The 266530-nt window shown below is 51.2% G+C and overlaps 3 protein-coding genes across 10 annotated transcripts; 1 reads left to right on the top strand and 2 right to left on the bottom strand.

Annotated features, from left to right (window-relative positions):
- Positions 1-2041: 2041 nt before the first annotated feature.
- Positions 2042-21666, bottom strand: BACE1 (beta-secretase 1). The gene is made up of 9 exons (XM_004585111.2): positions 20803-21666; positions 9449-9537; positions 8016-8232; positions 6098-6235; positions 5361-5495; positions 4319-4420; positions 3791-3940; positions 3353-3524; positions 2042-2816 (listed from the first exon to the last, which is right to left on the bottom strand). Exons 1-9 carry the CDS (start codon positions 21061-21063, stop codon positions 2575-2577), a joined length of 1506 nt encoding a protein of 501 aa, XP_004585168.1. The 5' UTR covers positions 21064-21666; the 3' UTR covers positions 2042-2574.
- Positions 21667-26705: 5039 nt separating this feature from the next.
- Positions 26706-98471, top strand: CEP164 (centrosomal protein 164). 8 transcript variants are annotated; one of them, XM_058663852.1, is made up of 33 exons: positions 26706-26829; positions 43704-43806; positions 46205-46316; positions 55718-55922; positions 57928-59595; positions 63808-63960; positions 64226-64363; positions 65136-65213; positions 72801-73187; positions 74164-74244; positions 76501-76584; positions 81553-81638; positions 82607-82762; positions 83557-83703; positions 85791-85997; positions 88069-88200; positions 88292-88508; positions 89153-89230; positions 89467-89598; positions 89770-89892; positions 90691-90834; positions 91350-91433; positions 91572-91640; positions 91934-92109; positions 92203-92332; positions 92589-92656; positions 93150-93357; positions 94384-94491; positions 95044-95164; positions 95366-95725; positions 96880-96946; positions 97810-97932; positions 98090-98471. In XM_058663852.1, the coding sequence occupies exons 2-33, from the start codon at positions 43725-43727 to the stop codon at positions 98181-98183; spliced, it is 6018 nt and encodes a 2005-aa protein (XP_058519835.1). In that variant the 5' UTR covers positions 26706-26829; positions 43704-43724; the 3' UTR covers positions 98184-98471. The 8 variants fall into 8 exon arrangements, with proteins under 8 accessions (XP_058519835.1, XP_058519833.1, XP_058519841.1 ...); XM_058663850.1 differs by having other exon boundaries at positions 82562-82762; XM_058663851.1 differs by lacking the exon at positions 26706-26829 and adding an exon at positions 27480-27522 and having other exon boundaries at positions 82562-82762.
- A 12846-nt stretch (positions 98472-111317) lies between these two features.
- LOC101528871 (cell adhesion molecule DSCAML1) lies at positions 111318-199575 on the bottom strand. The gene is made up of 30 exons (XM_004585116.4): positions 199401-199575; positions 193187-193465; positions 190244-190519; positions 188240-188536; positions 186403-186675; positions 178166-178444; positions 177656-177775; positions 176774-176950; positions 160161-160360; positions 159645-159741; positions 159021-159149; positions 149896-150063; positions 149250-149320; positions 143969-144209; positions 140894-141040; positions 138509-138664; positions 132470-132609; positions 126153-126306; positions 123123-123240; positions 122730-122893; positions 122341-122439; positions 121502-121690; positions 120763-121050; positions 118895-119050; positions 116500-116530; positions 116197-116315; positions 115795-115947; positions 114961-115155; positions 113828-114139; positions 111318-112257 (listed from the first exon to the last, which is right to left on the bottom strand). Exons 1-30 carry the CDS (start codon positions 199573-199575, stop codon positions 111767-111769), a joined length of 5694 nt encoding a protein of 1897 aa, XP_004585173.2. The 3' UTR covers positions 111318-111766.
- Positions 199576-266530: the final 66955 nt, after the last annotated feature.

Here is a 266530-nt window from a genome sequence, read left to right as displayed (position 1 = left end):
TCAACTTTGTAGTAGCTATGGATCACCTACAGTATTTTTTCAGTGTCCCTTGAACATTTAGAAAATGGAAATGGATATAAAGAATATTGCTTATTTTCCAAAAAAAACCTTGAAGTTGAAGGAGTAGAAAGATAGAAAATGAGGGGTAAGAAAGGGTTTAACTGCTTCTCAGTTAAAAGCCCCTGAAAGCCCAGCTCTAGCAGGAAGCAAAGTATTTTGGAGAGTTGTGTGTGGGAGCTTGGGCCTCCTTGTTGTTCTTTGTCTTGTTCAGGATCAGTCAAAAAGCAGTGTTTATGTTTTAGCCACCCTCATTCACCCTCATTCTTGCTTCGTCCACTAGCCTGCGATGATAAAAGCCATTAGGATCCAAGGGAAAGGCCCCAAATTCAGTATGTGGAGATGGGACAGGAAAATTAGAAAATATAAATATATAATGTGTTTTTTTTACAAGCAAGAAGCTATTAAGATTTTACTCTTGGTACACTTAGAATCCATAGTTTCATAGCAATAGAATATTAATTATAAGAAGAAAAATAAGTGCAGATTTTCTCTTAGAAAATAGGACAGTGGGACTTAACTAATGAAAGGGCTGAGTTTTATCATGAAAAGAGCTGGGGAAAAAGCCAGTTCTCCCCAGTAAGATATAAATCAGAATGTCATAATTTCTTTTCACGGTAGCAGTTCTGGACGTTTATTTACACAGTAAATTCCAGATGGAAATGGACAGTCTCCAGGTTTCTGTCAGTCTTTGTAGTTACAGGGTGTTTCCCGTCAGTCAAGGCAGCACCAAGTGTGGTGGGAATGAAGAGAATCCAGATAAAAAAACTGTGACTCAGTATTCTTGTTTTATTGGTTTATGGCTTGTGGCTGAGGCCTGGAACTGCAAAGGCCCAACTGGTATTTCGCTTTCCCTCAGCAGATAATTCCATATTTTACAAGGTCCCATCGGTGGAACCTTGCAGTGAGCATGATGAAATAGGAATAGGATGCGGTGGATGCACCAGCAAAATTCAGTTCTTCCCGCAAATATTGGTGTCATAGTCTGCTGTGTTGGAACTGATGGGGAGGAAATGAACTTGGTCTCCACTACATAGCCCAAGAACCAGCCTGGGTACCCACATACTACTAGGAATGGGGAATAGAGAGCAACACAGAAAAAAGGATGGCTTCATCAAGGAACCCTTTTAGTGAAGGAAATGAGGAATCCCTGGGGCTGTCATTCTTCCTCCAGGCAGCCTTTATACTGAATACAATGATATGAGAGCCAGAATCTCCTGAATTTCTGACATTCTGGGAATAGTACTTGCCAGTATGTGTATCCATAGCCAAATAAATAAAGGACCCACGAGAGAGGGCAAAAAAGTAATGAAACCACTCTGGATTCTGTAAAGACCTTATACCTTCTTAGAGCTTAGCTGTGAGAAATCCAGGCAGAGGTGTAGCTTGCCAGCTCTACACCTGTTGGGGAGTCCCTAGGCTCTTACATTCAGGGGCCAGGCAGGAGAGAGCTCCCGTCTATTCTGTTAGCACCTTAGCTGCAAAACTCCCACGGAACTGGGCTTTGAAGAAAGAAGTGAACTGTGACCAGAAAGGGCCCAACCCTGCTCTGTTCCAACTTCTCTCCAAGAGGGCACCTGAGGGAGACCTAGGGGGTTGGGATTTTTCAGTGCTACCTGTCACCTGTGAAATGAAGATTCAGGCAGACAGATGGCATTAAAAGGTAAAAATTGATTTGCTGAGCAGAACTTCTTAATGGGCACTTTCCTCTTAAGAGCTAAAAAAAAAAAAAAAAAAGCTCTTTGGCCAGATAAGCCCTTCTTCTCTTCTTGCTTTTAGTCAGACTGCAATCGCAGAAAACACTGGAAAGCAACACCCATCTTACAAGATGGGAGTCTATCTTGGAGATAAGGTCTACAACCGGGACTGGCAAGTGGTGATGCTTCTGTCTTTTCTAGCTGTGATCTCAACTATTCCTGTGTTTGCACTCCCTGTCCTCTTCTCTCAGACCACCCTCAAGTATGCACATCTTCAGTCTAGTAAATTTTTAATTCAAGAGGCAGTCTTTGCACCAGTGTTAGGCTTATTTATACAGTCCCTATCTCTAAAGCAAATTGCAAACTTTGCATTTTGTCCCGCAGGAAAAGAAGCTTGGCTTTTTTTCTGCCAGGGTACCACAGGGATTCACACTGGGATGACCTGGGTGTGAGACCATTTCTTCTGGAACTAAAAAAGGAGAATACTGTGTGTTGTTGGAAAATCTAAAGGGATGGTAGGCAGAGGTTTCAGGGCTGAAGTTTGAAGCAGCAGAATTTTCCAACTAAGCCATGAGATGACCAAGAGTATTCTCGCCACAAGGATGCTTCTTTCTTCCCTTTCCTGTTTCTTACAGGCACAGTCCTATAATCCACCTCACCACCTTTCCTTCTTTTCTGTCACGGCAGAGGCATTCGGTGGGTAGATGAGGGTCCTGAGGTGCTCCAGCCACAGATGGCATCTGTGTCTCCTACTTGTGACCAAAGTGAACCACCCAGATGTGGTCTAGGGGAATCTTTGTCTTCGGCCCCCTACTGCTCCTCACTTTAGTAGGGAGATGTCATCAGCAAAGTCGTCATGCTGATGGCGCAGGCAGCGGAGGCAGCGCCACTGACACACCATGAGGCAGAGGGGCAGCATGAAGAGAGCGCAGATGGCAGCCATGACGTAGGCTATGGTCATGAGGGTTGATTCGTCTGTCTGTGGAATGTTGTAGCCACAGTCTTCCATGTCCAGGGTGACAAAAGGGCCTTCCACTGCAGCTGTCCTGAATTCGTCGTGCACTGTGGAAAGGATAGTTGTCAATGGGCAACTCTCCTTGTCAATAGAGCAGTTGGGTTTTATAGCAATAAAGAAACTTCCTGACCATGCCCCTGTTGATTCTCTCTCCTGGCGATACTGCTGGCAGCCTGTAAAGCCTGTGCTGGGTGGTGGCAGCCTCTTCCCTCCCCCGGGCTCTAGGAGCAGCATTCCTTCCCTGGAGTTCAGAGTTGACCAGAAAGCCAGGCCTGTACATGTAGTGTACTTACTTGCCACTACAGGAACTTCAAAACCCTGCCACCCTTGTTCAGAAGCATTCACCATAAAGCAGCCAGCAGACCTTCCCCAGGGTGCCCGGGCAGTTCTTACTGCTCTGGGTTTCCAACAGAGCTTACCAGCCCAGGCAGGGGCCACTGTGGCAGGCACTCACCCTAGCGTTTGCATAACATTGACTTTAGCTTGAGGCAACTCTTAGTACCTCCCAAACTGACAGGCCCAGGTTGACAGGGAGAATATGGGATATACTGACCCAGCACCGTCCTCATCCCTGGCACCTCACCATGGCAGGCGCTGACGGCAAAGCCAATTCGTTTTCGGGCTCGATCAAAAACAACATAGAAGCCCTCCATGATGACAGCTCCCATGACAGTCCCGGTTGATGACTGTGAGATGGCAAACTTGTAACAGTCGTCCTGGGACGTGGCCACATCTTCCACTGGCCGCAGGTATTGCTGGGATGAATGGTGGAAGGGTCAGAGTGTGTCTTCCTCGTGCTATCCCGTACCTCCCTTTCTGCCTTCTAGCTAAATCTGCCCCAAGTAGCTCTTCTTTTTGCCATTCCTGAGCTCTCAGGAGTTGGGCTGTCAAAGACTCCTTTACCACTGGACACTCATCTAGTTTGTCTTCCAGTCCCTGGGAAGTGATGCTTCCTCACTGTCTCCCAGCATGCACTTTCTCTCCTTCTGGCTCCCATGGTCTCAGGCTGAGGGGAACATACCTGTGGAAGGATCGTGATGCGGAAGGACTGATTGGTGACCTCACCCATGAGGTAGAGGGAGATGACTGGGAAAATGTTCCAAGGGGTGGTGCCTGCTTGCCAGCACACCAGCTGTTCCCCTAGCCAGAAACCATCTGGAAACTTCTCCGTCTGTGTTGCCAAGAGGGGGATAGCAACAAGGAATCAGCCTCTTTTACCATCCCACCTCTCCCATCACCACATACCACTGACTGCGCCTCCTCCTTGCTTTCCAGGGCAGTAGCTCAGTGGGGAAAGGTAAACTGCGACCCAAGGGAATTGGAGGAAGAGAGCAGAAGATAGAGGTCAAAACTCTGTAGGAGGTGTGTGTGAGGGAGGCTGGGAGGTGGGAATTGTGTGATGACACAGCCCCCTAAAGCAGATCATAGGTAGGAGCCCTAGGGGGAGGAGCTGGCTGGAGACATTCAGCCTCTGGCTGAGCAGTGTTGACTCTCACTGACTTCCTCCAACACAGCACCTTCCCTTGGACCCCGTCACCAGTCCACTGACCGAGGAGGCTGCCTTGATCGATTTTACTGCAGCTTCAAACACTTTCTTGGGCAGTCGGAGGTTGGTGGTGCCACTGTCCACAATGCTCTTGTCGTAATTGTACTAAGAGGGGGAAAAAAAAAGGTTAAAAGAATCATGGGTTTCTTAGGGCAGGCTCTGGGCAGAGTTGGAGGTGTGGATCTGACTGCCTGCAGTCCAGGCTGGCTCACATCCTAGCTCAGCCACTTGGAAAGTATGTGTCCTTGGGCAAGTTACTTACTCCTTATCTGTTTCCTCACCTCTTAAGATGATAATACCTCAAAGGGTTATTGGAAGGATTAAATAAATCAACACAACGCACATAGGATTGTGCCCAGAAAATAAGAGGCACTCAGAAGTGAATTCTTAATAATCTTGGGTGGGCAGACGCTCTCCAAATCTTGAAAATAGAAATACCTTGTGTAGTGCTTTTAAGTTCTCACAATACTTTCATATCTTTTAGTTTAACATACTTTAGAATCTCGGGAAAGAAGATGCATATGGTTTGTGTATGGTTAAGATTAACACTTTATACCTCATCTCTGATCTTTGCCACGGTCTTTGGGAAAGTGGCTTTTACTCCTATTTTGCAACTGAGGAAAAGAAAGTAGAGAAAGGTAGCTAGTCTAAGGCAGCAGCTAGTGCATGGTAGGCTTTGCTCAGATCCAGTCATCATGGCTCCAAAACCGCGCCTTCACCATGCTGTGCTGCAAATGACTGGACTGAGGTCAGGAGGCAAGGCAATAACCAGTCTCTGGACATCAGAACCAGTTCTGTGCTTTTTTCTTCTCTAGATCATATATCCTGTGGTCCCAGTGAAATGGGTTTACTTGCTGGAGGCCGCCCACCCCCCTCCCCCTGGTCCAGTTGTCTAGTTGTTAAGCTCTTATCTGTTCTAGGCTCAGCTCCCAGCCTCCCCATAGCTCCCGCACTGCCGCCTCACCCTCCCGACCTCACAGCCCAGGGTCTGCCTTCCCAAGGTGTCCCCCTCCCCAGCCCCAGCGGCCCCCCTTGGTTTTCTTACCTCCTTGCAGTCCATTTTCAGATCTTGTCCATTGATCTCTACCCGCACAATGATTACCTCATAATACCATTCCCGCCGGATGGGAGTGTACCAGAGGCTGCCCGTGTACAGCGAGTGGTCAATTCCCCCAATGATCTAGGAGAAGAAAAAGGCAGGGGTCTGTGTCCTGTGTCCCAGCACAGAAGGGGAGCAGTTCGTGGGACACCTGAGATCTCTACTCTTCCAGCTTTAGTCAAGTTCTGCCCAAGCCTTGCCTACAGCTTTTTCAATATGTTCAGAGGAACACTTGATAAGTTTTAATTGAGAATCATACAGCCCTTGATACAAGGTCATTTAAATACAAACTGGCACACTAAGTGTTGGATGAATGATTATTTGCTGCTGTTATTTTTATTTTCTCTGCCTGTTGGAGAATCGTTCACCATTATCTTCCTTAATGAATAAATATTGACTTAAACTCTTTACGCCTGTCTTCTGACCTTCAGACTAAAAAAAATCTGAATTTGATAGGTCTTATTTTCATTTCCTTTGGTATACTCCTAACCATTTCCAGTCTTCTTCAATTTTATCATTGGTACCTCAGATTCTTTCTGGAATAATGCAAGGAAGAAGAATGGAGAAAGAAAGGGAGGATGGAGGATAAAAAGTCTGAATTCTAAATAGTGGTACTAAGACAGTGGTGGCACGCTGGTCTCTGCCAAGTGCCAGGACCCCCCCTCTGAGGACCTGCTACTCACCATACTCCCTCCAACTGAGGCTAGCACCTCAGACTGGTTGAGGGGGAAGCCAGCACCACAGAGCTGCAAGGAGAAGAGGTTGGGAACATGGGTCTGCTTTACCAGGGAGTCGAAGAAGGGCTCCAGGGAGTCATCAGGCTGTGAGACAAAGAGACAGTAAATCAGCACCATGGGGACAGCCCAGCCAGAAGTCAGCTTCCTGTCTACACTGGCAAGCAAGAGCAAGAACTGGGGAGAAGATATCTGAGAAAGATGCCTATACTGAGATTTGGCAGAAAGAAGGATAACAAGAGACACTGGCAGTGCAATCAGGGGAAACTGCAGGACCTACTGGACTATAGGTCCTTTGATCCTCGTGTCTAGCCTGTTTCAGATGTAGAGTCCTATCTTCCTTTAAGATTTTTTTTTGGATCTAGTGTGGTAGCCTAGTGGCTAAAGTCCTTGCCTTATATGTGCCAGGATCCCACATGGGTGTCGGTTCGTATCCTGGCTACTTTACTTCCCTTCTAGCTCCCTGCTTATAGCCTGAGAAAGCAGCTGAGGACAGTCCAAAGCCTTAGGACCCTGCACCTGTACAGGAAACCCAGAAGAGGCTCCTGGCTTCTGGCTTCAGATTGGCTCAGCTCTGGCCATTGTTGTTACTCGGGGAGTGAACCAGCAGATGGAAGATCTTTCTCTCTGTCTCTCCTCTCTGTAAATCTGACTTTCCAATAAAAATAAATAAATTGTTTAAAAAAATTTTTTATTTTTAATTTACTTGACACATCTTCTGTCCACTAGCTTAATTCCCAGATACCTGCAGCAGTATGCCAGGCTGAAGCCAGGAGCTGGGAACTCAATCAGGGTCTTCCACATGGGTAGCAGGGACCCAACTACCTGGACCATCATCTGTTGCTGCCTCCCAGGTGCATTAATAGGAATCTGGATCAGAAGTACAGGAGTGGGTCCAGCACGGTAGTCTAGTGGCTGAAGTCCTTACCTTGCATGCACTGGGATCCCTTATGGGTGCTGGTTCTAATCCTGGCCACCTGCTTCCCATCCAGCTCCCTGCTTGTGACCTGGAAAAGCAGTCGAGGATGGTCCAGGGCCTTGGGACCCTGCACCCATGTGGGAGACCCGGAAGAGTTCCTGACTCCTGGCTTTGAATTTACGCAGCTTTGGCCAATGCAACCGCTTGGGGACTGAATCAACGGATGGAAGATCTTCCTCTCTGTCGCTCCTCCTCTCTGTATATCTGACTTTGCAATAACAAATAAATCTTAAAAAAAAAAAAATGTAGAGGAGCCAGGACTTGATCCTAGGTTCTCCATATGGGATATTAGTGTCTTCATTGGTAGCTCAACTTGCTATGCTACAATGTTCACCACAAAGGTCCTCATTAAGGATCTTAAAAGTAGGGCCCAGCACAATGTCTCAATTAGTTAATCCTCCCCCTTCAAACACTGGGCTACCATGTGGGTACTGGTTTGTGTCCTAGCTACTCCACTTCACATCCAGCTTTCTGAGTATGACCTAGGAAAACAGGAGGATGGCCCAAAGCTTTGGGACCCTGCACCTTTGTGGGAGACCAGAAGAGGCTCCTGGTTTCAGATCAGCTAAGCTCTGGCTGATGTGGCCACTTGGGAAGTGAACCAGCAGATGGGAGATCTTTTTCTCCTACTGTATAAATCTGACTTTCCAATCAAGATAAATATATTTTAAAAAACCTTAGAGTATATAGAACCCGAATTCTCTGCCTACCGCAACTTCTCTCACTGCAATTCTGCCCTTTTAGAGCTGCAGTTCAGACTGTTAACCTTTCCTCCCTCAGACAATCCTTTAAATTGATTTGTTTCCTTCCTTGAGTAAACTCCTTCCCTCTGAGGCATGCAGTGAACACTGTATAGGCATAGTGGGTAGAACCCAGCCTTGTTCTCACCCTGGCAATCTCAGCATAGGCCAGCCCTAGGATGCCCTCCCAGTTGGAGCCGTTGATGAAGAACTTGTCCGATTCCGTAATGGCAGCGATGTTGGCACGCACAGTGACGTTGGGGCCGTGAGGGATGCTCACCAGGTCAGTGCCCAACTCCCCTTCCCACTTGCCCTGGGTGTAGGGCACATAGACACCCTTGCGGAGGTCCCGGTATGTGCTGGACCTGCAGAAAGGAGGCGGAGATCAGTGGGTGCACAACCCCAACAACTGGTGTGTGATTTGATCATCAGCCCTGCTCCCCAATACCACATTATCTCTGGGGATCCTACCAGCAGCTTTCTGACTGTCCTACAAAAATACCTCCAGACCCTCAGAATGGAGAGTGACCAGATAGAAGAGGGGAGTTGTGGTCTGGGTTCAGTCTCCTGTCTCCATAGCTAATATTCCTAGACTTTGACCTTGCACCCTGCAGGGAACAATCCCAGCCTTTGTGTATTGTGCCCACTGCTGCTGCAGGGAAAGCTCATGGGCATCTTTGTCCTCCCCCTCTCCTGCCCTCGCCCCAGCTTAGTCAGGCTCCCAGAGAAAGGGAGCCATTGATGTGGACTCTCCTACTGCCCTAGGACCCAGTGGTACCATCTCTGAGTGGTGCAATGCCAGGCAGAGTGACATGAACGTGGAGCCTCTATAGGCAAGTCCTGGAGATGGGGTTTGGGCAGGTGTCCTAGTAGAACAGCCAGCCATCACACACCATTCATGGAAATCACACTTGCCCATGTGTGGCAGCCCCACCTTGTGGGCCATGGTGGGTGGAGTGCTTGCATGGATCCTGCCCCAACCATCTCCCAGACTTTCTTTCAGATAGAGATATCACAGAAGTGCTCACAGAAACCAGGAGATGGGCAAAGTGGGTTCTGCCACAGCTGCGACTCCCTAGGGTGGGAGGCGAGCCCCTTCTTGGGCAGGAGAACGAGGTCTTCACACAGAGATGCTTTGGGCATTAGCTTTGTTGCGGTCACCACTTTCTGTTCCTGCTCTTATGCCCCAAGGAGCATCCAGATTATCCCTCAATGCCTCTTCCTGCACTAACCCCATGTTCACCCTCCCCTGCAGGGAAGCTGGTGGCTCCTAGAGGGTACACAGAGATCTTGGAGCTTTCAGGCCCTGAGAGTGGTCCAGTGGGGTTTATGGAAGACTCTGGGAGTACCCTGAGCTGACTCTGGGTACCAGGGAGCTGCTGTCCCTCGGTTTACCCTCTCCCGTGGCATAGCTGCGCATGTGCTGTCCCCTAACCCCTCCTAGTCACAGTGGCTTCTTTGCCCTTACCCTTTGAGCAGGAAGAAAGGCACTGAGGCACTCGTTCTTGCCCCTGAAGCCTTCCTCTGGCTTTTTTTGGGAAGGGCTCCCCAGGCATCCCCTGCCCCCTACCCAGGACTCACAGCTGCCTCTGGTAGTAGCGATGCAGGAAGGGGTGCGGGGCGGCTCCTACTGCGAAGTTGCTGCTGCCTGTGTCCACCAGGATGTTGAGCTGCCAGAGAAAAGTGGAGAACAAAGCCGTAACAGACAGGAGGCTCCAGGCTTCTCACTTGCAGGGAGATTAGTTTCTCTTGATAACACTCAGGGGGAAGCTTCCGGGACCCAGGATGGGCCAGGCTGGCACTCGCTTGCTCCACAATCACAGACAGAACCTAGGGTCCAGAGGCACCTTCAACTTGACCTCCGACTTTGTGTGTGCTTCCTGTCTGGGGTATCACATTGCCTATGTCACCGGGCACACAGCTGTGTGTGCTCTGTCTCTGTCCCCACCATGAACTTAGCTGCCTCTTGTGTTCAGGCCTGCCACTTCCCTTCTTTGCCTGGTTGTCCCAGGAAGCAGCCTGGCACATGCCTCTCCAGCTGGCAGCAGTGAAGGGAGTTGTGGGGATATGATGGCAACAAATCAGTGCCCACAGGTGTGACTGACCCTGCCCATTGCAATGTGACTCCCTTTTGGAGTTATGTTTACCTGGGAGTCCCTCTGTCAGAAATAAAGGGGAGCCAGAATCCCTAGCTGATGTCCAGGGGAAAACCCTGGCTTTGGCTCGGTGGATACAGACAGGTGTCTCTTCCATGTCATGTTGGGTGGCTTTTCCCCCAAACCTCTTCTACCTCTCTCCTTCCTCCTTTGATGAGGTCTGCCCTCTGTTTTGGGCAACCCCTGCATTTAGCATCTGCCACATCCTCACAGGCTATCAACCTCAGGGAAACCATCCTCTGGGAATTGTGCCTCTGCTCTGGCTTACTCCTCTGGCTCTCCCATACATCACCTGACCTTGGGGACCTCCATCTCCAGCATCCTCTCTCTCCTCAGAGCGCCAAAGTCAGCTGGCCTGTGCAGGTGTAGCCTCAGATCTTATCACCTTGAGCAGGTCACTGGGCTCCTCTGGGCTTCAGCTTACCACTCTCTGCCAGACCTCTCCCCAGCTCCCTCCCACTCTTGGTGGTACCTTGGTGGTGGCGCTGACTGCACCTGCCACAAGGCCTGCTCTGGCCTCCTGGCCTCCCTTGTCCCAAGATTCCATCATCTCTTCCCCAGGCTACAGACCCTGCCTCTTCTTCCTCCTCCCCAACTCCCCACTGCTCTGGTCTACTTCTTTCTTCTCTATCCCCTTCTCCTTACCTTTCCTTCCATTTCTCTTTCCAGTCTCTGGGCAGCCACCAGCCCCAGATGCTGTGCTTTCTGAGAAAATCAATGGAGCTGGAGGCCCAACAGATCCAATTTTAATCAGCCATGTTAATGATTCCAAAGGTTCTCTTCCCACTCCTCCTGCAACCTCTCTCCACCTCGCAGGACTCTACTCGCTGCTACCCTTGAGCCCCAAAGAAAGAGGGCCTCCCCCACAAATGGCACAAATGGGCTAGAGCAGGAACTACTGCAGTATCCTAGCTGGCATCGGAGACAGCTTCTCCCTGGGGCCTCAGAACTCCCCAGTCTGTGGGGTGGAGGTGGGCTCTGCAGACAGCTGCCTCCTCAGCCACGAGGTCCAGGGCACTCTTGCCACCCTTCAGTGCCAGCCTTATTCCTGCTGAGGAAGAACCTCCACTCCCAAAGCAGGTTGAGGTCAGAAAAGAACCACGCCCACAGGGCCAGCACAGCATAGCAGGCATTCCACGTGTGGTGTTGCCATCCCATAGGGCTGCTGTTTGTGTCCTGGTTGCTCCATTTCTGATATTGTTCTCTGCTTATGGCCTGGGAAAGCAGCGGAGGACAGCCCAAGTCCTTGGGCCCCTGCACCCACGTAGGAAACCTGGAAGAGGCTCCTGGCTCCCAGCTTCAGATCAGCTCAGCTCTGGCCAGTGCAGCCATTTAGTGAATGAACCAGTGGATGGAATACCTCTTTACCTCTTCTCTCCGTAAAATCTGCCTTTCAAATAAAAATACAAAATCTTAAAAAAAAAAAAAGACTTTTACTTATTTTTGCCTCCCCCTCACCACCTTCCACTACAAAATTAAAGCCCAAAGAAACAGATGCAGTTTTCTCCAGAGCAGGTGTCTGTCGGCCCTCTGCAGCTGATTCCTGCCTGAGAAAAGTTGTCGTGGGACCCCGTCCTTCAGCATGTCTAATGCCAGCCCTACCTGCTAGCTCGCTAGCTGGGAAGGTGGAGGATGCTCTCTGTAAAGGAATAGATAAAAGAGTGAAAGAAATGGCAAAGGGCAAGGGAGGACTGTGCACCTCTCACTTCACAGAATGCAGCATAGGATGGCATCACCCTCATCCCCCACGGCCAATCAATGGCCAACCCTATCCCCAAGCTGCCCCCTCCTCCTGGCTCAGGAACCGGCCTCTCCCTGCTCAGACCCTGGCCCCATTACTGATCCCTTTTCCCTCTGGAGGAACCAATCAGCACACCCTCAACCCCCGGCACCACCCAGTCTACATCCTTCCTATTGGCATTTGCAGATGTTTGAGTCTTCTTCATCAACACACACACACACACACACAAGTAGCTTCCTTCATCTCACACCCACCTCCAGCTCCCCTCATAGGCAAAATTCCCAGCCAAGCTGTCTTCATTTTGTCACCTCCCACTCATGCCTCAACCCATTCTGAAACTGGGTTTCGCCTCTATCCTTCCACTATCAAACAGCCCTTACTACAGCTCCTCGTGATTTCCTGTCACCAAATACAAAAGATAGCTTTCCAATCAGCTCGCCTCAGAACTGGCTTCTCAGGGTCTGTCACCTCTACCTCCTTAGCAGGCTCACTTCTCCAGACCTGGGCTTTTTGGCCTCTCCCCCCATGCCACCCTCACTCCTCCCCAGGCATCTCGTCTAGCTTCCTAGGACGCTGAAGCTGCTTGCACTAGCCTCCTCATCCCCTATCATACTGCAGACACACATGCTTACTCCATCCAGAGCCTGCAGACCTAGGATGTCCAAAACTGACCTTCTGTGGTCCTGCTCCTTCACTCAGTGCACGGTGTCACCATCCATTTTACAAATCAGCAACCTCAGTAACATCCTTACCCTCCACCCACTCTCCCAGTGCCTCACCGTGTCCTGCCCTGTTCACCTGTTAAGCTCCTGAATGCACTCATTTGTTGCCATCACCCCAACCTCCCGAGAAGCATCTCTACTGGCTTGCCCATCCCTGGCCTCTTCCAGTTGTTTTCCACTCTAGGGATGGAAAAAAAGTGTACAAATGTGACCATATTACCCTCCTGTGGATAATGGCTCTGCAATACTAAGCAGAAGCTCAAAGCTTAACCACTTCCTATAAAGCACTTCATGGCTTAGCTCTGCCTACATAGGCAGCCTACATTTGTCCTTGACTTTCCTGAGCCCTCTGCCCAGATGTCCACTATGCCTGGACCATCCTGCTCTCATGTGAAGCTCTGTTGACTCATCCTTCAATCTGAGACTGAAAAGTCCTCCTCAGGGAGAAAGAGCAGGTGGTATTCTCATCTTGGTTAAAAGACAGAGAAGATGAACGAGCAAATGTCCTCCGTTTTGGATGGTGGTGAGGGAGGGATGCTTCAGTGGATCTCAAAAGACAGGTGTTTAGGTCAGGCTCTTGCTCACCGGGCATCCCAGTTTGATGCAAGACATGTCCCAGCGGCTGGAGATTCTGGAGTCAGATGACTTTCTTTATCCCCTTGGTCCAAGTAGACCCAGGAGTAAGACGCCCATGGGGCTACAGCCTGGGGTCAGGGCTAGGTCAGTTCAATCACTCAAAGACCTGTGTCCCTGGGGTCCTCAGAGGTAAGGCAGTTTGCTGGGGCAGGGCTTGCTAACAAGCCCCATAGGGAAAAGCATGCCACCCATGTGGAATCACTTCATACTCAGCAGCAGGTCTTGGGTGATGGGGTTTAGGGTGAGCAGTTTGTTCTCCAAATTCTACCTCAGCTCTCCCCAATAGATAAGAAGAAGCTTTAGTGCTCATCTGTGCATTGGCCAGGAGACAGGTGATGTTTCCAGTTCCAAATGCTGATTATTAAGAACCCACAAATCTAGAACAAGCATCCATTGATGCTGACCGACCCATATATGTTATCTTTCATCCCTCTTAGCCTTCCTCCCTCCCACAGGAAGTATGGTGGGACACAATTACACTGATGAGTCAGTCTCTCTGTCTCTCTCTCTCACACACACACACACACACCCATGCCCTGAGATGAGCCCTCTGACATCATCTCCAGGTTTAACCATGTGATTTGCCTCGGTCAATGGGATGTTAACAAATGACAGGAGCAGCTCATTAAGCACTGGTTCTGTGGGGATGGCCCCCTTGGAATGCATCCCTGAGATTCTACAGGAAGCAGCTCAGCCTTGCTTCCTTCAGGTTGAAAGATCCCGGGCAGCAGGAGCCCAGCAGGCCTGACTAGTTCCACCCCTAGCCCCCATCCCGGGAGTGAGTCCAGGTGATACCTGCAGAAGAACCACAAGCTCACCTAAAAATCCTAACACAAAAGTAAAGTGATCCTTAGGTTCAGCAATTACCGTTTGCAGTAGTTGCATCAGATAACTGGTACTAACCATCTGGATCAAACTCTGGGGTCCATAGGTGGACCTCCGTGAGCCTCTCTTGCCAGGTTCCCTCTCCTTTCAAATGCTGCTGGTGAAGTTCTGCAGGAGCGTTTTGACCTCCCCCATGCACCTGTGAATATACTGTCTCCTGTGCTGGAAGTAGTCGCCCTGTTCTATCTTCCAGTCACAGCTTGAACATCCTTCCTACTGAAGCTCTTGCCCTAATGGTCCAGCCAAGGTTAGGTTCCTCCTCTTGCAGGTCCTTAATTGCAGCTATGTTGCTTGGTCTACCACTCAACACATCTCTATCATTTTTTTAAAGATTTATTTATTTTTATTGGAAAGGCAGATATACAGAGAGGAGGAGAACCAGAGAGGAAGAGCGTCCGTCTGATTCACTTCCTAAGTGACCATAACGGTCGGTGCTGTACCAATCTGAAGCCAGGAGCCAGGAACTTCCTCCAGGTCTCCCACAGGGGTGCAGCGTCCCAAAGCTTTGGGCCATCCTCGACTGCATTTCCAGGCCACAAGCAGGGAGCTGGATGGAAAGCGGGGCTGCTGGGATTAGAACTGGCGTGCACATGGGTTCCCTGTGCATTCAAGGCGAGCACTTTATCTGCCAGGCTGTTGCGCCAGGCCCTCTATCAGTTCTTTAATTTCTGTTTGTCTACAGACTTCGAGCAGCATATGGACAGGAAGCACCTATGTATCCTTGTTATCTAATCATTACTTAGTCTGGAGTAGGTACCTGGTAACAATGGCTGGTTTGTTCGTTTTATAACTGACAATAATTACGTCATTTTCTGTGATTGGTTATTGTGATCCCACATTACTCCTCAGCCCCTGGGTCCTTGTGGGGGTGACTTTCACCTTGGCACTGTGCATAGCCATTCAGCACTGTACCCATGACAATGTGATGCTCCCCACGCCCACGCCAGACTGACTGCCCACCACCAGTGCTCTTTGGTTCTTAGCCCCATCATGGTGATCCCAGCCTCTGTTGAGTCAGCTTCACCTGCTCTCCTGAGTGGAGATTCCCAGGCCAAGCCTGCCTGCAGCTCAGACCAGGGGCAAGGAAGGACACGAGCCTTGAGTCAGCAACCAGGACGCGCTGACAGCCAGGAAGGCACACAGCTCCTGTCTCTGACCCAGGCCAGTCCCTGGGGCCTGTCCAGATTCCTCCTCCTGGAACAAATCTGCCATCCCTACCCAAAGGGACTCTTTTCCCTGAGTGTCTTCCCTGCCTTCTGTCCCACTGCCCAGGCTCTTCCAAGTTTGTACTTGGGAACCAACAGGCTCCCTGGCATCCTCACTTATCCCATGTCCAGCTGTTCTTTCTAAAAACATCCTAAAATCACTGGGTTGTCCTAAAGCAGCCCTATCTGTGCCCTCCTCCCCCGTGGGATAGGACACTCCTCTCCTCCCCAGTCCCTAACAAAGCTCAACTAACATTTATCACTGCCTCCTTTTCAAGTGATAAAGACAAACAGTTGACAATAGATGTGACTGTTCCTACAGAATGGATCTAACATAGAGGTTGTCTAACTTTTTTTAAGCAGCAGAATAAATTTCTAATAGTAAAAGGGAACAGGAAAAAGATCAGGGCTGTTCCATTTGAGATCTCACTTCCCTTTTCCCTCCCGGCCCTGTGCCGCCTCTTGGTACATCTCAGCACCATCAGCTCTAGACCAGATCTTTCCACAGCTACATGCACCTGCCTTTCACCGTCACACAACAAATCCCCTGGGGTCTAACCTTGGTCCCCCAACCCCCTCCCAGGTGCAAGTGGTTTCTCTTGGTCTGATCTCTGTCCCGAACTCCCTTTGCCCAGCCATGACATGTGGGCTGTGCTTGAATTCATAGCAGCCATTGGAGGCCTCGTTCTCCATGCTAGCTAGCAAAATCCCAGGTGATGGTAACTCGGGAGTAAGAGCATGGCTGGTTTGGAGCTCAGCTGATTGGCTGTGTATGTTGTCAGAGTCTGGGAAAAAAAGGACTTAGGAGTTACATTACCACCCCTACCACATTGAAGGGAACAGACTCATCCTGCTAGGGGTTCGGGTGCAGGGTCCCTCCCCTCTTAGAAGCCAACCTGCTCCAGCAAGTGCTTTCCAGCTCTGCGGGCCCAGCCTGCAGAGTTCCAGAACTCTCCACTGTTCCTTCCCAGAACTCTCCACTGCCCCAGCACCCAGGTGAGACAGCTTCCAGCCCCAGCTGACAGGTGTTTCTTCTCAGGGCTGGGGGTTTCCTTGGGAGGGGATTCTCTTCCTGCCCAGCTCCTTATTAGAGATACTTAGAAGGGCTCCCGACCCTTTCAACACTCTCCACTCCCAGCTATGTTGTCCTTTATGGAGCTGGGAAGACCAAAACGTGACATGATAGCCAGAGGACTTTAGCAAAGGCCTGTAGGCAGGCAGGAAGGCCAGCTATGGTGACAGAGATGGGGCAGGACCCTGCGGAAGCATGGGTTTTGCTTTCTTTGTCTAATTTAGAGGGTGGTTTTTATTTATTTATTTATTTATTTTAATTATAAAAGCTTTCTAGAAAGTTCAGTGAGGGGCTGGTGCCATGGTGGCATAGCAAGCTAAGCCTCTCAGTTCCCACATCCCCACTGCCAGCTAGATATATCCATGGGGATGGTCCAAACTCAACATGTTCAAGATGGTAGAACACAGGAATGAATCTAGTATTTTGATTGGTATTCAAAGACCTGGATTTGAGTTCTGGCTGTTCTGGCTGTGCTCATGTTAGCTGAGAAACTGGGGGAAAGCCACTTCAGCTCTCTGTGCCTCAGTTTCTCCCCACATTGGCATGCTCATATCTGTCTGGCATAATGAAAGCAGAAACACATGTGGGATTTTGGTAACCCAGTCTGGGCTTTCAAAGCTTGCTTCTTTTATCATAATTGCTCATGCTATGAGCAGAAGTCAGAGCAGAAGTCAGAGAGGTTAGGGAGAAGGACGCCATTGCCCCACCTTCTTCTCTCTCAGGGGGTCACTGGACAGGTGGTTGGATGCTGCGCCCTTAGGATGTTTCTTGCTTTCCATCCTCACAGCCACCATCCTGCTTCAAGCCCCTGCGCCTGGCAGATCCCCGTCTCACATGCTAGCTCATCCAAGTCTTCCTGCACATTGAGCTACAGCCATCCTCTCTTCCCATCCAGCCTAAGCCCCAAGCTCCACTGAGCCGTAGAGCACCCTGAGCGACTGCGTCTTCTGTGGTTCTCCGTTCTGCTGTTGGAGCATCCCTTAGCTATCTCAGCAATCAAGGCCACGTTCGAATACTTGCCCGCCAAACCTTTGGACAACCCTTGTGGGGAAATAGGCACCATTCTCTGTGTGCTTTTAAGACCCATTATTCTTCTGCTTGAACCAAATGCATTTGGCCTTGTATGATATTTTGGTGTCTGTACTTCTGAGTCACACACCAAACCATAAGCTCTTCAAGGGCTTAGGCAATGACATTATTTTTTTCTCACATGTATGCTCACAACAACTGCTCATTATCACCTAAATAGACTCAACTGCCACCGGAGTTTGCTTTGAAAGAATTATTACCCTGTGTCTGGTCAATGATGCTTCTATTATCATCTTAATGCAATGGTGAAAAAAAAGATAAAGATTTCCTTCAGGAGCACCAGTTCTGCATCAATGGGTCATTGAGAGTTTTATTTGCCAGTCTTGCCACTTACTCATCCATTCACTCAACATTCTTCAGGGGCTGTGACTTCAGCCTCCTATTGTCACACGGTAGAACACAAAGAGAAACAAGACACTTCTAAATAAATACATGAAAGAACAAGGCATTGCCCTTAAGAGCTGGGAGTGTGATAAGGGCAGCAAACACAAAAAAAGAATTATGAGACACTAGGGAGATGTATGCAAGATACACTCATAGTGAGGGAGTTACTATGGATGGTCAAGAGAGATGTTCCTGATAAAACTTTCTTCTTCCCCAAGATACTAGCATAGTAGGCAGACAGCCTGGCCAACTGTTTAATCTTTCAGACCTCACTCCTTTTGCTAGAAACTATGAATAATAAAGACCTGATATGGCAGGCATTACTGAAACAACAAAACAATGCAGATACAATGCATAAAAAAGAAACTAGTGTTAACACAGCTCCCTCCTGCAGCCTCTCCTCTGGTCTCTCAGTTCCCATAGTTCTCAAAGCTGCCTGGCATGCTTCTGCTCCACCCAGGTCCTGCTCTTCTGCCTGACAACCTCCCTCTATCCAGGTGTTCTGCTCCCTCCCCCTGGAGTCTTTTCGTGCCTCACAGCTGGACCATCCTGACAGAACTTCCTGCAGCCTCCAGCCCTCACTCACATTCTTTCTAAAATTCAGATGTCCCAGCTTGAAAGCTCCTTCTTTGGAGCTGCAGACCAAAGTCCAAACCTCACAGCTCAACATTCAAGGCCTTTGACTATTTGGCTCTTACCTGGGAGGATCCTTACTACTGACTGCACTGGCTTTCCTCTGCCTTCTGCAAACATACATGGACCCTGCACACGTAGCTCATTCCAGTGGCCACTTTGGCCCCTCCTGGTCTAGGCAGGAAGGAGCAGGCATAGATATATAAGAAAGGTATGATTCCAACACTGTGCAGAGGGGGCCCTTTCCCTCGCCCCCACACACTCCTGGCCATTGTTCAAGACCACACTCGGCACACTCCCTCTGTGAAGTCTTCCTGGATCAATCAATTCCCTTCTAAACAATTATAGCTTTTACTGCAGGTTGGAAACTCAAGACAGAGTGGGGCTCAGAGTGGGGCTCAGTGGGTCCAGGGTAGGACCAGAGGATTTACACTTTGGTTAGGCTTCTGCGCTCAGGCTGTGGGAGTACTGCTATGTGTGACTGCTGCTAAGGATGACCTTGCTCTGGGGCCTGCATTTTGCTCTTATAGATCAGCCCCCAAATGTAGGAAGTGCTCCCTAAATTTCACTTTTCCTTGCTCAGAGCCCTCTACCATCCTATTCTCATTGGATACTTACACTAGCCCTCCAGGTGGGGAGAAAGGGCATGCTTCTCACAGAACTCTGGGGAGAGAATCCAAGTCACCCCAAAAGGAGAGGTTGGGGTTAGGGGGTCCACAGGGCAACACTCTGAGGGACTGGCTCCCACGCAGGGCTGCTCCAGTGTACCTGGGTAAAACCCAGAGGCTCTTCAGCTCCAAGTTTATAGGCTTCATTGCATAGCCCAAGGGGCCAGGTGAGATCATAAGACAGAGTAATTCAGGGATGCCTGCAGGTGCCAGGTTCTAGGTGTTTCACAACTAAGTCTCTTTCAACCCTCACTGCCACCTCCAAAGGAGATCTCCTCTCACTTATGCTGAAGATGAGGCAGGAGCCCCTGGGTGGTTCTGCAACCTACCCCAGGCCACACAAGTGGACACAGGGGAAGCTGCACCTGGTGGAGCTGGGCTTCCACAGGGCCTGCGCATGAGTGTCTGCAGATACAGGAGTATTCCCCTCTTCTTGGCCCTATTGCCTGGCAACACCTGCTGTTCCCTTCACTCAGGTTGCTCAGTGCTGAATGAAGGTTCCAACCTGACCTCCACATGCAGATGTTTGTGACTGCTCCTGGGGCAACCCCCACTCCAGGTTGGGCTGGGGAACTGGGGAGACCAGGATCTTGCGGGGCATGAACCTAGGAAGGACGGTGTTTGTCAGGTAATAGGGAGTTGTCTCTGTTTGTGCGAGAGTGGTTCTCCCCATGCACACCCCCACCCTGCTTCCACTGCCTTCTAGACCAACCCTTCTGGGGCAGGGACGCAGAGCTGGGGAGACTCACAGAGACGTGCAGGATCAGGTTCAAGGTGACATATACCAGCATGGGCAGAACCACATACACACACACACACACACACACACACACACGGCCGCTGGAGGTCCACACTCACCCACGGAACAGGCAGATGCACAGAGTGACACACAACCAGACAGACACCCCTTCCCCAGGAGAGCTGTGCCAGCCCACATGCCCATGACTACCCCCTGGGTGCAGGGGGCACAACCTCCATCAGGAAGGATGGGAGAGTGGGCAATGCACTCCCTGCTGCTGCCACTGAGGAGGGAACCCCTGTCATTTCCTGCAGTTTTGTCCTTTCCCCAGGCTCAGTTCAGTTGTCCTCCAGCTGGGGCTAGGGGGCCTGGGGTGGGGGAGGGGTCGGAGTGCAGAAGAGAAATGGGGAGGCAGACAGAGGGAGAGAAGAGCAAGAGAGGAGAGGGGCCAGAGCAACACTAGAGCCTTCATAGGGGTTACTGAGCTGTGGAGTTAGCGGGAAGAAGGGGACCCCAGCGCAGCCCAGGCGGGGGAAGGAGGAGGGGTTGATCAAACAATGCCAGGATTGCTGGGTCCTCAAGGAACTAAATGGTGGGAACACCAGATTTTTTGGCACACCAGAGCATGGGAGAGGGCTGGGAATTGGAACAAGGGAAATCCAGACTAGAGCAGCACCACAAGGGGCCCAATACCTGTTACAGTGAGCGCCCCTGTAGCCTGGACCCTTCCTCCCACGTGGGTCAGGTCACCCAGCAGCTTGCCCAGGAGGTAAGGCGTGTCAGCTCAGGGGTGAGGGAGACAGCCAGCCAAGGGTGGTCGGGGGGAGCCCAGCAGGGGCGGGGAGGTGGGAAAAGGGAGCTTGGAGACAACTTCTGGCAACAAGATCCCGAGGTAAGGTGGGGAGGGAGAGAGGGAAGATGTCCTTGCTGTACCTACCAGGAGGAGAATGGTCTGCTGCGTTCCCATCCTGCCTCCCTCCCGGCTTCCCAGCTCAAACATCTTACCGTTTGTGGAGGGCTGCCCACGGTCATCTCCACATAGTAGCCCTGACCCGACTTGCCCCGCAGGTTGTCGACCATGTCCACAAAGCTGCCCCTCCGGCTTGGCTCCTCTGGGTCCTCCTCGGTCTCCCGAGGCAATCGGAGCCCCAGGGGGGCACCCCCAAGGCCACTGCGGAGGGGCAGCCGGATGCCATGCTGGGTGCCATGGGTAGGGAACACGCCGGAGCCCATCCACAGCAGGAGCCAGGGCAGGGCTGGGGCCATGGTGGGCTCTGGTCTTCTGGGCTTGCTAGGGCCCACGGCCGTCCCTGTTGCGTGTCCCCAAGTCTGGGTGGTGCTGCTAGCTTTTCAGGAGAGGGGACTTGGAGACATCAGGACTCCAGAGCCTATAAGGCCTCTCAGCCGGTCCCTGGGTCCAGGCACTGGAGAGAAGGCAGGAGAAATCCGCAGAGCAGGAGATAAGAGGAGCCAGAGCCCGGCTACATCTGGATGGCGGTGGCCAGCCCCAGCGGAGGGCTCAGGCCCCTCGAGGGGCTGGGAGGGGCTGGCATGGCAGCTTGATAGCTGCTACTCTTCTGGTCCTCCCAATGGGCCGGGCGGCGTGGTCGGGTCTGAGGCTCCGGGCGCCTGCGGCTGCGTCGGCTGCTCAGGCCACCATAATCCAGCTCCCACCTCCCAGGCAGCCTGGAGAGGCGGAAAGACTTGTGGCGGCGGCTGTCAAAGCCAAAGGGTTTTCGCTTTTCCCTGGGATCGCTGGGAAGTGTAGTCTTCCCATGGCAGGCAGCCCAGCTTCCGGAGCTGCACAGGGGTCTGCGGTGCCCTCTGCCGAGGAGGAGTCCACCCTGCAGGACCCTGGCGGGAAAGGTGTCTTTCCTCCCTCTTCCTTCTCCCCTTGCTCCGTTAGCCTGGCCGCCTGCCTCCCCAGCTAGCCTTCAGTCCTTTCAACATTGATGGAGCATCCGCTCTATACCGGACACACCGCCAGACTCTGCGGCTGCAGAAAGAGGATGCGCACCCTAAGTGGCGCCCTCTGGGCGAACTGAGTGAGTGTTGCCAGAGTGGGGTTGCACAGAAAAGACTGTGTCTGAGGTGGAGAAGGCATTTGAGGGGAAACTGGGGCATCTCTGGAAAGGTGTAGCCGGAGGGTCTGAAAGTTAACTCCAGGAAGGAAGGAGGCAGGATAGAAGGGGGCTGTAGGGTGTCCTGGGCAGACTACATCTGTAAGGTCTTCTCACTCTCCAGGATCTCCCTGTGTCTTTGTTGCTCTACTTGCTATGACTCCTCAAGATGTCCTCTGCCCACCACCCCCTTCTGCCCCCACAGTATAAACCCATCCTCCCCTTCTGCCGCCACAGTATAAACAGTTGCTGACAGCTTTAGAGTGTCATCACTACAGAAAGTATCTGGAACAGACTGGAAGGAGAGCTTAACATGACAAGTTTGAAACCTCCAAGAGCTCAAGGGAGAAAAGCCATTGGATCACTGTCTATTTAATGCGTTATCTGTTCAATGTGAAAAGCTGTTGATAAGATTCAGCAGTCATTGCAATAAATAAAATCAGGGGATACTTCAGCATGATTAGCAGAAAATCATAGAATGCCTAATTGTAACAGGTTGAAGTTATTCCCGCAGTAGTCTGTCTCCAGAAAGAGAAGGTTACCTTCACCATTTTTACCACGCAAAGCTTGGCTCAGCCTGGCTAACTCAGTAAGACAAGAAAGTGGAACGGGCGCTAAAGATGTTGGAAAGCAAAGGAATTGTTATTTGATGATCTGGTGTGGTGAGAAAATCTCCAAAATGAGGTAAAAATATAAAAATCAATAGATCAATGATGCATGTGCGTTGTGAATATGGTAGACATAGCCATCATATTAAACAAATGATAGATGCCCTGTTCAATAACTGTCGTTGGGACCACTGGCAATCCAGTTGAAGGGAAAGAAAATCAAATCTGTACCTCATCGAAAAATAAACTCCAAAGGGACCTAAGATCTCAACATTAAAACTAAGACTGCAGAAACAAAATGCAGGAATCTTTTCATAATCTCTTGTTAAACAAGGCCTGCCCCACAGAGCACAGAACATAAGAAGACCAACAACAATCCTGGACAGGTTTGACCTCTTCAAGATTCAAAACTTCTGGAGAATCACCATTAGTCCAGTGATGGCTCTGGGCTGGCTATTGAGCCTTTCTGTCTCATTTTTTCGTTTGTAAAAGTGGGGATCATGATGGTATAGACCTGCAAATGTAAGAAATCAATGTTACACCTGCGATGGTGTCAGGCATATTGGAGATTCCCAGGAAAGGCTAGCTAGCATAGTGTTACTATCCCCACTGAGAAAATGACATTTGCGATGTAGGGAAATAAGCCACATGTGCTGTACAACAGAAACGTAGAGTTAATGTGGTTAATGTCTATAATACAGGGGACTCGTACAAGTCAGTAAAAATTCCACACAATGTGATAGATACATCATCAAAGAAGACATTCAGATGACCAATAGACAACAAAAGGTCAACTTCACAAATAGTAAAATAATGCTATTTAAGTACCATCTTCTAGCTTTTTAAAAAAAAGATTTATTTATTTTTATTGGAAAGTTAGATATACAGAAAGACAGAGAGGAAGATCTTCCATCCGCTGGTTCACTCCTCAAGTGGCTGCAACAGCTAGAGCTGAGCCCATCCAAAGCCAAGAGCCAGGAGCTTCTTCCAGATTTCCCACGCAGGTGCCAGGTCCCAAAGCTTTAGGCTGTCTACTATTTTGGGTCACAAGCAAGGAGATGGTTGGGAAGCAGAACAGGCGGGCACACAAACAGCCACACATACTGGGATCCTGGTGCATCCAAGGCAAGGATTTAGCCACTAGGCTATCATGCAGTCTGGGGTTTACGTTTCTAAGGCAAAGAAAGAGATAATGAAGAAATCACATCCTTGGGTGAAATGTTCTGCCTTGAGATTAAAACGCCCTCATTTGTATCCTAGGCCCTGGGTTTGATCCTGGCTCCACTCCTGATCCTAGGTCCCTGGCAGTGTGCACGCTGGGAGGCAGCAGATGAGCCTGCGGGTGGCTGAGCCTGCCATGCCCATGGGTGACCTGGACGAAGTCCCTGGCTCCTGGCTTTCACCTGAACCAGTCCCAACTGTTGTGAGCTTTTGGGGATCGGACCAGCATTGGGAAGCTCTGTCTCTTTGCTTATCAAATAATAGAATTAAGTTTAACAAGAGTTAATAAAAAGAAAGAAAGAAAAGTGCTAGCATTTCGGATAGTATTAAGTGCTGTGGGGGAAAAATAAAGCAGAGGAGGCAGATGGAAGGGCAGTTTTTAGTTTTAAATAAGATGTGTCGGCTCACAGTCCAAAGGACCTTTCAGGTCTTTTCACACTGTAAAAAGACAGGATTAACAAATTCATTTCTTTCTCTCTCTCTTTCTTTCTTTCTTTCTTTCTTTCTTTCTTTCTTTCTTTCTTTCTTTCTTTCCTTTCTCTCTCTCTCTCTCTCTCTCTCTCTCTCTCTCTCTCTCTCTCTCTTTCTTTCTAAAAGATTTATTTGTTTATTGGAAAGTCAGATATACAGAGAGGAGGAGAGACAAAGATCTTCTGTCTGCCGATGCACTCCACAAAGTGGCCACAACGGCCAGTGCTGAGCTGAACCAAAGTGAGGAGCCAGGAGCCTCTTCTGGGTCTCCCACACGGGTCCAGGGAACCAAGATTTTGGACCGTTCTCAACTGCCTTTCCAGGCCACAAGCAAGGAGATGGATGGGAAGTGGGGCTGCCGGGATTAGAACTGGCACCCATATGAGATCCTGAGTGTGCAAGGCAAGGACTTTAGCCACTAGGCTACTGCAGCAGACTCAACAAGTTCCTTTCTTACCATGTGGCTGTTTTCTGTACCTACACACACACACACACACACACACACATACACACACACACACACACACAGAGGCCAGCACAGTAGCACAGCACACTAATCTTTCCCCTTCAAGCACCAGCATTTCATATGGGCATCAGTTCTTGTCTTGGCTGTTATACTTCTTATCTAGTACCCTGCTTGTGGCCTGGGAAAGCAGTCGAGAATGGCCCAAAGCCTTGGGACCCTGCACCCACGTGGAAGCCTGGAGGAAGCTCCTGGTTCCTGGCTTTGGATCAGCTCAGCTCTGGCCTTTGTGAGCACCTGGAGAGTGAACCAGCAGATAGAAGATCTCTATCTCTTCCTCTCTATGAAAATTTGCCTTTTACATAAATTTAAATCTTTAAAGAAATAGTGAACTAATGAGAGAAAGCATGTAAGGTCTCATCCACTGGTTCATTCCCCAAAGGCAAGCTTCGGCTGGGTTGGCCAGGTATGAGCCAGGATCTGGGAATTTGATCTGAGTCTTTGCAGCAGGTAACAGAGCACGAACCAGGTGAGCTGCCACCTGCTTCTTCCCAGGGTTTTTGTTAGTAGGATGCTGGAATTAAGATTGAATCAGGACTGGAATCCAGGCTTTCTGATGTGGGATGCAAGTGTCTCCTTAATAACGAATGAACTAATTAATTTAAAAGGCAGACAGAGGGGCTGGAACAATGGTTCAACTGGGCTAATCTTCCACCTCTGAGCGTCGGAATCATGTGTGGGCAACATTTTATGTGCCGGCTGCTCCACTTCCCATCCAGTTCCCTTTACAGCCTGAGAAAGTAGTAGAGGATAGCCCAAATTGTTGGGACCCTGCACCCACGTGGGAGATCCAGAAGAAGCTCCTGGCTTTGGATTGGCTCATCTCTGGCTGTTGCAGCCATTTGTGGAGTGAACCAGCAGATGAAAGATCTTTTTGTCTCTCCTCCTCTCTGTAGATCTGGCTTTCCAATGAAATATATATATATATATATATATATATATATATATATGAGATAGAGAGAGATTGGGAGACTGTAAAAGGCAGACAGAGAGTGAGGAAGGGACACAGAAATACGCACAGGAGAAGAGGGAGATTTCCTACTTGCTGGTTCAATGGCGTGTCGTGGTTGAGGCCAGGAATGCATCTGAGTCTCCCTCGTTGAGTGGCAGGGCTTCAAGCACTGCTGCTTTCCCAGGTGCATTTGCAGGGAGCTGGGTCAGAAGCTGAGAAGCAGGGACTTTAACTGGCACTCCCGCTAAACCATGCAGATGTTTCAGCTGCCTTGTTATACACCTGTTCCTGTATTCTTGTCCCTCCTAACTCTGGCAGTAGATCACCAATACATGAGAGAAGGGAAGCTTTGCCGTCTGCACAAAGGAAACTTAAGCCCTTTGGGATGATATTAGCTTCTGCCAATGCCTGTTCATTGTGTTTGTGCTTTTCTTCTTGAACAGATGCTGAAGGTACGGCAGACATTGTTACTCCATCTTACAGAGGTGAACACTGAGCCTCATGCTATGTTGAAAAGATGGGTAATTGGAAGTAGGATTCTTGATTCTTGATCCGGGGACCACTGAGCTCATCAGAGAATAGGAAAAAATCACTTTTTGTTTGTTTGTTTGTTTTTCTTTTTTGGCGAGGGCAGCTGGATTCCATAATCTTAATTTCACATTTATCAATGACTGGATTGCTTGGTGAGATTTTTGGATTAGTCACCTGATATTAATTACAGGAACAACGTGATAACCAATAAACTGCCTCACTATAAATATCTCGAAAGGAGCTTCCTTATCTTGGAAGAAATCTTCCGCATTTCTAAATTCAGGGCCCTCTTTGAACCCCTAGCATGAACCTCATCAGCTCTCTTGAACTACATCTTCCATTGTGCCACGGGAAGCTGACCGAACTCTTGCGTCAGGCGGGGAGACCTCGAACCAATCCAATGCCAGAACTTTCACGGAACGACCTATGAGCTCCGAGAAGAGGCGGGATCCTCCGTTGCTAGGTTGGTATCCTTTCCGGAAGTGGTTGTCGGCTACTGCAGGGCAACACCCCGGCGTCCCTAGAAGCGGGGAGCCGGGGTGGTGCTGGGGACGCTGCGCACACCCGGGAGCCGTCGTCCAGAGCCTCCCGGGGTGGGGGGTACAGGTGAGCACCTCCCCGAGGGAGGGCCGGGGTGACGGGGGCGGTCGTGGTCGCGAGCGATTTGGGAAGGGAGGACAGAGTGGCGGATGAGCGGCTGGACGAGTGTGCATCCGCTCCCCATGGCACGGCGGGAGGCCCGCCCGCTGGGCGGCCGGCGGGGACGATCCACGCGAATCGCGCGCGCGGGCCGGAGGGCGCCCGTAACCGTGCAAGGTTGCCGGGCGTTGGTTGGCCCTCCCGGGTAGCGTCGGAGGCCCCGCACCCCACGTCCCAGCCCGGGGCCCAACTTTATGCCATCTTTTGGTGGGCTGGGGAAGTTGCAAAGCTTTTTTGTTTTCTGACTCTGATTTGATAAATCTGCCTGTCCACCAGGAAACCCTGTCCTCCTTCTCCTCTCAGAGCCTCGCAGCCCGGGCTGTGTGCCCCCCCCCCCCCCCCCCCCGGGCTCCATCGCTAGGTGCTAGGTGATTTCACCAAGGATTGCAGCAACCACCTGACTAGCGGGGACACTCCCCTGACTGTCCAGCAGCACTTCTTTCTTGAGCTCAGGCCTAAGCAGCCGTCTTTGACCCTCCCCTACCCCTGCTTGGATTGCCTGTGTCAATGAAGGGCTTCAGTCACTCTAGCAGCTACAGCAGGAATTCATTCATGTAATAGACGCGGCAAACATGTCCTGTCTATTCAGCAGCGTGCTAGGTGGGTGCTTAGTGGGCAAGGCCTAGATGTGGATGGATGATCACCATATTCTGGCTGAAATGCACTGATTTCTCTCTCTTACTGTGTGCATCCAGTAACAAAATTAAAATTCGTTTTCATTTTAGCTGAAAGGCAGTGGTGGGTGTGGGGAAGAAGAAACGAAATGCTTATCTGCTAGTTCGTTCCCTAAGCATCTGGCTGTAGCAGCCAGGGCTGGGCCAGGTGGAAGTCAGGGTTCAGGAGGTCCACCCAGTGAAGTGGCAGGGGCCTAGCTACTTGGGCTGTCTTCCACTGCTTTTCCAGGTGTACCATCAGGGAGCTGGATCACAAGTGCGGCAACTGGGATGTGAACCAGAGGACGCTGTCATTCCTCTGTGCCACAACACTATACCCCTCTCCTCCCGCCCTTGGGATTGTCTTTCTAATCTGCCATTTGGTCATACCTGTCTCTTCTGAAATCCTCAGTGGCCTCTTTATTTACAGGATACAGCCTCAGTTTTTGTAAACCCTTTGTCATGCATTCCTGGCTTTCCATCCTGGATTTTACCCCCTGCTGTCATATGTGCTCTGCTTGTATCAGAATAGGGGAACTTCAGGTTCTTGAGTGAGATGTGTTCTTTTACAGCATTTACTAGCTATGGAACCTTGGGCAAGTTATTATTACTATTATTTTTAAAGGTTTATTTATTTTTATTGGAAAGGCAGATATACAGAGAGGAGGAGAGACAAAAAGGAAGATCTTCTGTCAGATGGTTCACTTCCCAAGCAGCCACAATGGCTGGAGCTGAGCCAATCCAAAGCCAGGAGCCAGGAGCTTCTTCCAGATCTCTCATAGGGGTACAGGGTCCCAAGGCTTTGGGCTGTTGTCTGCTTTCCCAGGCTACAAGCAGGGAGCTGGGTGGGAATTAGGATCCCCAGGATTAGAACTGGCATCCATATGGGATCCTGGTGCGTTCAAGGTAAGGATTTTTAGCCACTATGCTATTGCACTGAGCCCTGTTTTTTTTCTTTTTTCTTTTTTTTTTAAATTATTTTTTAATAATCTTACTTAGTTCATTAGGGAACAAAGTGTCAAGGGCTACAGGGTGAAAGTGGGTAATACCATTGTTTCCACATCAATATCATTTTATCCTGTATCTGGGGTCAGGGAAAAAAACAAAGGGAAAAGCCCCACCCAACCTCCCACCCATCCCAGGTCCCCAACAGGAGGCGCGCTCTGAGGGTCCTGCTCATACAGTTTTGATAGTTCATCAGTTCTGGATTGCTGCCAATCTCTTAGTTCCAATCGCAATGAACCCTATTCAGAATCCACTGGCTAACAGTTTCTTCATGGTTGGGGTTCTAAGATCAGCAGTTCAGTTGGAGGGATCTCCAAAGAAACTTCATCTGAGATGATCCCAGGCCTGATTCTTGTGCGAGTTTGCTAGTACAGAGTCCGACACCGCGTCACACCAGTCAGCTTATGCTCATGCTGGTCGTTGGGATTGCTGGGTTCGTTCTGTTTCCAGCCCTGTCTTCCTCATGAACCAACGGGTGTTGCAGTCCAGTTCGATCCTGCCCACTTCACACTCGGTCCTCACGCAAACCAGTGGGAGCTGCAGCCTGGTTGGGGTGACTCCCCATAACCCCCACCAGTTCTGCCCCCTACCCTGGTTCCCATGCTTGCCAGTATGCACCGCAGGCTTGTCCAGTCTGTCCCATATCCTGTTTAGCTCTCGCAAGTGTCGATGGGCATTGAAGCCCAGCTCAACCCAACCAACCTACTATCCAGCCCACACACCTACTGGCAGGTACCCTTCTGTCCAGCCACCCCTGCCCCTGTCCTGGTGTTCGTGCTGTCCAATGAGAGTGGTAGCCCCGAAGGAGGTGCCCACTATTTCCCTTCTAGGCCACACTCACTCCCAGATTATGCACTCTCCAGGTAGTTCTGGCATTTGACTTGACAGAATTAGCTCCAAGTGCCAGCCTCTGCCAGCTAGTACTGCGGCTAGCCCAACCAACCCTCACCCACTCTAGTTTTTGCTTGCACCAGTTGGAACAGTCAGCCCACCGTGGCCCTTCCCTTATCTAGCCCACATGAGGCCCACAGGTGTAACAGCCCTGCCTATTCTGATCTGCCCCCATCCCGACTCACGCTTTCCAATGGAAGTAGTTGTCCAGCAGGGGAGCCCACATTCCCCTGTAAGCTGTGCCTCCACCCCCTGATTATAACATGTGGTGTTGGGGTGCTGCAACCACATATGGTACGGCTCATCTCACCTTGGCATTCCTTATTGTGTACTAGTATGTGTTGCAACCGAACCTGGCTCGACCCACACTCTGTTGTGGCGCTCGGACTCACCAGCGGGTGATATGAACAGGTTCAGCCTGGTGTGCCCCCAATCCATGCCATGTGTATACCAGTGGGATAATTTCCATAGCCTGTTCTGGGCTGTTTCCTATTGTGTTTCTTGCGCTTACCTGCAGGGACTGTGTCCTGCCAGAGGAGTTGCCCAGGCTCCTCCATCAGAAACTCTCCCAGTGTCAGATTTCGCGCATACCAGTGGGTCCATGAGCCAGCCCTGTGCAGTTCACCTCCTGTCCTAGCAGGAACAGTGGTGTTTCCTGACTGTTCTTCAACCCAATCTGGTTCTTATTGTTGGATGTTTCAACCCAGCCATTGAGCCCTATTTTTAAATTATTTATTTTTATTGGAAAGGCAGATGTACAGAGAGAAGGAGAGACAGGGAGAAAGATGTTTCATTATCTGGTTCACTCCCCAAGTGGCTGCAATGGCTGGGTCTGAGCCAATGTGAAGTCACAAGATGGGAGCTGGATGGGAAGTTGAGCAGCCGGGACACAAACTGGCTAATGGGATCCCAGGGTGTGTAAAGTATGGATTTATCAATTGAGCCATAGTGCTGGGCCCAAGTTATTATTATTTTTTATTTTTTTTTAAAGATTTTTTTTATTATTATTGGAATGCCGGATATACAGAGAGGAGGAGAGACAGAGAGGAAGATCCTCCATCCGATGCTTCACTCCCCAAGTGAGCTGCAACGGGCCGGTGCGCGCCGATCCGATGCCAGGAACCAGGAACCTCTTCCGGGTCTCCCACGCGGGTGCAGGGTCCCAAAGCCTTGGGCCGTCCTCAACTGCTTTCCCAGGCCACAAGCAGGAGCTGGATGGGAAGTGGAGCTGCTGGGATTAGAACCAGTGCCCATACGGGATCCCGGGGCGTTCAAGGCGAGGACTTTAGCCGCTAGGCCACGCCGCCGGGCCCATTATTATTTTTTTTTTTAAGATGTATTTATAGACTTAGAAGAGAGGCAGAAGGGTGGGGAAAGAGAGAGAAAGAAAGCTTCTGTATGCTGGTTTTTTGCCCAAACAACGACAGCAGCCAGGTCAGGCCAGGCCAATTCAGGAGCCAGGGAGTGGTCTGACCTGGATTCTCACACGGGTAGTAGGAGACTGAGCACTTAGGACATCCTCTGCTGCCTTGCCAGTGATGTTAGCAGGGAGTTGGATCAGAAGTAGAGTAGCTGAGAACTGGAACCTGCACTCTGGTAAGGAATGCTGGTGTCACAGACAATGGCTTAACCTACTGTGTCATAACATTGACCCCTAAAACATAGAAATTGAATGTTTGGATGGTCTTAACTTGTAGCTTCTGGAACTGTGTCTTGAGCACGTAGAACAAACCCTTTAAAGATATAGTATTGTAGTATCTAATACTTATCCAGACCTTACTATATATTTTAAAGATTATTTATTTGAAAGGCAGAGTTACAGAGGGAGGGGAAGTACAGAGAAGGAAATACATCTGTGGTTCACTCCACAAATGGCAGCATCAACAGGGAACTTCATTGGAACTGGAACAGTCAGGATTTGAACCGGCAACTCTGTGAGCTGTTTGTGTCTTAGGTGACAGCTTAACTTGCTATGCCTTGGGGGCAAGGATAGGGAGAGAGAAGCATTAATCATCCATTTGTCCATTCCCCAGATGGCTGTGATGCTAGGGCTGGACCAGGCTGAAGCCTGGAATCAAAAGTTACATCTGAGTCTCCCACATAGGTTGCTGGGGACCAAACATTTGGTGCAACCTCGCTGCTTTTCCCAAGCCAGTTTGCAAGGAGCTGCATTGGAAGTGATATAGTTGGTAAATGAACCTTTGTCCATATGGAATGCTGGCATCACAGCAGCTTTACTCACTACACTATATGTTTTTAGAGTTCATTTATGAGAAATTCATAATATGTTTTGAAAGAGTTTATTTAAGAGAAAGATCTTCCATCTACTGTTGTATTCCCCAAAGGTATGCAGTGACCAGGGTGAGGGTAGGCCTGAAACCAGGAGCTAAGAACCCATTTTGGGTCTCCCGGGTGGGGGTACATGAGCCATCACCTGCTTGGCCTCCCAGGGTGTGTGTTGGCAGGAAACTGAATCAGAAGCAGAGGAGGTGGGACTTGAACTAGCCACTCATCATGTGGAATATGGATGTCGTTATGTGACAACTTATTATGCCACATGCCTTCCCTGAGATCTTTCTGTACTTATTTTTGCATTTGGTATATATGCAATTATAGACACACATGTGTAATAATATAGGTATATACATAATGTATTTAATTTCAAAGGCATAGAGAAGAGAAGAAGAGAGAGAAAGAAACTTTGTATCTGCTGCTGGTCCACTCCATAAATGGCTACAACAGCCAGGGATAGGCTGGAACAGAGCCAGGAACCATGAACTCCAACCAGGTCTCCTGTGTGAAGATGAGAGGGACTCAGATGCTTGAGCCAACCTCTGCTGCCTCCCAGGTGGTTTAGCTTAGGGCTTCATTGGAAGCAGAGCAGCTGACACTTACATGGGATGTGAGCTTCTCCAGTAGTGGCTTCACCAGTTGTGCCACAACCCTGCTGTTTTGTACCGTATTTCAATCAGCATTACACAAGTATTTTTTTTTAAAAAAAAGATTTATTTTTATTAGAAAGATATACAGAGAGGAGGAGAGACAGGGAGGAAGAGCTACGCCGATCTGAGGCCAGGAACCCAGAGCTTCTTCCGGGTCTCCCGTGCAGGTGCAGGGTCCCCAAGGCTTTGGGCCGTCCTGAACTGCTGTCCCAGGCCACAAGAAGCTAGATGAGAAGCGGGGCTGTGGGATTAGAACCAGTGCCCATATGGGATCCTGGTGCATGCAAGGTGAGGGCTTTAGCTGCTAGGCTACCATTCCGGGCCCAGCATTGCACAAGTATTAACTCATAGAACACCTATGACACTTTCAGGTAGACATTTTAGAGACAGGAAATCTGAGTCAACTTGCCCAGCTTGAAAGGGATAACAGGGACTCAAAGCCGAGTACGTCCTAAAGCCTGGCTCATTACAGCTCTCCATATCTCTTGTGTCTCCCACCTTTTCTGTAATACCCTTTCTAGGAAGCATTTAAAAATATATATTTGAGGAATGTGGTGGTTCAAGAGACTAATCCTCTGTCTCTAAGCACCAGCATCCCAAATGGCTGCCAGTTCATGTCTCTGCTGTTCCACTTTCGGTCCAGCTTCCTGCTTATAGCCTGCAAAAGCAGTGGAGGATAGCTCAAGACACATGGGAGACCTGGAAGAAGCTTGTGGCTGCTGGCTTCAGATTTGGCTCAGCTCTGGCCATTGTGACCATTTGGGGAGTGAACCAGTGGATTGAAGATGTTCCTCTTTGTCTCTCCTCTCTGTACATTTGACTTTATTAAAAAAAATGATTTGGCAATAATTTCAGTAATGCCAGCTGAAGTTATTTGACATTTACTGTATACTAGGGACTGTGCTAGGCACTTATTTATTTTTTATAACAAAACCTTAATTTGTAGTGGTTATTACAGAGGTGAGGGGGTGGGGATTTCAGATCCATATGGGCCTCTGGTAGGAATGGAGGGGGTGACGGAGAGGAGGGGTGGGAGAGTTGTGTATGAGCATGTTGGGGTAGGGGCTGCTCCTTGTTCTCAGCTGACATCAGTACTGGGGATGGAAATGATCTATTGATGTCACCTCAGGGTCCTTGAAGTGAGGAGAGAATGACCTGGGTGTGCAGAGGGTATGGTGACGCAGTCCATCTGTCCTCACAGGGGCTCTTCCTCATTTTCTCTGTAGAAGTTCTGAGGCCTGTTGGTTGTCCATGTCTGCCTCAGAGTATCACCTGTCTAGGTGCTTTCTGTGGAACTTGGCCTGACGTGTTCTGCTACTTGCTTTTCTTTGGAGAGTTACTTGAGGTCTTCTGTTGGATCAGAGGATCTGGTCATCTTGTCTTTCATGTGCATCTGGGTATGTTCTTGCTTTCTGTGGAGTCAGCCGTGGGGGTGGCTCAGTCCCATAACGAGTTCTCCGAGGTTGCACCACATGCCCGTGGGATGTTTCCTGAGAGTTAGGAATCCTGTCAGTCTTATTCAGGATGACCACTCATGACCAGATCACCCTACCCATCTTGGCCCTAGCTTTGGTTCTTGTGCTCCCTAACGGGTGCTGCGGCCTGGTCTGGACTGCTCTTTGCACTATCTCCTGTATTTACCTGTGGGTGTGTTGTCCTATTTGGGGGGTGGGGGCCCACCAGAATCCCTAGCATGACAGCCCCCAACCCCAATTTCTGTGAGTGCTGGTGGGTGCAGAAGTCTGATTTGGCCCATTCCAGCCCTGGGTCTCATGTGAACTGGCAGGTACAGTAGCCTAGTCAGAGTGATCCCTTTAACCCCTACTATGCTGTTCCGCAGGTCAGACTGTCTTGTGTACCAGAAGGTGCAATGGCCCAATCTGACCTGACTCTCACCCACTGGTGGGTGTCCTGGCCTGATTGAGCCCCTAACAGGCTGACCTCCAGACCTGGCTGTGGCACACAGATGGGTGCTGCAGCCTGGTCTGATTTGGCCCACCCCTAGACCTGGCTCTTGCAGATATTGGTGGGTGCAGTGGCCCAGCCAGGGAGACGTCTTGCAGACCTGGCTTCTGCACGCTCTGGCAGGTGCTGTGACCTAGCCCAGTCTGTCCTCAGTCCTTGTTCTTGTGTGCACTAGCGGGTACTGTAGCCAGATCCTTTCCTAGCCCTGGCTCTTGCACATACTGACAAGTGTAGTTGCCTAGTCAGGTGTCCCAGTGTAGCTCTAGCAGGCTAGTTCCCAGACCTGGCTCTCACTTGTGGCAGCAATGGCTTGGTCCATCCCCCCTGTCCCCACCCCTGACTTTCACTTATACCAATGGGTGCAGCAGCCGGACCTCGTCTGCTCCCAGATTCAGCTCTTGTGTGCTCATCGACAGGTACCTTGGCCTGAAAGGATGGCCCTCAGAATTCCTACCAGGCTGTCCCCCTGACCAGCATTCTCGTGCACCAACAGGTGCTGCATCCTGGCCCAGCCTGACCCCATTCTTTGATGCCATGTGCACTGGCAGGTGTAATAGAGCATCTCTGGGAGATCCTCCAAGCACCCTTTTCTAACTTGTTCCTAGGCCTAGATACCCTGTGTGTGGACAAGTGTAGTGACCAGGTGCTGGGAGACACTCTGGGCTTCCCAGCTGCTCCATCACCTGTGCCCACTCTCTTGCTGACATGTGTGTTCAGTGACCTGTTTTGTGGATGTCCCTAGCAACTGTTTTGTACACCTCTAGTAGCTCCCAGTGACCTACCTCTGGCCTGTCCCTAGTTTGTTGCACAGCTGTAGCTGTGGGGATTGGGGGCTCTGTGACCCTGCTAGGCATTTTTTTGGAAACATTTATTGTTTATTGGGAAGTTAGATATACAGAGAGAAGGAGAGGCAGAGAGGAAGATTTTCCGTCCATTGATTCACTCCCCAAGCAGCTGCAATGGCAGAACTGAGCCGACCCGAAGCCAAGAGCCAGGAGCTTCTTCCATGTGTCCCATGCGGGTGCAGGGTCCCAAGGCTTTGGGCGGTTCTCACTGCTTTCCCAGGCTACAAGCAGGGTGCTGGATGGGAAGTGTGGCCCCTGGGATATGAACTGGTGCCCATATGGGATCCTGGTGCATGTGAGGTTTAACCTCTAGGCTACCATGACAGACCCTGCTAGGCACTTTTTAAGTGTTGCCTCATTTCAACCTCAAACAGCCTTTTGAAATACATTATTATAGGGTTTGGGTTATGCACATGAGGAGACTGAGGCTTTGAGAGGCCAGATACCTTGTCTAGGGCAATTTAGCTGATAAGTGAAGGAGCTGGAATTTGAGTCCACATTTGCTGTCCCCAAAGCCGGTGCTTTGGCCACTGTCCTGTCAAAGCATAGAGACAATGTCAAATCGAGTATGGGCAGGGCAGTGTAGCCCAAGCTACTGCAGGCTTCTGCAGCTCCTGCTGTCCCTTGGTCGTGTGTTAGTGAACTATAGTGGTGAGAGCCTGCTGCTTCCATAGGTTTGTTGTAGGCTTGGTTGGAAAATTCAAGAGGAGGAGGAGGAGGGATGGCTCTCAGAAGAATATAATTTAACTGGAGTGGTGGGAGAAACTTTGCTGTGGAAAGAGGTACTGTTGAAGGAAATGTGCCTGTGAGCATGTGGACATGGTGTCCACCATAGCAAGCTGGTTCTCGGTGGACAGGAAGGGGTGAAGTTAGCTGAGAAGGCTTGATCTTGGGATTGGTGGGAGATGAGTGTGCCTGCCGTTGGGTGACCCCTGTCCACAGTTCAAAGGCTCCAAGTAGGTCCCTGGCCAGGTAGCAAGTAGATCTCAGCAGATGTCATCTCATCTACTGGTCCCTGGGATGATGTGGAGGGTCCTGAGGCCATGTCTAGGGGGTCTTGGTGGACTAATGTTGTCTCTGGTGGTTGCAGGCCTGGGTCAGACAGCAGGGCTTGTGCTGCTTCCCATCACAGGGCTGCGTCCGGGGACTTCTCATCCTGTCAGTTGCACTGCCCTCTCTGGCCTGCCCTGCCATGGTTTTCTCCCTCATCTCCCTGCACCTGCTCTTATTTTTTTCTTCCTCGTCTGCCTGCCTTCTAGTCTGTATTTGCTCCCTCTCTGTCTGCTCCCTAGGATTGCCAGAGAGATGATGGCCAAATGTCCAGCTGGGAAAACCTCATGGCTGCTGGCCTCTGCAGGTAAAGACCAAGGCCTCAGGTGGACTGGCTCCCGCTGCCCTCTACCGCCTGCTCTCCACTTGTTCTCGCGTGGTGGTACTTCCTGCTGAAGGCCTGCAGCCATAGCACCCTGAGCGTGTCCGAGCTCATCTGATCTCGGATGTGTTTCCCTTCTCTCTTTGTCTACCGGACACCTGCTTGTCCTTCAGTGCTCAGCAAACGTGTCCTCTGGTCAGGCTTGTTGCCTTCAAAGGTCTTGCTTGGTTTTAATTATGCATTCATCTAGGATGGTTTGGCTGTTGAAGTCCTCACTAAAGTTCCAGAAAAGTGAAATAGGATCTGTGGTTTCTCCAGAGCCTAGAAATTACTCATCTTGATGCTGAGCAGGTATTTCTTCAGGGAGTCAATGATATCCAGCAGCCGTTAGGAACAATTTCCCTTTGCACTCGTTCTTTCCTGTAACTCCTCACTTTTGTCTCTTTCCTTGCCTGCATGGTTTTTTTTTTTTTTTTTTTTTTTTTGAAGCTGGGGAAGGCAAAGAAAGAAGGTGGAATTCAGCACATCTGTATGTTTTATTTGTTTATTTTTAAAGATTTATATTATTTATTTGAACGAGTCACTTAGAGGGCCTAGTGCAGTAGCCTAGTGACTAAACTCCTTGCCTTGCATGCACTGGGATCCCATATGGACACTGGTTTGTATCCTGACTGCTCTACTTCCCATCCAGCTCTCTGCTTGTAGCCTGGGAAAGCAGTTGAGGATGGCCCAAAGCCTTGGGACCCTACACTCACATGAGAGACCTGAAAGAGGCTCTTGGCTCCCGGCTTTGGATTGACTGAGCTCTGTTCGTTGTGGCCACGTGGGGAGTGAACCAGTGGGGATGGAAGATCTTTGTCTCTCCTTTTCTCTGTATATCTGCCTTTCCAATAAAATAATATGTATTTTTTAAAGAGTTACATAGAGAGGAAGGGAGGGAGGGAGGGACAAAGGTAGGGGAGAGAGATCTTGCATGTGCTGGTTTACTACTCAAAAGGCCACAATAGCTGGAGCTGGACTGGACTGAAGCTGGGAGGTGGGAGCTTCCTCCCAATCTCCTACATGGGTGCAGAGACCCAAGAACTTGGGCCATCTTCTGTTACTTTCCTACGTGCATTAACAGGAAGCTGAATCACTGAGACTTGAGTCAGTACCCATACGGGATGTTGGCACTACAGGCAGAGACTCAGCCTGTTATGCTGTGGCGCCAGCTCCCTGTTTTATTTTTTCCTGGTAGAATTCAGTCCACTTGTATGTTTTATTTATTTATTTCTTTTCTGGAAGATTTGTTTGAAATTTGGGTGATCAGTTAATTGAGATTTTCCTGATTCTTGCCGACCTTTTTAATAGTTAAGTGGAGATTGTTGTGTCTTTAGCTGATTGGATCTTTTGCCACAAGGACAGGGATTATATGTGTCTCCTGCTTGCTGGAGGGGAGCTCTGTGTGGGTGTGGTTAATGTTTCTCCCCAGCAGACTTTCTTGGATTCCCTGAAGTGGTTAATACAGCTCCTGGTGCAGTGTGGACGCTCACACTGGTGTTTGGGTTGCCACCGAGTCCTCTTCCCAGAGGCCCATTTCTTTTCTCTTTCCCTCTTCTCTCTAATTGAGAAGATGAAAACTTGAGGTGACTCCTTCCGTGAGCGGCACAGTGTGCCCCGTCTGTTGACCTGCCTTCCGGTTCTTTTCTGCTCAGCTCTTTAGCACTGGCAATGGCCGGACCTACGTGGACTTTGGCTGTGCGTGAAGGCTCCATCTGTGTGTCCTCAGGATGCTGCGATGCTTCGGATCAGCAGATTGCCACTTCAGTGTTTTGGACTGCACAATAAGTTCCTCCTCCTTGGTGGAGGTGGCCCAGAGGGGCATGAAAGAGGCAGAGTCGGATTATCTTCCAGTCTGGTAGACTGATGCAGGGAACAGTGTCTGTGAGTCCTCAGACAGCACACTACATTGTGCACCTCTCAGCTTTCATGATGCAGAGAGGGTTGTGGTAATGGTTCCCAGTGAATGGACTTGGTCACTTGGCCAAACCTGGCAGCCTGGAACTCCATTCAGGTCTCCCACGTGGGTAGCAGGGATCCAGGCACTTGAGCCATCTCCCACTGATTGCCCAGACACTGGCAGGGAGCTCGATCAGAAGCAGTACAGGTGGAACCCACCTGGCAGAAGCTTAAACCGCTGCACCAGGGAAATTGGAGGAAATTTAGAGTCCCCAGGTGTGATCATCCCCTGAACATTTAGTTCAGGCCAGATCCTGACTCCATGAAAAGTTTTTATTTATTTATTTTTTTTTGATGATGTTTAGATAGTTGATCAGGGTGGGAAGGGTCAAGGATCGGGGAAAGTGGGCAAAATCATTGTTCACAATTTTCTTTTTCTTCTTCCTGTATCTGGGGTAGAGGAGGATACAGTGGGAGAGACCATGCCTAACCTCCCCAGTACACGATATATCCCAGGGCCCCCATTATGGAGCATGTTCTAAGAGTTTTGCTCAAGTGTTTTCAATAGTTCGGAGATGGTGTTGATATCCAAGGATCAGGAAATCCTTCCAAGGTCTATTGGCTGACATTGTCCACCTCAGTCTCTACTTGCCCAGAAGTCGGCTGTCAAGTTTTACTGGTACAGTTGATCAATTTGTTCTGTCCTCTGCAAACCAATGGGTGCTGCGGCCCAGCTCACCCCTGCCCACCACACGCTCAGCTCTCACATACCAGGCGGAGCTGAAGCCCAGTCAGAGCAACCCCTCAAAACCTCCGCTGGACCAGCCCCCGACTCTGGTTCCTGTGCTTGCCAGCATGTGCAGTAGACTGATGCAGTCTGTCCTACATCCTGTTCAGCTCCAATACACGTCATTGGGCATTGAAACTTAACTCGACCCAACCAACTCCATCCTCTAGTCCACACTCGTGCTGGTGGTTGCTACTGCCTGACCAGCCAGGTCCACCCCCAGTTCTGGTTCTCATGCTCACCAGTGGGAGTTGCAGCCCATCAGAGTGGTGCCCACCGTCTCCCCAATGGACCTACTCCCTGCCCCGGGTCTTACACACTCCAGGTAGTTTTGCAGTCTAGCTTGACAGTACTTGCTAGCTGATGCTGCGGCAAAGCCCAACAGGTCTGCCCTTACTCCGGCTCATGCTTGTGCCAGTGGATACAATCGGGTACCCCAGCCTGGCTTTCCTGCTAACCCAGTTCACATGTAGGCCAACAGGTGTTGTAGCCCTGCCCAGCCTTGTCCCCAGTCCCAGCTTTCATGCTGATTAGCAGGAGCAGTGGCCTAGTAGGAGAGTCCTCCCTACTCCCCTACCAGGCTTGCACATCCCCCACCCCCCATCTTGCATGTGCTGGGGTGTACTGTGGCCCAGTCTGGCCTGGCCTGTCTCACCTTGGCATTTGCCAGCAGGTGCTGTAGCCCAGTTCTACTAGTCTGCCCCCATTCCAGCTTGCACTAGCTGGCGGGTGTTGCTGTCAACCCAGCATAGCCTGACCCCATTTTGAAGCTGGGATCTTGTACTTGAACAGGGCCATTCATCGTCATTTCGGCAGGCTGACCGTTGACAGCATCTGAAGGAAGGAGTGGGAACAGGTGCAGTCAGGACCTGTTTCTGCTTGGGTTGGGGAGCTGTTTACAGCAGGGCTATCCTAGGAACTACCTCATGGGGCAGCCCAGCCTTGTGTCACCAGGCATGAGATTGGGGTGTGCTAAGGTGATGGTGGGACCAGGAGTGGGAAAAGCAGGCAGATCTGGGGCGGCTTGTCAGTTGCAGTGTTTGGTGCCACCCCATCCCTGTGGCTGGAAACCTTGCATTTGGCCCAAACTCCTGCTGTCTTAGGCACTTGGGCTTCCCTAACAAAATGCCATGAATCCCAGGATCTGAACTTGAAAATATGTTTTCTTTGTAGTTTTGGAGGCCAGAAGTACTGGCCAAGGCCTCTTTCTGGTTCCTGTCTTGCAGATAAACATCTTCTTGTAGTGATCTTAGTTCGAAGAAAAAGAGAGTTCTGATCTTTTTCTTTAGTACTTATTTATTTATTGGATATTTTTTTTTTTTTTTGGAAAGGCAAGGTTACAGAGAGAATGAGAGACAGAGAGATGACCCAAACTTGTGCTTTCTCAGGTACATTAGCAGGGAGCTGGGTGGCAAGTGCACAGGCAGGACTGCAAATGGCGCCTATAAGGAGTTGATTGTTGGACCAGTTACACCACACTGTTAGCCCCTATTTATTTATTTGGAAGGCAGATTTAGAGAGAGAGAGAGATCTTCCACTCACTGGTTCACTTTTTAAAAAAAAAAAAAAAAAAAAAGTAACTCTTGGGCCCGGCAGTGTGGCCTAGCAGCTAAATCCTTACCTTGAGTGCATCGGGATCCCATATGGGCACCGGTTCTAATAGTGGCAGCTCCACTTCCCATCCAGCTCCCTGCTTGTGGCCTGGGAAAGCAGTCGAGGACGGCCCAATGCATTGGGACCCTGCACCCGCGTGGGAGACCTGGAAGAGGTTCCTGGTTCCTAGCATTGGATCGGCGCGCACTGGCCCGTTGCGGCTCACTTGGGGAGTGAAACATTGGACACAAGATCTTCCTCTCTGTCTCTCTTCCTCTCTGTATATCTGACTTTGTAATAAAAATAAAAAAAATCTTTAAAAAAAGATTAATTATTATTTTATTTTTAATTTTAGGTAATGTTAACGTATTTGATCAGAGTGGGATGGAACAAGAGTTAGGGAAAAGTAGGTGTGATGATTGTTTCCAAATTTTCTGTTTCTCCTCTTGTTTTGGGGGGTGGGAGAAGAGAGGGTTAAGGGAAGAAGCCATACCCAGCCTCCCAACCACTCCAGAACCCAGGAATGGAGAATGGCCACTCAATATTAAGCTAGCATTCCAATGTGGCGTGTACGCCAAGGTTCAGCCCAGGTGGTTTCAATAGTTGTGAAATGTTGCCGATCTCGCCAATCCAAGAATGAAGGAACCCTTTCACTGTCCATTGGCTGACAGTCGACCTCAGAGTCTCCATACTAAAATGACGAGGAATATTCTTGGAGGTTCGGTAAAAACTGGCAAAAGCGGCTGCGTTTTAAAACCTTTTCTCCGCTGCTGCTGTCCCCGTCTGTCTAAGCTTTCCTACCCGCTTCTTCGCCACCCTTCCTCCCGTTTTCCACCATCCTTCTTCCCAATTCTTCCCGTTTCTGTATTCCCCCCATTCCCCACGTAAGAGCCACCAGAATGTCACGAACCAAAAGGACTTTGCCGAACCAAAAAGGTCTTTATTGCTGAAAACGAGCTGCTTAAATATAGTTCTTCCACCAATCACTTCTGCACATGGTCCACGGGGCGCTATCTGATAGGCCAGCAATAACAGCGAGGGAGAATTAGCCTATCCTTGTGACTTCCTGCCTGCCTCCTGGCACTTGGCCAGCCGCCATCTTGAAGCCCCTCATCCATGTGGGGTCGGCCGTTCCCCACACATTCTCCCAGATATTTGTGGTCATTGTTTGGCTGGGGTAGTTGTCCAATTTGTTCTGTCCTCCTTCCTCTGGGATATTTATTATTTTTATTAGAAAGTCAGATATACAGAGAGATGGAAATAAGAGAGAGAAAGATCTTCTATCTGCTGTTTCACTCCCCAAGCGGCCGCAACAGCCAGGACTGCTCTGATCCGAAGCCAGGAGCTTCCTCTGGGTCTCCTACATGGGTGCAGGGTTCCAAGGCTTTGGGCCGTCGTCAACTGCTTTCCCAGGCCACAAGCATGGAGCAGGGTGGGAAGTGGAATAGCTGGCGCCCATATGGGATCCTAGCACATGCAAAGCAAGGAGGTTAGCCACTAGGCTACTGTGCTGGGCCCTGGTTCACTTTTTAAATGGCTGCAATAGCCAAGGCTGGAGAGGCTGAAGCCAGGAGCCAGAAGCTTCTTCTGGATCGCCTACCTGAGTGGAAGGTACCAAGTATTTGGGCCGTCTTCTCCTGCTTTCCAAGGTATGTTAGCACAGAACTGGATAGGAAGTGGAGCAGCTGGGACTTGAACTGGCACTCATGTAGGGTGCTGGTGTTGCACGTGGTGATTTAATCTGCTAACCCACAGCACCAGCCTGTAGTCTCTTTTTCTTGCCATGTGGGCATCAATCCTGTTGACTAGGGGCTTCCCCTGCAATCTCATTTACCCTTCATGACCTCCTTGGTCACAATGCAGGTCAGGGCTTTACTGTGTGAATTTAGCAGGGCCCCAGCTTGCTTTCTCCTCCTTGTTCTTGTCCTGTTAAGCCTTGCTAATGCTCTGTCCTTCGCTGCCGGTTCCCATTGCTGCCTTTCTAGGTGATCCCTCATCATCTTTCCCTTGAATGGCACCCACCAGAAGTGGTTTTCTTTACAGCAGTTTTTTATTTTTCCAGCACTGCCATGCTAGTCCTACTAGAGTTCTTGTCCTGTCAAAAGCCTGCCCCCCCCCCGCCCCCCTCCCGCCTCCCCCCCATCCCCCATGCCTTTTTCACTGTGATTCCTCTGGGACTACCGTTTGCTCCAGGGCAGACGTGAGGTTCTTCAGCGCATCCCCAGAGGCCTTTCTCCACCTTCAGAGTTATTGTCCATTTCTCCGCACCTGCACCAGGCCTTTGCTGCTCTGCCTCAGTGTGCTGGTAGCAAAAGGGTTTTCCCTGGTCCCACCCTCTGTGCTTGGACTTGGGAATGCAGGCTTTAGGAGGGAGATGTACTGAGAGAGTGTGACTAGGCCACGGGGAGTGCTGCTGGATTATTGGGTGTCCCTAAGGTGTTCTAGTTAGGGGTCACGTGCTCTAACTCTTTTTCTCCTGTTGTGTGGGGAGACACGGAAGTCACACTCTTATGAGAGCAAGGCCCTGCAGTGTTTGGTAGCTCACTGAGTGTGTGGCACACTTTTGAGTCTTGCGAGCCCTCCAGGTGCAGAGCCCACCAGACCCGAGTTCTGAACTGCTGATTGTATCCTTCACCCAGATTACCCCTTCCATCCCCACCTTCCTTCCCCAGCCAGGCTGGTTTGCAAGGTTTGGTCTGCCCAGGTGCTCCATGACCCAGCTCGAGTTTTAACCCTTCCAAGCTGGATCACTAATTTTCTTTTTGGGTGGGGGGGGTCTCTGGGGTCCAGGTGTTCGAGCCCAGGCCAATAATGGCTGGCCCACCCATCCGCATAGGGGACCAACTGATTCTGGAGGAAGACTACGATGAGACCTATATCCCCAGCGAACAAGGTAAGAGGCCTGAGATATTTTGTCCTGGCTCTTTGAGGGCAGAAATTGTGCCTGATTGAGTTTTTTTTTTTTTTTTTTTTTTGATTTATTTTATTTTCATTACAAAGTCAGATATACTGAGAGGAGGAGAGATAGAGAGGAAGTGGAGCTGCCAGGATTAGAACCAGCGGCCATATGGGATCAAGGCGAGGACCTTAGCCACTAGGCCACGCTGCCGAGCCCCTGATTGAGTTTTGTTCTTGCAATGCAAGACATGGTACAAGCACCAAACTGCTTAATATATTTGAGTTGGATCAGGGATTAGCAAACTATAGCACATGGGCCTACTGTGGCCTGTTACCTCTTTTTGTAATCTGTTTTTCTGGAAAGCAGCAACCTCCATTTACTTATGAGTCTTTACCTTTCATGCTATGGCAGCAGAGGTAAGTAATTATGACAGATATCCTATGACCCTGTTTTGTAGAAAAACAGTGCTAACCCTGAGTTAGAGCGATGATGAGCTATAAGTGAAGATGTAGTGTAGAATATTGAAGTTCACCATGAGTCCTGGGGCAGGGCAGACCCAGTTTCTTAGGAACAAACTAAAGCAGTATTGGTTGATTTTTAAAAAGAACAACATTAAGAATAATAATGTAATTTATTGATTGCGTTTCTGCTTAAGAACTGTAGGCATGTTTCTTTTGTAAAAGATTTACTTACTTTTATTGGAGAAGGTGGATCAGATTTATGGAGAGGAGAGACAGAGAAAAAATCTTCTATCTATTGGTTCACTTCCCAAGTGACTGCAATGGCTAGAGCTGAGCTTTATCTGAATGAAGCCATGAGCCAGGAGATTCTTCTGTGTCTTCCACTTGGGTGCAGGATCTCACGGCTTTGGGTCATCCTCTACTGCTTTCCCAGGCCTTAAACAGGGTGTTGGATGAGAACTGGCAAGTTCATGTGCTGGGACATGAACAGGTGTCCATATGCGACTCCAGTGCTTGCAGTGCGAGGATTTAGCCATTAAGCCCCATCATGCCAGGCCCAGATACTAGCAGCAATGGTTTGACTGAGACTTGAACCCAGGTGAACCCAGGACCTTTTGCATGTAAAACAGATGTGATAACCGCTACACTATGGAACCATATGGAACCATGTTTCTTTTCTTTCTTTCTTTGTTTTTTCTTTTTTTTTTTTTAAGATTTATCTGTTTGAAAGAGTGTCAAAAAGGGAAGGAGAAAGAGATCTTTGATTCACTGGTTTGCTTCTCACAAAGTTGTAATGGCTGAGCTGGCCCAAGCTGAAGCCGGGAGCCTAGAACCTGATGTAGTTAGCAGGGTCCTAAGCACTTGGATCATCTTTTGCTGCCTCCCAGGTACATTAGCAGGGAGCTGGAAAGCAAGTGGAGCATCTGGGACCTGCACCAGCACGATTATGGAGTGTTGATGTCACAGACGGCCGCTTTAAGTACTGTACCACAGTGCTGGCCCTGGTGAGACGGTTCTTAACTCAGCACTGCTTCCCTCTGCTCTCCTGGACATCCTTCATGTCTCCACCCACTGCAGCATGTATCCTACATACACCTGCTTCCTGTGGTACCTGTATGTCTGTGGGGCACCCAGCAGGCTCAGCTGCAGTTGCTCAGGCTGTGCTTGTTGATTAAGCCACAAATGCTTTTGGAAATCGTGGGAGTGCTTGTCTCCTCCTGGTTAGGCTGCCCTTTTCCCTGGGTGGTTCTGGTGGTTGTGGCTGTTGAGGCAACTGCCACAATGGAGTCTTGCCTTTTGTTTGTTTTTAACCTTTCTTTAGATTATACTGTTGGAGGGGGGAGGTAACAACATGCCAGGCTTCATGTATTTCGTAAATTGTGATGTCAGGAAACCATTTCATGCAGGGTACTTGTGGAAATGGAACTCAAAGATAAGTTTATTCTGGTGCAAAAAAAAAAAATGCTAAATGCTGGGGCTGGTGTTTAAGCTAACACCTGTTTGAGTCCCTGCTGCTCCACTTCTAGCTAATGTTCCTTGGACTAATGTCCCAAGACTTGGATCCCTGCCACTTATGTAAGATCTGACTGGGGTTCTCGGTTCCTGATCTTGTCTTGCACCAGCCTGGGGTCATTTGTGGAGTGAAACTTCAGATGGAAGATTTCTCTTGCTGTCTCTCTCTGCCTTTCAAATAAATAAATAAATAAATCTTAAAAGGAATTGAAATCCTTGCATAATTTTTATAATATACATTTTATATGAACTTTATGAAGATCTCTATATGTATTTCTTATATTTAGAGAAATAATATTTTCTCATCAAAGGAAATTTAGAAAATGATGGCAAAGTAAAAATTAAAAAAAAACTTTTTCTTTTTTCTGTGTTACATCCCCATTCCTCTTTCTTTCCTACCCTCCTGACTGACGTTGCAGAAATTCTTGAATTTGCCAGAGAGATTGGTATTGATCCCACCAAGGAACCAGAACTGATGTGGCTGGCACGGGAGGGCATCGTGGCTCCACTGCCTATGGAGTGGAAACCATGGTAAGCCAACAAGGAGGTAGGAGGCAGAGGTAACCTGATGTTAGAGCCCAATGTTAACCAGCCACTTTTCTCAAGCCCGTACTGCCCTTGGGGACAGCCCCGTGTTGTGTCTGTGCTAGCTTGCCTGCTGTTCTGGGTCTTGAGTGGTCTGTCTTGCTGGTCCCTGTGATGTATACAGCACTCCTGTCTGGGGATGCGGGAGCTGCTACTCTGTGTCCTTTAGCATCAGCATCTCTTCCTGTGAAGTAAGGAAGTGTCATTGTCATGCGTTGCAGACTGGTGTGAAAGGTGCCAACTGTACCTCTTGTGTGTCCAAACTGGATGCTGTCCCTCACAGGGGTCTGTAGTTGAGGCTACACAGGCAAAATGTTCCTGTCTCCTTTGGCATCCTGTTCAGGAACTTGCAATAGGTTCAGGAACTTGCAATAGGTTCAGGAACTTGCAATAGGTTCAGGAACTTGCAATAGGTTGAACTTGAAATAGGTTTGTATTAGTGGGTTGGTGTGTATTTTTACTTTCAGTTGGAGTTCATCACATTATGGAAGAGCACTAACTCACTAGGATTTTGTCAGGGAAGCAAGTGGGAAGGCTTGGAGGAGCTGGAGTAACTGCTGTGAGCCTCTGACCCTGCGGACCACATCATCTCCCACCTGCTTGGACCCTGGCCTGCTGTGGGTCTTAATACTTGCTTTTGCTCATCACATGCGTACAGCTCTGTCCCGGTGGTTTCCCTAAAATGAGTGTCATAAGCATCTCCGTTACAGTGAGATTTCCATATGAGTGTCCCAGACTTGGCCCCAGACATTTTGGTTGGGAGGTCTCCTCTTGGGCAAGCATTTTGCAGTTTTGTGGATATAGTATGTGCTCAGCCTGTTCTTGCCCAGACTGTAGTGTGTTGGCCTTACTTCAGAGTGACTGCAGTGGCCCTGGCCTTACTTTTGTCAGCTGAAGAATTGGAATGCCTTTAGCTTTTCCTTACATGGCAGTCTCCTTGTTCTCTTGGTCTTTTAGCTGCTTTTCCTTGGGTCATCTCCAGTTTCATGACATCTTCCTTATAAATCTGCCTGCACTTTTTACAGCAGGCTTTGCACTGAGGACCCCTGGTTGTGCTTGAAGGATAAGTTTATATGATAATGATTTCTGTTCTGTTTCCAGTGTCTACCTTGGTGGAGGGTAAGAAATTACCATTGGTTATGGGCCATGAGTGTGCTGGGCTTTGTGCCTGATGCCTTCTTGGGCCTGCCAATGGTGGCAAACACTCCCTTGTCTCATAGGGAGAGGGAAACTATTTTTCACAGAGGTCAGATCTTGGGATCCAAGATGGCCAAACAGAGAAGCCCAGCATTTGCCTCCTCCTCTTCCACTGAGATGACTCAGAGCTCCTGGGTCTCAAAGTGAGTGCGTGAGGACGAACATCCATACACAGTTAAGGTGGGGGCATCTTGGGATAGTGAGACTGTCCTTAGCAGCCTAGAGAGAAGAACAAAGCCGGCCATGGCCAGAAGGAGTCCCTGTGGCAGGGGCAGGGTGAGTCAGAGCCTCAGCTGAGATTCTCTGCAGCAATGGACACCATACGTGGCCAATCTTGGCCAGACAGGAAATGGTCACCATAGCTCAGCAAGGATTGCTCCCTGGACAACTCAGCACTGCTTTGCTTTGGAGAAGAAACTCACATTGTCCCCTGCGTCACTGCTCAGGGCCAGGGCTGTGGCAGAGTAGCAGCATCTCAGCAGGGGAATCGCTGTTGGAGGTTATATTAAACCTGGAGACAGAAACTGGTTCATGTGTCCTTCCCAGGGACTGCAGGGGCATTCTGTCGTCTAGCAAACAATCCTGTGCCTCCCACTGATCCAGCTGGACCCAGCAGTAGTGGCAGCCCTAACTCCCTAAGCCATACAGCACTCTCCTTTATTTATTTATTTATTTATATTGGAAAGGTGGGTCACATTTATGGAGAGAAGGAGAGACAGGAAAAGATCTTTCACCTGCTGGTTTAGTCTCCAAATGGCTACAACAGCCAGAGATGAGCCGATCCAAAGTCAGGAGCCAGGAGCCTCCTCCAGGACTCCCATGTGGATACAGGGTCCCAAGGGCTTGGACCATCCTCCACTGCTTTCCCAGGACATAATCAGGGAGCTGGATGGGGAGTAAAGCAGCCAGGACATGAACCAGTGCCCATATGGGATCCTGGCACATGCAAGGTGAAAATTTAGCTACTGAGCCATTGTGCCGGGCACCACAGCCCTTTGCATCTCAGGGGACAGGAGTAAATGGAGTAGACAGGTGCCAGCCTCCCCCAGGCTGGGGAATTGTCCTCCTCCCAACCACCTCCCCATCTCCTGACCACTTGAAACATGGCTGGTTGCTGCTAGAATTGGCACATCAGGACTCGGGGTTCCCATGGTGGTGCCTGCCCTGCCTTGCAAGGCTCAGGGCTCCCTGTGCACTGAGGACAGGCCTCATGGTAAAGTCTGAGCATGCGACAAAGAGTGTGCCCACATTGTGGACAGCTTGCGCGTCTGGGAAATGAACATACCTGCTACAACTGAGCGTGCTCTTGAAATGGGGACTCGGCCAACTCTCCCACTGAGAAGGGCTTGTAGATGAAGCTCTGTACCGCTCGGCTCTAGCCAGGGACTTGAAGACATACTCATCTTGGGTTTCATTCTGGACTGTTGGCTTTCCCATGACCAGCTGCCTGGGCTTTCTGGCTGTTTCCATTGTGCTCACTGGGGCTTTGGCCTGAGTTTTCCGTGCCTAATGCAGCATGGAATACATCAGTTCGGGGCTTCTTTTTTAAGATTTATTTATTTTGATTGGAAGGGCAGGTCAGATTTTCAGGAAGAAGAGAGAAGGAGAGAAAAATTCTCCATCCACTGGCTTACTCCCAAAATGCCCACAATTGCCAGGGCTAGGCCAGTTCGAAGCCAGGAAGAAGGAGCTTCCTCCAGGTCTCCCATGTGCGTGTAGGGTCCCAAGGCCCTGGGCCATCCTCGACTGCTTTCCCAGGCCACAGGCAGGGAGCTGGAAGGGGAGTGGAGCTGCCGGGATTAGAACCGGTGCCCATATGGGATCCCGGTGCATTCAAGGCGAGGACTTTAGCTGTTAGGTTTCCATGCCGGGTCCCTAACACAAAGTCTTTGTGAACTGTTTCAAACAGCTGAAAGCTCCAAACAGCTCCAAAGTCACTCTGAGTTTAGCATTGTCTTAGTTTCGAAAATGACAGACTAACAATAAAGTGAGAAAATCAGTATTTCTGGTGATCATAGATGCAAGAATCCTCAAGGAAATACTAACAAGTTGGATTCAACAAGACTTTAAAAAGATAATTTACCCTGGCCAACTGTTATTTATCCCTGAGAGACAGCAATGGATCTAAACACATCAGGAAATGTGATGCATCACATCAACAAAATGAAGAATAAAAGTCATATGGTTATCTGAATAGATGCAGCAAAAGCTTGTGATAAAATACAGCATCCTTGTATGATGAAAATCGCAAGACAAATTGTATATAGAAGCAACAACCTCAACACAAAGCAGACCAAGCATGAGAAACCTGCAGCCAGCATCATACTGAATGAGGAAACACTGGGAGCATTTCCATTAAAATCCAAAACCAGACAAGGGTGTCCGTGCTCTCCACTTTTATTCAGCATGGTCTGGACCTTTAGACAGAGTCATTAGGTAAGAGACAGTATAGGTATACAAACAGAAAAAGAGAAAGTCAGATTCCTGTTTGGGGCAGGTATTGTGGCATTGTGGGAAAAGCTGTTTTCTGTGACACTGACACCTTAGAGCATCAGTTACTGTCCCCACTGCTCCACTTCCCATTCAGCTCCCTGCTAGTTGCCTGGGAAGAACAGTGAATGGTGGCCCAAGGGCTTGGGCCCCTGCCACCTATGTGGGAGACCAGGATATAGTTCCTGGCTTTAAATAAAAAAAAAAATTAGCCCTGTTTGCAGTTGACATGACTCTTTATATAGGGGAACCAAACATTCCAGTTAAGAAATTTTTAGAACTGATATGGCAATTCAGCAAAGTGGCAGGATACAAAATCAACACACAGCAATCAGTAGCTAGCATTTTTATATACCAACAATGGTTTTATTGGAAAAAAAACTTGTATGAATAGTTGCATTCAAAATAGTTACAAAAATTAATTACCTTGGGATAAATTTAGCAAAGAATGTGAAATGATAAATAGAAAATACTAATGAAAAAAACAGAAGACTCAAACAATGGAAAGACCTTCAAGTTCATGGATTGGAAGAATTCATATTATCAAAATGTCCATTCTGCCCAAACAATTTACTGATTGAATGCAGTTGCCATCAAAAACCTTTCACAGAATTAGAAGGAAGAATCCGAAAATTAACATGAAAATAGAATGGATCTCTTTGAATAAAGCAATGTTGAATAACAAAAACAAAGCCAAAAGTATCACAATAGCAGATTTCAGGACAGAGTACAGGGCTATTAGAACCAAAATAGCATGGTCCTGACGTAAAAATAGACATGTGGACCAATGGAATAGAGTGGAAAACCCAGGAATTAACCCATGTGTTGACAAATGTACTGAAAATTAGTTCCCTAAAGAAAAGATAGTATCTTCAATTGGATTTCTACATGTAGAAGTTTTAAGTAAGACTTTTACTTTATATAAAAATCAACTTAAAATGGGTCAAGGATCTAAATGTAAGATGTGAAAGTATGAAACTACTTGAGGAAAACATGGGAAACATTCCATGACACTGGTGTGGGGAGTGACATTTTGGATAAGACTCCAAAGTTCAGGCAATAAGACAAAATAGACAAATGGTGTTTTTTTTTTTTTTTAAGGACTTATTTATTTTTATTGGAAAGTCAGATATACAGAGAGGAGGAGAGACAGAAAGATCTTCTGTCCCATTCATTCACTCCCCACTGGCTCCAACGGCCAGAGCTGAGCTGAGCTGAAGCCAGGAACCAGGAACCAGGAGTTTCTTTCATGTCTGTCACATGGGTGCAGGGTCCTAAAGCTTTGGGCCATCCTCAACTGCTTTCCCAGGCCTTGAGCAGGGAGCTGAATGGGAAGTGTGGCAGCTGGGACATGAACTGGCGCCCATATGGGATCCCAGTGCGTGCAAGGTGAGAACTTTCACCACTTGGCTACTGAGGTGGGCCTGACAAATGGTATTTTATCAAACTAAGAAGCTTCTGTACAGCAAAAGAAGTGACAGAGTGAAGAGACAACCAACAGACTGGAATACATTTTTGAGAAATATGAATTGAGAAAGGATTACTATCCAGAATGTATAAGGTGCTCTAGGAATTCAGCCACAACAAAACAGCTCAGTTAAGGAATGGGCAAAGAATCTGAGTAGACATTTTTTCAAATGATAAATAGGAATGGCCAACAAACATCAAAAATTGCTCAGTAACAGCAGCCATCAGGGAAATGCAAATTAAAAACCACAATGAGGTAATATTCCAGTAAGCAGGGCTTTTACCCAAAAGTGAAAACAGGACATATTGGTGAGGGTGTGGAGAAAAGGGAGTCATAATATACTTTTGGTGGTAATGCCAATTGGTACAGCCATTATGGAAAACAGTAAAGAGATTCCTCAAAGAAGCAAAAATAGACCAATCACATGGCCTGACTTTCCCACTTCTGGGAATAAACCCAGAGATAGGAAGTCAGCACATGAGAGATACTTGAACTCCTATGTTTATTGTAACCCAATTCGCAATGGTAAAAATACAAAATCAACCAAGATGTTCATCAGCTAATGATAAAGAAAATGTGGCATATATACAGAATGAACTATTACTTAGCCATGAAAAGGAATCAGATTCTCACATTTGGAATAAGATTGATACAACTGGAGATCATTATACTAAGTGAAATAAACCAAACACAGAAACACAAGTTCCACATGTTTTTTGCCATGTGGAAGCTGGTGTATTTAAAAACAAACAAAAATGTGTGGATGCCTTATTTTTGACAACAAACTTATGTTTTTACTGAATAATCTTCCTTACATAATAATGTACTCTTTATTCAGTTTTGTTTTAATATTTGTTACAAAGGTGATGGGAGTTGCAGGTCCATGTGGGCTTCCGGGTAGGATGAAGCAGTTTAGATTGGGGATGGGGGAAAAGGGGTGAGATAAATGTTTCCGTCTTCCCTCCTGTGTCCAAGGCTCCTTGCTGTCAGAGTACATCAGTGCCAGGGGATGGAGATGGTCATTTGATGTTGCATTAGAGACCCCAATGAGGGGAAGAATGTTCCAGGGGTGTTCTTTGATTTTGATTGTTTGGAGAAGTTGTTGGCTTTGTTGCACCAGAGGTAAGAAATTCTAAGGCCTGATGGCTGTCCATATTCATCTCAGTATGCCCACAACCTATGTATTTGCTGTAAAATGTGGCCTTGAGTGTTGTCCAATCTGCTCCTTCCATCTTTGAAGAGGTACTCAAAGTCTTCTATTAGCTTAGATGAGCTGGCTGGCTTACCTTTTGTGTGCCGCTGGGTATGTTCTTTATTTTTGCGTGGGAGTCAGCAACTGAGTGTCCCAGTCCTGCAGCTTGTGCTCTGGGATTGGACCACATGTTGTGTGATTCCTCTGAGGTTGAAGATTGAGTGTTGTGGTCTAATTGGCAGTGCCCCCAAGAAAGCCTACCTGGCATGTCCTCAGATCTGGCTTTGGCGTGCACTCGCCCACTAGCCAGGGCGATCCCAAAGAACCCCTACCAGGTCCTCTCCCAGCCCAGCTTTTGCGTATGCTGGCAGGTATTGTAACCAAAAATATATGCTTTTCTTGTCATGAATTCCTTGTTATATGATATTAATATCTTTGGTTTAAAGAAAGAATTATAGGGGCTAATGCTGTGGCATAGTAAATTAAGCCTCCATCAGTGGCACCAGCATCCCACATGAGTGCTAGTTCAAGTCGTGCTTGCTCTACTTCCAATCTAGCTCCCTGCTAATGTGCCTCAGAAAGCAGCAGAATATGACCTAAATTCTTGGGCCCCTACATTTACTTGGGAGACCCAGAAGAAGCTCCTGGCTGCTGGCTTTGGACCTGCCCAGCTCTGGTCATTGTGGCCATTTGGAAAGTGAAGCAGATGGAAGAACTCTTTGTGTCTGTTACTCTATGTTACTCTATCTTTTATATAAATAAAGAAATCCTTAAAAAAGATTTATTAAAACATGTATATGTGTATAATGCATACATATGACCTAAGTATGAAGTATGTATCTCAAAATGTTAAAATTTGTTAGATCAATGTGTACTGCTTGAATTCTTTATACTTTTCTGGGTTGTTTGAAATATCTTAAGATAAAAAAGGCATCCCCCACAAGAAAAAGTAATTAGAACTTTGCATGCATGTTGTCTTTTACCTTCTTTCTCATGGTTAATTAGTATTAATTGGTACATTCCTAAAATATTGTGAAAAAATTATCTTGCTAAACTGGAACTCTGTATCTATTAAATAACCCCAGTCTTTCCCAATAATCAGTCACTGTTAATACATTTCTGTTCCTAAAACCTAGGTACTGCATGTAAGAGGAATCATGCAGTATTGTTCTTTTGGACCTGGATTTTTTTTTTTCCAACATTTTTTTTGAAAGGCAGAGAAGTGGAGGGCAGAGGAGAGAGAGGGCCAAGCTGAAGCCAGCACCTAGAAATTCCGCATATGTGGGTGGATCTCAAGAACCCTGTCATCTTGTGCTGCCTTCCCGGTATATTCACAGGGAGCTGGAGTAGAAGTGGAGCAGTGGCACTCAGACCAGCGCTTTGATAGTGGACACAGGCATCCCAAGTAGAAACTTAACCCCTCAAGTGGCAGTGTCCGTCCTTGACTTTTTTCACTGAGCCAGAGCATGGCGTTTTCAAGACAGGACTGAATGCTTTTGTTAAGGCTGAGTGGTCTTCCAATGTATGTGTGTGTATCACATTCTGTTCACCTGTTATTCTGTTCACCTGTTTCTCTGTTCGTTTTCCACAGTGCTATATCACCAGCAATGTGTTTCAGTTTCTGCCACATTTTTGCTAACATTTGGTATTTTCTGGGATTTTGGTAATAGCCATACTGACAGGTGTGAGGTGGTGTTTTTCGTGATAGTTTTGATTTATATTCTCCTAATTTAGTGATGCTAAACTTCTTCACATGCGCTTATTGGTCATTTTAATAGCTTCTGTCATTATTTTTCGCTTTGTTTATTTTCCTGCTTGCTTTGCTCCATTCCCCTTCTTGTTGGAATTGAGTTTAACTTCATAAAGAACCTCGTTGGGATTGCACTGAATTTCTGTGTTAAGCATCTTATGAAGTCAAGTCTTTCTGTTTAAGAACATGGAATGCTTTTACCGTTGCATTATCCTTTCTTTCCTAACTTTTTAATGAGGCTATGTAAAGATGTTATACATTTAAAGTTTATTCCTGGGCAGTTTCCCTTTTATATTGTTATTCCTGTTAGCTGTCTTAATGAGCTATTGTTAATGGCGGCTGGTTCACTTTGAACTTCTCTGAGCTGAAACATAGATTATTGAAATACAGCACCTACGTTACTTTCTTCTACTGTTGATCCTCACTAGCTTAGAATTTAGCTTCTGCTAAGTTTGGTCTTCTGTAAAACCAGAGATTTCACAATGCCTTTTCCCCTTCAGATTATTTAAAAATATTAGGCAAAGTCTGCCTTAGTGTCTGTTTCCAAGATACTATACTGTTTATACATCTTATAAATAAAGCCAAATTTATACCTTCTCTAGCCTAGTAAGAATTCCCAGGAACTCCAGTGGTTATACATTTCTAGCTGGAGAGGTTCATAGGTATCTCAACTGACTGTCCCTATATCCAAGTGAATTCCTTCTTCTTAGAGCCAATGGCACCCTTTAATTTTGTACGAGTTCTCTCCTCCCCACCACCCCAACTCATGCCATCTTCTTTTCCCTCTTCCCCTTTCTTTCTTTATTTCCCCAAGGATTTATTGTATTTGTTTGAAAAGTAAATAAATTTATTTGAGAAGGAGAGGAAGAGAGATCTTACATCTGTTGGTTTATTCCCTCGATGGCCGCAGTGGCTGGGCTGGAGCAGGCTGAAGTCAGAAGCGGGCACTTCTGGGTTTCTCATGTGGGTCCCGGGGCCCAAGGACTTGGACTGTCCTCTGCTTCTTTCCCAGGTGTATTAGCAAATAGCTGGATTGAAAGTGGAACAGCTAGGACTCAAACTGGCACTCATATGGGATGCCAGCATTGCATATGTAGTTTAACCCACTATGCCACATTGTTGCCCTTTTCCTTTTTTTTTTTTCTTCCCTTTCTCTTGTCTTTTCCACCTGCCCTTCCCACCCCTGTTTTGCCCCCTAAGTAATTTTGGACCTCAACAGGGACTAACTTCCAAACTTCGCTTATTCCCAGCCAGGACATCACAGGTGACATTTACTATTTCAACTTTGCCAATGGGCAGTCCACCTGGGACCATCCATGCGACGAACATTATCGAAACTTGGTGATCCAAGAGCGGGGAAAGCTGTCAACTCCTGGGGCCACTAAGAAGAAAGACAAGAAAAAGAAAAAGGAGAAGAAAGAGAAGAAGGACAAGGAGAGCTCTAAAAGTTCCCTGGTAAGTCAGTGGATGGCAATTCCTACAGAGGCCAGGGCTGAAACCTGAGGGGATGCTGGGAGCCCCTAGGTGTCCAAGTGGGAGGATAAGAAACCAGCCTTCTGTGCATGCACTTTGGATAGCACTTTATCTGGGTTGTGACTGTCATCTGGCAGTTTTTTTGCTATCATCTCTAGCTGGTGGCTGTCTTCCAGTGCCTTGGGAAGTACCCATTGCTCAGGGTTGGTGAGAGAGAGAGTGGTGTGCCAAGGACACTGGTGAGCGGTATCTTGGGACGTGATGGTCTCCGCGGAGCCTCTGTGGCTGCATGTCCTAAGTCATGCTAGTACGATTCTTTGTCTTAAAGTAGCGGGAATTCACCTGTCACACACTAGCGCCTTGAAGACCCAAAAGAAAAGCTTTGGCGTTATCTGCTCTCTCTGCTCTGTGGATGATTTGGTGCCAGTGTGTCTAGTGGTGGGTAGCTAGGTTTTGATGGCAGCACGCTTGCTGATCCCGGCAGCTTTTGTGTTTAGAGTGCTGGTGCTCTTTCTCATCGTTGGAGCTGTCTGTCCTGTGTGTCAGGAGGAGCCACTGAGCCTTGGAGCTGAACTGAAGAGAAGCTCCTGCCTCCATGCAGCTGGGCATGCAGCGACAGAGGGTTGCAGAGGGGTGCCAGGAATATGTTTTCAATTCTGTCCATGATCCAGTTGTGTTTCTCTTTTGTTGATAGCCTTTATTGTGCACCAGAGCCTGGCTCTTACTTCTCAGCAAGGAGTTCATCTATCTTCCTTCTCTCCCCTGGTGTCAGTTTTGGCTCTGAATGGGTGGTGATGAATGGGCTCCTTTTTATCATGTCCAAGCTGTCAACTTCCTCACATATCGCTTTCTCATGGTTCTGAGCAACACAGTAATAAGCCCATTCCTCCAAATGCAGAAAAGAGGACAGGCAATCTCCAAAGAGGTAGAATTTTTCTAGTATTAAGTATTTGATAGGCAGAAGGTGACTGGTGGACTTCTCACCAACTCAGGATGATGTGAAATGAAAATTGGACATCTGGTAGAACCCTGGCATGACTAAAGGTGGAGAGGCAGTGAAGTATAGTTGCTGGGGTGGAGGGTTAAGTGGCAGACCCGAATTCTGGCTGTGCTTCTGGGATCCCTGGCCCTTCTGAGGTTTCAGGAAATTAGGGCGGTTGGACAACCCTTGACTATCTGGCTTTCAGGGTTCAAGACAGGAACTTGAGGCTTGCACTTGTCCAGGGAACATCGGCTTGGCAGGTGGGTGACCTGGGCTTACTGGTTTGGGCTCTCTGGAGGTGAGCATGCATGGTCAGGTTCACTCTTTAAGTGTTTGTAGGGCTGGTTGGTATTTCAGGGTTTCTTCTCACTCTGAAGTGTACAAACTGCTTGAATTTTTCCCAAGTGATGTCACCTTGTGTCTTTGGTGTTCAGACTCTAGACTGAGTTTCCAGCCTCAGACTGCTGTCGATGCTTCTTTTATCATTTATCTTGGAGTTTTTTGGAGGCCCCAGTGAGGTTGGTGGATTTTAACAATGTTAACCAGACGTAGTTCTGTGGGAGACCTTAGAGATAATTGGACTGGTGATGATCACTTCTTTTGTTGGTAACGAAGCTCTGTCTTTGTGTTTTCTGTAGAGATCCACCTTATAAAATATGGAATGGAGCTGCTATAATTGAACCTGGGGTGTGGGTCTTAGTGGCCTTTTGCCATCACAGCACACTGTAGTGGCCCTGGAGCTACCAAGCCCCCCAGGCTCCACAGAGCAAGGTCTGTAAGCCACTGATCTTATCCAGCCCCCTTCTTTATAGAGACTGAAACTGGAGCCCAGAAAAACAACAGATTTTCAGTCCAAGAGAGGTTTTAGCTTTTTTTCCCTTTTTGGTGATGTTTTACTTGAAACAGAGGGCGGGTTTCTTTCTAGGCTTCTCCAGGGGTTGAGGTAGCAAGGATAAATCAAGTGCTTTTTCTTAGTTCTCTCTACATGTTTATATATCTGTCTAGGAAATGCAGCCTGAGCAGGGACTTCTGGCTTCCTCTTTTCTCCGTGGCCCGTCCCCTATCCCAGCACCTGGGCTTGCTGATCTGGACCTAGACCAGGAGACGCAGGCTAGAAGAAAGGGCTTCTTTAAGAAAGGGAAGAGCCCATGCATGCTAGGTGACCCGCCCCGGCCTTTCTTGGGTGCCCTCCCCAGCAAGCTGCATCCAATATCCAAGGGCCAAGCTTTCCGAACTCAACAGATCTTTGCTGATGTGGAGAAAATCTTAGGGAGGGCCCCAGGCCAATGCAGGCCAGAAATAGGTGATCAGCAGGGTCTGGAGAAACCCCCGAAGCCGGCAGAGAAAATCAACCTGGGGCTTTCAGATCCTGAAATAGAAGAGCTGGAAAAGATGACCAGACATGAGAAACGTGGCACTCCAGACCCTCAGGATGTGAAGCCTCTGCAGGGTGGGCAGGATACATTAGAATGCAGGAGCCAGACCCCTGCCCACCTGCAGCTTTCGGAAACCACCAAGGGCCCACAGCCGAAAGGGGAGCAGCACAACCACAGCATAGTCAAACTGAGCTCCACTGGCCCTGGGGGGGACAAGGGCCAGAGCCCTCTTCCCTTGCCATCGGAGGAGGAAACCTCCCTGTCTCTTTTTTCTTCTCATCACCTGCTTCCTAGCAGGAAGAGCAAGTTGCTATTGTTGGAGAGGAGCCCAGCAGAAGACCTGAGCTGGCGAGGAGTTACAGGGGATGAGGGGAGCATGGGCAATGGGAGGCAGAGGAGAGAGTCCACAGGATTGTGGAGAGGGCAGTTCGCCAAGCTCATCACCAAGGACACCTCAGGGAGCTGCAAGGAAGCCGAGTCCATTGACCTTGAGGCTACGAGGGCCTTGGCTGAAGACATGTCTCAGGGACTGTTCCTAGTAGCACCTGCCAGGAAGGAGGCACAACCAACTCAGACTGCCCCTTCTGAGGGTACCCTGGCAGGGTCTCCTGCAGGGGAGAAGAGAACTCCCCCAGTGCCCTTGGAGTCCTCTTATGGAGATAGGAAGGCTAGTGGTTCTGAGCCTGATGGGGAAAGCAGCAGTTGCAGCAATAGCCTGGCCTCCCACCTTGGCTCTGAGGTCCTGGTTGAGATGAACAACCTGCCCTGGGACCTGCCGAGACCACAGGAATTTGTCTGGAACATGGGTCAGTCAGGCTCCGGAGCCATAGGTCAGCACTTAAGTCCCTTGCTGGCACGGCAGTTGTCTCCCATGCACAGCCCTGCTGAGGAGCACTCAGACAGTGAAGACTACTCGGAGGACCAGAGGTTCTACCAGCACATCCTGCAGATGGCCAAGATCTCCCGGCGCCTGGAGGGCCTGGGGCTGCCCGAGAGCATGCAAGAAATGCCTTGCCAAGACATCACCAGCATGGTCTGCTGCATGGCAGCTAGGTGTTCGGGGCTGTGCAGTGAGGATGAGCCTGAGGCCCTCAAAGCCATGGAGAGGAACCACAGGTTTCTAACCCAGGGGCCAGAGCCACTGGAACTTCCTCAGGAGGAGGCTCTTACCTCAAATGGCCTGGAGTCCTCTCAGCAAGTCCAGTCCAGCAGCAGCCCCCACATACAGGGGCTAGTCGAGCTGAGCTCCAGCAGAGGGCTTCCTGCAGGGCCTGGCAAGATGCAGCTGCTCAATCAGGTAGGCTGCTTAGACAGTCTATGGCCCAAGGCCTTGGTGGATTTGGCAGGGAGGGAGCAGGTGGAGGTGATATCTCAGTGCAGCCCTCAGGTCTGCTTTCCTGCTGTTCATCCTCTCTCTCACTGACTATTGATCTCTTAACCACCTCATTGATGATCATAGAGGGTGATGTGTGCTTCAAATGTCTTGCACCATATCACCTGCAAGCTAAGGCTGGGGTATCTATGACTTCCTTCCCCAATTCTAACTATAATTCATGGGTAGGTCCCAGGGTCTGACGATGGTTAAGTCTTGAGGGTGGACAGGGTCTTACTGATCTTGGCAGCTATGCAGGATATGGGCACTCTCCTAATAATTTGGGCAGCCTTTCCCGTGAGCAGATTCTGGAGAGGGGTCCTTCCACATGTGCACCTTTGTCCTGCAGCCCTGAACTTCTTCCCTTTTATGAGTCACACAGGACTAGACAGCTAATGAACACTCTCAGAAGGCTTGGAAGTTTAATCTCTGACAGCCAGTGGGCTGCTGCTTCTCCTGCCTCTTCCAAGGTCCCCGGGAAGCCCAGTGGATAAAATCTATGTCAGACCTTCCTGAATGTCTCACTCCCTCCCCTTACTGGGGTCTGCTGAAGGATTTTGTTTGCCTGGTCATTCTGACCCTTTTTCCAGCCACCATATTTTTCCTTCAGAAGAAGCCAAGTTGTATTAGAGACCATGGGAATCAATCTGAATTTCCCCGGCTGCTCTTTTGCTGTGGCCCGGCAATGAGTGTGCCCAGTTGTTCCCTCTGGTTTCTAATTGCTGGCACGTGTTGGTTCTGCGTTAGCCCTAATAACTACTGTAGTGCTATAAATATCAGATAAGCTGCAGATTACCCTGAAAGTTTTAATTAGCCCAATGGCAGCAAGTATATCCCCTCTGAAGGACAATGCCATGCACAGTCCCGCACACAGAGTTAATGGCCATCTGTAGAAGATGAGCAGCTAGGTGCCAGCAATGTATTATTTTCCTGCTAACCACTGATTTGGTGAAGGCCTGGCAGAACAAAGTCCTCAGCATGCCTGTCTCCCCCCTTCGGTCCCCAAGCACGTTAGCAAATTAGCCATGTTAGGAGTTTGTAATTTTCCATAAATGCGGTGAGGGAAGGATTTTGTTGGCTGGTGGGAAGGATTGAAGCCAGGAGGAGTAGGACTGATTTGCCCACAGTTTATTCAAATCATCTTTCTTGAGTTGTTTTCCTGCCATAGCCTGAAGGTGGCATAAAGTATCTATCATCTTGGGCCCAGCGTGATAGTATAGTGGGTAAAGCCCTCAGCTTGTACACCCAGGATCCCATATGGGCACCGGTTCTAATTCCAGAGGCCCCACTTCCCATCCAGCTCCCTGCTTGTGGCCTGGGAAAGTAGTCGAGGACAGCCCAGGGCCTTGGGACCCTGCACCCATGAGGGAAACCTGTAAGAGGTTCCTGGCTCCTGGCTTTGGAACCGCTCAGCTCCAGCCATTGCGGCTGCTTGGGGAGTGACAGATGGAAGATGTTCCTCTCTGTCTCTCCTCCTCTCTGCATGTCTGACTTTTTAACAATAATAAAAATAAATAGATGGATAAATAAATAAACAAATAAATAAAGTGTCTATCTCAGAGACAGTCCTGGGCTCCAATCCAGTTCTCCCACATGAATGGCAGGGACCCAACTTTTTGAACCATCACCTGCTGCCTCCCGGAGTGCACATTTACAGGAAGCTATGTTCACGAGTGGTACAGGGATTCAGACACAAGCATTCTGATGCAGGTTCCAGGTGTCCCAAGCAGTGAGTTAGCTAATGTGTGCCAAATGCCCAGCCACTCATTCACCCATTCCATCCCTTTTTTTTTTTTTTTTTTTTGAGTTTGAAAGAGTTCCTTTTTGTTGTTAAAAGATTTATTTATTTTACCTGAAGGTCAGAATTACAGAGGGGTCTTTCATCCTCTGGTTCACCCCCCAAATGGTTGCTAAGGCCAGAAATAGGCCAATCCAAAATCAGGAGCCATTAACTTCTTTTTCTGGGTCTCCCATATGGGTGCAGGACTTGGGCAATCCTCTTTTGCTTTCCCAGGCTATTGACAGGGAGCTGAATCAGAAGTGGAGCAGCTTTGACACCCGTATGGGATGCCAGTGCCAGAGGCAGAGGATTAGCCTGCTATACCACAGCCACACCCTTCACACTCTCTTTTCACAAAGTTTATTTTGAGAGGAGAAGGGAGTGAAGAAGTGGGGGTCGAGGGAAATGAAAGGGAAAGGTTGGAAGAAAAGTAAGAGAGAGAGATTTCTCATGTACGGTTTACTCTCCAAATGCTGTGGCAGCTGGGACTGGGCCAGACTGAAGCCAGAACTGAGAATTCAGTCCAGGTCTCTCAGGTGAGTGGCAGTGAGCCAACTGTTGGAGCCACCATCCTGCTTCCTAGAATACGTACCATCAGTAACCTACAATGGAGAGCAGAGGCAGGGCTGGAACTCAGCCCCTCTGGGATACAGATATTCTTTGCAGCATATTAACTTCTGTGCCAAAGGCCCATCCCATTTAGTTTTCATTTGTCACTTACGTATACTTGTTCATAGTTATGTTTATTTTATTTTATTTATTTTTTTTAAAGATTTATTTATTTTATTTCAAAGTCGGATATACAGAGAGGAGGAGAGACAGAGAGGAAGATCTTCCATCTGATGATTCACTCCCCAAGTGAGCCACAACAGCCAGTGCACACCGATCCGATGCCGGGAACCCAGAGCCTCTTCCGGGTATCCCACACGGGTGCAGGGTTTCAAAGCTTTGGGCCGTCCTCGACTGCCTTCCCAGGCCACAAGCAGGGAGCTGGATGGGAAGTGTAGCTGCCTGGATTAGAACCGGCGCCCATATGGGATCCCGGGGCGTTCAAGGCGAGGACTTTAGCCACTAGGCCACACCGCCGGGCCCTGTTTATTTTATTTTTAAAGACTGATTTATTTTTATTGGAAAGGCATATTTACAGAGAGAAAAGGCACAGAGCAAAAGATCTTTCATCTGCTGGTTCACTCCCTAAATGACTGCAATAGCTAGAGATGAGCCAATCTGAGGTGAGGAACCAAGGGCTTCTTCTGGCTTTCCCATGTGGTTTCAGGGTCCCAAGGCTTTGGGCCATCCTCTACTGCTTTTCCAGGCTACAAGCAGGGAGCTGGATCTAAATGGGAAGTGGAGCAGCTGGGACATGAACCGGTGCCCATATGGGATCCTGGCGCATGCAAGACAAGGATTTAGCTACTAGGCTGTTGTGTCAAGCCCAGTTATGTTTATTTTCATCCAAGTAATACATGTCCATAGTTTAAAAAAAATGTGAAATGGTGGATGGCCTTGTGGTATAAGGCATAAGCTGCCACTTGAGATACCTGCATCCCATGGCAGGTGCCTGGGATCAAGTTGTGCTTCTGATTCAGCTGCCTGCTAATGCATGCCCAAGGAGGAAGCAGGTGATGGGTCAAGTACTGGGGTTGCTGCTGCCCACTAGGGAGACCCAGATGGAGTTCCTGCTTCCTGGCTTTGGCCTGGCTCAGCTTCAGCTGTTGCAGGCATTTGGGCATGAACCAGTGGAAGCAAGGTCTGTCTCTCTGTTGGCTCTGCCTTTCGCATAAATGGAAATAAATAAGCAAATGTAAAAAAAAAAAATAGTAACTAGCTCCATTTTGAAAAAAAAGCTAGATAGGACCACAGGGTATATCACTTCAATACAGCAGTTCCCTGGTGTGACCGACCACCTGCCTGGGGACAGCCACTTTGTTCCCAGGTTTACTTTCATCTTTGTGGACAGTGGGCCTAGGCCACTTTCTCCTGAGTTTCTGGTTTTAAACTTCATCCACTGAGCCTCCTCCTCTCGGTGGGTGAGGACTTGTGTCCTGCCTCATCCTTCTCGTCATGTAGTTTCTGAAAGCAGAGCAAAACACCATACAGCACCTGCCAGATGCAGAGGCACAGTTTACTGTGTTGTAGCGTTGGAGCCATGAGAATCAGGAAGCCAGCCTGTGATTTCTCCCACACTTGGCACAACAATAATTTGTGGCTGTTGTGTTTCATTAGCATCCTCTGAGCGGAGGTGGTTTAAATTTGAGCGGGCAGGATTTAGATGCTTTATTTCTGTATCCTGTCTCTGACACTCTCAGAGCCACATGTTTTCTTGGATTTGTAACGTGATGTTTTCTGTTAACCAGGCTCTGGGCTCCTCGTTGGCCCCAGTCCATGTTCCTCTCGGGGGCCTGGCCCCTCTCCGAGGCCTTGTGGATGCCCCACCTTCTGTGCTTTGGGGACCTCCCAGTAAGAGCCTGGGGAGCTCAGCGGAGTCTGGTCAGCTTGGAGAACTGCCGGTAAGCACTTGCTCATGGTCAAGGGTGTGGTGGCAGTGTGGAGGGACCAGCTGAGTGCTGAGTCTCCTTGGGAGGGTGAGTCACCCCTGGGAGCTGGCACAGGGACATGGGTGCTGACTGTCCCGTGCCTGTAGATCAGGCAGCATGAGTTGGAGTTACCAGGTCCTCTCCAGGGGTGTGGGGGGACTTGATATAAACGGAGGACTTTCTGAAGGTTGTTCTGAAGCGCTTCCTGGTGAGTCCCATGCCTTTCTCTCTCTTGGAGCTTTCACAGGGCTTGAAGATGCCCACGGGAGCCACGGGCCTCCTGAGCTCCAACATCCAGGAGGACAAGGACACTCTCAGGCTTTTGGCTTTAGGGGAAGAGACCCATGAGGAGGATGAGGAGGAGAGCAACCACCAGGTGAGGGTCAGACCCTCTTTTATTTATTTATTTTTTACTGTAGTAAAATATGCATAAGGTAAAATCTGGCATTTGAGCCATTTTTAAGTTACAGTTCAGTGATACTGAATACTTTCACAGTGCCATTCACCCATCACCACTGTCCGTTTCCAAAAGGTGTTCATAATCCCAAATGTAGACTCTGTTCCCATTAAACAGTGGTACCTCGCCTCCCACCGCCCGCCCCCCACCCACCAGGTGCACATACGCTTCCCCTGGTAACCGCTAACCTACTTTCTGTCTGTAAATTTGCCTGTTGTGATGGTCCACGTGAGCACAGTTTTGCAAGGGTTATCTTTGGTGTGTGACTTCTGTTGCGAGCATGTTTCCACGACCATCTACATGGCGGCACGTGGTGGAACTTCGTTCCCTTTCAAAGCTGAGTACTACTGATAGTGTGTATATGGCACATGGGGTTCATCCATGTATTTCCTGATGGGTAGATACATTGGTTATTTACAAAATGCACTCACTCTGTGATATTTCAAAAATAACTTAAAAGGGAGTTTCCAGCCTCTACCTTTATTTTCTCCAGTCTGTTCCCCTCCAGACAGTACTGTGAGCCACCTGCCAGCCTTAAGCCCTGTTCACACTGGATAAAATGCTGTGAGTGAGGCTGCCTCATGGGATTCAGCCCCGGAGTGCAGGACACATCCTGCTGTCCTTGGCGTTCTCTTCTCATAGGCAGACCAGCTCCCTCACACTCACCACTCACATTCACCTTTGTTTCCAGAGTTTCCGCAGCACAAGTGACCTTCTCAAGAACTTGCACCTGGATGTGGGGGCGTTGGGAAGCAATCTTGAGTATAAGGTATGAGCCTGGAGCCCTGCCGGCTGGAACCTCAACCTGGCCTGTGTCTGTTGCCTTATGAAGCCTTTCTATTTTGTCCCAATCCAGGGGGATTTGCAGAGGGACAAGAGGGGGAGGCAATTCATTCCTTTACTTAGGTACCAACCCCCAACGTGGCTTGAATGGTTCTGCATGAGGTACCCTACTGGTGCTGTCATTCATTGGTGCATCAGTGGAACTTGATCGCTGCATCATAGAAGACAGATTTCCACAACGCAGGGTATAGGCTAAAAAGAGGATGGCAAGGCTGTGACGAAGGGAGCAGTTTGGATCTACCAGGAAGGCTTTTATTATTATTATTATTATTATTATTATTATTAAGAAACTGGCCTCTGAAGTGAGCTAGGAAGGAGGATGGATTGGTCCGGACATGCAGAGTTAAAGGTAAAAGGGAAATTTAAATGTAGGAACTGCACAGACAGAGGAGGAGATATGGGGTAAATTTAGGGCGGGTGAGGTCTGCTTACTCTAGGGCTGCACCTTAGGCACTGGAGTGGCTAGCCTGGAGGTTTGGAATGGATTCCATCGATACTGGGAACCATCAGAGGTACTGCATATTCCAAAGCCTTTTTTTTTTTCTTAAGGTTTGTTTATTTGAAAGAAAGACACATAGACACACAGACACACACACACACACACACACACACACACACACACACACACAATCATCTGATGATTCACTCCCAAATGAGACCTGTTATGGCTACGTCTGGGCTGGACTGAAGTCAGGGGCCAGAAACTCCATCCTGGTCTACCACACTGGTGGCAGGGGCCCAAGTATGAGGCCCATCTTCTGCTGTCTTCCCAGGCACGCATTAGCAAGACCCTAGATTGGAAATGGAGTAGCTGAGACTCTGAAATGGGATACCAGCTTAACCCACTGCACCATAATGCTGTCCTGTTCCCAAGTCTTAGTAAGTGTTGAACATGGGCTCTGTCCCAGAACACTGTGCTACACGCTGTGGAGGATAGAATTACCAGGAAGATTTAGACCCAGATTTGCAACTAGAGAGGGAATAGATACTAGGTATTTGCACTCAGTAAATATTCAGTGTTGAATGAATGAACATTTAGGGTGTGGTTCGAGCTGTGACACAGGTGCACTGTTGCAGGGAGTTCTGTGGGAGAGCTGACATTTCTTCTGGGTCCAGAGGGTAAGGTAAGGTTGAGATGTGGAGGACATAGGAGATATCCTGGCAAGCAGATAGCCTGAGGAAAAGCACAGGGGCTAGAAAATGCGGAGTATTGATGGCAGTAGCTCTTGGAATATGCTCCCAACTTATAGTTTCTTTATCTGTATCTGCCATTAGAATGTTGTTGAGTGGCAGGCATAGTGACATAGTAGAGTGCCTGATCCCAGCTAGGCTGCTCTTCTGACCCAGTTTCCTGCGAATGTGTCTGGAAGGTGGCAGATTACGACTTAAGTACTTCGATTCCTGCAATCCGTATTGGAGACCTGGATGGAGTTCCTGGCTTGGGGAGTGAGCCAGTAGGTAGATGATCTTATTCTCCTTAGCATGCTATTTCCAAACAAACAAACATACACCAAAATTCATCATTTGGATATAGTACTCCAAACTTCCAATATGTTGAAATTGGAGGATAAATTTCATAGTATTCTTTCTTTTCCCTCCTTCCTTCCTTCCTTCCTTTTTTTCCTTCCTTCCTTCCCTTTTTTCTTTTATTTTCTCTCTTACGTATTTATTTATTTATTTCAAAGGCAGAGTTACAGAGAGTAGCGAGAGGAAGATAGAGATCTTCCATCTTCTGGCTCACTCCCCAGGTGGCCACAATGGTCAGGGCTGGGTCAGGCTCAAGCCAGGAGCCAGAAGCTTCTTCTGCGTCTCCCACATTGATGGTAAGGGCCGAAACACTTGGACCATCTTCTGTTGCTTTCCCAGGCCATTAGCAAGGAACTGGATCTTGTACTGGAGTCTGTATGGGTTGCTGGCATTGCAGGTGGCAGCTTTACACCAGTACCGGACCCAATATATTTTCTAGCATCCATATTATTGACTTTTAAATAATTAACTTTTCTGTAAGTTCCAAAAGTGTTTACACAACCAGTGAATCATAAAGTCAACAAGTTAGCTTTCCCCATTTAAAATATTGACTGTAAGGTACAATCAGTTAAACTTTTGATGAGTCTAAGGGTTCTTTTAAATACCTTAAGATTTTTAAATTCAAACCATGTGCTTTATTAGAATAATCATAAAACTGGCTAGTAAAACACTGGCATACACAGCATGGGTCTAAGTTTGTTTCCTCCTTCACCCTCCCATTCTTCATTCTTTCTTTCTGGCAGAGAAGGTGGGAGAGATCTTACATCTGTTGGTTCATTCCTCAAATGGCCACAATAGCTGGCATTGTGCCAGACTGAAGCCAGGAACCTGGAACTCCATCTGGGTCTCTCACATTGGTGACAGGAGCCAAAGTATGTGGGACATTATCCATTGCTTTCCCAGGTACATTAGTAGGGAGGGTTTGAACCAGCACTCTGATGCAGCATGCCGATATTATGAGGGTAACTTAACAATGCGGACAATGCGGACCCCCTCACATATAAATAAATAAACAGACAAACACACATATGTATAAAGCTCAATTTCCTTTTCCATGAATTTATAAAAATTTATTTATTGAAAAGGCGTGTGTGTATGTGTATACGCAGATACAGAAATAGAGAGATTTTCTATCTATTGGTTCACTTCCCAGCTAGGACTGGGGCAGGCCAAAGCCATGTTCCTGGAACTCAGTTTGAGTCTCCCAAGTATGTGGTAAGGCTTCAGCTGCTTGAATGCAGAATAAGCTTTAAGAGGAAGCTGGATTGGAAACAGAGCTGGGATTCTGATTTGGGGTGCCGGCACTCCAAGCAGTCTTAACTTTGGCACTAACTGTCCGCTGCACCTTATTATTTCTGACCTGGGTTTCTTGGCCTCTACTTTACTCTGAGTGCTGGGGTCTCTGTCTGGCTGAGGTTTCAACTGCTAGATAACAGCCCCCAATGACACTTCTTACCCGAGTTGTGGGTAAACCTCTCAGGGAGACCCTGCTCTTCTGATTGGGCAGGATCCTTTGAAGTTGAGATGTTGAATCTGACTTTAACATTTTGTGCGAAATGTGGTACTTTTTCTGAGTGTGCCAATGTTATCAGCCTGGTTTGTGTCTACTTTGAAACCATTCTTGTGTCTGGTCTGTTTGGATTAAATGCAAAGCCTTCCACTTGGTTCCTTGACATAACAACTTTGTTTTCATTGCATTCAATGTGAAGACTAGTCCTGATTGATGGGCTCAAAGGAAATGCTTAGGGTTAGAGCCTGAAAGGATGGACATAAAGAGGAGTGCAGGTGTTCAGAGGACTTGCTTGCTTCTGGAGAAGAGTACTTTCTAGAAGGCAGGAAGTGGAGGGTGGAGTATGCTCTTTACATTTCTATGTGGCCAGTCAGCTTGGGGCCCGCTGCCTAGAGCACAGCTATCACCTGAGTACATTTCATCCTACAGCTGAGGGCATGAAGATGTGAATGACTCGATGAGTATGCTGGGACACGGCAGTATGCAGACAGGTTGTACTGTATTGCTTTCTTTCCCTTGCTTACCCAGGTGCTGGGTAGAGTGGATACTTGGTCTCTGCTGCCGGCTGGAGTTAAAAGTCTCAATGTACACAGGTCATGATTGACTTTGATCTTGGGCCAGTTGATTTTTACATCACAATGGCTTATGAATGTCAATAGCAAAGTCTCTTCTTCGAAATGTCCTAGATTTCTACAGTCCTTCCTAGTGATGATTATGTACTTTTTTGGTGGGGTGGAAAGGGGGAGTGGGAACTTCTAAATGTTTTTATAACCTCTCTAATATAAATAGGCAGCTTGGTGTGATGGAGGAAATGTCTGGCGTGGGTGGTGTTAAATACACCTCCCACCACTGTCTCTAGCATTCCAGCAGCTTGAGTTCTTTTTGCTACATGGATTGTTGGATTCCAGTGTTCTCAAGCAGGAATTGGGCTTTTCCTGTTGGGAGGTTACTGGTGGGAATGAACTGGGCTGTCAGAGGACAGTCTAAGCTGCCTCTGCTTGGGACATGCTCCTTTGTGAATGGCTTTTGTCCCGACTTAGAGACCTGGAATCCTTGGTGCCACTAACCTTTGCCACTCCTGGGCCACATGGGCAGTGCCAGATGGAGATTTCTTCCCTCAGTTGGCTCTGCTCTGTCCCCTGCACAGTGACTTTGCTCCTGATTCCATGAGAGGGCAGTAAGATGGCAAGAATGCATCGCTCCCTCTGTCTCCTCCTCGCTCCTTCCCTGCTTTCCACCTTAGATCCATTTCTAGTCTGTCCTAGACTCAGAAGGGAAAGGTTCATGGAACCATGTGGAGAACGTGTGTGGATGGAATGGTTGGCGACTGAGAGATAGGCAAGCGGGTGGTGTGAGGCCATGTGGCGCTGATGAAAAGCCTATCCACAGATCAAAAGAGTAGGAGGGAACCCAGCTTAGAAATAACAGGATGATGTCAGTGTGACTGGAAAGCAGTAGTGTCTTCGGGGAGCTGTGCAAAGAACTGAGACCAATGGGTTGGGAAAGGGACCTGCAAAGTCAGCTGGCCTGTGGGTCAGCTTGGCGGGGGTCCCTCACCACAGTCAGTTCCTGCCTCCACAGCCCTGCTCTGTGTTGTGAAGGTCGGAATAGCCCCAGCCTTTGAGCAGGAAGATGGGGATGGCAGCCCTGGAGACTTCATGGCTCTCGGTGGGGTGTGTTACATACACATGGAGCAATTTTTATAACCATCTCTTGTACCCCCTCTTCATGCAGATGGTAGAATCTTGAAATATGCCTTAAGTAAAGGACCTGGGGCTGCAACAGGAGGAGACAGAGAAGTGTGAGCCACCAGACAGGTTGAGGGCAAAGCTGTGGGTCTGGCCATAGGCCCACACCTGTCCTATGCACCCCAGGGCCTTGGGTGGGAAATTGCGCCATTGCTGGAGTGTGCCTGCTAGCCGGGGTTTCATGTTTTGGGCTCAGCCTCTGATGGAATGAAGAGCAAGTAATGGGTGAAACCAGAGGAGTAGGGAGCTCAGTGGGTTTTTCAGACACTCAGCGCCACTCACTCATGTGTGAATGATCTACAACAAGGGTGAGTCCCTCTCTGCTTTCCCACCCTGAGGTTGCACTCTTGGCTGTCCTGTCAATGTGGTCACTTGGCATGAGCACAGAGAAGAGGCCATTCATTTTATTACATTTTATTTATTTATTTATTTTGAAAAGCAGAGTTATGGAGAAGGAAGGAACATGGAGAGAGGTCTTCCATCTGCTCATTCACTCCCCAAATGACCACAATGGCCATAGCTGAGCCAATGCACAGGCAGGAGCTTCTTCTGGGTCTCCCATATGAGTGCAGGGTCCCAAGGCCTTGGGCTGTCCTCCACTTTCCCAGGCCATAAGCAGGGAGCTGAATCAGAGCTATAGCAGTGGAGACAAGAACCAGCACCCATATGAAATGCCAGCACCACAGAGCAAAGGATTAGTGTGCTGCACCTCTCTGGCAGCCCCTGAAGGCAGGATTTTAAACCACTACACCACAATGCTGGCCTCTACAAGAATATTCTAATCTGTTTTTCAGGGTAGGAAGAGAAGCCTCAGCTCCCATAGCTGCAGAATATCCTCATTTTTAAAATGCAGTCAACAATACTGAGCATCTCTGTTGTGAGATGGTACTGAGACAAGAGGAGGCTAATGATGAGGCAGATCAGCAATTATAGTAGCAGTTTTGCTGGAGGAGGAGAAAGCTGATCTTAAGAAACTGCCACAAGAACCAGGAAGGACATCCTGGAAGAAGTGACTTGAAGACAAGTGGGAGTTTGTGAGAGGAGAGAGGGAAAGAATTTCTTATGCATGTGGATAGCAAAGTAGAGAAATAGTGTGATGGTTCTGCCCGGCGGGGCACATGCAGAGTACAGCAGAGGTGACCTGTGAGAAGCAGGCAGGTGTGGGATAACAAAGGCTGTGGGTCACGTGCCGGGTGCTTACTGTGTTCTCAAGGCTGGTGGCCTTATCTGTGGTCTGACACTTCCTCTGATCCCATTTCTGTTCCGGACAGCCCTCTTGGGGTTAGATTTTAATGCCAGCTTCAAGATGAAGTACTTACCTGAATCCAGGTTGAGCTTCTTAAGGTTACTGAGTGAAGGGGTTTGGGTGGCCAGACACACCTCGTCCCTTGACACTCCCATCTCCCTCTTGGAGGCTTCGGGGTCTTCCTTGGAGGCCCATAGAGCCATTGTAGAGCTCCTGTTGAGTGCTGGACCACTGCTGCTGTGTAGGAAGTAGAAGGCCAGGCCTTAGCCTATAGCCTTCTCAAAGAAGAGGACCGGTAGTGCTGACCTCATTTATATGGGTGCTGGCTCAAGTCCTGGCTGCTCCACTTTTAATCCAGCTCACTGTGAACAGCCTGAGAAAAGCAGCAAAAACATGGAACAAGTGCTTGGGCCCCTGGCATTTGTGTGGAAGACCCAGAAGAAGCTTCAGTCTGGTCCATCCGAGAAGTCAACCAATGAATGAAATACCCATCTTGCTGTCTCTCATGTTAGAATAAACAAGTCTCTCTGTCTCTTTGTTTCAAAGAAGGGGAGGAGGCACTCTCTTGTTCTCTTTGCTGAACCCAGTGGTCACTGCAGATTTCTTCCATGTTAGATGTGAGGATGCTGGGAGGGGTGCCTGCTTTTGTGTTCTTGGCAGAGGATGCTGTCTCTAGTGTGCCTAGTGATCACCTTGCACGAGGGGCTGGGGGGATGAAGGGCACCCTTCTGGCTCTGTAATTCTTGCCACATATTTACAATGGAAAACAGGAATTTTAGGCTTAGTAATCGAATGTGATCATCTATTATTGGAAGGCAGCACTGGTTTCTGAGTCTGTCTTATTGTGTGGTTCATGGGGCTGCAGTAAGACGCATGTATTGGGGTTGGCTCTATGGCATACTTGCCGGTTCAAGTCCTGGTTTTTCTACTTTTGATCCAGTTCGCTGCTAACATACCTGGAAAAGCAGAAAAACATGGCCCAAGTACTTGGGCCCCTGTACCCACATGGGAGCCCTGGAAGAGGTTTTGTGATCCTGGCTTTGGTCTGGCACAGCCTCAGCCATTGTGGCTATTTGGGAAGTAAATCAATGGATAGAAAATCTCTCCCTCTGTCTGTCACTCCCTCTCTCTGTGTACTTTACCTTTCCAATAAATCGATAAATCTTTAAAAAAAAAAAAAAAAAGACAAATGTGTCACCTCAGGGCAGAGCTGTATAGAATAGAGCAGTGATTTCCAAGCTCGTCCATGGATGGAGAGCCAGTTGATTGTATTTGAATAACCCTGGAAATTCAGATTCCATGTATCTGGGGTAGACCCAGGATTCTGTGCTTTAAAAACTTGTGTGGGTGTTTGATGGTCTCCGAAGTTAGGCCCTGGGCATTCACCATGGGCCTCAAGGAGTGACGGCTTGGTCTTAGCACATCCTCCAAACTTGTGTGGGTTCTTGATGTCTTGCTTTCTTACTCGGCTGCACTCCCTAGGAGTCCCTGAGGTCCAGCCAGCCAGAGGAGAAGAAAGATGTTTCTCTTGATGTGGACCCTGCCAGCCCTTCTCCTCCTGGCAAGCTCTCCAGCCAAGGTGCAGACAGCAGTCTGAGCAGTGCCGATGGCAAGGAACAGCAGGAAAGAGGGGCCAGTCCTTGGCTGCCAGAGAAGGAGGAACATGGGAAGAGTGATCCTGCAACCCCCAGGAGTCTGGTGACTCTCAGAGTGGACCCCGAGGCCCGTCTGCCCACCCATGGCTCTATAGCACAACCTTCAAAGGATCAAGTGGATACAGAAGAGGAGGGTTCCCAAAGAGAAGAGGCAACACAGGAGCCAAAGAAAGAGGCTTCAGCTCCAAAAGAGAGCATATCAGACAATAGTGAGGTAAGTCTCTGGGTCCCGTGGACAGATGCCAGCTGCAGCCTTCCACTGCTCACTTCAGCCCCATGCCTCTGCCTCTTCCTGCACCTTCTTTATGGAGTCAGGCCCTGCACTGGGCTGTCAGCAACAGCCAGAACCCTTAGTAATGACAAATATGCCCAGAGCCAGCAGCCAGTGAGAGTCTGAATGAACCTGCTGACCTCCTGGCCCTGGAAAACTAGAGCAGAGGCCCTCTCTTCCCTTGGCACCCTCCTGAGATACTCATATTCTTCTTGCCTCTCCTTCCTTCCCCTTCCCTGCCCCCAGTGTGCCTCCCTCTCCGCTTTGCATGAGCAGTGTTGCAGTCTGGTTCGGAGAGAGAGCGAGTGAGCAGAACATTGTGTGTGCTGGCAGACCGCAGTTGGGAGTGCCCTGTCCTAGCTTAGATGGTGGGTTAGATTACAGGAGGACTCAGCTCCTGTGGCTGTTTCTGAACCAACCCCAGACATGGACTGGTTGCTTTGGTAAGACCAGTCCAGCGATCTCCATGGATGGAAGTGGGTCCAAGTGGGGAGAACCCTTGGCATTTTAGATTTCCCAGCCTTTAGTCCTGGTCTTTCGGATGGATGGTGAAGGAGTTTATCCAAACAGCCCTTACCCACTTCTGGAAAAGATAGTGACAAATATGTTTCATAGGAAATCATCAAATGTTCCTGTTGCCAGCTCCCTTACCATCTATGCTGCACTTGACCCCTTAGGTGTGTAAATCTTTGCTGATCTAATTCAGAGTGGGTCTGGGCTACCCGGGCCCAGTGGATGGAGGCTGAGGCTTAAGCCTGTAGGGCAGGGTCCACAGGCCTCTTTTAGGTTTTCTGGAAGGGGTGACTTTCACTTTGGACTGAGCCCTGTCTTCCACCAGGTACTGAGTAGGAATTCCTGGATAGTGCCTCTGACCCAATGCCCTGCCTGGGGATGTTTTTCGGGGCCTCTGTTTCCCTAGGAGTTGGAGATCAGTGAACATGTAAAGGACCTACATATCTCGGACTGCATGGATTCGGACCCCAAGTCCCTCTGTGGCCTGGTGAGTTGAGCAGAGGGACAGCAGTGGGTGGTGAAGATCTTGGACTTGGAGTCCCCAGGGGGAGGTTATTTGGCAAGGGTCACATCGTTTGTAAGTGGGGAGGTTGGCGCTTGTATTTTGGGCGTATTAGTGCTACTTCCTTAACCCATGAACTCAAGATCATGGTGCCTGTTTACAGATGCATTGTGAGAACAAAGCAAGATAGAGAATGTCAAGCTCGAGCATCTAAGTGTTCAGTAACCATCAGCCATCAGTGCTTTCTTCATGTGTGACTGGCCTATGAGATCATTGGGTTGTCTCTGCTGTAGCAGGAATGTTATGGAGTCTGGGAGGTTAGAGACTGCTGTACTGTGTTTGGGATCACCTAGCAGTGACAAGGAGAAGGCAGGCTTTGTGCTGGGATGCCAGCAGGTATGGTCTCCTTCCTGCCTAGCCTGCTATGTGCAGGATCATCTGCCAGATACACACCTGAAGGGAGTGGTCAGGGTGCTTTCGGGCAGATGTGACTTCTGGAAACCATCCTCCATCTGTCTGGCGGGGGCTGATCAGAAGGAAGGGATTAATGGGACAAGGTTAGGGATGAGTAGTAACGGTATGAGGGGTGCAGGGGAATTAAGGCGCTGTGTGCTGCAGCCCTTCATTATACCAGGGGCCTAGAGGAAGATGACAGCCATATTTAGTGGAGGAGAACTCAAACTAAAAGGGAACAATCCCATAGGCCAAGAAGGGACGACAGAAAGCCATTGTTGTTGGCAAGAACTGCCCATGAAGAACGGCCTTGTCATTGAACTCTCGGAAGCCAGGGCCATGGCCCTTGTGAAGCAGCCACCCGTGTGCAGCAATGTGCCCATCAGCATTTTTCTTCTCTATGGGAGGATAGGCAGGAAGCTGTGGACAGCAGGACCAGACCTGGTCTGGGCATCCCGCCATTTGTCAGGGCTGATGACAGAGCTGTTCCCATTAGCATGCTGCTGAGTAGCAATCCTTCACTCAACCCAACAGGGGTCTTAGGCTCAGAAGTGGCATGGTCCTGTGGCAGCCAAGGGGCAGCAAGGAGCTGGCACCAGAGTGAGGCACTCGCTGCCTATCACCAGTATGAATCTGTGGAGGAACTGCCACTGATTGATCCCTGTTGTCCAGAGAGGCGTTATGTGGAAAGGGGGGAGAAACCCACCAAGCTTCCTTTCCAAGCTGTACACTTTTTAAAAAAAATTTTAAATTCTCTTTTTAATATTGTTTACGTAGTTGAGAGGAATGCATGTTCATATGGGCCTCCTATTAGGGTGGGAAGGGTCAAGGTATGGGGGAAGGTGAATGGGACAAATGTTTCAGTTCATTTTTCTCTCTTGTATCTGCTGGGAGGGAATGGGTGAGGGTTGCTGCTTGCTGTCAAACTACATCAGCATCCAGGGATGGCATAGTCATGTGATGATGCCTTAGAGACCCTGATGTGGACCCTGAGGATGTTACTTGAGTGGTTTTGATAGTTCTGAAACATCATCAGTTTTGTTGCAACAAGGTTGAGAATATCTTACCAAGGTCTGTTGTTTGAGCAAGTCTACCTTAGTGCATGCACAGATCCAGATACTTGCTGCAAAGCTTGGTCAGGGGAGTTGTCCAACCTGTTTTGCTTTCCATCCTCTGATGAGGCACTTGACATTCTCTGCGAGTCAAGATGAGCTGGATGTCATGTTCTCTGTGTGATGTGTACAGTTTTGCTGGGCAGTTTTGTCACCCTTCTGCTTTTCTGGTTGAGCACTGGAGTGGGAGAGACAGGTGAGAAATAACAAAGTTTGCAGTTGGTGTCATGGACAGAGCCCAGGCTGTAAAGTCAACCCCTGAGTCCACTCGACCGCAGCCCTCTTGCTCATCCTCATCAGCTGCAAGAACTTGGGTAAAGTGCTTCCTCACCTGCTTCTCCATCTCAGATGGGGATAAGTGCTTCAGTCTCACAGGGTTATCCCCCTGCCCCTGATAATTTTGCTATGGAAAATCTGAAGTGCAGGGGGAAGTTCAACGAATTTTATAATACTACCTAGAGTCCACAAGACACATTTTACCCTGATTTACCACATCTTTCTATCCAACTGCAGTGTTGTTCTGGAGGTTAAGTTAGTAGATGTTGAAATGTTGGGGTTGTGTCTGGCATGTGATAGATCCCTTCCTGGAAGGCTGGAGTTGGGGTTGGGATTGGAGGAGAGGCCAGGGGAGCACTGACGTTGAGATGGAGACAGCTCACATCTCCACTGTCTCTAGGACTTTGGTTTCCGCAACCAGCTCTCGGAGCACCTGCTGGATGTGAATGTGCTTTCTCCAGTCCTAGATGGAGCCCACTGGGAGGTGAGTCTCTGTGGACTGTCCCAGGGTGCGTTTCTGGAAGTCTCTCCCTTTTAGTTCATTCAGGCATGGCCCTTCCTGAGCCTTTGATAGGGCTTCTTACCATTCCTGCTCTGTTGCTGCTGTGAATTAAAGCAGTTTTCCTCCTCTACATTTGTCCGTTTGTCCATTCATTCAGCAGGAGAGGGTTGACCACTGCTTACTTGCAAAGTGCTGTGTGTGCTGTGACTTTCAAGGTCCTTGCTGCCTTCATCCCTCCACCCCTTCCAGCTCATGCTCTGTCCCCCTGCCCCCACCAGCAGGGTCTGCCACACACTGTTCTCTCCACCTCTGCCCCTGCTGCTTCGCCGCTTCCTCTTTGGTCCTGGTGAGACAACCTCTGGCATAAGAATCTGTCCATTCTGCTCTTTGCGTCCCTCAGTGCTTCTTGTGTTTTATTGTGTACTGTTAAATTTCTTTCCCCTGCCAGATGCAAGCTCTGTGTGGGCATAGAAAACACCTCACTCCATCTTTGAAAGACAAAGATTTTGTCTGTAAAAGACTTCAAGCTGGGAAGACCAGTTTCTTCTCTATGGGTTGGCTAAAAGAGTTCTAGCACGCAGTCTCTGCAGGTTTAAGGGAATATTTGGTTCAGAAATGTGTAGACTGCAACACATCCTGGGTTTACTGCGATACTGCGAGCCTAGCCTTGGAGTCCTTGATGAAATGCATGCTGGGGACCAGGTGGAATTGCCTGGCTGGTTACCTTTCAGCCCTGCGCGTTCCTTTTAGTGTTCTGGCTTATCAAGCCTTCCTGGGTCAGTGCGCAGCCACCAGATTCCTGCTGTGTTGTGATCACCCCATGTGTGGTGCTCGAGGGAGATGAATTTACAAATCAGGGCAGGCGGGGTTAGGCAGCAAGGAGTAGATGTCTGCATTGGGAAGCTGTCGTGGCAGTAGGTAAGTGGGAGAATTGGAGAGTCGGTAAGGGTGGAAGGAGGCCTGCAGCCTTTTTGGGTCATGTTCCTCAACATAAAGTGGTAGTGGGGCTGAACTAGGATTTGATTCTCAAGAGGCACCCCTGAAGCAGCTGGTCCTGACAGAGGAGGCCCTTGAGCATGGCTGTGACCAGCCCACCAGGATGTGGCATCACCAGGTCCTTGGGGTGACTGACACCGAATTGGAGTGGGACTCAGCCCTAGCTCTCTGCCATGTTCGGAGCTTGGAGGAGTCAAGCAGGGAAATGAATGAGCAGCAGCCTTGTAGGGCACACTGGATCATAGGTACAGCACCCCCTTTCCTTCCTGTGGACTTGGGACCATTTGGCTGTGTTCTTCAGGTCTCCCTAATGACAGGATCCAGGCAGAGGCTTAGAAACAAACTAGTTTTTGTTCATGAAAAATAGTTCTCATACAGCTTTATTGACAGGCGATAAGCAGCACATATTAAAGTGTGATGTTTGGTGAGTCTTGCCATATGTGTACATTTTTGTAACCCTCACCACAATCAGCATATGATCTTGATGAATCATGGACATGATGGGTTTTATAGTAAAGTAGGGAAATCATCAGGGCTTTGTTTCAAGTGATGCACAAGAAGAAGTCCCCCATTTCCTGCAGGCCTCCTCCCACAGGTGGGGCCTGGGAGCAGTTGCCACTAACATTTCTCTTACATTTTTTTCTGTGTTCCTTTTTTTAAGAATCTGTTTTCTATTTGTTTTTCCTCTTTACAAAAATTGGGATTATGCCACCAGAAGTGCTTGGCAGCATACTCTTTCAATCCAGGAGCACATCAGTGGCTGCTTCTCGGTTCCTTCACATTGAACCATCTCTGGGGGTCTTGGTGTTGGCTGCATAGTCTTCTGCTGTGTGAATGCGCCCTGATGTAGTTCACTGGGGACTGGACCTTAAACAAAAACAGGCCCCTGCAGTTAAGTTAGGACTGGGAAATGGGTGTCGTGGGTAGTCTTAGGCCAGAGCACAGGATACACTTGCTATTTTTCCTGTCAAAAGACCACTGATCTCATGTGAGCTAGATCAGGGAAAAGCCAGGCTGGGCTGACTGTTCCGACTGGTGTAAGCATAAATTAGAGTGGGTGAGGGTTGGTTGGGCTTTGCTGCAGCATCAGCTGGCAGAGGCAGGCACAGGGGGCTAATTCTGTCAAGTTAAACCGCAGAACCACCTGGAGAGTGCATAATCCAGGAGAAGGAGTGGCCTAGTAGGGAAATAGAGGGCACCCCCCCTCTTGGGTTACCACTCCCGCTGGAGAGCACGAAAACCAGGACTGGGGCAGGCGTGGCTAGACGGAACAGCACCTGCCAGTATGTGTGTAGGCTAGATAGTAGGGCAGGTAGGGTTAAACTAGGCTCCAATGCGCATTGACATGCACAAGAGCTAAATGGGATGTGGGACAGACTGAACAAGTCTGTGGTACATAGTGGCAAGCATGGGAACCAGGGTAGGGGACAGGCCTGGTGGGAGTGATGGGGAGTTGCCCCAACTAGGCTGCAGCTCCCACTGGTTAGCATGAGGGCCAAGTATGAAGTGGGCAGGATCGGGCTGGACTGCAACACCCATTGGTTCACATGGAAGACAGGGCTGGAAACAGAACTGACCCAGCAATTACAACCACCAGCATATGCATAAGCTGATTGGGACGACGGACGGTGCCTGACCTTGTACTGGCAAGCACACACAGAATCAAGTCTGAGATCACCTCAGATGAAGTTTCTTTGGAGATCCTTCCAACTAAACTGCTGATCTCAGAACCCCAACCATGAATAGACTATGTCGGCCAGTGGATCCTGAATAGATTTCATTGTGCTTGGAATGGCGAGATTGGCAGCAATTCAGACCTGTTGAACTATCAAAATTGCATGAGCAGGACCCTCAGAGCATGCCCCATGTCATGGTCCGGAGATGGGTGGGAGACTGGGTGGGGCTTTTCCCTTTTTCTCTGCCCTTACCCCAGATACAGAAAAAAAAAAATAATAACATTAATGTGGAAACAATGGTTTTACCCACTTTCCTGTAGCCTTTGACCCTTTGTGCCCTAATCAACAATGTAAAGATTATTAAAACAAAAGAATTAAAAAAAAGAGAGAGCACTGATTTCCTTCCCTCTCTGGCGCTCTGAATCATCTTCTCTGGCAACAGAGTCTTGGGAATAAGTAAAACACCACCCAGTGGACTTTCTGTCTGGTTGCTTCCCCTTTTCCCTGGCAGTGCCTAGTTCCATGTAGCAGGGAAATGCAAAGACGGAGTGAGAAGGCAGCACACAGGAAGACAGGGCCCACAGTTTGCCCTCCTGTCTTTAACCTCCTGATACTTGACATGTCATTTAGGAATCCTTCCTGACTCAGGGCTCAATTCCCACATTTTTATTACGAATACCCTCGCTTTCTTGCTCTTCTTATAATTTAGTTTGTTAATGCAACCAGTGTGTGCAATTTTTTATTTGTTATTTTCCTTGAAAAGCGGGAGAAGGTGTTTGATGAGCTTGTGGAGTTTGCGGGGGAAGACAAGTTGTGAACCGGTGTGAGGTGGAGGCGGAGGTAAGGCTGCATGCCTTACTGTCTGCAGGCTCTGCTCGGGCTGATGCGATGAGGAGTGGCAGCCCTGGCAGGGAGCCCTTCTGCTGCAGGCACTAGGAGCTACTCACTGGCTGCACCGCTATTTTTAATGTGATTTGGAGGAGCCGGGGGTGCAGTCCAGGCTCTGCCCTTCGTCGCCCATCCAGATGGCAGTGTTGGCCCCAGCTGCTGGGGCTCAGGCTGCCAATGGTGAGATATAGGGACTGGCAGGCACATGGCTGGGGACCCTGCTGGGAGAGACAGAGTGGGCTGTCTCGTGCCCTCCCTCTTCCATTGACCTCTGTGTCCCAGAACAGACGGGGCTCCTGTTGGTGTGTGGGCGGACGGAGGACAGAAGGAGTGTAGGTCCTAGAGTGGGAACTGGCAGTCTCAAAGCCTTTTTTTTTTTCTTTTCTTTTTTCTTTTGCCTTAGGCTGGAATGGAGGCAGAGGAATGTGGGAAGAGGAGCTAACACTGTGGGATGGCTTGCATCAGGTCCACGATCTAACTTAGATTTTAACTTAATCCTCACCACGGCTCCCTGCTCACCTGTGAGGACTGTTTGCTGTCCTATTTTCCAGTGGAGGAGACAGACTTCCCAGGGAGCAAGTGCTAGGACAAATAGTTAATCTCAGGCTGACTGTGCTAACCTGCCCCTGTGGAAAACATTTGAGAAAACATTTGAAATAATCAAGAATAATTTTTTTCAGTCAGTTTGCTAAATTTGCCCAGACACCTGTGCTTTAAGATTTGTGTGTGTGCATTTTTTTTTTCTTTTTTTGTCTTGGGATGGATGGGAAGGAAGTGGGAAGGGGATAGTATCGTCTGCCTCCTGGCCTGGGTCTTGCAAGGGGGCCAGAAATGGAACCATGGGAGCACCATCTGCCCCGCTGTGGGGACCTGATGGTCTCCTCCTCTTCTCGCGATTGCTCTCTTGTTCCACCTGGACTGTGCCTCTTCAGAATCTTTTGTTTTGAACATGCTTGCCTGATGTCCTGGGTTTTACCCACTTAGCTCTAGCTGATCCCTATGTCACTGGCACCATGGATGCAGGCCTCTGTGGATCTGGGATTTCTGTAGATAGCTCTGGCTTCCAGCAGGAGGCAGTATTTTCCTTTTTCTTGCATGTTCGCCTTCTGCCTCTGGCTTCTAGCTTTGTGTGCAGCAGCTGTGCTCATCTGCCTCACCTTCTAATTGTGAACACGGTGGTGGAGGTGGTGCTGGTGGTTTGGCCAGCAATTTACAGGAAACTTCATTGGGCAGCCCCTAGCGCTTCTGGTCTGTGTCTCGTGGTCTGTGTCCTCTCAAGCCATCTCTCAGAGCTTTTTGTTAAGTGTGGTACTCGACAGGAGTTGGGGAGGGGACTGCACCCAAATGCAGCCTCCACCACCATGTGCTTTCTGCTGCTTCTAATCTCCAGGTCCAGAGGTTAGGAAGAGAGCACCAGGATGACAGCCAGTCCAACCAAGAGGAGTTGCAGAGCAAGCAGTCCAACGGCTCAGAGAGGTATAGTGGTAGGGAGGCTGCCCTCCGGGGCCTGGGGCAGGGAATGCCTTCCAGATGCTGTGGACTTGAACAGACATCTGAGTTTTGGTGGTTGGAAGGCCCGGAGTATTCTTGTCTGAAGGCCCTTGGTGAGCTGGCTGGGGAACTTTGGAAAGAACTAGTGTGTGTGTGTCTGTATGAATTAACTTCTCATGTGTGCCAGGACAGGCCATGTGAAGGACTGCTTAGAGTATTTGGTGGGGCTTTTTGGGGATGGGGTGGGTCAGGGCTCTGTCTTTCTCTCTGGACTGGGGTGATAATTACCTCACTGGAGTACAGTGATGAAGCTGTGTGTATCTGGTCATAGGTGGGGCTGAAGCAGCCTGCTAGAAGTTGGGGATAGTCACACCTGTGGTTAGCTGTGCAGCTCAGAGCTCTGAGCCAGGACATTGCTACATCAGGCGTGGCTGTGCTGTGTGTATGTGTGTGTGTGTGTGTGAGAGAGAGAGATTGAGCGAGGCTATCAGCTCATTTGGTTAGAGTCCATCATAAGGCCACCATCCTGCAGCTGGAGGGAAACTATGTTCCACTTTTTGGACCTTAGAAAGTCATCAGTATTCTTACTTCCTTAAAGCCACATCTTCATGTATTCCCTGTCATCTGACCACTTGAGTCTTGCATCTCTTTTTCTTCCCATTTCTACTCATTTCTCCATCCTCTTGGGTTCTAGTTGTCTGATGATGGTGAGCTTGGGCCAGGGGATGCATTTGTGTGTCCAGCTCTTGCTCCTGGACTGAGCACATGCAGTGACTGACTGCAGGCTGAGCGAAAGCAGAGTTCTGGAGGGAGCCCCTCCCTGCGGTGTATCCAGCATTCTCTGTAGCAGGGGCTGGGGTCAAGTCTGGGAGAAGGCGTTGACCTTGGTAGGCTCACTGCATTCCCAGGTTCTCCTGCTGCCCTCTGAATGCCCCTCTCGTTGGCCTACCCAGATTATCTCCTCCACTGCTGACCAGGGCACGGCTCCAGAGTCCACTTCACAGCTGGGACACTGAAGAAGGGCCTCTGAAGGCCCCCAAAGGGCCCGAGGCAGTGGAACCAGGGGAGGAGTCCATATCTGAACCTGTGCCACTGTTGGCCCTCAGGAGGTAAGGGAGGAGGGAAACGCCCTAAGTGGGGTGTGGTTGGCATTGTGCTGGTAGGGAGGGCAGAGCTGAGGAGGGAGGTAAGAACCGGGGCTGGTTATTACCTGAACCAGAGCCCTGCTCACTGCTGTGTATGAGCAAATGTGCTTCCTAATCCCTAGTCCAGAAATGAATCTGGGGTGCCCCGTCTGACCAGAGGAGCACCAAGGACTCCTGCACAAGGAGGTTCTCTTCTCTCCCAGCCGCCTCAGGCAGAGTCTGTCACCCTGGCTGCCCTAGTCCTGTCAGGAGAGCCATTTGTCCCAGGCTTTCACTTTTAGGATTCATTCCTCCTTGGGTCACCCGGTAGCCTTGCTGGAGCCCTGCTGTGTTGGGCCCACAGGGGAGGGAGGGAGGGCAAGAGAGCTAAGAAGACCTTCATGGTCCAGCCTGCTCTGGAGCCCAGTATCTGCTTGCAGGTCCCCTGTGCCCCTCCCTGGCAGGAAGCCGCAGGTCTTAGAACTCATCTGGTCAGAATGAGTTGCCAGGGTAGCTGAGAAGCAGGGATGTTCAGTCAGCAGCAACCAATGAACACCTGCTGTGTGCAGAACTGCCCCTTGGGTACCATAACCACCCTGCTCTCCACATGGGCAGGAGGCTCTGGGCTTCATGCAGTCAGTGAGCAGAGGGGAGGTTGGTGCCTCCAGACAGGGAAGATGTCCTTGTCCCCATCACAGCCATTTGAGCTTGCCTAGGGTGTCTGGAGCCTCTGGCCTTCCTCCTCACTTTAACACGGTTGCTTCTGTATTGTATTCAAGGGATCAGGCCCACAGCTCACCTGCTGCCCATGAGAAAGGCACAGAGCAATGCTCCCAGGCCAAGGAGCTGAGCCCTAGCCAGGAAGAGGCCAAGGAACTTGAGGACAAGGTGGTGGTCAGCTCCATCCGGCCAATCTCGCCAGAGGTGTAAGGGCCAGCTTCGTGTGTCTGTCTCTGCCTTGTACTGTGTTTACACTGCCTGCATGCCGTTTACCCCTGGGTGCTGGGGAGGGATGCCTTAGCTATGGCTCAAGACCCCCAGCCTCTGCTGGGGTCTCTGACACTTTCTTTGCCCAGGCAGTTTCAGGTCACCCCACGCTCTAACAAATGCCCTGTTTTCTTCCCGAGTCTTAGGCCTCCTAACTTCCTTGTTGCCCATCTTTAGAGCTGTATTAGGCATAGGTTGGCTTTTGGGCTCTTGTGAGAGGGGTCCTGTGCCAGTCAGCTGAATCAGGAGGTCTGAGACAGAGGGCAGGGGTTGGGTGGGCCCAGTGGCAGCACATACTGGTGTGTGTGAGTGTGCCTTGTGACCAGAAGAGGGACCTGGGAGCCAGGAGCACCCTCCCCTTTGCCATCCCAGCATCTGTTTTGAGGGTTTGCAGAGAGAGGCTAAACGAATCCAAACTGCTGTGTGGAACAGGAGTTGACACAAGATGGCTTCAGTCCTGTTCCCAGCTATGCTGGTGGTAAAAACCCTTACGGGATGCTCCTGCCCTCTGTCCCCCATCTCTCCCCTCGCTGCTTTCCTCTGCACATCTCCAAGCTACAGGGAGGCCCACCTGGAGTGACCATGCTGTTTCAGAGCCTGCCTTTGCATCGGACTGAGGCTCATAACCTGAGAGCTCAGCCCAGAAATCAGACCTGCCCTTGGGCTCTTGCACTTCCCAGGCTGTCACCCAGGTCTCCTGGGCATGGTTTTACTGCCATGGACCCAAGCTAGGAGTTTGGGATACTAGATCTGTAAGACCAGGGAGAAGAAGCCTACTGGAAAATGGCCCTGTTCATCTGCCTGCCTGCCAGGCATGCAGGCAGGCTTGCTGGTGTATGCTGCTGGGGCACATGCCACCACGTGGTCCCACAGCCATCTTTCCACAGCATCTGTCCCGAGGGCTCCACATAGCTGCACAGCCCGCAGGGGAGTGAGACATTAAAAGACACCATCTCAGGGAAAAAAAAAGAGATGTTTTCAGCCAAGGTTGGAAATGAGTTGGAGGGTTGATGAGGCGGAGAGCTGCGGTGGGGGGAAGCTCTTTCCGAGGGCAGGATTCTCCAAGGAGATAGCAGCCACGTCTCCTAGCTCTGCACCAGTGGCGGCTGCGTCAGGGGACTTAGAGGAGGCCAGGATTTGGAGGGAGGGAAGAAATGGTGCTAGGATCAGGCAAGAATAGCAGCCATGACTCCTGACTGCTTCTGGTCCAAGTTCTGATTTCTGGAAAGGTATCACTGGGATGATGTCAGTAGCCTCTTCTGTCTCCCTCCCTCTCTCTCTAGGCTCCAGAGCCTGCAGGGGGAGTTCCTAAGCCTTTGTTCTGCCCCTACTCCTTACCTTCTGTCTACTGCAGTACAAGGGCTGGAGGCCCAGGGGAGTTCTGAGTCCTCAGCAGAGAGGACGCTCCCCTCGCCCCTGCCCCATATCCAATTCTCATCCATTCCACATGTTCCTGCCAAAGCCAACAGAGCCTCAGGGAACCGTGCTGCCCCAGGAAACTTGGAACATGGTGGTCTTGGGATCTGCTTGTTACATGTTCGGCAGGTTGACCCCTGCCCATTCCTGAACCTCTCTGGACTATTGCAGGTCTCAGGGCCAGGAGACATCCTGCCGATTCTCTCACACGTTCATAAGCACTCCACATTGGGGAAGCCAACACTGTTCTCTGGGGATTGACATGACCCTTACATAGCAGGGAGAGTGCTAATGGGAAGTGAGTGACTCTGGGGAAGAATCCAGTAGGACCATGACTTCACTTTCTTCCTGCAGCTGCCCATTGAACCAGGGCTTTAGGGTTTGGCCTCAGACCGTGACCTCCCAGGTCTTCGAGCTGCCCTTCTCCCTAGCTGTTGGGGCCTTAACCAGCCACAGAGGGGCATGCCCTTTGGAACATAAATTGACTGTCTTTGAGAGGCACCTGGGTAGGTGACTCCTGATTATGGGCCCTCCTTCCCTGTGTGAATCTTGATGCCCCAAGGTGGGCGGACACCAAGATGGTAATGATATGCCATTCCGATTCTGGCAGGCCATCTGGGGAGCCTGCAGCTGTACAACAGCTCTCAGAGGCTACCCTAAAGGTCATGGAAGAGACGGTGGCCCAGGAAATGGAACAAGACCAGAGGTGGCTGCTGAAATTGAAGCGAGAGAAAATGCAACAACTGCAGGAGAGGCTGTGGCGAGAGGAGGAAGAAGAGATCCTCCAGCTCCACCAACAGAAAGAGAAATCTCTCAGGTTCTGCCCTTCCCCTAATGCTTGCTCCCTGGGGACCTCGCAGGGACTGAGCAGCCAGGAGAACTGACCCAGTAACTTTGGCTTCGATCTCATTGGTTAGACCTAGTTGCAAAGGGAGCTGGGAACTACAGTCCTTCAACTGGCCTCTTTGGCTGTCAGAGGACCATCTGGGATCTGCCAGTAGCAAAACAGGGGTACTGAAATTTGTGGTTATCTGCTATCCTTTCAGCAGAACATTTAAGAGTGGTGGAGGATTGCTCTTTAGAACACACATAGCAAAATGTATGTAAGCAGACATCTGCGGTTAATTTAGAGAAAATGAAGCAGGAAGCCACAACTGGAGCCCTAGGAGCTGGTGCATGGCTGCAGGGGCAGTCTCTCTCATTAGCCCAGCACAGGATCCACGAATCTGGGGTCTGGGTTTCTTTTGTGCCCTCCTGGGTCCTCTGCCAGGGAGCATCCCAAAGAACAGGCCTTGCCGCAGCATCGTCCTGGAGCCAGCTGAAAATTAGGGTGGGGCCTTCTCCAGCAGGTGTGACGCAGTGCACTGGAGATGGCTTGACTTGCAGCTGGCCTGGTTGGTCTCCTCCACCTGGCTACCCTGGGCCTGGGTGACTGTGTAGTCTCTGTTACCCACACCCCTCAGCCGCTGAGGCCAGAAGAACCTTCCTAAAGTCCTCCTGATTTGTGGGAAAGGCCAGCATGGCACAGGTCTGGGAAACGAGTTGCTCTGTTCACAGTAGCCCTTGTTTAACTTTCAGTTAAGAGCAGCCATTTCAGCCAGTCTGGACCAAGAGATTTCTCTGTGGGTACTGCCTTGCTGGCTTCAAAACAGCCCCGTGTGAGAGCCCTGTTTCTGCTTATGTTCAAGCCTTTTTTCAGAGGTGGAACCTCTTCCTTCCTGCTGGGTAGCTTCTATGCAGAAGAAGTTTCTGGAAGCCACAGCTGTTTGTGTAGCAAATATTTCTTGAATGAAGATATGCAGGAGGACAGGCTGGCCAGCCTTTAGTTTATTAAGTAGCAGAATAAAGAAATTGAACTTAACCTCTACAGTGCTTTCCAGCTCTGTGTCGCCATAGGATGAATAGAGGGTTTCTAGGCGGAATCTATGAAGGTTTTTGCTTGACTCAAATTTTCTCTCGTATCAGAAGAGAGTAGAGTTCTATATGACTTGAAAACAATCCTAATTCTTTTTGGGCTTTGGAGCTTGCTACAGAAGCTTTTGAAGGAAATGTCTTCTGGATCGGGTTTTGTTTGCACTTGGACTTCCACCCAGTGCACAGCATACATCTGCTTGTGTGGGCTGAGGAGTTACCTAGAAAGGATGTGGTGTGTGTTAGGCAGAGTCATCGTGTGCTCGGGATGACATGGGCATCATCGTTGGTCTGTAAATAAGATGATGTTCAGGGGTAACCAAGGTTTAGAGTTTGAGCCTGGTTGATGCTGTTCAAATTCAACATCCATTTGTTAGGCACTTACTCTGTCCAGTGCCTGGGGGTATAACAAAGTTTAAAACAAGATTGTTTTCCTAGAGAAGTTTCCAGACTTGGAAGGAAAACATAAGTACAAATAAGGTGCAATTTGTTGTGTGCTACAGAAGGGCTGGATAAGAGAGGTCAATCCATAAAGTGTGTCGGAGACAGGAACGTGAACCCATGAACTGGAAGGCAGTTAGGAAGACTCTCCGGAAAGGAGAGGGCTTAGTTACTGAGCAAAGAGTATGAGCTTGCCAGATAGAGATGGAAAAGCTGCATGCTAGGCAGAGCAGCCAGCAAGAACAAAGGCCCAGAGACAGGCAAGAGTGTGACAGTGTTCAGAGACAGTGGCTCAGCAGCTGTGCCCGAAGCTCAGGTGACAGGCCGGGGAGGGAAAGCGTGTGCAGCCAGAGCCAGGCTGTGTTCTTGGAGTGCACGCTGGGGGGAGTGAACCTCCAGGCAGCCCTTGCCAAGATGCCCCGCTGCAGCCAAGGACAGCTGGAGTTCACGGCCTCCTTGTTTCCCTGGGATGTGTTGTAGGGCAGTTTTCTGGGGCTACCCTGTGTTCCCTACAGCAAGCTTGCCTTGCCTTCCAGTTCTCTAAAAGAGCAGCTGCAGAAAGCCACTGACAAGGAGGAGGCCCAGATAAGGGAAGAGGAGAGCCAGAGGCTGTCTCGGCTCCGAGCGCAGCTCCAGTCCAGCACAGAAGCAGATGAGGGCCAGATGAGGTGAGTACACACGCTGAGCTATCCGCCCCGTGGAGCTGGCCTCTTTAAGGCCCAGGCCCAGGCCCAGGCCCAGGCCACTGTGTCTCCCCAGGGCCACACAACAGGCTTCCCTGCAGAGGCTGAGAGAGGAGTTGGAGTCTCTGCAAGAAGCCGAGAGGGCCAGCTTGGAAGAGAAAAGCAGGCGGCAGCTGGAGCTGCTCCGAGAGGAGCTGGAGGTTCGGGAAAAGAGTGAGCAGGCCGCCCTGAGAGCCGGGATGGAGCAGGCTCTGCAGCAGCTAAGGGAGCAGCTGGAAGTGGAGCGGAGAGACGTGAGCAAGTTGGCTGGGGTCTCCTTTCGGACATGCCTCCCTCTAAAGGGACTGAGTCTGGAGGAAAATGAGGGACAAAACTGTGGTGGGTGGGTGTGGTGGGCGATCAGGTAGAGCATGGCTATGACACATACCCAGGCATGGGAGACTGACCCTGACTGCAGCATTGCAGAGGGCACAACAGATGTCTAGAGCACCCTGTTCGTCCCCACCCATGTGCCCATGGCTGGGGCAGTAGAGTGTTGTCAATGGCAGGAGGCCGTCAGAAGTCTGAGACCAGAGAAACCTGCCTATGGGGCATCTGTGTGACTTCCTCTGCCCCCCTTTTCTCTCCTGCCTTAGAATGAGAAGCTGTGATATGAAAGCGTGTTTCTCCCTTGTTCCTCTCACCCTCTCTCCCTGTAGTCAGAATGTGCCCAAAGTGAACAGGCTTGTAGGCTGTTTGACCTTTGATGGGTGGGGCTTTAGCCATCAGGCACAGAAAAACAGCCTGAACATGGGGAATGCCACTGTGCTACAAGTGCTCAGAGAGGATGTGCTAGCCTCCCCCGCCCTCAGGCTTGGTCCCCCTTTGAAGCTGTGAGTGTCATCTGGATACCTGTGGCTTAGCCTAGAGACCCTCTCAGGCCCCTCTCCCACCTCAGGCACTGGCAAGGCTGGAGCAAGAGCACAGCACCGAGCTGGAACAGCTCTGTTCCTCGTTGGAGACCAAGCACCGGGAGGTGAGGTGCTGCTGGCCTTGGCCCACAGTGGTAGGGCCTGGGCACTCTGGGCCCTGAGTTTGAGCCTCTATGATCCCCTTCATCACGGGTCAGCAGGGGAGCTTAATCCCACGTCTGGCCATTGGGAGCGAGACCCCCTATCTCTCCAGGCCCCCAGACCCCACAGAAATGAGCTCCTATGTGAGCTTAGCTGTCTCAGAGGGTCACAGCTGCCTGCGTATTCGGGGGTGCCTCAGGTGCTGTCCAGCCTGCAGAAGAAGATGGAGGAAGCCCAGCAGAGAGAGGAGAGCGAGCTGCGTGAGAGCCTGGGGAAGGCAGAGCAGCGAGCCTACCAGAAGCTCCACCAGGTGATGGAGTATGAACAAGAGGTGAGTGCTGCTCCGCCCGGCCCGGGCCCTTGTGGCTCTGCCGAGCCACCCGGGCTCATTACCCTCCTGTGTGCTGTGTATATGTCAGGAGGCCATGGGAGGTGCCTGGCACCCAGAGTGCTGGTCTACCTCACCTCCTGCCTGCTGTACCTCTCTCTGTCTGCCCTGCAGCTCAGCAGCCTTCTGCGGGAGAAGCGCCAGGAGGTGGAAAGGGAGCATGAGAGGAAGATGGACAAGATGAAGGATGAGCACCAGCGAGTGGTGACTGAAGCCAGAGAGCAGTATGAAATTGAGGTAGCATGGCTGTGTCCCCCTGTGTGGGTCCACATGTGTGTGCAGCCTGGGGAAAGGGACAGACTGGTCGAGGATCAGGGAAGGTTTTCTTCCGTGACACCCTGCGATGATGAAGTTGTTTTGTGCCTCTTGCTTTGGGAAGATGATTGGAGTGACCCGACTGTTACTGTGCACCAGGCACTGTTCTCTACTCTTTCTGGGTAAAACCCACTAAGTCCTCACGCCTGCCTTAGGAAACAGGTGCTCTCGTCTTGTCACTAATACTCAGAGAAGTTCATGAACGATTCTGAAAACTCTCCCAGCTCCTAAGTGGGGAGCTAGGCTTCCAGTTCCAACTGACTGAGCTCAAGACCTCCTGTCTCACTCTGACGGCGTGCTGCCAAGTCATCTAGAAACAGACTACCTGGGGACAGTGACCATTTTTAGATTGCCCATCCCCACCACTTGGCCTTACAGAGGAGTCTCAGTAACTTTGAGTAGATCCCAAGCTGAGTGCGTGGGGTAGCCAACTTGTGCCCAGATCCAGGCCTCTGGGATGGATTTTAGGCTCCTGGCCTCATGAAGGAACCTGTATCCCAGGTTTTTCCTACATTCTTGGAGACTTGAGCCGCAGAGCGGATGAGGTTCTGGGTAATGACAGCATGCTGTCCTCACTGCTCACTCTCCTTTATGAGCTGGCCTTAGGGAGCTGATGGTGGGCTTCATCTTACAGAGCCAAGGCTGTGTAGGTGGGGGATATGACTCTTGGGGTATGTGGGACCATTGCCATTTTCTAATGGCGGTCCTTTCTCCCCTCAGGAGAGGAAGCAGCGGGCCGAGCTGCTGGCGCACCTGACAGGTGAGCTGGAGCGCCTGCGAAGGGCCCACGAGCGAGAGCTGGAGACCATGAGGCAGGAGCAGGACAAGCAGCGTGAGGACTTGCGGCGCCGGCAGCGGGAGCAGGTGAGGGGCTGGAGCAGGGCCGGCTGAGCCCACTGCTGTCTCCCTGTGCAGAACAGTGGGAGCAGGTGAGGGGCTGGAGCACGGCTGGCTGAGCCCACTGCCGCCTCCCCGTGCAGAGCAGGAGAGCCGTGTGGCCATGGCATGCTGGAGCATGACAGCTTTAGGAGTGGGGCCACTCTCTGGCTAGCTCCAAGCTGGGTCATCTTTGTTCCTCTGGTCGTTGGGCTAGGAAATGGGCCTGGGCTAGAAGTACAGGTGAGCCACATCAGGCCTTGGATTGACGCCTTTGCCTGTCCTTGCTCCTGCTGCATGTAAGGAAGGTTTAGTGCCTTCCCAGGTGTGTTTGTGTGTGTCATGGGGAGAGGGACAGGAGCATGCTGGGAGGAAGCTTGGGCCTAGCTAGTTGGTCATGGTATGATGCAGAATATTCTGAAAGTCCCCATCCTGGGTCCCCTCACCGATGTCTTGCGTGCTTTTTACTCTTAGTTTTTCTTTCCACATGTGTGTGTGGACAGGAAAGGAAATTCCATGAGTCAGAGGTGGAACTTGAAATGAGAACTAAGGATGTCAAGGCCAAACTGGCTCAGCTGGACATGCAGGTGAGGGAGCCAGGGTGGACAACAGCATTTGCAGGCGTCTGGGACCTTCAGGGCTGTTCCTCCAGGCACAGGCGGGTCCCTGCCTCTCACACTGGGGACTGCACTTGGCCCAAGGCCCCATCTCTGGACTCCCACCAGGAGAAGACTGCCCGGAAGGAGAAGCAGCAGTTGCTTGACATGCAGAGGCAGGTGGCTCTGGAGAGAGAGGTTTGTCTCCCTCTTGTCCTGCTGCCTCTGCTTCCTCCCCATTCTCTTCTGTTCTCTTCCCTCGCTCTCCTCCCTATACCTCATCTCTGTCTAGGGCAGGGCAATGCTAAACTACATTGGCTAAGAGTCCACAAATTGCACTGCTCTGAGGACTCCAACTCAGGGTGTGCTGATCCTACTGTCCCCTGCCCAGTCACTCCCAGCCTCCCTAACCCTCTTAAAGCAGGCTGTTCCCTGACATCTTCTGGTGCTTCCGTCTTCCCTTTTGTCCCCCCGCCCTCCCACTTTCCCAGGAAGCCACAGTCACCCATCGGCACCTGGAGGAGGTGAAGAAGGAGCACACGCACCTCATGGAGTCGAGCCGGCAGCTCCGAAGGGTTCTCGACGAGCTCCAGGCTCGCAAGTTAGAGTTGGAGTCCCAAGTGGGTCTGCTCCAGGCTCAGAGTCAGAGACTGCAGAGACATGTCAGGTGGGGTGGGGGCCCGGGACCTCTCACCCACCTCCCTCCACCACAGCATGGCCCAGTCTCACCCTCTGTCTCCACTCCCCTGTTCCCTCACAGCAACCTGGAGGCTGAAGTTCAGAGGAAGCAAGATGTGTTGCAGGAGCTGGCAGCTGAGGAGAGTCAACATGCTTCTCCACATTTTGAGCCCAGTCTCCACATTGAAGACCTGAGGAAATCCCTTGGGACAGTGAGCTGGGGCTCAGGACTGGCATGGGTCATCAGGAGGGAGGCCTGGTTCTGCCCTGTCTGCACCTTGGTCTCCAGTTCTTTGCATTCCCAGACTCCCACTTCTCCACCAGCCCGCTGGTGCTGGTGAGCGGTGCCTGGCAGCTAGTGGCCCTGTTTTCTTACCTAGGCCCCGGAAGGGCTTTCAGGGTCTTCTGGTCCTTCAGGGCATCTGTTTTCACTGCCCTCAGCGTGTCTCTTCCACCCTGTGTCCTTAGAACCTGGCCAAAGAGGCTCCCTCGTCCTTTTCCCAGAGCAAGGAGGCGAGCACGGCATCCTTGGACAGGTGAGTCCCAGAAGCCCCTCTTATGTGGTAGGGTTGAGGGGGCCTGCACTGGAGTGACAGTGAGCCAGCCTGTCACAAAGCTGGAGTGAACAAAAATGAGGTGACAGTGACTTCCAAGGGGAGGCCCAGGGATTGAAGTCTTGGCTGGCCGGACCAAGCACTGCCCACTGTGACCTTTGATACTGCGTGTTGGCACCTACTGACCTCTGGTTGAGGACTAGGCTTCTGGGAGTGTGCAGACCATGTATTGGGAGACCTAGGCACTGTCCCCTTCAGAGTCGTGGGGGTGGGGGGGGATGTTTAGTTCCAGGTGCTTCTTACTATAGGCATTTACGGGTGGCACCCTGCATCCCAGCCCAGCCCAGAATAGCAGCCCCTGTCTGCTCAGGTGGGCCTCTGCTGGGAAAATGGCCATGTACCCACAATAGAGTTCTTAAATGCCCTCTGTTTCTTTGTCCGATTTGCTGGCCTGGCTCGGTCCCACTGCCTGCAGCATCCGGCACTATCTCTCCACTGAGGGGATAGCCATACGCAGTGCCAAGGAGTTCCTGGTACGGCAGAAGCGCTCCATGCAGAGGCGGCAGACGGCCCTGAAGGCTGCCCGGCAGCACTGGCATCAGGAGCTGGCCAGTGCTCAGGAGGCCACCAAAGACCCGCCAGGCACCAAGGCCCTGGAAGACGTGCGCAAGAACCTGGAGGAGGTCAGTGAGCCCCAGGAGAGGCAGGAGGGAACACCTGCCAGCCTTGTGTGAGGTCGGGGGTTGGGGGATTCCCAGGAAGCCAGCAGGACATCACATTACAGGATGATGTGCCATGTATGCCACCTGTAAGAGTCAGTCCCTTCATCCTCTCGAGCACCGTGCATACTGGGCCAGGCAGCATGGGCTGAGTGTCCCAAACCCCAAATTTAAGATCCAGAACACTTTGATGTCTGGTGAAATCTGTGCAAAGTTTCTAAAATTTGGAACACTTTTGCTCCCAACAGTTTCTGTTCAACCTGTATCCTTATTCTGGTCTTCTAGGTCAGGGGTACAATTAAGGTATAAGAGCAGGTGAAATCCAGGATTTTGCTTTTCCCTTTCATGGCACTGAGGACGTGGATGAGATCTTCTGAGCACGCCTAGCCTCAGTCTGAGTTGTGCCTCTCTTTTGCTTCTCTGATGGTTTAATTTGCAGCAGAAAGGCAGAAGTTCATTATCAGTGTCGGGATCACCCAGCTTGGCTTGGTTGGGAGTCCCTGCAGGTGGGCTCTCTTGGATTATAGCTCAGGCCCTTAGCAGTCTGACACTAGCTGGAACTGGGGAGGGGTCACAGGCCCCTGTGGCACTGACCTTGGCTTGGGGGCAGCAGAGGGCAGGAGAGTGGCATAAGCAGAGGGGCAATCTTCCTTGCAGTCTGTATATATCACCCCCAGCCTGTGTCATTGTTCAGCTTAGTCTACATCAGCAATGGCGGTGGTGGTGGTGGTGATGATGATAATAGCAGTGACGATTAGAGAAGTGATTATAGTAGCCATTTGGTCAGCAATAACCTTTTGAGAATTTTTTAGATATAGTATGAGAATACACTTGTGTCATATTCTCTTGAATTCTCATGCCCCTATGCAAATATGCAAAGTAGAATTTCTAGGCACTCATTCATGATCACCGAGCCAGCCAGTGGCCCAGCTAAGAATTTACTGTCTGTGCGGTTGGTCACTGCTCCTGCCCTTCCTCTGTGGCTACCAGGAGACCCGGCACCTGGATGAGATGAAATCAGCCATGCGCAAAGGCCATGACCTGCTGAAGAAGAAGGAGGAAAAGCTGAACGAGCTGGAATCCTCTCTCCGAGAAGAGGTGAAATGCTGTGGTCACCCAGCCCTCCCGCTGCCATTCTTATTTCTGGGGCAGCTGGACCTTAAGAGCCCAGGACGAGGCGATGGGCTTCAGGTGTCACCTCTGAGCTTGCTGAGCACCTCTTTGGGTTTGGATGCTTAATCTGAGTACGCCTGGAGCCTCTTGGTGAAGGTTCTAGAGCAGGACAACTCATACCTGCCCTTTACCCTGCCAGGGTGCCTAAGGTGAGGTGTGGGCAGCTGTCGGGGTTGGATGTTCATGGCAGGGGTCCCCACCTTTGCTGGGGCTTAGGTATGGCAGCAGGGGAGCTCAAATGTCAGAGACACTGCAGGGCAAGTCGACTGGTGGCGGGGTGTGTGTGTCTGGTGTGTTCAGTCCTAGGGCCTCTGTAGCATCCACCTCAGGCAATTGGGTTCCTCTTAGCCTGTGTTAGGTGTCTGCTGGGTCTTCGAGATCCGGAGGAGTGTCATCACCAAGTCTCCCATCCCCACGTCAGTTAGGTAGCAGATCCGCAGGAAGCGACATTAATAAACTGCCTCTCCTGCCCTTCAGGTCTCCGATGAAGACACTCTGAGAGGAGCCCCCAAAAAGAAGGCAGTGACCTTTGACCTCAGTGAGGAGGAGGAAGATGAAATGAGCAGTGAAAGTTGCGAATCTTGCTCCCTGCTTGGTGGTGAGTGTAGTGGCTGCAGGGCAGCGGGGCATGGAGCAAGGGGGTGGGCACCATTGCATCTGTGGAGAGGGAGGAACCCTGTCCTCTGTGAGCTCCCTCTGCTGCAGGCCCCTCCTAAGGAGCCACAGCACCAGCTCGGTTGGAAGGTTCTGGACCCTGAACTGAGTCCCTGCCTGTTGTCAACTGCCTCTCTCCTTTCAGGCACGCCGACCCCGAGTCTCTTCTTCCCCACCAAGATCCATCACTTGAGCAGCTCCTTGCAGCGGATCAGCAGCGAGCTCAACGGCGTCCTCAGCATGCTGGGCAGCCTCAACACGCCGCCTCCGCTGCTGCCGCTGCAACCACTCTTCACGTCCACACAGGCCCCATTTCCACCCCGCCCCTCTAAGGGTATCCCCACCCCTGCCTACCGCTCCCTGACTCCACTCTCGGCCTCATCTCCTGTCCCACCTGTGTCCACCCAGTGGGCCTGGGACCCGGGGCTGGGCCCCCGGCTGTCCTCCTCAGTGGCTCAGACAGTGGACGACTTCCTGCTGGAGAAGTGGCGCAAGTATTTTCCATGTAAGCCTCCCTCGGGGTCGTGCCTGCCTCTGGATGGAAACCTCCCATCTTCCTCCTCCCTGTCTTTCTTTCCATCTATCCTTTTGCTTCTGCTCTTCTTATCTCCCACTTCTTCTGCCTGCCCCTTATCCCGACACCAAATTGAGCAGGATTGCTTGGCCCCTTGACTTGGTCTGTGGGTCCCTCCCAAAGGCAGAGTTTGCAGGTGGCCCTGAGATTGTGATGATTAACACGGAGCCTGGGCTGACTCCAGAGCCAGAACCTATAGGGCCCTTGTCACCACAGGAGCTTCCATCTTGTGTAAAACCTCAGGGGCCAGGCGCTCCATGTGCGTGTTTTCATTGTGTTCTTCTTCTTTTTTTTTTTTTTTAAGATTTATTCATTTTTTATTACAGCCAGATATACACAGAGGAGGAGAGACAGAGAGGAAGATCTTCCATCCGATGATTCACTCCCCAAGTGAGCCACAACGGGCCGGTGTGTGCCGATCCGATGCCGGGAACCAGGAACTCTTCCGGGTCTCCCACGCGGGTGCAGGGTCCCAATGCATTGGGCCGTCCTCGACTGCTTTCCCAAGCCACAAGCAGGGAGCTGGATGGGAAGTGGAGCTGCCGGGATTAGAACCGGCGCCCATATGGGATCCCGGGGCATTCAAGGCGAGGACTTTAGCTGCTAGGCCACGCCGCCGGGCCCATTGTGTTCTTCTGATGGTTCCCTGAGGTTGGGATAAAGCTCCCAATTTCACAGATGATGAAACTGAGGCTCAAACTGGTTAAGTACTATGCTCTGGGATGCCTGGTGAGGGAACCACACCCTGGGATTTGAGCCTAAATCTGTGGTTCCTGGCTGCAGGTGCCACTTCTGATGCCATAGCCCGCCTAATGCATGTGGGAAGGCTGTAACAACAGTCGTTTGAGGGAACAAGTGAAAAACAAAGACAAAAAGCTTTCCACTTTGGTCCCACTCGAGAAGTAGATGAATTTTTAGAAACAGCCTAAATGACACACTTCCCGTCTTTCACCATCGTAACTTTGCTTGCTTGTGTGTGTTTCTTCTGGGGGCACTGCCTTGCCTGTCTGGTGTGGGGGGCTGCTGTTACTGAGCAAGGCTGCCAGGGCCTGGATCAGCTAACCCCATTGCTTGTTGGTCTCTAGCTGGCATCCCATTGCTCAGTAACTGCCCACCTCCTCTGGAAAACAGGCTGGGATATGTATCTGCCAGGTAAGACTCTCCATGGGCCCTCACCTCCAGCTGCTCGCTGTGCTACCCTGGGCAGGTGGGCCCTTAGAGGGGAGCATACCTCCCTGTCCTGTTGCCCCAAGAGGCAAGGCTCCCAGTCCACAGAACCCCGAGGTGCCCTCTGCAGCCACAGCAAAGTCAAGTCCAACAGCTGTGTGCTTCCAGGGTGCTGGGCCCAGGCTTTCCCAGCTAGCTTCACCAGGAAGCTGCCCGGCTTCCCTGGGGGCCAGAAGCTGTCCTTGGCGGCCCCCTCCTGCCCTGGGCCTGGACTTTGTCCTTGTCTTGGAGCTCTCTGCTTCCTGCCACTCCCAGCTTCCCCAAAGTCTTGCTGAGCAACATCTGGAGTGAGAGAAGCACCCTGTCGGGGAGACAGACAGGCAATTATTTAAGCCTGTGATTAGCTTCCCCTATTCATTTTACTCCTTGCCAAAGGTCTCCCCTCCCCTTCGCCACTTGGGCCCCAGCTGTGAACACCCCCAACTGTTCCTTTGGCCAGGCTGGCGCCGAGTATTTGACTGGACAGTGGAGCCGTTGGCTGACAATGGGCAGGGGTGGCAACCTGCAGCTCAGGTTGACAGCAGGCACCCAGGATGGGGGCAGAGGGTGCCCATCCCCTCCCCTGGGGGGAACTGACACGTGTTGCCCTGAAGGGCAGGTCTTGCCAGGAGAAGGGCTCTAAATTGTGGAAGATAACCCCTGGGAAGGCTACAGTTGGCACATTGGGAGGAAGAGGGCGGAGGGGATGTCATGGTTGGTCGGGGTGTGTGGGGGGGTGCTCTGCTGCATGCTGCATGCCCCCTCCTGCACACCCCTGCCAACTCTCTCCACGCTGCCCTCCTCCGCAGCGAGCAGCTCCGCTTCCTGCAGCGCCCCCATTCCCAGGCCCCTGAGATTGGCAACACCAACTTCCAGGGCATCATTGAAGCCAACCGCAGGTGGCTGGAACGGTTCAGGAATGACCCCAAGTCGTATCCTTTCAGCCGCTCCCCGACCCTCAACCCTCAGCCCAGCCCCCTTCTGCCCTAGTGGCTGGCATGGTGCCTGGGGTGTCCTTTCCTGCCGCCTCCATCCTTTCACAGTCCTTGGTGCGACAGACTCAGCTGTTTTCCTTCACCTTGTGGCCAGACATCTCTTCTCCGTGCCCAAGCCAGCTGCCACTGTGGGCCTGCTACAGCTGGGCCTCGATGAGGACAAGACCCTGAAGGTGTATCACTATTGAGGCCTGAACCTGGGCTCTGAGGCCACCCAGCCCTCTCCTGCACACCCTGAGCGAGTGCCTGACAAGCTGCCTGCACTTTACTCCCTCTGATATAACATCCTCCCATCCTGGGCTGCTGGCCCTGCCTGGAGGAAATGGGGGACCCAGTGGGGGACCCAGAGCTGGGTGAGGCACGGCTGGAAATGGCAAGCCACACCCTCTGTGAGCACGCAGTGTGTCTCACATGGAGAGACGCAGACTTCTACAAGCTCTGGCCTCAGCTTCACAGTAGCAACTCTGACAATGAATGAATAACAGTGAATATGAGAGGTGACTGGGGCTGGGGGGTTGTCTCGGGGAGTTGGACCCCCGAGGGCAGCGTTGGAGAACTGCTTGCAAGTCTGGGAAAATCCTTCTGGAGTCATTTCCAGGGGTCCCTAATCCGCCAGGGCCATGTTCTCCCCACCCCCAATCGCCCAGCGGTCACCCTCTGACCACATCACATCTCCAATACCTCAGCCTGGCAGAGGCCAGACCCTGTGTCCAACAGCTCTGCTCTGAGCACTCTGTCTCTTCTTTCTACCCTCTCAGGATTGGGCTCAGCCACTGGAGCCCTGCTGGGGGCTGTGCCCCAGGAAGCCTTGCTGCCTTCTCCTCTGTCCGTCCCCCCATCCCTGCCCCAAGCACTGTGCTTTGCTCAGGGGCTCAGGAGCACCCCTCCTCTCCCTGGGGGTTCCTCTGCAGAGCCAGCCAGCATCTCAGGTCTTGAGCATACAGCTCCTCCAGAGAAACCAAAAAGCCATAGGGAAAGGCCATGTGTGTTCATGGATCCACAGTTCCGTTCTTCCTGTCTGTTCCACCTGCCCCAGCCTTTGATGCTGTGGCCACCTATTCCCAGAGCTTGGCAGCAAGGGGCCTCGTCCCAGGCACAGCAGCTGCTGTGAAGGCCCAGCTCTGTGCAGCATGCTTCTTGGGGGCTCTGTGCTGTGGTCTCAACAAAATGCCTCCATTTCTCTTAGAAAAGCTGTGGAGCTGCCCCTGCTTCCCTATGGCCTGGAAGCCAGCTCCCTGCACGTCCCCATCCTCCACCCATCTCATTGCCGTGGAATAAGAAACCGAGACACCCTTGGCTGCTCTACCCTCTCAGGTACTCGTAGGCATCAGCGCTGACATCATGGAAAAAGCCCATTTTGTTACTTGGCTCACTGTGCCTGCTTTGGAATTGCTCAACTCCAGTGACAATCCTGTGTATTCTGCATCAATTAAATGTCTGCGGGTCCTTTTTCTACAAGGCAGTCACGTGTATGCATGTGTGTGCAGGGCTCGGCCTGCCCTTTGCGGACCTCTCCTTGAGTGTCCAGGCTCGCCGCCGGTGCAAGGCAGTCAAGGTGTGTAGCTGCTCCAGCTTTGTTGTTGAGGAACCCCAGGCTCAGAGACCTCTCAGTGCCTGGATTCCCTACACATGGGGAGGCTCACACTCTGTCCTCACACCCCCAGAACACGCTGCGCAATGTGGCCTCTTTTGGGGGGACGGGCTGACATTCTCCATGTCTCCCTTAACCCCTTCTGCCTCCACACACCACTGTCCCCCTCCCACCACCTGGAGATCTGTCGCCTGCACCTGCCATGTGAACAAGTGAAAGACAAGTCCTCCGTGGCCCCATTAAGGTGGGGTTTTCTGCTCTAGTGCCGTGAGTGGCCTACATATAGACTGGGATTTATAGCAGCATGCTGGCTGGCAGTGAGAGCCAGCCGAGGGGCCAGGTTTCATAGACATGCACAAGGAAATAAACCAAAGACAGACAAAAGGCCCCAGCCAGTGTGCGAGGACGGCAAGCAGGAGGGTGGGTTGGGGGGGAGCAAATGCTCACTCACTGTCTTCTGGGTGCCAGGTGATTTTCATGCCATTGCTTGTAAGTTGGTACCCTCATTTTGTGGGGAAGGACATTTTGGCTCTGGGGTTCAAGTGCTCGAGTCCCAGGTCACACAGTTTTTGACCTCACATCCCAGGCATCTCTTGCTCCCCTGTGGTGTCAGCTCCCATCCTCCTAGCTCACAGAACAGCAGCACTGCCTCTCTGGGTTAAAGGCTTCCAGGATGACTGGCTTCTAGCTGGAGGCGTAAAACCCTGCTGGATCGAGGTTTACAAAGGGACTAAGTCAAGGATCCCCTGCCTATCCCCAAGGAGTTTAGAATGCAGCCAAGCAGACCAGAATCACGGGCCTTTCAGGCTAACGGGGATACTGCTGGTGACTTCGCCAGGTTCTGCAGCCATGAATGCTCAGGGTGCAGGATCCAGCAATGTCGGCGTCCAGGAGGGGCTGCCTCCTGTTTCTGGATGGTGTCCTCATGCCTGGATGGGGGGGTTGGGGGACAATCCAGCCTCTCTCCATCTGGTATGCGAGTGCTAATTCCATCTATGAGGGTTCCACACCCCCTCCTGGGCAGGGCACATGCAGGCTCAGTTGTGGCAGGGGCCTGATTCTATCACTCATTCAGCCTGCTCACAGTTTACTGTGGAGGAAGTGGCCCGGAGATGTCACATGAGTGGGCACAGATGGTGTGCGCTGGAGGTGGAACCAGAGCTGAATGTGCCCTGATGTCCCCGGCCTGGAACTTCAGGAAGCAGGGGCAGAAGTTTTTTGTTCTCTTTGAAAGGATATTTACTTGAAATAGGTTCTGAGTTGCCATGGCTTCGTATTGCAGTGTCCCCGACCATTTAGGGTTCCTCCCTTGAAGGTCACAGGGATTACTGGTTCCCGGGGAGAGCGGGGGCAAGTAGAGGTGAAGAAGGCATGCCCTGAGTGCTGGATCATTGCCCTTTGCAGCTGGAACGTGGGCTGTTGGGATCGCAGGAGCAGGCGGTCCCCCCTGGGGCACCCTTGGGAACTGTTCCCTATTGTCTTCAGGGAGCAATGTTGGGAAGGGTGAAAGACCCTTCTGCCCTCTGACACCACTCCAGGAACTTCCATTAAAAAACAAACAACAACAACAAAAAAACCACAGTGGTACAGTATGGCTGGTTGGGGTGTGACCCTCATCTTACAGTGCCTGGGTCTATTTTTGGCCATGCCACCTTCATGCTCTGTCACTTGAACAAGCTGTTTCTGGGCCCAAGTCTTCTGTGGTCAAAGTTGCAAAATTCACACTGCAGGCATGGAGCAGGGGGCTGCCTCAGCTTCCGCAGCTGTGGGAGTCCTGCTACGGGGGTGTGTCAGGGAGGGGATGGAAGAGAGCTGGCCTCCTGCAGGCCATGCCACTGGGGCCTCTCCCATCAAGTGGGAGCTGGAGAAGGGATGGTTCTGGTGGAATTGCTAGGTCCCCTTGTTACCCTTTGCCTCCTCCCCGCCTCTCTGCCTGCCTCCCCTGTGGAGTGAGTCCTTTCTGGCAGGTGTCACACAGGATACAGAATGACACAAGGATGACAGGCCTAGCTTTTACTTTTAGCTCTTTCTCTTAAAAGACACAATTTTGAATTTTTTAAAAAATTGATTTGAAAGGCAGAGAAACGAAGATAAAGATCTCCCATCTGCTGGTTCATGGCCCAGATGTCCCCAGTAGTGAGCCAGGAGCCAGATTCTCCATCCAGATCCCCCACTGGGTGACAGGGACCCAACTAATTGAGCTATCATCTGCCACCCCCCCAGGATGTGCATCAGCAGAAAAGCTGGCATTCCAACCAAGCTCTGCAATGTGGGGTATGGGCATCCCCAGTGGCATCTTAGTTGCTTCCCAGTGCCTGCCCCTTCCCAGTTGTCTTTGGCTTGCAAACCGAACCATGCCCTCTTGGTTTTTCATTCCCACAAGCAGATGGTTCACACAGACCAGCGCACACTCCAGCAGTGACCTTGTTTCTAGTAGGCAAGTTCATGGAAATGGGAACCTTGATTGAGGATGGGACACATCACCATTCCTCTGAGGGAAGCGGGAGGTGCTGCTGTCCTATTCTCATCAGGCAGAGCTGGGGATGGCTGATGTTTGCACCGAGCAGCCTGCGATTTGGAGTCAGTCAAAATTTCTAATCAGGAGGGAGGAGGAGGTGGAAATGATGGGGACTCCGCTTCGGAAAGCGCATTCTGGGATGGGCCTGAACCTGCACATGCGCATGTCTACACACACATGCATGCACCAGCCCTCAGCTCCACTGTGGCCTAGAAAGCTTGTCTCATGTTCCTGGAGGCTCAGTTGTGGACTTGGGGTCACCTTACCCTGTCCTACATCGCCCAGCAACCGCCGTTTTTCCCAGAGGCAAGCTTGGGACAAGATGACTGGGAACACTTCTGCGTGACAGCATGGGCTGTGGGTCAGCAGCAGTGCAGCCCGGCCTCTGCCTCCTCTCCTGAAGCAATGCGCCTCCCCAGCTCTGGCAGGAAGCAGAGGCACACGGGGGAATCCCACTGTCAGGGTTAAAGGCAGAGAGGGTCTGAATCAGACAAGGGCCCTTGATCAGCCCCTTAGGGCCTCAGTGTTCACACCTGTAACATAGGGTTCGTGGTAGAACCTGGCCCATAAAGTGGTTGTAAGGACACAAGGAGCTCTCAGAACAGTACTTAGCACACAGGGTTTGTACATGTCAGGTATTATTGTCTTCATCACCATGGAGAATTCAGCAACTGATCCAAAAGCTCAATGCTGACTTGGCTCACCATTCCAGAGGCTGGGCTGAGAGTGTGGCACCACCATCTGCCTGGCACCTGGTGCAGGCTTTCTGGGTGCAGCAGCACCTGGTGAGACACGGCCAACCTGCTGGCTCAGGATCTCTCTCCCCTTCTCAGCAAGAGGAACAGCAAGGGTCGGGGCATGATGGGCACACAGATGGCCAGGGGGACATTTTTTAGGAGGCTTGGCTGGCTTGAGAAGGCACCCTGGTTGTGAAAAGCCAACAGACTCATGGGTTCCCCACAGGGAGCCAGTCCTGCCAGTTGTACACACCTAGGAGTCCAGGACACAGGTTCGAGCATGCTCTCTGTGGACACGTGGGCCAGGATTGGACAGGGGCAACAGCGAAGAGTGGAGGCAGCCCTGCTTTTACTGCCTGTGGTCAGGCTCGTACGTTGCCCAGGACCCAAGTCTGGTCCTAAGGCTCTGTATTAATGACTGCTAAAGGCTTGGGTTCAAGGACTTGGTGTTGTGGCACTGAGGGTTAGGTCCCCAACTTTTCACATGCGTGCCACTTCAAGTCTTATTGACTGCTTTGCTTCAGATCCATCTTCCTGTTGATGTGCCTGGGAAAGGCAATGGAAGATGTGCCACCCACACAGGAGTGGGAGTCCTGGTTGGAGCTCTGGGCTCCTGGTGATGACCTGGCCCAGCCCTGGCCATTGCGGCCATTTGGAAAGTGAACCAGAGGATAAAAGATCTCTCTGTAACGTGTATGTCTGCCTTTCATATTAATAACAAAACCAACCAACCAACCAAACAAACAACAACAAAAAAACCAAATCAATGTTTCAGTGTTGACTGTCAGGAGGGGGCTCATTGGGCAGTGATTCCCAGCTCGAGGCCTCAGTTTGCTCATCTGTGTAATGGAACACACTGGGTGAAGCACCCTGCAGGGTGCTATAAAAATGCATGCTGTTGCCCAGCCTCTGCCCGGACCCTTCTGAGGACAGGGGCTCAGCAACTCACAAGGTGGCTGGGGTCTGCCACTTTCCTGGAGTTGCAGAACTGGACAATAAACTTGGGGTCTGACCTCACATCTTCTGTTCTTTCCACCACAGTAACACCTGTCCCCCAGGTGTCACCTGGGTTTTTGTGAAGGATCCTAGGAGGTCTGGTAAAGTCTGGCTTTGAAATCCAAGCCCTGGGCCCAGCGCGGTGGCCTAGCGGCTTAAGTCCTCGCTTTGAATGCGCCGAGATCCCATATGGGCGCCGGTTCTGATCCCGGCAGCTCCACTTCCCATCCAGCTCCCTGCTTGTGGCCTGGGAAAGCAGTTGAGGATGGCCCAATGCTTTGGGTCCTGCACCCGTGTGGGAGACCTGGAAGAAGTTCCTGGTTCCCGGCTTCGAATCGGCCGTTGCGCTCACTTGGGGAGTGAACCATCGGACGGAAGATCTTCCTCTCTGTCTCTCCTCCTCTCTGTATATCTGACTTGGTAATAAAAAAATAAATAAATCTTTCAAAAAAAAAAAAAAAAAAAAAAAGAAAGAAAGAAATCCAAGCCCTGCCTTGGCCTCTTGCTAGCAGGGCACTTGTCCTCTGGGACAAGCTTTCCCTAGCTAATGTGGGGAGACCTCTTGGGAGCAGGACTCTGGAGCACCTTTGCTTCCCATGCTTGGTGCCTTGCTTATCTTGCCTGCAACTTTTCCCACTCCACTCCTCCTCCCCCACTACTCCTGCGCCCATCCTTCTGGGATGGCACATGCTTCATGCCAGGGGGCATGAGTGGCAGAACTGTCTACAAGAGAAACGTGTTGGCTTGGGAAGCAAGGAATACTTCATCCGCAGGTGCCTTCATCCCGTTGCTATTTCTGTAACAGTGTTAAACTAAGAGGTCATTTATAATAAAGCTCAGTGCTGACTTGGCTCACTGTTCCAGAGGCTGGGCTGTCAGAGCATGGCACCGCCATCTGTATGGCACCTGGTGCGGGCCTTCTGGCTGCAGCACCACCTGGTGAGACACGGCCAGCCTGCTGGCTCAGGGTTTCTCTCCCCCTTCTCAGGAATCTACTAGTACCACCATAGAGTACCTGCCTCATGACCCCATCTGCTCCTGCAAATCTGCCAAGGGTTCCAACCACCCCCCAGTTCTGCTCATAAGAGACTTTGGGGGTTGGGTTTCACATGCATGGACTATGGGGGGACTCACAGAGAACATAATGAAGGGTGGTGGCTCTGGAGGTCAGACATCTCTGCTGGTAGTAAGGGGAATTCAAGATCCAGATGGGAGCTCAAATCAGCTAACCTTGAAGTTGTCTTGGAGTCCTGGAAGGTTGATTCTTGCAGGCATTAAAGCCAAGCCTGGGGCCTAGTGTGATAGCTTAGTGGCTAAATCCTCACCTTGCATGTGAGGCAGTGGTCTGTATCCCAGCTATTCCACTTCCTTTCCATCTCTCTGCTTAAGGGAAAAGCAGTAGAGGGGCCCGGCGTGGTGGCCTAGCAGCTAAAGTCCTCGCCTTGAACGCACCAGGATCCCATATGGTCGCCGGTTCTAATTCCGGCAGCCCCGCTTCCCATCCAGCTCCCTGCTTGTGGCCTGGGAAAGCAGTCGAGGACAGCCCAAAGCATTGGGATCTTGCACCCGCGTGTGAGACCCGGAAGAGTTCCTGGCTCCCGGCTTTGGATTGGCGCAGTACCAGACATTGCAGTCACTTGGGGAGTGAATCATAGGACGGAAGATCTTTCTCTCTGTCTCTCCTCCCCTCTATATATCTGACATTTCAATAAAAGAAAAAAAAAAAAAGAAAAGAAAAGCAGAAGAGAATGGCCCAAAGCCTTGGGACCCTGCACTCGCGTGGGAGACCCAGAAGATGCTCCTGGCTTTGGCTTGGCTCAGCTCTGGCTGTTGCAGCCACTTGGGGAGTGACCCAGCGGATGGAAGATCTTTCTGTCTGTAAACCTGCCTTTCCAACACAAACAAACAAGCAATAGATCTTTAAAACCAAGCCTGGAGCATTTCCAGGGGCATATACAGCTGGCAGCTTCTGCCCCAGAGAATTGCTGCCAATGTCTATAAGAGGACTTGGCTTTGGGAGGAAGGATGAAGCCCTGACTCGGGGCTCCAGTCCAGATCCTCCCAGCCTTCTCTTTTACAGTCCACAGGTGTCTGCCTCCTGTTTGAGCTCACTGGTCCTTGTTTCTCAACCCTTGTCCTGCATACGAATCTAACAGGTAGAGGGAGAGAGAGTAGCAGAGGAGAAGGTGCCCTGGACCTGAACCATGGAGGGAAGATGCCCCTGGGGAGCTGGGTTCCCTTCCTCTGCTACCCAAGGAAGGCTGGTTCGGAGCCACCGCCAAGCTAAATTCTAAGATCTCAGTGGCTGTTATTACCTTGCAATTGATTTCTCACTGTCATCAGTCCAGGAGGTACTGGTGGGGTGAGGGTGTCCGGTGTTGTGCACAGATGCCTGGCTGTCTTTTGTCGGCAGCTCCTGTGCTCACCGTGGACACTGATACCCAATTGGAGAGTGCAGAACGTGGTTGGGGAGATTCATAGGCCACATACCACTGATCAGAACTCAAGATGGCTCCCTTCTTGAAGCCAGAAGGCGTGGGACTACAGTCCTGGGAGGGGTAGCCACTTCCCAGGAGCACTGTGGGGAAGGAGCAGGAGGCTTTGGGAGATTCTGGTCAAGTCTGCTGTTTCCCAAGCCCCTCTCCCCTAAGGCTTTCCTGCTTAGGTCTCTGTCCATTTGCATGTACATGGGAGGCTGGGCCCCTTGAGGACAAGAGGGGTCCCACAGGGTTGGTGCTGTTCCTGGGCCTGGCTCACTCACTGCAGGTCACTGGGAGTGCTTCTGGTGTCTAAGGAATAAACACATTCTTGGGTATCATCTATCTTGTCAAAAATGCAGGTGTCTGGCATTGTGGCATAGTGGGAAAAGCTACTGTCTGTGACATTGGCATCCTGTATGGGCTCTGGTTTGTGTCCCAGCTGTTTCACTTCCCGTCTAGCTCCCTGTGTGTGGCCTGGGAAAGCAGCAGAGGATGGCCCAAGTCCTTGGGACCCTGCACCCACATGGGAGACCTGGAAGAAGCTTCTGGTTTCTATCTGGCCCAGCCCTGGCTATTGTGGCCATTTAGGGAATAAGCCAGGGGGTGAACGATCTCTCTCCTCAAATCCTCCTTCCCCCACTCCTCTCTCTGATTTTCAAATAAGTTAATTTAAAAAAATGACCAATGCAGGGGCTGGCACCATGGCGTACAGGCTAAGCCTCTGCTTGTGACACTGGTATCTGCTCCTGGGGTTGGACGCAAGACAATGTTCGGCAGGGACTGAAATAGCTGCTTGCACTCCCCACAGCAGCAGTGTGCATAGTAGCACCAAATGCAAGCAACCCCAGGGTCCACCAGCAGACGAATGGACAAAGACAAGGTGAGCTGGCCATGCAGCGAGATGTCATTCAGACTTAACCAGAAGCGAGATGCATGCGGCAACAGATAGGAGCCTGGAGGACACAGGTAAACTGACCACAGGAGCACAAATGCCGATGGATTTGTTTACAAGAGGTGTCCAGAAAAGGCTCATGCATAGAGACAGGAAACAGGCTGGAGCTTTCCAGGGACTGCTGGGGGCCATGCTGGGAAATCACTGATCAGTGTAGTAGAATTTCTATGTTGGCTGAAAAAGTTGTGGAAGTGGATACTGGTGTTGGCGCTCAATAAGGTGAATGTGCTCAAAGTTGCCGAATTGCACACTTCATGACGGCAGGTTTTAGGTTCTGTACCTTTCATTACTATCAACATTCCAATGCCCTGGCTGCCAGCCAGCAGGGTTTGAGCCCGTTAGGATGGGTGAGAGCAGAGAATCTCTGTTTTGAACCTGACAGGCCAAGTGTGAAATTCACAAGGGTAGCCCTGGTTGTAGGTGAGACAGGAGAATGGAGCCATGGCTGAAGGCCTTGCAGAGTGCTGTGCCAACAGACTCCTGCAGGTTCTGAGATGTAGTTGTGGGGTGAGGCCCAAGGAATGCCCACCTCTCACCATCCCTGGTTGCTGCATGTGCCACTTTGACAGCCAAGGTCCTTGTGGATAACCCATGGGCTTGTCTTCAGGGGACAAAGGTGAGGTAGAAGATGATCACGCTGTGTCGCAGCTCAGCGGCTTCTAGCCGGGGGTAGCTGGGGAGGAGTGGCAGCCCCACTGACTGTGCCTTAGCTCCTGTGCTGCTCACACAGGCAGGCTGTGTCATAGCTGAAGAACGTACTGAGATAAGCGAATTTTAGCAAAGGAAAATGGGGGGATTTTGTACACCTCCCGCTGAACTTGCAGGCCCCATGAATTACGTGGGGGGGGCCAGCTCAGGGGAACACGCATTAGATCAATACACCTATCTTTCTTTCTTTCTTTCTTTCTTTCTTTCTTTCTTTCTTTCTTTCTTTCTTTCTTTCTCTCAGTATTTTTTTGTTCGAAGGGCAGAGTTACACACACACACACACACACACACACAGTGTGCGAAAGAAACAGCTTTCATCAAATGGTTCACTCTCCAAATGGTTGGAGTTGGACTGGTCCAAAGCCAGGAACCAGGAGCTTCTTTCAAGTCTCCCACATGAGTGTAGGGGCTGATGCATGTGGGCTGTTTTCCAGTGCTTTCCCAGGCCACAGCGAGGGATTTGGATCAGAAAAGAGAAGCTTGGACACACCCATGCCCACGTGGGTACAGGCATTGCAGGTGGCAGCTTTCCCCACTGTGCCATGGCACCAGTGCTATGTTTCACTTTCTGTGACTTCTCCTAGACCCTTCTTTCCACACTGTCTTCCTCTGGTGCCAAGCCTTTCCTTACAGTCCCTCCCCAGCCCCAGAGCTGAATTGCTCCCCCATCACCAGCACCCTCACCAGAGGAAAGTACCCCGGAGCCTCCACCCACTCTCATCCAGCTCCTCATGTCGGTGGGTCTACCTCAACCACTTACTGATGAGTCTGCATCAGCTGCTCAGCTGCCTGTGAGCCCTGCTTGCTCACCTGTCCCTGGTGGACGCCTCCCCGAGCGGCATCCTTGGGGAAGAACTGAAGCGTGTCATTAGAGAGTCAGACACATGAATCTGAAGTTCATCTCCATCTTTTCTTGTTCTTTGATTTTTTTAAAGATTTATTTATTTTTATTTATATTTTTAAAATATTTATTTATTTTATTGGAAAGGCAGATATACAGAAAGGAGGAGAGACAGAGAGGAAGATCTTCCGTTCAGTGATTCACTCCTCAAGTGGCCGCAATGGCCGGTGCTGCACCAATCTGAAGCCAGGAGCCAGGAACCTCTTCTGGGTCTCCCACATGGGTGCAGGGTCTCAAGGTTTTGGGCCACCTTCAAATGCTTTCCCAGGCCACAAGCAGGGAGCTGGACGGGAAGCAGGACCGCTGGGATTAGAATCGGCACCCATATGGGATCCCGGCGCGTGCAAGGCAAGGATTTTAACTACTATGCTATTGTGTGGGGGTTCTATTCCTTTATTTTTAAAGGATTTGTTCACATATACAGATTGGCAGAGAGAGGAAGGGATAGAGAGATAGGAGAGATTTTTTTATTTGTAAACATTTATTTTATTTTTGTGGAAAAGTAAGACACACAGAGAGCAGGGGAGACAGAGAGAAAGATCTGCCATCTGATAATTCACTCCCGCAGTGGCTGCAATGGCCAGAGCTGAGCTGATCCGAAGTCAGGAAACATGAGCTTCTTTCAGGTCTCCCACACAGGTGCAGGATCCCAAGGCTTTGGGCCATCTTCGACTGGTTTCCCAGGCCACAAGCAGGAGCCGGATGAAAAGCAGGGCTGCTGGGATTAGAACCGGTGTCCATATGGGATCCTGGTCCAGGCAAGGCGAGGACTTTAGTCACTAGGCTACTATGCCGGATCCTAGAAGGGATCTTTCATCCACAAATGGCTGCAATAGTCAAAGTTGTGCCAAATTGAAGCCAAGAGCCGGGAACGCCATTCCGGCCTCCCCTGTGGGTTAGAGGCCCAAGTGCTTGGGCTGTCGTCTGCTGCTGTTACAGGGAGCTGAACTGGAAGCAGGGTAGCCAAGACTCAGCACTCGCATTGTGTCATGAGAGGCTGGTATCACAAGCAGTGGCTTAATGGCCTAACTCCTTGCACCAAAATGCTGCAGAGGAACAGAGTGGGAAGCTCCCATCTGCTGGGTTCCTTCCTCACAGCCCACATTAGCTGGGGCAGGAGCAGGCTGAAGTTGAGAGCCGGGAATGTACGGGAGCTGCCGCATAGGTGGCAAGAACCCAATCCCTTGAGCCATCACTGCGGCCTCTGCGTCGGCAGGAAGCCGTAGTTTGAAAAGTGGGTCGTGGGTGTCGTGACCGTCAGACTTGAGCCCTCCCCTCCTGTTACTCCTCTGACTTCTCTTGGAGAGCCCCAGCTTTCTCCCGAATCAGCAGTGAGAGGAGCAGGGGTCTGACCTGTGCTGTGAGTTTCTGCTGGACCAGGCAGTGGGAGTAGAGGGGGCCTCTAGATCCTGGGTTTGTTCTCCCTACCTTTGGTCTTCACGCTGGCTCTGAAGTTCCGGAGGTGGTCAGCAGATGGCGCGCGGTCCTAGGAGGCACCCTGTCCTCCCGCGGTCGGAACACAGCCGGGCGTTTTCGCGGCTGCCCTGTATGGCTCGGGTGGGTCGTGGCTGTGGGAGCCACGACAGGAATTACCTTCCCCGAGCCTTGGAACCATCACGGAGCGCAGAATCTCCGGGCTACCTTCCGAGGGTGCTGTCGGACCTTACCTGGCGTTACTCGTGCCTCCCGCTGCTGCTAAAAGTCAGGGGTCACAGGGGGCCAGCTGGTGTGCGTGACCACTTGGGACTGGGCTGCACAGACGCCTCCCTCCCCGGCGCTTCCAGCCCCTGCCCACTTCTTCCTCTCAGTAGGTCCCCACTTACCTTCCGTGCGTCCGGGTTCCGTCTGCTACTCAGCCCTGCTCAGCACCCCCTCCCCGCCGTGCGTTTCCTGGGTGCACTTCCTATTCATCCCCTCTCCCGTGACCATGAACTTCACGCCCGTGGGTTTTTGCTAGTCTCTTGCCCTTTGTGTCTCTCTCCTCTGTGTGTTTCTGGTGGTCTCTTGCTCACCTGCCCCTCCTCAAGATGCCAAGGCGCTGTGGCATGCCGACACCTTGGGAACCAGGTGAGGTCCCGGGTGAGGTCCCCATTCCCACACAAACAATTCTCTGCAAACATCTCCCTCCCACCTCTGCTGGCCACAGCCCCCAGCTTCAGACCTCACATTTCTGCTGATAAGGGAGGAGATGGGGCTTAGAGAGTCCCTGGTGCTAGGCTGAAAGCCTGAGGCTTGGCTGGCTGGAAATCTCTGAAGACACTGGAAGCCTGGGGTGGAGGAAGTGGGAGAGTGGAGTAGGGGGTCCTAGGGTGCTGAGGAGGAATGCCGCTCCTTCCCCCACCGGGAAACACGCCACGAAGTAGAAACATAACCTTTATTGCACACGGCGCTGGGTCTTTTTTCATAGAAAAAGGTATTAACACATAAGCATCTGCAAATTGAAGCAACTCCTGGTTTTCTTGGAACAGTAAAATCGCATGCAGTGTCTCCGAGCTGAGATGGCGGTTTTGGTGCAAACCGCCTGGGCCGGAGAGGGGGTGCCTGGAAGGGCGAACGTGGCTGAGTCTTTGTGCCTCTGTCTCAAATTGAGAAGGTGTGAGAAATATATGGCCATATAGCTTGGCTGCCTCTATATCGGCATATATCTCCCCTCACTTACGGAAGGACGGAGACGGGTGCAGGGGTGAGTAGGGGTCGATCAAATTCTGTGCCCTGGCTCCATGGAGAAGAAGAAGAAAATAGCTTCATTTGTACAAAAGAGTTCTATGTACAGGCGTTCATGACTTGGGCAGGTGCCTTCTGCCGTGGCTGGGTGCGTGTCTCTCAGTCCAGTATAAATAAATGTGGGGAAGACAGCCGAGGCGGTGGCGCTCTCTGGTAGGGGTGCCCTATACCAGGGTGTAGGATTTGGAGTAGGCCCCGGCTCCCTGCTTCTGAGGCCGCCCCACCCCCGATGTGCTCATCTCGAGGAGTGAGTCCCTGGAGCCCCCCATTTTGGTGTGTGGGCCCCCGGCCCGCGGAGGCTCGGTGCTGGGGGCCGGAGGGGCAGCGCTGGGGGCAGCGGTGGCAGTGGTGGCGGGGGGCTCAGCAGGTGCAGGGCCAGGGGCTGGGGGCGCCGTGCCGGCTGGGGGGGCAGGCATGGCCAGAGTCCTCTGAGGTAAGGTGGCTGTGGAAGTGGAAGCGGGGGCCCCCGGGTGCGGGAGGCCCAAGGGCTTGCTGCCAGGGTCCAGGGTCAAGTGGCGAGCCTGGGTGTGGTAGGTCCGAGCCAGGTTCCGGATGGAGGCCTCGCGGGGTGGGACCACGGGGCAGGGCTCCCTCCCGTCTGCCTTCCGGAAGAAGGCCTCCGACTTGGGGTACAGCGGCAGGTTGCAGTAGTCACCTGGAATGGCAGGAGTGTGGGGCGTTAGTGGGCGCAGCTGGGAAGTCAGTTGGTTCAACCCTACACACCCCCCACACCCCACCAAAGCCTTTACTGGTCTTATCCTTGACTTGTTCATCTGTGAAGTGGGAATATTCCCTTCAGGGTCATTGTGAGGAGTGAACGAGATTAAATGTGCCAAGTGCATCAGGCAGGGCTGGGGCACACAGTGAATTGGTGTAAGGGCCGGCCTGGTGGTAGAGCATCGTAAATCATCACCTGCCAACTTGCTATCCCATTCTGGAGCGCCGATTTGAGTCTCGGCTGCTCTGCTTCTGATCCAGCTCCCTGCTAATGCGCCTGGAAAGAGAGTGCTGACTCTGTGTTACTGCTGTGGAAGACCCGGATGGAGTTCCTGGCTCCTGGCTTCAGCCTGGCTATTGTGGCCATTTGGGCAGTGAGCCAGTGGATGGAAGATTTCTCTGCCTCTCCCCCTCTCTTTCTAACTCTGCCTTCCAAATAAATAAGTCACACACACACACACACAGACAGACAGACACTTGTTGTTCACTGGTCACCTAGGGCTGCTCAGCCTCACACCACAGAGAGCTCATTACTGCTAGAGCCAAAGACTTGTACGAACTTTTCTGGGCCTGATGAGGAGGAAGGGATATTGCTCACTCTTGCCCTGTCAGATTCTGCCTTCTTAGTAAGGCCCTGCCCCTTTCCACAACAGCCTGCAGGCAGTTCCACCTCTCTACCTCTGCGCCGGCCTCTTGCTGGTCCTTGATCTGCCCCCAGGACCTTTGCATCCTGACTGATACCGTTGCTGCCATCTCTTGACACCCATGCTTGTGGTGCTTTCCTTAGGGTGCCTCAGTTAGTCCTCACATCAGCCCCTGGACTGTGTGTGGGGGCGCAGTACCTGTCAGTCTCTTAAGTTCTGGTACTTCCCATTATGCTAGACCGTTCTCTAGATGTGTCTGCCCGTACCCTGCCTCACTAGCATGGCCACACAGACCAGACTCCATGTTGTTGGGACCATGTGTGCTGTGACTCCCAGGTCTGTGGGTGAGCATCTGTTGGTAATTCTAGCTCTGCCCTGCTCTGACCAGGCTCCTGGAAGCGCCTGGGTCCCAGGCAGCCTTGGTCACTGTCTACCATGAGATAGCCTAGTTGCCAGGATTGTTCCCTTGGGTCTAGCCCAAGTTCAAAGAGCACTGAGACTGGAAAGCCCCTGTCTGGGTGGCTGACCTCTTGAAGACTTTCCCTCCTTCCCAGTATAGCTTCAGCTGAAGGGGTGGCCGTCATTCTCAATGCCCATATGACAAGGCAAATGTGGATACTATCATTTGCATATTACAAATGAGGATATTCGGTCCAGAGAGGGTAGACAACTTGTCCAATGTCCCCAAGGGACATTAGGAGGTGGGGCCAGGACATGCATTTGCTTGCTTCTACTGTCCGGCCCTCTGCTGTATGCTGCACTGCTGAGGAGCCAGGCTGGGAGCTAGCCAGGGCTCCTGTGGTTGAGGTTCAGGGGCATACCAGGGGACAGGAGTGAAGGGGGGGGGATAGTCTGAGCACTCACTCTTGTTGGCCCGGTGGGGGATGGGCACTGCCACATTTTTGCCCCGGTCAGCATCCTGGGGCTTGGGTGGGGAGGCGGTGAATCGACAGATGCCAGGCTCCGAGGGCGTGCTCATGGACGTCATGCTGTCGGCGTTCTCGTTGGTGCCTGTGGTCATCTGATCAGAAGAGCTGTCTGAGATGAAGCACTCAGTGATCTCGAACTTGGCATGCTGCAGCTGCTCCTCCAGCTTGGCATGCTCGTAGGCCCGCGCCAGCTCCTCGTAGGTGGAAGAGGCACTCTCGGTGGACACCATGCTGTTCCGCCCTTTGTCTGTGGACAGTGGAAGGGGACGGAGTTCAGAGGAAAGGGGTGGGTTATGGAGGGGGAGGCAACAAGAGCACACTGAGCACTTTCCCTGTGCCTAAGCCCTCAGCCAACGGAAAGCAGGCGCAGGAGATCTGTTCCTGGCTGAGAAGGGTGGCAGTGCTAGCAGAAGCAAGATGGTGAAGGAAGGGTGGAATAGCCATTCTTGAAAATCAGCACCAGGGGGCATAAGGGGCTTGGTGTAGCAGTTAACAGGCCTTATGGGACATCCACATTCCATACTGGAGTGCCTGGGTTCCAGACCCAGCTCCACACTGGGTTCCATGTTTCTGCTGATGTAGACCTTGGGAGGCAGTGATGATGGCCCAAGAACTTGGATCCCTTGCTATGCTTGTGGGAGGCCTGGTTGGAGTTCCCAGCTCCCTACTTTGTCCTGACCAAGCCCCATTTGCCACAGGCGTTTGGGGAATGAGCCAGCAGATAGATCTCTCTCTGTTTCTCTACCTTTTAAATAACAAACAAATATTATTTTCTTTTAAAATAAGCACAATTCTCTGGAATGTTCAGCCCACTCTTCAATAAATGTCCTATTTTTCCTGACTTTTTTTTTTTTTAATTGATGGAGAAAACAACATGAAATCATTGACCCAGCAGAGCTCCATGAAGCGAGGCATTTGCGTTCCAGCTACATCGTGGGTCAGTGGCCAGCTGGGAGGGAAAGTGATTGCAGTGTGGAGGTTTGGCATTTCAGAATGGAATGGGAGGTGGTGAAAGGAGACGGGGAACCAGAAGAGAGTGGATAGGATGCAGGCAGGGCCCCGGCACACCTGTGTCCTGGGACAGGCTGGCACTGTAGCTGTCGCTCTCGGTAACCGTGACACCATGCTGGGAGCCCACAGTGCGCCAGTCAGAAGTTAGGGTGCGGGCTGGTGTGGAGGCCTGGCACTTGGTCAGGGTCCATTGGCTTGAGTAGCGGTTCCGGGTACTGTGGGCTGACTTCACGTTCTTCCGGGACACTGGATCTGTGTGGAGTAAAGCAAAAGATTGCACTGTCCAGCCAGGAGGCTCCACTCAGCGGCTGGCACTTGTCAGGAGGAAGGGTTGGGGAGCCATAGGGGAGGAAGAAGTGGCCACAGAAGCTTCCATGGATGTGCTTGCTGGCCATGCTGTCACTCCTGACCATAGCATTGGGCTCAGGGGAGGGGAGCAGCTGAGTCCATGTGTGGGGACAGTAGACAGTGTTCTTCTGGTCCTCTCACCAGCCCAGTGTGTGCCTTCCTCCTACAGAAGAGTGGGGTGCTCTCTCCTGCTTCCTGACTACCTGTTCATATGCTGCAGCCCTTGATGCAGTCACCCCTATGTTCCCAGTCCCCCTGCTAGAGGTGAAGACCTTTGGCAAGCAAAAACAGCCAACCCACCCAAGTCTCCCAGGAAAGGAAGCTAAGGCCCAAGGGAGATGAGCCTAGAGATGTGCCCAGAGTCTTGGCCAGTGTGTTCTGCAATCCAGCTCTTCAGATATGACCCCAATGCTCCTTTCCATTCCAGTCTGCTCTCTTCCTTTCCTCTTCTCCCTCCCCCAGACATCACCACTGCTCCAGGCTGGGCCCAGGCCTCCCTGCATGGGAGGATAGCTGCCCCCCTCTTCCCAGGATCATGCGTACTAGTTCCCGGCCGGATGTCAGACATGTCGATAAGGGGGCCTGTGCTCTGGATGAGGGCTGGATGGTGCAAGGAGACTCCAGTACAGAAGCTCTGTGGGTTGACAGCTTGGCTGAACTCAGCATCCGTCACAGGGATGGTAGCTTTGTCATCTCCTGGGGGAAAAGGACAGTCGTTGGTCTCTCTTTATAAGTTCCTGTTTGTTTTTTTAACCAAGGTTGAGTTCCATTGGCTAGAAGAAGAAACTCAGCCCTTGAGAGAAGCTGTGATGAGTTCAAGGTTGTCCTAGAGTCCTGGATGGGACTGCTGCTAGAGCCCTGGGCACTGCCCTGAGGCTGGGGGCTGCCTCCCCATGGCTTGTCATCATCCAGACCAGGACAGTGTCCCGGGAGCCTGTCACTCACCCAGCTGCTTGATGCCCTCCTTGTCCTCGATGAGCAGTTGGACCCTGGGGATGTCAATGTGGAGCCGTGGGCCCTGGGGTGGCCCTTTCACAGGGGTGTCAAAGCTGCGGTTGTTCTTGCTGTGGGGAGAAGGACTGCAGGTGGGTGGCTCAGCAGCCATAAGGGACTGGGGGAGGGGGCTCTGCAGGACAGGGGATCTTAGCGGCCCGTCTCCAGCTCTGGGAGCACACCGCGAGGCTTCTGTGTCTCCTGCAGGGGAGAAGAAGGAGGGGAGGACAGAGGAAGCAGCTCTGTGATACTCACCTTATCAACATTTCTGCCAAACTCTTTGCATCTGCAAAACAGTAGAGGGGGGATGCTGGGTGAGAATGGAGTTTGAGCAGGATGCTGATTGAAAAAGGCACAGGGAACAAGCTGGGAGACTTTCTTAAGACAGGACGAGAGATTTAACCCCAAGAAAGCAGAGTGAGTCGTGTAGGGATCTACAGAATAGTCCAAAAGAGGATGAGCTTTCATTATTTCCAATACAGGGCCTGGTTCAGGTCTCTTTCCTTTCCTCAAATTTCCACCTGATAGGGATGTCCTTCCCAAAGGAGAGGGTGCATTGGAACTGCCCCATCTGCTTTGTGAGTTGACTGATTGAACAAGACGCCATAGCTGGCTGGCTGGAAACAGGCACCACTGGAGGATCAACCCTCAGTTATCTATTTGGGAGAGGTGACAGTTAAGACTGAAGTAATGATGGTTTATGTAATGTCCCAGATTACTAAACACTAATGTTAACCAAGAGATTTCACCCCTGTTAGAGCATCTGTTCCCAAAAGATCCATGGATGAATGTGGGAGTTCTTGCTTTAACTCACAGGTGGTTTGAATAGGAGGATCAGGGCTCTTGGGTTAGGACTTTAGATGAGAGGAAAATCCAGGGTCAAGTTATTTCATTATATCTTTAATAGCTGAGGATTATCTATCAAAAGGAATTCTGATAGTTGCATTTATGCATCCAACCATCCAGTCATCTATCCATCCGCTTATCTAACCATCTACCCATTCTCCTACCTATCCAATTATCCATTCATCCTACTGTCCATCAATCCATCTAACCACTGATAACATCACCCAACCGTGCATCCACTCAATGGATAATCCATGTGATTATCCATTAATCTGCCCAGTCATTTGTTTATCATCCACTTGTTCATTCATCTATCTATCCATTGATCCAACCATCAGTCCAGCCAATCAACCATCTAATCATCCATCAAACATCCATCCATCAATTCAACCATGCATTAAACATCCATCCAATCATTTTTTAATTTATATGTTAAACCTCCCTCCAACTATCCATGGTACCATCCAACTGTTCATCCAATCATCCCACCATTTCAGCTATTATTTAATCATACAGCCATCTAGCCATTTTACCATCTATTTGTCCATTAAAATATCATCAATACATCTATGCATCCATTCATCCGTTGACCCATCTGTACAACTTCATATAATCATATACATACATATGCAGAGAACGCATCTATTCATCCAACCATCTGTCCATATAATCATATATAAAAATATATATCCATATAACCACCTATCCATCCTAGCATCCACCTCAATATCTGTGCAGCCTTTTATCCAACATTCATTCATCCATCCTTCCACTTGTAGACTCTTTACCCTACTATTAATTGATCCATTTACCATCTAACTATCCATCCAATCATATAACCACTCCATCTATTTAGTTACCTATTCATCTATTCACTTACTTATTTATGCATCCAACCGTACATGCATTCTTCCATCTGCATGTCTTTACATTCAACCACCTAGTCAATGATCCAATTACCCAACCTTCCACCCACTCATCTAAACACTCATCCATCCATCCATCAATCATCTATCCAATCATTCACCTGTCTGTCCATCCATCAGTCATCCAACAATCCTTTTGTCTGGCCACCAAATCCCTGAATGCCCTAAAGAATATCAATCATTCCCTCTTCTGTGCTACTTTTGTCCTCTGACCTCTCACATTGGACTGTGAACTCTGCAAGGACATGGCCAAGCTCTTCTTCATTCATATTCCACATGTCTAATGTCTGGCAGTATCCATGATGTAGAAGACTCAATAAATGTTTTCAAAATCAGTGAAACAACTATTAGTTGCCAGACACTGTACGTTAGTTCTTGGGAAAACTGAGGTGAGTGAAACCTATTAATTCTAAATTATGATATAATGTGTTGGAAAAGGGAGATATTTAGTGTCCAACATGGCATGAAAACTTTTCAGCCATAATTAAGCAAGGGACCTAACTACCACTTGAAGTTCTGTTCCTTAGTGGATGGGTCCCAGGAAAGGCTCAGGGATCCTGTGTAGGAGCAGTTAAGGTGCAAGGGAGGAACACCTATTTACCACCATGGAAAAGTTCAAGTGTTTTAATACACAACATGGTTTTGCCAGTGTGCACCTTTAACTGTCATCTCTGACTGAACCAGGTACCAAGTCCCAGGAGATAGGAGAGAAAACAGTAAACTGGTCAAGGAGGTTCAGAAGGTTTGACGGCAGCCCTTCCATATGGGCATACAGGCATTCTCCTGTGTCCAGAAGGAGCTGTGGATCAGGGAAGGATGGCTAGTGTGGCTAAAAGTCAACCCCGCCCCCTCTGGGAGCCCACGGGAAGCTCCCCCACCTCGGAGCCGCTTCAGCCGCTTCTCTTTCCTCTTCTTGCGCACAATGAAGAGCAGTGCCACCCCCAGCGTGGCAAGGATGACGGGGCAGCCGATGGTGAACAGCTTCTTCACATCGTCCCCTTCGCCTTGAGCAGACTTGATGGGTGGGATGGTGCCTGAAGGAGAGTGGGCAGGGGAAGCAGGTGTCCCGTGTGAGCCAGGTTCTGGGCAGAGTCCCCGCCCTCTGACCGCTTCTGATGCTGTTGGTTTCTGATTCCCATCTCTTGGCATAGAGTGCTCTGAGGGCCAGAGAGCCGAAACCCCTGCTCGCCTGCATTCGGGTCCCATCAGAACAGTTGTGAACATCCATGCAGCTTTTATATTCTATACTTTCTGGTTTTGTTTGAGAATTATTCTAGTGGGTCTCAGAGTCTCCAGCCTGGTTGAGGTTGGGTCCATGCTCATAGAGTGGACAGAGGGGTTTGGATTTCCATGCCCAGCCAGGGGTTGGGGGAATAAAAGGAGAAACGTAGTGGGAGAAGTTGGCAGTGGGATCCCAGGTTCTTCCCTCAATTGGGACAAAATCCACTGAAGACTCTGCTTTCTCTTCTGTCTCTCCACAGACCAAACAGTATCTGCTGACTGAGGGTACCTGCATGGCCTAGTCAATGATAAATTTCCCTGTGCTTAAAAGTCACCACCTCCAGGAAGCTTTCCTTGCTTGAGCCCATCCCCTTCTGATACATCTTTTATTTTGTTTTCTTAATACACATGTAGACTTGGTTTTACCTGTGACTGTGGGCCCCTATGAATTCAGCCTTATGTTCCTTTGACATATCTCTCTGTGTGTATGCATGTGCGTGCAGTGTGAAGGTGTCTCTAAGTGGCAGGCACCTGTGATGGGCTCATCAGATACCCATGCGCTTGACCACTTCTCCCTGTGCCCTTATGGTCAGACAGATTAGAGCCAGGTGTAAACAAAGAATGACTAGCTGCCTCCAGGCCAAGGCAGTGAGGACCCGACGTGCCTTTTGATGCCCTTGGACACTCTATATTCAAGATGACCCAGCTAGACATGGTGGCCAGTGAAGTGTCACAGGACTTTATGAGAGTGGGAAACCAATCTTTAGTGGACTAAGCCTTCAAGCTTTTGGTATCTATTGTTGCAGCATAGCTGCCATTTGTTAAAATTAAAGATTAAAAAATTTATTTTAAAGGGAGGGAGGGAGAAAGATAGAGATATCTTCCATCTGCTGGTACATTACCCAGATGGCTGCAATGGCTGTGGCTGGGCCTGACTGAAGCCAGGAGCCAGGAACTAGGAGCATATTTTGGGGTCTCGCACATGGGTGCAAGGACTCAAATACTTGGGCCATCATCTGCTGCTCTTCTAGGTACATTAGAAGGGAGTTGGATTGGAAGTAGAGCAGCTGGGATTTGAACTGGAGCCTATATGAGGTGCTGGTGCAGGAGGTGGTGCCTTAACCCACCGTGTCACATGAAAATCCCAAACCTGCTACTTCTTGGGTAATGTGCTGTGGTGTTAACAGAATTTGTGGAGACAGGACCTCAAGTACATGTCAACCTCCCTTGCCCTGCCCATCTCTCTAAGCAGCAGAGAGCAAGGACATCAGAGACGCTCCATTTTCAATATCATTGAGCTTTGCCTGTCTGTATTGGCCACTGGTGCACCTGCCCACTGACCTGCCTGCTGCCAGTCTGCTGCTTCCTTTGCCTGCTCCTCCACCTGTCTGCCAGGCTTTCCTCCAGACTTTGTTCCTGTCTGTTTCCTTATTTTTTCCCCCTGTGTTTCCCTCTCTACCACTTTTCCTGGTACCATCCAGCCCAGCCTTCACACAGCCCCTCCCACCGTCTCCTATGGACTCACTGCCATCGTAGTCCAGTGTGGCAAACTGAGCAGTCTCGTTGCCGCAGCCTGCGCTGTTGCAAGCCCTCATGCGCAGCTCATACCACGTGGCCTCTCGTAGTTCAGTGAGGAACACCTCCCCAGAGCTGTTGGCCCGGAGGCCCTGCCAGGCCCAAGTCCCCTTTGGCCGGTACTCTAGGACAATGGCTGTGATGGGGCAGCCCCCGTTGCTCCAGCCCTGCAGGTTGAGCCGAGCATGTGTGGAGTTGATGTGGGTGAAGAGGTGCTGGTCTTTGCTGAAAGAGGGCTCTGGTGGGCCAGAGAAAGAGAGAGATAAATAGAGAGAGACAGAGAGAGAGAGAGAGAGAGAGAGAGAGAGAGATTAGAGAGACCCAGGGCAGGAGAGGATTGTCCTGGAGCAAACAAGGCTGTCAGGGTCCCAGGGACCAATGGGTGGCACAAGTGGGTTGGCGATGCCCTAGGGAGCATAGGGAAGACAAGCTGGGACCTGGAAAGAGGCCCCAAGAGTGCAGAGTGGAGAAAAGTGGAGGGCCAGTAGGTGCCGCCCAAGGGGAATGGGATCATCCTGTCCATGGTGCTGATTTCATTCTCAGGACTTCAGTCTGGTTCCTCAGTCCCCCTGTGTCCTACGCCCTACCTCCTTATCCCAGTCATATCCCACTTCTGTCCCTGGGCTCCTTCATCCTCCCTGCCTCCTCCAGGGCCACTATTTCACCCCCTTTCCAACACCAGGCCTCACCCCGCCCGTGGGTCTTGGCTTCGATGATCTCACTGATGCGTCCGGAGCCCACACTGTTCTTGGCTGCCAGCTTCACCTTGTACCACGTGCCACACTTGAGGCTGTCCAGCTTAAAAGAGCGCTCACCAGAGCTGATGAACACATCCTTCCACTCCTCGCTGTTGTCCACTGAGTATTGTAGCACGAAGCCTGCAGGGAGGTGTGCTTGGCTCAGCTGGGGCTGGGCAGGGCTTGAGAGAGACTCAAAATTCAGCCCAGAACACCTCCACATGCACAGTCATTAGGGGGAGTACATGCAAATTAAATAGATTTGGTTTTCTCTTGCTTGGTATTAGAGTTTAACAGCCAACATGGGGAGGAGGCAGAAAGCCAGAGTGTGGATGCTTAAAAGGGGGCCATGCAAACCCTTATAGCTCTCCATGTGGTCTCTTGAGGGGCACTGGTAGCATCTCCTAGGATTTTGCTATAAATGCAGATTCCTAGCCTTCTGTCCCTGCCCCCTCCAACCAGGGGCCTTACTGACTCAGAATTTGCTGCCTGGGGTCCATAAGCAGATCCAGGCTTGTAAGGCACCGATCTAGGACATCTGTCTATTTGACAGATTGGGAAATCCAGCTCTAGAGCAGAAAGCAGACATGTCCATAGCTCCCTAGAGGTGAGGGGGCAGGTAGGCTGCAGCCCAGATGTGGTGGTCAGGACCCCTTTAGTAGCTCTGAGTATTAACTTCCCACCTCTCCTCCCCAGCCCATGTCACTCCTTGAGGTGTGTGATGGGCAACAGTGTGGACCTGCCCGTGGGGCCCAGAATTCCTTCCCCTCCTTCTCCAGGATCCTCCTCACCTCGGATGGAGCTGCCCCCATTGTCCCCTGGGATCCAGGTCAGGGTGATGGACGAGGCTGAGGTTTTGGAGACAGTGAGGCGGGGCTGGTCCGGGGGGACTGTGAAGGGGAAGCCACCAGCTTTCAGCAGAGGGTACTCTGAGACACCATGGGCATTGGGGTGGGGATAGGTGTGCATGGAAGGGCACTGGCTCTGACACACTCTGGGCACTCCTCTTCTGCCTCCATCAGTACACCTGCTCCTCCAAGGCCACCCCACATCACCCCGTGCCCTGCCTGGATGTCTTCCTTTCAATAACCCTGTCTCATGTGATGGGGTCCCCAGCCCTTTCTCAGGCCCTGCGCCCACCAGAGCTCGCCTGCCCACCTGCCTCCTTGTCAGCTCTCACCTTGTACCAGCAGGTTGACGATGATGGTGTCGAAGCCGCCTGTGTTGGTGGCCGTGCAGGTGTAGTAGCCTGAGTCCTCGGCTTTCACAGCACGCAGCAGCAGGGTGCCATTAGTGTGGATGAGCCGGTGCCCGTCCATTGCCACAGGGATGGCAGAGTCTTCACTGCCGGATGACAGGGAGGGGTGGGTTAGGGTAAGCAGTTTGGTAGGCAATGGGTGCTTAAGGGGCCTGATTCTTGGAGCTTTGACCCAGCAATTCTTGGTGGGGGCGGAGATCTCCAGTAACCTTGGCTCTTGGCTCAGACCAGACAGGAGCCAGAAAGGCCAGGGTATCTGTAGTTAGCTGGGACTCTCTGCTTCATACCTGCTCCCCCCAGGGCCCTGCAACACACCTGTCCTTGGTCCACTTCACGGCAGGGGCTGGGTCCCCCACAGAATTGCAAGGCAGCCGCACATCCTTCATCCAGGGTGTCGTCACTGTACCTCCGAAAGAGATGATCTTTGCTGGCGCTACAAAGAAGAGAAGGTGAGGGTCCTGTCCAGCAGCCTCCTTGCACCACCTGGTCCCCTCTTTATCAGGGCTCCCCAGATTCACAGGCAAGGCCCTCCTTCCCTCCACTTGACCTCCACCTTGGGCTTGGGGTCATGAGTGGGGAGTACGCCAAGGAATACCAGCTGGGGTCACTGATTCTGTGAGAGAGGCTCAGAGGAATCATACAATGAATAGGGTCTTGTCCCTGTCCTCAAGTTGCTCATTGAGAGGGAGATGGAGATCACAACAGGGTGCAAAACACAAGGACAGGGCAGGGATGTGGAACCATTGGGGTGCTGGGAAGGAGGACTGAACTCTGCCTGCTACAGGGGGTGGTGGCTGGGGAGGCTTCTGGATTTGAGGGCATTCACTGGAAGGCTAAAAAGCAACTTGCTAAGCACAGGACAGATAGACCAGGAAAAGGAAGGCCGCAGAGGCCGAGGCAGTGGTGGGTGAGGGCTTTGCAAGGACGTGGGAGCACTTGAGAGTTCAGCTGAGTAAGGGGCAGGCAGTGGAGCTGTGGAGGGCTCTGTGGGCAGAGCTTCATGAGAAGAGGCCACTGGAGGCTTGTCTGTAAGTAAAGCCATGCCAGACAGGTTCCAGAGAACCTTGTAGCTGTCCTGGCAGGAGTGGTCCTGGAGGAGAGAGGCCAAACAGCCAGAGTGCAAGCTGCAGGCGTGGCAGTGGGGGGAAGGGTTAGGGTGAGGATGACGGTGGGATGGCCAGGCTTGAGCGGGTATGGTTGCTTAAGCCCACATGCAGACAAGACATACTGGGGGCAGTGCAGGTCTGGCAGGTGAGTGGTAAAGACACCCCTTCAGGCGTTGTCCCTGCACTGCCTGTGGATGCCACATGGGTAAGCCAGAAACCATCTGGGATTGCTTGATCTGGATGTAAGGGAGATGTCTGGGGCAGAGACACTGAATGGGGAGTTGTCAGCAGGTGGGGGCACAGACCCACAGGGAAGCCAGCTGCAGTACCTGGGTCCAACAGTGCAGGAACAAGAGAAGTTCCTGAGGGAAGAGGGAGAGCCAGGCAAGCAGAAGGTGCAGGGACCAGGGTGTGTGAGCAAGGGGGCTGGGTACAGACAGGAAGGAATGAGATGGCCTGGGGCCACAGAGCACCATGGTGCTTGGAGCTGAAGGTGTATGGGTCCTTGGAGCTGAAGGCTGCTGTCAGGCAGCAGGAGGTTGGGCACTGGAATGTGTGTTGGATGGGCTTCCCAGGAGGGTATTGGGCTTTTAGGGGAAGTAGGGAAGGTCCGAGTGAGCTGCTGAGGAGAGGCAGGGGGACAGAAGGGTCTGAGTTGAGATGCCCACCATGAGGGACTCAGTAACAGCATGAGTTTCCCAGAGACCCAGCTCCTGCTGCAGCTCTGCCCTGGGCTCCCTGGACTTCTATGGGTCTTAATGTGTATGTGCATTGTGTGTCTGCATGCATGCACATACATGTGTATATATGTGGATTTGGATATCTGCACACACGTGTATTATATATGCACAACTGTATGTGACTGTATGCGTGAGTTTTCATGTGTGTATGAGTGCACACATGTGCATGGGTGTGTATGTGTGCATATGAGCATTTGTGTTATATGTGTGCATGATTTTCTGCATAACTATGCGCGCACACACATGTGTGCACGTATGTGCATGGATGCGAGCATAAATGTGTACATGAATATCCGTGTGAGGGTATGTATGTGTGTGCACACGTGTGTGCATGTGTGTGTGAGAGCCAGAGGGTATACAGCAGTGCTAGTCTCTGCTCCCAGAGCAGCTTGAGGAGAGACGTGTGGGTGAGTTGTAGGATGTGTGGAACTCAGTAGCAGCACGTTACATGTAAGGAGCACAGAGGCAGAGAGGCCTGCTTTCTCCCTAGATGCCCAGGTTCTTGGTCCCCTGTCTCCAAGGGGTGTCAGCTTCCCCAGAAGGATCATGGCCTCTACCTTCCCCAACCTGCCACACACACCTTGAAGGAGATGAATTTTGGAGAAGAGATGAGTAGCACCCATAGCAGGAAGTAAGAGACTGAGGTCATGTGGAAGGAGCCCTGGCTTGGAGCTAGCCCAGCACTGCTTGTCTGCCCTGGGATTGTTCAGCTGCAGAGTGGGGTGGCAAGCCTGGCTCCCTCGGCTGCTACCTCTTGGGGAGCTCAAGTCATATCAGTAAGTGGGGCTGGGCTGAGGCATGCACTACCCCAGCCTGTCCAGGCCCTGGAACCCCAAGAGCTAGAGTAGTAGTTATCCCAGGCGGGCAAGTAGAGGTTGAGGGAGCAGATGTAGGCCAGAGTGCAGCCAAGTCCCCAAAGTTCTGGACTCCTGTTACCAGCTCCTGCATCTCAGGGTTGGGACAGCCACCTCCTTCTTCTTGGTGGGTGGAATTCTCTAAAAGGTGAGGCTGTACCATGTGAGGGATTCTAGGGTACACTCTGGGAAGGGTTTCTTTCAATCCAGAGTGCTTCTGTGGCATGCACAGTGCATGCACAGGGCAGCCCCTGAAGCTACATGTGCGCACGGACGTGTGTGTCTGTGTGTGTGTGTGGCAGGGAGGGGGCATCATTGGAGCACTTCCCCCCACCCTGCCCTGCCACCCCATGGACTTCTCTAAAGGAGTTCTGCATTGGGCCTGAAGGCTGGACTTTGGGGTATTGGCTTGAGAAGGGGGATTTGGATCAGGATAGCCAGCTGCAGCAGGGGCTGTGTGCATGCTGGGAGGCTTTCCTGGAGTCAGGGCAATAGAGACCTAGTCTTGGTGGCTGCAGGTGGGAAGCGACAGGCCAGAAACTCCAATGGGGAACAGGCCAGGGGAGGGCAGACAGTTCCTGCCTGGATGGGGAGAACGGGAGTTCTGGTAGTAATGCCCCACCCTGCCCCAGTCCGGCTTCTCACCCTTGCCAGCAGGTTCGATGGTGACCTTCTCGCTGCTGTTGCCCCGGCCAGCAGAGGTGACAGCGGCCACCCATAGCAGGTACTGCTGCCCACGGTTCAGGTGGGCGATCCGGTAGAAGAGCTGCTCAGGGCTTGTTTCATACTCGCTGGGAGCCTGCAAGATAGAGCCGAGTGGTCCTTGGGTCCTCAGAAGCCAAACCCAGGTAGCACGGAGCTCCAGCCCACAGGTGCTCCCCAGTACTCTGAGCTCCAAGGAGGGAACTGAAGGTGGGATATGAGGCAGGATCCAACCACATCAGCCTTTTTTCCAATCTGGAGAAGCAGTGAATGGAGTTGGCGTGGGCTGGGTCCCTGGAAAGCAACCCTCTGTGGTGTTGCTGGGTCAGTCTCAGTTTATCTCTGTGAATGACCCAGGTTCTGGTGAGTGTGGTTTGGGATCAGGGACCATGTATGTGTTTTGGGTAAGGTTGGAGCAGATCAGGAGGAGGAAGGGTGAGGGAGAGGGTCCCGGGCAAGTTCTGAGAAAAAAAACCACTTTCTGGAAAGAAGCTAAATTGCTGTCTTCATCTTGTTGGGGTTGTAGCCAGGCAACCTTGCCCATGCCAGCTGTTGGAGTCACTGCTCTGCCCAGCGCAGCTCAGCCCAGCCCAGCCCTGCCCAACCCAGCCTAGCCCAGCCCAGCCAAACCCAGCCTAGCCCAGCCCAGGCCAGCCCAGCCCAGCCCAGCCCAGCCCTGCCCAGCCAAGCCCAGCCCAGCCCTGCCCAGCCAAGCCCAGCCCAGCCCTGCCCTGCCCTGCCCAGGCAAACCCAGCTCTGCCCAGCCCAACCCTGTCTAACCCAGCCCAGCTCAGCCCTGCCCTGCCCAGCCAAGCCAAGCCAAGCCAAGCCCAGCCCTGCCCAGCCAAGCCCAGGCCAGCCCAGTCCAGCTCAGCTCAGTCCAGCCAAGCCAAGCCAAGCCAAGCCTTGCCCTGCCCCGCCAAGCCCAGACCAGCCCAGTCCAGCCCAGTCCAGCTCAGCCCAGCCCAGCCAAACCCAGCCCTGCCCTGCCCAGTCCACCCAGCCCAGCCAAAACCAGCTCTGCCCAGCCTAGCCAAACCCAGCCCTGCCCAGCACTGCCCTGCCCTGCCCTGCCCAGCCAAGCCCAAGCCAAGCCAAGTCCAGCCCTGCCCATCCCAGCCCAGGCCAGCCCAGCCCAGCCCAGCCTAGCCCAGCCCAGCCCAGCCCTGCCCAGCCAAACCCAACCCAGCCCTGCTGTCTAATTACCACTCCTGCATTCTGCGGGCAGCGAGCCCGTTGAGGCGGGAGGGGCAGGAGAGTGAGTGCTTTACCGGGCAGCACTTTATTAATGATTATTAGTGGTATAGATCGCCGTCTATATTTGTAGGTTACAGAAATCTATAAATTTTTTTTAACCAAATGACAGTTTTGACAAGTTGCCAACAAAACAATATCAGATCCCAGCGGTTTTACCAGTTGCTTTGATGAAAAGATTATGTTGCCTTGGAAACCAGAGGCTCAGATATTGAAATGAATTTGAGAAGGAGCTTTTGATAAGCGTTAGTGTGCCGGCCTCCTGGCAGCCACTTTCCCAGTGCCGGCGGGATGGGGCTGACTTCCATTTTATTTTATTTTTCGGTCAGCTGCAGGGAGGGGAGCGGAGGACAGCACGGGGGGCCCCTTTGAAGTCAGGGCAGAAATGGGGAGCAGCTTTCCTGGACCAGACCTGGGGCAGGGGTGCGGCGAGGACACAGGGAGTTGATGCATTTATTGTCTCTGCAATCTTGGGATCTTGCACACACATGTGCAAACACACACATGCACGTGTGGATGCCCATGCTGGGGTACAGATGTGGGCCACAACAGGATTCTCCCCACTCCCTGGGGGGTTCTGATGGTTCCAATGACTTCTAACAGGAAGGGGGAGAACCTCCTTTGGCCTAAGCTGTTCTCCAGCACGAAATGCTGGAGAGAAGGCATGAGTATCCCCACAGTGCGTGCGCGCGCACACACACACACACACACACACACACAGAGCTCCCTAGCTAAGCTCTCCAGCTGGCTCACTCATGGGGGTCTGGCCTTGAACTCGGGAGGTCCCTACCAGGCGACAGGACCTTCGGTATTCGTGTCTGTGCTGCAACTCATATCTGGGTACTTGGTAGCAGCTTGGACACCTGTCTGCCCTAAGCTTTTGACCTCCAGGGTGGTCCTGGTTTCCCACACCAGAGGGAAGGGGTGTACAAGGTTCACTGGGACTTGTTTTCAGTGTGGGTAGGAAGATGCATGTGTACGTGTGTGTGTGTGTGTGTGTGTGTGTGTGTAGAAAAGTTGCGTGAGCTTGCCTGTGTGCTCAGTGTGGACTTACACAAAGCAGGCATGTCTGACCCCTCAAAGGTAATAGGGGGTCTCACCCAGTGTCTGGGTGCCTTCCCTTTAACCTGTATTCCCCATGGAACTCATGAGATCGCTTTTAGATCCTCAAATAAAGTCTCGGTGGATCAAAGATTGAAAGAAGTGGCAAATCATGAAAGAAGAAAGTATGGGTAAACATCTACCTGTGTTTCTAGTCATAACTAAAAGTGAAGGAAAAATCATAAATTCAAATGATTGATACATTCAAATGATATAAAACAGGATAAAAAGATAAACAACAAATTGGTGCATATTTGCAATTTACGTGGTAGGAAATGGTTATTATCCTTAACACAGAAGAATAATTAACAAATCAAAAATTAAAAACATTGGGGTGGGCCTTGTAGCACAGCTGGTTAAGCTATTGCTTGGGATACTAGCATCCTGAGGAGGAGTACCTGGGAACAAGTCTCAAATCGGCTTCTAATCCAGCTCCCTGCTGATGAATCTGGGAGGCAGCAGTCGATACGCCAAGGACTTGGGTTTTTGCTCTCCCAGGGGAGATCCAGGTGGAGGGCCCGGCTCACTGCTGGCTATGTGGCCATTTGGGGAGAGAACCAGTAGGCAGATTCTCTCTCTCTCTCTCTCTCTCTCTGTGTCTCCCTGTCTTACTGTCACTCTGCCTTTCAGATAAATCAGCAAATAAATATTTAACAAAAAAAATAAGAAAAATATGGGTAATCAAATTAGAAAAGGGACAAAGGACATGAATTGGCAGAAGTAGAAAAAAGCAGTCAGTGTAAGAATAACTAATAATCAGAGAAAGTCTAAAATAAGTCACCTTGAAAAAAATCCAGGTGTCCAAAATGAAAACCAAACCAAACCAAACCAAACCAAAACCAAAAACAAACCAAAACCAACCCCCCCCTCAAAGCCCAAACCCTGGGATAAACATAGCTGCAGAGGTAATTCTCACAAAGCCACATATTCCAATGATGCTGGCAGTAATATTAGTTGGTGCAGTCTTTCTAATAACATTCACACTCTTGATGTGATCCAAGAACTATTGCACTGGTTGACCCTGGACAAATATTAAAATAACTACTTTAGGACTTTGGTAAAGTTAATAATGATAACGAGACATTATTTAGCATGATGAAAATTTCAAAGATACACTAAACATAGCATAGACTGGTGAGCCAGATTTTGTACAAACAGAAACTTAAGATCATGTTTTTAAAAAATATTTAATGGTGTGGCGCCAGTGCCTACATATACTGCAAGAGAAAAAGCAAGTTATATAATCTTAGTAAAATTTATGGATAAACTACAGAATATAATACATGTGTAGATCAAAGTTGTGCAGAATCTTCAAAAAGTTCATGGAAAATGGATGTTATGAAAAACCTGGGCATGGATTTCACAACCTTTTTTTTGCACCAAAATAAACTTGATCTTTTAATTCAATTTTTCCATGAATGCCTTTGAAGTCCCTCTGTATGACAAAAAAAAGTCACTGGTTTATCTTGGGGGAGCAAGAATAGAAGGGACTTTCAGTTGCTTCTTGAGTCTTTCATATATCTCATGCATTTTTATAATTAAATTGCATTATTTTTATAGTCAGAGGACAGGCACAAATACATGAAAGGATTTGGAAGAATTTCCGTCAGGATCCGCTGTAGCTCTGGCTACCTGTGCTCCCATTCACTGACAGCTGGTGTGACAGGCACTCTGTGTTCTGAGGACCCTATGCACAAGCACAATTGACCTCCTGGGAACCCACCTCCAACCCTGGGCTCCTACCTGTGAGGTAGCATGATCCCCTACACACCCACGTGTCCTCATCCCTTGCACCCCTTTGCAGGCCTGCCTTTCGTAGCCGAGCTTGTAATGCGCGCCTTTGGAATCTGGGATGCCAAACAATCCTGTCTTGTGGTGGGTGGGTCCTGCATTGCTCATTTAGCTCAGTTCAGCTCTCCTCCTCTTGCTCCATCTGCCCTTCTGTCCCCACGTGGCTGACCTGAAATTCTCATCTCCTGAGAAATCCTTGTGTGATGCTCTCTGTTGGGAGACTTCCCCAGGGGAGAGGAGTTTCTGAGATACAAAGAAGATGGAGAAAGGGTCCCAGGGTCCCCCACAGCTGGAGGAAGGGATGGGACTAGGAGCTCGGTTCTGGGTCTAGGAGAGGACTCCAGCCAGTCCACCATGGGATCCTGAGGCCCAAGCTAAAGAGGAGGCTGGACTCGGATCCCAGACCCCAGGAAGACCTCGTCATCAGAGGAACAAGCTGAGACCAAGCCAGAATACCTACACTCTCCCTGGAGTTTCAGAAAGGAAACTTGCTCAGTACCTCAAGCCATACAACTTCCAGGCTGTTCCTTACTCATTTGCCAAACAGGTATTCAGGGACATGATGGTCCAGGCACACAGTTCAATAGCTGGGGGAAAGATACTGGCCCTTTCTTCCCAGGGTTTAGGAAACCAGTGCAGGAGAATAACTGGAGCCAGCCAAGTGCCCTGCAAGGCACTCAGTGTGTGATGGTGGGGGTGAGGGCACAGCATTGCGAAAACCCACTGGGGCAAGATGCGAAGGTGTGAGAACGCATAGTGGGTATCCAAGGAGGCGAGGAGTTTGGTGTCACGTGCTCCTAGAGTGCATGAATGTGTGTGTGTGTGTGTGTGTGTGTGAGAGAGAGAGAGAAAGAGAGAGAGAGAGAATGCATGTTGGGAAATCCCAAGTGTCTGTGTAGATGTGGAGCACCTTTAAGTGAAGTGTGAATGGCACAGAACTCATCAGGGCAAGGTGCTGTCAGCCAACACCTGTAGGCCCTGACTCCCAGTGCATTCTCTCCCAGGTATACACCCAACAGGAACGAGTGTGCACCCAGAGCCAAGTATAAGGATGTCCATGGCCACAATGCTTGCATGTGTGGCAGTGCCATTGAGGATGGCGAGGAGGGGGAGCCAGTGTGCTTCTCTCTGCTAAGAGAACTCTGGCTTCAGGAGTGAGGAGCTGGGTCACCTGCCAGTTCAGGGCTAATCCAGAAAGACAGCTGGCCATCAGAGCACACAGATGACACCACTGCTGTAAAAGCTCAGGGTAGCTTTCCTGACCAATGAGTGTTAGTCTGCGGCTGCCTGGGCTGCTGACGGAGGAGGAGTGGCTGGCCTCCTGCCTCTGCTTCGTGCTCCCCAGCCCCTGCACTGCCCTCTACTGTGATCCCTTCTGCCCTATCCTCACTAAGCTGAAAGCACCAGAGGGTGAGGAATGTACCTGCCCAGATCCCTACAACAGGCATGTGCTGAGTAGTCTCTCAGCTGGACCTCAGGCCTGGGCGACTGCACACAACAAAAGAGCCAGGGGAAGATGCAGATGACTGACCTCTCTGAGCACTCAGTGGGAGGGCAGGGATTGCCTCCTGTGCTGTGCCCTCACCTGAGGCCGCCCCTCTCTTCCTAGGTTTTGGACAGATAGCAGTTTCTCAGCCCAGGCCTTTCTCAATGGCCTTGTTCCTCATGCCCTTGGCTGGCTCCAGGCTGGGATGGGCCTTCAAGCCAGAGCTGCAGCAGCATGTCCAGGCTTACAATGGTCATGTAGTACTGACAGCAGCCAGTTTCCAGGCACCATCCCAGTCCTGGGACCTGCTAAGGCCCTCTTTGGCCCAACCAGCATGAGAGCTTGGCAGCTGCTTGCCTGGCTGTGACCCAACCAACTCAAAGGAGCTTGCAGGGCTCAGGGCACTCTTGTAGCCTCTGGAACAAAGGACTTAGCCAAAACAGACCACGGATAACTCTCTGGCTACCCTAGGGTCATTTCATCCACAAATCCAGGTGGAAGGACAGATATAAGCAGCTCCAGAGTTAGGGTTAGTCCGGAAACCAGCTGATCTGCAGGGTGCCTTTACTTGTTTGTTTACCCCCCGCCCCAATGCTGCCACTATGGTTTGGTCCTGGGCCCCACTTACCGGCTGGCCAGAGCCAGGGCTGGAGCAGAAGATGGTGTACTTGCGGATGACCCCATTGGGCTTGGTGGGAGGGAGCCAGGATACGACCACACTGCTGGCTGATGAAGGGACAGCTTTGATGCCAGCAGGGGGCCCTGGAACTGAGGAGTGAGAAGGACTGGTCAGTTTGGAAAGAGGAGGAGCATAGACTTTGGGAGGAATGGGAGTAGGGAGAATGAGGCAGATCAGTCTGGCAGAGCTTCCGAGAGGTGGTGTCCTTGAGTTACCATTTAAAGAGGGGGAGCATCCAGCTTGGCAAACAGGCAAGAGGAGAAAGATGATCCATCACACTGGGAACAAAATCTCTACCATGGAGGCCCTCTGAGAAAGCAGTTGTAGAACTGTTGGGCTGGAACCAAGGACTTGGGATAGGCAGGTGAGAAAGAACCTGGGAGGAGCTCATGACCTCTGTGACCATGGACCCACAGCATCCTTGCTAACTAACCACAAGCCTGTATTTAGGGGAAAAAAACAGCCCAGCATGGGTCAGCTGCTTTTTTGGTTTGTTTTGTTTTGGCCTGCATTTCTTGGGGTCTGAGGTATGAGCTGAGGGCACTGCCCTCTGGGTACCATTGGGTCCATTCTGTTTCCAGGAGGAGCCACTCTATAAGTGGATGCCAGCTAGCTCATGGGCCCCTGAGCTCCCTTGCCTCCATCTCAGGCCCTGCCCAACCTCTCTGGGACTCTGCCTAGGGCACTGGATGCTTCTCCACACACCGCTGCTCTGCTCATTGGCACTGCACAATTCCCTTTTTGAATCACTCCCTCCCAGAGAGCCTTTGTGGCTAGTGGCAGTGTCCGGCTCGCTTTAATCTCCCAGAGACCAGTTTTGTTTTTTTTTTCCATCTAGACAATCCAGCTGACCACACCCTGAGTAAAGGGTTGTGGAGAGACTTGGTGCATCTGACACAGTGCCTCTGGCACAGCGGACTCTCAGCACATTGTAACGAGGATGCTCTCTGCCTTCCCTCTCTCAATTCTCAGCCTGTGGCAGCCACGCCATTCCCCCTCCTCAGTGAGCGGTCCACAATGGAGGCACAGTGGGACAGCTGGCTGCGGCATCAGCACCCACCCAGGGCCCTGGTCCCGGCTGCTGAAATTGCCCTTCCTGCCGCCCGTCTCCCCTGTGACTGCTCTGCTGTTCCTCCTCGGCTCAGTGTCTGCAACTGCGCAAGTGGCCCTGGGGATAAGTGAGCTCACTCGAGTGTTCAAATCTCTATTCTTGCACACTTATTTTTCCTGTCACTCACTGAGGCAGAAGTGTCAAAATCCATAGTTTTAGATTTATTCATTTCCCCTTGTAGTCTCCCAGTGTTTCCTTTTATGTATTTTGAGGTTATGAGATTCGGTGTATATAAAAATTTGGAGTTGCTTTGTTTCCCTTGTAAATCCAGTCTTTTATCATAACAAAGTGTCCTTCTTTATTTCTAACAATGCCTTTGACTTAAAGTACACTATGCCTGGCATCAATATTCTGGTTTTCTTTTAATTTTGCAGTTTGCCTTTTATCTTTTTCCAACCTTTTCAGGGTGAACTTTTCTATACTCCAGTTTGTTAGATGTCTCCTTTATAGCACATATTTGGGCTTTGTTTTTTACTTGCTAGTCTAATGGTGCTTACTTGTAAGTGTAGAATTTAGTCAGTTTAATGAAATTACTGATCTATTTAGGCTTAAATATCCAGTCTTATTAAATATATTGTCCATCTAATCTGCTTTTCCTTTGTATTATTGTCTTCTTTTAGATTATTTTAAAATATCCTATCTTACTTCCTCCATTAGTTTGAAGGCTGTTACATAGTTTGTCACTAGTGTGAGTGGTTTCCCAACAGATTACAATCATTTGGTCTAACTCTAGTTGGCACTTTTATGATAACAATACAAACATGTACACAATTCCATTTATCCTCTCCCTATTTATGTGTCATTGCTTGTGCTTTAATTCTGCATAGACATTATAATTATCCTAAGAGGTCAGTATTGACTCAGATTGACCCATCTGCTCACCGCTTCACTGTTCTGCTTTTCTTGCTGCACCATTGAGTTTCCACCTTGAATTACTGTCCTTCTAGGTGAAGAATGTCCTTCATTGGTTTTCAGAGAGGCTGATAGATTCGTGTGATTTTTGCTCATCTGAAAATATTATTTTCACCTTATTTTTGAAGAATATTTTTTGCCAGGTATGATTTCACAAGTTGATGACTATGTCTTCTTTGCACACATTTAATGTACCATTGCCTTATACTATGGCTTCCATCATTTCTTTTTTTTTTAAAGATTTATTTATTTATTATTACAAAGTCAGATATATAGAGAGGAAAGACAGAGAGGAAGATCTTCTGTGCAATGATTCACTCTCCAAGTGAGCGCAATGGCCAGTGCTGGGCCGATCCGAAGCCGGGAACCAAGAATTTCCTCCAGGTCTCCCACGCAGGTGCAGGGTCCCAAAGCTTTGGGCTGTCCTCGACTGCCCCCCCAGGCCACAAGCACGGAGCTGGAAGGGAAGTGGAGCTGCCGGGACCAGAACCGGCGACCACATGGGATCCCGGCGTGTTCAAGGTGAGGACTTTAGCCGCTAGGCCACGCTGCCGGGCCCCGGCTTCCATCATTTCTTACAAGTTATTTAATAAGTTTTATTGGTGATTCTTTCTGTCTTTTCCTCCTTTATTGCTCATTTCTTACATTTTAATCATTACTTACTTTTCAATCTTTTTTTAAAAAATTTATTTATTTTTCTTGGAAAGACAGATATACAGAGAGGAAGAGAGACAGAGAGGAAGATTTTCTGTCCAATGATTCATTCCCCAAGTGACCGCAATGACTGGAGCCAAGCCAATTTGAAGCCAGAAGCCAAGAGCTTCCTCCAGGTCTCCCATGCGGGTGAAGGGTTCCAAAGCTCTGGGCTGTCCTTGACTTCTTTCCCAGACCATAGGCAGGGAGCTGGATGGGAAGCAGGGTTGCTGGGACTAGAACTGGCAACCATATGGGATCCTAGCACATGCACGGCGAGGACTTCAACCTCTACGATAGGCAACCATGATGGACTCTCATTTAGTTACTTTCACAATTTAATTATTTGAGAGAGAGAGAAGAGAGAAATCTTCCATTGGTTGATTCACTCTTGAAATATACACCATAGTTGGGGCTATGCCAGAATGGCAGGGCCCAAGTATTTGAAGCATCACCTCCCAGTGTATGCATTACTAGGGAGCTGGAGTTGGAGGCAGAGCCAGTACTTGAATCTAGGAACTCCAATGCAGGATACAGGTGCCCTTTGTGGTGTCTCTATTGCTGCACCAAATGCCTACCTGCCTGGTTATTTTAATCTCTCTCCTTCTCTTTCTCCTCATATTAGTTTTATTGTGATATGCTTAGGTGTATATTACCTTAAGGATTTATTTATTATTTTTTTTAAAGATTTATTTATTTTTATTGGACAGGCAGATATACAGAGAGGAGGAGAGACAGAGAGGAAGATCTTCTGTGTGTTGGTTTACTCCCCAAATGACCGCAATGGGTGGAGCTGAGCCAATCCGAAGCCAGGAGTCTGGAACCTCTTCCAGGTCTCTAACGCAGGTGCAGGATCCCAAGGCTTTGGGCCGCCCTCAACTGCTTTCCCAGGCCACAGTCAGGGAGTTGGATGGGAAGCAGGGCCACCGGGATCAGAACCAGCGCCCATATGGGATCCCGGTGTGTGCAAGGGGAGGACTTTAACCACTATGCCATTGCTCTGGGCCCCGATCACTATGTCTTCTAAATCAGAAGTGAGTCACCCCTAGCTTGAATCAACCAGGCTAAGTGAGCCCTTTTCCTTCTGGGGACCTGCCTGGCAAGAGTCATGTGCCTGGGGCCTGGCATAAGGACTCAATTAGCTAATCCTCCCTCTTCAGGAGGGAGGTGCCACATAGGCGCCAGTTTGTATCCTGGCTGCTTCACTTCCCATCCAGCTCCCTGCTTGTGGTCTGGGAAAGCAGCAGAGGATGGCCCAAATCCTTGGGACCCTGCACCCATGTGAGACCCAGAAGAAACTCCTGGCTCCTGACTTCTGATCAGCTTAGCTAGGCCATTGTGACCATTTGGAAAGTGGACCAGTGGATGGAAGATCTGTTTCTCCTCTCTAAATCTGTCTTTCCAAAAATTAAATCCTAAAAAAAAGTCAGGTGCCTATTCCTGCCCATGGGAAATGGGGTTGACTCTAGTGGGAACTACCAGGACAGGTTTCACTTGTGGGAAGAGATTGCCTCCTTTTACTGTCTGCTCAGCCTATCTGGTGGGAAGCCCAGTGCTGTGGCCACCTTGCGTCCCAGTGGAGCCACCTGGCTGGCTGGAAGTCACTGGCTTAACCAGCCCCCGGGGGCTGCCTTGTCCAGGGCTTCCTGATTTGTGACTACATACTTACGCTTTTCACTCACAGTGTTTATAGGCGGGTCTTCTGCACCCAGAGCTCCCTCAGAGATGTGAGCAGGTGGTGGGAAGCACAGAGGATATGGAGACCAGAAAGCCTGGATTTACCACCTGTTATTGGATTTGCTGTGTAGGCTTACCTAGTCCTCAGCTTTGTCACTTGTGAAATGCAAGTAATCCCTGGCTCACAGGGCAGTTGAGAAGGTTGAGCCACGGTAGGCTGACATATCACAGTGTCATCATGTCAGGACTCCTGGAGGATGCAGGGTTCCTCACAGGGATGGTCAGTGCTCCTAGGCCTCTGGACTCCTGTGGGGCCTCAGTTTGGATAGGCAAACACCTGGAGGTGTGTAGGGCTCTGTCAAGCTAGCAGGCAGAAAGGAGTCTGTGGCTCATTTGCAGAAGCCAGGAAGGTACCAATGTGTGTGTGTGTGTGTGTGTGTGTGCATGCACATGTGCCTGAGGCCTCAGGTGGGACCAGGTTCTGGGCAAGAGCAGGTGGCTCTGCCTGGAGCTTCCCCTGGAAGCCTCAGTGGGGGATTAGTAATAGAAGTAAAGCAAGCAGGTTGGTAAGTACCAAATCTCTCAGAGCTCCAGGGGAGAGGAGGGCTGGTGGACAGAGATCAGGCACAGCACTGCGATTCACTGGAGACTTTAGCTGTAGGACTATCCTAGCATGAGTCACTGCTTTCAGCACCTTCTAGAACCTTCTACCAACTTATATGGCTTGGACCAAGACTTTGGGACTTAGTATCCCTTAAAATAACAACAACAATAACTGGGGTTGACTGGGAAGGAAACCATGCGGCCAATGACAGCTGCCACTTAGGTGCCTGCAGTGTGCCAGCCACCTTGGCAACTTCTTCCAAAACACAGTGCACTCAGTCAAGAAACAGCCTCAGGAAAGGGGTGGGGTGGATTGGGAGAAATCAAAGGGCTGGAAATAGGAGCCCAGAGCTGTGTGCCGCTGCTCCCACATGGCTACACCTGTGCACTGGTGGCCTTGGAGTCATGTAGCCTCAGGCCCCAGCTGGACATCCAGCCCCCATCCCAAACCATTTTGCCCCAGCCCACTCCAGGCAGACACAACTCCCAGCCTCCTCCTGCCCCAACCCCCTCTTTGTCACTTGAGTCTGGTTCCCAGGAGCAATAGCTTGGAGACCACAGCTCCAGGTGGAAATGTGTCCCATTCCTGTCCTTGAGTGCCTAGGGTGTGCCCTATTGGGGCAAGGGGGAGGGTGCGGGCATGGAGGATGACCCTGTGGGTGACCATCATGTCCTCAATCCAGAAGGTGCTTGGTGATGCTCCTGCTTCCCCCAGTACATGTATCCTGAGGAAGCCCAGCTAGACCTTGCTCCCAGGGGAAGCCCTGGGTGTGTGGGTGGTGGTGGTGGGGTTCCTCTGGCCTGTGACTCAGTGCTGCAGGCAGCAGTGGGGCAGGAGTGGTGGGGACTTTCTTGCTCAGAGGCTTCTGCATGAGACCCAGAAGAACATTTCCACATGCCCTGTGAGTGTCAGCACTTCAAACCAGCCTGGCACTCACCAAGGTCCTGGAGAAGGGCTGGTGCCCTGCAGCTGGGATGGGGCCCATACTCACCATCCTCCTTGGTCTGGATATAGAGCACGCTGCTGCGTACGCCATCCCCAGCCTGTGTGTAGGCCAGCACCTGCACGCTGTAGTTGGTGAACTTCTCCATGCCCCGCAGCTCCACCCGCTCCCGCGTGGTAGTGATGTTCTGCATCTCGCCCCACTCTGCCAAGGCAAGCAGTTGCTGAGTACAGCCCTACCCTGTGAAGGCCCCTACCTGCTGTACCGCAGGCTCCCACCAGGGAGGAGGGAATGAATCCGGACTGATGGCATCTGTAATTGGCCCAGTCACAGTAGGTCACTGCCTAATCTCCAGTAAACCCAGCACCAACTTGAACTTGACACCCTTTAAAGACCTGCATCTCTGCACGTCTCTCCCTGCCTGCTGCTCTGCTCTCTCTTGTAGGAGAGACCCTGAGGTCCCTGGAGCCTGGAGAGTAGTTCAGCCCATGTGGGATGGGCCAGCAGCCTGTCTTCCCTGCTGCACCAGCCCCTCTGTGGCGCTCAGATCTTCCTGGGCCAGTCTAATCAGAGGCCGGCCCCTCCCCTGTGTTGGAGGGCTCCTAGGCCACTACCTGGCCTCTCTGGGCCAGCTGCTTAGTAACCCATCTACATCTCTCCATCACTGAGGATATAGTCATTTGTGGGGCCTAGGGGGCAGCTACAGACACCTGTTAATACTTGCATGCCCTGGGGAAGGGGGATAACCCCACACTGGGCCTTCTGGGAAAAGGCTCTAGAGAAACCCCATAGCCGTTGCCTGCAAAGAACAGGTGTAGAGAGCCTGGGCGAGGTGGGGGAGCCATCACCCTGGCTCTGCAAGGAACTTATTAAAGGCTTCAAGGAAGGTTTTGTTATGGAGAGGCTGGCATAGGAGGGTGAGAGTTGGAGTTGGAGTAGAGACAGGCCCCTGAGCCCCCATTACAATTACTGGGCCAGGCCTTGTGGGGATGGATGCTGTATGCTCGCTGCTGGATCTATGTTGTGACCTGACATAAGGCAGAAGGGTCCTGCTGGGGATGGCTGCAGTCTGCTAGGGCCCAGAGGGTGAGGATGCCATGGCCAGCTTGAGGCAGGCCTGGAGGCTGCTAGGGGTGGGGTGGGGGTGTCTCAAAGGTCCAAGCAGCAGGGCCTGCTTGTCCAAAGGAGGGACCAGGGAGGACCAACCAAGCCTGCAGCCAAAGGAAAACCCAGGGCAAGGCAATGTGGCCCAGAGTCCAAGAGGTCCCCAGCAATTTCAGAGCCTATTGCCTTCCTTCAGGGCTGGGCTGGGGAAGCTTGTGTCTGTACAAGCAAGGAGGTAACCCTGGAAAAGGAAGAAGCAGCTGCAACTGTGTTGAGGTCTTTTGCCCTGAGCAGTGTGGCTTGGCGTGTCACAGCCAAATTGGCTTGAGAGAGAAAAAGAGAGAACAAGAGATGGAGAGCGTGAGAGCAAGAGAGACCGAGCTCCAGTGCTTGCAGCAAACCATGGGGAGGGCTGCGGGGACTACCTCTTAACAGCAGGTGACCATGAGCTCCAGTCCTGGCTCCTCCAGCAAAGAGGGGATGCAGGGGCTGGGAGACAAATGGGGGAGCAGGGGAGGCAAACTCAGGTTAGCCTTGGGGGTCTGTTGGAGCAGTGAGACTCAGGGGAGGCCATTTCCACAGTTTGGTGTGCTGGGCCTTTGGTTTGCAAGACTATGGAGAAGCTGATCACTTGAAGGTCCTGGTGTATGTCAGTGAGTGGGAACTTGGTGGGGTTTGGCGGGGGTGGGGCACATACACCTGTCTGCTACTGCATGCTCTGTGGCATGCCCCCACACTGAGCCCCTAGGGAAAGGTTCTAGAGAACCCCTATTGCCTGCTGCACGCTCTGCCCTGCCCTTCTCCAAGTCCTGGCAGCTCACCTGCGCAGACGGCACTCCTGTGCAGACAGTACAACTCACTGCCTGCCTGCTCGCTCCAGTTCTCACTGGGTTCTGGGAGCCATGCTTCCTCTCTTGTCCCCCCACGAGATTTTCAGCAGGGGCCAGGCCCAGTGGCCCAGTTGCCCCTCCCTACTCCTCCCTTGATGGTCCTGGCTGTTCTTGTAGGGACCGTGGTCAGACAACTGTGTAGTTATAGCACAGTATGTTAAGTAAGAAAAGCAAATGTGCCTCTAGCAGTTGCTGGAGGGTCTCTCCCCAAGTCCTCTGCCACTCAGAGAGGTGACCATGTGTACCACCAATGGCTCTGCCTGCAGTGGATTGGTGCCTGAGAAGCCCCAGCCCTTCTCTCACCACCTCCTGGCCCTCATCCTCTCTGTGGCTCCCACATGTGGATTAGGAGGATGCATTCTCCCTTGATTGGCTGTAGCTAGGACCCGCCCCACTGACACCATCTAGTACTTGTCACCCCGAGACCCAGAAGGCTTACCCCCATCCACGTAGAGTGACCAGAAGATGACCCGATAGCCTTTGAGGACCCCGTTGAGGGTGCTGCGTGGGGGCTCCGACCAGGAGATGACAGCCACATCAGAGGTGATGGAGAGGGCCCGGACGTTCTCAGGGGGCTGGCTGGGCACTGCGTGGGGTGCGGGGAAGAACCAAGGGACCACTCAGTCAGTCAATCAGGATCATGAGTGGCAGTGCAGTGCATTTGTGCCAGGTTGGACCCTGTTGTCCCCCTGGGAGGGACATCCAGCTCAATAAGCAGAGTGATTTCCTGACTCAGAGAGTGGTAAGGTTGGGGCTAGGCATTGGCAAGTGAATCAGTGCTCCCTTCCCAAGATTGGAAGAGAGGACCTTGCAGCCTCCCCTCCTGCTTTCTGGTTCCTGGCTCTGCTTAAACCTTGAACTTTGGATCCAAGTCTCTGGAAAGTTATCAAGTGGGTCACCTTGACCAGGACCCACTTTTGCTGAGTGTGACGTTACCTGGAAGAGGCCAAGCTGCCTTGAAAGTGCATGCACTTTGCCAGCAGCCCCTTGTGCCATCTGACCAGGGCGCCTGAGCTGAGGCCTGGGGCTGGGGATGCCTATGTCCTTCCTTACACCAATCTGAAGGGAGGGAAGGGGCTGCAGGGAGAAGCGCCCCTTAGGAACTTTAAGGACTTCAGGGACCCCATCCCTGTTCCTTTCCCTGGACACTCTCAAAATGCCAAGGAAGATGGGGCTGCCTTGGGTTGGCCTGTCTGCAGCTGACCACTGGTGAGACAGCAGATGGTGGTGGGAACCACGGGCTCCAGGGTCCTACCCAGCCAGGGAGAAGTTTGGTGGCACCTGCTGCTGATCTCTGAGGGGCCAGGGCCATGGGGAAAGGCAGGGCTTGTCTAGTTCTTAGTGGGAGCCACGAGACACAGGCGGGATGTAAGGTAATTAGATCCCGTTGCCCCACAAGAGGCAACTCTAATTTTTATGAGCATTTAAATGATGATACATCATCCTAACGATGCTCTTTGAGGATGATTATTGTTTCATATTACTTAGGTGTAAAAATATAAGCACCATGTAATTAGGGACCCAGTGTAATAAACTAATACAGATCGCCTGTTCGAACAAAATGAAGGTAATATAATTATGGAAAAGACACTATTGCTAAAGCAGGGGCCCTTGACTACCCCAGGAGGAGTGCTAATATTGCCAGGAAACGATCAGGATCTGACAGGCTAACGAGGGCCCTAATTAAGTATGAAAAACTGCTGAACAAATGCTACCGGAAACTTTCTCTGCCTTTCCCCCTTTGTTTAGAAGCTGTCTCCACAGCGGGAGCAAATCTCTCCCTGCTGGGCATCCCTGGGACCTCCCACATGGCAAGGGAGGTGAGGCTCTGGCCGAGGCTGGGTCCAGGGCGACTGTTCCCTCAGAGTCATTGCTCCCCTCTGGACTGACTCTCCGAACCAAGACGCTAAAGCAGAAGAGCTGGGGGCTTTAAGGGCCGGGCCTTAGATCTCACCAGTGCTGAGCAGACAAACTGAGAAATGCAAATTCTTGGCTTCTAAGTTTCTGGGCCTGGCAGTCAGTTCCGCAGGCCACCCAGGGAGCTGCTGCCTGCACCAAGGCCTGCCTGTCTGGGGCAGCTTGACAAGTTGCTCTGTCTCAACCCAACCAGGCCTGTAGTCAGCACATCCGGATGGTGGGGAGGATGGAGAAGATTGTGGGCTAGGGGCAGAGACCGGTCCCCAGGTGCCCAGGACTCTGGGGCCATGAAGTATGCCCCAGTGCCCAGAGGCAAGATTCTTTGGCCTTGGAACCTGGACATCAGCATTTTGAAAGCTCCTTAATTAATTCCAATTTATAGCCAAAGTCAGGAACTGTGGGCTTAAGCTAATGTACTCTCAAATGTTTCATGTGTCTCCCTCCCAAGGGTGCTGTGAGGGAGATAGAGAGCCATGCTTAACCTCAAGGAATGCTCCCTCACATGGGGTCTTGAGCAGCGGGATAGGCCATGGTGGCAGCCTCCTGCTCTCCAGGACCTGGGTCATCCTTTGAAGGGATGGAATGGGCAGGTACAAGCTGTGCTTTCTGCTTTTTGTGGGGGCTGTGACCGGCCCAGCCCCATCTCTGGGAACATCAGGCTAAGTCCCCTCCTGGCCTGCCGCAGGCTCAGGTACTAGCCGATTCTTCTCTGAGCTTGGAGGGCAGGTGTGATTCCCATTTCCTCCTAGCCCTCTTCCCTGGGGAGAAGTGAGGGTTCTTATTTAACTCCTCAGAGTGCAGGTTCCCAGTCATGGAGGAATTAAGTGTTAAGACATTGTGACCCTGGGTTGATATCGGATGGCCTTGGGTACTGGGATGTTTTGGGAGGCTGAGTATGGCCTCTGCTTATCTCTCCCTTCCTCCCAGAAATGGGATGAAGAAATAGAAAGTTTGGAAACAATGATCACACCCACTTTTTCCTAACCCTAGATCCTTCCAACCCTGATCAACTATGTTAACATCATCTAAAATAATAATAATAATAGTAATAATAATAGTAATAATAATAATAATAATAAACTTGGGTGTCAGGCTTCCTTCCCTCCATAGCTATAGTCTGGGATCTTAATTAAAACAGGCAAGGCAGGGGGTGAGGACAGGTTCTAGGTTAGAAGCATGCAGGGTCCTCTATTTTTGCTTCCTTTTTTCCAGGAAACTGCCACTGGGGAGAAACAGGACCCAGCAAATAGAAGAAAGAGCTTGGGCCAGAGAGGGATGGGCTGGGGGCTAGAAAGGAGGAAGCCAGGGCAGGGGGAGAAGTAGGGGTGGACAGACAGGCACTCAGGTTGACCAACAACCTGAAGGCAGGACAGGAGTGAGAACCTGGGCAGGGGGCAGCTCAATGCCCCATTGGGAAGAAACAGAGCAGGAAGAGAGGGGTCTGCCAGGGGGGCCTGCATGAGTTCCAGTCTCAAGATGGAGCATAGAGTGTGTGAAAGCACCCTCAGGTCCTTGTTGGCTGCCATGGCTTAGCCTGTGGTGAGGGTCTGCATTTCCCCCAGCAACTCTGTCCCCTCAACCCCACCTCTGCCCTTACCATCTTCCAGGGTGGTAGCATTGATCTCACTGGAGGAAGGCCCCGTGCCTGCCCGATTAAAGGCCTGGACCACCACTCCATACTGGGCAAACTTCTTGAGGTTGTCCAGGGTGTAGACCTCGCTGTCCCCTGTGGCCTTCATCTCCACAATGCTGTACTGCCCGTTGCTGCCGGGGCTATTCTCCCGGTAGCCAATCTGGTAGCCCCGGATGACGCCGTTCTGCAGCTCCTTCTTGGGTGCCTGTGAATGTGGGGAGGTTGAGGATGAAGACATGGTGACAAATCCGGGGCAATGCTCTTCACACCCCAGTCAACTCATGTCTCTCCTGGGCCCCTTTCATGATTGTCCAGCTCCCAGTGCCTGAAGCGGCGTCACCTCTCGGTCAGTCCTCTTCCCTCTGGCTTCTGGCTTCCCACTTCCCACTTCCAGGCTGGTCCCCAAGCTGGTCATGCCAGGCCTGCAGGGATGGTGGTGCGGGATGCTTTTTCCAGGACATCCTCCTCTCTGTCCTGTGTGTGTTAGCAGACCCCACCTTCACATGTCGCTTCTTAGCTCAGACCTCTTCCCAGGACCCTCCCAGTTTCTTGCCTTTATTTTCCTCCATGACACTTGCCATTTTATAGATTTTTACCTGTATATTCAACCATGTGCCTAGGCTAGACTGTGAGTACCATGGGGAGGAGAAGGATGGTGGGCCCTGAGAATTGTTGTCTAAGTGGAGTATGATTGCATGGGTGAAGCCACTGTCTGTGATTCCAGCATTTCATATGAGTGTTGAGTCGAGTACCGGCTGCTCCAATTATGAGCCTGCTCCTTGCCAACAATACTTTGGGAAGCAGTGGAAGATGATGGCTTGGGGTCCTGCCACTAATGTTGGGAGATCTGAAGGGAGTTACAGGCTCCTGACTTCAGCTTAGCCCAACCCTGGTCCTTGCAGCCATTTGAGAAATGAGCCAGTGGATTAAAGATCTATCTTCATTATCACTCTAGCTTTCAAATAAATCAATCAACCCTTAAAAAAGTGGGCCCTTAGAACATGTTGGATGAATGAATGAATGAATTGGGGTATCACTGGGCATGGCTCAGGGCCTGAGATCATCAGATGGAGAGGAAGGTGCGCAACTACTTTGTATGGAAAGAAAGCACCTCCAGATGCCACTTCATACCCATTAGGATGCTAGAACTCAAGAATGGAAATAATGCATGGGCAGGGGCATGGAGAAAGTAGAACCCTCCTAGTGGAATGTTTGGCAGCTTCCTGCTCTTTTGGACCTGGGTCATCCTCTATAGGGATGGAGTGGGCAGGTGCAGGCTGTGCTTTCTGCTCTTTGTGGGGCTATGACCAGCTTGACTCCTTCTCTGGGGCAACCATTGTGGAGCATGGTCTGGCAGTTCCTCATTTACACAGATAATTACTGAATGGCCCTGTAATCCTGCTTCTGGGTGCAAACCCCAAAGAGCTGAAAGACAAGGATTCCCCCAGACATTGGCACCTCTGAGTCCATAGCAATGGGATTCACCATTGCTCCAAGGTGGATGCAACCCAAGTCCCCATGGACAGACAGATGCATGGCCACACAAAACACAGTGTGTATGTACAATGGAATGCCACTCAATCATGTAGCATGTCACTCAATCTGACATGGTACAGCGTGTGGAAGCTTTGAAGGCATTATGTTAAGTGACAGTAGCCTGACACAAGAGGACAAATACTATATGATTCCACTTAGGAGATATCTAGACTAATAACCTCATGGAGACAGAAAGTAAAAGTTTCCAGGGACTGGGTTGGAAAAAGGAATGTGGAGAGTTAGTGATTTACAAATTTATTTCAAAAGCAGAGGGGCAGAAACAGAGGTTTCCCATCCACTGGGTCACTTCCCAAATGCCTGCAACAGCCAGGGTGCGGCCAAGCTGAAACCAGGAACCCGGAATTCCATCTGGGTTTTCCCATTTGTGTGGGCAGGGATACAGGCACTTGAGCCATCACTGCTGTCTCTCAGGGTGTGCATTGGGCTGGAAGCTGGACTCCGGAGTGCAGCCATTCTGAGAGCAGATGTAGCTGTCCCAAGTGGTGGCATCACCACAGTGCCAAACACCTACCCTGCAGGCTGATGTCTAACAGGTGTGCAGTTTCAGTTTGGGATGTTGATGAAGTTCTGGTCAAGGGCAGTGGTGACGGCTGCACAGCCTTGGCTGCTCACATAACATGGTTATAATGGCAAATTTTATATGTGGTTTTCCTACAACTTAAAGAGTTCTTGACTTTCATCTGGGCCAACCCTCTGGGATGGCTAGCTCTGGATTGCCCCAGATACCAGTGCCAGGTGCTGAGATGTTAGGAGGGCTGAGCCTTGAGGACAGCTGGGGTGGAGATGGTAAGGACAGGGGCCTCACAGAGCTGCTGGGAATGCAGACTGATCCCAGCGGCAAGGCAATGTCCTGGAAAAAGCACTCTCATTTCAGGCTTGAACCCAGATCCATACTCAACCACATACACCCCAAACCCTGGGTGGGAAAACCTCAGCACATGAACACTCTGAACCACAGTGTTCTCATACATGTTACACACTCTCCCCATGTACCCCACTCATATGCAGGCCCACCAGAACAGATGTGCCAATCCACACACCAGCCCACAGTCACATATATCCAGGATCACAGGAGGAAACGCTTCTTTTAACAACAGAGCTGGCCTACCTATACATTGAGGCCAAGTACACATTCTAGTGCATATAAAAACCAGCCTGTAGCAGGGTTTTAAAGATGATCGAGTTAATTTAAAAGCCCACCCTCTATTGTACTAAAAACTAGTGAGATCTGAAACAATTAAGTTTAGTGGAACAGCTCCACTTTTTGTTTTAAACCCAGTGGATGTTTTAAATGAGTTACATTTTAAAGCTCATTGTTAACTCAATAAAATGGAGTTTTTAATTTAGCACAATTATTTTGAACTCACTAAATAGGTGTGTGTGTTTATTTGACTTGAGTTTTTCTTGCTGCCTGAATAATGTTTCTCTGCACTGGGAGGTCCTGTTCTCTAGTTTCTAAGTGAGCAAATGTCTGCATTTGGATCTCTCTCTCTCTCTGTCTCTCTCTCTCTCTCACACACACACACACATGCGCATGCCTGAGCATACATGGACATCTATTGGAGGCATAAATGTATCTTCAGGAGCCTGCTATTTTCTTTGCAGTGACCGAGTCTGACATTACAGCTACACATACTCCCTTGTCCACCCACATTTTGATCCTACCCACATGCCTACTTACTCAGAACTCTACAACAACACATAAGAGTGCCTAGGAACTGGAGCGAAAATGTTTATTCTGATGTAAAAATTTAAAAAATGCATATAAATGCTTCCCCAAAAATATGTATTATGAAAAAGTGTGCATAAATTTCATTTTTTTTTTTGCACCAACATGGTCGTACCATTCAGTTTTATTTTTCCATAAACTCTCTGGTGCTCTCCTAAACCTGCACCATGTCCCCACTTGGACATATCTGTTTTCCAGGCACTCTCAGACACACCTCCCTACAGGTGCACATGATTTTACACAAATCTTGGCGGGACCGCTCTTCTTCCCTTCTCTCTCTTTTTTCCTCTTCTATCTGTCTCTCTCTTTCTCCTCCCTATGGCACACTCAGGGTTTAAATCAATCTTAACAACATTTCTCTGAAGCATTAAGAAATCAATAGAGCTGATTGCAAATTTATGTCATAAAGCAGGGACGATTCGTCTGGTGGAAAGCATCTTCAGATGAAGTGAATCTTTATTTTTCATTAATCTGTTTCTCGGTGTTGAAAAAAAAATCTCCTGAGAAGTCAGTTCCCAAATTTATTGGCTGACTGGTTCATTCTGAAGTTCTAACTTTCTAAGCAATTTTATTTTTCATCATGAGACTTTGGAGATATAAATCTGATTCTGAATTTGTATCGACCTCCAGGTCAGAGCTTTGTAGCCAAGTGTCTTTCTCCCCGCTTTAGGGATTCGCTCCCTGTCCCCATTTGCCAGTGCCTTCTGGGAGGATTTGCTGGAAATGGGGTCCAGAGCCAGGCTTTGGATGAGATGACAAGAGGCCCAATCTCAGAGTTTTAGCCCCCGGGGGCTTGGAGAGAACTCCTGGAGCCCAGGTCTGAGTCTGGGCTGGAAGGATCCAGGAAATCAGATATTTTCTAGGTGGGCTGGTCCTTTCGGAAGATACCAGCTGCCCAGTCACTGTCTGGCCTTCCAGCTGCTCACTTTTTAAAGGGAAAGTAGGAATCAAGTTATTGGTGTGCATGTGTGCCTATGTGTAGGGAGTGAGAGAGTACAAGTGGGTACATAGTGTCTTGGGGAAAATGTCACCAGACCTTCTGAATCTCCCAGAATACCACCTTGACTGGCTGATCCATGATGAAGATGAAGGCCCCCAGATGGGAATGTCCCTGGAAGACCCTAGAGACACTCTGAGGAGGCTCTCTGCTCTAGAGCTCCACAGAACAGGCAGTGATGGGAATATCAGGCTCCAGACTGTGTGTGTTGAAGCCCTAGTGTAGCCCTGTGTCTACTGGAGTGACCCTGGGAAAGTCTATACCCATCTCAGCACCCACAGCCTCCTCTGATGGGTGGGGAGGCAGGAGGCAGGGACTCCTCTAGTCACCAAGTAGGAGGACCATCTCAGTTGGTGCAGAGAGGAAGCACGTGGAGACTGGAGCATGGTGTTAGCCCTCCTACACCCATGGAGGGACAGGGCCCAGGCACCGTTAGTCCTGCTCAAGGTTATTCTGCTGTTTCTTTTCCCGGTTGTGCAGTCTCCTCTCAGAGTTCCTTAAGTGGAGATGTTTCAATCTTCCCTACACCTGATGGCTCCCAACCCTTAGCAATGGCTCTGTCTGCAGCTGCCCTGACCCTCAGAGGTGAGAGGGCAGCTGTTTTCATCCCGGTGCTAGAGAGATACAACTCTTCCCAGAATTCAATATGATTGTCATCAGATCACATAAGGTTTGAAGACGTTCTGGGTGGGAAAAGTGAAGAGCCATCTTTCCTCCTTGACACTGACGATTTCCATCCCACCGCGGTCCTGCCCTTGGCCAGAGTTCCTGGGTGTAGAGGAAGGGTGGGGATGGATGTCTTTGACCCTCATTTGCTCCACCCCTCAAACCTCACTCATTTAGTACAACAAACAAAGCAACCAGACACGAACTTGGGATGAAACTGCAGACCAGCAAGCCTTCCGGGGGCTTCATCACAGGATCTAGGAGCTGGGGTGATGGTGGTGTTCTACCTCACTCACCTTCCAGGTCACTTGGATGCTCTGTGAGGTCACTGGCTGCAAGGTGACATCCATGGGAGGCCCATCAGGAGCTGGGGATGCAGAAGCATGTATGAGCCTTGGGGATGGGGAGGGAACCCTGGGCTCCTGACTGGAAGAAAAGGGGCAGGAAGGCAAAACGCACACCCAAGGGGAGAGAGGCTGAGCCTGACTTCCCCACACCAGTGACTGCTATGAGATATTGGTTATGTTGGTTTCACTTAATGCTCATTTGCAAAACTTCACAGACATGTGCTTTTCTGCATTGTTTCATGCTTCACCATAACAAATAAAGCACAGCAAGAGGAATCTTGCTTAAGCTTTCTGGAAAATTCCATGGCAAAGGTCACAACAGAGAACGATCCAAGGGTCTAGCACTCCAGCCTGTGCAGATCTGTGTTTTCTAGAAAGACTGGGCCCTGGGGAGAAGGGCAGGACCACGGACGCTCCTCAGACCCAGCATCCAGAACCCCATCTGGAACAGATGGTAAAACAGAATAGCTTACTGTTGGCCCAGACACAACACAAGCACTGTGGGATCTCTGCCCAGCTTTCTTCTGACCCACTTCCAAAGGACAGGGCTGGTGGGGGTCCCAGAGTCCCTGGTCCTCGAGCGTGAGGGACTCACCAGCCTCCTCGGTGCTGATGGTGAGCTCCTTGCTTGGCTCGCTGCGACCGATCTTGTTGAAGGAGTACATGCGGATGCTGTACACGGAGGCAGGGTGCAAGTCCACAATGTTGGCCTGGTTGATGGTGGGAGAGATGTTGCGAGTGGACTGCTTGAAATCCCAGGAATCTAGAGAGAAGACAGAGCCACAAACTCCAGGACCTCTCCCTTGACTCCAGCACCAGCTCACACAGATGCTGGTGAGATGGGGTTCTTAACCACTTCATGGGGAGCACCAACTGTCCTTCTCATGAAGCCCCGGCTTGAGAGGAGCCCGACTCTCCTCTACGACTGGCTAGCTGATGAGTATAACCCTGAGGCAGGGATTGGCTGGGATGTTCTCCAAGATTATTGCTTGTTAGCCATGGAGGAAAAGCTAAGTTGCCTGGTCTCTCCTTGCTGGATCTCTCAAACAGCTCAGTGATCTGTTTTCCATGCAAGACACCCCAGCTGCACAGTAGTCTCTGTGCACAGGGAAGCCAAGTCTCTCCCCTTCCTCCTCTGTGTTTGTATTTCCTTTCCTTGACTCTTGGGAGATAACTGTCCTGAGGGTTGCTTGTTACATTTTAGGGAATGGGTCCAGCGCCAGGATGTCCAGCCCCATCCTCTTTCTTTCACCAGCAGGACGAATGTGTTCATAATTTGTCTGGAGGACGGGCTATTGACTCCAGGGTCAGTATGCAGCAGAATTGCAGAACTTTTGAAAACACCAGACAAAATGTCACTTAGGGATGCCGTGACGACAAACCCACTGCCTTGCCAGAGGAACTGAGTACCTCATTCAAACTGTGCTCCCTGTGTTCCTGTCAGAGGAGCTCAAGGAAAAACAGGAAGGGGTGCAGGAACATCAGAGCCTCAGCTAGGACCTGCCAACCCCAGGCTGCTTTTCAAATGTGTTTTTGTTTATTTGAGAGGTGGAAAGATGCTCAGAGAGGATGAAAGAGAGCTTCCAATGGTTGGTTCAGTCCCCCAACAGCCAAGGCTGAGTGGGTGCTGAAGCTGGGAGCAGAGAACTCCACTCAAATCTCTCCCATGGCTTTCAGGAACCCAATCATGTAGGGTAGTACTACTACCTCCAAGAAATTTGGGTCAAGAGACGGGGCTAGGAATGGAACTCTGGCACTATGATGTGGGACCTGTGTGTCTTCAGCCCTGGACTTAACAACCCCTTCTCAAACCCAGAGTTCTTAACTAGATGTGTTTTTATTTTTTTAGAAATTTGAAAACTTAAAAGGGCCAAGCTTAAGGAAGCAAGCTGATAGCAGGGCTTAAAAATGTACCCAGCGCATGTCTGAATGCTACTTATTCGTTCTAATTTTTCTCTGCCTTTTAAATCCACAGTATTGTATCCTGAATATTTCTCAATAGACAAGATTAAAATTATACTCACTACAGCTTAATTTCTTTTTTTAAATTAATTTTTAATAATCTTACTTAGTTGATTAGGGAACAAAGTGTCAAGGGCTACAGGGTGAAAGTGGGTAATACCATTGTTTCCACACCAATATCATTTTACCCTATATCTGGGGTCAGGGAAAAAAAACAAAGGGAAAAGCCCCACCCAACCTCCCACCCATCCCAGGTCCCCAACAGGAGGCGCGCTCTGAGGGTCCTGCTCATACAGTTTTGATAGTTCATCAGTTCTGGATTGCTGCCAATCTCTCAGTTCCAATCGCAATGAATCCTATTCAGAATCCACTGGCTGACAGTCTCTTCATGGTTGGGGTTCTAAGATCAGCAGTTCAGTTGGAGGGATCTCCAAAGAAACTTCATCTGAGATGATCCCAGGCCTGATTCTTGTGCGAGTTTGCTAGTACAGAGTCCGACACAGTCCGTCACACCAATCAGCTTATGCTCATGCTGGTCGTTGGGATTGCTGGGTCAGTTCTGTTTCCAGTCCTGTCTTCCTCATGAACCAACGGGTGTTGTAGTCCAGTTCGATCCTGCCCACTTCATACTCGGTCCTCACGCAAATCAGTTGGAGCTGCAGCCTAGTTGGGGCGACTCCCCATGACCCCCACCAGTTCTGCCCCCTACCCTGGTTCCCATGCTTGCCAGTACGCACTGCAGGCTTGTCAAGTCTGTCCCACATCCTGTTTAGCTCTCGCAAGTGTCGATGGGCATTGAAGCCCAGCTCAACCCAACCAACCTACTATCCAGCCTACACACCTACTGGCAGGTGCCCTTCTGTCCAGCCACCCCTGCCCCTGTCCTGGTGTTCATGCTGTCCAATGAGAGTGGTAGCCCCGAAGGAAGTACAGCTTAATTTCTAACTCAGAAAAGAATCCTTGCATATCCTAGATAGTTTCTAAAATTCTTTTTTTTTTTCCCAAAGTGAATGCCTGGAAAATCAGGAAAATCATATGCCCCCCAGATTCTGGTTAACTGAGGTTTTTGTGTGTCTCCAAAATCCGACTCTGAGCTGAGCAGGCTCAGCATTTGCGAAGGGCACCGGCCCAACTCCCCATCTGTAGCTTTGCATTTAATTCTTTGGTTTCCTGAGCCAAAGGAACAAAATGACAGGCTTTTGAGGCTCTCTGTCTCACACACATACATTATTTTCCCCTTGGGTTTTGAAAACACCCCAACCACAGGTCACCCTGTGGTTGCAAGTTAAGCCAGCACTGCAAATACACAGGCACCTGCCTGCTGCAGGTACATCTTTGGTTTGGGATAAAACAGGCTCACAATGTGGAAGCAGGTGTTCACTTCTCTCTGCGGCATCCTGGGAGCCAGTGCCAGCACACAAATCACATTTCAGTTGTCCATGTTTATATGCGTGGGAGAGGGATCACAAGTCAGCACATTCATTTTTGATGAGCACAGGCAGGGAGGGGGAGGTGTTCAAGGGTGTGGCTGCACACAGACAGGCTTGGAGAGGAGGTACCACTATCACCACGCTCCTGGATGCTCCAAGTGCGGAGCAGGGGCAATTAGAATATCTGTCAGTTACCCCTCATGCCCTCCTCTGACAGCAGGGCAATGTCCCTTGACCTTTGAGGAGTGTTCAATGTTGGGATTGCTTCTTTCCACTCCAAACCCTGCCCCTACCACTCTGGTCCCCTGATAAATGTCTTGAGCTTTTTTATCTCTTGGGCATGATTTTCTTTCTCTGGACAGGTGTAATCCCCTCTGCCCTGCCACTAATGGTGAGAGTTCCTCCAGGGCCGTCTTAGCTTCTCCTCTTGTTCCCACTCCTGCTATCTATGATGCGACCATCAACAAAGATCATGGAAAAGTGGAATTAAAGGACATTTATTTTGGTTTATCATTTTGGGAAACCTCATGCATATTTTCCCATGACATGTATTTTCCACGAACTTCTGGAAGAGCCCCTGTTTATTTCCAGCCATGCGTTGATTAGCATCCAGCCTGGGCTGCTCCTTGAGCTCTAGACCTTTACAGGCTGTCTTTGCTTGATATCTCTCTCCTCTGTGATGTTTCAAAGTCATCTCCCACTCACCCAGTCCAGGACAGAGCTCTCCATCCCAGGTTTTGTCTCAGAATAGCACCACCCTCACGTGTGCCGATTCTTCCTGCTCTCTCTTTCTCCCTATCAAGTCTTGTGTATCCCAGCTAGCTCTTGGGTCTTGTCACATCTTTCCACTGCCTTCCGTATTTGAGGTCAAGCCACTTCCACCTTCCACCTGGACCAGAGGAATGACTTTCTGCCTGGCCTCCCAACAGGCACCCTGTGTGTGCTCCTTGCTCCCTTTCATCTCTCCTTCCCCAGAGCAGCCACCATTCATTATTTTGTATCTGTTTATTCATCTTCATTTGAGCAGGAGATAGAGGAGAGCTTCTGCTGGCCAGGTGGAAGCTGGGAGCTGGGAACTCAAGTCTGATCCCTCACGTGGGTGGCGGGGTCCCAACTACTTGAACTATCACTGCTGCCTCATGGGGTCTGCATGAACAGGAGGCTGGGATCCAATCCAGGCCCTTGGATATGGGATGCAGGTGTTCGAAGTGACATCTTGACCACTGCCTGCATGCCCGTCCAAGCACTCCTCATTTTACAAATAGGATGGAGCCCCTCCCTCTGCTGGGGCAGGCACTCCATCTGGGTGCAGGGAGTGGTCTGCCTGCCAACCCCTTGCATAAGGCTTCTCAGTAATTCTTTTTTGGGGTATTTTTAAAAGATTATTTATTTGTGTTTGAAAGGTAGATTTATAGAGAAGGAGAGAGAGCAAGAGATCTTCCATCTGTTGGTTCACTTCCCAAATGATTGAAGCCAGAGGCCAGAATCCAGAAGCTTCTTTTGGGCCTTCCATGTGGGTGCAGGGTTCCAAGGATTAAAGACATCCTCTGCCAATTTCCCAGGCCATATGCAGGGAACTGGATGGCAAGTGGAGCATCAGGAATTTGAATAGGTACCTTTATGGGGATGCTGGAGCCACAGAGGCTTAACCTACTATCTCAGGATGCTGGCCTCGGGGCAAATTTCTCAGCATGAACCAGGCCCTGCAGTGACACTCTTGCTGGCCATCCAGCCTTCTCTTTTGCTGTGTTATCTTTCTGACTCTCACAGCTTTTTGGCTCCTCTTCATCCCTCCTCTCCAGTCCTCACAGCTTCAGGGATCTCCATGTCTGCAACTTTGGTGATCTCCTCTACTTCGCACAGTGGGGCACTTAAAAGCCACTCTCGCTTTTGAACTCAGACCCACTGTTGTATATCGTACTGCAGACTTTGAGTTCCTCTGCACCTGGTCGTCACAATAAACATACTTTGCCTCTGCTTTCCTTGCCTGGCTCAGCTGCCAACCACAGGGAGGTGGGGGAAGGAAGTTTCCAGGGAGTAGCCCCTCCTTTTCTGCTTCTGTCAGTCGATTGCAGGTGGATTTGATCTTGTGTTCCCAAATCATCTTTGATGTTGGCACAAAACAGCTCTCTCCCTACAACTCTCCCAGGTTAATGCATCCGAGTCGAGTTTAGAGGTCTCTGGCTGATTTTTCCCACTTGATCACTGCCATCTCCCTGACCCCCAAGCACAACTAAAATCGGGGGCCCCAATTTTCTATCCTTCCCTTCCCATCCAGTGCTCTCAGAGCACCAAGTTGGCTTTGGCTAATATTGTCTCTTTTAATATTCCCTTTCATATAAGCCTGGCTTACCCAGATTAACATATTTCATTAAGGGCTCTCTCTCCCTCTTTTCTTCATCAAAGGGCTTATGATGCAAAATATTCTTCTTAAAAAATAAAAAAAAAAGCAAGAAAGCAGCTGGGGAGATGTTGGTGCCTTCTGCTCTGTGGGCTGCTTGCTGGGAGGGGCTGGGAGGCTCTGGTTTCAGGACAGACACATAACAGCGGAGGGGTGCAACTTGGAGGAACGCCACATCTGGGCGTGTAGCCGCCTGTGCTGTGCAGTGTGCATCTCTGCCTGGCGTGGTGGCTCTGTGCCCCCCATGGCAGCATGGAGAGGAGGCGCACTGGGCCACACAGGCGGTTTGCTACATCCTAGCATACCAGTCCCTCTCACAGGACGATATGCCACCTGTGCTGGCTTTCCCTCACCCCCACACAGTCCTTGACCATTCCTCCCTCCAACTCGCCATCCCCCCACCCTCTTGGCACCATACGGCTGCCTCCAGGGCTTGGAGGATCGTCCTCAAAGAGTCCATTCCTGTTTCCTGCTTGGCAAAGAGGGGGCGAAATGTGGTGTCTGCATTTTCAAATCTGCACAGCGCCATCTGATAGATTTGTGTGGACGGTGCTATTTATCATTCAGCATTCATGTATTATTACTCCGCTGCCTGGGGCCAGGAGAAGTCAGCATGAGTGGGATGGCTTGGAAAGGGCAGACTTGGTAATTTCCCTTGGAAAATTAGCAGGATGAGCAACACGGCACAAACCAGGCAAGGGCATGTGGTGATAGGGTGTGTGTGTGTGTGTGTGTGTGTGTGTGTGTGTGTGTGTGTCTGTAAAAAGGAGCTGGGAGCAGATGGTCAGGAGCCAGGCTGGGCAGAGGCTGGAACTGAGGGGAGAGAGGGACGCATGGAAGGTTCCCACAGGCTAGGCAACATGCCAGACCCTTCCATGCATATTATCATGCTCACCTACGGAAATGTCATTGTCTCCACTTTAAAGATAGAGAGGCCCAAAGATGCTCAGTATTGGTAACCTGGCTCTTGACACTTACTCCACCCAGGTCACATGCAGGGAGGGTGGTTGTCACCTCCATTGGGATACAGGTGCAGAAAGACGGACCTGGATGTACATCTATGCACATGTATCCCTCCTCCTTCTCTCGAGTCCGCCTTCTGTTCCCTTGGGTATCTCTGCCAGCCATCACGTAGTACAGTTTGTGGCACATTATACTTGGTGAGCTAGTGCTTGGTCATGGTTCTGAAAGTGTGTATGCATTTGTGTGTGTGTATGTGTGTGTGCCATGTGTGTTTTCACTCTCATCACATTGGAGGCTGCAGGGCCAACATTCTGTCTCCTGCTTCTTCTCCTTTCCCCACCACATGGCTAGGGCATGGTTTTGCAAGATTGGCAGGCAGTGCAGGGGGCTGACTGACAGTCACACATATTTCAGTCTGCACAAGCCCTCCTCTAAGGACTCTGAACTGCTGCAGGATGTGTTTGAGTCACAGTGGGGAGAGGGGTTAACCTTTACCTTGGGTCCCTTGCAGAGCCATGCTAGATGCTTTCCTTTTCATCCTGGGAACGACCCTGTGAATCAAGCATTACCGTTCCCACTTCCCAGGTGGGTGTGGGAGCTGTGCTCCAGGACTCAACCCACTTCCAATGACAGTGTCTGCAGCCATCATGGGGCTGCTGTCCCTGAACACAGGATGTGACAAGGGTCTCACCTAAAGGTGGTGGAGAGGACTGACTGCCTTCCCTGCTCTCTGGATTCTGTGACTGACACCCTTAAAGGTGCAAAGCCCTTGGTGGGAGAAAATCTGAGGTGGAGCTTCCGGCATCTGTCCCTGTGCTTTGCCTGTCCTCCTGACTTTCCTGGCTCTGGGGGGTGGGGAGCATGGCAGTTCCTCTTCTTGCAGGGAGGAGGACCTGGATGTGCTCTGACAGCAGCTTTCCCCCTGCCCACCTCTGATTGTGCATTGCATGTTCCAGATGGGAGAGGGTCTCAGCATCGCCCTGCCAGGCAGTGCCCAGGGCAAAGGCTGCCACAGTGGTCAATGGAGGGGGCAGACCCATGGGCGGCAGGGGGTGTGGATACGAGAGCAACAGCCCAGGAATCCACTCCTCTCCACAGATGTGAGCCCATCAGGGAGATGCAACAGGCACTGCTGTATGCACACGTTGGCCTCTCGTCACCCTTCCTGCCTGCTCCTAGCAGCAGCTTGTGCCCAGCCCCAGGGAGCCCTGCCTCCTCTCTGCACCCTTGGCCTCATCTTCTCTCCCCACATGTTGTATGACATCCTTGCTCATCTCCAGGACACCAGCCTCTCCCATGCATACCCACTCTTCTGCCATGGTGCCATGTTGCTCAGCCTTGGCTCTTCATAACCCCAAGGTCTCCCTCCTAACCTTGCCCAGGGAGTGCGTGTGTGAAGCCTGTGCTAGAGCAGGGGCCTCTCCCTGGAGTGCCATGTGTCCTTGCTTGGCCTCTGCCCTTCCCTTGCCCACGAGCTCTTGGCTTGTCACCTGTTAGTCTCTAAGCCCTGGCTCAGTGCAGTATCTCTCAGGGATTTGGGAGGTGCTTGTGCTAACCACACCTCCTGTAAGCTTCTGAGAGTTACCTGCACACTGTAGGCAGCTGCAGCAAAGACAACACTGGGGCAGGCATTGATTCCAGTGCTTAAGATGCTATTTAAGACATCCATGCTCCACAGACAGTCCTTGGGTTCAAGTCTCAGTTCCAATTCCTGACTCCAGCTGCCTGCTAATGCACATCCTGGGAGACAGCTCAAGCACTCAGGTCTCATCATGTGGGAGAGTGGACTGAGCTGCTGGCTCCTAGCCTTAACTGGCCCACCTTGGCAGCGGTGAGCATCTAGTGAATGAATCAGCAGACGGAAGATTTTTGTACCTTTCAAAAAATTCTTTAACCCCTCCCCCAAACCCTAAAGTCACAAGTTGATTGTATCATGAAGGTGGAAACTTGGTCCAGTTATGGTGTCTGGGAAGAAGGCCTGGTGGGAATTCCTTAGGTCACTGATGTACCCTGGGAAAGTTGTTCTCTTGAGGTTTGGTGGCTCCTCCTCAGCAGGGCCCAGCTGCTCTCTCTGTGTTTCTGGCAGCAATGAACACGTGTGCTCTGTCATTGCCATGTGAGCACATATGCTCCTCCATCATCGTGAACACGTGTGCTTCACTCGCGACATCCACTGCCAGCACAGGGCCCAAATCAATAGGGGTGCCTGTCTTGGACTTGAACTCCCAGAACTGTGGGCCAAACTAAACCTCTCCTTCTTTCATGAATAGTTTGTGTCACACACTTTATTGTAGTGACAAGTCTACTAATATCACATTGAATCCAAAAGGCACACAAAGATCTTGACTGGGAGGTAGATTTTCTTTTTCTTTCTACCCTGAAGCCTCCCCCCAGCATCTTGACTCTTTGGAAGACCCCCTCCTTGCCTGATTGTGGAACTCTCAGCTGGCTCCCCAGATACTGAGTGCCCCTTAATCACTCTGCCTCACAGCGCCCCTGTGGGACCAGCTAGGGCTTGAGAAGGCAGCTCTGGGTAAGGTCCCAAGAAAAGTAAACTCAGCTCCAAAATCTTCCAGAACCCTCTGCCTGCAGGGACCCATTCTTAGGAAGGACCAGTTCTTGGACCATCAGTCATCCTCATTGTCCCAAACCAGGAGCACCGGGCTGGGCAATGATGCCTCTGTCTCCCAAAGAAGGCCAGACCCTGGGCTCAACTGCTTTATATTTGACTACCCTTGAGGACCTGGGTCTAGGGAACAGGAGCTGACAGCCCTCTGCATCCACTGGGGCCCCTCAGGCTGAGACCCTAACCTGTCAGTGTCCCTCCCTTTGGAAACCAGAGGTGCTGGAAGCTGCTTTAGCAGGGTATCTCCCCAGGGGCTGTCCCAGTTGAAGCACACGAGCAGGGTACACAGTGCGAAGCCCATGCTGGCCATGCCCTCCCCCTCCCACCCGGACACCCACCTGATTTATTCTTGTACTCAATGTCGAAGCCCGTGATGATGCTGTTCCCGTCGAATCTCTGGGTCCAGCGTAGGTTCATGCTCCGGGCCTTCACCTCCCGGATCTCCAGCTCTGGGGGATCTGGGGGCTCTGGGGCATTGCAGGAGAGGGGCAGTAGTGAGACTGAGCAGGGGACTTGCTGTCCACTTGTGGTCTTACCTAAGATACCCTGCAACACCCAACTCTTGGCTTGCTCTTTCTTGCATGGCCTGGGAGAGGGCATGTCCCTGCATGGGGACTCCTTGGAGCTGGTGGCCTGCGCTCCTCCCATGTAAAGCTGCTGGTGTTCCTGGCCTGCCTTTCCTCTCTGCACCACTCCCAGACCCAAGGGACCCAGGAAGGCTCTGCTATCCTCAACCCCTCCACCCTCTGGACCTGGCTGCAATGCACTCTGTAGGGACATAGTTACTGCAAACTGCTGTTGTGCCAAGTGGGACTGGGAGAGCCAGCATCTCCACTCAGGAATGCCAAGGGAGGCCTTCTCTGGCTATGCTCATGGGGTGGGAACCAAGCCCCTGCTGCAGGAGACGGAAGTAGCTGTGGGCCACTGGCGCCCTGGGAAATGGGTCAGGGCAGGGCAAGTACCTTGCACAGTGAGTTGGATCAAACCCCGATCTTCCCCGTATGAGTTGATGGCGTGGCAGCTGAAGAACACAGAGTCCCCTCGGTCAGCTGGCTTGAGCTAGAAGTAGCCAGCAGGGACAGAGAGGGGAAGATGGGGAGGGGGAGAGCTTTTAGAGTTGGTCAAGCAAGTGGGATCATTCCAGGGGAGTCCTCAAGCCAATACATTTGGGACAGAACCCAGGGGGTTCTGTCCAGGGCTTCTTATCCTGGAGTGTCCCCAGGATGAAAGGATGGGGGCAAGCAGGAGGGAGAGAGGAGCCCACAGATTCCAGAAAGGAAGGAGGAGTTGTCATAATGAGACTGTGATTACTTATTACAAAACAGACATAGCTGGGGAAGGGAGGCTGCTTCTGGGGTGCAGGGAGGGGCTCCCAGGCTCCCCGTTTCCTCCTTTGGGTGCAAACATCATGGCTACGGGCTCTCTATCCCTGAGGGGCACTGGAGGTGGAAACCCCCAGGCTCAGGGTGGGCACTCACCTTCAGCGTGGACACCACCTCATCGCCGTTGTCCTTGGTGGCGATGGCATACCGCATGACGCGATCGGGGTCAATGACAGTGTCCCCCTTCTCCCAGCGGATGATGATGGGTCGCTCACCGCGCGCTGTGCAGTTCAGCTCCTTGGCCTGGCCCTTGATGGCAATGGTTGTGTTGGGGTGAGATGTGATCATGGCTGGGACTGCAGGGAGGAGGAGCAGGTGACAGTGAGGAGGGGGAGGCCCCAAGAGAGAGTGCAACAAGGGTGGGGGCAGATGGTATGTGGAGCCCCCAGGATCTGCCTCCTCTTGCTGTCTCCCGATTCACGTGATCTGGCCATGTCCACCCAGTTTCTCAATGTTCTCACATATATAACATACAGATATGTTGAAACATATATACATACATATACACACACACACACATATTTGCATCACCATATTAAACACTTTCAACAGTATGCTTTCCATATATTCCATACATTTCCATATATTCTATCACATATTGATACCTGTTTATCTTTGTTACACTTAAAAAAAAAGACTTATTTTTATTTGAAAGGTGGAACAAAGAGAATCTACTAGCCCACTGGTTCACTCCCCAGTTGGGTGCAACATCCAGGCCTGGGTCTGGCTAAAGGCAGGAACACAGAGCTCTTTCTGGGTCTTTCACTTGGGTGGCAGGGGCACAAGCATTTTGACCATCATTTGTTGTTTTCCCAGACACATTAGCAGGAAGTTGGATGAGAAGTGGAGCAGGTGGGACTTAAACCAATGTCCATACGGGATGCCAGCATTGCAGCAAGTTGCTTAACTCACAGTGCCACAATGTCACCCCCTCCTTTATCAATCCTTACAGAGTCAGGTCCAGTGCTGGTCTTTCAGTTTCTGTCAGTTTGTTGCAATCTTGTGATAGTGCGCATGAGTGATATTTTGAGATGTCACCACCAAACGCATTATGATGTGAAAATGCCTGTGGATTTCTATGGGTGATGATTGCAGGAACAGCATGGCTGTGTTTGTGTCTTGTGTTCGGAATGGAAGGGAATGCTACCTTTTAGTTAGACATTAGTGAGGGAAAGTGTGTTTTTCTCTCCACCTGAATCCATGGACTCCTCTTCCCCTGAGTCCTATCCACGGTCCTCCTGGGGGTCCCTGCACCCCAGCTGAGCACCCTATTCCAAAGTCTGGGCCCCTGTGCTGCTTTCACAAAAACAAGCTGTGGCTTGTTTTTCCCCCATTCCTTCAAACCAAACACAATCACTGCCCTAGATGGCCCCATCCTAATCAAAACCTCCCAGCAGTGCAAGCAGCACTCACCCATTGCCAACCTCAGCAGGTCCCCATGCAGCCGTCCTCAGGAGAGCCCTCTTATGCCTGATAGACACCTGCTAGTCACCAGCCCTGCCTCTGAAGGATGTGAGGAGCGGTGGGAAGATGGGCACCTGAGAAACTCTATCCCCTTTCTACTCCATCACATATAACAGAGACCTGGAGCACTTAAGGATTGCGAGGCACTGGGCTGGGGCCATCATGAGCATGACCTTGGGTGATGAACATGGCACCAGGACAGAGTCCTTGCCTTCTGGTAGGAAGGGGAACAAAGATCCCTGAGTCAGCAACACGGATCCATGAAGTATTCCCCGGGGTCTGGAGGAGTGGTTAAGGAAACAAGACCTCCAGCAGAATGGTACCTGGGAATCCCAGTGGCTCCAGCAAGTGCTTGCTCATGAAGGCTGGCCCGTGCCAGACTTTACACCAGGTTCTCTTGCTGCTGGTGAGCAGGATAGACATGGTTGGGGCCCTGAGGACTTGCACTCCAGTGGGAAGCAGAGTTAGCAAGGCCAGAGCAGCAGGCCCTGTGCTGGGAGAATGGTGCTAGGACAGCAGAGCAAGGACACGGAGCAGTGCAGCCGTATTGGCCAAGCTACCTGCAGCACGGGTCTCAGAAACATCAGTGCAGTGAGGACTTTCTTCATCCCTCTCTTGTCCTTTCCACCTTTCTGGGAAAACTGACTTCTCCATGGCCTCTGCCCAAGGGAGGGCTGCCCAATAGCTATCTTAGAGTACACAAGTCAGGTGGGGCTTGGCCTGTTTGGACAACCCTGTATGAAGGTTGACCCTAAAACCTGCCCACGTCTATCTCCGGTTGATCAGTTGGCCCTCTCTCCTGGCCTGTGTCCTCAGGTGCTCTCTCTTGCTCTACTGAAAGATCTGCTCATGCCCAGTACTTCCAGCAAACTCCCCAGGGACAGCTAACTTTTATGGGCAAGTAAGCCTTCAATGCAAGGCAGGATGTCACCAGGGAGCTGTAATGGCATGACCTGAGACACCAGTGAGTAGCTACAGGCACATTCGGAACAGGTGTCAAGGCGGGGAGAGGGAGAGCAGCCGAAAGAAGGCTGGTTCCCTGAGGTCACATCACACAGTTAGCCACCTTCTTGGTTCGTATCTGCTCCTACAGGCATTGATGCTAAGGCCAGCCCTGGCCCCAGGGCCCCTGCTTAGCATCTTAGCAGGTTCCTCAGCTTCAGCTCATCAAATAATGGAGCAGATAAATTTTATAATGCATGGCACTACACCAGCACATACAATAAAATACGAAAGACAAATAACGAGGTGCAAGTTATAATGAAGCAAAAGCCTGCAGTCAGAGACATCCGAGTATGAATTATTGACTAAGGTTTTACACTTTCAAGGATGTGCTGAGGAATATTTTTCCATCAAAGATTTGCATAATTCACTCGCATAAACCTGGGTGGAATACAGAGTGAGCTGTTACATCAACAAGTCGGGCTTCGCACTGCGGATGCTTCCATTTTTCATGTGAGGATTGAAAAGCTGGGTGTGGGGCAGAGGCACGAGGAGGCCTTCCTGCGGGAGGAGTCTTGGTCCTTAGGGGAAGTGGGAGGATTGGGAGGATATTCATGCAGAGGTATGAGTGTGCATGTGTGTGGGGTGGGCAGAGGGTGGAGTCAAGCCTCAGCACAGTCAGGGTCTGGGGAGAGGTGGGGGAAGGAAGAGTCTGCAGCTATATCAAGTGGGTGGGGACCAGTGGGCTCTGGGCACCCCCCTGGCTGGGTGCCACCTGGTGCCAGGAGCCACAGCTTGGTCAGTGGAGCAGGGACCGGGTTTCAGACTTCACTTGTCCCTGAGGTTATGTCTTTGGGCACAGTGCACAGTCTGTGTGCCTGTAGATGCTGTTCCTTCTTCAGGACGCTTGCTTGCCAGTCAAAACTGAGGAGGGCAGTCAGAGGTCCTGGCCCACTCAATAATCTTGACCAAAAGCCACACCCTCCAACAAGCTGGCTGATATTTACATTAAAAAAATGATTTATTTGTAGGGTGATGTGGGAGAGGGAGGGTAGAGCAGGAGTGAAGGGGAGATAGTGCTTCCATCTGCTGGTTCATTCCCAATGTCCATAATGGCCAGGACTGGACCAGGCCAAAGCTGGGAGCCAGGAACTCAATCCAGGTGGCCCATGTGGGTGGTGGGAACCCAATTACTGAGCTGACATCACTGCCTCCCAGGGCTTGCCTTGGCAGAAAACTGCTTCTGGGGATCAAAGCCTGGGTCCTCTGGTAGCAGCATCTTGTACACTAGGGCAAATGTCTGTCCCAGCTGTCATGAGACAATGCAGTGCCCTCTGCATAACCCGGAGCTCAGGGGTAGCTGTGGAAGGGTTCTCTGTGGAGAGGAGGAGGAGTGTTGGGAAGGCTTGGTCTATCACATCTGTCAAGTTCTGAGAGACTTGTGGTGCAGTTAGCAAGATAAAATGAGTGCACGGGTGTACGATGTCTGCCATGCAGTGGCTGCTTGGGAAACCTGGATTCTGGACCTGCCTCCCACAAAGGCTCTCGTGTCCCTCTCCTGCCTCCAGGAAGGCATCAGCTAAGTTCATGGGCGTCCAGTTCCTGCAGGAAGATGTTATCGCCCAGGGTCACAGAACCCTAGAACCTGGGGCACCTGCACTGCTAATAGCAGTATCTGACCACAGATGGAGAAGGGCAGGGCTGCCCACACAGGAGGACACCGGAACGGTGATCAGTAAGGCAACCCTGGGAGAATGAGTCCCCAGTCTTGTTTTTTTGTTTTTTTTTAAAGTTTGAGACAGAAAGAGAGAAAGCTCCCATCTGAGGGTTCATCTCCCAGGTATCCACAATAACCAAGACCAAAGCCAGGGGCTGCTTCCATCCAGCTCTCTAGTGTGGGCAGCAGGAACCCAGTTACTTGGGCCCTCAACTGTTGCCTCCCAGGGTCTGTATGTGCAAGAAGCTGGAGTCAGGACTTGAACCCAAGGGACTCCGATGTGAGATGTGGGCCTAACTAGCTGTTGGTGGTTGAAGCACTAGGCCTAATACCTGTACCTCCCCCAGTACTCAGGCTACCCATCCAACCTTACATCTTGTTCAAGGAGCTCTGATTGACAGAGGACTTTGACAAACTTGATTGTAGCCAGGAGGAGGGGCAGGCTTCAGTTCTCCTGGGAACTGGGAACACGTGGCTCATAGGGAGCAGGGATGGCATGACACAGAGGGGCAGAGGCCCCCTACCAAGAGGCTGTTCAGGGAAAGGGCTACGGTGGGAGACCACAAGCTGCCCACACTACAGGAGGACAAGCAAGGGCACCATGCTAGAGAAGAGTCCAACACACCTGGGTCTAGGTGGTCTGTCTTTGGGTCTGGGTGAGAGAGAGAATGAAAAGAGAGAGAGAGAGAGAGATGGGCTGGGCAATCAGCTCGCTGTATAGGGAGGCAAGTCTCTGACTCAGTAACCGTCTCCTTGCCTGGAGGGCTCAAAGCTCCTTGTGCTGGGTGAGAGGCAAGGAGTGTTCCTTCCCCTCTTCTCCCTGCCCTGCACACTCCCGTAGCCAACGCCAGAGCAGAGCACTCTGTCACATGCCCTCCTGCAGGCTCTGCCCCCTTGGGCCCTCCTTTGCCCACAAAACAGCCACATTGCTTCTGTGTGGACCACAAGGTCTCCCTGCTCCACTGGATGACAGTGGTAGGCACCACAACCCATTCCCTCCACTCCATAGAGGGAATATCGGAGGCCCAGAGGGTGTTCTGGGTTACAGTCCCCTACCTGCAGTGACCCACAGTGCCTGCTCTGGCCCGCTCCCCACCCAACATACATGGAGGTAGTGTCACAATGACAGTCACCATCCTAACCCAGGTTATCTCATAACCCACACACAGTTTCACACATCCACACACTCAGATGTGATGACTGGATGGTGCTGTTCACGCACAATTGCCCATGCGGCCACAGGAGGCAGTGCCCACTCCCTCCACATGCACACACTTTGATGGGTCCCTGGTGTTGAGAGCCCCCTGGGTCCCGACAGCAATCTAAGCTCCCTGCACAGATGAACTCACGTCAGGTAGGCGCTATGCTTAGTCCCCAGCTCCAAAGGCCATGTCTTGAGCTCTCTGGACCAAGTACTGTGACCTCCCACGTGTTCACATGTGCTTGACGCAGCAGGCACTGAACTGGGTGTGCTTGCCTCTCAGCTCATCGTTCAGTAATTTCTCTCTTCAACAACCACTAATTACGTTTTATTATGCCCATTTTTTCAGATGAGGAAACTGAGGCTTCCAGAAGACTGCTTTTTCTTCAAGAGTTGCCTCATGCCATCTACCATCCTGTTGCCCTTGCACAGGGGATAGAAGTTGACCTCTCTGTGGAGGAGCTGTCTCAGCAGGAGACTCCTAGAGCAGGCAGGTGGGGGGTCAGGGGCTGCAGCTCTAGGGGTGTAGGCACGGGGGAAGGGCCTGAGCCCCCTGTGACAGAGTGCTGCACAGAGAGGGTGGGGGCTATAATATGCTAAAGCCCCTCTTCCCATTCTCCCTCCTTCCCCCATGGAGTTCATAAACAGCCATTGGGCATCAGGCTCCTCTCTGCAAAAGTTTGTCCCCGAGGAAGCTTTCTGTGGGCTGGGGGCAGGGAGGGGCAGGGCATGAGATGGTGGGGGAGGGGCTGCCCCCTTAGTGCCCAGTTCCTTTCAACGCAGCTCCTTTGAGGGGCTTCTCTCTGGAGTCTCGCAAAGTCCTGGCATGCAGTAGGACCTGTCTCATTCAAAGCCTTATAGAGCCTAGCACTGCCAGGAGCCATATCCTAGGCAAGTACCAAGAGACTTCCTGGTGCTTCTGGAGCACTTCCCTGGCCTAGGGAGCCACATGCCTGGGGCATCTCCTACTGAGGCATGCCCTGCTCCTGTACCCACCTACAGATAGATCTCTGTACTAGGACCTGGCATGTATTTATGAAAATGAGGAGGCTCCCCCTGGGAGCTGGTATGGTGGTGCAATGGGTGAAGCCACTGCCCACAGCACCAGCATCCTATATGAGCACCAGTTCAAGTGCCAGCATCCCTTATCGGAGTACCAGTTCGAGTCTCATAGGCTCCTCTTCTGATCCAGTTCCCTGCTAATGCACTGGGGAAAGCATCAGTAGATGGTCCAAGTGCTTGGAAAGCAGCATCCACATGGGAGACCCAAATAGAGTTCTGGCACCTGGCTTCAGCTCATCAGCCCTGGCTATTGTGGACATTTGAGAAGTGAGCCAGCAGATGGAACAGCGCTCTTATCTTCCTCTGTTTCCATTTCTCTCTCTCTCTCCATATATATCCATTAAGAATATAAGGAGACTTCCATGCAGCAGTAGCCTTTGCTGCCCCCGCCAGTGCCTAAGAACAGTCTGCCCCAACCTCAACCCGAATTGCTCTGGGCCAGGGAGGAAACATGGAGGGCCCCTGGGGCTCGGCCATACAGAAATCTGTCCCCTCCTCTTGGGTCTGACGGGCATGATCGGCAGGTACCCCTGAGAGGAAGAAGGCTCCTGGCTGGAGAGGGATCTCCCTTCCCCTGGCTCCAGGGCCCTCCCAGGGCAACAAGCCAAGGGAAGAGGAAATCAATTTCAGAAACAAGACCGTTGTCAGAATCTGCTGTAACCGGTTCCCATCTGTGAAATTACTCGCAGGCCGGCTCCTGTCACCCCCGAGGTCCTGCCCGGACCAGCTGCTATTTACATTTTAATACGATGTGAGAGGCTGATAGATTTTTAAAACACCACAAGACAGCTCAGCCGCCTACTGGGCCCCTGAACCCACGCGCTTCCTCATCAGCCCCCGCCAGGTGTGGAGGTGGAGTGCGAGGGTCCTCAAGCCCCGCTGTGGGCATTAAAGACTGTGCCATTGGCTCTCCATGCACTCTCCCAGCCTCCTCCTTCCTCTGGGGTCCTTTTTCTTAAGCGGGAGGGGACCTGCCCTTTGCAGTTTACAAAGCACAAGTGCACGCTTTGCAGCTAGCGTCAGTTGTGTTAAGGCAGTGGCTGGGCAGCGGGCAGGAGTCAGCGGCCCAAGCACCAGGCTGTCTTGGTCTTTTCCCTCCCTCCCTTCCTTCCCTTCCTCTTTCTCCTCTCCTTCCCCGTGACTGGAGCTCAGCTGGTGTTTCTGACAAATTCCCAGTCCGCCAGGGAGGGATGATTCTGTTCTGAATCCCCAAAGGAAAGGAGCAGTGTGTGTGGGAAGGAGAACATGAAGGAAATGGGATGCGATACCCTTGGCTGCTGGAAGAGGCTGAGCAAAGGCTCTGGTGGAAGCAGGGGTGACCTTCACCTGCTCATGGGCACCCAGGAACAGCCCCCACAGCCGCTGACCTCACTGAAGATCCCTCCGTGCCAGGGGTGTGTTCACTCAATGAGTCCTCATAACAGCCCTGGTTCTGTCCCCAGTGTGCAGTGGAATGGGGTCCCTCAGGTCCAAGGTAATGCTGCTGGGCTGGATTCCTGCCAAGGATATCCGTGGTCCAGCCCATGATGTGAAACTGGGTAGAGGATGATGGGAGAGGGCCAAGGAGCTCTGGGGAATGGTGGGTCAGGAGCTGAGCCCTTTCCGAGCCTGAACAAGGCAACTTCTTTGCAGGGAAGAGAGGGTTGTTGTGAACACTGGGGGCCCCAGAGGCCAGGCCTGGCTGGGTGCTTTTGTGGGTGAGTGGCCTATGGGCAGGGTCTGAGGAAGGCTCGGATTGGGCTCTAAAGCCCAATCACCTGGGAAGGTTTTGAAAAACATTGCTGTTTAGGCCCTACCCCAGAGGCCTGGATTTATTTGGTCCAGCACAGGCCAGCACCCTGATTGCCAAAGGAACAACTCCACTACCAAGTGAGATTCATAGCGCTAGATGGTCCCAACTTCACCCACTTGGCATTCTCCCCCTGCCTGAGGCCGGATGAGCTCAAAGCTAACAGGTTTGTAAGGAAGACAACGAGATGAAGAACCTGGGGGTTCTTTTCCAGCACAAGGAAGGGGCTTTGCATTTATTTATTTATTTATTTATTTAATTTTCAGGAAGTCCTTTGGGAAGGACTGGAACCTCTCCAGGAATCTCAGGGCTTTTTTCTTTTTGTGTGAAGAAAGGATGCACTAGGCATGCTCAGTGCCTTCCTGGTTGTGCCCTTCTTTGTGCTCTGGGAGAGGATGTTGCAAGGGACAGCAGGTGCGCCGAACCCCCTTGGGAGTCCCGGAAAAACTCATACTGTTAGGAGAGCAGGGGGCCCTCCACTCAGGCACTTGTGTTGGGGAAGGATTACATGCACCCAAGAGAGGTGAGTGGGCCCCTCCTTCCCCTCTCCCAGTCCAGCCTGCTTTCCTCCCCCCGGCAAAGGTGCGTGTCTCTGTTCCTTGTTAACAAGCTCCTGACAAGAACCGGAGCCCTGTTTGGCAGTGTGAGATAAGCTGCCACAAAGGGGCATTGTTGGCACGTGGGGTGGCCAGCCTGGGCGGGTGGGAGCAGTTCTCTCTCCTCAGCCTCAGGGGTGGCAGCAGTTCTGGGCTTCCCCTGGGAGAGGTGGGAGAAGGGGAGGGGGGCGGTGGGTGCCTTCTGGTGCCTGCTTTGTTTTCCCCTTCTTAAAGAGCTAGGGCCGTGGCGTTGTTAATTTGATTGCACCCACTTCGGCTTCTTGTCTCCCCTGATTAGCCAAGCTCCACCTGAAGCATGAGATTAATTCAAATTGCATGGAAGCAATCAGCTTCGCTCTGAGAGCCAGTGGGGAGGTGCCTGAGGAGCTGGGGGGAGGGGGACTGTGGGACCCTAGCTGTCCACTGCCAACTACCCAGGGAGCAGAACTGGCAGGGATAGCATGTGGGGAGGGGGTTAGGAGACTGGTGGGCCCTTGTAAGGGCTTGCACAACACCCCTGTTTTCTGCTGTGCTGTGGCCTGGGGAGACCTCCAAACTTGTCAGGCCTTGCTTTATCCTACTGGAAAGTGGGAATCAGTCAGTTCTCCTTTGAGCTGCGTGCCCAGGAGTGCAAGCTCAGGTTGGGGTGTTGGGGGCGGGGGAGGAGGGTGTTCTGAAATGAGGGTGGAAACTGGATCTCCCCTGATCCCCACTCTGGTTTTCTCTATCTCTGAGCATGTTGGCAAAGTGATAGCAGGAATAACAGCTCACAGTTATTGAGTGCTTGTTATGTGCATGCACTGTGGCTAATGCTTTACATGCATGAGCTCATTAAATGCGCCCTTCCCCTCTCCCACCAGAGCCCTAGGCTGTGGGTAGTATTTTCATTCCTGTTTTAGAGAAACAGAAGCAGATGGCGCCATCTTTCTCTGACCCCTTTGGAAGGCACTTCCAGGGCAGTGCTGTGAAAAATGCTAGAGCCTGGGCTGGAGGGCAAATACTTGGAGCTTTGTGAGTGACCACCCAGTTCTGCCACTACGGCTTGATAGCAGCTACAGAACACAGTAAAGAATGGGTGTGGCCAGCTGGGTCCCATCACGAAGGCCTGTTGCCCACCCAGTCTGCTACCCTGGAGTGGGTACACAGGTGAGGTTGGTCTTGTAGATTCCTGACCCAGAGAGGGAGCTTTAGGAGAAGAAGCTACTTGTCTTCAGACATGGCCCGTACATGATGCCAAAAGGGAGCCTGTTTCAGCATCTGAATTCCACAAACAGGGAGCTTCTAGTAATAGAGCCCTGGGCGTGGGGCTGCCGGGGTGTTGAGAAGCTGTGTGAAAGTCCTAGCCCCTGGCACCCATGGTAACCATGATCTTACTTGGAAATAGGGTCTTTGTACATTTAGGTTGAGGTCACACCTGAGTAGAGTGAACCCTTAATATAATCTAACTTCTGATCTTATAGAAAGAGAAGAGACACGCAGTGGGAGGATGACAAGAAGTCACACACAGAGAAGCCCATGAGCCAAGGCAGGCAGAGCTGGGGTGCTGCGTGCCCAGGCCAAGGACTGCCATGGACTTCCACAGACAGCATTGCCTTCCTGGGCCTTCAGCTGGAGGGCACCTGCTGGACCCTTGAGGTCAAACTTGTAGACCCCAGGAGAGTGCGAAGATAGATTCCCATTGCTCCAAGGCGTCACTTTGTGGTACTTCACAACAGTAGCCAGGAGTGACAAAAAACAGGGGTCTTCAGGGTCCTTGTCCACAGAGGGCATCTGCAACTGCTGTTCCACGGAGCTGGAGGTCCTCTTAGGTGCTGGGTTGGGTGGGCTTGCTCTACCTGACTCTTGGGGGAGTTCCCCTCCTGCTACACTCTGGGCCCCAAGGATTTCAGCCTGACGCCGTTAGGCAGGTATACCCTGCCTAGTATGCACCTATGCTAGCATCTCACCCAGGTGTTGACATGCAGCAAGTACTCAGCAGTTATCGCTGAATGATGAATGGGCAAAGGCAGGGCTGGGCATGAGCACACACAAGCCAGGAAATGTTTCGTTTAGACTCTCAGTTCTGTCCCGGTTCAGGACAGAGCACCTGCCAGTTACATGGTGAGTGGAGGGTGCCCTTACTGGGAATGGGAGGGCTTGGGATATCTGGTCTGGCATGCATACCTCTGAATAGAAATCCTGCCTGTGTCCATTTCCTTAGAGCCCCTCCTGTCATGCCTTTCTTCTGTGGTCCTGTGACTGGGCCACCCCTCATTACCACCCATTATCTCTAGGGATGATGCTACCATTCTCATCACTCACCCTTCATCCCTTGACTCTGGCTCCTTTGGTCCAGTGCATGGATGCCTGGTCCTTAAGCTCCCAGAGCCTTGCTTGGCATTCTATTGCTAGCCTCATCACCCAGGACACCGTGACCAAACCTCAATGCCACTGTTATCATCCAGCCTCACCTCTGGCCCCAAGCCATCACCCTGTGGTCTGCGCTCTCCGCGTACTGCCTCCTGTGCAGGCTTCTCACCCCAGCGACTTGCTCATGCTGCTCCTTCCACTTGGAGACCTTCTCTCTTCTCTCTCTTCTCCAAACCCTCCCTGGTCTTGGTAGCCAGCACTCCAGTCCCACCTTCTCTGGGAAACTGTATGACCACGCAGGTCCACACTGGGATTTTCTTCCTTATAGGACCTAATATTGCCCGTGTCATGTCACATGTCTTCCCATGTGACCTCACCTCATTGGTGTCTGCTTCCCAGCTAGTCTGTAAATTTCTGGGGTGGAGTAGAGGTGGTGCCTTCATTCTGTCTTTCAGACTCGGAGCCTGTGTTGGGCATAGGGGTTACTCAGAAGGTTCATACACAGTGCTCAGCACCTCCAAGCATTTAATTCTGCTCTTACCATCAGTTGTGTTTCCATTTGGGGAGCAGTTCTTGGCTTTGCACCCAGGGCTCAGCTTGGGGACTGGGCAGGGTCTTGGCTTGCCTGCATTCTCTATGAACTTGGGCCCCAGGGGTAAGCTTGATTCTTCTATCTTGGGAATGATGCATGTAGTTTTGATCTTGACCTGTTCTGCCCTGAAGGATACCTTAGAGCACAGACCCACGGGATACTCACTCTTCAATGCTGTGGCCTCAGAGTGCAGGGTGAGGAACAAGTGGGCTTTCTGTCACTACATCCAAGAAGAAGGGACTGGAAGATGAGCACTTTTGGGAGTGGAGGCTGTTCCGCTATCAATGCAGCCCAGGTTTTCTGGGTCCTCGGGGAAACTGGGTTGCTATGGTGATGAGAAGTGTGGAGGGGTTCGGGGGGGGGGGTCTGCTTTATTCTACCTCAAATCTCTGAAATAAAAGCCTCCTTTGGGGCTAAATTCAGGATGCCATGTAGATGGTATGTTGACACCACAGGTGTCATAAGGCCAGGGAATCCAGCCATGTTCCAGCCGTTCAGACTCTGAAATACCCAGGGCTATAGTTTCCGACAAGTGGGATCTGGAACTCTGGAACTGACAGTCCATGCCCTTGGGTGTCCATGAGCACCATGAATGTGGCACCCACACTGAGCCTAATTCATGTTGAGGGTGTGAGGTAAGGGAACGGGGCACTGTGATCTGTTTGAACAAGGAGGCGAAGGGAGGCCTGAGGCCTGGCAGAGCGAGGCAGGGCAGAGCGAGACAAACACAGGACTCTGGCTTCCTGATTAGAGCCTTCCTATCTTCTAAAAGAACTCTTTTGGTCTTCTCAGCCTGGCAGGGGGGTGGGGAGGGCCTGGGGCTGGCCCGAGGGCTGCAGATTAGTTGGTGCCCTGTTCCTGTGGGTGGGGGCCACAGCCCAGAGCCTGCTGGAGAGAGGAAGCATCTAGTCTTACTTTCTCCTGTTTGTTTGATGACAAAGTGGTCTTGAGTCAATGAAGTCTGAAAAGTCAACAGACCCCATGCCAGCAGCACAGGCATCACCACTGTCACCATGGCTCTGCCTTCCCTACCTCCCTGTGGCACCTGTGGCAGTGGCAGGGGAGGCTGGGCCCATCTGCACACAAGACTGCCCCTGGCTTGGGCTTAGATTGGGGAGACCCCTGACTAACGACCACCACCCAGTGGTGAGAGGGCACGAAGCAGCCTCCCAAAGCCCATGGCAATGGCAGGGCCAAACTCCAGCCCCTGCCAATCTGCCCAAGAGCCCAGCTCTCCTGCTTCCTTCTCCCACCCCACCATTTGTAGATCTAGCAGTGTCTTTGTCCCCCACTCCTAAGCCAGTAAGGGGGACTCAGTAGAGGTGAGGGCATGACATGTGAACCCAGGTGTGATGCAGCCCAACCTGTAGGCTGGGCTAGGGTCTGTTGGCTTGTCAGTCCTCAGCATTGAATGATAGTGGACAGAGCCCTGTGCAGTGCTGAGTGCTGGGTGCCAGGTGCTGTGGCAAGAGCTCCATCCCAGGGAGGGAGGAATAAGGCCCAGCCTCCAAGGAGCTTTCATCTGGTGAGGAGAGAGAAGCCATCACCAGGAGTGCATGGATGGTGACCTGTCTGTGCTTCAGTGTCTCCCCGTGCCATGAAGGCATTATGATGGGTGTATGGGTTTCCTGGCCCACACTCCAGGTGCCAGGGTCAAGGCACCTACTCTATGGACAAGCTGTCCCTCTCTCTAGGGTTATGCTGACAGCAAGGCTATCTGTGGAAGTGAACCTGGACACCTGGAGCATGGCCTAGCTTGGGATTTTGCTTCCTGACTTCAGTCCTGCCAATGGCCAGTCGTGGCGGGTGGCTGGGTCCGTCCAGGTCCAATGGCATCCCCTGCCAGGCCCTGAACCCCCATGAGAACCTGACTCTGTCCTCCTGGTGCCTGACTTCCTGTGTGAGCTTGCTGAGGGTTCTTGGATCTCACTTTAATTGGTCTGACATTTGGCTAAACAAACAAATCAAAACTCAAACCAACAAAGAGCCGTTATGGGTTTAATGGGCTGTGGGCTTTGTCAGAGGCTCCAATCATGGAGCCTCCACCAAGTGGAGGAGCATCTGGGGGAGATACTAGGACCTGCCTAATAAGGTCACCTGCTGGAGCAGGAGGGGGGCAAGGGGCCTGGGCTGCATCGTTGTGCGCAGTGGCAACATCAAAACCCAGCCAGCCTCCTTCTACCTCACACCCAGCCTCATTTCTGGGCACCTGCTTCTCGCCCAAGAGCCTCTTTGAAGCTGCGTTAGCTTTTTCCCAAGTGTCTGCTCCCAATGGTCATTATCTCTCTGTCTTATATTTTAAAAGGGAGATAAAAGGTGGTTTGGTGCACGTGGTATTTGGTTAATTGTACTGATTTTTCCACCAAGTTCTGGGAGGCAAGTCTGGAGCTCTGCCGAGCCCACACATGCTGCTGGAATCCTGAGAACTCTGAGCTGGAGTGAGCTAGGGCCTGGAGCCTGTCTAGTGCTGGCCTCTTTACTCTGCAGATGAGAAGCTGAGGCCCAGAGACACATGGGCCGGCTTAGGAAATACAGGCAGTGAGTCGGAAGCCGGGTTCCGTGCTGTCACTCCAGGAGGCTGTGGAGGCACTTTCTGCCCAGTGCTGGACTCCACTGCCCCATGGCTGGGATCCAGTCTCAAGTTCCCTGGGAAGGGGCTAAGGCCTGCTGACCACACAGCCCAGGAGGGCATGACTATGTGAGCTTCTAGGTGCTGTGTGCAGGTGGTCTGACTGGCGCTTAGCCTGCACAAAGACCTTAGGACCAGCAGAAAGGGGATGTTAGGCCCTCAGGTGGCTGCGAGCAAGGAGGCCCAAGGCCTTGGAGACATATAAAACAGGAGTAGGATGGGGGTTCCCAAAGAGGTCCTACCCAGTACCCATGATATGGTCATTTTCAGAGGCCCCTGCTGATGGAAACCCAGCGACACCCAGATCTCTACAGTCTCACATGTCCTCAGCCCTGCCTTCCCCTCTCTTGCTGGCAGCATGGCCAGGGCAAGTCACTAGGGCTGGAATGGAAGAGTGTGAGGAACCGAGAGAGTGTGAGAACCACAGCTGTGTGTGTGTGTATGTCAGGGACAGGCTATGCAGTGAGTGGCAAAATGTGACCTGGAGGTGCTTGGGATGGGAGTAGATGCTTGGAGGAGTCTTGTGGGGGCTGCTGGGGAGAGAGGTGGGAGAAGTGAGGAGGCAGCTGGAAAGGGCACTGGGGAGCTCAGGGTGAAGTGGGAGCTCCCTGGGAAGAGGGCATGTGTGTACATGTATGTATGTGTGCAATGTGTTCATGTGTACATGTGAGCATGTGTGTGAGATTGTGCTGCACATGCTGCCAAGCAGGCCCTGGTTTATAAAGCATGCTCTCTACACACACACATTAGTTTCCCAGCTGCCTCCTGAGGTGGGAAGTGAGGAGGTTGGATAAGAGGTGATCTGACTTTCCCACGGCCCCCTACAAAGGGAAGGAAAGCCTGGTTCCCCATCTCCTGGCCACTGTGCCCCCAGTCACCCAAGACCCTCATCTCTACAGAGAAGCCATGAACTCCAGAGCTGGCAGTTGTGCTGGCCCAGTGGGAATCCCCTCACCCAGAGAAAAAAAAGAGCAAAGACACAGAGCAAGGCTGGGGCAAGTGGACGGAGGGGAGATAAGGCTCCCGTTAAGAGCCAGCTCCGAGGCGTACACCCCACCCCTGCCTCCTGCCCGCACCAGCGGCCAAGTCCTGTGCAGGCCCGAGGGATGTAGATTGATTGCCTGGTTTCATTAAGGACAAAGTGCTTTTTGATAGTGTGAGGCATGTGTGTCCCCAGGGCGGGGATTCCGGCTCCGAGCTCCAGGAGCATCGATCGCCTCTGCCTCGCTGGGGCTTCCCTGCCGTGTTCAGAGCTGAGCACCAGCTCTGGCACATATTCAAAACACGCTCCAATTCTTCCTGGAGGAAGTCATGGGAGGTGTGGGGCGGATGGCACAATGGGCGCTGCTACCTGCAGCTCCCTGTGCATGGCCCTGGGGGCAGGACCTGTGGAACAGTGTGGCTGCCAAGCTCTTGGGACTGCTCTGCTGGACACACTCCGGCTCACTCTGGACACATACAGGGAGGGCACTGTTCTGAGCCTAGGTGGGCAGCCCAGCAAACTCACTGAGATCATTCAGGACCGGAACCAAGGACCCCAGGTTCACACAAGGCTAGGTCAGATGTGAAAGCTGACACTCATGCCAGTGCAACCTGCGGTGAACCATGGCCCACCTCCTGACCCCCCCTCCTGCTCCCATGATTCCAAGGGTGCATTTCATACAGACCCTGGAGTATAAAGGAGAATGCTGTGGTCTGGAACTCTGTGATGATGCCCAGCTTTGCTCTGGGGGTTCAGAAGGCACGAGGATGCAGCACCTACTATGAGGAGTCATATCACATCTTTGACTTTTCCAAAGTCCCCTGCCTCCCCTCTGTGCTGCCACACAATTTTGTGGGGTGGGTGGACTGGGAATGAACCTCAAGCACAGGTGCACACACTGCAGCACAGAGAGGCCAAGTGGTTGGCCAAGGGTCACACAGCCTGTCAGGTAGATGGATGTGGACTGCAGTCCAGGATTTCTAATTGGAAGGACTTTCTCTTCCATGTCCTACCCAGTGTCCCCCTTTCTAAGGCTCACCTGTGTGCAAGCAGGTGTACACAAAGCGCCAGAGATCAACTATTTAGTATGAATATTCAGACTGAATTTCCAACCTACAGGTCAGATTAGTCAGATTAAAAAGGAAGTGCCATGTTGTAATTCAGGGCAGCCAACCACAAACGCACTGGGATGGGTGAGTCCCTTGTTTCCAATGAAGCAGCTTCTGAATGCCACAGTGGAGGGTCCCAAGCTGGGGCTTCTTCCTGGCTCCCTTCCAGAGATGGGACCAATGGGCTAGACAGTGAGGATGCAGAGAGGGGTCAGGCCCGGGATGGGGGTGCAGGGAGGGCTGTGCAGCTGTGGTGGCAGCGGAGGGGGGGACTCACTCTTGACGGTGAGGAACATGGACTTGCTGATGTCGGTGCCCACGCCGTTGCTGGCCTGGCAGAGGTAGTAGCCGATGTCCTCTTCCAGGACGTGACGGATCAGCAGCGAGCTGTTGGGTAGGATCTGGATGCGGCCGGTGAGGGGCACAGGGTGGTACTGCTGGGGGTTCCCACTCCCTGGAAGGAGGCAGTGCTTAGGAAGGAGGTGATCTATGCCGGCAGGACTCAGGAGCCACCCTGGCTCCTTGCCCATGTCCATCTAGAGCAGAGCCGGAAACATTGCCAAATCGCTGGAGTCACACAGCATCTGCTGATGTGTGAGATTTCCCAGGGGCCAGAAGGAGGGGATGGGGCCTCAGCTCGGTGCCCAGCTTGGCCCTGAGCTTTTTTTTAGGGGGTGAATTCCTTGCAGGGGAAGAAAGTGTTGTCTCTGGGGCATTTGGGAAGAGGCAAAGACAATGGTAGTGGCCTGATCACAGGCTAGACTTCCTCCAAGGGGGGATGGCAGGGGTCCCTCACAGCTTCAACTGTGGACACAGCCTAGGATGTGAGGTTTGGGCAGATGCCTAATGGGTCACTGGGAGAGTCGCTGGGCACTAAGAAGCCTAATGAGTCTTACAGCAGGTTGTCTGGGACAGGACCATGAAGCTCTGGTATCGAGAGCAGGTGGGCAGGAGAGAGACGGTGCATGGCAGAGAACATGTTGACAAACCCCTGGGGTGGCTGAGGCTGACCTCTAGATTGGGGATAACTTGAGATAAGGTAGCTCAGAACCCAGGACTCCCACTTAGGGCCAGGAACTGTATGCAGTTCCATCAGGGCACTCTCTCTTGCCTCCTCTCCTGCCCTTCCCAGGATTGCTACCTGGAGTAAGGGACCTACCTTTGGCATGCTTCCACATGACCTTGGGAGGTGGGTAGCCATCCACTGAGCAGTTGAGCACACCAGCTTTGCCGTAGATGCCGTCCTGGTTGTTGGGCTGCACCACAAACCGAGGTGGCACTGTGGAGAGAGGGGGTGGTGGGAGAAACAGGTGTCTCAGCCTCTGATAGGTCCATGGGGGCTCAGGTACCTCGCCTTCAGGGTCAACCCTTCCCCTTAGGCTGGACCACAGTGCAGTGTGCAGCAGGTGGCATCTACCATCAAAGATGCTGAGAGCTTCTGCTGAATGTGGGGGTGGGGTCTGGAGACTGTGAGGTCTAACCTGGCCTCTGCCAATGATCAGTGGAACAAGTCTCCTCTGCTGAAGACTTGGCTTGCTGACTTGGAACAAAAGAGGTTTGGCCCCTTGGGTGCTGACCTTCCATGATAAAAAGCCATGGGATTCCAGCCAGAGATAGGGAGCTGGCCTTCCTGGCCTCCCCTGTCCCTCCGCCTCCTTGTTTCACTCACCCCGCACGATGAGCTGGCGCTCCCTGCTCACAGTGGCTGCAGCATTGCTGGCGATGCACGTGTAGTTGCCGTTGTGCTTGAGGGAGACGCTGGAGATCTGCAGGGAGCTCATGAACTCCTTGCTCTCAATGGTCACGCCTGAGCCTGAGATGATCACCTGCCCATCCTTTCTCCAGGTGATACGAATGGGCATGTCCCCCGAAGACACCACGCATGGGATGTAGAGTAGCTGGCCAATGGAGGCAGGTGGGAACTCGAAGGGCTGGATCAGAGGGGGCACTGGGGAGGCAGGGGGTGCTTTTAGACTCTTGGCCCATGTGCCCCAGTCCTGCCAACTGCCTCACTACAGGGCTCTGGGTAGCCCCAGGCCCCTCAACAGGGACACTCGTGCTTTGTGCTTTTGTGCACTGGGGGTCTAGAGGTCCTGCCTGGCTCTTTTTCCTGCTCACCTAGGCCTGGGCCCACTGCCCTACTGTGGGTCCATCCTTCGGCTTTGTCTTTGAACTTGACTCATGTGCTTCCTGCCTTCCACCCAGCTGATGACCCCCTACTCAGTTTATGCCCATGTTCTCTCATTCCAGAGACTGATTTTACAGCTCTTTGGGGGCTCCGTGTTACACAGAGATGAAGTGTCTAGGGGACAAGAGAGAGGCTGGCATGAAGATGGTCCCCAAGGTGTCCCCCACAGTTACTTGTCTACACTGGGCTGCTGCACTCAGGTGGCTCAGGCAAGGGCCACCTTCCACCCTGCTCCTCTCCATCATCATCATCATCATCATCGAGAGAGAGAGAGAGAGAGAGAGAGATTCTACCCACTGACACACTCTTCAAATTTGCTGCAAATGCTGGAGCTGGTACAGTCAGAACCCAGGAGCCAAGAATTTTTTCAGGGTCTCCCATGTGGGTACAGGGACCCGGGGATTTGGACCATCCTCTACTGCTTTACCAAATGCATTAGCAGGCAGTTGGATTGGAAGTGGAACATCTGGAACTCAAACCAGTGCTCAAATGGCATGCCAGCATCACAGCTTTATCACTTATGCCATGGCACTTGTCCCAGGCTCACTATCTTTTTTAAAAGAGTTATTTATTTATTTGAAGGGTGGGGAGGGGAAGCATCAGAGAAGGAGAGACAGAGAAAGAGCTCTTTGAGCCCCAGGTTCACTCCCCAAGTTGTTACTTTGGCCAGGGCTGAGACAGGCAGAAATCAGGAGCCTGGAACTCCATCCAGGTCTCTTACATGGCTAGCAGGAACACAAGCACTTGGATCGTATTTTGTTGCCTTCCCAAGCACATTAGCAGGGGGCTGGATGGAAAGCAGGGCAGCTGGTACTTGAACTGGTGCTCCAATATGGGATGCAGATGTTGCTTAACCTGCCAGAGACCCTTCTGTCCCATGAGTGGGCTCCCTGGGTTGGTAGAGGAGAGCAGAGATGTATCACAGTTGGCGGTTTAGATTCACCTGAAAGCCCTAAGAGCTCCCCTGGGAGCTGCTGATGTCCTTCCCTCCCCCACTGCCCACTGCTCAGCCTTTGGGGTCCTGTTGCTTAGAGATGGGCCCTCCCTTCTCAGCTGGGGCTACAGCACCAGCCATTATCTTTATGATAACTCAATTAGGCGACAGGCAGCCGGCAGTGGCAGCAGCAGCAGCTTCCCTAGCAGGTGGGGGAGAAGCAAGTGAAGGAGACAATGAGCTTAACGAGGCTGAGCACCTTGGACAAGGGATCGCCTTTCTCTAGTCAGGTAATTCAATTACAAGGTCTCCTCCTAGGCACCAGCCCCCAGTCTCCTCAGGATCCTACTGCTCTCAGGAAGGATGGGGGATGTGTCCCTGCAGGGAGGGGATGTTGACACTGAGTACATGGCCTAACCAATCCCTCCCCAATCCGCCCCTACTTCTCGGCTGCAAGTCCAGGGCTTTCAGGGCTCAGCACGGAGCAGTGCTTGAGATGTGGGCAACCCCCGCCTCTCTGGATCCTGGGACCAGGTCTGGGGGAAGTGGCATTATCGAGGGTCGCTGCTTCCAGGAAGCCTTTCTGGCCAGCCCTTGGCTCCATCAGTGTCCCACAGGGTGAAGGGCTTTCTGCTTCTCGCCCCCTGCAGCTCCCTGGCCCCTGCCTGGCTTTGCCTCATCCTCTTCCAGGTACCCTTGGGCCCCGGCTCTCAGCCAGGCTTGTAGTCAGCATCTCTTCTTTCCCATCTCTGGCTGTCATTTTGCCCCCTGGCAGGAGGCACTACTCTCCCTACCCATATCTCTTGGGCCTTGGACATCTCCATAAAGATTTCCCTAGGACCTTGACTCTAGCAATGGCCCATTCTAAGAAAGTCGCTGTCTGTGAATGTGTGTGTGCACAGAAGTGAGAATGCATGCGGTCACCTATAGCCCTCTGGGATTCCTTGGCTTTTTGTTACACTTGTTGCAAAGGCTTACATCTGTTTGCTTCCTTGGGCCTGGAAGAACCAGTTCTGGTGCAGTCGTTTCAGACCCTGCTCAAATGACACCTTTTCTGGGAAGCCAACCTTTCTCCAGCCCTTGGCAGTCACCCCTTGATCCACTCCATTTATCGCGTAGCAACGGGGGCGACTGCATTACCATCCCTTGGGGAATGAGAGCTAGGGTTTGTGGAATGAGGTCTTATTGACTAGCAAATTGTAGGTGCTCAATAAATGCTTGTTGGGTGAACAAGCGAATGTGTCTGGTGTCATTTCCTAAGGTGACCTTAGAGATTCACCCGTGAGGTGGTTGAGGGGTAGGAACAGTAGGGGATAAAGGTTCAGGTTCGTTAAGAGGGATGCCCTGTGCTGTTCCTCAAGATGCTGTGTTTATGTTGTCCAATTCTGGAGCCCCTTCCTTAGGCCTCCCTAAGCCTGGCATATCTTAGCATCAAACTGGCTCTTGTGACTTAAGAGCCCCATGCAGGTTTGACTGTGACTGTGGACAAGGGCTGGAGGGCCAGGCATATGTGAGTAAGGCAGGAAGACGGAAGGAGAGGGGCTAAGGGGTCGTCTGATCTGGAGAGCTGTGACCTGGGGACAGGTGGCCAGGCCGCTGCACATCCCTCGTGGGCAGAGCAAGTGACTACAGGCGGGTTGAGATCGGCAAGGGGAAGACTATCTTTCTAGGAAGAGATTTAGATAATAGAGTAAGTTACCAAGGCAGGTTAATTCATTAATTAACTAATTCATCTAATATTTATGAAATGCTTGCACTGGGAGAGTGCTTGCTATGCTCTGAGTGGGCTGGGGAGAACAGAAGCATGCTCACGCTACAGACAGGGCTCCTGGGAGCCCATCAGCTGCTGCCCTGCTAACTGGACAGGCACCATGATGAACTCAGAGCACCAGGGCTGGCTCATGGGTGGGCGGCCCGGCTTCACTGAGGAGGAGGAGGAAGAAAAAGAGGAGGAGGAGATAGCATGCACAGTGAAAGGACACATGGGCTTTCAAACCATAGGATGAGCGACAGGGGTCAGGCTGAGCCAGGGGATGGCGACTAGAGATGGCCGAGGGATTGTGGCTCCTGCTATCTGACCTGTAGTGCATGGCAGCTTCCCCGGTGCTTACCCAACATAATCTGGCTGTATGTGCATATCCATTTCCACCTCTGGCAACTCAGTCTTTCGGAGGCAGGGTCTCTGCTCCTTTCTGCCCTGGTGAGGATCAAGGACTCCCCCACCAGTCCCCTTCCCCCATAATGGCATTCTGCAAGCAGACAGCCTGGATGTGGGAAGCATGACTGCCATTTAGCTCAGGAGTTTGCCTCCAGGGCCCCTGCACTGGTCACAGTCTTCGTTAGTAAACTCCCGTAGAGCCGGGAAGATGGACAGAGTAGCTGGGAGGGTTCTGGGGCTGTGATGGTCTGTGCAGTGCAGTCTGGCTGCCAAAAGTCTTTATGGCCACTTGTTAGGGATTACCATTCAGGGTAAGGTGTGTTGACCACCATCCTGGCTCATCAACGCTTTATGATGTCTCTCTTTGAGTTTGAGCCTTTTATTTAGTGAAACTGCTAGCAAAGCAACAAGTCCTTGAATGCTGTAGGCTGTGTTCTTTCAGTAGATTCCAGTAGGGTTTCATCCCAATCTCTACCTCTGCCCCTAGCAGGCTGGGAGGTGAGGAGGAGTGGATAGATCTCTCTCAAGCCCTTTGATCATAGAAACCCCCAGCGCCTACATCCTGGGGGCCTATGGCAGGGGCTAGGTTGAGCTTAGCCCTGGGCAGCAGGGAAGGTTGAGAACAGGTTGGGAGTATGGACATTTGGGAGTCAGGACGCATGCGTGCATGTGTTCTCTCCTCTGCTTGTTCTCCATGGGGACCTGGCACTACCTCCTGGCCCTGGACCTGCTGCGGATGGGCATACACTACCTTGTGGCCTTGGGTTGGCTCCAGAGACCCCTGGAGGGTCAGTGCTGGAGATGGAGGTGTCTTTTTGCTGAGCCAATGCCAAGGTGTTCAAAGTGCACAGCCTCCGCCTTCCTACGTAATTAAACAGTGTGCGTGCCCACAGATGCTTTAATGCTATATTATTTTGCAGCAATCGGATGGGGGGGAGCAGAGTAAAGTCACCAAGTCCAGGCTGGATCTATGTGTTGTCCTTTTAGCATCCAGCCAAGGAGCTCTCCCCATGCCTAGAGACAAGCACCTGCCTCCCCTTCAGCTTGGCTCTCTTCTGCCACCCAATGATTTGTGTGCCAAAGCCTAAGCAGCCCTCAAAGCACCTGCACCTGCTCTTCCCTCTGTGCCTTGCTCCTTGCCGGGCTACAACAGGCTCACCTGGGCAATGCTTCCCTGGGTTGAACCTGCAGCCACCTTGTGTGTTTCAGGAACCAGGCCTGGCAGGAAGGGGGTGCTCATTAACAGAGGGAACCTTTTTGTACTTGTAACTGTGTGTGGACATGCATGCACGCTGGAGTGAACAGGCGATTGTGTGAATGTGTTGCATGTACACACTTGCATGTTCTTCATGTACAGGCATGTATGTGTGCACACATGTTGGACGCATTCTGCTCTCCCCAGCTCAGTGTTTGAAAAATTCATTAGCAGACAAGCAGTCCCAGGAGGAGTAGAGTCAGCAGTTGTTTTTCCAGCTCATGGAGCTGCAGAGTTTTGGCCCCTCCCTGCCTACCAGCCCTGGGATCCACAGAGAGGTGGAGGGGAGGGAGAGGGGATCTCCAATTTATCTCCAGCTCCCAGGACCCTGTCCTGCCCCCTACTTGCCCCTTTTCAGCATTCCAGCTGCCTGCTCCAATCCTGGAGAGAGGAGATACCCTTTCTAGCTTGGCAGTAGTGCTAGGGTCTGCAGTGCTTCCTCCCCAGGGCCGGGGCTCCCTTTCCATGCCCAGGGGCACCTCCTCCACCCCCCTCCCTGGGTAGTTCTTGGAAGAGCAGTGCATCGGCTAATCAAGCAGCGTGATCATAATCAGCTTTGATGGGTTCTTCTGCAGAAGTGCATTCTAATGAGATGAGGGAGATGAGGGGAGGAGGAGGGATGCAGGCGTGGGGAGTGGAGAGGCACGCAGCCCCAGAGTCCCCCCTACCCAACCAAAATGGTCTAGGCAGGGAAAGAGGGGACCATATCCCTGCTAGGCTGGATTTAATTTTTTAGAACCCAAGGGTGGGGAAGGGAAAAGTGTGCACAGGAGCCTGCACACAGTAAACACACACACACACACACACACACACACACACACACACGACCCTACTTTGTGAATGCCAAGCTTGTGTTGGGTGCTGGGGATATGCATGTGGCCAGGGCATGCTCTATCCTCCCCTTTTGGCGCGCTTTCTCTCTGACACACACACACACACACACCCTTCCCCCTCCACCCCCCTGGGCTGGGGAGGAGTTGTCGTTGGGCACCACCACTACAGGCCCAGTGAGCCGTGGGGACGGGCTGCATCAGATTCAATTCATTAGGGCTGATCGCTCCCTGAATGGGGCTGAATAATTGATGAGCGGAACCGCTCTGAGAATGTTCCGAGGACTCGAAGCTTGCTGCAGCCCTGCTGTTATTATTTCTTTTTAAGCCAGCAACCTCAGCCGAGTGCTCACCGGTGCGTGCCAGTGAGGGGAGCAGCACGGAGGTTAGATGGTTTAATACCCGATGTTTACACTGCGAATACTGTGTCCGCTGCTTCTAAGGGAAATGGATCCAGGCAGCCGCGCTGCCCAGTGGGGGAGGTGGGCTGGCTGGATGCCACAGTCACCGCTGATATGCCCAGGCTGCTGGTTTGGCTGGGGCCTACAAGGTTCCTTTTGGCACATTAAGATCCTTGAGCTGGGCATGGGCCTTTGGTTGAGAAAATGACCAGGAAGCCTTCAGCTCGACTGGGTCTAACAGCAGATGGGGAGGAGAGAAGGGAATGTGAGGGCAAGTGCTCAAGGCCTCATTTCCTCCCCAGGCCTGGGCTGGCTACACAGCCAAGTTTTGGGGTTAGTGTTAACGAGTAGCAAGTTAAACTGCCACTTGCAGAGCCGGCATCCTTATGGATGCCGGTTCGAGTCCTGGTTGCTCCATTTCCAATCCAGTTCCCTGATAATGGCCTGGAAAGCAGAAGATGGCCAAGTCCTTGGGCCCTTGTATCAATCTGGGAGACCTGGAAACAGTTCCTAGCCCCCGGTATAAGATCAGCTCAGCTCCTGCTGTCGTGGCCATTTGGGGAGCGAATCAGTGGATGGAAGACCTTTCTTTCTGTCTCTACTCCTCTCTGTAACTTTCTCTTTGAAATAAACAAATAAGTCTTAAAAAAAAAAGTGAGGTCTCCCATTGCTCACTTGACCTAGTCTAGTGTCTCAGATACACACACACACACACACACACACACACACACACACACACTGCCTGGCACTGTGACAGGTGGTGCATAGACGGGGGACAGGGGATGTATTTCAGTGACAAGGTGTACATTGGGTACATGGGGAGGACCCACTCAGTCTCGTGCTCCCTGGCCCTCCCACCTGGACCACCTCCAGTGAGCATATGCTCCAAAGGTTAAAACCAGATGCAGCCTCTGTCCTCAAACTCCCTCCCTCCAGGCAACCTTCCCAGTGACAGCGGCTCCATTCACTCTGCCATTAGTCAGGTGTGGCAAGGAAGCCACAGGGTGACAGGTGCTCTCAGAATCTCAGGAACCCTTGTGCCCTTCCTCCAATGGGGTTCCTGATGCTCTTATCCATGAAAGATAGCAGGGGACAGCATTCCTCCCCCAGGCAACCCTGCCTTTCCTTCTGGTTTCTGGCCTGGGAACAATTTTGATTACATGTGATAAATGACCTAGCTTTTCCACGTCCCAGCTTTCTGTCCTGGGAATCAGGGAGGAGGTGGTACCATGTTAGCTAAGTGGCAGCGGTGGGGTTCCATACGGCGATGCATGGAGAGGTGGCAGCAGAGACCAGCCCGGTGTGCCCTCCATTGTGACGCCCTACTGTCTGTGCGTAGTGACCTCAGGCTAGACACCCACTGTCCTTCCCTCTTGCCCTGCAGAGTCTCAAACTACAAAGGCTGCCTCGCCTGCTTATCTTCCCAATGCCCAAGCCCACTCTGGCTCTTCAGAAAGACATACCACGGTCACCTCTGACTCAGTAATCCCTCACCCCTAGCCACCTGCCTTTTACTGATCCTGCCTTTTACTTCCTCCCCATCCTGCACCCCATGAGCTATCTGCCATCCTCCTCTCACCAGCTGCCCAGGCAGTTCCAGGCCTTTCACTCTCATACACTTGCCATCAGGGTCTCCCTCATTCATCTGTGTGCTCCTCTATACTTACTCACTATGTGTTCCACAGCTTGCCACATGGCTGTAGTCCTGAACATGTAACTCAGACTGCATCCCAGTAACAGACTGGGCAACAAGAGGTTCTAAAACAATGTTTCCAGGCCTTAAGCAGCTGCAGGGTCCTTCTCTGAGCCACAGAAACACCCTTGGCCAACCTGCTTGTGTCCCAGGAGGTAATCAGGGCTTGGCATGGTTTTCCCTCCAGTCCAGCTTTGTAGGGCCTACTTCTGGCTGGCTCTGCCAAGTTCCTGGCAGCCCCAGCCTGACATCTGAGGCCCTGTTGCAGCTCATCACATGGAGGAAGGGGGAGAGAGGTGGGCTACCTGTGTGTCCTCTGTCTGCTGCAGACCCATTATGTTTCCCTGTGATGCCCTGGAAGGTCCTCACCCACAAGCTCCCACCCTGCCTGCTCACTCAGGATTGCTGGCTTGGATAGGGTGAGAGCAGGTAGGCAGGGAGGCCTACCTTTGACGGCCACGTGGACACTCTGGCTGATGGAGAGCTGGGGCTGGATGAGGACACTGCACAGGTACTCGCCCTCGTCCATGCCCTTCTGCACGTCGGTCAGCTTGAGGGTCCCGTTCTCAAACACCACCTGCCGATGGTTATCGGGCAGCAGCAGTGCATCCTTGTACCACTTAATGGAGTAGTAGGGGTAGCCGATGACCCTGCAGTTGATGAGGGTATCTCGGCCGGCCACTGCAGTGATGTTTCTCATCGCCCGGATGCTGGGGGGACCTGTGGAGTTGGAGGAGGAGGGAGAAAAGGAGGAGGAAGAGAGGCAAGGGGAGCTGTCAGCTGGGCTAGCCAGGCACTGCCCTGGGGTGCTCTTCTCAGTTGCCTGGACCCTTAAGACTCTGAGGAATGGGGTAGACGTTATGGGGGATTGGGGCATTGGAAAGAGAGGGAGGGATCCTAGCAAGGCTGAAGGCAGAGGCTGGAGCTGGGGAGGCCAGTAACCTTCTCAGGACTTAAATAGTTGCAAGGCGACCTGTTTCAGATACACCTGGGGTAAGAGTCCCCTCCTCCGGAGGGCCAGGACCCACAGCCAAACTGCAGCCTTGCCCAGCAGGGCCTGGGTTTGGGAGGACAAAGTGCTTGCTTGCAGGATGAAAGGAAATCGTGGAGCTGTGGGGATTCCCTTGCTCTCAGCCTAGCTGGTCTTGGGCCCTGAGGGATCGAACACACAGGAACTGTTTAAAGGCTGGTTTTAGCTGCTTGAGTGGACAATTTATCTTTAGCAGGTAAAGGTGTATTGTAGGCCCCCTAGGCAGGGGCTAGGAAAGGGGCCCCTGATCATACTGGCTTGGTGGGGAGAAGGTGTCCTCTTGTGTGGGGGGGGGCGCCTCGGGGTTTAGAAACCACCATAAGGGACAATGCTGCGGCAAGTCCTCTTGCATCTTCCAGGCCTCAGTCCCGGAGGTGGGAGAAAGACAAAACACTCTTCCAGGACCCTCCTGCTCTGTGTCCTGCCAATCCAGAGGTGAGGCAGGGAAGGGGTCACCAGGAGATCCATATTCTCTCTTGTAGCTGGAGACCTGACACAGGTACCTCAAGCATGAGCTTCTACCTCTGCTGCCCTTTCCTGAGCCATGGCAACCACCGGCCCTGTTCTCCCACTCCTTCTCTGTGCTGGGGCAGAGGTCCTGCGTAGGGTCGGATGAGGACCAGCAGGTCCCCTCAGGGATGCAAAGACCTTGCAGGAGCTCAGTTCTCACCGCAGGGATTTGGGGATGGTCATCTTGGAGGTTCCATCTGGACTCAGCCTTCCTGCTCTGCATAGCTGGAGCCTTTGGGGAAAAGATGAGGCTTTGCTTGCTGGCTGCTTATATCACTGGAGCAGGCAGGGGTGGCACATGGGAAAGGATGTGGGAAGTTCAGCTTTGGGAGCACCCATGTTACAGATCATGCCTGGCTCCAGTGCCCTGCGTTATCCTGGTCAAGGAAAGGCCTTGGTGGGTCTAACAGAGCTAGCAGGTGTTATAGCATTTCTGGGGTCCAGAGAGATTGATGGGGAGAAGTAGGATGAGGGATAGGTGGTAGGGCTTGGGAGAGGAAAAGAGTGGGGAGCTGGAGGGATTGGGATGAGGATGGAGTTAATGGTATCCAACAGGCACACATGAGAACGGAAGATGGGGCTTGTGGTGGGTAAAGGAAAAGGGGATGAGAGAGAGTGCAGCGAGACCACTACCAAACTCAAAATGACACTTGTTCAGTACTAAGCACCACAAGAATAATGGTAAGCAGAGAGATGGCAAAGGAACTCAAAAGCCTATTCTGATATTTAAATGTAGACAGGCACCTCTTACGTTTATTCGCGCCTGATATTCAGCACTGCCCACCGAGTTCCGCGCCGCACACCGGTACACGCCACCGTCACGGATCTGGGGGCCCGTGACGTTCATGTGGCTGATGGTGGTGCCGTCCGACATGGTGTACTGGTTGGTGCGGTGGCTTCCGTCCCGCAGGATGGGCTCGTCGTCCAGGGCCCAGGTGACCGTGGGGGGCGGGGCGCCCTTGGCTGCACACATCAGCGAGAACTGCTCTCCAGGGTTGACCACCTTCTCACTGAAGGATGAGACGATGCGGGGCGTGCCGTCTGCAGGGAGCGAGGGGCCCCCTTCAGGGTCACTGAGCCATGGAGATCTGTCCCACTGGGTCACCCACCGGCAAGGGGGAGTGGGCAAAGCAGTGGCCGTCACAAGGAAACAATGTTCTGTGTGTCCCTTTGTGAGCCACAGGCCCTGGAGGCACATGGCACTGCTGCCCACAAACTGAAATGCCAGCATTTAGATCTGCCTGTACCTGCTGCCCACAGACTGAAATGCCAGCATTTAGATCTGCCTGTACCTGCTCCTTAGCACTGAATCTTTGGGCCAGAGCCTTAACCTCACTGTGTCTGTGCACCTGCTGTTGGCATAAAAAGGGGATGACACAACGCTTACTACACACTCTGAGGCTTGCTGTGGGGATGGACTGAACCAGCGCATTTAACATGCTTAGCACGACACAGCACTTTATAAGGACTTCATAAATGTTAGCACCTCTCAGCATTTCCTTTTCTGCCTCTGTTTTGTTGTTTTTTTTTCATATTACATGCTTTCCATGAACTTTTTGATGACTCCTTTATGTATACTATTTAAAAAAAAAGTTTGCATCCAAATAAACTTGTTTGATAGTCCTGTCTTTCTGTGAATTTCTAGGAAGTTCCTATGTGTGGAGCAGCTGAGCCTCAAGTTTAAGGCTTTAAAATGCTTGTTGCAGGGACTGGCGCCATGGAGTAGCAAAGAAAACAGCTTCCTGTGGCGTTGGTGTCCCTTATGGGCACTAGTTTGAGTCTTGGCTGCTCTATTTCTGATCCAGCTCCCTGCGAGAGCTCCTAGGAGAGCAGCAGAGGATGGCCCAAGTACTTGGATCACTGCACCCATGTGGGATAAGAAGCTTCTGGCTTCTGGCTTTAGGTAGGCTAGCTCTGGCTGTTGTGGCCATTTGGGGAGTGAACCAGCAAATCGAAGGTCTCTCTCTTGCTCTGTAACTCTGCATTTCAAGTAAATAAATAAATAAATAAATAAATAAATAAATAAATAAATAAATAAAATCCTTTTAAAAATGCAGGTTGCAGAGACCAGCCTTTGGAACAGTGTAGGCTGCCTTTATTCCATATTGGAATGCTTAGGTTCAAGATCCATTCCTGATTCCAGCTTCCTGCTAATGTGCACTATAAGAAGCTTATGGCTCAAGTTCTTGGGTCCTTGTCACCCATGAGAGACCCAGGTTGAGCTAGGGGTTCCTGACTTCAGCCTGGCCCAGGTGTTGGTATCATAAGCATTCGGGAGAATGAAACAGTGGATTCCCCTTCTGCATGTCTCTCAACTATTCAAATCATCAACATCATAAAAGAGTGAATGGTCCAGACACACCCAGAGGACTGGGCTTTAAGTCACTTGAATGACCTGGGGCATGACAATCAGCCCCAGTGCTCAGCGCTTCCTTATGTGGGATATGGGACTGTCCTGCACAGGACCCTTGTAGAACTAAAATGGGCGTTGAGCACTTTCCAAAGCTAAAAACAAAGCAAGGCCCTTGTGGCACGGTGCTCCTTACATTCCCACTTGCACTTACACCTGATGGTTCAAGTGGTCTGAGGTACTGTCCCATTTCCCCAGGGAGAAAATCTAGCTGAGTCTGGCACTTGGCAGAGCTCAGGAGGCTCTTTAGGGGTCACCTGGCCTCCTTCGGCCACTTCTCTGCCTTCTTCCCCTTCCACACCTGCAGCCCCTATCTCCCCTCTCCCGCCAGGACTTACCCTCAAGCACGATTATGGCGAAGTCCTGGGCAGTCTGGGACTTGCGGGTGGCGAAGCACTGGTAGGCCCCAGAATGGCTCTTCTGGGCAGAAGCAATGAGCAGGGTCTCATTGCCAAGCCCACGGATAGAGATGGCCTCGTCGGGCAGCACCAGCTCTGTGTTGCGGTACCAGCGGATGGTGAACTCAGGTGAGCCCATGAGTGTGCATGACAGGATGACTGTGCTGCCAATGCCCGTCTTCAGCTTCTTTGGTGTCAGGGTCACGTGCAGGGGCTCTGGGTCACGTTGTGGAGAAATGATGGAAAGTAGGGAAGAAAAATAGAAAACAGACTCATTTGTTTCCCATATTGTGTGTGGTGGTGGTTGAGATGAAGGTAAAGGCAGTGGCCACAAAAGGCTACTCCCTCCAGTTGCCCAGTTGTGGCTCCAGCTGCGGCAGTGTCAGTAACTCCATGTGGCAGTCGAGGCTCGCCAGGCCCCAGAGACATTGCCCTGCTCCTGTTGTCACCCAAGTCTTGCTGACAGGTGTTGAGAGCTTGTCGGCTGTTCCTACACATCCTGGGCTGCTTCCACCTACAGCACTCTGCCTGACTCCTTCAAATCAGGCTCCCAGGTCACCTCTTGCAAGAAACTTTCTTAGATGCCACTTCCCCTCCAGGCAGACTGGGTTGGGCTCCCTGTCCCAGCCCTACCATGTATAGCTACCACTGCCCTGGCCACCCTATCTTTTCGTCATCCCCTCTCTTAATGTGTTTCCTTTCCTCTGGACTTGGAGCCTCTTGGAACTAGGGTGATGTCTCGGCTCTATGTTCTTACCAGGACCCCGAGCCACCCTGTGTGCCTGGCTGGCTTGTTCAGCTTGTTTCTAAGCTGACCTCTCTCCGTGGTCTACATTGGCCCTGTGCAGGGGACTCCTGCTGCCAGGAGCTGGGGACCTCAGGAAGCAGGGGAGAGGGAGAGAGCAGGTCCACTGGGGCTGGGTGCAGACACAGCCTACGTCATCCTTGACTCTCCTTGTTACATCCTGCAGCCTCTGCCCAGTGCCCTCTGCCCACTGCCCAGGAAGCATCAGTTGTACAAAGGGCAGTGGGTATCCTGCTTGTCTTGGTCGCCAGCCAGAGTTCCAGGGTCTTGCCAGTGGTTCTCTGCTTGCTGCCTCTGTATGAGCTTGGTGGCAAAAATACAGGCAGGGAGGGAATATGGGAAGCACAGACTTTCCTTCCATGAACCTGGCCAGGTCATGGGAGAGACTAGAAGACAGAAATCAGCTGCTTGGCTTTCCCTGGCTCAGCCCATCCAGTCAAGCGTCTTGTGTACTGGGGTGCTGAGGAGCGCAGGAGAATTGATTATCCCCACGTACAGGGGCAGTGTGAGTGTGCACCCATCTGAAGGTGTTTTCTTGTTACACACCTGCGTGGGTACACTTGGATATAAGTGTTTTACAGTGAAGAGCCTATACGTATATGAGCACCATATACATGTGCAGCTTTGTGTGTTTGGGAGCATGTGGGCATGTGTGCTTTTGGCATGCACGCCTGCATATGTGCATGCCAGTTGGTCTGTGGGCACAGGTGCAGGAGCTGGGACCACTGCATTCACCTAGGATCAGGATTGCAATTTTCCAAGGATTTGGAGGTGTGTCCTTTCCTGGCCCATTTCTTGAGCTGGTATGTGTGTGTCAGGCCAGGACAGGTGAGGAGAAGATGGAAATATTAGAATAAATCTTTTCAGTGCTTAAAGCAAGAAGGGGACCTGTTGTGCCATCTAGGGTCTGCTCAGATGCAAGAAGCACCCCAGCCCCTCAAAGCATGGCTTTCTGTGTTGATTAAGCATTGGTATCCTAACCCCACACCCCCAGACTTTCTTGGAGCTTTTTCACACTTTCAGAGTACCAGAGAACTCAAACTGGAATACCTCCTTTCTGGCAGAAATTCACTGCAACCGTACAGTCTTCCTTGTCATGGGGCGACAGTCCAGGCCCAGCAGGCCACTGACACGCTCTGCTGTGGGTCTCCGGACTTGCCCCTGACACCACCTTGCCCCCGAAGGGCTATAGGCCTGCAGCTCTTAGCTGATGAGATGGATGGTGAGGCGGGGGCGGAGTTTCTCGGGTCATGGTTCCAGGTCCAGTCAATCTCTCTGCAGGACCACTTCTGGGCTGCTTCCCACCATTGTCCCAGGAGGAGTGACCCTCACAAAGTGACCCTCAGATGCAGTGCTCAGGGACTTAAGTGACTGCTGCCCTGTGCAGCTTGGGATTCCCCAAGCACCTGCAGTGTCAGCCCTTTGCAGCACAGAGAGCAGGCTGCTAGGCTAGAGGGAGCTCCTGAGGAACTTGTGGAAAGTCCTCATCCAGGCTTCTTTGCTGGCCTGGGGTGGAGGGCTCATCCGCAGGAGAGGGTGATGAGGCTTCCTGCTTTACACATCAGCTCCCTGGCCCCTGGGGCTCTGTGCTGTGGGGAGAACCAGGTGAGGGCAGTGCAGAGGCCCAACTGGTCCAGCTGGGGTGACTGACTGCATTGTTGATAGCTCGTGTCTGTTCCAATGGGTCAATGCCTCCTCCAATCATCATTACATGGTCTGGATGTCACCCTAGGATGGGGCCATGCATCTTGTTTAAAGAATTCACATCAGTGCTGCTTTCCTCACTTCAAACACTGGTGCCCCCAGCAAGGCAAGACGCCTTGCTGGGGTGGTGAGCTCCTTGCCACCACCTTCGCGTCCTTTGGCTGAGTTCACCGTCACACTTCACGGAGAAGGACATTGAACTGATGGCTATAAGATAATGACAGGCCCTAGGACAGGTTTTCTGACTGCAAACCAAGGGCATTTCCAGAGCAACTCACTGTTGTCCCCCAACTGGGATTATTCCCAAGTCAGATGCACCTGCCAGCCCGACCCTCCCACGTCACTGAGACTATAGCCGAAGTCCTTGGACTCACCAATGACCGTGAGGATGCCTGTGGCCTCTGCTGAACCGAAGGTGTTGGTGACCTCACAAATGTAGGTGCCACTGTCCTCGGGCCGCAGATCGCTAATGGTCAGCCCGGTGATGCGCTTAGTCCAGCGGCTGTCAGCCGGGAGGGGTCGGCCGTCCTTGAGCCAGCGGATGGCTGGGATGGGATAGCCCGAGGCAGCACAGGGCAGCTCCACGGTGTGGCCGGCCCACACTTCCTGGGAGTGGAAGCCGTCCAGGATGGTTGGGATGGACTCAGCAGGGTCTGGAAAACAGAGAGGGTTGGCAGCTCTGGCTAGGCTCGGGGGCAGACGAGGTGGTGTTGGAGCAGGAAAGGTGAGCAGGAGGCAACCAGAGCTTGCTGCCTACATACCGAGTTCCTGGAGTATGGTTAGACAGGTACACTATGATGTGCCTATGATGTGAGAATGGTGACACACAAATTTGCAGTTCTTGGTAAGCCTCTGTCTGGATCTCACCTTGGACTGTGAATGCCCCCACAGTTGGGGAGCAGTGCCCTGCTGTGGCCTCACCCTCTCCCAGGGAACCCTGGACAGACTCAGAGATCACACATTGGCCAGTGGCTCCAGAAGGGCTTGGGAACTCGGCCTTCTGTCCTCTGCAAATCACCCCAGCCTTGCTCACCAACTTCCTGGGTCATGCAGCTCAAAACCAGTGGCCGGGAGACCCCAGGTCCAAAACTGCAGGGGACCAAGGTCCTGGTAGACAAGGTCCTGTGTATGGCATCCGTATTGTTTTTATTTATTTGAAAAGCAGAGTGATGGAGAGATAGAGCAAGAGAGATGGAGAGATAGAGCAACAGCTGGGACGGGTCAGGCTGAAGCCTGGAACTTCTTCCAGGTCTCCCACATGGGTGTGGGGGCCCAAGCACTTGAATCTTCCTCTGCTGCTTTCCCAGGTGCATTAGTAGGGAGTTGGATTGAAAGGGAAGTGTATGAGGTTCAAACTGGTATTCTGGGATGCTGTGCCACCAGACTGCCTCCACTGTGTCATTTTTGTGTGGATGTCCTGTCATCTAGTCTAGCTTGCTCTCTAAAAGGCCTTCCTGGCTTTTTGTTTCTGGGAGACCTCCCCAGCTTTCAGACACCCACAGCCCCATTTTCCCTACCTTGGCTTCTGATTCCAGGGATTTCTAGGGCATGGACCAAGCACGCTCAGGCCCAACCTGCCTGACCTGGCTCTTTCCACCCGCACCCGCACAGCAGCCAGTTCCCACCACAGTGCATAGGATCAGCCTGCTGCATGCCATCAACCCATCCCAATTTCACTGACCCAGGTCCAGATTGGCCACTATTGCGGTTCTCCTGCGGAAACTTTTCTGCTGTATTTTCAAGCAGCGTCCTTTCCCTTGTTGTCGAAAAGGGCCTGCTATTATTTTTTGAGCAGGGGAGAGCTGCACATGGCAAAGCTTTAGAGTCTGGGTGAACCTGTGCCCAGCTCCTGGCTGCTAGCCAACCCACTGCCTCCCCTGCACACGTGCCCAGCAGCAGTCAGAGCAGGTCACGCTCCGCCTGGAGACTGCCGGTCCTTGAGGCCTGTAGTCACAGTCACACCTCAGGTACCTGACTCAGTACCAACAGGGCTGAGGACATGGGATGGACAAGTGGCCTGCTTTTCCTGAGTGAAACCCGTGCTGTGGAACTTGAAGAGCTGGCTTATGACACCTGGGAGGGCGCTGAGGTGAGGGAGGGCAGGGGCCCTCCCAGGAGCACAGGGCAGAGCTAAGCTGTCCCCAAGTCTGGTTCAGGAAGTGGCCTCCAAAGGTGCAAACATCTGACATCCTGAGGTTTGCCTCAGGAGCAAATAGAGGGCGCTGTCGACTCCCGCGGCCCCCCTCACTCACAGGACATTTCCTCTTCCCTAGAGAAGACTGGGGTGTAGTTCCTCCTTTCTTCTGGAAGATTCTCTGCCTCTTCCCCTGCTCCAGGTGGCTGTGGGTGACTGGGAGGAGCCAGGCCTGGTCCCTGAACAAGCAGTGCCATCTTGAACAAGTCTTGCCTGGGTTTCCTCAGGCTGGTGGTGACAGTGACAACTGATCTAACTGGGCTATTGTGAGCCACCCCTTGGCAGATGTGGGTCAAGGTGCTTTCCAGAAGCTTCCTCGAGAGCAGATGTGCAGGGCAATGACTGTGGGGTGTGGAGGTGGAGGCCGCAGGCACACCCTTCTTCCCCCAGCCTCCCAACCCAACGGGAGAGGCTGGAGAATCAACAAAAAACCTGGTGCCAGGGAAGAATCACTCAACGTGACACTTAATTGATGCAAAATACACAAATTCCGTGGCACGCTTCAGAATTTACAAGCGCAGGGGCCGGCGGGGCCGGTGGAGGAAGGGGAGGGGGAAGAGGAAATTAATCACTGGGGCTCAGGCGTGAAATTAAATTCTGAGGGAGAGAAACCTCTTTCATTATGGCGAGCAGAAATAAAACGCTATGGCGTGGGCACGGCGATGGCCCCGGGGGCCCTGGGTGCTGCTGGCATGCTGGCGTACTGACGCGGGGCTAGAGGAGACAGATGGCCCTGCCTGAGGAGTTGCCAGGGCTGGGCGGTCACACTGGAGCTGGGCTGGACCAGGAGGGGGTTCAGGGCACCCAGGGATTAGGGTATAACTTCTTCACCTGGATCTATATTTGGATAGGGTTGGGATGAAGGGCGTGGCCTGATCTTGGTCTTGGCCACACCGAGCGCCAGCTTCCTCCTCCACCTGTGTGCTCAGCCGTGGGGAGGCAGTGAGATGGTGCCAGTGAAAGGGCGTGGTGAACCCTCAATAGGGCATCTACGTGTATGGGCTGAATTTGGGGGTAGGAGGCTTCTTACTTGGAAAACACAGAAAACAGGAAAGCTGCCTCCCCTACTCCCTCTGGAAGTGCCAAAGGGGTCATTCTAAGAATTTAGCAATTGCAGAAATAGAGCTAACAAGGGCAGCTGCCGTCTGTCTGGGGCTTCCTACGGCTCAGGACTGCTCATGTTTTCTAGACCTATAGAATCCAATTTTGTTCTAGGTCTGTTTGGTCACTCCCGTGTTACAGATCTGGCAGCTGAGGTTTGGTGCTGCCTTTTCTTCAATGCAGGGGTGGAGTCCTGAAGACCCTGTAACAGTGCTCATGAGCTGCCTGCTGCCCTGCTGCAGAGAGCTGACCCCAGGTGAGCACGGAGGAAGCAAGCCAGGGTGCCCCCTTCACCGCTGACCCAGAGACTGGCCCCCATGCGTGATCTCACCCACCTCCCTGCCCCTGTGGGCTGGGGCACCCATAGCTCACAGGCACAGAGAGGGGGTTGCCCATTAGAGATTGATCTTCACCCCTGGGAGCAGACTGCAAGGGGGAGGGCTAGAGCAGAGAGCCTGGGGTGCCAGGCTCCCCAATACAGGGCCCCTCTGCAGTGCCTTGCTCAGTATCGGTTGCATTTTTGCCTAGACAAGCAGCTTGCTGACAAGCCGCCCTGTCACCTCCCATCACATTACATCAGGGCCTGCGTCGCTGCACGGCTCCTTCCTCCTCCCCTCCGCTCCCGTTTCCTGGTCTCCTTCCCTCCTCCTGGGTCTCCTTTTGTCTCTGGGTTCTGTTTCTCCCTCCTGTGTCACCCCTTCCTCTGGGCCCAAGCTTCTCTCCTTGCCTTTCCCGGGGGCCCTACAGCCTTCACTGCTATTTCTCATATTAAGCGTTGGCTGAGTGGCAGGGCAGTTCCTCCTCCTGCTGCTAGGAAAGGGGGCATTTTCTGCAGGTTCAAGAACAGTGTTTTGGGAGTGGCTTTCCCAGCATCCCATATCATCCCATGTCAGAGCATCTGGGTTCCATCTCCATTCCCACTCCTAACTCTAGCTTCCTGCCAATGTAGACCTTGGGAGGCAGTGGTTATGGCTCAAGAGCTTGGGTTCCTACCTACACCCAGAGACCTGGATGGAGTTCCCAGCTCCCTTTTGGGAGTGAGTCAGTGTTTTTTTTCCCCCCCAAGGATGTCTTTTTTTTTTTTTTTGACAGGTGCTAAGTTATAGCTAGACAGGGGAAAGATGCTCCAGTGTTCTATAGATAATGACTGTACATTTGGGAAAAAAAAATCCCTAAAAGTCTGGGCTAAGAGGAATGATGGATGTTTGGGCAGACAGCTAGGCTTATCCTGGTGTAAACAATATAGATGTATGTATATGCATTGAAACATCTCCAGGTATGCCAGAAATATGTGTTGTTTGTATGTATCAGCAGATTTTATTATTTTTTTAAACAAATGTATTTTTGTAAGAAATTCCTACAAATTCCCCCCTTGAAGCTAGAGGTTCCTGCAGGTAGTTTGGAATGTGAAGGGACTGGCTTATCCTGGAAGAGACTGGAGGAGACCTGCAGGGGATGGGGCTTCTGTGCCTTTCCTAGTCTAGGAGAAGTATGCAAATGAGATGTAAAACACTCCCTGCACAAGAGAGCCACACCCCATGCAGCACATTTGGGAAGCCAGGGCTGTGGATTCCAAAACCAAGCCACAAAGACAGTGTCATTGCTACACAGTGAAGCCTGTCACCTTCCCCCACCCCCAGATTCCCCTCCCGACCTTGGCCTTGTTGGTGACACTGTAAGTATTCACTTTGCACCTACCAGCTCCTGATGGTCTTCAAATGTGTTGGGCAAAGGGTGTTCCCCACCCCCGAACACACACACACACAGTGGTACTGAGATAGTGACATTGGGGTAGCTCAAGCCAAGCCACGAACCACAGCTGGCCAGAGGCAGATGGAATCAGGGGCAGGCACCTGGACTAGCTTGTTTCCCCAAGGCCTCTGGAGAGCTGTGAGATGAGGGGGAGAGGGGAGGTCTCAATCCCTGAAGCAAAGCCCCTGAGTTAAATCATCCTCCTTCCAAAAGCTGCTCTCATCTCAGATTTGCAGCCTGCGGGCTGCAGTTCTTTAGGAGGCTGTGAGCCCCATTTGCTAAGTTGAGACTAGCATTTAGAGAAATCAAAATAAGGTCAAACAGGGCAGAACTATCAGCGAGTGGGGCACAGACTGTAATAAAGACGTCTGCCTGTGGATTGCTGCCTGTGAAGTCTGGAGACCATTGTTCTGAAAGCCTGAGGAACACCATGCGCCCGGAGGCAGGACCCAACCAGCACCGCCCACGGGGGTCTGCCATGGTAAGCAGACCAGGGCCAAGGGGGCCAGGATTTGCCTCCTGCTGGCAAACTGCTTGGCTGTGGTTTTCTAACCTGTTAAATTAGGGAGAACAGCGCGCGCGCGCGCACACACACACACACACACACACACACACACACTACAGTGTTACTATGGTGCCTAACAGTCAGCCAGTGAAGGAGATCTCAGGTCCGCAGGGGCATTCAGCAAATAGCAGCCTCCATCCCTCCAGAGGCTACAATAATAGTCCTTCAGAAGTGCACTGCTTGTAAATTATATTCAGCAGAGCGTTGTGGCACAGTAGGTTAGACTACCACCTGCAATGCCGGTATCCTATATGAGCCCTAGTCACTTCACTTTCTGTTTTGTTTGTTTTAAAGATTTATGTGCATATTTGAAAGGTAGGGTTACAGTGGGAGGGGAGAGATTGAGGTCTCCCTTGCGACTCTAGAGACCCAAGTGCTTGGGCCATCCTCTACTGCTTTGCCAGGCACACTAACAGAAAGCTGAATTGGAAATGGAGTTCCTGGCTGTGGCTTCAGCTTGATCCAGCCTGGGTTGTTCTGGTCATTTTGGGAGTAAAACAGAAGATGGAAGTTCTCTCTGTCTCTCTGTCTCTTTGTCTCTCTTCCCCCACCTTTCTCTAACGCTGCCTTCTAAATAAATAAAATACATCTTAAAAAGCTATGTTTTGCATGCTTTCATAATCACGAGGAAGCCTACAGCTAGACACACACGCTCACGATAAACTGGAACTGCACAGAACATTTACATCCAATGACATAAGTCTGTGTCCATCAGATTTTGCCCATGAACCTCCTGACAGGAAAGATAAGAAAAGGAACGGGAAGGTGGGTCTCACAGTATAAAATGTTTCTGTTCTTTGAGTCTGCACCCAAACCGGACTGGGTCTTCCGCAGTGCTTGCTCAACCTGACTCCTTTCATCTCTGTCTAGGATTCCAGAGTTCACAGTGGGACTCTGGGAGTTGCAGTGGGAAGTCCAGGTGTAGAGGGGGCAGGGCTTGGAGTGTCCTTCCCCAGCTTCCCCCACCTTGGCCTACCTGTCACAGAGAGGCGGGCCCCGTTGCTCTGCCGGGTCTCTCCACTGTACTTGTGCTTGGTGATGCAGCGGTAGGTGGAGAGTGCATCCTCCTTCTGCAGGTCGGAGATGTACAGCCCGCCATGGGAAGTGATAAAAAACCTGTTTTCTGGAGACACAATCAGGACGAAGGCCATTACTCCCTGGCCTGGGAAGCTGGCTTTCAACCAACTGAGTATTTGGTATATAGCAAGCGTCTATGCAGTGACTGTCAGCCCTCATATCTCCTACCTCTTTGCAGGGATTGGCAAAGCTCTTTTCCATTCACTGTTCTGCGGTGAAGTAATTGGCCCTGGGTCCCACAGTAGGTAAGTGGACCGGCTCTCTGGTCTTCTGACTCCCAGCATTCCTTCTGCACTGTACCATATCCAACCCTAGACGCTTTTCTCCCATTTACACACTCAGCCAGTGATGACTAAGGCTGAGCTATACAGAGAGTGGGGACACGGAGATGCAAATGCACAGGGATACACAAGGACAGACACCATGTGCAAGATAAAGGGCTGGGTACTGGGCTGACTTCCTGCCTGGCATGGTCATTGCTGCTTTCCTGGCAGACCCTGACCGGAAGAGGGAAGGCCGGGCAGCTATGTACCCATTTTGCTGATTATGACCTCGGACTCCACCTGGGGTATACTTCCCCTCCAGTATTTTAATCTTGAGTTTAAACGTGGTGCTCCACATTGGGGATGGCCTTGCATTCAGCTTCTGTGCTCCCTGAATTTATGGTAGTGTGAGTGGAGCTGGGAATCTGACTCTGGGTCCTTCTGCTCCTCTCTTGGGGTGAGGGTTGGGTGGGTGTTAGCTGCTGCTTCGGACAGGCACGGAGGACCCTTGCTGCCATTTACCCTGGAAGGAGGCATCACAGTCAGGGTCCTGATGATGATTTAAAGCCACTGAACCACAGGAGTGGGCAAGGTGGAGCCCCCAGGGTTGGGGGAGGGATGTGCTAATATTGGACTCTTGTCAGGAGTCATTTTCAGTTGTCCCAGGTGACTTGGAGTCAGTTACTGACAGGCCTGAGTGATATCTGAACTAGTGGCAAGAACTCTGTGGTTCATCCTTTGTGTTGTCCACGTCCCCCACAAGCACCTGTCTGGGAGTCTTGGCATGTGGGGTAGGAGGAACCTCACTGAGAGTGGGGGAAGCTTTGGAACCATAGAGTTGGAAAATCCAATGCGCCAATCCTGTTTTTGACAGAGCCATTCCACCTCTCATCTGAATATCTCTGGGGCTGGGGAGATCGCGACCCCTTTCAGCAGCACCCCCACAGCAGGCAGCTCTGACTTCTAGAGATGTCTTCCTTGGTTCCCCGAAGAACCTGCTTTCCTGGAGGCCTCCCTCACACATGGCTGGGCAGCCTGACAGCACACCTTTTGGCTTTTCTTCACGCTCATCAGCCTGCAGACTTCAGTTTTAATAGTTATTAACTGCAGGTTCAAGAAACTCTGACAGTTGGCTCTCTCGCTTTGGAATGAACTTGGCTTAGCTGAGATTCTCCATATTGGCTCCTCCCCTCCTTTCTGTCCCTGCCCTCCTTCACACATACACACAATGGGCACTCCCATGTGCCAGGTGCTTTGCTAAGGGTGGGATTTGATGATCAGATGCAACTGCTCCTGCTCTGGGTGGGAGAGAGCCAGACCACTGCCTCCCAGATTGGACTGCATAGGCTTGTGGCATGCGAGTGGGCAGGAATCCCATCCTGCAATCTCCATGGCATCTACCTCCATACCCCTCCTTCTACCCTTGGACAGTGGCTCTGTGCCTGCCTTGATCCCCACTGGACTTCATGGTATTGGGGATGCTTCCAGGTGTACGTTTGGCTATCTGGCAGCCTGCATGTGTCCTGGGACCTGGAGTCTGTGTTCAGTACCTCCCTCCATCTGCTCCCTTCAGTACATACCCCACAACAATGCAGACCCTGCTGAGTGCTGTGTTAAAGACAACAGAAAGGTGTGTGTGTTGGAGGTGGGCACTGGAGCCTGTTGCTGGTGGAGGGGGAGAGGAGGCACAGACAGCCTGGCTCCCCCGCTGGCCCCAGCAGGTGCTGCTGTGTCTATGTGTTGTGACATCCTGAAGTCAAATGCGGACGCTCTCCCGTCATTTCTTGTGGAACTGGGACTGGAATGCAGAACGACTGGAGGGTGCGGCTGCCAATCACAAGTGCCAGGGTCGGGAGGCAGTGGTGAGGGGGTAAGGCACAGACAGCAGAATCCACACCAGTGGCCCATAGGTGTTCTAGCCCTGGAAAGCTGGGCCCCTGCGGTCTCGCATCTGTCCCCCGGACAAACGGAAAGCTCTTGGCCCCACTGGGATTTTAAGCTGGGGGCTGGGGTAGGTGGGTGGGGGTGATGCTGCCATGATGGTAGTGGGGAGCCGGTTTCTATGGCAACAAGCAGCTGCTGCATCTGATGTTTCACATCCTTCATTGTCCTCATTTTCCCTCCCTTCCCCCCTTCTTGTGCATATTTAATTGAAGTAACGTTTTCAGCTGGGTGCTTGCGCCTCCTGAAACAAAGGCAGGCGACAGCCAGGGGGAAGTGCAGCACAGTGCGTGAGAGGGGGAAGGGGGTTCAGGGTATTTGTTCCTCCTCTCTGGGGTGTCCTGGGGCAGAAGCGGACTGTGCAATGGTGGTTCTGCACTTTTGAGAAGACTCAGATCACCAGTTCTGCTGGGAAAGGGAAGGAAAGAGAGGCCGGAGGAGTGAGCCTCAGACAGTCTGGCGAGTAGAGGGAGGGCCAGGGCCAGGGCCAGCCAGTACTGGCCTCCAAGGCTGACTTCTATGGGGTGTCCTGGATGGATAGCCCCTCCCTATGGAGGCAGCCCATAGTTTGTACCCCATCTGGGACCTTCTGTCTCTGGAGCAGGCTTAGTCCCACTTCCTTGGGGCAGGCTGGGTGCTCTGGGAGAAGCAGGGATAGCAGCCAACGGTCCTGGCTCCAGCCCTAACCCTGAGTCCATTTAGAAATGTAGGGATGTGGGTTTGGGAATGACACCACAATTGGGAATGCTAATGGCACACAATGATTGCAGGCAGGGGTACTAGGTATCTTGAGTCACAAAGAATTGCCCCCTTCATCCCTGCCAAAACTAAAGGTCACTTTCCCTTAGGCTCTAAGACCAAGACAGAGCTGGGCTGAATGTGGACTCTGCCTTTGCTTGGTGGTACATTGAAAAGGCTGGGGCCTCATCTGCCAGCATTGCCCACCCAGTGCTGGGTGTGGCTAGTGAGTCCCTGCCTCTTTGTGACTAGCACTACAGATACACTGCCCTGTCTTCTCTTGGCTAGTGATCTGCTGTTAAAGCTAAAGATTCACTGAACGCCTACCACAGGTTAGACCATTAGCTTTGTACACATTCTCCATTTAGCCCTACAATGTTTTGAAGTGGGTACTATTATTATTCATACCTGAAGCACAGAGAGGTTAGGTGACCCACTCAAGGCCAAATAGCAAGCAGGGGGTGGAGTCTGGATCACTCAGTCTGCTTCCTGTGTTCTTTCAAAGCTCTGTGCTGGATTGACCCTATTTGAATAACACAGGGACTTAGACCTACCCGACTCTGCTGGGCTGCCTCAGTGAACAGGATCCTCACGAAGGACCATCACACATTTCCTCCGTTTTGGTGGACTCTGTCAAGTCCTATGGACTGGGCTCCAGCAGGCCGAAATCTTGGACTTGGTATGTATTACCCCTGGGATTCTACCATAAGAAGATATGGGTCTTCTCCTTGGAGAGGAGCAGTTGTCAGCGGTCCTTAAGGGTAGGGGTGGTTGGGAGGAGGGTGATGACTTCTGAGGGGCTGGGAAGCCACAAGCGGGAAAGGAGAACACAAACAGGGGTGGAGTCACTGAGATGCAGGGCTAAGCAAGCCTAGGATGGGGAAGTGCGTGACTGGATTGGGGTCTTAGCTCAGCAGTGAGTAAAGTTGGGGTGCTCACTGCTTCTCAGTTTCATGTCTCCCAGGACCTGGGAGAGTGACTTTGCTGGAAGTAGGTCCTTGTACATGGACTCAGTATCATGCCATACTGAGGGAGTTTGGGTCCTAAATCCAACAGAGCTAGTGCTGTTTTGTAAGAATTAAGATCAGGGGCCAACGTTGCAGCTTGGTGAGTTAAGCCTCTGCCTACGACATTAGGATCCATGTGGGTGCAGGTTTGAGTCCTGGTTGCTCCGCTTCCGATCCAGTTCCCTGTTCATGCACCTGGAAAAGCAGCAGGAGACAACCCAAGTGCTTGGGCTCCTTCATCCAGTTGGGAGATTCAGAAGAAGCTCCTTACTCTTACTCTTGGCCTGACCCAACCCTGGCTGCTATGGCTGCCTGGCAATGCACAATACAGTAGATGCAAGATCTCACCACTCCCCCTCTCTGTAAGTCTGCCTTTCAAATACATTAAATAAATCTTTGAAAGAACTAAGTAGAGGGAATTTTGCTCTCTCTCTCTCCCAGGTGCCGCATGAAGATGGAGCCAGAGACCAGAACAAGGCACCTAGTGGCAAAGAACCACCTGGTACTGCTAGCCACCTCTAGGTGTTGCGGGAGACAAGGACCGGATCAAATCTCCCCAGAGCCTACAGAGGAGGTGTGGCCCTGCTGTTCCTCCACTTTGGACTTCCAGTCCCAGAACTGCTGGGCTGTGCATGTCTGCTGTCTTAAGGCACCTCAGTGGGGCAGGGGTTCGTTATGGAGGCCCTGTGGACCCATATATGTGTCTCTGAGGATGTCTAGTCTTGTTCTAGGACCTCAGTTCTCCCATTATGGAAAGAGGGAAAAGTGGATCGATGAGTTTGTTTTTATTTATTTATTTTAACCCTGCTTGTACATAAGATTCATGTATGAAGCTTTTCCAGTTTAATCAGTTCAGAGTCTCTGGGGGTGACCTGAAAATAGGAATTTTCACAACGCTCTTAGGGAGGCTCTAGTAGGTGGGCAGGGAGCCAGGGAACCAGAGAGACGTGTGAGGCCCCTTCGCTCTGACAACTGTGGACACTGAACCCAAGTGAGTGGTCCTCTTCCTCCTCCAGGGGATAGGAAAGTTAAAGTATAGGGTGAAATACTGTATGGACAAGTCACTAGCATGTTAAATGCCAGCCCAAGCACTGGTGTCCTGGGAGACCTGAGGGCTAAGTAAGCTGGGCTGGGGGCTGCAAAAAGAATTAAAGCTTCCCTACCCCTTCCTTGCCGTAGCATGGGGGCCTTGGGTACAGGTGCTAAGTGAGCTGACAACATTGTTTTTGTCTTTTTCTGAAAGGGTAGGAGGCTTGGAGATTGTACTGGAACTGCAGAAAGCAGGGAGAGTCCTGGTGAGGCCAAGTTGGGTCATTCAAGCAAGAATGATGGTTTGGTACTCACAGAAGAGGAATTAACACAAGTCAAGCAACTTGGAGAGAAAGCTCATGTCTGCCACGTACTGCTAGGCCTCCTGGCTGTGTCCCTCACCCACCCCAGCACCCTCACCCTAAACACAGATGCAAGCCCTGGGCAGCTGGTAGCCCCCTCAACTTGCATTGCTGTAGCAGTATCATGGCCTGAGTCATTCATGAAGAGTGGAAGTTGGTGTGGCTTGTGGTTCTGGAGCAGGTGAGTTCACCACCACTGAGCGCATCGGGGGAGGGCCTCGTGCTGCATTTCTCATGGCCGAAGGCAGAAGGGCCAGAAACAAGAGGGGGCTGATGGCTCCATTCCCATGGGAACTTATCCACTCCCCCGTAACTCACCTACTCCCGTGGTAACAATGGTTGATTCACTCACATGGACCCCTCCTCCTGACACTGCTGCATTGATAGGTTTCTAACACACAAATGTGGGGACACACATTCACACCATAGCACAGAACCCAGATGTAAGGCAGGAAGTGGACATTTCCTCTCTCACATCTTGCTTGACTAAGGATGTGCCTCTTCAATAGGCGATTGGTTTGGAGCTGATACCTTTGCCCAAGAAAGAGATTACCAACATGAGAAGGGTGTTTGCTTCAAGATGGGGCCTCATCAGAGTTGGGATCTGATACCCAGAGCCAAGGTGTGCAATGCAGGGGTGCAGGCCCCATGGCTCTAGAAGTCCTAGAATCAAGCTGTCATGGCGTTTCCTCCTTCTTCCTGCCTAAGGCAAGCAATAGCCAGCACTGGATTATGCTGAAGTCAGGAGCCAAGACCTACACCCTACCATGTGAGTGGCAGGGGTCTTGGGCTATCTTTCTCTGCTTTCCCAGGCACATTAACAGGGGGCTGGACTAGAAAGAGAGCAGGTGGGACTTGAACTGGCTCTGATATGGGATGCTGGCATTATAGAAAGCACCTTAGCCCACTGTGTTACAACAAGGCTTCCCCTCCCCCCAACAACATAGTATTCTTTAGAACCAAGACTGTACTCTTCCCGGCAGTTCATGTCTGGGGCCAAGTGTTGGGCACAGCAGTTAAGACACTGCTTGGGATTATTCAGAATCTACCCCCTCACCCTCACATTCTGCTCTGGGTTTCATGGAGTGATGAGAGCAGAGAGCCCAGCTGCCTTGTCAGAAGTGCCTGGGCTCAGATTGTGTTTCCCCTGCCAGCCGGATGATCTTGGGTAATAAGCATGACACTTCTGAACTTGCTTGCTGTGAGAACAAATGAGGAAATGCCCGTCCCTAACACAGCAGCTGCCCCATATCTGTTATACAAACAACTGAGCAGACAGACACATCACTCTTACAAGTGTGAGATCAGGCACCAGACCTGGTTCTCAGCCTTCAAGTCCACAGGTTGGCCACTCCATGTCACCCTGCCTCTACTCACTGGCCAGGCTAGGCTAGGGAACAGGTGCCAAGTATGAGGGTTTACTGTAAGGGCTGGGGCTTGGATCTGCTGGACCAGAATGACTACTTTGGGCAACAGAGATCAAGAAGGGCCCAAAACTGTTTCTGGAGAAACCCCCAGAGAGCCAGGTGGTATCCCGGGAGGTTGTGAGGGTCTCAGAGAGGAAAATCAGAAGGAGAAGCTTGGGAGGAGGCTGCTTCTCTCACTCCCCGTGGGCCCAGCCCTCTGCCTCCACCCCAGGATTAGCACACATCTCTCATTCTCCTGTTGCAACAGGATTTTATTTCTAATTATGCTGTAATAAAACTGGAGCGCTCCCAGGCTTCCTTGCAAATGACTTGTACACACATCGCCGACTGGCCCCTCCGTAGCCCATTGTAACAGCGCTTCCTTGACATTCATTAGACATGCATGAGAGGGGTGCTGTAAGAATAGAATTGCATTTAAATGGATTTGCTGAGAGAGGAAGATGGAAGAGGGAGAGAGAAAGAGAGAGAGAGAGAGAGAGAGAGAGAGAGAGAGAGAGAGAGAGAGAGAGAGAGAAGCAGGGGCAAAGAGGAGAGAGGAGGAGGGAGAGCAGTTTGTTGAACAAACTCTGAAAACAAGATGTCATAATAACAGGGTGCCGAAATAAACTGCTTCATGCCCAGTCCTCGGGGCTGCACATGGCAGCAGCACCCAGTCAGGGTGACAGCTTCTATCCCTGGCAGGGCCCCCATTCCCTTGTTTATGCTACCTGCCAGGGCGGGGCACAAGTGTGTGTGTGTGTGTATGTGTGTGTGTGCGCGCGCGCGCGCACGTGTGTGTGTGCACACACACACATGTGCTTGAGTGTGACTCCTGATTCTATGGTGTCAGATGCTCGCGGTGTGATAGAAGTCATTGCTGCAATTCTAGAGAGCTGTCTGACTGGCACAAGACCCCATAGCTAAGAGGGGACAAGGACCCTCATGTCTGGGTCTTGAGGAGACAGGGTGGTGAGTACCCGCCTAGGCTCATCTCCAGGCTTGACACTTGGACCATCACACCTCACCCTGTACCTCCATCGCCACTGAAGCTTTTTGCTTTAATGCTGGGGGATCAGCAAGCAAGAGGGCAGGGCAAACTGCAGACCAACCTGAGCTCCAGCCTGCCTTCTGTCACCGTGCAGGTACCATAAAGGCTCTCCTCTCTGTGGAGGCCTTCTTAGGGTATATGCCTCCTGTGATGTCATATTCCTTCTCCTCATTCTCTCACTGTCCTCTGTTTTTTTTTAAAGATTTATTTTTTATTGTTACTGCAAAGTCAGATATACAGAGAGAAGGAGAGACAGAGAGGAAAATTTTCCATCTGATGATTCACTTCCCAAGTGACCACAACGGCCGGTCCCGCGCCAATCCGAAGCCAGGAGCCAGGAACCTCCTCCAGGTCTCCCATGCGGGTGCAGGGCCCCAAGGCCTTGGGCCATTCTCGACTACTTTCCCAGGCCACAAGCAGGGAGCTGGATGGGAAGTGGGGTCGCTGGGATTAGAACCGGCTCCCATAGGATCTTGGTGCATTCAAGGCTAGGACTTTAGCAGCTAGGCCACTGGGCCGGGGCCCGCTGTCCTCTTTTTAAATATATTTCTTTGTGAGACAGGGTGGGTGAGGAAGAAATAGCTTCCATTTGTGTGGCTCACTCCTCAAATACCCACCATGGTGGTTCTGGGCCACGGGGAACCAGGGAGCCTGAAACTGTGCAGAGGTCTCCCATGAGGGTGGCAGCAACCCGACTCCATGAACCATGATCTTCCTGCCTCCCAGGGACTGCAGGAGAAGGAGGAGTCACAACCAAGAGCAGAGATGGGGCCCAGCATGGTAGCCTAGTGGCTCAAGTTCTTGCCTTTCACATGCTGGGATCCAATATTGGTGCTGGTTCTAATCCTGGCAGTCACGCTTCCCATCCAGCTCCCTGCTTGTGGCCTGGGAAGGCAGTTGAGGACTGCCCAAAACTTTGCAACCCTGTACTCATGTGGGAGACCCAGATGAAGTTCCTGGCTCTTGGCTTTGAATTGGTTCAGCTCCAGCCGTTTTGGCCATTTGGGGAGTGAATCATCAGATGGAAGATCTTCCTCTCTGTCTTTTCTCCTCTCTGTATATCTGCCTTTCCAATAAAAATAAAATAATAATTTAAAAATTCATTCTTAAAAAAAAAGGAAAGAAAAAGCAGAGATGGGACTTGAACTCAGACACTCTAACATGAGATCCAGGTGCCCCAAGCAGTGTCTTAACATTAGACCGAATGTTCACACCTAGCGAGAATCGCTTAAGACGCACATCACATTATGGTGACACCTGCCTCATGGTTGCCTAGTTTTCTTAGGATATTGAAAGTGCAGCCAGAAGCTTCTCCATGCACCCCCTGAACCCTGCTTTGCTCTTATATCCCTAGCCCCAGGCCCTGCTCTGAGTCTCCTCCCTCCCCACCATGCTTGGCTGCTACTTGGGATACTATTCCCACCTAGCTTCTTGATCAAGGCTCCTTCTGACCTGGAGTTCACTCACACCCCTCCCGCCTGGCTGCCTCCAGTTCTGCTTCACTCCACACTGTTAGTTACTTCCAGAGGTGGCAGCCAGAGGCACTGAAGGGGCCATGTGGAGCATCAGCCTTGCTTAGTGACACAGGTTGGTAGGCTGGATGGACTGTGCCCCAAGGACATCAGATTCAACCCTTGCAAGAGGTCTCTTGAAGCCATGGGGCATTTCCTGTCCCTGTGACAGATGAGAAAGCTGAGACTCTGAAAGATCAAAGCAACCAGTCCAAAGCTGTGCTCAGCCAGGCACCTGCTGGTGCACCGCATGGCAGGGGCTACCACCACCTGATCCCTCCTGTGAAAGACATCTCTGGCCTCCACCCCCACAAGGGCCTTTCTCAAGTCCTCTCTGATGATCCAGCAGCTGAGGCCGCCCCTTCCTCTCCAGACAGTTCCTGGCTCCTTCTGTGGAGCCACTCCCATCGGGATGGTGTCTCGCTGATTTATCGGGGTCATGTTCATATTCCTGAAGAGGATGTAGTTCCTTAAAGATATGCAACTTCTCTTCTGGGGCTGTGATTTTGTGAGGGCTGGAGAATGGTCAACACAGCCACCAGCCTCCTGTGCACTTGAAGCCTCATGAAGTTTCTTGCTACTTCATAGCTACCGGTCCTGGAGGCAAGTTCCAGAGAAAGGGTCCCTGAGCCCCAGTCTCCTCCCGGTCTCTAGAAAAGCCCAAGCCTTCCCAATGCATAAGACCTTGGCCAGCGTGATGCAGGAGTGGATACAATGAGCCCATGCTCTGGGCTTAGTGTCTGACACAATGCCTTTGTGAATGCATGCTTGAATCTAGGCCTTTTTACCTCTGTGGTAAGTACTTGCTTCTGAGGATTCTGTGACCTAGCACTCGTGACCTGACCTCACTGACTCAGTTTGTTCCTCCAAAAAAGTGTCTCAATGGGATGGGCATTGTAGTGCAGTGGCTAAGCTGCCATCTGGAATACCAGCAACCCATATCAGAGTGCTTGGGATCAAGTTCCATCTCTGCTTCTTTTCTAGCATTCCTGCTAAGGCACATCCTGGGAGGCAGCAGATGCTGGCTCGTCTTGGATCCCTGCCAGCATAGGACACCCGGATTGAATTCTGGGTTCCTGGTTTTGGTCCAGATTGGCCCCTCTGTAGAGGACACTTATGGAGTGTATCAGCAGATATAAGAGCCTTCTTTTTCTCTAATTCTCTGCGTCGCTCTGCCTTCCAAATAAATAAAAATAGATGAAAATACATTTAAAAACTGTGCTGATAATAGCACCGTTCACCTAGAGCTGCAGTTGTCTCACTGGTTAAAGCCCCTGTCCTGGGGCTTGCAGTGGTTGTTCAGTAAGTGATTGCTATCCTTGTTCTAACAGCTTTGCAGGCAGGAGACTCCATCTAATCACTCTACAGCCCATTCGGAACTGCGGAGTGGCCACAGGTATCATAGGTTCCAGACAGGTCCTGAGTCCTACTCCCTCTTTTCAGGACCCTTCAAAGTCATCTGATGCTGTTCCCATGGCAGAGGTCACTCATCTATTTTGAACACCTGCTCGTTTTACTCCCAGGCTAACTAGGGTGGCTACACAGTCCATTGGCCATGCCAGCCAGGGAGCTTGTCAGGAAGCGCTCTCTCAACCCATCAACACTTGGGTTTTTATCAGTTTTCCAAGTGAGGGCGATGTGCCTGGCCTGAATGCTCAGGGTTGACTTGTCAGTGATGGTCAACTTTAAAGTGTTACGGACATCAGGGGAGACACCAGCTTGGCATGCAGTAAGTGGACTCAATGATTCCTGTGTCCTTGCCTTCTGAGGGGTGGGGAGACACTGGCCCTGCCAGCTCCCTGGGCACATGCTACCTGCCCACCTCATTAACATCAGGTACCTGGTTCCCCTTCAGCACTTGGAAGTTTGAGCTCATTCACCAAGCAAGTGCAGTTTCCCACCACTCATTCTCTGACACTTTCTGCACAATCGAATTCAAAACTGTTTCCAAATTAACCTAGATTTAGCTCAGCTTCTCCTCTTCTCACATGGGTAATTTCTTCCCTCACCTCCTCCAAGCACCAGCTTCCCTGTATCTCCAGCTTTTTCTGAAAATGCTCTGTTGAGCCAAGCTTGGGCCTTTGTCCTGTGTACCCTTAGTGCCCCTGACCCAGGACTCTGCCCAGTTCTTAGGGTGCCTCTCGGCTGGGGCCTCAGACAGGGGGATGTTCTTACGTGCGTGTGCTGTTCTGCTCAGGTGTTCTTGTGTTGCTGGACTTCTGTCTAGCTAATTTTCTGGGTTGAAGGGCTGTGTAGTTTCTGCTGCCTCCTCCTGGAAGTGTGTAAAGAGATTTGGGAGGGGAGGGCCGAGGGGAAGGAATTTAGGGAAAGGGTTTGGGATGTGACTCTGGGTGGAGATAAGCCCTACGGAGTTCCAGGACGAAGTTCCAATACTGAGACAGCAGAGGAGCACCTGCTACATGTTGGATGTCATACTTAGTGCTTTGGCAGGCCCTTACTGGGAAAGGATTATCATTCACAAGGTTAAGATGAGAACATTGAGGCTGAGAGAACTTGGGGAAGTTGGGGTGCTGTTTATAGTGTAGACCCGAGGGTGAGGCCAGGCCCAGGGTTAGCAGTTCTGTCATCTTCTGCCCCAACTCACATCTGCCAGGGTCTCACCAAATCTTTTGGGGGGACGTGGGGTTTGGGTCGGTGCCCCCTGAGCTCCAGCGATTAGGTCCCACGACCTGGGTGAGCCAGGGAGAGGGGGAGCTGGCAACAGCAGCAATTCAGAAAGGACCTCCGCTCTAGCCCTCCCTCCCCAGCCCATGGCCCAGGGGCTGTGTGGAGCAGCATAGTCCAGCAGCCACAGCTCAAAGAACAAGCAGGAATTAATATCCCCGAGGTGGCTGAGGAGCCTCTGATACCAGCAGAAAATTACAGGACATGAGATGAGGAGTATTACAGGATGAATGGGAGGGGACATGAGATTTCCGTGGCTAATCCTGTTAACGAGACAATTTCTTATCAAACTCATTATGTTGCTGAAAGGAGGGAGGGAGGAGGGGGAGGAGATGATGGTGGGGGAAGGGAAGAGTAGGCTGGGGGTAGGGCAGCCTCTGGAGAAGGGAGAGAGCCCTGGAGCTGTAGCAGCAGAACCTGCAGGTTGCTGAGAAGCGAGGGGTGTGGGAAGGCAGGTGTCCAACCCCCCTTGATCTCCTCGGATCAAGGCCAAGCGGTGTAGAACTCCTAGGAGCAAATGAGTTCCCCAGTAGGTGGCTGGGAATGCCAACCAGAGGCACAGCTACCAACTGTCTGAAACCACAGGTGCCTGTAGAGGCACAGGAGCCTCCCACTCCTTCTTCTACCGCAGTCCTGTCTTGTCCTACCTTCCATGGCTCAAAGATCAGCTGCACTGTGCACGCTGACACTGAAACTCCATGCAACACATTCTTGTCTGTGAAGTGCTCTCCTGCCCAGGCCCTCAGGCAAATCTCACCCGACTCCCCCCAACCCCCTTCTGGCCCCTGTGATGGTCAGGAAGGGGATTCTCTAACCTTAGGGAGCCAGAGGGCTCTTTCTGGCACTTAGCAGCTGAACATTCCTGGGCAAAACACTTAACCTCTCTGGGCGATCATTTGTTCATCTTGAAAACAGAGATTAAGTAAATCCTGCCCTGTCTACTTCACAGGGTCCTTGTGAGGATGAAAAGGGATAATGCATGCAAGAGGGCCGAGGAACGTGAGGGAAACATTTACATAAAGCCAAGTGACTGTTATTACCATTTCAAGTTGAGACTACAGTTTCAGCCAGCTGGAGTGCTTTGCTTGGGGGTGACAAGGCTGCACCTCTTAGGTCTGGGATCCTTTCTGCCGCCAAGAAGGCACACGTGTCCTGTCTCTGACACTTGGTTAGTGAGGTCTGGCTGGCCTGGGAGGGCTTGGGGAGTGTTGAGAGGCAGGGGGATCCTGCTTATTGTCCACCCAGTTCTCCGTCTTTTTCTTTCCACTTTGTTCGGCTTGGCAAGTTGCTTTGGCTATCTGTTCTGGGTGATGAGGTCATGGTGGTCAGAGCAAGGGTGCTGGTGGGGAATGGGCTTCTGGAAAAACTCTCATTTTCCAAAGACCAAATTTTAACACCTAAAAATGATCAAATTCATAGAAGAAAGTGGGAGATCAGCTTCATGGCACTGGATTTGACGTTGATTTCATGGCTCTGACCTTAAAAGCTCAGGCAACAAAAGAAAAAAAAAATCAGAGAATTTGTACCATCTCAAACTTTAAAACTTCAATGCATCCAAAGACAACATAAACAAAGTGAAGAGACAACCCCTGAAATGGGAGAAAGTCTCTGTAAACCTGTGAGGTTAATGGCGAAACTATATAAAGAAGGCTTATAACTCTGTAACAAAACTAGACAACCCAGATAAGCAAGGGAGGTGAACAGACACTTCTCCCAGGAAGATGTGCAGATGACCCAAGGGCTCAGGAGAAGATGCTCAGCGTTGGGGAAACGAAAATGAAAACCATGGCAAAAATCATGACACACCTGCTAGGATGGCTCCTATAAGAAAAACAACCCTTCAAAATCCAAATCCCACAAAGTAAGTGCCGACCTGGTGAGGGACAAGAGGGGAGAAGCCCCACGCACTGCTGGTACGAAGGCAAGATGGTAGAGCGCGGAGGAAACTACAAGGCAGCTCCTCGGAAAATTGAATCTGGAGCTGGTGTAGAAGCTCCAGGGACTAAAGGCAGACCCACACAGGGATCTCTGCCCTCAGGTTCATAGCAACTGGACTCACCACGGCCAGGAGGTGGAAACAACCCAACTCTCCACCAGTGAGGGAATGGATAAAGAAGAGACTGTTGTAACTACGCACACTGGATATTCCCTGGCTGCCAGGGTGCTGTGGAGGTGTTTGAGCTCAATGCTTAATGGGCTCAGCATCTGTGTGAGCTGAAGAGAAGTTTTAGACACAGGGTGGTAACTTTCATGTGAGCTTTACTGTACCACACCTAAAGATGACAGTGCAGGTGGCCCAGCGTGGTAATCTAACGGCCCAAGTTCTCGCCTTGCATCCGCAGGATCCCATATGGGTGCCGGTTTGTGTCTCAGCTATTCCACTTCCCATCCAGCTCCCTGCTTGTGGCCTGGGAAAACAGTAGAGGATGGCCCAAAGCCTTTGGGACCCTGCATCCACGTGGGAGGCCTGGAAGAAGCTCCTGACTCCTCAGATTGGCTTAGCTCTGGCCTTTGTGGCCACAGATGGTCACAGATAGAAGCTAGCTCTCTTTCTCTCTCTCTCTTTCTTTCTCTGTTTATCTGCCTCTCCAATTAAAAAAAAAAAATCTTTAAAAAAGAAAAAAAAAAGATAACAGTGCAGGATAGATACTACTACACACCATTTAGGCTTGATCCTGCCTCCCTCCCCAACCTTTTTTTTTTTTTTTTTTTTTTTTGCTATTGCAAAGACAGATGCGATGCTTGGAAAGGCAGCAGTAGTCTTGCCAGCATGAGGATGGCATAGTCTGGTGTCCTGAACACTTGGACCAGCCCTGGATTTCCTGCTCTTGGGCTCCCCAGATACTTGAGGAAAGCAGCTCTCTGCTTGGGTCAGAATCACTGTGGACAACATTTGCTACAGACAGCCACAGCAGATCCTAATAGAGACATCATCTAAACTGTTTCACTGCTGACTCACGACCACCTGCCTGCGACCTCACGGAGCCTCATCGTCTCTTGAACATGCCTTGCTCTATGCCTTAGCCCATGCCAGAACCACCTGCTCGGCCCCACTTCTGAATAGTCTCCCTGGTTGGATGGACAGCTCTCTCCACACCTTCTGCATCTGATTGGCCTTGGCTGTTCCCCCGTAGGGGTTAGTTATCCTAGGTGTGGGTTCCTCAGTGCCCCTGCTCAACTCAGTCATGGTAGGCTATCCCTTTTCTCAAGTTTGATGTTTTCGTGCCACCTGCCCACTGGACAGCATGCTCCTTGAAGTTTAGGATCTTGCGCGGATCTGAGTCCCTGGTGCCTATGTAGGTGTCAAGCACATGGCAGACTGCTTAGTGTCACAGGTTGACCAAAACTCCTTTGACCTCCAGAAGCTCTCAGTGTGGGGAGCTGAGCATAGACCCAGAAGCAGGTTCCCGGAGGGGAGCAGTTCCAGAAACCCAGAGGACCAGGTGGCCCTTCCAGGAAAATCAGGGAGGAACTCGGTCCTGAGGGACATGTGTGTGTCTGCTCCCTTGGTTTGGGGATGGGGCCAAGTATTTGAAGGAGGCATCATGTGCAGAGGTGTTAAGCCAGGGCAGGATGGGGCCAGAGGGCAAGAGGTGTATGGGAAGCAGGAATGTATGGGGAAGGGGGAGAGCAGGCGGGGGTGGTGAGTTGCACATGACAGGGCTGGAGTATGAAGGGTCCTGTGAGCTGAGACAAAGCTTGCCTCTGAGCCTGGGGCTGGAGCGCAGCTGAGCGCTTTCTGCAGAGTGCAGAAGGAGTGCTCTGGTGGGCTGAACATCAGCTGTATAGACCATTATCTCTCACTGCAGCCTCTCCCAGGAGTCCTGGAGGAGGAGGGGTGGGGAAAGAAGGTTGAAGTTGAACTGTCAGGGGCCTGGCTCTGCCACTTACTGCTATCCCTTTCCAGGGTCTCTGTGTGCCTCAGTTTGCACATCTGTAAAAGGGAGCTAATCACAGCTCCAGGCTCAGAGGTATTATCTGACAGTTCTGGCATGTGAATCATTCTAAAATGGTCAATCAGGGACCAGCACAGACTAAGCACTCGACAACACTGAAGAAAGATGGGACGAGGAGACGAGGGCCGTGGTGTGGTAGGGGCTAGAGTTGAGGTCAGTGGCTATGGGCAGTGCAGTGATGGATCCTGGGGAATGTGGGAAGGTTTTGACTGCCTGTCTGAGGAGGTTCAGCTGCTCTGATGGCCTGGGAGGACCAAGTGCAGTTTAGAAGGTGAACCAGAGAGAGAAGCTGCAGGTGAGAAGTGCAGGCCAGGGCGGGAGGCCGTTTTCCTTTCCAGGGACACAGTTGTCCAGCTATGACCTATTTCTCTGACCTGAGTAGTGGGTTCCAAGCAGGCAGAATGGTCATGGGGAAAAGCTGGAAACAAAAAGCCATATCCTGCAGGCAGCCCACGTGACAGCCAGATACAGGCACAGCCCTGACTTTGACCTCTGCATGAGGGTCAGGAACCTGGAGAAGTCAGTTGGTCCCCAGGGTCTATCTGGGTGTTGGGAGGGTTTGGCAGTCTTTTGTAGTCTTAGCTTCACGGCACTCAGGCCATAGTGTGAATCCATTTTGTCAGATTATTCTTGCACAGTGGGAAGAGGGCACTTATAACCAGATGCTATGTGAGCATTTTCCCAAGGAAGAGGGGAAAGGGACACGAGGGAGGCTCAGTACAGATCAGGCCAGACCAGACTGGATGGACATTGCACTAGAGCTCAGATGAGGGGCATCTTCCCAATGGACATAAGGATTTCCTTTGAGCTCTTCATGGTGATGCCAAAGAAACTGAGAAGGGTCCCTGGATTCTCTAGTGCCAGTCCAGTGTCCTGGAAGTGAGGTGAAGTGCCTGGGAACTCGCACAAAGCAGCTGCCCAGGCCTAGCCTGGCAGCAGTGGCCGTGGTCAGCAAAAGTGACCTCTTGGGATGAGGCTGCAGGGAGCAGCCTGGAGCAGCACCTGCCCCTGCCCCCCTACTGGCATTCATCCTGTGCCAGCCATGGCAGAGGGCAGAATTCCCCAGTCCCCCTCTCCATGGAGAGGGTAGAGTCCAACTGAGGCTACAGCTTCCCAGAGTCCGCTTGCCTCATTCAGCGCTTGTCCCTCATCCTGCCTTTCAGCTGGGCACAGAACAAGGGATTTCACCATGCGTAATCTGCATTTTCCATCTCTGCCCTGAGCTGCCCTGGCTTTGGGTGGCAGAATTGTGTGGGTCTTCCTGTGTGCCTCACTGGGAGGTAAGATGGAGGCAACAGATGGGGGGAGGGACTGGGGAGAAAGTAGTGGGGAATTAGGGGTCCAGATGAACTGTAGGTCTAGGGCTGTTGTTTTCAGCTTGGGGTGCTTCTTTCTGGAGACAGGAGCGGTTGGTGGGGGGGAGGGGCAAGGACCAGAATGCAGCTGAACATCTTATAAGCATGGGACAGGCCTTACCACGGGAGACGGTCAGGTCCAGACCGTGTTGGGCCGGGATGGGAAGAAAAGCAGGGAAGAGCGGGCTGAGCCCTGGGATGCAAGCCAGTATCTTCTGGGGCTGGAATTGACCAAGGAAGGGATGAGCTGTAAGACTCAGGTCAGGCTCAGCCCTTGACACCCCAGGGCCCTGCAAGGGCAGGCACCTTTCTGTTTTGGGCTGAGAAAGGGACAGAGGAGGATCCTAGGAGAAAGAGAGAGTACATTCATGGAGGTGGGAGGAACTCTGCAAGATAAGGATATGGGACCCCTGGACATCAGGTAAGTTAGGGGAGCTGGGAAGCAGCCCTGGGACCAGCCGCATTATGGAAGCACCTGAGGAAAAACCTTTGTACTTATGAATATTCCAGAAGGGTCTTTGGAAAGTTTATGGAAAATCCAGACTGTGACAAAAATATGTATAGCTTTCAATGGATTTTTTTTCATAATAAAATTGTTTTAAGATTTGCTTTTGAGGTACCTACCTTCCATCCTCCTACACTTCATAGTTGTGAATGAGGGCAGCATGCCAGTGGGAAACCATGCCCTCATGGGTCATGAAGGCCTTGTCCACCCCGTGGTTTGTCCACTCTCCATGCTGGCTGGCTTTATGACTATTTCATTAACTCCTTCTTGTCGCCAGCCAAGAAGGCAATAAGTGTTGTGTGTCTGGAGAAGCCACGCTACCTGGTGCAGCCTCACTGGGTTCTTTGACCACCTGGGAGACAGCCACCAGCTTTTAATCCTGTTTGTTTTTAGCTGAGCACACATGTTTCACCAGAGGCCAAGGGGATCTTTCTCCATTCTATATAGGAGTCATCTTCCAGGAGTGACGTGGGGACGTCCACCCTGGCCAGTTGTATCACCTGGCTGTCCTTTCAGCACACCCAGCACCCCTACACCCCAACCTCTGTCTTAGTGGGTCCCGAGGCTCAAGCCCCACTTGACAGGGAGGCCCCCTGACTGCTGTCCCACACCAGGCTGCCCTGCTCACCAACCCTGCCCCGTCTGCCTTAGCACCCTTTCTCTGCTCTGCTTGCTCTGTGGTATTTACACACAAACCCTGTGTCTGATTCGTGTGTTTATAATATTGAGAATCTAGCTCATCTGTCTCTTCCCTTCAGGACATGAGTCCTACCACATGTTGCTGAAATCCTGCCCCATGGCCCACCCCAGAGAGGGACTCAGGATGCATGGCACATACAGGTCCAAGTAAAACCCACGGAATTTTCATCTTCCTCCTCCTCATCATCACCTTCTCTATTGCATAGATGAGGGAAAGAAACTTGTACAAAGTTAAGAGAGCTGGCAAAGAAAGAGTCAGGCTAATCTTTGCAGATGGCAGACAAATCTGGGCCCAGGTATGTTGATCCCCATTCTCTATACCTTCTGGGACTCTCTCTCCCTTACTTTACCATATAGGCCGGGAAGGTGTCACAGAGGGGACAGTATCTGAATTGGCTTTCATGGCTCAGGTAATGTTCCTGGCCATAGTTTCCCTTTCTCTGAAGGTTAAGAGTAAGACTATATTTCCCAGCCCCCTTTGCAGCCAGTTGGGCTAATGTGGTTGTATTCTGACAAATGGGATGTTGGCTTTCTCCAGGTCTGGCTCCTCAGACCTCCTATGTGTCCTGTCATATTCATTTTCTCTCTCTCTACTGTGGGCCCCATATAGGGAACCCTGCAGAAGATTCTGAGACCCCAGCAGAAAGAAAGAGCTGCGAGAACAGAGCTGAGACCCTACTTGACTCTCTGGGGGCATGACAGCAATGAGGATGAGCGAACATGGACCCACCAAGGTGGTTTCCCACCTAGCAACCCTGATGGGCAGCTGCAGGTGGAGTTTGAGGAGGGCCAGCATCTAGGACAATGTTCTCAAAAGACACTGAGTGAAGCCCCTCCCCCATCACTGGATACGTGATTGTTGATCAAGCCCTCCTTTCTTAGTTCAAGGGCAGGTAGGATCACACCAGCTTCTCTTAGACTCCCTCCCATTTCCCTGCCAGGGTCTTGCTGGAGGTCCTGAGCACCTGCTCTCCCAGTGTGGGGTCCATCACGGACTGTCAGCCTCAGTGTTTGTGAGGGCTATAATGGTGATGATAATTGCACTGACAGCCCTTCCCAGTGCTGTCTTAGCTGATCTTCATAAAGATCCTGGGGAGAGACCTCTTGTTTAACCTTCCTCTTTTCCAGTCGGGACAATGAAGTGAAGGAAGATGCCCAGGTTCAAGTTGATGCTGCTACTACATGGCCTTGGCAAGCCTACAGAACTCAGACCTGTCCTGCAGCCCAGCCAGGTGACCCAAACTTTCTAGACCCAGTCTGCCTCTGTCAGGGAATGGTGCCCAGGAGCTCCCAAGGATCCTCATTTATGCCCTTACACAGGGGCTTATCAATCTGATGCCAGCCTGGAGGGATCTTGTGACTCCTGTAGGCTGAAGAAATAGCCAGCCCTCCACTTACAGCCTTCTGGCTGACCCTTTCGCTCAAGAGCCCAGACACACATTGTGGGTGCCTTGTGGTGGGCCTGAAGGCGGTTGCCTGCTATTGTGCTCTAGAAGCTGCCCTGCTTGGGTCGGCACCACCTCTGAGGCCCATGCCGTTTGTGTAACTCAGTGAGTCTGTGTGCCTCTGCTTGTGCACTCAGCACTGGCTTTTCCCTAGACCCAGGGCTTCCTGAGCACCTGCCAAGGCACCTGGTGAACCTGTGTCACGTCTGTGTGCCTCTTCTCATTGTCATCTCTCTCTGAGGACAGTTCTTGCTGTGTGGGGCATGGAGTTTCCCCCCAAGTCCAGAGAGCAAAGATATAGGCCCTGGCCATTCCCTGCTATGGGGCCCAATGCAGATCACGGACCCTGCTGGGGCATCAGCAGAGTCAGACAACAGATGTAAAGAGTGATTCTCATGGGAGAAGATGCCATGGCCCAGGACAGGCAGGCAGAGCCAGCCTTGCAGATCTGGCCATGTAGGAAATCCCCAGGCATGAGCTGGCACGGTTGCAGTCTAGAGCCCTGGTGGATGAGGGAGTTCCTCCTGGATCTAGGAGCTCAGTCTCCACAGTACCCAAGGACTCGCCTGGCTCTTCCCCTTCCCATGAGTGACAGCCAGTTTTGGCCTCTCCCAACATTTACTCAATTGCCTTCTACATGCAGGCCCTGGCCCACTGTCAGGATCTATTCTAGAGAAAGGATCCCAAGAACTAAGCTAGCATGCTCATTAAGGCAGATCATTAGCAGGGGTACTTTAAACATTTGTGTAAGAGAAATTCATATGGGTACAAAAAATTTTTGAAATCCACGCATAGATTTTTTTGAAAATATTCATTTTCTTTGAAGTTTTTGAAGACCCCTTATAAGCATGGACTTCAAAAAATTTTACACTCAAAGAAACTTATCTTTTACTTCTGCTCTCTATGAACTTTTTAAAGAACTCCCACACAGGAAGCTGCCAACACACTGCTGCCTGGCATGTGATGCATTCTCAAGAAATGCAAACCACATGCTCTCACCCTCCCTTCCCAAGTGTCCCATACCATGTCAATCCTGGCTTTTCCAACAAGTTCTTTTCTCTCTATTTAGCTTTCAGCTCTTGAGCATGCAGAAGCTGTGTCTCAAGTGTAGGGGAGCCATGGGTGGCAGACTTAGCATTCTCATTGACAAAGTAGATAAGCCAAGTGCAGGTGAATGGGGAGCTGGGCTGGAGTCACAGACGAAAGGGCTTCCAAAGCTCACCATTATTGATCTACTCACTGGTAGGCATGTGACACATGCAGAGGCAGCCCGCTCTTCACCAAGACTGGGCTTACTTTTAGTTGTCAGTTCAAGACTTAGAGTGATGTTTCTCCTACAACTTCCATATAGCAAATCATAGCTCCTCCCCCAGCAAACCAGTGAGAAGCGGCACACTGGGCAGAGTACTACAATAGCAGACCTGGAATCCCCAGGGGTCCTGCGTTTCCCAGGAATACCAAGTCTTTTTGGTCTTGGTTCAGGAGCTTTTGGGATTAGTGCTTCCCAAACTGTGGTCCGTAGCCTGGTTGCACCAGAATCAATCACCTGAAGTACATGTTAGGGTTTTCTGACATCCTGCTTGGCCTGGTCCCCTGAGTGTCTAATTCCATAGCTCTGGGGTAAGGCCCAGGCAGGTGCATTTTTGAAAAGTGCCACGTGATTGTAGTGCTTGACCATGTTGGCCTGCTGTGCAGGCCCGGAGGCTTTCCTGCCTGCATTGCCCTATCTGAGGCTCTCACAGGTTGAAACCCTTGACTTCCCTTGGCTTCTGTGACACCCTCTTCTTAACCATTACCACATTTCTTAGCGTCTTTCCTGCTTCTTCTAGTGTACTCCACATCTCCATGTTGATGCGCCCCAAACCATCTGCTCCAGCTGCATCCTTCCCTAGGGTTTTGCGTTTCCTCCCTGTAGATTCCACACACATGCCACCAGGCCTGGTCTGCCCCTCAGAGCTACCTGCTTTTTACCTGCCCCTGGATGTCTAATAGTCATTTCAAAACGAGATACCCAAATCAGAATCCCACTTTGCAATCTCCTGCCTTTGCAGTCTCCAACAAAGGCATCTCACCCTTCCAGATACTTAATTCCCCAACCACAGGAGTTCTCCTTGGCTTGTCTGTTATCCTTTCTGTCCTTGCCTCATTACTAGTGAGTCTCATTGGCCCAATGGTCTAAAGTACCCCACATCCATCTACTTCTCTCCAAGGACACTGTCCTAACCTAACCCTAGCCCGACTCTGCTTCCTCTCTTACCCCTCATCATCTACTCTGTTTTAACAGCCAAGTGCCTTCTCTACATACACGTCATGATCTGCATAGCACTCAAAGTCAAACTGAAGTCTCTTACTATGACCTACAGCCATCCACAGTCTCGCCCCTGGCTTCATGTGGGACCTTGTCTCCGTGGCTCTCCCTCTCTGGTCACTGAAGCTCTCTTGGGTATGACTGGTTCCTTTCTGCTGAGAATGTCTGCACTGGCTATGCCTGCTGCTTGGACTCTCTTCCTCACAGCACACAGCTGGCTCCTTCTCATCATTTAGGTCTCTGCTAAATGCCATCTTGCCTGGTACTGCCTGCTGGGAAGTAGATCCCACAGACTGCCTTTGAATTTGCTCTGGTTCTCCTCTGTACAGCATGGACCCATGTTGGATATTTTCTAGATCAGGATGATGCTTTTCTCATTTGTTTGTTTCTTGACTGTTCTTTCTAGAACGTAGACTGCATGAGATCAGCAACTTCATTTCTTTTATCACTGTACATCTACTGCCTATAACATGGCTGGGCATACTGTAGATGATAAATATGTATTAAATAAATGCATAAGTATACATTCCTTTTTAGTTCTAGAGGTGCATGACATATTTATGACTTAATAATTCATCATACTAGTCCTTGTCAAAGTTTTGTGGAGCTCCAGAAAATGGTTAACATTAATGATGGCTTTGAGTGTTGAGTAATAAGTTTCATCATTCCTTGTGGCTTAGTTAGCTGCCTGGAGAGTTCAGGCATCAAGCTCTGTTTCTTGGAGACAGAGATCCATGAAGCTGGAGGGTGTGACTTGCTTGATCTTCGAGTGGACCTGGAGTTCTGGGCAAATGTTTATGAAGAGGAAGTGATGGACTTATCCTGGGCACAGCAGAGAACTGGGGGGTTGGTACTCAGGTGACTGCGGTGTCTACGACTCTGCGGTTCCTCCCATGACTCCTCTCTCTTCTCTGCCATTTGCACTGGCGACCGCCACAGTTCCTCCCACTCCTTCCTCCTACACAGCAGTGAGGCAAGGCAAAGCAAGCAGCAGCTTCCCCAACCTTGGTGCCGGCTGGAGGCACTTGGGTCAACCTTTAGCTCTAGGGGCAGTTTGGCAGAGAGAGACAGGAGAAAGCTTAGCTCTGGGCTGTGTGACCTCAGGCAGGGACCAAATCTTTCTGTGCCTCCCTTGCTTTCTTTGTCAGAAACACACTCATGATACAGAGGTGTGCATGGGGATTCTGTGAGGATAATCAAACAAGAAAATGCATGGAACACACTCTGTGCAGTACCTTGTACACAGTCATTGCCCAATGAATGCAGGTTATTTGAATGGTTTGAGTAGTTCTGGCCTCAGACTGGGCTCTGGGGCACCAGGTTCTTTGCCCAGAGTCTTCTTCTCTCACGCTCTCTGCCTGGCAGCTCCAGGCAAATCACCTGGAGCTTTCTTCATCCTTGCCTTTTTTTTTCCCAACCGGGAGGATGATAGTTCCCCTTCCTTCTAGCACTGCTGTGTGGATTAATTAGTGTTAATTAATGGGCTTCGAAAATGAGAAGCACCTAGGTAAGTGCTGATGATAATTATTAATGGGAACCACGAGTCTGCAGAAGGTGCGGAACAGGGTCCTAAAATTACACAGATTAAAGAACAATGTGGGGAGAACGTGGCTATTACCCTCAGAGCTCGGGCCTGGCTTTGCCAGGCTGCCAAGGAGTTCCAGCCTGAACAAAACCCTCGCAGGCATCCTCATGCAAAAAAAAAAAAAAAAATCCTGACTTCGTGTGCCAAGGAGGTGGAGCATCTTCAGCACCTGTCACTGGCTGGACAGGACCATGCAGGTCACTGGGGCCAAAGCTTTCTGCACTGAAGAGGGTCACCATACCTTGGAAAAATGTGTGAAAAGGGGCTCCCACCACTATGAACAAAATATATCTTGCCACACACCAACTACTGACTGTGATGGGGCAGTGAGCTTGTGAACACCACACATCGAGGATTTTACATGATGGGTCCTCTTTTTGGGAGTGGGGGAAGCAGTCATATTTGTCGGGCTAGAATTTGCTATAGTAAAGCTATTACAGCATAACATTCTGCAAATTTTGGCACACACGCAGAGTCCAATAACTGCTATAATGAAGTCACAGACTGGCCCCGTTGAATCTCTCATGTCCTTTTGTTGCTGTCCACACCCCTTGCTCCTGGAACCACTGACCTTTTGTCTATTCTTGAACTTTTGTTTTTTCTAGAATGCCATAGAATGCCTTCAAAAGAAGGCATTTGAGCATGATGCATTGAGACTAAAACAGGTCCGCGCGTCAATAATTTCCTGGGTGAATGTTCTTGAAATCTTTTCATCCTCAAGAGACACCTCTGAGCTCAGTATTATTATTATATTTCCATTTCACAGATGGGGTCATGGATCACAGAGATGTTAGCTAACTTGATTAGGGTCACTCAGTTAGCCAGTTGACGGATCCAGGATGGAATCCCAGAGCTGTTGACTGCAATCCCCATACATACGGTTGCCACTCTGCCTCCCAGGGAACAACAGGCATAATGCCTCTAGCAGTATCTGCAGTTAGGTCACTGTTGACACTGACTTCACCCTTATTTCCAGGAGCCCTTTTGTCTCCTAAGCTCATCGTTGACTTCTCCAAATTCACTTCCCCATGGAGGAGACTTCAAGGTCTGTGCCTGCTGTTTTCCAGCTTCCCATCAGGAACACACCGCAATGCTGAGAGATGGAGGCTCGCTCCATCAATCCCAGCACGTGGGTCTCCCTGCCAGGTAAGAGAAATTGCATTTTAAGGAGCTGGGGGATGAGTCCAGGGGACAGGAAGTCCATCGTCCTGCAGAAAAGAGGCAAGAAAACCCATGTACCCTGAGCGTACAGTCTGGCTTCTTCTGGACTCAGTATCTGATTTTGTTGCTGCAGCTGTGTTGTTGCTGGGGCTCTGTATCCATGTACAAGTCTGGTGGGACTCGGAGGGTGGGAGGCAGTGTGGTTTGAAACCACAAAAGCAGCCTCCACTCCTCTGGAGAAGTGCTGAGCTGTGGAAGGCAGTGTTGGCTACAAACTCAGCAATTAGTGCACCAGCCAAGGGGGCTCTCTGCCTGAGCGGGGGTCCCTAGCGACATCAGCTCAGGGAGTGGGGGTACCTCCTAGCACCCACGTGATCCTCCACTTCCTCCAGTTATATCAATCATTATTCAGATGTGCATGCCTTGACCTAGTTGGAGATTTTATAAATATAAATAAATTAAGTGGCTATGCTGAAAAAAGGCCTGGCTAAGCAGGCAAGGGAGGAAAAAGCAGAGTTGCTTTCGCTTGGGTGGGTTGCAAGTGGGACCCCCCCTAGGTCTGTCAAGTAAAAAGCAGGCAGCAATGAGGAGAGGGGTGACTCCACAGGGCCCTGCCAAGAACCAGGCCCTTTTAGGCCTGGGGCAACCAGAGCTGGAGAATGAGCCTTCTTTCCTATTACCCTACAGGATTTAGGGGGAGTAGCACTGAGACCCTAAGCTCCAGGGCAGTGGGCTGGCCCAGGAAGTCCAGACTAGTGGCCTCCGGCTGCTAGCCAGTATGGGAAGAGAGATTCTCTGTTTGTTCCTTGACATAAATAGGGGTGAGGGCTAGAGATTCTAGTCCAAGAAGACAGTAGCTTTTCAATCCTGATTTCTGGGTAGGCAAGAAGGCAGATGAATGTACCCAGCCCAGCTTCCTTTCTCAAGGGTTTTCACATCGTCCTTGTCTCCCTGTTCTTTCACAGCTACTTGGTGCAGGAGGCAGGGGCGTTGCTGCAGAAGGCATTAGCATCCCCACTACACAGGTGAGGACACTGAGTCCTGGAATGAAGTGGGTCCAGTAAGGTCGCCTGGTGACCACGTGGGTCACCCAGGACAGCATGACCTCTCTCCTGGCCTGTGGCTCTACTCCCTTCTCCCTTGTCCCTCTGCTGCTGATCCTTCTTCTGCGTCCCTTGACCCCAAGGACACAAACCTTCAACCTGCTGGTTCAGCCTCTGTGATCTACCTTGTCTCACCTCACAAGGATGCCCTGCCTGGAGGAATCCCAACATCTACCTGTCAGCCTTCAAGGCTGAGCAGCAGCTCCACATCCTCAGGGCCAATTTCCCCATTCCTCCCAACCCACGTGGCTCTCTCTTCTTCTGTACACCCTGTTGCAGGCACCATCATGCTCTACCTTGTATTGCTCTGTTACTTCCTTCCACCCCCCACATCGCCCTGGGGCTTGTCCTGTCTACTCATGCACTGGACCAGATTAGGAGAGGAGAGAGCCTGGCATGACTCTGACCATGACTTGGAGCATGGTCTTCCCCGGCTATGTCTTCATCCACAAGATGGGAAAAGAGGTGTGCCTAGAAACTCAGACATGCTCCCTGCTCCCTTGTCTCATGTCTTGTGTGCTGCAAACCTCATCATTCAGTGATGGAGAGGAGAGTGGCATGCTCTGATCTTGCTCATGCCCAGGAATTTGCATGTTAATGGGCATAAGTCTTTCAGGAAAGAAAAGAAGCTCGGACTTCTGGGGAGGCAGGAGGGAAGGAGAGCTCCCATACCCTTGAAAATATCCTGTTGGGTACCATCTCCTCTGAACCAAAGGCCAAGTCAGCTTTGTGCAGATTTCCTCCCATCTATCCCCTCACCCATGCAACATGAGGGATCCTGTGGAAATTAAGAAAATAGAAACACATTTAAATTCTTTCCACTTCTGTCTTCTTGCGTTCACATGACTGAGTCATGCTTGTCTCATGTCCTCTGTCTCTCACTGAGGGTTCCAGCCCAGAAGGGGCAGAGACAGTGCTTTTGTTCTAGCTCTGAAATCCACAGGGCTGGTTTTCCAGGCTGTGTTGATCCCTTGCCAGGCCAGCCTGGGGTCTCTTAGGAGCTGGGCTCCACCTGAGGTGGGAATGGGGGTTGCGTAGGAGGAATTTGATAAGCCTGGAGCAGCAGCAGGGAGCAGGGGATTTGTCTGTCCTTGGGCTTGGAGAGGGGAATTATATGGGACTGAGTTCTCCCAAGAGCAAAGTTGTCACGACCTGGGTTGCTTAGGGCAGCTCCGCCCTCTGCATGCTCTAATAGGCAAAGCTACTTCAAAGAGTCACTCCTGAAATCTGAACAGAGGTGACCCTGAGCATGCAACTGCAGCTTGGGAGCCAGAGCCAAGGGGCTCCAAGCAGGGAATTCGGTCACCTATCTGCAGGATGGCTTCAGAGCAGAACCAACCCACAGAGGTGCAGGGAGGAGCCACAAGGGGATGGACACAAGCTGTGTTGTCAGAGTGATGCTTGGAGCATGACAGGTGTCCTATACATGTAAGGAGAACTTCTGGCAGTTGGTAGGGTGAGACCTGAAGACAGCTTGACTGCATGACTGCAGCATAGAGTGAGGTCCATCCCTGCTCTTTTTTTTTTTTTAAATAACACACATTTTTTGTACAATTTGGTGCAGACCTCTTATACCAACTCTGGTGATGGTATTGTGGCTTGGAGCTGTCACACTCACGCTCAGTACTGATGGGGGGGCCTATGCGCTTTGTACAGACTAACTGTCCAGAAAAATCCTCGCAAACTTCGTGTCCCAGTTTCCTTAGGGTTCTCTCTCTTTCCTGGGACTCCCCTCATCTTTAAACCCAACAAAGTGGAACCAGGAAGGGACTTGGGGGCCACCTGCTTCAGCATCCATCAGTCTGTCTATAGGCAGGGATCAGTAAGAGCAGCATTGGCACTAATAGGTGTATGGGATGGGGACTTCAAATAGCTCCCCTCTGTGGAAGCTCCCTCACCATGCAGGGGGCAGGGGGCAGGGAACAGACAGGATGCTGTGTTGGGATCTCAGAGAGTGCAAGTTGCCAGGAGAGGAGTGGGGCTGGGGGAGTCTGGGGGACTTCGCTGGCTCCTGCAGGCCCCGTTGAAATGTCATTTCCTTTGCACGACTGTCTTGACCAACTCCCTGTCAAAATGAATCATGCCTGTCTATGCTCTTGGTGTTTGCAATGATAGCGGGGGCCTTGCCCTGTGGTGCCCCTGAGCACCCTGTGGGCAGGGCGGCCTCTGACTGCTGTGCATGTCCCCAGCACTCCACAGTGCACCTGTGTAGTATGCTCTATGAATGGCCTTGCCGTGACTTCCAGAACCTAAGGACCAAGGATGGGTCCAGGACAAGGGCCAGGATGGGGAAATGATACTCCCAGGAACTCGACTGGTGGCAGATCTGGGATAGCAATGCAGGTCTCTTGTCCTGGCTGCAGGTTCTGTTCTCTACACCTGCTACACTGACACCTTCACTGGATACTTAGAATGTGATTGTGACCTACAGAAGGATGGGCACAATCTTTGTTCCAGTTCTCTTTTCTGGAAACCCCCATTGTCCAATCCACACAAGCACAAGCAGCTGGTGTCTTTGGGTAGATCCAAGCTTGCTGTGATACCCACGTCTCAGGGACTGGTAGAGAAGTTAGGCAATCTGTGCCAGCACTGGATTTTACTCTGCCTTCTCTGTCTCCCCTTGCCATTGACAGTCCCAAAGCACAGGAGAGTGTTTAAGTGGTGTTGGGGAGGGGGCTGCCACTGGAGAGTGCCTGGGCTCCCCTTGTGTTCTTTCCCTGACATCTCTTCCTGCTTCTCTTCACCCCTCTATTCTGGGGGTGTTGGCAGTGACTGTGTGGCACCTATATGGCCTCAGTTTCCATTTCTAGTCACTGCTCCTCTTGGCCCAGAGGGGACCTGCTAGAAGGAAGGGCCAAGGTCCCCAGTCAAGAGGATATTCTCTTTGGTACCAGGGAGCTGGCCAGAGTTATCTAGAGATGCTCTGATTAGCCATTCTCCTTCTGCTTCCCTCTGCCCAGCCCTTCACAGCTACACCTGTGATCCGTTCCTCTCTCTGGTTATTACAGTTATGAAGCAGTGTGCCAGTTGGGTGAGGCACCGAGCTCAGTGTACAGATGGATTGACTGAGGTGAGATTTAGTGTCCTGGAACACACATGGGCATCGGACCAAACTGGTCTTGAATCCTGGTCGTATTCTTTCAGGGTGTGTAACCTCAGCCAAGCTCTTAAATCTCAAAGTGTCAATTGTTTAGTTGCTAGGGACAAGGAGGACCCTGGTGGGGCTTTGACAATAACGGAAGAGATGCCCAGTGCCTGGCCCATGGCAGGTGCTCGAGACGTGGAAACGAGGATTGCAAACCGTGTGTTGGGTGCACTGGCCCAGTGGGGGCTGGAATCTGGCTCCTTTCACATCATGTCCAGCAGTTTCCTGTCCTCCTTGTTCTTCCCTATGCCCACCCCAGCCTGGATTCTACTGGGGATGGAAGATGTGGGATTTGCATTTCAAATGCTGGGGCCCAAGGGACAGAACATGTGTCACCCACCAGGTACGGTTGCCCGTCTGGGTCCTGGTTCCCTGACAGCGGTGGCCAGGAAAGTCCTCTGTGTATCCTTTCTGTTTCTTCCAGATGTGGGCTCCAGTCAGAAGAGCGACTGAGGGGAAATTGCCCAGGGGACGTTACAGTCTGAGAACTCCTTGTCCCAAAGGAGTTCTTCCTGGCAGAAGGCGTCTCAGGGAATGAGGGCAAAAGTTCGGGGTGAGTATGGGTGCTGACCCCTTCAGGGATTAGCCCTGGGTTGTTGCTGGGGGTGGAGGGCTGGGGACTCTTGACTGCATCCGTGCAGGAGGTTCTTCCTAGGACTTGGATGGTTCCTGGCTGGGGTCCCACCCAATAGCTGATGCCGCACTTTGCATCACATGAAGTTCTGGCTGGAAGGGATCTTAGTGGCGAATGTTGGCCATTCCTACCCTGATCCTAGCTAATTTCAGGGACAGAGGCCAGAGAACAGCAACGGTCAGGGCCAAAGTGATAGGGCTGAGTCTGAGTTGGCTTTCTCCCACCTCAGCTATCAGGCTGTTCTGCTGGCCTGGATGGAGGGTGAGCTGAGACCGAGATTGGAGAGGGAAGGAACAGAAAGCAGGAGGATGGCAGCAGGCCAGTGGCCAGGGTTGGGGCGGCCCAGGTAGGATCTGTTTTCAGGGTGGGCTGCTCCTAGCAGAGAGTCCAGCACCTAGTCTTTCTCCTTGAGCTGGCCAGCACCATGATTCCTCCTGCCTTGAGGGACATAGCCTAAGGCCAGTGCTCGCTGAGGAAGCATTGTTTTAGTGATTTGCTGCATCAGGCACCTTAGTGGTTGGGGACAAAAGTCCAAACTTGGCTGGCTTTGCCAAATGCCAAGATCAAGCTGGTCACAGGGCAAGGCTCCCTGGGATGTTCATACCAGAGTCCCTTAGATAGACACACAAACAGCTACTGGGAACTGGGGTCCCTCACTGTGGTAGCCACAGTGGCAAGGCTCTCAACTTGGTCCAGGGGTCACTCCCATTGCTGCTGCCCTCAAGAAATCCTCACTACTCTAACTCCTTTTAAAACTCAAAAGAGCTGACCTCCCCTGGGTGGTGAACAAGTGACTGCTGCAATGACCTCATTGGATACTATTACAATTTGTGCATTGCAATTGGAGACAAATGGGGGGTGAGACAAGGTCAGGGGCCTGCCTGGGGTCAACTGGTCAGAGTCAGGGCTCTGTGTGGGTTCCTGATGTCCACCCTCTCCCCCAACTCCCTGTCTTGGTTCCTAGCTCTGTGGCTGTGTTGGGGATGCCAATGCACACTGTGGTCCTGGTCTAGGTTGTGAGTGCCACCTCCCCCTCCTCTGCCTCCTCCAAGGAATCCTAGACCCCAGACAGAGGCACTGAGGCAGACCATGCTCTCCAGGTCTCCTCTGCAGTCTCGGTCCTGGCTGATTTGCTGAGATGATAAGCTGAAAGAGCAGCTTCAAGGGGGACAGGTCAAAGCTGCTTCTCTTCGGAGAGTGGAAAATGAAAGGAAGGAAAATGCCAACCCTCTTGGTGTGTAGGATGACCACTGCCTCCACTCCCCTGGGCCTCCTCTCAATCTCTTGCACATGTTCTCCTCACCCAGGGCCAAGTGCAGAGCAAGCTGAGGACCCCATTCGGATGGGTCTTTTTGGAGGGGCGCCCTTGTTGGGGAGTGGTGCAAGCTATGTTTTGAGCCTTCCTGTGGTCCTGATGGGTGGCAGTCCCTCTCTGTCCCAGGCCAGGGTAGGTCCAGGCCTGATTTCTGGGATTAGGTTATTCCTTCTGAGTCTCAGTGTAGCCTCCTATGATGATGAGGTCTCGGGGTTGGGGCAGGGGGACAGTGCTTAGCCTGCATGTCATTGCATGTGACTGCTGCGATGACCTAATCATGTTGGTGACACTGGTTTCTCTCATCCACTGATAGCCTTCTGGATTGTCTTACACTGTTATCCTCCTCTTGAGACTGGGGAAACTGAGGCACCCCACAAGCACAGAGCTAGGATGGGCAGAGCCAGGAGGAGATACATGTAGACATGCCAGAGTCCATGTTCTTAAACATCCCCTGTTAGGCGATATTGCCTGTGCTAGCCTTATCAGGGACCCCTCTCAGGCAGTTGTTACTCTCCCTGAAGGGTCTGCTTGCTCCTTGGAATCTATTCCAATCATTCTCACTCCCACCTGGCCTTGGGCAACCTATACAAACTGTAGGGGCAGAATGATCTGGGATGACAGAGGCTGCACGTCCCACACAAAGCCTCCCTTCCTCTGCAGACCCCTGAGCAGATACAGCCAAAGCACTTTGTAGGTTACATTGCAAACACTCAGGTGCCCTGCATGCCAGTGAGGTGGCAGGCTGAAGCTGCGCTGGAGCTGCTGGGGACAGCGCTCAAGTACTCTGCCATCAGCAGACTGCCAAGCGCTAAGCATTTGAGATACCTGTGTCCAAACAAGTCAGAAGGATTCCAAGGGTCAGGTGGGGCAGCTCAGCTCACACACTCAGGACGGGAGGTTAGGGCAGGCTGGAGGAGGGTAAGGTGGGCATGTCCTGGTCCTCACCTCCGCCCCTCCTTGTCTTCCTACTCTTTTTTCTACTGCTCCTCCTCCTCTCCCTCCTCCTCCCCCTTCTCCTTTCATCTCCTGATAAACCAGAGCCCCAGTCTGATGTTTTCAGTGCCTGAGATCAGGGGACCCTGCTGCATCTGTAGAGAGGAAAATTAGTCTCATCGACCCAAATAAATACAACAAACAGGCACAGGGGCAGAGCAGCAGCTATGAAGGAAAAACAAGGCATGGTGTTTGTGTGCGTAGGGTGCTGCAGGGAGCATAGGGGTTAGGGGGACACAGATACCCCTGCTTTGGCTTGTTGCAAGATTAGGATGAATGAACTGTCTCCACCCTGATCACATGCAAGCCTGGGCGGGACCTGGAAACGAGAAACAGATGACAGATCTCGCCGTGTGTTAAAATGCAAGCAACTGGTGCCAGGGCCTGCGGGTTGCACAGCCGGCCTGGAGACAGCTGCTAGACCAGGCTAGATTGGTTGCTTGCCGGGCAGCCCTTCCTCCTTCACCCAGCTATTTATTCATTCAAAACAAACACACGCTCAAATTTTTTTATTCTAGGTGAACAAAGCAAACACACTCAGCAGGCAGAATAGCCCCCTCCCGTGTCCCCCAACTCAATGTGTTTTCATTAATATAAATTGTTTGCAGTAGGCAAATTAATTCTCAAAATGGTTTTCTAGACGTGGCAAATCGTTCTTGTAAAGCAAGGGATGTGCAAGAGCCCTGGACACTTTGCTATGCGCCGGGGCTCTTGGGTAAATATAATAATGTTGATAATGATAATCGATGCTTATTACAACAGCCAGGCTTAACGACCTGCAGCATTCAGAGCCGACCACAGCCGGCTGGTGAGTTGCATGCAACTCCTGAGAGTGGAGCAAGTAAAATGAGGAAATTCTCAGTGTTGCTTTTCCATCTTGCTTCTGCAGGGACCCGACCTTTGGCTCTGATGTTCAGAATACCCACCATTCACATTGGGGTGCCTGGGCTGGAGTCTGACATTGCAGACACCAGGAGGCAGCAGTGACAGCTCAAGTGATTGGGGCCCTGCCACCCATGTGGGATACCTGGATTGAGTGCCTGGTTTCCAATTTCCATCCCCAGCTATTGTGGGCATTTTGGGGGAGTGAGTCAGTGAATGCGAGCTCTGTATATCTGCCATTGTTTCTCTGTAGAGGTCTTCCCAGTTTAAAGCATGGCTTGCTTCCCTGAGCCCGACAGCAGTAGATGTGGGAGGCAGGCATAGGCTTCAAGAGATCAAGGTCACCACACCAGCTGGTGCTTATCAGAGTGTGGCCAAAGAGCTTGATGGCCTTGTTTCAAATCTCCTAGTCCTCCCACTATACCACAACTCTGGGTTCAGGATCCCATAAGGGTTTTTTGCCTTATCCCAATACTATCTGCATTATTACTTCATATTTTTCTCAAAATCAACTTTAAATCTCCAAATGTTTTTAACTTACTTTAAGGGTAGCCATGATAGTCTTGTTCTATTTTTCAAATGAAGTCATGAGAATAAATACATAATTTTAAAAATGCTTGTGTATCTAACCACCTGGCCTGGCACACCACTGGGACACACCTGACAATCTAGGTCAAAGCAGGGCCTGATACTTATAAGACACTCCCGTCACTGCTGTTGTCTCTTCCTCCCAACAACCCACCCCCAGACCAGCTAGATCTGCTGTTCCTCCCACACAAGCCCTGCTAGGTCCTGCTGGCTAGCCTTCTCCCAGTGTGGTCCTGTTGTTCGTTTGAGAAAGAGACTTAGGCTGAGGACACCTGAGCTTGGGCTGGGGTCTGGGCACAGGCACTTAGGGGCTGTTGCAGGAAGGCTGGCTGGTTAGGCTCTGTTGGGACCATGTGCTGGGGAAGGAGGGTGGGGTGTGTGATGGATCAAGGGCCACAGAGACCCTCACATGCACACCAGGCAGTGGATAATGACCATCAGGCCCTGATCACGCGTGTGGGAAAATTGACATTGTTCTGTTCATGTTGGCTTACACAGGGGTGAGATCTCCAGGGGCCCAAGATTCATGGGCCCCACAGGGAGCCCCTACAGGAGGAGAGGGCAAGTCCTGATAGTGTTGAATCTGGGCAATGGGGCAACAGGCACATGGAGTTCATTATTTTACACAACTTGAAATAACTTGCAGTGAGGATGCTAAAAACAGAAACAAACAACTTGAGCTCAGTCAGCGTGGTGGAGGGCTACGGAAGCCCAAAAAGAAATAGCAGAGTGAAAGCCAGCAATGCCAGGTTCTGGGCTGGGTGGGGGCGGGGGGGGGCGGGGGCAAAAGCTGACTGCAGCACCCCCACAATCCAGTGGGCTACTCTGGCTCTCCCAAAGTTTGCCTCTGCTCCTTTGGCCTGGCCACAACAGGCCTCCACAAGCGCCTTTCTCTGTAATGAGGGGTGATGTATAATTGATGAAAGCACAATCTGATACAGGCAGAGAAACCTCGGCCACAGGAAGACATCTGTTCTGCACAGACAACCCACTCAGCTCCTGTCACAATGCGTTTACTGTGAGGTGTCAGAGCCACAGGGAGGCCGGCTGCAGCCGGCTGTGTCTGGGGACACGGTCAGGTAGGAGTCGCTGCTTCTGCATTAGGTATCTCTGTGTCCATGCCGTGCTCCTCCGTGCCTTGCTTGCTCCGTCCTCAATGCTTCAGGGTCATTTTCATAAAGAATCCCTCCTCTCTGACATGTTCTTAAGAGGCTCAGGTGGCTGACAGTCCTCTTGCCTTCAGATGTTGCTGTGTTACACACACCACACACACACACACACACACACACACACCTTGGGTAAGTCCCATGCATGACTCTCTCCAGAGAGAGGAAAGAGGGGTGCTTGTTGGGAAAGCAGCTTTGGGGGAGTCCTTCTGTGCCTGGATTCTGTCCCCTGTGTGCCCATCTCCACTTCTGTTTTCAAGTCTCCAAAGCAGATTTCATAGGCACGTAGGCTCCCGTGCTTGCTGCCTAAGCAGTTTCTTGCAGGTTCTGGACAAAATGGAATCAGGACTTGTGTGGAGGAGGTGCGTAGTGGAGACCCTGGACCAGGTCAGGCCCCAGGAGTCTGATTTGAGTGGGTCACCTCCATGGCTGGGGCGGTGAAGGGTCCCAGGGCTGGGGGTGTGGGGACCTGCTGATCAGGAGGGTCAGGGGTCCTTGGACACCAGTTGCTTTGTCCCTTGTGACCAGAGACAGGGTTCTCCACAGCCCTGGAGTCCTGGTTTTGCCATCTTCCTCCTCTGTCTAGTTCCTAGCCTGTCATCCTTTTTCTCCCCAAGCGACAGTGCTCCTCCTCCTGGAAGCCAGCTCACGGAACAGCGTGGATGGAGTTGGTGCAAATCCCCTTCAGCGGTCATACAGAGCGCTCTTGGCTGTCACTCAGTGTCTTTAGCATTCTGTATCTCTCTCTGCATGTATGTGTGTGTGTGTGTCTGTCCTGGGAGTCCCCTAAGAGCTGGCTGTTGGTCTTTTCTTCCTTTGGAAATTACAATGGGATCAGGTACTGTGTTACAAAGATCTCTCAATCCTGATATCTAACTAGAGGTGCATCCTCTATGGAAGCTGGGGCAGCCCTGGGTTTGTTGACAGTCAGTGATCATTGTGCCCAACTGATAGCTACACAGACGGCAGCCAGTGTGGACTTGGAAAGGTTGTTTTACTTTTATTTTTGGAGATTTATTTATTTTTTGAAAGATAGATTTACAGAGAGAACTGGACACACACACACACACACACACACAGATTTTCCATCTGCTGATTCATTCCCTGTATAGCCCTAGTGGCTGGGTTTGAAATTCTGGGATTCCATCTGGGTCTCCCAAGTAGGTGGCAGGATTCCAAAAACTTGGGACATCCTCCACTGTTTTTCTAGGTACATTAGTAGAGAAGTGGATTGGGTAAGAAGTGGAGCAGTCAGAACTCGAACCAGCACCCAGATGGTTCACCTTCCATATAGCAGGAGGCAGCTTAGCTCACAGCACCACAATTGGCAGCCCCATGGGCAATGTTTTAAGTGCCTTACACATACTCCGTAATGTAAATCACTTAGATAACCTCATGGGGTAGGTACTATTCTTGTTTCATTTTATATAGCGGAGAAGCTGAGGCATCAAGATTGGTCACACAGCTGTGAACTCATGGCATCTCACCTTGTACCAGGGCCTGGCTCCTCTCCCAGCTGCCGCACTGACCTCCTGTCTAATGGTGGCTCAGGGGGGAGGGCAGCAGTGTGAACCCCAACAGTGTCACCATGTCCATACTTCTGCCTCTCACCTTCTTCCATGAATGGGGCCATTAGGACTCCTCTTGGAGGGTGTGACCAGAGGGATGTCCCCAGCGTCTGGCACAGTCACTGGTACTTTCGAGGCCCTTCATCCGAGAGTCTCCCTGCCTGGCACCCCTGGGAAAAGAGGAAGGAGTGGGGTATAGTCCTGTTTCTCTGTTGCCTGCATTCATTTGTGCCATGCAGGGAGATACTCAGGGGGCAGCACTTTCCAGACTCATGTCTTCCGTCATGCCATACCATCTCAGCCCCTCTGCTCTTGGCAACCTGTCTCCTCCTCCAGCACCTGGTTCCCAGGACAGCAGGTTTCTCCAGGCAGCAGTGATACTTCGTCTTCGTGTGCCTTTCTTGGGTGATACCTGGGGGGCTGCATTACAGCCTGACAAATGAGATGTGAGAAGGAAAGCTGCCCCCATGCTACATGTGCAGAGCAGCTGACAGGCTGCCTGCAAGCCCCAGGACCAGAGGCCGGCCAGTGCGACAGCCTCATCTGTCAGAAATGCTGTGGGGCCTGGCAGAGCCCCCTGACTGCTGTCTATCATACGCTTGGGAAACGGCTCCCATCTTCCTCCAGGCACTGCATGGCACCCACTACATTGCTAAGTAGCTTTTTAACAAAGACAGCTGGACCTCTTCAGGTATGGGGAATCTGAGGAAGTACAGCACCCTTCATCTCAGTCCTGCCTGGACACCCAGGACAGCCCCTGAGGGGCTCCAACACAGGGTACCTTTGTGTGGTTCTGATTCTTAGAACAAGTCTCCTGCTGGTTCTCCAGGGGTACTGGAGAGGTACTGGAGTTCAGGGAGGTAAGCATATTGCCTTTGTGGGCTTGTCCCTGGTCCAAGAAGGACATTCCATTTTGGTACACTGAATGCCAGGAGATGGCTCAGTCATCTGTCATGTGGATGGCACTGCCCTGGGTGAGAAGACTTTCAGACCTGCCACGCTCGCAGCAATGCCCACACTACGGCTGGAGTCTCCTATGCCCTGGGCATCAGAAGCTCCGGTGGCACTAGGGGCTGTACTCTGGCTTTGACCTCGGTGGTCTTGGCGTCCCTGTGGATAAGGTGAAGCCACTGCTCTCTGACAACCCTGCAGATCAACAGCAGTGCCCACTCCCTCTCTGTCTCTGGTTCTTTGGTCCTCTCTCCCCATGGGCCTCCCTGGGCCCCTCCTGAGTTTATGGCAGCTGCCCTTCCCCATCTCTAGGAAGCAGGAGCCATGGAGAGGGGGGTGGGGAGAGAATGGGGCAGGGCCAAGGGCATGTCCCTATTGCTGGGATTCGGTCTCCCTGTTGGCCAGCTCCCTGCCCTTTGGAAGCTTCCTTCCTGCAGGGATGTGAATTGCTCATTTCTACCTTTGTCGAGATGGGACGCACTGGCAGCTCTTTCTCTTCAGCTGCTCTCTTTTGCATTTCTATCATGAGTTTCCTCCCTCTGGAGCTAATGACTGCTGCCTCTCTCCTCAGTCACACAATCACACACACACACACACACACACACACACACACACACACACACAAGCATACGCATGCGCACACCAGCACACTTATGCTCACACACATGCATGCATCCACACATGCTCTTTGATATTTCCTTAAGACACCTCTCTGAGGGAGGGAAGATGGGGAACCCCCGAGGGAGAGCTGTTTTAATGAGGAAGGTTTTCTTTCTAGAGGAGGGAAGGGTTTGTGGGGGAGGGCGGGGAATTTTTACAGTGGCGATGGAAGGCAGCAGTGGAGTCCCTATCTCAGGGGAACTTTTTTCTTAAAAAAAAAAAAAAACCTGCCTGTTTTTGGGGATTGAAATACAATGCATATTCATGGTGAAAATAGAGAAAATTTAGAAAAACTGAAATAAGAAAACAACAATCTGTAATTCCCCCAGTAAGCAATAACAACTTAATACGTTGATGTGTTTGTTACAAATTCTTCAGGTCTTTGGGCGGGAGGCCAGGTGGACACCAGGCTTTCGGGGGTGAGGGGGTTCTTCCTTTGGTGTTGCATGAGACCTTTCATTCTTTGCTATTCAACCATTTTCTGAGGCATGTTTTTCGGGACTGTGGAACATTCTCTTCTCTGTATAGGGATCTTGTAGGACACTGAATTGTGAGGCCTGGCCCTGCCCAATATTTCCACCAAAGTCTCTTAAGACAGGCTGAAGCCGTCTCCGTGGTGACACAATATGCTCCCTTGCTTCACCAGGACGAGCTTCTCCATATTGGTCCCTGTGCCCATATCCAGCCTCCCGTGGGCCACCCGTGGGACAGCTTTATGCATGTTAATAAAAGTGACCCTTTGAGCTTCCATTCCTTTACAACCAGCATTAGAGCACATTTTGTTAAGTAGCCCCACCGCCCCCACTGAGTGGAGGGCTGGAAGGTGGTGGGTGTGGAAACGGGCAGATGGAAGTGGCTGAGGAACAAAATGTCATGTCTGCAGCACCCGGACAGAATCATGTGGGAGCTGGAAACTTATTAATGAATTCTTTTTTGTTCTGTATTGTCTGTGATAAATGACCACACTCAGCATCAATAACCGCAAACATCCGTGGAAAAGAGATATACACGCAGGCCTATCCCTCCTGCTGAAAAGCAGTCGGCTGAATTTAATTTCGGGTTTGGAGGCAAATTTCCCAGCCCAAACAAAATTATCTTCGAGAGCTGCCTCTGCCACACATGTAATAAAAGCCCATAGTGGCTAAAGTGGGGAGAATGTTTCCCCAGAGTTATAAAAGTTCACCAGGCACCAGGTGATGGGGAATTGCTACCCTTAAGTCCCGATCTTTTGATGCTACAAGGCTCTGCTCTGAATGGAACACTATTGGGAAACAAAACCTCCTTGGAAGTTCAGAGTCAGGACTTCCCATCAGCAAAATCTGCTAATTTTTGTTTTCCTTTAGGAAACCACTACAAGTAAAATCCCAGCAGGGCATGCTAAAGGTGTGGAGAAGTTTACATCAAGTTTGGGAGGAGAGACGGCACTTTGGAGCCCATTTCTAACTTAACTTATGTGTTTCTGCACTGGAGGGAAGCTCAGTAAGAGAAGAAATTTTGAAAACAGATGCAAAATGAATAACCAATGTGTCCATCACTTACTACTCGCTGAGCCAGCATCATAATGCTCACAATAATGACAGAAAACACACATTCTACAAAAATAATGATAAGGCACCAGAGGTAGAAGTCAGACACACAGGGAAAAGTTGCAAAAGGAGCACTACATATATTTTGATTGAAAAAAAAAAACCTTCCTGAACCAATAGGAATTGAGGCTGGTGCATGAGCACTTAATGCATAAAAAGAAAACATTTTCCAAAAGAAAGCCCACTATTTTAAAGCCAGAGGTAAATTCAGATGTCAAGTCTGCTGCTATCAAAGGTTCCTGGAAAGAGAGAGAGAGAGAGCGAGAGAGCGCCCAAGTAGCCAGGTCTGGGATCAGGTTTCCATGTTCCTGAGTTAGTCACTACTATGGGCTTCCTTTTCTCTTGGCACAGAGCGCTTGCTGCGAACAGCAGTCATAGAAAGCACAATATAGATTTTTATTATTCTTGGATGGTGTGTGGCTGCAGCAGCAGTGTTCTGCATGGAGGTTTCCAGACATATTATAATTACATTCTGTAGGTTTGCAAATAATGACATAACCCAGTCACCTTACTGTGGGTATGATTTATTACAAATAACAAAATGTTATTATATGGAAATTAGTTTCCACACAACAGCTGACTGGAGGAGAGAGTTGCAGAATAACTTTAATAATGAAGATGGGAACGCTGGTGTTTTCAGGACCTGGGACAGCGCCAGCATGTCCTCTGCCTCTTGACTTGCCTGAAGCCAGCTGGAGGGGAAGCATGCGGGGGCAGGACCACCAGCAGCTTAGGCCGTCCGAGCTCAAGGTCAGGGCCCTTGTCAGCCTAGGAGAAGGAGGCACCATGGATTACTTTTGGTCTTTTTCAATGGGAACTGCTTTCTCCTGGCCTCCCCTTTTTCACTGTTTAATTCTTCTCTGAGGGGAAAAATGGTCAACTTCATATTCAAACATAAATTCACATTTGTTTTTGCACCTTTGGGATTAATGTCTTCATTAAAGGAAAAAAAAACACGCAACTCACGACATATTGAGTCCTTGTTCTAATACAACAATCTATATTCCCTAATCAACTAAGTAAGATTATTAAAAAATAATTAAAAAAAAAGAAAAAAAAGAATCTATAATGAAGAAGAAAGATATTTATGGATCATTTAACTGTCTAGCGTTTTCTCCTAACAAGTAGATGGTCACTGCTTACAAAAGAAAGAAGTGTATGAAACCTCCAAACGTTTTCCTCCAGCTCTTTCTTATCCCTTCTTTCTCTTTAACTTTGATATCTGGCATACCACCTAACAAATCTCCCTATCATGGTCAATTCTTGAAATTTCCTAAGGGGAATGCTTTTGCAAGGAAAGAGTAAGAGTGATATAATCTTCATGCCTTACTCTTTCCCCCACAGTCTATGGAGCAAAATATCACTCTGCTGAACTGCTAAGTAGGAATTAGTTCAGTGATGTGTTTCAGGGATGAGGAGTAAAGGAAGAATCAGAGTACAGGTTAGTGTGATCCAGAAGGGAGCTGTGCAAGGACAGCCCTGAAAACTGGAAACGGGGTTCAAACAAGGCTGAGCCCCATTATGTGTCTCCGCCCACACTGGGATTCCTGATTCCATGGAGAAATTCCGGCCGTTTCAGCTGTGTCTACACTCAGAGATGGATCTCAGCTAAACTCATTGCACATTCCCCAAACATAAAGTCCAAACGTTTCTTTGCCCTTTGTTGAGAAGGGCTTTAGTGTGTGAGTCGAGAGTAGAGGATGGGTTGAGGAAGGGGCAAACGGGCAATGGAGGCACTTGATATGCTGCGGAGGGGATGTGTTAATGCTCCTAACAGCACCTGGGGGTGGAGGGAGGTAACCCCTGAGGGAACCTTGCCCTGATGTCAAATTGAATTGATTAAGAGCATTGGGAATTCTGAGACAGCCTCCTGACTATCCTACCTTGGATCAGAGTTTTTGGTGGTGTCTTTCTTTCTGACATTGGTGCCCCAAGTTTTGAAAGGATAAATGCATTAAGAATTTAAACACCAGGAAAGCAATCACTCAGTGACATTTAATAACACTAATGCGGCAGAATTACAGAATTATCGCAGTAATACAGATCTCAACATCAGTTTCTTCTCAATGATGAGAGAATCTCTGACTAATTAATACGAAACACTCTGCTGCAAGCTTGGACTACGTGTCAGAGCAATTGCTACAAAACTGGAAAGTTTTTCTTAGAACCTCCTGGGATACCCCTATTACTGTTGCCCTGCTTCCTAGGATGACTTTGGAGGAAGTGACATTGGGTCCAGCTTTTGGAATAGTAGTTGCCCCCTCTTCACCAGCCAGCTCTCCATCCCTGGAGGGTCATGCTTAGTTGTGACCATGTTCTTTCTCTAGTGTTGAGCTGCTTATGGCTGGAGGGGACTGGATGTTGTCTGTATGGTTTTCCCTTGTTAGCTGCACAAAGGACTGGAAGAATGGGCCCTAAAGAATCTTCTAGTGTTGGATAGTCTGATTAAAGCACAGAGGTCTTTTTCTAAATGAAATCTCACAGTGAAAACAGACAAAAGGGGGATATTTCAGCTGATGGTTAACGGGCTTTCTGCTCAGCAGGGCCTCCTAGCCCCCGTCTCCTGGTCAAGGGAACAGGTTTTCGCAGTTCTTCCACAGTCTGGCCCTCCCCAGCACAGTGCATCTGGCACCACTCTGTGCCTCCTTTGTTAAAGTAGGTCCACTCCAGAATTCAGCACAGTAAGGGCTACATCATGCTGATTCTGAGTCCCAAGGAATTGCAGCTGCATCAGATGAGGGGTGCACAATACACATGGATGTACTAAAGTCACCTCAGCAGTGACACACACTCACAGACACCAATATCCGTGTCAGCATCTAGGACTCTGCACTGATGCTCAACCTTAGGGGAACACTGAGTATGGGATTTTTCACTACCAGAGGGAGCAGGGAGAGCAGAGGGCAAGGTCTAGGCAAGACTCTGCCCAAGTGTGTCATGTGGACAAGTTCCTTCGCTTTTCTACATTTTGGAGATACAGTGGGGAGTGCAAAAGTCTTCACACGTGATAGGTGAAAGCATTGGGAGAAGCTGTGTTTCACTCGAAAGATACAGGTTGGCAATGATGGCTGTCTCTACTTTTGACCATTGTCACACCTTCCTTGTCAGCTTCTGTGCCCTGCTCTGCCAGTATCCCTGGCTAGTGCTCCTGGAGGGTGGCTGGGTCAGGACTCCTTGTGTCACACAATGAGTTCCCTAACTGCGTAGTTCTCTGCACTCCCCTCCTGGCTCTCCCTGGGCCTGGCTGGCCATGTGGGAGCATCTTGCAGGCATGTGACAGCCTCTCACAGCTGAGCTGCGATGCATAAAGGGATTTTCAGTTGTAAAGCCACATCACACTCCAAATCACACTGGGGAGCCAGGCAGCAAGTCCCCACTCTGGGCTCCCAACTGTGCACTGGCTGTCCACGGGCGCCATGAAGGGGGACTGCCAGCTTCCCGCTCCCTCAGGCTCCAGAGCCATTTGGAATCTTCCCACCCCTTCCCAGGTCTCAGGGTCCCCTTTGCTCCTCATCGCATTCTCTCCCTAGCAGAGGAGGCAGCAGGCAGAGGACTGAGCCACCACAGCAGGCAGTGACAATTAAGCCCATTCAGAGTAGAGTTATTTGCATGCAAGTCCTCACTAGGCGCAGAACACTCAGCCTGTCATTGTTCTTTGGCATGGCTGGTAGCTGTGCCATGCTGCGGTAGAGATGGCAATTTCCTTTCCCTGGGCACTGCTGGGCAGAAAGAAGGTGACGAACATGAGGGCTGGGACCTTAAGGAAGTCAGGACCCAGGACCGGAAGGGGAGAGGGGTGGAGCTGAAGACAGGACCGTGGGGACCCTACAGCACCTGCCCCTGGGCACTGCGGAGGTACCAGAGGAGGGGAAAGGGTTGTTCCCCACTCCTCAGCTGGGATTCACTGAGTGAAATTATCCCTGAAAAGTCTGAGAGCCGCCATTCTGCAGCACACCCACTGAGTGGGCAGCATGGCAGCTGCTCCCTCCAAGGCGCTCCAGCTGTTCCCTGCCCCCGCCCCTGCTGCCCTGCCTGCAGCCCCCACCTCCCCTCCTCTCCACTCCCAGCTTTGAATCAAACGGAGCTGGAGCCAAAGGCTGCCATGCCAAGTGGTGCTGCCCCAATGTTTCCATTCTCAGAAACAGAGACAAAAGGGAGAAGGGAGGTGAGGGTGTCATAAAGACTCCTCTACCCTTGACTCTGAATCCTCCACAGGCCTCCTCTGGATTCAAAGGCCACAGGACTGGTGGCGGGAGGTTAGGGGTGGGATAGGGTAGAAACTCAACAACAGGGAGACCTGCTTCAATCCCGTAAGGTCAAGGCAGGGTCCAAGTGAGATGCCCAAGATCAAGACTGGCCAGGGTTAGCTTGAAGGGTCCCAAAGCCCCTCACCATCCCAAACACATTTAGTGTCCACCAAGCTCTGCAATTCTGCTCTCAGAGCTTTATGCTTTTTACTTCAATGAGTTATCCTGGTTTAGAAGCAAATGTTCCTGAAAGAGAATGCCCCTTTATCAAAATGCATTTCTGTAGCCTTTTCTGAGAATAAGCATTGATCAAAAACAAAGGACAGAAAGAGGGAGGGAGGGAGGAGGGGTGGGGAGAGAGAGAGATAGAGAGAGAGAGATAGAATTACATCCTTGAATTATTGGGAGCTGGTGTCACCAACAGCAGTTTTCCAGTGCTGGGTTGGGTAACGGTATGCTGTATCTGGGCGTGTGGGGCTGCTGACTGTCTTATAGCCTGGGTTGGCACTCCTGGGAGTCTGATTTAAGCCCTCAACCTATTTCCTGAGCTAAGTTCCCTGCCTCCAGAGATCCTAGGAGAGGCAGCGTTCACCCACCCTAATCACCCATACAAATACACACACACACACACACACACACACACACACACACACACACACACTCCCCCTCCACCGCAGACCTCGCTGTCCCTAGTCCAGCCGCTCCCTCCCGTACCCAGGTATGCCAATGCACAAGCTCAGTGTGGGTAACACACAGCCCACTGGTCTTTGTGAGCATCTCACACAGGGTCTCCATGCGCTCCATGACGAATGTGAATCTCTCACGGACTGCTGAGTGGGGAGGTGCCTTTTCTGACCAGCAGCCCAACAGGACTGGAGTGTCCAGACCTCTGTTCCTGCCTAAGCCTAATTCTGAGACAAGGGCTATGAACTTGACCTCCTCCTTTGCACAGAGATCTACCTCCCCGACTATGCAGGCCCCTCCATCAAGATCCAAGCTGCAATAAACGCCAGAGGCCCACAACTTGTGAGCCATGAACAGGCAGCAGGTTCTGTCCTTTTGAAGGAATTCTTTCCTGGCTGGCCAAGCCGGGTGTCTGGGCAGCAGTTCATGTTGCAGCTGTTCATTTGTTTCTGCTCACAGCCGGAGGGGCTTGGCCCCACCACAGGAGCTACTTCCCTCATCAGTTCCTGTTCCCACCCACCTTTCCTCTTTGTTCTGGCTTCCTCTGGAGGGCTCCAGTGGCAGAGGAGATGGGTGGCCAGCGGCTTGATGGTCTCAAGGACCAGAGACTGCAAATGGGAAACTCCCATCACACCGTTCTGTGTGCCTGTGTCTGCTTCCCTGGCAATGGGGCCTGTCTGGGAGTCAGGATGCCCTGGCATGAGAAAGTGCGCCCTTTGGGAGGATCACTACCATTTGCTGGCCTGACCAGAGGGGGCTCTTCTGGATGGGGCCCGGGCCAGGTGAAGCGCGGCTTTCTTTCTATTTTTCTTACTTCTTCAGGGTTCAGATCAACCTAGCTTTTTCCTCTGTCTCTTCGCTGCTGCTCTCACCTCATTCCCTGACACAGTCCCTAGAGTCCCTAACAAGGCTCACCTTGCTCTCACTCACAGTGCCCGGTTCAGGCCTCCCGTGTTTGTGGGTCCAACCCAGAGCTGTGGCCCAGCTCAAATTCCCAAGTCTGCAGCCTTCTTGTGTGCATGGAATCCACACCTGCAGCCCCAGCCTAGCCTAGGATGCAAGGACAAGGCAGAAGGGAAACGCTTTGGTGGAGGCTCTCAGCCAACTTGCGTTTACTCTACCACCTGGCTTCCTTTAGGCCTGGCACACACAGTCTGTCATGGTTGGACCAGATCTCTCCATTTAGGTCAGCAGAGCTTGCAAGGGGAGGGAGCGGCTGGACTAGGGACAGCGAGGTCTGCGGTGGAGGGGGAGAGTGTGTGTGTGTGTGTGTGTGTGTGTGTGTGTGTGTGTGTGTGTATTTGAATGGGTGATTAGGGTGGGTGAACGCTGCCTCTCCTAGGATCTCTGGAGGCAGGGAACTTGGATTTGAACCTGGCCCAGGCGCTTTCTAGCTGTATTATCAGAAGGCAGCCATTTCACCTCCTTGAGCCTCACTTTCTTTCACCTGTTAACCGAGGCAAACCCCGAGTTCCCAGTGAGCTGTCACAATAATTTGGAAACTCATTGTGGTGCTCAGGGGTCCAGGGCTTGGAAAGTGTGCAGAACACAGCAACAGTTATTTATTATGGCTCCTTTTGCTCTCTGGTCTCAGTTTTCCATTCTGTGGAATGGGAAGAGCTGGCCTCTTCTGTTGGGTGTATGGACAATGATGGTTGGGTTGGTCACAGTGGGACTTAATCCTGAGAGACTAGCAGGCTAAGACAGCCCTCCTCTGAGCTCTCAGGAGTATGGGAGCTATGTAGTCCACTCTTTCTCCCCTCCTGAGATGCCCTGTGAGTGAATCCTGAGGACGCAGGGACCAAGGCAGAGATTGTGAAAATCTCCTTTCCTCCCATGAGCTTCTGTAGCTCTCAGAAGAATCTGCCTGCTCTGTCCACTCACCCAGGTGAGGCCTGCCTGTAGTGAGCATGCCCAGTGGCAACCTGCTGGCCCATCCACCGCTACCAACTCCAAGATAAATTGAGACCCACTTCCTTGAATTTCACCTGTGGCTTATTAGTCATACCCTAAAATAAATGTGACTTGCTCTCCTTTACAATATTCTAGAACTTTCCAGAACATTCTCTCTTCTTTTAAACATGCTCATCTGAAAAAAAAAAGGTCATCCTTCACTTGACCCAGATTTGGTCCAACCCTGCCCTGCTCACCCAGCCAGATGCTGCTCTGGTTAGGTGGGTGAGCAGCAAGTCAGAGTCCCCTCCTCCTTGGCTTGTGCATCAGACTTCAGGGCTTCAACCATCTCCACTGCACAGTTACCCTGCAGCAGCTGGCTCAGATCTGGACTGTGTTTCTGGGTGTCTGTTGTCTTTGCAAATTCGGCCATGGCATCTGCACCCAGCAAGATCTTTCTGTGGAAGACACCTGCTGCAGGAAGAGGGGGCAGTGCTTGGTAGGAGAGTGGGAGTTGCTTAGAGAAATATTCTTTAGATTAGGGGAAGAGTGTTGACCCATTTAGTTAACTAGTACTTCTGGAAATTTCCACATGCTAAGCAGTGAGACTATAGGACTGGTCGTCACAACCCTGCTCTCAGAAATCTCGCCACTTGCTAGAACCAGACAGTGTTCTGGAAACTTCTTCCTAAAGAGCCAGGGTAGGTGATGGGAGCAGGCACGACAGCCCCTGGTGTTTCAAGGGGCATGGGTGGTTTTGTCTTGTAGCACCAACATGACCTCTTGGGGTTCCAGGTTGGTTGAGTAGATTCACCTTGGAGACTGGGCTGAACATGCATTGGAGGAAAGGGGAAGGAGAGGCTAGAGGATGGGGAGAAACTAGGAGTGGAAAGCCAGGCCCAGCAGCCTCAGGGACCAAATGCTCATGAGGTCCTTACAAAGAGCTCCTGGGATGTGTGTATTAAAATAAAAAACTACTGACTTCAAGGTTGTTTTTTTTTTTCTCACCAAAATAAACTTATTTTTTAATTCCATTATCCACGAACATGTTAAAGTTCCTTCACATGTGCAGGTGCTCTGGTCTGGGTCTTTGTCATTCATGCCGCTAACAAATGTCATCCACCTGGGGAGCCACCATGCATGACAGAGGATGCCATGCAACTTTGCACAGCAGAAGGCAGAATTCAACTCCACTGGGTCAGGAGCAGGGGCTCTGAGGGAAGGGAATAGCTCCAGGGGCATGGGCAGGGACAGGAAGGGACCCAGGGATCAGTTGCTGGTTTCAGTGAAGGCAGCAGGTGGAGAACGCTTGGCTCAACAAGCCACCGCCACATCTTGACTTTTCTAAGAGAATAGCCGTGTCATGCCAGTCCATAGGTGAGTGTAGCAAGAGTCCTGGAAAGTAGGTACATGTCCTTGGCACCCAGGGGTCCTGGCAGATCCAGTGGGCTTTAAGTCCCCCCTGACTGCCTTAAACTGCAAAACTGATCTCTCCATTCATTCTTGCCGAGTGGGACAATTAAGACCTCCTTCTCCTCTCCCCGTCTCTTGTCCCAGGAAACATGGGAGCCTTGGGTCAGTTGCATTCCTTATGGAAGCTAAAGTACACTTCATCTGCATTATGGTGTATGAATTCTCACCCCACGCATGTGTGTTGACAGTCACAGGAGCTTGTGGAGACACAGGGATGGACCAACTCGAAGCCCATGCAGCCACGCAGGTATGGAAAACGGCACTTCATGGTGGAGAGAAGGCACCAGCATCTGCACGTAGGGACTGGGCACGGAAAAATGCCTTTCCAGTAGGCGTGATTTCTATGGACCATTTTTTCTTTGCTCATAAAAAAGTCAACCCAGCTTATTAAAACATGGAAGCATGTTGAGAAGTTTCAAAGGAAGAACTGAAAGCCATAGTGCAAAACTATGGTGAACATTTTGGTATATTTCCTTGATCGTGTTTTCCACTTTTAGGGGTGTCTGTGTAAACACACACACACATGCATTTTGGCATAGTTGAGACTGTGCTATGCATGGCTACATTTCCTGCCTGTCCTGCTTTGCATTACACCAAGAACATTCTTATATCCTAGAGCATCAAGGAGGATAACTACAGGGTCAGGTACAGTGGCAGAACTTCAATGCGTTCCAACAATCCTCTGATGGCAGGCATTTAGCCCATGCATGAGTTTTTAAACTTCTGATCATTTGGTTATTGATCAATTCTTGGAAATGAAGTTTGCAGACTACAGGAAATAATACTTAAAGCTCCTTTGATGCATATTGGCTTAAGTATTGACACATGGGTCAATGCTGTCCCAGTTGTCACATCATCAGTGCAGTTCCTCAATGTCCTTCTCTTCACCAAAACTAAGCATTCTCTACATATACAGATATATAGATTAAAAATGTTTTACATTGTTAAAACATTTTTTGAGAGGCAGAGAGAGGAGATACGCTTTCCCACCCCACCTCCGCCCCCCAACACACAAAGATCTTACATCCTGTTGGTTCATGTTTCAAATATCTGCAACAGCCAGAGGTAGGCTAGACCAAGCCAGGGGCCAGGAATTACACCCAGGTCTTCCATGAAAGTAGACCATCTTCTGCAGCCTCCAAGGCACATTAGCAGGATATGAGGTTCTAAGTGCATGCAGTACTCAATCCCAAGTGTTCCCATAGGGGGTGCAGACATCCCAAGTTGATGATTGAATCCACAGCCACTTCAGCAGTATGTATTTTAAAATATATGCGAAGCTGAAAGGTAACCTAGCAGCTTGCTTTAACTGGCATTTTTGATTACTACTAAAGTTGATTCCCCTCTCCACTTATATTTCTTCTGCAAATTTTCTGACATATTTCTTGCTCATTTTGTTTTTGGATGTTGGGGTTTTTTAAATTATTTTTTTGTGATCTACAAGAGTGTTATATTTTAAGGATTCATATTTTTATCCACTGCTATATTTGTTTTAAATAATTTTTCTTGGCCTATAGTTTGCCTTTTTGTTTCCCATACAGTGTTTCCTTGAAAGACTGAAGGGGTGGGTGTCACATTGAACTGTCTCAGAGACCAGCTTTGCATACTGGACTTCTTCCATAGCTGTCATGGTCAAAACAGGGCATCGGGAGAGCTGGCCTCACCCCTTGGGCTCCTCAAAACCAACACTGCCATCAGGCCTTCTGCTCCCAAAAGAGCAGCAAAGTTCCCAACGTCCCAACAAAGCCTGCTCCCACTGCATGTAGCCACCAACTCTGTACTCAGCTTTCAAGATGCTCCCAACTGAAGTTTTGTTGGGGCAAAAGGCAGGGAGAAAAATTGTGACCATGCCAACTGGAACTTGGGATCCGTTTGACCTTTTCTGGCAGAACCATTGGGGCTTTCTGGAGGTCAGTTCCTCCCACTCCCTTATTTCTTGGTCCTGCACGCTCCAAAGCCCATCCTCTCTCCTCACAGGAAAGAAGTGCGGGTTCTTTCCTGGAGACCCTCTGATAAGGCCCATTGGTAGGAATCCTGGGTCCTGGTTGGTTTCCAGGGTTACCTTGTGCCCCCGTTTTCCCATCAGACAGAAATGGCCCTGGGCCATGGTGGGCATGGACTCTGGGGAGAAGGGTTCAGTGACAGAGGTACTGGGTCTTGCCCGTGGATGTCCCCAAGCAGGGCAAGGTACATGCATGTCCTCCCCTTTCTGTTGTTTCTTTGTCACTGAGACTATCATGGGTGTTATTCCTCATGGGTGCACATGAAGCTGTTTCAGTCTGCTTCCATTCCTAAGCACTTCAGTTGCTTCTAGGCTTCAACAGTGAGAAGGAACATGGCAATATAATACAAATTTTGTCCACTGTGTGAAAGCTACCTCATGTCTCTGTAACATAAAATCCTGAAAGGAGCACTGCCAAGTTCAAGTCTACATTGGTTTCCAGCATTTCCATCTTCTATAATCTTCCCCTCTGGGGAAGAGGCACTCATTGGCACCCCCAGCAGCACCCCAGAGAAGCATTTCTTGCCACCTGTGGCCAGTACATAGACAAGCAGGAACTGCAAGCAGAGCAGGTCCTGCTCTGCAGTGGCTCTGAGTGGTTGGGCCCATCTGAAATGAGAGAGGACTCACCCCTGCTCCCGCTTGTGGCTGGCCACAGCCTCATCAGCAATGTCCTTCCAGGTCTGCTGCTATAGGTAGGAGACACTGGTCCTCAACTCCCAGACCTGTGTCAGCTTTATGGCCAAGGTTTTTGGAATCAGGTGATCGGCCACAGGGGCACCTTCGGGTGGTTTGTGGGACGGTCTCACCACTGAACTTGCAGCTCTAAGAGAGTAGGAGTCTGTTTCTGATCACCACGTTTGTCCCAAGTGCAGATCAGTTGTCTGTTCTCTAACTGGCACTCAACACTCCTGGAAACAGACCTGTGATAAAACAACCTCCTCATCTCCTTCACTCCTGTGCTCCTCTTCTTGGTGAAACATATGAGTGCCTTCCTAGTGCCAGGGTGAGAGGCTCAACAGCCCCCTGACTCCCTTCTCATCTCCCTCCACACCCAGCAGCTGCAAGTCCTCTTGGTCACAGTGGAAATGCCCCTCCTCTGTATATTATCAACCCCTTCCCAACCTAGCACGCCTTCTCCCTCTTTGCCTGATGGCATCCTGCCCATCCTCTAAGATCAATTGCATCCTTTTTCCCAAGTTTCTCAGGGCTTCCATTGAACCTGACCTTGCCCCAGCCCCATTACACACTGTGTCTCCAGATAGCCTCAATCTTGCTAAGGATGGAGCTGTCTATGGGTTCTCCTAACACCCTCAATCCCTGCTCATGCAAACACAGTGAGAGTGAGGTGTTGGAGAGCATGGAGCCAGCCTCGTTCATCTCTGAGTGTCCCCTGGTTCCCCCATACACAGTAGATCCCCAAAAGACTCCGGAGAGAATCAGCCAGATGAGGCTGAAGCCACAAAGGGGTTCCTTACGCCTTGGAAGAGTTTGACAGACTGAAGTCCAGTGGGAGGCAAGGTCCAGGGAGCCTCCCCCGTCTCCACCTGCCTGCCACTTGTGGTCATTCACATCACAATATCCCAGCCCTGATGCAGGCAGCAGAATCAGACAAGTCAGAGGTTGCCCATCAGGCAGCAAGGTTTCTATTTTCATTTTGCACGTAAGCATCGTGTAATCAATTTCTTCAGCATCCTGCTCCTTTCTCCTGCCTCTCCCCATGCTTCCCTTGCCAACCTTGCCCTGCCCTGGACAAGCCACCAGCCTCCCCACCACCCCCAGCTGAGGATCAATGTCTGCGCTGAGATGGAAAGGTTGTTTTGCTTGATAGATGAAGCCTCCCTTTCAGGAAATAAGTAAGGGATCAAAACCGATTGTGCCATGCTGCTCAGAAGCAAGTGGTTGGTGACATCCCTCTATCCCACTACCAGGACACACTGGGCATGTGCGGAAGCCTGATGTGCCTAGGACCCAACCAGTCTGTCTCATCTTGCAAAGCAATCATTGGGTAGTGCCAAGCCATGAGCAGCCTTTGGGTGCAAGGTTCCCTACTCTGGGGGCTGATGGTGTGGAGAAATGGTGAAGAGTCCATGAAGAGACCAAGCAAGTCTGATGGAAGGAGCACAAGTGAGGGAGGGGGCACGCAGATGAGTAGGTTGACCTTGCATTTCAGTTCTGTCACTTGTTGACTGTGTGACTCTGGGTAAGTCACTTGGCATCTCTGGTGTGGGTGTGAGCTCTGCATCCATAACCAAAGAGTTTCCCTAGTAACCCAGGGTCCATATGTCTCTTCAATCATTTACAAATTTTATGCAGATGTGGGGGTGGGCTGTGGTGTTTGGTGCTGCGGTGAAGACACTATTTGGTATGCTGAAATCCTGTATCACAGTGTTCGGGTTTTTGTCCAGCTTCCTGTTAATGTACCCTCAGAATGGCAGCAGTTGGGTCCCAGCCACCCAACCTGGGTTGATTTCTGGGCTCAAGGGTTTTAGCTTGGCCAGTCCTGGCTAGCTATGGGTATTTGCAGAATAAACCAGGGAATAGATGGCCTCTCTCTCTCTCTCTCTCTCTCTCTTTTTGTCTGCTTTTTAAATAAACAGGAAAAAATGTAAAACATTTGTGCATATGTATATAATTTTAAGAAGATTAAAAATTTATTTGAAAGAGTTAGACAGGAACAGAGAGCATCTTCTAACCACTAACTTACTCCCCAAAATGATTCTAACAACCAGCGCTGGACCAGGCTGAAGCCAACAAGCTGAGCTTCTTCTGGCTGTCCCTTGTAGGTGCAGGGGCCTGAGGACTTAGGTAATTTCCTACTGCCTTCCCAGGCTCATCTGCAAGGAGCTGGATAGGAAGTGGAGCTTGCCTGGACTCAAACCAACATGCATATGGGATGCCAGTGTTCTAGGCAGAGGCTTGGTCTGCAGGCCACAGTGCCAGGTCCATGTCTATGTGTAATTTTCTTTTTCCTGGCAGAGTTATCAGGTTTGGAAAGGAATCCTTGACCCCAGAGGGTCCATTCAGATATTTTGTGACTCCAACTAGGAAGCAGATGTTGCGGTGCTACTGATGTTGCTTGGGATGCATGGCAGATGTCCTGGGTAAAGGGTCAAGGGCATTAGTGGAGTAATAGTAAAGGGATGGTTGGAGACAAGTGGTTAAATCTGGGAAAGCTTCCTGGCAGAGGCGATTTTCAAGAGGAAAACCAAGTTCTCAGGGGAGACAGATGCTTTAAGGGGAAAAATGAAAGGGGTACTGTGGCATGATAGGGTGCCCGCTCCTCTTCTTCATAATAAAAGTGGGACGGCTATGAAGAGGACTCCTAATTAGCTGAGGCAGCTTAGAGTCCTCCACCAAGAACAAGAAATCAAAAAGTCAACACCAGCTCATTAAATACCCAGGGCTGGCTAGCTATTAAAAGAATTTCCATTTCAGAACAGGGTGCCTACGAGGGAGGGAACGCCAGGCCTAAATATAAGCCTGCCCCTCCTGGCAGGAGACTTTACCGGCGGGAGGCAGGCAGGCAAGGGCTCCGTGAGATGTGTCATTACTTTTAACATCTAAATATAACCCGCCCCAGGGGGTCGGAAGGCTGCTCCTGCCAGCTGCCTCTTGCCAGAGGCCAGGAGGAGGGGGCAGGGGCAGGGGCATGAGCAGAGCCTGTGAGAGCTGGCATCCCCCAGTCCCTCCTCCTCTTCACATGCTTGGTTTAGGGGTGCCAGTCTAGGAGTCCAGTGGCTGCATTCTAGTGGGGCGCTGGGGGAAGTGTAGGCTCTCTCTGGGTGAAGGCAGAGTTGCTTTGGGATATTTCTGAGGACTTTTCCTTCTCAGGCAAGTTCTCTTCACCAGCAGGGCTAAGAAAAGGCACCCGGCTCTCCAGGGTGTGCTTGTCCATGTCCGTGCTTCTTCTCTTGGGCACACAGCACAGGTCACTGTTCTGCACTCTCATGTACCTTCTCCACTGACACAAAACTAACTATTAACATGCTTTGTGTCTGCTCATCGTTCCAGGGGAGCTGTGCAGCCTGGGGTCCCGGGTGAGGCAGGAACAAGTGGAAGAACCTCTGTCACATCCTTAAGTCTGACATGCTAGCCTGTTAGGAGAGCATACATATGTATTTAAGTGTAATGTGTGTATATATGTATTTGAAAGGAACATACATACACAGATCTATCTGCTGATTCACTCCCCAGGTGCTTGCAATAGTCAGGCCTGGGCCAGGCTGAGACCAGGCACCTAGAGCTCCACCTATAGCTTCCATTTGGATGGCATAGACCTAGATACTTGAGCCAGTACCTGCTGCAGGTTGTGCATTAGCAGGAAGCTTGAGTGGAGAGGGGAGCAGGGACTTGCCCTGGGGATTCCCACGTAGGATGTAGGTGTCCGAGGGACACCTTAACTGCTATCCCAAGTACCTGCCCCAGGAACTGGCTATTGATAACAGAGCTTCCTTGTGATCCTCATCACATGGGCTTCTGGAAGCTGGGGAAGGACTCCCAGAAACAACCATGTGGGAAGGGAGCAGGTGAGGGGTCCTGTTGGTCTTCATGGATAGCAGGAGTGAGAGGCGGCAGGTCTGTCACCTCAGGGGTTGCCGCTTGCCAGCTGTCATACATTCCCTGTGGACTGTGGAGGTGGAAGGATGCCAGGGCCATGGATACAGTGTGGCCTGAACTGGGTGCTTTGTGCAATCCCTTCCTAGGAAGGCAGTCCTTACAGAGCAGTTTCTCATACCGACTGGGCCAGCTCAACAATCAGCTATTGGCTGACATGACCTCATTAATGGCCTTGCCGCCGCAGGTGGTCATTTGGTGACTGTCACCTCCAGGTAGGAGTGGCCTGGGGAGCCCCAGAAGAGCACATACACAAGGCTTCTTGCTGGGACAGAGCTCACATTTGTGTCCAGTATAGGTCACTGTGGCATGGTCCCACTGCCAGCCTCTCAGGTGTCCACGTGGTCACCCCATGCCAATGAACAAAACCACAGAGACAGAAGAGGTGTCAGGGCTATACTCAGTCCAGCTGGCCACCTGATGCTAGAATGTGCTCTATCTGCAGGGTTCTTCTATATGCTAGTGATGCCTCCGGTAATGGGGTGCTGCCTGCTTCCTGCAGTCTCGGCTCAAATGCGCTCCCTCGTCTTAGTGGATTGGGGTGGTTAGGCCTCTGGTCAGAGCTGGAGAAACCAAAGCTGCTGCTGGGCTGACACTGGGGCTGAGCAGGGAGGCCACCGTCAGTGGTTCAAGAATGACAGCAGCCTCTTCACCAGGGAGAAGGGATGGAGAGAGGCTGGATCCTGGTGCAGGGATGGAGAGGAGAGTTGGCCAAGAGGGATAATAGTAACGTTCTGAGGGACGGTAGGGTAACTACGGCTGCCCACAATTCATTGTAATGTTTCAGTATAGCTAGCGGAGAGCAGTCTGAATGTTTCCAACACACATGGGAAATATTTGAGCACTGGATATGCCGACTGCCCCAATCTGAGTATCACATATTGTGTTCATGTATTGGAGCCTTACTCTGTGCCCCACAAATATGTCAGTGAAAAAAACAAACAAAACAATTGTAATAACCTCTCAAAGCCCTGACAGGCAATCTGAAGCTACTCAGTGGGGGAGTTAGTGTGGCTACCGATGCATGGAATTTGCACCTTTCGTGTGTATAGTATTTCATCATCAGCCAATGGCACAGTCTGCTTTTTCTGCTGCTGATGAACACTTGGGATTATTCTAGGTTGGAATGAATGAGTTTCAGGTGAATGAACCTCACAAATATAAGGCTGAGAAAAATAGATCAAGATGCCCCAAAAAGTATACTTGGCTTCACTGGATTTTCTGGAGTCAGGAGCTTCTTCTGGGTCTCCCATGTGGGTGCAGGGTCCCAAGGCTTTGGGCCATTCTTGACTGCTTTCTTAGGCCACAAGCAGGGAGCTAGATGGGAAGTGGGGCAGCTTGGACATAAACCAGCACCCATATGGGATCCTGGCACATCAGAGTGAGGACTTTAGCCACTAGGCTACTGTGCCGGGCCTGGCTTTGTTGGATCTTATGTGTTCCCCTGACCCTTCCCAGGGCGAGTTAGTGATGGCAAAGAGGAACACATGGATTGGGAGGTGGCTTCTCGGGTGCTAGTGATGTTCTGTGTGCTGAGCACAGTGAAGATGAGACAGATGTGTTCACTTTAGGGGGAAGTATTGAAGTGCATATCTATGATCTATGTCCTCTGACATGTGTGTGTCCTACCTCATGCAGACATGCACTTAGCAAATTGTGGCCCAATCATCATTCATTTTAAAATAAGGAAACCATAATGGGTATTCTATGGAACCTCACAGTTTCTGACAGAGGCATGACACAAAAGAGAAGAATGAAGGAGCAGCATCTTCATGAGTTAGTCACAAGTTGAGCAATAATGAAGTCAGCATTGTCTGCCAAAGTTTGTTGACTGTCACTATGTTTCAGATACTGTTACAAGTGTTCTGGGCATCGATTCATTAAATACTTGACATGAGAAGGCCAATGTGCTGATTATGGAGAGAGGGACCTGGAGACCCAGAGAGGTTAGGCCAGCACTGGAAGGTGGAGCTGAGGTTCCAGACTGTATTGGTGAGCTGAGGCTGCTTCTGGGGAGAAGCTGGACTGGCTGGAAAGCCCCTTCCAGGCTGGGCCAGTGGCTCAAGAGTATCTGGCCAACTGAGAGGAAACCCATCCCTTGAGTGTGGATGTTGTGGTGTTTTGAAAAGAGAAGTAAATAAGCCTCCTCATTTGCATGATATTTCACGCTGACTCTGCCTCTCAAACTGTTATTCCATCTACACACGGCACTGTGGGATGCCTGTGATATTTTATAAAGTTAATAACTTTCTCTTAATTGGATGAGTTTGTAGAATAGTCTATGCAATTAACAATAATTACGCTAAAGACACTTGGGTTCCAAGGATGCTCCACAGACAGTGGCATATTAAGCCATCTAGGTAGCAAACAGCAACTGGCAAGAAGCTGTCATGTACAGCATTGGGCACCGCCCATCCCCACTCCACTGCCACATGCTGCAGCATTCCCTGGTGGCCTGTGGTCCGAGCAGGACTCTCCTATCCCCTTTTCAGGGTTCCAAGATGGCAGCACTTCTTCAAAGCACGGAGGAAGGAATGGCTCCTATCCCATTCTTATACCCTCCTGCACCTGCCATGCAGGCTAGAGGAGGGGCTGGCAGAGCCAGGTCCTGCTGTGGTCACTGGTTAAAGGTCACAGGACATTGAAGGATGCAGGACAGTTCCCTCCTGAGTGAGTACTTGACTGACTTGCAGCAAAATAGGTCTTCAAAAGCCTTTCTCCCTCTCTCCCTTCTTCCTTTGATCTCAATGACACCTTTTTTAGAATGACTTCTCATTCAAAGAGGACAACTGCCTGGAGACATGGAATTCAGAATGACTTGAGTCCGATTGGTGAGCTATTCAGTGCAGTGTCTTTCATAAAGTCAGAGCTGCACAGGCCTGGCAGGGACCTGAACCTCACTCGCTCAGTGGTTGCTGGCTTCTCCTGCAGGCCAGTAGGTGTCTACCCAGGTTTTGCTGGGCCACCTCTGCTGGGGGAAGCGGTGAGCTCTCTGCCTTCTGCGGGTGCCCATTTCATTTTCAGATGTGTTTCATTGCGAAAAGAGTCTGCCATATAACAGAGCTTGTATTTTTCTCCTTGAAACTCCTGCGTGTTGGTTCTACCTTTAGGAAAGTTAAGTGAACACATCTTGGGTGTGACAGTTCTTCCACGATCCAGCACCTGTGTGAGTCATGCCTTCCCCTATTATCCCAGGGCCTGTCTTCTGCAGACCAAGGAGGAGGATGTCTGTTTCTTGTAACACTTCCAGCCATTTCAAGCCAAGCTCAGGAGCCCACCCATCTCCATAGCCCTGCAAAAATAGTGTAGCCCTAGACAACATGGGTTTTGTCTAAAGCAGCCATGTGATCACCACAAGTAGTGCCTTTAGGTGTGGTTTGCAAAATACAGTTGTTGTTTGCAAGACAAATAGATGCTTGTATTTGAGCTGAAGGGGATGAAGGGATAACGTGCAGAGAGAGGAGGGAAGCCTGCAGGGAGGGGAGGGAAGCTATAGGGAGGGCACCTCTTGCTTCTGAGGTTTCTTAGGTGGTCCAAAGCCAGTACCCATGGACTTGTCCTTCAGCCCTTCCTGGGGATGGGCCTTCAGTGCCAACAAGACCGGCAGGGGTGGCCCTGGGGGAACAGAGTCCAGGAGGCAAGGCTGTTGAACAGTGCAGAAACTGTGTTCCTTTGTCTGCAGGATCAGCATCCTCTAGTTAACCTGACTGGAAGTGCCTGGTCCCAGCCCTGCTTTGGCAGCCCATCCCTGAGCCAGCTTCCTTGTTTTCTTTTCCCTGTCCCCTCCCCAGCCTTCACGGTTGTAGCTCAAGACGCCTGTGCCCAGCCCATCTGTTCGGTCTGACTGCCAAGTCGGGTTTGGTGCTTAGTGCCTCTGCCCTAGCCCTGGGTGGCTGGTCTAGGCTTTCTCTGTCTAGCTCAGTCACTAGGAAACCACCTGGCTGAGCACCAAGTCTGGCTCTCTGGACCACAGGGGTGTGGCCCAGGCTTGGGGAAGCTGAGGTGGAGTGGGGCTTTCGCAAGGATTGCCCCCGTGTCAGGCAGGCCTGGCCTTAGGGAGACTCATCCTCTGGGCTCAGATTCTGGCAGGTGGACAGGATGGGCCAGACTCAAGGTTGGATCTGTAGACCACAAAGTGGGGAGAGATTCTGGAAAACTGAAGATGTGGGAATAAAACAAAATACATGTTTCAAGTCTTTTTGTGGGCTTTGCCAATCTGGACTTCCTTTCTGGTTAAGGAAGCTAAAACTGGGTGATGGCTAACCCGGGTGACCCTTGAAATGTTCGTGTTGGGAGACTGAAAGGCGACTAGATGAAGATTTGAAAAGAAAATACCTCCATGGGGAGAAAGCAGGCGACCCCCATTCGGGCTCCTCTTTTGTCACTGGGGGTGTGAGAGATTGTCAGGAGCTCTGAACCTGCCTTCCTGCTTTTCCACGGCTGGTCTCGGGCTCTCTGGCATTTCTTCTCCTTCCCTGATTGTGGCTTCATGGCAAGTCACCAAGAGCATGGCATAAGAAGGTGAGGACCTTGAGTTCAAATGCTGGCTCTTCCATTATGTAGCTTGGAACCCCTGGGCATCTGTCAGTCTCAGTTTCCCAATCTTTACAGTGAGGACAGAGGCCAGGATTGTGGCACATCAGGTTAAGCTGCTCCCTGCCATGCCAGCATCCCATGCAAGCAACTGGTTCCAGTCTGGGCAGCTCCACTTCCGATAGAACTCACCTCCCTAGAAAAAGCAGCCAATCATGGCCTTTAAGTGGGCCCCTGCCATTGCATGGGAAACCCAACTGAGTTCCTGGCTTCAGCCTGTTTTAGCCCCAACCATTGTGGCTATTTGAGAAGTGCACCCCGGGAAGGAAGATATCTTTGTGTCTCTCCTTCCTTTCTCTGTAACACTGCTTTTCAAATAACTAAACACATCTTACAAAAATGAAATGAGGGCCCAGCACAGTGGCCTAGTGGCTAAAGTCCTCACCTTGCACGCCCAGGATCCCATGTGGATGCGGTTCTAATCCCAGCTGCCCCACTTCCCATCCAGCTCCCTGCTTGTGGCCTGGGTAAGCAGTCAAGAATGGCCCAAAGCCTTGGGACCCTGCACCCACATGGGAGACCTGGAGGAAGTTCTTGGCTCCTGGCTTTGGATCAGTGCAGCATCAGCCATTGTGGTCACTTGGGGAATGAATCATTGGACGGAAAGTCTTCCTCTCTGTCTCTCCTCCTCTCCGTATATCTGACTTTGCAATAAAAATAAATCTTTAAAAAAATGAAATGAAAATAACAATTGAAATCCTATTAAAATGGGGAGGAGAAATCAGTGAAAACACACATGCCAAAGCCCTTAGCACTGAACTGGGTACACTGAGAGCGGTAGTCCCTATGGGTGAAGCCTGGCCTGGAACATCACAGCCTCATGTCTCAACACTCTTTGCCCAGTGCTGTAGCTTCCCCGGGAGAGTCAGTGATGCCTTGGCCAAAGCTCTCGGAGCAGCTGCTGAGCTGTGGTCCAGCTTCTGTGTGCAGAGCTGAGCTGGGGCTGAATCTATGGTCATCAGCAGCGGGGAGCTAGCAAATTGCTCTTTATCCCCCTCCCATCCCCATTACCTAGAAACACTTCCAGCTCCCTCTCCCGCCCCTTTCTCTCTCCCACACGCCCACTCTCCCCCCAGGATTAGATTGGATTCCAGTTCTAGAAGGCCATTCTGACACCTACAGCCAACCAACTTTTCTGCCTAATAGGAAAGACACTGGGACTGAAATTAACTCCGGAGGGGGCGTTTCCGAGCCATTGCTCAGGCTGCCTTGTTTGGCTGCCACCAATCTGGACTGGTGCCCCATGATTTGCTATGCCTCCTTCCCCCAGTCTTCCTCCCCACTACGTCACATCCTTGCTTCTGGAAACCCATAATAAACCAGGGTGGGTAGCATAGGGTGCCCACACCCGAGGCACAAGTGGAGATCAAATCCCCCAGGATGAAGAGTCAGCATGGAAAGCTGAGAAGACAAATTCCAGGTTTATTTGCACTATGTGTTCAAAGCTGTGTGGTTTTGAGCAAGTCACTGATACTCTCTGAGCTCTCAATGTCCTGAGATACAAGATGGGTACAATAATAACCACTGTGCAGGGCCTGTGAGACTTCAGGAAGCTAATGCACGTCATGGTGGTTCACGTAGAAGGAGACCTGCAGAGTAGGCACTTAATGGTGACAGCCCAGTTAAATTCCACGTTTGAGTTTTGAGGCAGAGACAGGAAATTCTCCCAGGCTGCAAGATTTCTTTGTTTCAGGCTAATAGTCTACTATGGACATGGTTTCTGGGATAACTAAGCTAAAGGTGCAAGGTATTCTACTCAAAGTCCAGCTCAAAATTTCCTTCTCAGGCCAAAGGTGTGTCATAGCAGGTAAAGGTGCTGCCTGCAACATCAGTATCCTATAAGTTGGCAGATATCTCTCTTTCATTTTCTCTCTTACCTGTCTCTGTTTCAAATAAACAAAATTCCATGTTTCAAATAAACAAAACCTTCACAATTAAATTAAATAAAGTATTCTGTGTTAAAATGCTATTTCACTCTTTTGTGATCACTATGGCAAACATTGGGCGAGGTGTGAAATTCAGAAGGTCCTCATTCTGTGTGTGCTGAGTGAATGAAGGCTAGGATGGGAAGTCATCTGCCTGGGCCAGGCCCAGGGGAGAGCTTTGGAGACTACTACCAACTTGATTTTTTTCCACCTGATTCATGTTTAGCTTTGTCCATCCCAATGGGCCAGGGCTCTGGAAGCTCACAAATGAAGCCACTCTGTAGCAGAGGCCTTCCTTCACCATGGAGATATGTGCTCTTTCTGGTGCGAGATGAGGTTGCCAGGAGGTACCATCTGTAAGATGTAAATCTCGATTTGTCTCCCCGGAACAGGGACAGGTTGTACGAAGTTGCACTCCCTTTTTGGCCCTCTGTGATGGGTAGTACAGCCAACGGAGGGAGCTGGCTGGCAGTGTGTCCTGACTCAGCTGCTCCCTGCATGCCCACATGGAGGACTTTTTCACACTTACACACTGGAACTCCCACTCCTCTACACAGTCCCGGAGGGAGGAGATCCTGGCTCCTCTTTCAAGTCTGGTTTCTCCAAGCACCTTCAGCTCTAGAGGACCCAAGGATAGAGCACTCTGAGCCACTGAGGATAGTAGGCACCATGATCCAAGAGCTATTAGCAAAACTGGGGAGTAGGCCCTGTTCATTTCAACTATCTATTATTTGATACTCCTCATCCTCCCACCCAGGACACCTGCCAGGCTTGACATGTCCTGTGCTGTGCTTCTGTGGGATCCTATGGGTAACGAAGTCACAAGCAGTATTATTACACATAAGTGATGTTATTGCCTGAGGTTGTACTAAGTATCAGTACTGCAAGGGGCACATGCATAAGGTCTTCTATTGGACAAGCAGGGCAGCCACCATGAGTGGAAACCCCACATAACACTGGTCTGACATCAAACCTTAGCCCCACCTCTTCTCAGCTGTGTGGCCTCATGCACAGGATATATAGTATTTTAAATATAGGGATGATTGGGGCAATTTTTAAAATTTATTTTCATTTTTATTTGAAAGACAGGCTAAGAAAGGAGAGAAAAAGACAGACAGTGAGAAGTCTTCCATTTGCTGGTTCACTCCCCACATGCTTATGAGAGCCAGTACAAGGCCAGGCAGAAGCCAGGAGCTGAGAATCCAATGTTGATGTCCCACAGGGGTAGCAAGGACTCAGGTATGTGAGCCATCCCCTGCTGCCTCTCAGGATGGACATTAACAGGAAGGTGGGATGGGGAACAGCACCAGGACTTGGCCCCAGGTTCTCTGAAACAGAATGTGGGTGGGTGCCCCAAGCCGGACCACAAGGCCCACGCTGGCATGGGACTTGACGTCTCTGAGCCCTATGCTTATCCCCTTCTTTTCTCCAAAGGGACATTGGAATCCTCACTTTTCACCAGCCAGCATGCCAAGACGTTAAAGGGTCTCTGAAAATGCTCAACTTCAGTGGGGGCCGTTCCCATAGCAGGAGCAGCCTCAGGTCAGCCTGACTCCAGTCCTCATCTGTTCTGGAGCCCAGGAGAGGACAAGTAACCTAAAACACAGTTTCCTGGCTTTGGCTATGGAGATAATCATTACCCTCCCTGCTGCTGTATTGTTGTAACGATTAAAGTAGACAATGTTTTAGCCTGGTGCCTGGTATCCAATTAATGTTAGGCAAATTCGGACTCCCCAGGTTAGCTAAGAGCAGTGGGGACTCAGAAGCTGATAACTAACCCGACATTATATACCTGGGATTTGAGCCCAGGCCTTGGGGTACTGGGACCCGCTAGGTAATTCCATTATTAGATGCTGACTAATCTGAATAACGAGTATTGAGACAATGTGGGGGCATAACGACTTGTTGTTCCCTGCATAAAAGTGCAGTTACAACTCCCAACAGCGTTGTCAGGGCTTAGTCCAAGGAGAAAAACTCCGAGTGTCCAGGGACCATAAAGAACAGGTGGGAGAGAGAGCAAAAGCTGTGTACGAGAGCTGTGTGTACGTGAGGCGCAGTGGAGAAATAGGACAGTGTACCTTCATTAAATGAGTCACTTTCTTTGTTGGCTTCAAATTAAAATAAGTCTAGCCAACTCCCAAAGCCACCCACCCGCTTCAACTCTACTGCAGTCAGCTGAATGGAGTGACAGCTTCAGGGGGGAGAGCTGGAGTAGGGAGGGGAACCCTGCTCCAAGGTCTGGAAAGGGAGGGGACTGCTCTTCAGCCCGTGGTGAGTGTCTGGAGTTGCTCTTGAACTGGGGCTCCTGGAAGAGTAGCAAATGGAAGGTCAAGGTTCACCTGCCGGTAGAAAGCTGCTGCAGATGGGCTCCAGTGCATCTGTCTACGCATCACGATTGAGAGCTCATTTGTAAAGGGAAATCAGGCCATTACTACTTTCAAGGAAATCATTAGGTACACTTGGATCTGGCCCTTGTGGTTCTTCACTGTGGTCTTTGAGTATGGGTGAAAGGGTCCTTGATAACAAAAGCACGTATGCACACTGGACCAGAGCCTCAACATCTCCATTTGGCCCTTCAACTTGCTCACTCCTATGCCTGGGCTGGGGAAGCCCTCCCACTTCATCCAGGTCAAGGTTCAAATGCATCCCCTAGCTAGGATCATAGCCTCTCAGAAGCCAGGCTGGGGGGAGGAGGAGCGATTTAGCAGGGATGTCCATGGCAGAGGCACTAATGAAGTTGAGACTTGGCAGAAGAGACAGAGAGAAGCTGAGTGTGGGAGGCAAACCTGGCTTCTGGGTCTAGGTGTCTGGTTCCCAAATCCATCTGCTGAAAACTCCACCCAGGCCTGGTCTCCACAGGCTAGAGTTGCTTCCTCCTCTGAAACCTTGGCATTGCGGTGTACAATTCCATTGGTCTAGAACCCCTGCAAAGGAGTTCTGCTTCAGAACGTTTTCAGCAATCCCAGCCCAATCACATGGCCTTGATGGTGTAGAGCAAGGAAGTTCAGTGGAGCGTGAGCATGAAATAAAGGGATTTGTGGACATGCCCTCTAGCTCTCCTAACACTTCTCCCCCCACAACTTCCTAACACCTACATCTCCTTCGCTGGGACAAAGCTCTTTATTCCGCAGTGAGAGATGAGGCTTAAAACAGCATTGCCCTTGGGAGTAGAAAGAGTGACTCAAATTCCTGCTAAGCTATAAATGACTGATGAGGGAGCAAGACGATGTAGCCACACTGACAGCCTGATGCTGCGGAGAAATGTGAAAATAGCAAAGGTAGAGGTGGGAGCTCTCAGTTTAGAAGAGAGGAAGCTGAGCCCCAGAGGGGTGCCTCAACCTTGGCAAGGCCATCCATCTCGCAGGTCAGCTGTCATCCTCAACACACCAAGGCCATGAACATCAACAAGGAAGACACATCCTATAGGGGTCTGGGCAGTTCTTTGCAGCAAACACTGCACTGCCACAGACGGCATCTGGAAATGTGCCAGGCACTGATGGATGAACAATGTCGAGGGTGCTAAGGTTGGCATTTAGTGGGCAGGATGTAGAGATGCTGGAGAGTCTGGAACTTGTGGGTAATTCTTGCTGGGGAGGAATGGGCCCTGCCCCAAGCACCGTTGGTGTCTTTTTGAAGAAGCATCCCATCATGGCTCATAGGGCCTGTTCTGTCCCAAGGCCTTCTATAGCAGCCCAGGTTTTATGCTTTCTGCGTTGATATCAGCACAGGAAGCACCTGGTCCCTGTTGGCCTTACAGACACTCAAGCCAGTATATGGCCAACCAGGTTTCCTACAGGGATCTGGGACACTGGCATGCTATCTGGGCCCGTATCCTGGACTCACAGGGAGGGCTGGAGACCTACAGAGATTAAAGGCTCTAAGGCAGGCTTTGGCACATCTCACCTTTGCTGGACCCTTCCCTCTTCCACCATGAGACCTGGTTAGTGAGCCTGCTGGGGTTGCTGTCTGCCCCCAAATCCTGTGGATGCTGCATAGGGTTACAGTGGGAAGGGCCCTGCCCCACATCCATGCTCCTGGCTGGTGGCTGTTAGTGCCTCCGACTGCTGAGATGGTTGTGTTTTCTCTACTTGATCATAGGGCAAGTCAAGACGATGGGCATTGTCAAGGGACTTAAAGAGTCTGGGGGTGTCTTACTCAGTGAATCCCCTCTGGGTTACAGCCTCATTATCCATAAAGGGTGCTGCTAGAGAGTGAGAACCCAAACAGGCAGAGTGTGGCAAGCTCTCTAGATGTACACCAACAAGTGCTCTCTGTGCACGAGGTGCTTACTTTCTCATCATCTTCCCAGGCACCTGCCACCCCTGCATCTCCAGGCCAGGCAAGGGCCCAGCTCCTTTGAGGAACACCCTGATGTCTGGCCCATGTCAAGCAACACTCTCAGCAACAGCAGTGGGCCTTGATGCATTTTCCATGCATTTTTTGAATACTTCTCTCTGCCCATGGGTTTCACACAATTTTTGTACCAACACAAACTTCTCTGTTTAATCCCATTTCTATAAACTGAAAAATATTCTATTTGTTTATTTAGTCCTTTGTCTGAATAACTGAATTGAGAGACAGGGAGAAAGAGAGGCAGAAAGCTCTCATCTGCTGGTTTACTCACAATAGCTGGGTCTGGGTGGGCCAGGCTGAAACCAGAGTCAGGAACTCCCTCTGGGTCTTCCACATGGGCAGCAGGGACTCAAGCACTTGAACCATCACCTGCTACCTCATAGAGGGCACATTATCAGGGCGCTGGAATCAGTAGCAGTGTGGTAACTTGAACCCAGGCACTGCAATGCAGGATGTGGGCATCAGCTGCCCGGCCCTCCACCAACATTTACAATACACTTAAATTCTGTGATGCCTACTACCTGCCCACCCTGGTCCTCCAAGAGGGAGAGGGAGATGGAGGGAGAAAAACAGAAGTGAGCCAGACCTGTCAGCCGTGATTCCTGCAAGATTTCTTTTCAGGAGGTTGAACTGACATTTATGGGGGGAAGTTTTATTTCTGTGGTAAATAACCCCTAATAGTGTAGGTCATTACACTAATTACAGCAGATAATTAATTTCCTCATCCTTTCCTTAGGTGGCCGCCTATGACAAAAGAAACATAATGTATTCCCTTTTCTTCCTGGGTGGACAGCACAGGGCTCAACCTATCCTCCAGCCCTGTCAGACCTCCTGCAGCCAGCAGGTCCAGCCTACCTCTCCCCTCAAACTCCATTCTCACTCACAGCCTCAGTCTTCACGGCCTTCCAAGTGTGCCCACTGTGACATCCCAGTTTCCCATGGACCTGGGACACAAGGGCAGGTGTTTATTTTTAAGGCTTTGAACAAGGCCTGCGTCAGCCCTTCCATTGAAGGGGTACCTGGTAGAGCCAGGCAGACCAGGTGCTCCCTGTAAATATATCACCACCCTCGTGACCACCTCTGAGCCCCTGCTCCTGTGCCTCCTTCAGCCTGGAGGCTCTGACATCTGCCATCCATGTCCATCTTCATCATGGTTCGTGGCATGGCTCAGCAGTGCTCAGCTCCAGAACTGTAACTCATCTGATTTTCTGGTCCCTCATATGAAATTCCTACTCATTTTTCCAGATCCATGTCAAGGATAGCCTTGACACACTGGTTTCCTCTCTGGCCCTGTGGCTCTTGTTTTGTCCTAAGTGCCAATGGCTTCTGACCTGCATTGCAGTTAGGGGACGCTGGTTCACAGCCCTCTGTGATGGGACTTTCCTTGGCACGGGCTGGGTAGGGTGGGGCAGTTATATGTGAGCTCATGTCCTCCTGCATACCAGCCTAGAACTATCTATCTAGAACCAAGAGTTGCTTCTCTTGGAAACTGACTAGGCCAACTTGCCCATTTTACAGGTGAAGAAAGTAAGGCTTAGAAACAGCCTTTGGTGAGATAGCAGTTCTGGTATGGAGACTTTGTGTGTCTCAGTGTTGCCTGCTTGGCTGACTGGGAGGTGAACTGTCCACCTAGCCAGGAAGCCACGG

This window comes from Ochotona princeps, chromosome 4, assembly GCF_030435755.1.
Source record: "Ochotona princeps isolate mOchPri1 chromosome 4, mOchPri1.hap1, whole genome shotgun sequence".
NCBI classification, from domain to species: Eukaryota; Metazoa; Chordata; class Mammalia; order Lagomorpha; family Ochotonidae; genus Ochotona; species Ochotona princeps.
Note: the sequence above shows the minus strand (reverse complement) of the source record. Positions and strands in the feature narration are given on the sequence as shown.

Excerpts from the sequence above, each read along its gene's own strand:
- LOC101528871 (XM_004585116.4), bottom strand. The coding sequence starts at position 199,575 with ATGGCCTTCGTCCTGATTGTGTCTCCAGAAAACAGGTTTTTTATCACT. Across the intron at positions 132,610-138,508 it reads TATCCAGACCAAGGAGGATG|TTCCAGGGCCCCCTGCTGGC; the intron begins GTGAGTATGGGC and ends CTCACTCCTCAG. Across the intron at positions 114,140-114,960 it reads CAGCCTGTCCCAGGACACAG|ACAAAGGGCGGAACAGCATG; the intron begins GTGTGCCGGGGC and ends CACTGTCCACAG.
- CEP164 (XM_058663850.1), top strand. The coding sequence starts at position 43,725 with ATGGCTGGCCCACCCATCCGCATAGGGGACCAACTGATTCTGGAGGAA. Across the intron at positions 83,704-85,790 it reads CGGCCAATCTCGCCAGAGGT|GCCATCTGGGGAGCCTGCAG; the intron begins GTAAGGGCCAGC and ends CGATTCTGGCAG. Across the intron at positions 91,641-91,933 it reads AGGTGGCTCTGGAGAGAGAG|GAAGCCACAGTCACCCATCG; the intron begins GTTTGTCTCCCT and ends CCACTTTCCCAG.
- BACE1 (XM_004585111.2), bottom strand. The coding sequence starts at position 21,063 with ATGGCCCCAGCCCTGCCCTGGCTCCTGCTGTGGATGGGCTCCGGCGTG. Across the intron at positions 9,538-20,802 it reads TGGGCAGCCCTCCACAAACG|CTCAACATCCTGGTGGACAC; the intron begins GTAAGATGTTTG and ends TTTCTCTGGCAG. Across the intron at positions 3,525-3,790 it reads GCATCACGATCCTTCCACAG|CAATACCTGCGGCCAGTGGA; the intron begins GTATGTTCCCCT and ends CATTCATCCCAG.